Genomic DNA, 266,549 nt, shown 5'->3' with positions numbered 1-266,549 from the left:
TCCTAATCTAATTCACTCAGCATCACCCGACTTAATTTGAATACATTCCATTATCCTCGTTCTGCTTTTGTTGATGTTCATCTTATACCCTCCTTTCAAGACACTGGCCATTCTGTCCAACTGCTCTTCCAGGTCCTTTGCTTTCTCTGATAGAAGTACAATGTCATCAGCAAACCTAAGATTTTATTTATTCTCCATGGATTTTAATTCCTACTCCGAATTTTTCTTTTGTTTCCTTTACTGTTTGCTCAATATACAGACTGAATAACTTTGGGGATAGGCTACAACCCTATCTCACTCCCTTCTCAACCACTCCTTACCTTTCATGCTTCTCAACTCTTACAGCTGCCATTTGGTTCTGTATTTTACCCCTGCCACCTTCAGAATTTGAAAGAGAGTATTCCAGTCAACATTGTCAAAAGCTTTCTCTATGTCTACAAATGCTAGAAACATAGGTTTGCCTTTCCTTAATCTATCTTCTGAGCTACGTCGTAGGTTCAGTACTGCCTCATGTATTCCAACATTTCTACGGAATCCAAACTGATCTTCCCCAGGGTTGGCTCCTACCAGTTCTTCTGTTCGTCTGTGAAGAATTCACATTAGTATTTTGCAGCCATGATTTATTCAACTGGTAGCTCACTAATTTTCACATGTCAACACCTGCTTTCTTTGGGATTGGAATTATTATATTCTTCTTGAAGTTTGAGAGTATTTTGCCTGTCTAATACATCTTTCTCGCCAGATGGAAGAGTTTTGTCAGGGCTGGCTCTCCCAAGGCTGTCAGTAGTTCTAATGGAATGTTGTCTATTACCAGGGCCTTGTTTCGACTCAGGTCTTTCAGTGCTCTGTCAAAGTCTTCAAGTAGTATATCTTCCATTTCGTCTTTATTTACATCCTCTTCCATTTCCGTAATATTCTTCTCAAGTACATCATCCTTGTATAGACCCTCTATAAACTCCTTCCACCTTTCTGCTTTCCCTTCTTTGCTTAGAACTGGGTTTCCATCTGAGCTCTTGATATTCATACAAGTGGTTCTCTTTTCTTCAAATGTCTCTCTAATTTTCGAGCAGGCAGTATCTATCTTCACTCTCATTTTTAAGACATTTGTATTCCTTTTTGCCTGCTTCATTTACTGAATTTTTATATTTTCTCCTTTCATCAATTAAATTCAATATCTCTTCTGTTACCCAAGGATTTCTACAAGCCCTAGTCTTTTTACCTACTTGATCCTCTGCTGCCTTCACTTCATTCCTCAAGGCTACCCATATTTCCTCTACTGTATTTCTTTCCCCCATTCCTGTCGATTGTTCCCTTATGCTCTCCCTGAAACTCTGCACAACCTCTGGTTTAGTCAGTTTATACAGGTCCCATCTCCTTCAATTCCCACCTTTTTGCAGTTTCTTCAGTTTTAATCTACAGTTCATAACCAATAGATTGTGGTCAGAGTCCACATCTGCCCCTGGAAATGTCTTACAATTTAAAACCTGGTTCCTAAATCTCTGTCTTACCATAATATGATCTATCTGAAACCTGTTAGTATCTCCAGGTTTCTTCCATGTATACAACCTTCTTTTATGATTCTTGAAGCGAGTGTTAGCTATGATTCAGTTATGCTCTGTGCAAAATTCTACTAGGCCGCTTCCTCTTTAATTTCTTACCCCCATTCCATATTCACCTATTACGTTTTCTTCTCTCCCTTTTCTTACTAATTGCAGTCACCCATGACTATTAAATTTTCGTCTCCCTTCACTATCTGAAAAATTTCTTTTATTTCATCATACATTACTTCAATTTCTTTGTCATCTGCAGAGCTAGTTGACATATAAACTTGTACTACTGTAGTAGGTGTGGGCTTCGTATCTATCTCGGCCACAATAATGCATTCACTATGCTGTTTGTAGTAGCTTACCCGCACTCCTATTTTTTTTATTCATTATTAAACATACTCCTGCATTACCCCTATTTGATTTTGTATTTATAACCCTGTATTCCCCTGAGCAGAAGTCTTGTTCCTCCTACAACCAAACTTTACTAATTCCCACTATATCTAACTTTGACCTATCCATTTCCCTTTTTAAATTTTCTAACCTACCCACCCGGTTATGGGATCTGACATTCCACGCTCAGACCCGTAGAACGCCAGCTTTCGTCCTCCTGAGTAGTCTCCGCCCAGATATCTGAATGGGGGACTATTTTACCTCCGGAATATTTTACCCAAGAGGACACCATCATTTAACCATATAGTAAAGCTGCATGCCCTCGGGAAAAATTACGGCTGTATTTTCCCTTTGCTTTCAGTACCAGCACAGCAAGTCCGTTTTGTTCCACAGACAGTTGATACTAGGGCTCGGAAAGGAGAGCCCATGCCTTGAACTTCTCTATTCATGTCTTGTAAACTGTGTCTCTTGAGACTTGGAAATGAAAACATGCTTCCAATTTCATCACGTTCCAGAGTCTGATAACAACTGGCCCAGACTCTCTTGGAATTGGGCTGTCAACTGAGCCATAGCTTTCTACTCACAGCGTAAGTGCCAATTGGTAGGCCTGTAATAGCGAACACCATAAAAAATTTCATCATAAGAACTGCACTAAATCCAGCACTTGTATTGGAGCGAATTATGTGCACTGTTGTACTTGTTCCCAATATATTAGTTTTGAAAGCTTAAAGACAATAGGCATAATTCGCGATTTGAAGAACCGTGAAATATCTCCAAGCTGTCAGGCATCGAGTAGCTCACTTGTGCACTTATTAATAATAACTGCAATATGTTACTCATTTTCTGGAAGGTGTAATACATCGAGATATTTTGGCTCTTTTTTACATGACAAATTGCTTTATTAACAAGAACTTGCACCACAGATTATAGCTATTTTAAAAATTAAATATGAAACATTGCTACAGTTAAAATAACACTAAGTAGTAGTCCAACTGAAACACACAAATATTCAAGCACTTTTTATCTTAACAGTTCTTGCATATATGCAATTTGACATTGAAGACTGTGGTATCAAACTGACACTCACAGCAGCCTTATACGAGGGCTATCCACAAAGTACATTACGTTTTGGAATTAAAAATAAATAAAGTATTGGATTTTTTTTTAATTATATACAGATGAAAGCCACACTTAAATACTACTTTTCTACATAGTTGCCATTTAAATTAAGGCACTTATCGTAGCGATGGACGAGGTTGGAAATTCCTTCGTTGTAAAATTAGGCTGCCTGCACTTTCAACCACGTGGTTACCTCTTCTTGAAGCTGTGCTGCATCATCAAAACGCTGCATAGCCAACCACTTCTTCATTGCTGGGAATAAATGGAAGTCGCTCGGTGCCAGGTCGGGACTGTACGGCGGATGCCTCTTTCCAGGAAATCCACAAAAATCACACCTTTTCTGTCCCAATAGAGGTAACCACGTGGTTGAAGGTGCAGGCGGCCGAATTTTATGACGAAGGAATTTCCAAGCTTGTCCATCGCTACGGTAAGTGCCTTAATTTAACTATGTAGAAAAGTAGTATTTAAGTGAGGCTTTCATGCTTTATTTATTTTTAATTCCAAAATGTTATGTACTTTGTGGATAGCCCTCGTCATACTAAATTGTGATAAAATCACAAAAATAGGCAGAGAAATAAAGCATACAGTGTGTTATACTGAGTGCCATTGTAACCATATATATCTTCCTGCCCCCCCCCCCCCCCATGTAAGTACTCTTTTGATTTGTCAATTAATGCTGTGTTACATAATAACATTTTAATTGACATCTATACCCCACAAGGCCACATTAAAGCTTTCAGTACATTCATTTAAATATTTAAATGCACGGATCTGATTCCAGCCCAATTTATTATGCATCCCCAAATAAGCTTATGGATGTAATTACTTTTTTATGGAAACAATGTACTTTTTATCTATCAGACCTGACAACTCTTTGTGCACCTTTTCTTTCTTTCTTTTTTTTAGATTATTCATTTATAGTTTTAAAGAGAAATCAAATCGCAGACTAATGTCTATGATTCTGAGTAGATAAAACTTTATCTAATGAAAAATAATAAAATACAGTTGTTTCTCAACATGATCCAAACTGGGTTTGTTTCTATCTCAATTATTTTTGTAAATAAGCAGTACTGACACAACTAACATACACAAATGTTCCAGCAGATCAACCAAAAATGCATACACAAAGTCACAATTTCTGTGCGTGGTAGCTGCAGTCCGTGAGAGTAGTTCTTGCATTACTACTTAGTTCATTTGCTTACTCTTGCCATGACAATAGGACAGTTCAATATGTCTAGAGTCTATTGAGCAAGACAAATTCCCACCCACAGTTGATAGTGTTCACTGCAGAGTTACATAAATGCTTTGCAATTAGAATGTTTGTGCATATAGATAACACTACTTGCTTCATGTTCCTGAAGACTCCCCTTCATGGTGGGATATCTGGAGCATTTCTCCCAAAACAAGTAACATAGCTTCAACAGTACAAAAGAAAAATGCTTTATTAACAATTACACAAACTACACAAATTTCACAAAAGGAAACTCTTCACAGAAAGTTATTATTTCCGGAAGAGTTCTTCACACCTAACTTATTTCACATGTAGCCCCTACTTTTGATAAAGCTTCTTTCAATTTGTCTGCTTCATCCTTCGCAATGTCTGCTTTTACAACAACTGGAGCACTCTCAACAAACTTTTTAGCCTGTGGAACAAAAAGTAAAAGGACATGTTTGTATTTTTAATCATTAATTGCAGTATAGTATTCCTTAAAATATAAAATCTGGTAATGTAATGAGTCTGTATAAACTGTTCTGATTACTATTACATTCATCAATGTGTTTCTTTACCATGGAATTCATATAGTACCTTACAAGACAAATCCTTAATATACAAATATTATCTTTTCGGCAATCAATTTATGAAATCTCCAACTCAGTTTCATTATACAAACCTCAAGAACAAAGCAACTTCTTAAATTATGTTTAGGTTATTATTTTGTATTTTTATGCTCTTCACTCTTAGAATGTAGGCCTACCACGCAAATATATACTGTCATCAGAAACTAGTGAGGGGAGCTGTGGATGCTAGAAAATGGAGTGCCAAGTGGAGAAATCAGAAAATTACTGACATATCCTTCTGTTAGAGTTCAACTGAGGAGTGACAGCAGCAGAGGCAGCCAAAAACATTTTCACTGTGTGCGGGGATAATGCCGTTGGGCAGCGCATGACAAGAATGGTTCTCTCATATTAAGGAGGATCATTTTGATGGTAGTGACTCTCCATGTTCAGGAAGACTTTCGGGGTTTGATGAATATCATTTGTGTGCGACAGGGAAGATTCAAATGTAGGGTGTATAGGTACTTTATGATCTAAGCCAAAATCACAAAAAACCACAGGTGGCCATATGTCCATCTCTGCTTGCTCGTCATATCATTTGGCTCACGAACAACATTGGCCATTCCTACCCCGTATCATTACTGGTGATGAGAAATGGTATCTTTATGCAGACATAAGAAAAAGAAAGGAACGACTGAGCCCAAACAAAGCAGCTACTCCCCATACAAAGACCTGTGCACATTCACAAAAGATAATGTTATGCAGCTGGTGGAACAGTGAGGGTGCGGTGTACGACAAATAGCTTCCCTGCTGTGTAACCATCACTGCAGATATTGACAGTAAAAAACTAAGATGTCTTCCATAAGCAATTCATGAACAATAATGCCAGCCTGTGTTCTGCTAGACCGACAACATGCAGGAGTTGCATTGGGAAGTCATTATGTAGCCATCTTATTCATCTGACCTTGCACCCTTACATTTTCACCTTTTCCACCTTTATCGAGCAACTGTCAAGTACCTTCTTTCCTGGATGAAAATGCACTCCAAACATGGCTCAACAATTTCTTTGCCTCAAAACAATGTGATTTCTACAGTCACACAATCGAAAAGTTATCCCGGTGTTGCAGACTGTTTTAAATAGTGAAGCAGAATGTATTATTGATTAAGTCTATTATGTGCATCTGTTGTGTTTAATAAACCTTTGTACCAACCTAATACTTAGGGATGGAAAAATAATTTCCCCAGGCAAGAGATATTACATAAATGTTTTGTAACAGGCCATAATTTCACATATTCCTTCTATGCTGTCAATGAAAAAAAGAACTAACAGAATTTAAAAGATAATGAAAATTGCTTTCCAGTGATAGTCTGGAGGGGAAATGTTATGTAATCACAATTGTATGCCTAAAAGATTAATTGCCTAGGTTTTTAACAAATTTCATGCTGCAGACCATATGAGAGGGTACCCAAAGAGGGGGAAAAAAATCTGGAATTATTTTTTAAGAGCTATATATTTTCAAATTATTTACAAAACAACCTTATCCCCATCAAAATATTCTCCAATACAACTAATACATTTGTCCCACCGGTACTTCCACTGTTCGAAATATTCTTTAACTTCTTCAATTTTGTCAAACTGGTGTCCTTTCATGCCCCTTTTCATGCTAGGGAATAAGGAAAAGTCGCACAGAGCCAGGTCAGGTGAGTAAGGTGCACGAGGCAGCAGAACCACGGCATTTTAGCCAAAAACTGTGCAGGTGGATTGTCGTGGTGGAAGAACCAGTACCCCATCTGCCACAAATCGGGTCTTTTTGGACGAACACTGATGTGCAACCTTCTTAAAACAGTCTGTGGGCACAAGCCCTCGAATTTTTTCAATGCTTTCAATGATTTAGGCTGTTGATGGATGTCCGGAATGGGGTTTGTCATCAAATGATATGACACCATTTCCAAACTGAGCAAACCACTCATACACTTGAGTTTTTCAATTGTGTCATCTTGGTAAGCTGTTTGCAGCATTAAAACTGTTTCAGCAGCATTTTTACTGAGTAGAAAACAAAATTTCACAGCTGCATATTGTTCACTTAACGTTGCCATCATAGAAAACTAAACAAGAACAAAAGCTGCAACCAAAACAATCAATGCAGATGAGAGAGGGGAAGGGGGGGATGGAGAATTGTGACATACTATCAATATCAGGTCATTATGGATGGGGATTGTACTGAAAAAGAGAACGTGAGAAACTGCAAAATTCACACCAGAACAATCCATTTGTGAAGTATAGCCAGAGTTTATGACTGTAGAGGGATGTCTGAACAAACCAGCTTCTTTGCACAATGTGAGGAGGCAAGTGTCTTAACAAATGCCACACACACAGTGAACATTACCTCCAAAAATTCGTGTGTGTAGAAACAGACACACATAACTGTAATACACTAGAACTTCTTGAACAGGTGCAGAACGACACATTTTGGACACAATCAAGTTTCAACAAGATGCAACACTGATTTTTGCCAGTGTCATCTGGGAGTACTCAAGTGGTTTCTTCCCTTGCAGGTGGACTGGCAGATCATCCCAGAACCTCTGATCATCATGTTACCCAGGACACAGATTTTAGTATACTGAATACTATGTACAACTGTGAAGTTGTAAACTTGTAGTTAACAATCTTGTTCAATCCAAGCTTGTGCTCTAATGCTTTTCCATTTCCAGTATGAGAATATCCTCATCAGCACAATGGATCACAACAAAAGTACCTAAATCAAATCTTTATACTAGTCATGAAGAGCTTAAGACATAAAACAAAACTTTTGAATTATTACCTGAACTAAGTTCATTCCTTCAAGTAAGTTCTTAACTTCTTTGATGAGAGCAACTTTCTGTTTTTCATCAAACTGTAAAAGTTTGACAGTAAAACTTGTCTTTACTGTTTTTGCTGCCATAGATTCATCATCCTGTGAAGTTAAAATCAAGAGATTTTTTTGTCTCCAAAACAGCTTTATTACAGTAATGGGAATAAACTATAGGCATGCATGCACCCATACCTCTGCTTGTGAAGCTCCAGGAAATGCACCAACTGCCCCAACAGGCATAAGTGGTGCATCGGGTAAATTTAGTCGTTTTTTTAGAGCTTCACTCAATTCGGCAACTTCTAGTAAATTAAGTCTTGATATTGATGTAACAAGTTCCTCAATTTTTGGTGAAAGTGGTTTTGTAGCACCTTCTGAATGTGGAGGAACTATCTTCCCCTCAACATGTACTTCAGGTTGTGAAGCCTGATAGATAACATTCCTACAAACACAACACACACAATTATATCACCTAAAAAAATTTTGAAATGTCATACAAAGATTCATTTAATAACCATGGTGAATGTCTATTTCAACGATTCACGTTACTATAGGGAATACACATCAACATCAAATTTCAGTTTACCTGCAGTTATGGAGGCCAGCATAGTTTGTGACGTTATCTCCCCTCCCAAGGAAATAAGAATAAGCTGCCTCAAATTTGGAATCAAGTGTAACACAATATATCACAATGGTGATTTTCAGATCGATTGAGTAGCAACAGCACGGGTGAGGACACCCCTCTGTACTTAATAAAAATACCACTGCTCTGGGCTTCGACGAACTGTTGAATCATGAAATTCTTCACTGAAGGCCATATAGGTAATTTTCAGAACTGCTTATTTGCCAGCCCATGTTGCCCCTTTTCCAACTTGTCTACTTTTTCATTATGCATGATGCTTGCGAGTGAATTCATTTATAAGAAACTCACAACTTTTACTATTTCTTTTGCATCTACATCTATACTCCGCGAGCCACCTGACGGTGTGTGGCGGAGGGTACCTTGAGTACCTCTATTGGTTCTCCCTTCTATTCCAGTGTCATATTGTTCATGGCAAGAAAAATTGTCAGTATGCCTCTGTGTGGGCTCTAATCTCTCCGATTTTATCCTCATGGTCTCTTCGCGAGATATACGTAGAGGGGAGCAAAATACTGCTCGACTCCTTGGTGAAGGTATGTTCTTGAAACTTCAACAAAAGCCCATATAGAGCTACTGAGCATCTCTCTTGCAGAGTCTTCCACTGGTGTTGATCTATCATCTCCGTAACGCTTTCGTGACTACTAAATGATCCTGTAACGAAGCGCGCTGCTCTCTGTTGAATCTTTTCTCTCTCTTCTATCAACCCTATCTGGTACGGATCCCACACCAGTGAGCATTATTCAAGCAGTAGGCGAACAAGTGTTGTTTTCGGACTGCATTTCCTTAGGATTCATCCAATGAATGTCAGTCTGGCATCTGCTTTACCGAGGATTAATTTAAATGGTCATTCCATTTTAAATCACTCCTAATGCCTACTCCCAGATAATTTATGGAATTAACCGCTTCCATTTGCTGACCCGCTATACTGTAGCTAAATGATAAAGGATCTTTCTTCCTGTGTATTCGCACCACATTACGCTTGTATACATTGAGATTCAATTGTCATTCCCCGCACCATACATCAATTCGTTGCAGATCCTCCTGCATTCAGTACAATTTTCCATTGTTGCAACCTCTATACTACAGCATCATCCGCAAAAAGCCTCAGTGAACTTCCAATGTTATCCATGAGGTCATGAATAGCAACCGGCCCAACGACACTCCCCTGCAGCACACCTGAAGTCACTCTTTTCTTCAGAAGACTTCTCTCCATGAGAATGACATGCTACGTTCTGTTATCTAAGAACTCTTCAATCCAATCACACAACTGGTCTGGTAGTCCATATGCTCTTACTTTGTTCATTAAACGACTGTGGGGAACTGTATCAAATGCCTTGCGGAAGTCATGAAACACGGCATCTACCTGGGAACCCGTGTCTACGGCCCTCTGAGTCTCGTGGACAAATAGCGCAATCTGGGTTTCACACGATCGTCTTTTTCGAAACCCATGCTGATTCCTACAGAGTAGATTTCTAGTCTCCAGAAAAGTCATTATACTCGAACATAACACATGTTCCAAAATTCTACAACTGATCGACGTTAGAGATATAGGTCTGTAGTTCTGCACATCTATTCGACGTCCCTTCTTGAAAACGGGGATGACCTATGCCCTTTTCCAATCTTTTGGAACGCTACGCTCTTCTAGAGACCTACAGTACACCGCTGAAGAACGGAGTAAGTTCCTTTGTGTACTCTGTGTAAAATCGAACTGGTATCCCATCAGGTCCAGCGGCCTTTCCTCTTTTGACTGTTTAATTGTTTTTCTATCCCCGTCATCTATTTCGATATCTACCACTTTGTCATCTGTGCGACAATATAGAGAAGGAACTGCAGAGCAGTCTTCCTCTGTGAAGTAGCTTTGGAAAAAGACATTTAGTATTTCGTCCTTAGTCTGTCATCCTCTGTTTCAGTACCATTTCGGTCACATATAGTCTGGACATTTTGTTTTGATCCACCTACCACTTTGACATAAGACCAAAATTTCTTAGGATTTTCTGCCAAGTCAGTACATAGAACTTAACTTTTGAATTCACTGAAAGCCTCTCGCATAGCCCTCCTCACACTACATTTCTCTTTGCATAATTTTTGTTTGCCTGCAAGGCTTTGGCTATGTTTATGCTTGCTGGGAAGTTCCCTTTGCTTCCGTAGCAGTTTTCTAACTCGGTTGTTGTACCACAGTGGCTCTTTTCCATCTCTTACAATCTTGCTTGGTACATACTCATCTAATGCATATTGTATGATAGTTTTGAACTTTGTCCACTAATCCTCAACACTATCTGTACTTGAGATAAAACTTTTGTGCTGAGCCATCAAGTACTCTGAAACCTGCTTTTTGTCACTTTTGCTAAACAGAAAAATCTTCCTACCTTTTTTAATATTTCTATTTACAGCTGAAATCATCGATGCAGTAACCGCTTTACGATTGCTGATTCCCTTTTCTGCATTAACTGTTTCAAATAGTTCGGGTCTGTTTGTCACCAGAAAGTCTAATATGTTATCGCCACAAGTCAGTTCTCTGTTTAACTGTTCAAGGTAGTTTACAAATAATGCACTTAAAAAAATTTCACTGGATTTTTTGTCCCTGCCACTCGTTATAAACATTTGAGTCTCCCACTCTATGTCTGGTAAATTAAAATCTCCACCCAGAACTGTAACATGGTCGGGAAATCTACTCGAAATAATTTTCAAATTTTCCTTCAGGTGCTCTGCCACAACAGCTGCTGAGCCAGGGGGCCTATAGAGACATCCAATTGCCATGTTTGAGCCTGCTTTAACCATGACCTTCACCCAAATTATTTCATATTTTGGATCTCCGCGTATTTCCTTCGATACTATTGCACTTTTTATCGCTATAAACAAGCCTCCTCCTTCACTCTCCAGCCTGTCTCTGCAGTATACATTCCAATCTTAGTTTAGAATTTCATTACTGTTTATATCTGGTTTCAGCCAAGTTTCTGTCCCTAGTACTATGTGGACATTGTGACTGTTTATTAATGAGAGCAGTTCTGGGACCTTTCTATAGACGGTACTTCAGTTTACTATTACCACATTAATATTGTTATTCCCTGTTGCGTTTTGCCTACAGCTACCTCGTCGTGTCTCAGGTGGTGTCTTGTTGGGCCTAGGGAGAGAATTCTCTAACCTAAAAACCCACATGTGGACTCCACACGTACACCACTACCATTATAACTGCTTCCTGTGTGTAGCACACACCTGACCTATTCAGGGGGACTCTACATTTCTTTACCCGATAGCGGAGGTCGAGAAATTTGCACCCCAGATCTCCGCAGAATCGTCTGAGCCTATGGTTTAAGCCTTCCACTCGGCTCCAAACCAGAGGACCGCGATCGGTTCTGGGAATGATACTACAAATAGTTAGCTCAGATTCCACCCCATGAGCGAGGCTTTCCGCCTTCACCAACTCCGCCTGTATGAACTGAGGATGACCTCTGAACCCAGACGGCAGGAGTCATTGATGCCAACATGAGCAACAATTCGCAGTCAGGTGCACCCAGTTCTCTCTAACGTCGCCGGCATGGCCTCCTCCACATCTCGGATGAGACCCCCCAGCAAGCAGACAGAGTGAACGCTGGCCTTCTTCCCGGACCTTTCTGCTATTTCCCTAAGGGGCTCCATCACCCCCTGTGTGCCTGCTTGGACCTTGCCGGAGGAGAGGCCACATGTCCACTCACAGGCAGAGAAGGCAATGCCACACGGCCAGCCTCCACATTGACCCACTGCGTCATGCGACACGAACGCTGCTGAACCCGCCACTCCCCTTGGGGAGAGGGTGGCCCAACCACGCCCGGTACCCACAAAGAAGTCTCAGCCTCAGGGACCGTCGGTGAAGCATGTAACACCTGGGGTGTACCATGCGACGCACCAGACTCCCCACTGCCACTACACTCCGATGCAGCAGCCTGAAGACGGCTGACCGTGGCCATCAGTACATTCAGCTGTCCGCGAACAGTGGCCAGCTCCTCCTGTGTCTGTACACAGCAGTCACACATCCTATCCGTGACAAGAAATCAACAATTTACTGTAGAGAGTTAATCAACTTTTAACTAGACTGCTAATTCACTGAAGGTGGCTGACTAAACTGTGGTTACTAGACACTTCCTGTTGGAAACAATGAAAATAAGCACTACCCGTCTCTGGTCTGTATTCAAAACAAACACGAAATCTATGAAACACTATTACTAGTACTCAAAAATTAAAGCTTCTTAAAAGTAAAAACACACAAAAAAAAAGAAGGGACAGGTAAGAAACACACAGTTAATACTTAAATTTACGTAGCTTGCTGCAGAGGAGATGTGAAGCAGACGGCATCTACGACGACACTATTCCCACTGAACAATTAAGTAGTTCATATGTTATAGTTCATGTGAATTGCAGCTTTTGAAATTCTCTGACTGACTAATTATTAAGGCATTGAGGGCTTGAGCAGTCCTTATGCATTTAGTAACTTATATGATAACCAGTCTCAGACAAGTATAATAAAGTTCCAGGTCATTTAGATCTTGCGTGAGCTGATGTCAAGAGGTAACTAGAAGGGACAAACTTTAGCATTTTCCATGGTTCTTGTGCAACCAGCTGTACATACACAGCCAAAAGTCGGCCCTTGTGTTTTCCATGTACATAGCCCATGAGGAAAATGATATGTGTAACACATGTATGCCTATGCGTCTTCTTACATAGATCCCTATAATGGTGTAAATGAAAGTTGATTCATTTCAATAATTCAATACTGAGGAGTGCCTGGCAAGTCAAAAAGTTGATGACTACAGCGTCATTCTTTGCACAAGGTATTTTTCACAAAGATTTCGATTATACTGATACAGGCATTTTTCCAGCTTCTGTCAAAGTGTTAGCGGGATCTGAAGACATTACACCCAGTCATAGACAAACATTTTTGTACTAAAGTTTATCTACTAAAAACAATTACTGCTAAATGGCACTGGTGTGTACCAGGCATCCATAATCTATGGAAAACCAAAGTATCACTTGGTACAATCAGAGTTATAAGCTATAGTAAGTGCCTCATCAAACTCTGGAAACTAACCTAATAATATTTAAAGCTTGTTCATATGACTTAAAGACATTACACATGTGGTGACTCCAACTTAGATGGGAATCAATACGGCTCCCAAATACCAAAGAATATACAGTTCATTTAAGTTTTGTGAAAATTGCTGGCATATGAATGGGATAATGGCGAGATTTCTTTGGTGATATCTGTAAGACAGATAAGTTACTACAATTTAAATGGCCTTAAATAGTCTAATTTGTGCTAATTGTATGCAGATGATGTCTGCTTATTGCAGCAGTTTAATTTTTGGTGAAATATTTCTGCATACCACAGGTGAATACATTGCAACAAGCAGCAGACTCGAAATTTGCAACTTGATGTCCAAATACTTCATATGTGAACCATACAACAGAAATTTTTGGGATCCATGACAGTCTTATGACATTTACTTTACATGTTGTTGCCTCCAGTAAGTTTTTATTTCCAATATAATTGTTTGACACAACATATCCCTGCGGCACACTGCCATCTCCAGTTGTCTTGTCAGATTAGGTGACAACTACCACACTCAACAGAAACTTCATAACAGAAAGGAGTGCATACTACTCTAAGTAATGTTGGTAACAATGTGTCATGTAAAGCTACCATTAGAAACATGAAGGGGCTGAAGGCAAAAACATGTAAAATACATAACGTTAAATGGTTCTAAGTATCAACCATTTCCATTGTAGTACAGATGTGTGTCATTAAAAATTGAGTACATACTAGGAATGGAGAAGCTGTTTCACACAAATTAACAATGATTTCATGGTTTCAATTTTTTTTTGGAGACAAATACATCAATAAATTGCTATTTTGCCTTCTTTTACCAATTAGAGTAAAAAACCTCCAGACAAAGGGAGCTCTCTGCTATAGAAGTTTCTCTTTTTTATTGTAGTTTGTGTGCACCCAAAATCTGACTACTAGATTAAGCAGTTGTACATTTAAGTTATACGCAACTGTGTTTATCAAGACTAATTATTGCACAATCAGATATCAGTATCTAGCAACAAACTTAAAGGGAATACAAGAGACCATAATAATTAGAGATGATAATTTGGAGATGTGATACACAACCTAATTTCATGTCATTCACTATTCTGACTCTTCAAGAAATCCCAGGTTTCCACATTTAATATGCAGTGACATTCAGAAAGTCACGACACCACCATGTTTGCAGGGCACAGATATTCATTGCCAGCACTACTTTTTCTCTCATCCACTTCCAAGGAAAATTTTGGAATAATCTCCTGCAGTGAGATGTGTACAACTTCAAGGTATGTAAAGTGAATTATATTTTCATATACGACCCCTATTGCCTGTTGACACTGCATTACTATTGCAGACCCCCTGCTGCACTAAATACTTGTTATACAAGTCACGTAATGTCTGGTCAATTTTAGTATCTCTTACCATTGTGAATAATATACACAATGCTCATGAAACCAAACTTAAATTATGATACCTCAACAGTTTTCGCATTTGTCTCTGTTTGGTGCTCTCTTCCCAAAACATTTTATTTCTGCCACTCTGTAACTGGTGTGAAGATGAGTGGACACTGTATATCACTCTGCAAAGGGGGCATTTCACTTATGGGGAGAGACCAATAGGAAGCTGAACCCTAACTTAAATGTATACATTTCAGACTAGGAACCTTCTTACCCCACTCTGCCTGTTCTTTGCCACTACATCTCGTGGAGCTAGAACAAAATTTGTTCACAAGGAAATGGATTTGTAAGTTTGAATACCATGAAAAATGTATTCACAGATAATCAAAGGTCTTAAGACAGTCAGTCAGTCTGTAATATTGTGACAATAATTTTGTTTGATGCTTTACAGACTTACATTTATCTCCTGTCATACATTCTGATCCAACGAAAAAGTCACGAACAGCGAACTGTCACACACAAATATCCGAAACTGCTACATAATGGGCCCTGATGGAACTGAAAGGCGGTTGACGCCGAAAGTGCTGAGATGTGTAAATTGTTTACTTTGCACAGTGGTCACAGTTTAGTGATAATGCAGTACAGTAAAAACATCTGCACATATTATTAATTATTGTTTAGCATGATTACGTTGCCTGTTGAGAGTGCAGGAACAATTGTCATTCTATATTCAATTACTTGAACTGCGGTAGGATGTATTAAGTGAGACACATGCAAAATCTTGTTTCTCAGTACTTACCGTCTTGAAAAGCATCGCCAGTGCCTGATTGTGCCACGCAAAAATATTTTTCCACTCTGCATCCCTTCAAAATTAACAGTAAAATTAGTATAAAGTTATTCTTTTCTATGCACCGGCACTTTCGACGAAAACAAACTATCAACCAACAGCCATATGTATTATATAGTATCGACTGAAGATTATCGATACCCATTGAAAAGTTCCGTAACTCATTAAATGAAAGTCGATAAGACCACTCTTTCCTTATGAAAAATCGCAGGCGAGCGAGTATAAAGGCGTATGTACAAAAATTACTGGAAAGCTCAGGAGTTTATTGTGATGAAAAGGAAAAAGAAAACACAAGGCAACTGTGGTAAAAAAAGTGTCTAAAACAACAAAGGTACGAGAAATACAAAATGGCGATGACGTTTTGTTTGCAAATTCCGGAATATGGCAGGTGAGATTTATCTTTTTTGGTTACAAAACTGCAGTCATGTGACTGGGAACAACATTTCGCTAGCAGGCAACCGGCGACTTATTTACCAGTTTGAACTAATTATTTCGCATTTCAAAGCAAAGTATTTCGGTGTTTACTCCAGAAACAAATATTCGATTGGTGCATAACTTCGAGGTGTTTTTCCGTAAGTTTAATAAACACAACAGAGACTATAGTCACCAATAATATACTCTCCTTCACTGTTTACAAAAGTTTTCCAGCGCTAGAGTTACTTCTCTATTCTGTGACTACAATTTCATGGTTTCGAGGCGAAGAACTCGTCGAAGTTCGGAGCTGCAAGGAAGCAGCTTGAAGGTTGTTCGACAGACAGCGGAAAAAGAGAAAAGCTGAGGACACACGATGAGGTGAATAAGGTGGACACAGAATGTCTTCCGAACCAAGCTCCTGTATTGTGTGTTTTGTTAGTCTAGCAGAATGCGCAGGGCCTTTATTGTAGAGTAGCACCACTTCCCGCAGCCTTCCTGGTCGCTGTTCTTGGAATGAGTCTGCAAGACGTCTCAGTTGTTGACATTAGATTCAGTAGCGATGGTTATACCTCAGGGAATCAATTAGTAATACCCTTCATTCTCGCTTGTGCTCCAGACGCGTAAAGCTGGGTTCACACACGCATCTAATGTGGCGCCACAGTTTGGGCTTGCTGTAGTGTAGTGATGGGCTAAACTGCGATTTTCCGATATCAGTGATTTCTGTGAATGCTACTTTTCAGTATCTGCTATTCTTAACTAAGAGTTATCGCAGTTAAGGAACGTAGGTAGCGTATCCCTCCGCCACTGCTATTTCTGTGACTTCTGCGATTTCTGCTACTTCTGCGATTTCTGTGACTTCTGCGACTTACCACCGTATGAAAAAGTTACATCTGCTCACACAGAAAATTGCATCTCAACAAATCTGTCATTGGTAAGTAAGTTTTACGTTTGTTCTTCCGTTGGCTTTAATTATGTATTAAAGAAACAACTGTGAAAATATTAATAGTGTAATTAATATGTAGGTAGCCATACAGTAGCGTAATAGTTCGTGTTTAGAAAATGAATTCTAACATATTGTTATGTTCACAGGTACCCAAACTACATTTCAGTCACTCAGTAAATTGATAACACAAAATATCATTGTCAACAGATCTGGAGAAATTGCCACTGCATCTTTAGACCGTTTTCGTCAGATGAGAGGTTTGTTTCTAAGTGTTTCGATGGACTTAATTACTACAGTGAAATCGTTCTTGCAAATGTGAAATATACCCCATTGAGTGGCTTTCATTACAGCAAATATTAGCAATCTACTCTGTCAATTATATTGCTTGTAATTAGTGACAGCAAAAATTGTTTAAGAATCCTTGTGATTTTGCAGACACAGTTCTGACTCTTGATTACTGGTTGCTGTACGTATCTATCCACATCAAGGCTATTGAGACTCGTGAAGATTCAAGACAGCTCTTAGAGGATTTGCAGTTTAAAAGTGACATAATTGTGAAATAAGTGTGCAGAGAAGAGTGATTAAATTGTATTTTATTGAAGTTGTTATGCGATTTTAAAGGAATAATAAATGTTAAATACAGTGACTGAATAATGAAAATCTCATTTTCCACATGTTTAAGCCGTCCTATACCCGTAATTTTCCCCCACATATTTACTGGTAAACACTAGTTGAAGAGTGACATACCGCCAACCCCCCCCCCCCCCCCCCCCCCCCCCCCCCCTCCGCACACACAATCTTGATGTGACACTGACCTGTAGCATAGCCCGAGGTATAGAATATGCATTTTGAGGCTGTTGATATGAAAGTGGGAAGTACAGATCTTCCAGTTAAATCAGGAATAGCTTAAGTGCATTACTTGAAAGTAACACAGGAAAAGCTTACTTATGTAGGTGGTTGTAGTGTCGGCAAAAGTTTCGTGTGTGTGAAGTTGCCATGTAGAACAGCAGGGACAAAACTTTTATCCCGAGTCTTGAACTGTGCCAGAATAAAAGTGAGGCATTCATATGACTTAATAATGCTGTTTTCATTTCACTACACTTATACAGATGTCTGAGTTCTGCTGTGTTAACATTGCAAAGTCCTGTAGACATGTGGAGTATTAACCAAAATTGTCATATTGGAAGCAGAATCACATTTGTTACGTTACTTGATATTTTCAGGAGAAAAAGGCAATGTTGCTTCTTATTAATATAATACATTCAGTGTCACAGCTGTGTTTGACCAATCATAACTGATGCTGAATGTGCATGTCGTCATATAATGTGAAGGGCTTATAACAATAGTGGTACAAGTCCATTACCTCCACTTTTCTGTCTATAATGCTTCTGAAATTAATGATACAAACAAACATTAATAAAGGTTCATTTCTAGCAAGAAGCCATATGCTTGAATATTTCTCGTATCTCAACTGTAGATTTTTCAGCGGTCATTTAACTTTAGGACTCCGTATCTCAAAATGAACAAAAATGGACTTGTACCACTAATGAAATAAGTCCTTCATACGCGCATACGGCACACCGATCTCGTGAGGCACAAGGCTCTTATAACGAAGTACGTACGTCGTTCAACAGATGGCACTAGGAAAAGAATGTTAACTGCGCTTTTTAGTTGCTACTTGTGACTCTTGCGATTTGTCACGGAAATCGCAGTTTGACTAGGTAGCGAATAGCATAGTATGAGCTTCGCTCAACAGATGGCACTGCTAACTGCGCTTTTTTAGTTGCAACTTGCGACTCTTAGTTAAGACTTCTCACAGAATTCGCGGTTAGAGTCGATAGCGTGTCGCAGAGATGAGCGTAGTACGAACTTTGGCCAACAGATGGCACTGTTAACTGCGCTTTTTAGTTGCTACTTGCCACTCTTAGTTGCGATTTGTCACTGAAATCGCAGAAAGCAGTATGGAATTCGGCCAACAGATGGCTCGCGGCGTTTATTGTGAAATGCTACTTGTGGCTGCTAACTGTGACTGAAATCGCAGTTAGATTTTGTAAAGTTGTTACTGTGATATCTGTGACTTCTCAATCACTGCGATTTCTAACAGATACGCGATTTCCTGCCCACCACTACTGTAGTGGCATAGCAGGGCACCACAAATTCTGTTGCACAGCTTTCAATGTAGCGTCAATTGAAACATATGGGTGCAAGTTATAGTGCAAGTTATGGGCTTAGAGCTGCGACAAGAGTTAAATACACGGAAGACGAAACCCAAATGCTGGATCTCAAAATAGATTTCGCACTGGGATAAATCTAGGGAATAAATACATTTATAAAAGAACAGAGACGACAATGCTGTCTGCAATGGAAAACTAACCAACAGCTGGCATGTAAATAACATCTCCAAATACTCCACTCTTCCAAGATCTTAGAATCTTATTCTATTCGTTGATGCAGGCATTTCGAATAACTAATTTCTAGTAGTATTGTGCGCGCGACGCACACACACTGCTGCGTAGAATAAAACATAGATTGCTGTTCTTGTGGTTCTAGAAGCGGTTTTCACTTTTTTTAGAAATAAAATAAAAACACACCGAAATCTAATGGAGTACAGCAGCAATTACTACAGGCTAACAGCGACGGAATGCTCGTGCTTCGCTATACTGCCGCAAGGGAGCAGTGGTGACACGAAAGTGGTGCAACAAAGGACGACCAAGTTGAACTTTTTGTGCCTTTAAGTTGCGCCACTAAAAACTGGGAGTTCACACGCGCAGCTGCAATGTAGCTGCAGTAAACCACTAGCTGTTGGCAACACTTTTGTTGCGTGTGTGAACCTGGCTTAAGGGAAGTTACAACTAATTTTTTTTACATTTTCGGATTTTTATCTCATTATAAAATTTTGCACATTATATAAACTTACAAACTCACATGGGAAGAGTTATTTTAATATAATCTACACTGGTTAAAAATGTTAAAATTTTTACGTGCATTGCTTCAAGATCTAATAAAATCGGTAATTTTTTATACAGAACCCTGTGGATTGCTGTGTTATAAAGCTTAAATTACTTTTTTTTGTAGTGGTAGCAATGTCAAAAACAGTATCGCATCGTTTCATAGTATAAACACGCGTTGCATGTCGAAGTGCCAACGTTTTTCCGAGGAAAAGTGACGAATAGATTGGTAAATCTCCCAAAAGAAACGTGGGTTTCATGGTAATAGATTTTCGGATAAAGGGACCATTGTGTTCAACGTGTGGCGTGTGAAGTTACAAACAATGAAATACAGGAAAACTCGTCGGATAAATTCTAGTGTCCTATTCCACTCGTCGGCTTTAACCAATGAAGTCTTACTCGTATACAAACGAATGCAGCATGCGATAACATTACAGTCGCTATTAACGCGATTATTATTTACCCACGAATTACATCTAAACAATTAGAAGATAACCAATATAAATAAGAACAAGAATGAACAAAAAACTTGTCTGATTTGAATTATTACTATAATTTATGTGATTAGAGGGTCACAGAGAACCATTAAACTTCTGTAGCTACTACGTAGCTCCATTCAATTAATGATAGACTCGTTCGTATTCTCAATGTTCATCTTTTTTGTGAAGCAACGAGCCAGTCATTAACATGGAACATCTGAGACAAAAACAAACACAAAGCAAAGAGTAAATGATTATGTGCACACTAGAATCTTTGCAGCTGCCCCTGTACTGAGTACACGTAACTGTTTGTCTGCGTGTTCCCACTCTGCCCCCTACCTGAACGGAGCTCCAGGAACGTGCGGAAACTTGTACCGGACCTTCGCCTGGCTCTTGCGCGAATTTCCGGCTGTACTTCCTCCATCGTCGTATCTTCTTGCGGCTTCATCTGGCTCACTGTCCTACCATCCGTTGCACGCTGCAGGGGACCCTCATCTTGCTGTAGGCCCGCCTCTTTTTGTCTTATGTCTTATAGCAGTAAGTGAGCCGGCTTCACCCAGTCTATTGACACAGTAACACACTTATCGCGAACTAGGTTAGTCATGGCCTGGTCAATACGGTGTAGTACTTCATAAAGTCCCGTGTATGGCGGTTGTAATGGAGTTCTGACTGCATCGGTTCGCAACATTAATGCGAGCGTTTGCTCAATTCTCGAAGTACGCACTACGGCCTAACGCCATACCGTGTCACTGGTTATGGCCTAAGCGCGGACAGTTGAGCCCTTACTCTCGTTAACAAGTACAGTAGGTCCTCTCGCATGTGCTCTTCTGAAAAAACTCTCTGGGTAGGCGTAAGGTTTCCCTGTATACTGCCGGCCGCGGTGGTCTCGCGGTTCTAGGCGCGCAGTCCGGAACCGTGCGACTGCTACGGTCGCAGGTTCAAATCCTGCCTCGGGCATGGATGTGTGTGATGTCCTTAGGTTAGTTAGGTTTAAGTAGTTCTAAGTTCTAGGGGACTAATGACCACAGCAGTTGAGTCCCATAGTGCTCAGAGCCATTTGAACCCTGTGTACTAATTCTGCTATAGATGGTCCAAGGTCAGGTTTGTAAACAGTGCTTATGCCTAGTAACACTAGTGGCAATGCTGCTGACCAAACCTCGCCATGGCACATTAACGCGGCCTTAAGTGTTCGATGCCACCACTCTACCATGCTGTTGCTTTCTGGGTGATAACTTGTGGCAGAACCCGCACATGTTTGCCAGCTCTAGGAACAAGGAGGATTCGAACTGACGTCCTTGGTCCGTCGTGACATGCAACGGAAAACGGAACCATGTTATCCACGTCATCAAGAATGCCCAACTGACTGTCTCTGCTGATATGTCTGAAATGGGGTTGCTTCTGCCCATCTCGTAAATCTGTCAATTGCCGTCAATAGATAAAAAATGTTCAAATGTGTGTGAAATCTTATAGTACTTAACTGCTAAGGTCATCAGTCCCTAAGCTTACAAACTACTTAACCCAAATTATTATAAGGAGAAACACAGACACCCATGCTTGAGGGAGGACTCTATCCTCCGCCGGGACTAGCCGCACAGTCCATGACTGCAGTGCCTTAGACTGTTCGGCTCCTCAATAGATACCGATAGCCTTTGGACATTGGCAACGGTCCAACAATATCTACATCTACTTCTATACCTCGAAAGCCACCCAACGATGTATGACGGAGGACACTTTACGTGCTACTGTCATTACCTCCCTTTTCTGTTCCAGTCGCGTATGGTTCGCAGGAAGAACGACTGTCTGAAAGCCTCCGTGCGCGCTCGAATCTCTCTAATTTTACATTCGTGATCTCCTCGGGAGGTAAAAGTAGGGGAAGCAATATATTCGATACCTCATCCAGAAACGTACCCTCTCGAAACCTGGCAAGCAAGCCACACCCCGATGCAGAGTGCCTCTCTTGCAGAGTCTGCCATTTGAGTTTGCTAAACATCTCCGTAACGCTATCACGGTTACCAAATAACCCTGTGATGAAACGCGCCGCTCTTATTTGGATCTTCTCTTTCTCCTCCATCAACTCGATCTGGTACGGATCCCACACTGATGAGCAATACTCAAGTATAGGTCAAACGAGTGTTTTGTAAGCCACCTCCTTTGTTGATGGACTACATTTTGTAAGGACTCTCCCAATGAATCTCAACCTGGTACCCACTTTACCAACAATTAATTTCATATGATCATTCCACTTCAAATCGTTCCGCACGCAAACTCCCAGATATTTTACAGAAGAAACTGCCATCAGTGTTTGTTCCGCTGTCATATAATCATACAATAAAGGATCCTTCTTTCTAAGTATTTGCAATACATTACATTTGTCTTTGTTATGAGTCAGTTGCCACACCCTGCACCAAGTGCCTATCCGCTGCAGATCTTCCTGCATTTCGCTACAATTTTCTAATGCTGCAACTTCTCTGTATACTACAGCATCATCTGCAAAAAGCCGCGTGGAACTTCCGACACTATCTACTAGGTCATTTAAATATATTGTGAAAAGCAGTGGTCCCATAACACTCCCCTGTGGCATGCCAGAGGTTACTTTAACGTCTGTAGACGTCTCTCCATTGAGAACAACATGTTGTGTTCTGTTTGCTGAAAACTCTTCAATCCAGGCACACAGCTGGTCCGGTATTCCGTAGGCTCTTACTTTGTTTATCGAACGTCTTCCGGAAGTCGAGGAAAATAGCATGTACCTGGGAGCCTGTATCCAATATTTTCTGGGTCTCATGAACAAATAAAGCGAGTTGGGTCTCACACGATCGCTGTTTCTGGAATCCATGTTGATTCCTACATAGTAGATTCTGGGTTTCCAAAAACGACATGATACGCGAGCAAAAACATGTTCTAAAATTCTACGACAGATCAACGTCAGAGATATAGGTCTATAGTTTTGCGCATCTGCTCGACGACCCTTCTTGAAGACTGGGACTACCTGTGCTCTTTTCCAATAATTTGGAACCTTCCGTTCCTCTAGAGACTTGCGGTACATGACTGTTAGAAGGAGGGCATGTTCTTTCGCTTACTCTGTGTAGAATCGAATTGGTATCCCGTCAGGTCGAGTGGACTTTCCTCTGTCGAGTGATTCCAGTTGCTTTTCTATTCCTTGGACACTTATTTCGATGTCAGTCGTTTTTTCGTTTGTGCGAGAATTTAGAGAAGGAACTGCAGTGCGGTCTTCCTCTGTGAAACAGCTTTGGAAAAAGGTGTTTAGTATTTCAGCTTTACACGTGTCATACTCTGTTTCAATGGCATCATCATCCCGGAGTGTCTGGATATGCTGTTTCGAGCCACTTACTGATTTAACGTAAGACCAGAACTTCCTAGGATTTTCTGTCAAGTCGGTACATAGAATTTTACTTTCGAATTCACTGAACGCTTCACGCATGGCCCTCCTTACGCTAACTTTGACATTGTTTAGCTTCTGTTTGTCTGAGAGGTTTTGGCTGCGTTTAAACTTGGAGTGAAGCTCTCTTTGCTTTCGCAGTAGTTTCCTAACTTTGTTGTTGAACTACGGTGGGTTTTTCCCGTCCCTCACAGTTTTACTCGGCACGTACTTGTCTAAAACGCATTTTACGATTGCCTTGAACTTTTTCCATAAAAACTCAACATTGTCAGTGGCGGAACAGGAATTTTCGTTCTGATCTGTTAGGTACTCTGAAATCTGCCTTCTATTACTCCTGCTAAACAGATAAACCTTCCTCCCTTTTTTTAAATATTCCTATTACCTTCCATATTCCGGGATGCTGCAACAGCCTTATGATCACTGATTCCCTGTTCTGCACTTACAGAGTCGAAAAGTTTGGGTCTGTTTGTTATCAGTAGGTCCAAGATGTTATCTCCACGAGTCGGTTCTCTGTTTAATTGCTCGATGTAATTTTCGGATAGTGCACTCAGTATAATGTCACTCGATGCTCTGTCCCTACCACCCGTCCTAAACATCTAAGTGTCCCAGTCCATATCTGGTAAATTGAAATCTCCACCTAAGACTATAACATGCTGAGAAAATTTATGTGAAATGTATTTCAAATTTCCTCTAAGTTGTTCTGCCACTAATGCTTCTGAGTTGCGGGAGGTCGGTAAAAGGAGCCAACTATTAACCTAGCTCTGTTGTTGAGTGTAACCTTCACCCATAATAATACACAGGAACTATCCATTTCTACTTCACTACAGGATAAACTATTACTAGCAGCGACAAACACACCACCACCGGTTGCATGCAATCCATCCTTTCTAAACACCGTATGTGCCTTTGTAAAAATTTCGGCAGAATTTATCTCTGGCTTCACCCAGTTTTCTGTACCTATAACGATTTCAGCGTCGGTGCTTTATATCAGCGCTTGAAATTCCGGTACTTTACTAATGCAGCTTTGACGGTTTACAATTACAATACCGATTGCTGCTTGGTCCCTGCATGCCCTGACTTTGCCCCGCACCCTTTGAGGCTATTGCCCTTTCTGTACTTGCCCGAGGCCATCTAACCTAAAAAACCGCCCAGTCCATGTCACACAATCCCTGCTACCCATGTAGCCACTTGCTGCGTGTAATGCACTCCTGACCTATCCAGTGGAACCCAAAACCCCACCACCCTATGGCGCAAGTCGAGGAATCTGCAGCCCACACGGTTGCAGAACTGTCTCAGCCTCTGATTCAGACCCTCCACTCGGCTCTGTACCAAAGGTCCGCAGTCAGTCCTGTTGACGATGCTGCAGATGGTGAGCTCTGCTTTCATCCCACTAGCGAGAGTCTTCCCCCAGTCAGATAGCCGCCGGAAGCCAGAGAGGATTTCCTCCGATCCATAGCAACACACATCACTGGTGCCGACATGAGCGACCACCTGCAGATGGTTGCACCCTGTACCCTTCATGGCATCCGGAAGGACCCTTCCCACATCTGGAATGATTCCCCCCCGGCATGCACATGGAGTGCACATTGGTTTTCTTCCCCTCTCTTGCTGCCATATCCCTAAGGGGCCCCATTACACCCCTGACATTGGAGCTCCTTCCTATCAGTAAGCCCACCCTTTGTGACTGTCCGGATCTTGCAGACTGAGGGGCAACCTCTGGAACAGGACAAGCAGCCATGTCCGGACAAAGATCAGTATCAGCCTGAGACAGAGCCTGAAACCGGTTCATCAGACAAACTGGATAGGCCTTCCGTTCAGCCCTCCGGAATGTCTTTCGCCCCCTGCCACACCTCGAGACGACCTCCCACTCTACCACAGGTGAAGGATCAGCCTCAATGTGGGCAGTATCCTGGGCAGCCACAGTCGTAGCCCGATTTGGGGATGCATGGGACGAGCTGGTCGTTCCCGACAAACCCCCATACGGAACCTCACAGTGATGCCCATTGGCAACAGCCTCAAGCTGTGTGACCGAAGCCAATACTGCCTGAAGCTGGGTTGCGAAGGGATGCCAACTCAGCCTGCATTCAAACACAGCAGTTGTAGTCCCTATCCATGCTAAAAACGTCTGAACTAATCTACAGAGAGCACAAACAATTCGACACAAAATTTAAACGGTTATTAAAATACAAGATTGCCTAGTAAATGCAGTAATGCTGCTACTTGTACACTGCTGACACACTGCTCGGCGGAGGAAGGAGACTACGCGATTTTACACTATTCAGGTACTAAAACGCGATGCTACAACTCTCAAATACTGTAATACGCCCGAAATTAATGAATTAAACAATTCAAGTACCAAAAATACGCAAAGAAATTAAGAATTAAACTATGTAACAAATAAGTGAGCTAAGAGTATACGACTTGCTGTTGGCAGCTGCTTATCCAATGGTGGCAGGGAGCACACTGCATATGCAGGTGCATATGTTCAAAACGACCAGTTGGCCCATCAACTTTACCCACTGGCTTCTTCACATGGCATTCCACTTTACATCACTGACCATCCAGACACGTTTGCACCCACTTCCGACAGTCTCTCTTAATTCCTGACCACACGAAAAGCTCCGTCATTAATTTTACACGCGCTCAGGGTCCCGGATGAGCCAAGCCATGTAACTCTTCGAATACTTCCCGGTGCAAACTCTCCAGCACAAAAGGTCTAGGCTGTCCCTGTGACACCATAACTGTATTGTCTCACCCTCCGGACACCGTTTTCTTAACTTCAACCCAGTGGGCATGCTCTGCCGAAAAACTTGCAGTTGTGCATCATCCTTCTGCTCTCTCGCCATTGTAGCATAGTTCACTGAATACTTTATTGCAGCAACTCGTGAGAAGTAATCTGCCATCATATTCTATGCCTTGTTAATATGTCGTAAATCAATAATGAACTGGCTTATATACTCCAGTTGCCTGAATTGTTTAGGTGACAAAGTATCCGTATGCTTGCAGAATGCAAAAGTGAGCGGTTTGTGATCTGTAAACAATGTAAATGGTGTGGCTTCCATGTAAGGCCAGAAATACCTTATGGCTTCGTAAGCAGCCAGCAGCTCTCTGTCATACGCACTCCAATTCCGCTGTGGGTCTGTGAGTTTCTTGGAGAAGAATCCTAACAGCTGCCAGTGACCAGAAGTCCACTAATGCAACGCTGCCCCAATCGCCACCTGACTTGCGTCAACAACAATAGCTAGCTTCTTATCCTTCTCTGGGTGAGCTAGTAAAACCGCTTGCTTTAGGCTTTCCTCGATCCTCTCGAACGCGCGCTGCATGCTTGATGTCCATTGTAGCTTCTGATTTTTCCCAGTGTTCCTGCCCGCCAAAGCCTCCGTGAGTGGCGCTTGTAAAGCCACAGCTTCTGGCAGATGTCTGCGGTAAAAATTTAAAACACCTAGGAACCTCCACAACTGTTGCAAATCTATCTCCTCCATAGGACGGATGCCAGCTGCTGAGACTGCGTGACCCAGGTAAGTCACCCAATCTTTACGCAAACTGCATTTGGTGTCATTCACCACTACACCATAAGTACATAGCCTCTCTAAAACTGTCAGAAGGTGCTCTTCGTAGTGGGTTGCTGTCACTGAGGACACCAGTATATCATCTAAATAGGTGAAAGTGAAATCTAGCCCTCGCAACACCTCATCGATGAAACATTGCCATGTCCGTGCAGCGTTTTTTAAACCAAATAGCATGCTTAAAAACTCGAAAAGACCGAAAGGGGTAGTGACTGCTGTCTTCAGTATGTCACTGTCAGCCACCGGTATTTGGTGGTATGCTTTTTTACAGTCGATTACTCTGAAACATTCAGATCCGGCCAATTTATTTGTAAAGTAGCGAATGTTGGGAACTGGATACTGATCAGGTATCATACGGGCATTCAACAACCTATAATCACCACAAAGTCTCCAACTTCCTTCTTTCTTCCGCACTAAATGTAAAAGTGAGGCCCATTGACTATCAGATCTTTGTATCACTCCCATTTCCAACATCTCTTCGAACTCAGCTTTTGTGTCTGCAAATCTGTCTGGGGCCAACCTTCTCATTCTAAGGGAGACCGGGGGCCCAGGCACGGTGTTTATGTGGTGAACTGTATGGTGGGCCACCATGGCTATTGGCTGCACTGACGGTTCTCTAAGTCGGCATACTTCTGTTACTCCAACAGAACTGTGTACCTTCTCTGTGATTATTCCTACATGACCATGCATCACCTCTTTGTCCCTTCTAAGCTGCGATAGCCGAATGTCCACCGCAATACCGAATGCATATAGAAAATCTGCTCCTAATATGTACTCTGCCACATCTGCAATGACAAAAGTCCAATGACAAATAATACTAGGTCCTAAATTCACTTCTTTGACACAACTGCCATACGTCATTATGGGCTGTTTATTTGCAGCCCTGAGGCGAAACGATGTGCTGTCACTGAGGGAAATATATGTCCCCTTTGGTCAGGTGCTGACATGAGACCCCATGTCTATCAAATAATAACGCGAAGCCGTCACATCCTGAACATAAAGATGCTGAGATACCGTTAATATAGAAACATCTGTACGTACAGTCTCCATGTTATTTACACGGTGAGCGTGACTGCACGGTAGAATGCACTTTGAGGCTCGCTCCCCGAATCATCGATGATACCAACACAACTGCTCCTTCCCGGCATCTCCGCTGTCCTTACGTATCAGCAGACCCTCCAGACCGGTAGCTCTCAATGCATCCATCTTCCTCTGCAGCCCGTCTAGCTGCTCCTTGAGTTTTAGAAGTTGTGTACCAGTAACAGCGAGCCGCTGCTTATTAATCGCTGCCACTTCGTATTCTTCCGTCATCGCCTCCACCTTTGCTATACTGAGAGAATTTGTTGGTTCAACCGTCGGATGAACCCTGTCGACGAATTGGAGTAGTGCTTGTATATCGTATCCGTCATTCGCTGCCACAGCTGCTCTTACCCTGCCGGTGTACTGATCCGTGTTGTAGAGCTTCTGCCGTTTGGCGTATGTTGTAGAGTGCCTTCGTTGACCTTCTCCTCTGCATCTTGCATACGTGTTCTTTTGACTTTGGGGTCACCACTTTGTAGCCACTACGTAGCTCCATTCTAGTAATGATAGACTCGTTCGTATTCTTAATGTTCAACTTTATTTTGAAGCAACGAGCCAGACATTAACATGGAACATCTAAGACAAAAACAATCATAAAGCAAAGAGTAAATGATTATGCGCACACTAAAATCTTTTCCGCTGCCCATGTACTGTGCACACGCAACTATTTGTCTGCGTGCTCCGATAGTTCATTACTGTATAGCACATTGTGAAATCTTACTATTATAGAATTGCGTTAATTTCAATAGTAAATTCATTCAAACGGGAGAAGGGCAGGAAGGGTGAGATTTTGGCTGGGAGAAACTAAATTACAACAGAACAATGGAAAAATAAAGCGAATGGTAACAAATACGAATAACTAAAAAGAAATATGGGGAAACCAACACCACAAATCCTAAAAAATAGTAGTAAGGAAAATCCATGAAAGGTAACAAATATTGGAATCGATAACTGGAATTGACCTATATGCAAGGCCAATTCTGGTTACCGATTTAATTATTACTAACTTTTTCGCAGAGTTTCAGAGAGCAGTTACGAGTGCAGATGATGGTGATGTTTGGTTTGTGGGGCGCTCAATTGCTCGGTCATCAGCGCCCATACAAAGCCCCAATTTTTCAGTCCAATCTTTTTCACAGTCCAATCTAGCCACTGTGACAAATGATGAGGATGATTATGTTATGATGTGGACAACACAAACACCCAGTACCCGGGCAGAGAAAATACCCAACTCAGACGGGAATTGAATCCCAGACCCCGTGATCATGAGGTAGCAATGCTAGCCACTAGAGCTCGAACTGCAGACTACGAGTGTAGAAATGGCATTATACATAGCACACGTCCTGCAAAAACGATCTAATTAATGAACCATCGAATAGTTGGAATCGGTAACCAGAACTGACCTATATAGGAGGTCAGTTCCACTTATCGATTCACGCAAGTGACTCATCCATAATAAAAAGCAATTGTGTAAGAAATAAGAATCTTATAAATCAAGACTACTTTCATCAACAAAAGATACCAAAAACAAATTATGATATGAACACACTATACCAGATTTTTCGTACACACACTAATGAAGAAACCCAGAGAAATCATTTTACATTCATAACTACAATATCCAGTATAAACAAAATAGCATCACACATTATATCATTGGTCAAAGCCGACGGGTGGAATCGGATGCTAGAATAGACCCAATTCATCAGTATGTAGAGAAACACCCATTAGTGCTTCAAAGATTAAAATAAAACATTGTGATACACAGTTTTCTCAAAACAAAAGTGATATAAATGGTAGTTTAGGTTATATTCTGATATATTTTCACACCCTAACAAGGGTGTTAGATGAATGTGTGTGTTGTAAAATATATGGAAAGCCAGTTAGTTTACATGAAAACAATGAGGTATCAAATGGACTAGCCGGGAAACTTCTCATTACTTGTGCCAGTTGTAAATATACTCATCCATTTTGGAATTCTAATAAGTGTAAATATAATTATTTAGAAGTAAATGTTAGGTGGTTTTATGGATTGAGAGCTATAGGTAAAGGACACACTGCAGCAGAAACAATTTGTGCCATGATGAATATGCCACGCCCACCTTGTAAAATCGACAACTATGCAGGATTTATTGGAGCTGCTGTGGAATCTGTTGCATGTGAGTCAATGAAGGGTGACTGACATACCAGTAGCTTTTGATGGCACTTCACAGAAGCACAGCTACAGTTCTAAGAATTCTGCTACTATGATGACCAGTGTGAATACCGGAAAGGTAAGATTTCCATATTTTAACCAAACATTGTTATAAATGTAAAACAGGGATACCTGTGACAGAAATTATGAAGGAACAAGTGGTGATATGGAGGCCTCTGCAGCTATTGAAATTTTTAGTCGATCTTTGAACGAAAAGAGAGTGTGTTACACTAAGTTCTTAGGTGACGGAGACTGGAAAGCATATAACAGTGTAGTAGCCACTCAGCCATATGGTGAGAAGATTATCACAAAACTGGAATGTTTTGGTCAGGTCCAGAAGAGGATGGGCACCAGATTGAGAAAGTTGAAACAAAGTTTGAGAGACAAGAAACTTTCTGATGGTAAAACCCTAAGAGGCAGGCTCACAGACAAAATGATTGCTGAACTACAGCAGTATTATGCGATAGCCATTAGAAATAATACTGAGGATTTGTTTAAAATAAAGCAGGCAGTATGGCCTACCTTCTTCCACAGACTGTCAATTATGAAAAACCAGTATGCCATGTTTGCCCTAATGGACCTGATCCTTGGTGCAATTACTGCAATGCCCAGTTCTCCTACAGCCATAAACATGCCATAAACAGCAGCACTCATGGATATCACAAAACCTATTTACAGAGACCTGGCAAATCCTGAATTACTGAAGAAGTGTCTGCATGGTCAGACTCAAAATCCGAATGAGTCATTCAATAATCTTATATGGACTCGCTTACCAAAAATTTGTTTGTTGGAATTAAGACACTAAATTGGGGTGGGTGTCAGTGATGTTGTTATTGCTTTTAATGATGGCAGCATTGGTAGCGTGAAAGTGCTACAGCATGTGGGAATTAATCCTGGAGAAAACTGCATTAGAGAACTTGAACGGATGGACAAGGTTCACATCAATAAAGTAGAGTATGCAGCACAGTTGGTCACTGAGGAGTCCGAAAAGAAGAAAAAACTTGAAAAAGATCAAGAGGAATGGTATACAGTATGATGCAGGGTGCTTTTGAGTGACTAAAAATAAAAATTAGGCATATATTGAGTGAGTTACAGTCTTTGAAACTCTGGAAGCCGTTCCTGAAAATTTAGAGTTTCTGCTGCATTTCTCCCTAAATCTCAGAAACCACTTCGAGTAGAGCATTCCAATTTTCATGGAGTATTAACATACATATCCTGAATTTACTGAACTAAAAGAAGAGCATATGTTATGTATAATTAAAATTATTTAGGATAAAGTATAAAAAAGTACACAAAATTTTAACCATGTAATTAAAGAATTGTATTTTCGAAAGAAGTAGCTGAAATGCAATTATTGTAGTTCAGTAGACTCAGAACATAAAATTTAATGTCCTGTAATAGTTTAATGTCAATGGCTAAGTGGTTCCTGAAATACAGGGAAGCCAACTCACTACATTTAACATTGTTGGGATAGGGTGTTCCAACTCCCCTTAACTACCCGAGGTATAAAATGGCGACATACAACGCGCACTCCAAGTTGAGCTGTGGTTAGCCTACTCCTTGGTTAGCTAGCCCTGGATTTATCCCGAGATTGTACAACCAATCTATAGCCCTGCTAGTGGGAGGAGAATCTCACAGCTGTAGCGAAAACTCTTTACAGGAACGTGTTTGTGGTCACACAAGTGCGCAATATTTGTGATAAGGAAGAATAATAATGTTATTATTCATTGTTTCACTTGCAGCAATTTAAGTTGTCCTTTACGTTCCTGCCTGACCACACACTCGTATATCGCCACATCTTTGGAAATAAACAGAGAAGTCTTTATGACAAGGAAGAATACAGTTTTATTGCTGCTTGTTTCACTTGCAGCAGTGTACAAGGCTCCTGCCTCGGCACACACTCAGAAACCATTACGTACAAAAATATTTATTTCATCCTTCGTCGTCTAATCAGACAGAAAAGTTAAATCAGAACACAGTTGTATTACATTCATAACAACGTCCCAGAATGTGTTAATGCTAAAATGGAAAAAAAAAGCATGTTGTGTGTTGCGAGCCTATATTCATACACTTTTGTAAACCACGACGTTATTCAGTATGCCACAGCTCAATAATACAACTACTGTCTCATGTCTTATTTATCATAATATTTCTTCAAGCCTCCTAGGGCTGCTCCATTATTAACTGTCCTTTAATGTCCAAGGTGACGTGTTGGAGTTGTTACCATCTGACAAATGGATCGACATTAGCTCCCCTGTCTGTGAGAAAGCAGTCATAATATTAACGTTTGTTTTTAATTATTTTTCTTCTTAATTAATGAAATAGTTAATATATTTCTTGCGTTTGAAACATTAATAGATTATAGAGACAAGTGAATTATCACGAAATTAATGTAAAAATAGTCGAATCTCAATGATTCAGTGACATAAGCTAATACTCCTCCCCCCCCTCCCCCCTCCCAATGAACAAAGGACATTGGTGGGAAGGCTTGTGTACCTCAGCAAAACAGATAGTCATACCTTAGGTAAAACAACAATGGATAGGTATCTATTGAGAGACCAGACAAACATGTGGTTCCTGAAGAGGGACAGCAGCCTTTTCAGTAGCTGCAGGGGCAACAGTGTGGATGGTTGATTGATCTGGCCTTGTAAAACTAACCAAAACAGCCTTGCTGTGCTGGTACTGCGAATGGCTGAAAGCAAAGGGAAAATACAGCCATAATTTTTCCTGAGGGCATGCAGCTTTACTGTATGGTTAAATGATGATGGTGTCTTCTTGGGTAAAATATTCCGGAGGTAAAATAGTCCCCCATTCGGATTACTGGGTGGGGACTACTCTGGGGGACATCGTTATCAGGAGAAAGAAACCTGGCATTCTGCAGATCAAGGCGTGTAATGTAACTACTTTTCCTTCAAAAGCTAAAGTGTTGGAGGTTCTTCCTGTTTGTGGGTCAGATGTAGCAATAATGATGCAATGGTATCTTTTTTTTGGGCAAAAGATTTATGACATTTTTCTGTTTTATTACCGCGTCTGTGTGGTTTTCCCTTCAGCTACAGTTGTGCTAGCTTACTTGGTAGATTAAGTAGTGTAGCTATTGCATTCCATACAGGTTTCTTGCGTTCTACATTCACCAATTTGACTGTAAATGTAGTGCACAAAACTTCACGTTGTTGAGTAGATATATGAAGTCATTCTGTAGAAGGTGAGGTTTTCTGCTGTTTAATAGATATTTTTTTGTTCTTAAAACAAAACAATATTCTTCGATAAATATCTCTGTATCACAAGAGAATCGTAAATTAACTGTTCTGTAATGTATCATTACATACCTCCCACAGTCCTTAGGAAACTAAAGAAAGACAAATATGGTATCATCTTTTAGATGTTGTGGATTTTTATGGCACTACAAACACTCTCCATTCTAAAAACTATGTCTCAAATCAATATAAACGATACTATTTGCACTCATTCGACATCGTATTCGGAAATGTAGCTTGCTGGCCACTTCATGCACTGCTGTCGCAGATTATAACAAAAATGAGCACGAGTGCTGCAACTGTATAATTTAGACTGTGACGACTCCGGATGTACGAAATTTACAAACCAGGACAAAAACCAAGCAATTGAGACAGGATGTCAAACATTTAAAAAAATTGGTTTTTCAAACTTTTTCAGTTTATAGCGAACGTCGTTCTGAAGTGTGTGACATATAAAACATAGAAGTTCGAGGAAATGTAAGACATGTTATTCGGTCAAAGGTGTGTCAAAGTGTAGTGCACGCCTCTTCAAGCAGCATTCTTCTATCGCACGAGACTGTATTTCGCCCTTTGGAATTAGACTATGGAAATTAAGATGCCCGGTGGTGCCTCTCCTACTTCCAGTAGATTGGTTTGACATGCTACCTCTTCTTTTCTTTTTCTTTTCTCTTTTTAAAAAAAAAATTAAAAAAAAACATTTAAAAAAAAAAACCCTTACAATGAATACTGGTTGGGATTATTTGTGAGCATGAGAATAAGAAATCTACAGAAAATTTGTACTCTTTTTTTGTCTATTAGCTAATAACTTTCTCTTTTGTGGGACATAAAATTAAATATGGAAAACATGAAAAAAGTGAAGTTAAGAGACAAGCAAGACAGCACACAATTCTTCAATCCTTAGGTTCTAGCATTTTTTCTCTCCACTCTTGCTACAGCTTTACAAGGTGTGCTTCCCTTTCTGCGAAAGAATTACCTCATCAAAGTTCATCAAACGTTTTGCTACATGCAAAATCAAGATGCCATTGTCTAAATCTGAAAAAGCTGTTAATATGAATAGTACCCAAGTTTGGTGTTGTTTCTCAATATGATTACGTCTACTTTGTCATTGCCTACTAGATAAGAGGAAATAGGCCATTATAATATTGCAACAATTATATAAAATTCCAAATAAGCGATACTATTTCAGCACAAATGGTCATTTTTATGTACTTCATTTACTTAAATAGCACTACAGAATATAATTCAAGAAGTACAAATATCAAAAGCCTATTACGCATTCTACAAGCAAAAAGTTTTATGTTAGGAAATACACTCCTGGAAATGGAAAAAAGAACACATTGACACCGGTGTGTCAGACCCACCATACTTGCTCCGGACACTGCGAGAGGGCTGTACAAGCAATGATCACACGCACGGCACAGCGGACACACCAGGAACCGCGGTGTTGGCCGTCGAATGGCGCTAGCTGCGCAGCATTTGTGTACCGCCGCCGTCAGTGTCAGCCAGTTGGCCGTGGCATACGGAGCTCCATCGCAGTCTTGAACACTGGTAGCATGCCGCGACGGCGTGGACGTGAACCGTATGTGCAGTTGACGGACTTTGAGCGAGGGCGTATAGTGGGCATGCGGGAGGCCGGGTGAACGTACCGCCGAATTGCTCAACACGTGGGGCATGAGGTCTCCACAGTACATCGATGTTGTCGCCGGTGGTCGGCAGAAGGTGCACATTCCCGTCGACCTGGGACCGGACCACAGCGAAGCACAGATGCACGCCAAGACCGTAGGATCCTATGCAGTGCCGTAGGGGACCGCACCGCCACTTCCCAGCAAATTAGGGACACTGTTGCTCCTGGGGTATCAGCGAGGACCATTCGCAACCATCTCCATGAAGCTGGGCTACGGTCCCGCACACCGTTGGGCCGTCTTCCGCTCACGCACCAACATCGTGCAGCCCGCCTCCAGTGGTGTCGCGACAGGCGTGAATTGAGGGACGAATGGAGACGTGTCGTCTTCAGCGATGAGAGTCGCTTCTGCCTTGGTGCCAATGATGGTCGTATGCGTGTTTGGTGCCGTGCAGGTGAGCGCCACAATCAGGACTGCATACGACCGAGGCACACAGAGCCAACACCCGGCATCATGGTGTGGGGAGCGATCTCCTACACTGGCCGTACACCTCTGGTGATCGTCGAGGGGACACTGAATAGTGCACGGTACATCCAAACCGTCATCAAACCCATCGTTCTACCATTCCTAGACCGGCAAGGGAACTTGCTGTTCCAACAGGGCAATGCACGTCCGCATGTATCCCGTGCCACCCAATGTGCTCTAGAAAGTGTAAGTCAACTACCCTGGCCAGCAAGATCTCCGGATCTGTCCCTCATTGAGCATGTTTGGGACTGGATGAAGCGTCGTCTCACGCGGTCTGCACGTCCAGCACGAACGCTGGTCCAACTGAGGCGCCAGGTGGAAATGGCATGGCAAGCCGTTCCACAGGACTACATCCAGCATCTCTACGATCGTCTCCATGGGAGAATAGCAGCCTGCATTGCTGCGAAAGGTGGATATAGCCTGTACTAGTGCCGAAATTGTGCATGCTCTATTGCCTGTGTCTATGTGCCTGTGGTTCTGTCAGTGTGATCATGTGATGTATCTGACCCCAGGAATGTGTCAATAAAGTTTCCCCTTCCTGGGACAAAGAATTCACGGTGTTCTTATTTCAATTTCCAGGAGTGTAGCTTCACATTTTATTCACACACCCGAGTTTCTCAAGCATGAGGTTGAAAAGTGGAAACTAAAGAAAGACAAATATGGTATCATCTTTTAGATGTTGTGGATGTTTATGGCACTACAAACGCTCTCCATTCTAAAAACTATGTCTCAAATCAATATAAACGACACTATTCGCACTCATTCGACATCGTATTCAGAAATGTAGCTTGCTGGCCACTTTATGCACTGCTGTCGCAGATTATAACAAAAATGAGCATGAGTGCTGCGACTGTATAATTTAGACTGTGACAGCTCCGGATCTAGGAAATTTCCGAACCAGTTTCTTCTCCTTCCTTGTGCTAACAAAAAAATCTTATCACCACGCATTCTATAACTATTCCTGCCATTCTCAAAACTTATCCTCTGGTTAACCTCACTAACCCTGCCAGAGTCACAGGTACACTTATGCCGTGTTTATTCTCTGGTTAGGTGTTATTATGAGTTCGTACAACAAGTTTCCAGGCTATTTCGAGAATAGAACTTACAGCGGCTGCTACCGGGGACTGCACAACTGGTACTGATCGACTTCGCAAAATTTTGGTTTGTCAAAATTCATTTTCTTGGATACACAGAAAAGATAATATGTAATCTTCCTTACCTGTTATTCCTATTACTCGCTTATTTCCACTCTGGTAATCTGAATCTATGAATTTAAGATCACTTACTCTTGGACAAAAAGCTGTGCATTATTCAGGAACACACATTTTCAATAACTTGCCAGCAACCATAAAGAACTTATGAAATTCAGTTTAAGAGAAGCCTAAAGGATTTATTGATGGCCAACTCCGGGTGCATAGGACAGGTTTTACACCGGGGGCGGTTACAAGGGTAGGAGCTAGAGGGTAGGGAAGGTGGTTTGGGGATTTCATAGGGATGAACCAAGAATTTAAACAAAGATTCCAAGACTTACCAAGTGGGAAAGCGCCGGCAGACAGGCACATGAACGAAACACACAAACACACACACAGAATTACTAGCTTTCGCAACCGATGGTTGCTTCTTCAGGAAGGAGAGGGAAAGACGAAAGGATGTGGGTTTTAAGGGAGAGGGTAAGGAGTCATTCCAATCCCGGGAGCGGAAAGACTTCCCTTAGGGGAAAAAAAGGACAGGTGTAACTCGCACGCACACACACACACACACACACACACACACACACACACACACACACACACACACTATCCATCCGCACATACACATGTGCGTGTGTGTGTGTGCGAGTTACACCTGTCCTTTTTTTCCCCTAAGGGAAGTCTTTCTGCTCCCGGGATTGGAATGACTCCTTACCCTCTCCCTTAAAACCCACATCCTTTCGTCTTTCCCTCTCCTTCCTGAAGAAGCAACCATCGGTTCCGAAAGCTAGTAATTCTGTGTGTGTGTTTGTGTGTTTCGTTCATGTGCCTGTCTGCCGGCGCTTTCCCGCTTGGTAAGTCTTGGAATCTTTGTTTTATATTACTAGCTTTCGCAACCGATGGTTGCTTCTTCAGGAAGGAGAGGGAAAGATGAAAGGATGTGGGTTTTAAGGGAGAGGGTAAGGAGTCATTTCAATCCGCAACCGATGGTTGCTTCTTCAGGAAGGAGAGGGAAAGATGAAAGGATGTGGGTTTTAAGGGAGAGGGTAAGGAGTCATTTCAATCCCGGGAGCGGAAAGACTTCCCTTAGGGGGAAAAAAGGACAGGTGTACACTCGCACACAGACACATATCCATCCGCACACATGCACAATTTCAATGCAGAAATGTGTTCATTGTAAATAAGTATCATAGTAGTTCTATTATTCTATTACATGTTTATCATCTTATGTATAAAAAAAACTTTTTTATTTTAAATTCAGTGCATTAGTGTTTGTAAAGTGGTTCTTTCATATAGTGTTCATTAAAAAATATGATGATCATTCCACTTGGGACATGTGGAAGGTTCATTAGCTTATTTGTTTTTCTGACATGTTGTACATCCTTGAGGACCTCCTCACTATGGATCAATTGGAATGAAAGTAAATCTAAAGTAATCTGGATGTCGCTAATAATTATAACGACGCTGATCATTCGCACACCTAATCAACAACATAAGCAAACAGTGATTGGCATTCATCCATTCTGGTTATTCGGCTGATCTCGTCTAGCCCCACCACCTTTTTGTCTTAGTAAAGTTTTATTTTTTTTTTAGATGCAAGGGGGATTCCTCAGAGACATCACGTACACCACAGACGCATTCAAAAATCAACTTATGATTCATCAGAAATCAACTTAGAATGCATTCAAAACGCAAGTGGGATGCGTTTCGAAATCATATGAATAATCGATGGAGCAACATGCGCTGGTTGCTAAGCACCTTGTTAAACAAGGTTTTTTCCTTCAAGAATACGAATTCGGTGCCCTTGAAATTGCCGCCGGGGGCAGATACTAAGGGAGTAATCGAAATGCACACAGAGGTTGCTCAGACGTGCCCGCAAAAGTCGATAGCCTACTAGTGACGTCACATTTACAAAAAGTATTAGCACATTCTAACATAGACTGTCTCCCCCCCCCCCCTCCCCCCCCAATGAACCATGGACCTTGCCGTTGTTGGGGAGGCTTGCGTGCCTCAGCGATACAGATAGCCGTACTGTAGGTGCAACCACAATGGAAGGGTATCTGTTGAGAGGCCAGACAAATGTGTGGTTCCTGAAGAGGGACAGCAGCCTTTTCAGTAGTTGCAAGGGCAACAGTCTGGATGACTGACTGACGTGGCCTTGTAACAATAACCAAAACGGCATTGCTGTGCTGGTACTGTGAACGGCTGTAAGCAAGGGGAAACTACGGCCATAATTTTTCCCGAGGGCATGCAGCTTTACTGTATGATTAAATGATGATGGCGTCCTCTTGGGTAAAATATTCCGGAGGTAAAATAGTCCCCCATTCGGATCTCCAGGCGGGGACTACTCAAGAGGATGTTGTTATCAGGAGAAAGAAAACTGGCGTTCTACGGATCGGAGCATGGAATGTCTGATCATTTAATCGGGCAGGTAGGTTAGAAAATTTAAAAAGGGAAATGGATAGGTTAAAGTTAAATATAGTGGGAATTAGTTAAGTTCGGTGGCAGGAGGAACAAGACTTCTGATAAAGAGACTACACGGTTATAAACACAAAATCAAATAGGGGTAATGCAGGAGTAGGTTTAATAATGAGTAGGAAAATAGGAATGCGGGTAAGCTACAACAAACAGCATAGTGAACACATTATTGTGGCCAAGATAGATACGGAGCCCATGCCTACTACAGTAGTACAAGTTTATATGCCAACTAGCTCTGCAGATGACGAAGAAATTGAAGAAATGTATGATGAGATAAAAGAAATTATTCAGGTAGTGAAGGGAGACGAAAATTTAATAGTCATGGGTGACTGGAATTCAAGTGTAGGAAAAGGGAGAGAAGGAAACGTAGTAGGTGAATATGGATTGGGGCTAAGAAATGAAAGAGAAAGCCGCCTGGTAGAATTTTGCACAGAGCACAACTTAATCATAGCTAACACTTGGTTTAAGAATCATGAAAGAAGATTGTATACATGGGAGAACCCTGGAGATACTAAAAGGTATCAGATAGATTATATAATGGTAAGACAGAGATTTAGGAACCAGGTTTTAAATTGTAACACATTTCCAGAGGCAGATGTGGACACTGACCACAATCTATTGGTTATGATATGTAGATTAAAACTGAAGAAACTGCAAAAAGGTGGGAATTTAAGGAAATGGGACCTGGATAAATTGAAAGAACCAGAGGTTGTACAGAGTTTCAGAGAGAGCATAAGGGAATAATTGACAGGAATGGGGGAAAGAAATACAGTCGAAGAAGAATGGGTAGCTTTGAAGGATGAAGTAGTGAAGGCAGCAGAGGATCAAGTAGGTAAAAAGACGAGGGCTAGTAGAAATCCTTGGGTAACAGAAGAGATACTGAATTTAATTGATGAAAGGAGAAAATATAAAAATGCAGTAAATGAAGGAGGCAAAAAGGAATACAAACGTCTCAAAAATGAAATCGTCAGGAAGTGCAAAATGGCTAAGCAGGGGTGGATAGAGGACAAATGTAAGGTTGTAGAGGCTTATCTCACTAGGGGTAAGATAGATACTGTCTACAGGAAAATTAAAGAGACCTTTGGAGAGAAGAGAACCACTTGTATGAACATCAAGAGCTCAGATGGGCGATGTACTTCAGGACAATATTATGGAAATGGAAGAGGATGTAGATGAAGATGAAATGGGAGATACGATACTGTGTGAAGAGTTTGACAGAGCACTGAAAGACCTAAGTCGAAACAAGGCCCCGGGAGTATACAACATTCCATTGGAAGTACTGACGGCCTTGGGAGAGCCAGTCCTGACAAAACTCTACCATCTGGTGAGCAAGATGTATGAAACAGGCAAAATACCCTCAGGCTCAAGAAGAATATAATAATTCCAATTCCAAAGAAAGCAGGTGCTGACAGATGTGACAATTACCGAGCATACTAACACGAATTCTTTACAGACAAATGGAAAAACTAGTAGAAGCTGACCTCGCGGAAGATCAGTTTGGATTCCGTAGAAATACTGGAACACGTGAGGCAATACTGACCTTACAACTTATCTTAGAAGAAAGATTAAGGAAAGGCAAACCTATGTTTCTAGCATTTGTAGACTTAGAGAAAGCTTTTGACAATGTTGACTGGAATACTCTCTTTCAAATTCAAAAGGTGGCAGGGGTAAATTATAGGGAGCGAAAGGCTATTTACAATTTGTACAGAAACCAGATGGCAGACATAAGAGTCGAGGTACATGAAAGGGAAGCAGTTGTTGGGAAGGGAGTAAGACAGGGTTGCAGCCTCTACGCGATGTTATTCAATCTGTATATTGAGCAAGAAGTAAAAGAAAGAAAAGAAAAATTCGGAGTAGGTTTTAAAATCCATGGAGAAGAAATAAAAACTTTGAGCTTCGCCGATGACATTGTAATTCTGAGAGAGACAGCAAAGGACTTGGAAGAGCAGTTGAATGGAATGGACAGTGTCTTGAAAGGAGGATATAAGATGAACATCAGCAAAAGCAAAAAGAGGATAATGGAATGTAGTCGAATTAAATCAGGTGATGCTGAGGGAATTAGATTAGGAAATGAGACACTTAAAGTAGTAAATGAGTTTTGCTATTTGGGGAGCAAAATAACTGATGATGGTCGAAGTAGAGAGGATATATAAAATGTAGACTGGCAATGGCAAGGAAAGCGTTTCTGAAGAAGAGAAATTTGTTAACATCGAGTATAGAGTTAAGCGTCAGGAAGTCGTTTCTGAAAGTATTTGTATGGAGTGTAGCCATGTATGGAAGTGAAACATGGACGATAAATAGTTTGGACAAGAATATAATAGAAGCTTTCGAAATGTGGTGCTACAGAAGAATGCTGAATATTAGATGGGTAGATCACAGGACTAACGAGGAGGTATTGAACAGAATTGGGGAGAAGGGGAGTTTGTGGCACAACTTGACAAAAAGAAGGGACCAGTTAGTAGGACATGTTCTGAGGCATCAAGGATCACAAATTTAGCATTGGAGGGCAGTGTGGAGGGTAAAAACCGTAGAGGGAGACCAAGAGATGAATACACTAAGCAGATTCAGAAGGATGGAGGTTGCAGTAAGTACTGGGAGATGAAGAAGCTTGCACGTCCATGCCCAGAAAACAAATTCAGTGCCCCTGAGGGCTCCTCAAGTGAGGTAGCACACTGTGTACACTTTAACCAACACTTGTGTGAGAGCAGGTCGGTGACCCAGGTCACATGTAACTGCTCAGAACACTTGTACTGCTGGTTACTCTGCAATCATGTCATGACCACAGTGATCTGATGTGCAAAATACTGTGTAAGCAACTGATAGATCTCCCCAAAGTTAAGTTCCTTGGGCTCATTAGAGGGCACCAAATTTTCCACAATTTCGTACAACCCTGCACTGCCGGGCAATGACAAGGCGGCCTTATCAGTTGGATCAACAATACCCATTATCTGGCAGTGCCACAGGAACCAGCACAGGTAATTCTCCCAACTTTTCATAGACTTGTTGAAACCAGCGAATGGTGTCAGGGACGGCGGGGGAAAAGGCAGCATGTGAGAAGAGCAAAGCAGCTCCTACTGCAACTGCAATTATTGCTTCAGGAGGTGTAACTGTTCCTGCCAGCATTGCTTCAATGCCATGTCCATGGTCGCCACAAATTAAAACTATGTGAAAAATAAAAGCTTCACACCATATGTAAGAAAGTTCTTCATAATGAAGGACATTCTGAATTAATGACACACTTTCTGAATGAAGGACACTCTGTATATGCACATGCATGACAACACCGTTGCATCATCCTGGCAGCACCAAAGTCACTATTCTAGTCAATGGTGGGTACTTGATAGAGAACTGAACCACATAAGTGGGAGAACTTGATGTGCAAGTCAGTCTACAGAGAGCGGAGAGTCCAAACATCGCTTATATATAGGTCATGGAGAAAGCAAAAGTGTGACCAACACGAATTATCAAAATAACTAGCACATGGAAGCAAGAGCAAGGCATGATGCGGAAACCAGGTCTGTGCTGATTGATCTTACTATAAGAACAAACTAGCCCAGCCTATTGCCGCTGGCAAGTAAACACCTGGGTCAGTGGGTCTGTCCATTCTATGCTCTGAGTTGCCCATCTGTGATACCTATTCGCATTACGCTGCTGAAAGAATCACGCCAGCTTGTCTGTGTCCATACATATGTGCTCTGATGAGAATACTGAAGACAAAATATAAAGCATGCATCAGTCATTTCCCTAAATAAAACTACGGAGAGAAATGGAATGAAATTGTCCAAGTTCATTAAAAGAATGGGACAAGAAAGACTTTTAAGATGAACTGGAATTTTCAGAATGCGAAAGAAGATCAAGTGGAGGACCATGAACAAGATGGAGAGAATAGGTGAAGATGATGTGAACCGAACAGGACTATGATGAAAGAAAATGCTGAATGACAGACTTAGTGCGGAAACAGCAGATTCGACGAGGCTCTGTGAATGAACTGCATACTGCAGTAATGTTTCAGAAGTAGTAGTACAGTTTCCTTCCAGAACAGAACATTTGTTTTTGTTTTCAATGGCACTATCATATTCACAGTAGCACCCTACTGACACTAATTTGTGAAACACTAAGGTAAAAAGCATTATGGTAAAATAGCCATGTATCAGCCACGAAAAGACAATTATTTCATCAAATTTCAGTGCCAGTGATTGTAAAGAAGTTTGCTTTGTGGGTCGATGTCGACGACAGATCTACTCCAACAGACAAGATGAAGAGGCATTTCACTGAAAACTGCAAAATTAAAGAAAAAAGTAGCTTCTCACTAGAAAAGAAAGAGGCTAAATTTTCCTACTTTCTTCTGAAGATCACTAGAGAAATATTCTGGATAGTTGCATTCCTCTCGCCTTCTAAAAGAAATTTTAATTCTGCCAATTTAATTCTCAACACAAAATGGTCACCTGGAAATCTAGACAATATTGATGCTCTTTTTATTTATAGCAACTCTACTATCTGAGACGAATGAGTAAAAAAAGTATACTAAAACTATTTTTGCACATTAAGTTTTGTTTTCTTTAGTTTGTACTTGTGAGAAAGATTTTCTTTGCTGCATAAGCTTGTTGTATATGCTTGATTTACCTAAATTGTTTTTCAAATTACTTTTGATTTACTGAAGTGAAATTTATTTGAAAATTAGTATTGAGCAGCAGGGGCAACACTGGCAGTTTTATTTCAAACTCAGATCATGTGCTATAGAGTTTGCATTTAGGAAAATAACCGTAGAGTAGCTAAAGGTAGAATGCACGTCTTGACAGGATGTGGGATGCCTACTTGTTGTCGCCTTAGATGCACCCATCAAGTGGGTTTTAGTGCAATGGGATGGGGTAATCCATAGCCGTGGGTTGGCATGTGGCCACATTGAATGAGATGTACCAGGCCAGCTTCAAAGCCCATGGGCTCAGACTACTTTGTGGTGGGTCACCCTGCATTACTCTGAACTGTACAAAGAAGAAGCAAAGAAGACAAAAAAGAATCACAGAAGCAAAATGAATTTTTGATAACAAAAGAAAAGTGCTCTGTTCAAACATATATACTGAAGTGAGAACAAGCTGTATTTTCAATGTAACACTGTACGACTGTGAAACATGAACAACTGCAGAAATGAAACTAATTCCCTTGAACCATTTGAGGTATGCCACTGGAGACACATGTTAAAGTGGACAGATAAAACCACCAGTCAGGAAGTCCTACAGAGAATTGGTGAACAAAGGTCATTTAGAAGATCAACAAAACAAAGAAGACATGAGACATAACCAGTTCATTATAAATATCCTAGAAGATACATTACAAGGGAAGTCCAAGGAAGACTGTGACTGGCATTTTTAAAATAATGCAAAAGTCTAATTAAGCAGAAACAAAATTAGCTTGTAATAAATCCAGATGGAAGGCTGCCAACCAATCGAAAGATTGATGAAGAAGAAGAAGATAATTATATAAGGGAAGAGGATTCAGTAAATCTACTATATAATGAGGAGTGAAGTGGCTGACAGTTTTATATTTGTGTTGAATTTTTTGAAGGCACCAATGACGCTAACACTGAAGTATACAACTTGCACTATACGAGTTATGCTTGTTAATTTAATACATTCCTTTTTTTAATAGGCACATTTTTGTAAATAAATATATTTATATGGTTTCATTTAATTTTACTTTGCATTTTTGTAATGAAACATCTATGTACTTAAAGAATACTTTATCTTTCATCACTGACTTTGTAACTTATGCATATGGTTAGTTCTCCTGTGTTACGCGATATGATGTAACATCAATGATACCTGTAGTCACTTTTTTGTTCAGAAACATGCAAGCAATATTTGGTGTGATAATGCAGTGTTTATATATTTTTATGTCATAATTTAATAGTAACAATATCAATAATGGAACTTTGAAACTAAAATTGACACCAAATATAACAAATCCTGATAAACATATGTGTTTGAAGTGTGTAATGGACAGGTATTATTAGTTGGAACTAGACATTGCTGTTAGCACAGATACTTGCTTGACGCAAGTGAGGGCTCTATGAATTTTAAAACTGAATGAATGTGTGCAAGCAAGCTAGACAATAAGTTGTGATGAGTCTATCATCTGGACTCATTGCATTTGATGCCTATGTCGTACAATTAGCCAACAATTACTGATGGGCTTAGCTAATAATTTGAGGATGGAAGACACTGCTAACAACATCTGCATTACATCCACTCTCGCAACACACAAGCATTATTAGAACCGTTGCTACTGCTATGTTGGAGTGTATAAAACTGAACCACTAGTTAAAAGTTAAGTTGAAGTGTACGGTACAATCTTAGTTAAATTGTGTGTAAAGGCATTTTTGGTTGTTCAAAATCACATTTACGTTCCTCTGTGCTGGGTTGTTAAAAAAAATAAGCCACTGTGTTAGCAAACAACACAAAAACCAGCAAATATTAATAACAGCACTGTTCCTTACAGTTAATTAAACTTACTTGAATTGTTTCTATGCTGTATGCCTTAAAGTAGCTTGCCTTACCTGTTTTACTCTGTATGTATGTGTGTGTGTGTGTGTGTGTGTGTGAGAGAGAGAGAGAGAGAGAGAGAGAGAGAGAGAGAGAGAGAGAGAGAGAGAGAGAGATATCTACATCTGCAGTCCTCATGCCATCACATGCTGTGGTGCAGCTGATGTGCTACAGTCTCTACCAAATGCCATAATATAACAACGAAAACAATCAATTTTTGACAAGATGTAATGGGGTACATTAAAAAGCTACTCACCAAACAGCACCAGAACAAATGCTTCCGGCTTCCGGAGCCAGTGGCTTCTTCTCCAGCACAGTTCCAGCTACACATTTCTGTCCCCATTAAATCTACTAAAAAACAACAGCACTTACATTTTGACAGTTGCCCTTCTTTCCACGTCAAATGTTCCCTCCCATACTGCCTTGCATTCGAAGCAAACATATTTGTTTGGATGCACATTTTTTACAGCAATACACTACCATTCATACCACAGCCTTCACTGGATGTAATTACCCCAACAGCTTAGTTCAAAAGCAGATTTCCCAGGCCATCACATCCAATTCTGGTACTGCTGATCTCTCCAAAAAAACAACTTCAGAGTAGATCACTGGTCAATAAGTATGATCCTGGTTTGGAAAGTATTAGTCAGCTACTTCGACAATGCCATGACTTCCCAAAATCATGCCCTGAAATAAGATACATTCTGTCTGAGATTTTGCCAATCACAGATAGAATACCTTTTAATTGCCCTCCCAGTTTCCACAATATTCTTGTGAGTCCCTATGCACCTTCTGCACCTTCTGCACCCATCTTCCTACCTATGGTTACAACCAATGTGACTGTCCGTGCTGCAAGACTTGTCCTTTGCATCCTCCTACCACCACCTGTACCAGCCCTGCAACTGGAAAAACATATACTATCAAAGGGAGAGCCACCTGAGAAACGACATGTCGTATACCAGTTGTTACGTAAACACTGTTCGGCCTTTTACATCAGCATAACTACACTCCCGGAAATGGAAAAAAGAACACATTGACACCGGTGTGTCAGACCCACCATACTTGCTCCGGACACTGCGAGAGGACTGTACAAGCAATGATCACACGCACGGCACAGCGGACACACCAGGAAACGCGGTGTTGGCCGTCGAATGGCGCTAGCTGCGCAGCATTTGTGCACCGCCGCCGTCAGTGTCAGCCAGTTTGCTGTGGCATACGGAGCTCCATCGCAGTCTTGAACACTGGTAGCATGCCACGACAGCGTGGACATGAACCGTATGTGCAGTTGACGGACTTTGAGTGAGGGCGTATAGTGGGCATGCAGGAGGCCGGGTGGACGTACCGCCGAATTGCTCAACACGTGGGGCATGAGGTCTCCACAGTACATCGATGTTGTCGCCAGTGGTCGGCAGAAGGTGCACGTGCCTGTCGACGTGGGACCGGACCGCAGCGACGCACGGATGCACGCCAAGACCGTAGGATCCTACGCAGTGCCGTAGGGGACCGCACTGCCACTTCCCAGAAAATTAGGGACACTGTTGCTCCTGGGGTATCGGCGAGGACCATTCGCAACTGTCTCCATGAAGCTGGGCCACGGTCCCGCACACCGTAAGGCCATCTTCCGCTCACGCCCCAACATCGTGCAGCCCGCCTCCAGTGGTGTCGCGACAGGCGTGAATGGAGGGACGAATGGAGACGTGTCGTCTTCAGCGATGAGAGTCGCTTCTGCCTTGGTGCCAATGATGGTCGTATGCGTGTTTGGTGCCGTGCAGGTGAGCGGCACAATCAGGACTGCATACGACCGAGGCACACAGGTCCAACACCCGGCATCATGGTGTGGGGAGCGATCTCCTACACTGGCCGTACACCTCTGGTGATCGTCGAGGGGACACTGAATAGTGCATGGTACATCCAAACCGTCATCGAACCCATCGTTCTACCATTCCTAGACCGGCAAGGGAACTTGCTGTTCCAACAGGGCAATGCACGTCCGCATGTATCCCGTGCCACCCAATGTGCTCTAGAAAGTGTAAGTCAACTACCCTGGCCAGCAAGATCTCCGGATCTGTCCCCCATTGAGCATGTATGGGACTGGATGAAGCGTCGTCTCACGCGGTCTGCACGTCCAGCACGAACGCTGGTCCAACTGAGGCGCCAGGTGGAAATGGCATGGCAAGCCGTTCCACAGGACTACATCCAGCATCTCTACGATCGTCTCCATGGGAGAATAGCAGCCTGCATTGCTGCGAAAGGTTTTCAAATCTCGTTCGTTGCAGTCCCCAAAAATCAGTCTTTCTTTCTCAAGAACCTGCAGTTCTGGGTGACTTTTCCGAAATCTACCCCTTTTCCTACACATCTGCAGTACTTTTCCTTCATCCCTCTTCCTTCCCCTTCAACCCTTCTGCTTGAAGAAGGAGCCATTGGCTTGAAAAGCTTGCCCAATTATAACCTTTTATGTGAGTGCTCTGCTGCCTTGGTGAGTAGATTTTTATCTATCCAGTTACAATAGAATACCAACTTGTGTATTTTTTTTGGAAGAGTGGGGAATAATTGTGTATAAATGTTGTTTTTTATGGTTAAACTGCATTAAGATCCAAGAGCTGCAGCTGAAATTTTTCTCCGTATCGCATTTGTCATAGCAGCCACAGTATTACCATTTTAAAATGTTACATTTTGTACTATGTTTTATTTTCCTATTCTGTACTATTATACTTCTTGCACAGGTTAGCAAAGTTAGCTCTTATACACCAATTAACTGCAACAGATTAAAATGGGAGCTGCTGAAGGTGGAAAAACATGAAAAAGAGATGTAAAAATCTCCATCTGCACTACAAATTAGTCTTGAAATGTAAGACAAATAATATAGGTAACCCACCTGTTGCATCAAATCAGTTTTTTCACTGAAGACGGCAGCAACAACAACAATGTACTATTAATTAAATTCTTGATGTGACATGAACAACACCCTTTGAACATATGTATTTTTAGTATGAATAAGATTTTCTAATTTCGCAGGAACCTGTCAATCAGATGTTAAGAAAAAGTGCCAAATGGAGATTTGTAGCTTTGTACTTTGAGACATCAAAATAACAGAACTTCTTCTCATCACAAGTCAGGCCCACAGATGAAGTATAAATAATGTAATTAAATATATTTGTATATCTAGAGTTCATCTGAAACAGCCAGTCAAACAATAACAATCGCAACACTGCAGAAATTGACTAAATTGGACAGGAGTCATCCACAGGCAACGAAATGTTCACAAAATGATAAAATGCAACAGAATCCGGCACAACAACAGCAAAAAGTAATGGTACATCATCTTTTAAATCCTTTAGTAAGAATGATATTTCTCCAGCACTTGGAACTTCCTCTTCACATCTGCAATAACAGAAAATACACATTAGAATTCATAATGACCAATAGGTCATTGTGAAAGGAAAGGCTGTAGCCAGGAAGAGGAATTGTGAAGGCAAGGCAGTTTGGGGATGGTGGTCCACATGGGTCAAGCAGTAATGGAGGAACAATATATAGAACTACATTTTCGTCAATGAGAGGAAAATAATCATTAAAATAAAATAAATGGTGACTACCAGAAAGAGAACAATAAGTGACAAAGATACTAACAAATAAAACAAACATCGAGATGACAATGTCACAAATAACAGTCAAAAGTGACTGGAGAAAAAAAAAAGAACAAAGTGGTTCAATAAGAAGGCCATTAAGATTGGGGTTATTTATCAAGGGTAAGTGGAGCACACAGAGGTGGTAAGTTGGTATAGGGCTGAGTTGGAGGGGGTGGGGGTGGGAGGGAGGGGGAGAGAGGGGGGAGGGGGAGAGAGATAGAGAGTGAGTGCGTGTGTATTCTGAAGAAGGACATTGCCTAAAAGCTAAGCAATATTTCAGCATTTATATGTGCCTGCCCACTACCCAGTGCCTCCTCTATCTTGTGAGAACTAATTCTTCATAACAGTTTTATATAGTATAAGGAAAAAAGATTCCTCTTTTTACAAGGAAAGGCATTTTGGGCTGGCAAATATATTTAAAAACAAATAAGATTAAATTTGTAAAAAATGAAGAGCCATTTATTTGCAACAACCAGAATGTTACAGATGAAAAAATTTTATTAATGCCAGGATGCTTTTGACTCTTTTATACTATTAGTTCACCAAAAAAGAATCAACTTCTCATATATGGAGATGATTTGTCTTGAGTACAGTTATGACACTTGAGATGAATTGTGAAAGATTAGGACCTCTCCCTACACATATACAAATGTAACACTGATAACTGTATTGTTGAAATTCAACAACAGCCACATATCTTTAGAGTTATAGGCCATCAATTTTGGAGTTGTATTGGTATGGAATGAGAACATGGCTGTTACAGGAAAAGTTAACATCTGAATGCAGTTTTTTTTAGATTACTTTAAGCACAGAAAAATTTTCTATGAAAAAAGTAGCTTTCATGACACTTGTGTGACCTTTCCTTGAGTGTTATCTGTTTTCCTAAGAGCTGTTTTACATTTGGTTACACTGACTAATAAAAAGAAAAAAAGTTCAAAGATAAACTGTATAATTTGTGATATGTTTATTTTAATAGTAAAAGAATGTGACATTTTAACTTATCTCCTACTGGATATCAACATCTACACCTAAGCTCCAAAATCTCTACCTTACAGTGTGAGGCAGAGGGTGCTTTTGGTATCACTACCATTTTCTTTCTATTCATGAAACTAATGGGAAGTACAACTACCCGTAAGCCTCCATCTGAAATATAATTCATCTGATTTGTCCTGTCATGGTCACTTAGTAAGATTTTTGTGGGCACCAGATACAATATATTGCTTTACTGTTTGTACAACATTCTCTTATAGTGTCAACCATACGAGTCTGTTGAGCATCTCTCACTAACTGAACAACTTTGTGATGAAATGTGCCACTCTTCAGTGGATCTTCTTTGTCTCCTCTGCAAATCCTATCTGGAAAGAGTATAAGACTAATAAGTGTAAAAACATGAGAAGGAAAGTTGCTACTCACCATATAGCAGAGATGCTGAGTCACAGATAGGCACAACAAAAAGATACTCAAAATTAAAGCTTTCGGTTATTAAGAACTTTGTCAACAAACACACAAACACACACACACACACACACACACACACACAACTGCAGTCTCAGGCAACTGAAACCACATGAGACTGCAGTTGTGTGTGTGGTTGTGTGTGTGTGTGTGTGTGTGTGTGTGTGTGTGTGTGTGTGTGTGTGTGTGTTTTCTTGACAAAGGTCTTAATAACCAAAAGGTTTAATTGTGAGGGTCTTTTTTATTGTGCCTATCTGCGACTCAGCATCTCCGCTAAATGGTGAGTAGCAACTTTCCTTCTCATATTGTTACATTCCATCCTGGACTTTCCATCGTTTGATTTAAGATTGATAAGTTGTACTCAAGAAATGATTGAGCTTATGGTTTGTAAGTTAATTCTTTCATGGTTGAATTATATTTTATTTGGATTCTTCCAATGAATCTCAGTCTGACATTCACTAGATTTATGTGGTCATTCTACTTTAGGTAACTCCAGATGGGTGCTCTTACACACACAGGGTGGTTATAATTAAACTTTCATTACTTTTGTAGGGATCTCATAACAAATGAGTGATCATAGGACAGTGAAACTTGATGGAAACATTTGTAAGGACATTCAAAAATAGAAATAACGAATAAAGCACTGAAACAAACATTTAATTTCCACATGTGGGAGTAAAATTAGTTAATTGTGTACCATGTTTACATTCCAGGTTACGAACATTGTTCAACACGACGACCATCTGACCTCATGACACTCTGAAACCACATAAGAGATTGCTTCACTGCTGCCCAAAGCAACAGTGGACTATGGAATGTTCAACTGTTGTGACACTGCTTGTGCACTGATTGAAGACTGTGCACAGCGCAAACAGCATTCTCAGGCAAGGCAATAGTAACTTCTTCAATAATCTGTGGCACAACAGGCTGTCAGCATCTCCCAGTAGCAATTCTCAAATCACCACTCAATTCAAACTTACAAATCATGTTCTTCAAACCCGATGAGGAACAAGGACTTCTCCATATCCCTTTAATGCACTGACACTCGTGAAGTGCAGCAGAACTATTGCTGTTGTTTAGATTAAACAGTTTTACAAGCAAAGCCCTGTTCACTCTGTCCAGACCCATGCTGATTGTCTGCAACTGTAATGCACTCTGATGCTTGCATTTCAACCCTACACCATCATACCAATATTGGTGCCCAACAGTAAGTCACGACATTAACGAAAATCCTACAGTGTACAGTCTAAACATCATTCCAATACAGTAAATAGTTTTCCGCCTACACCTGATCAAGTAGTGAAAGTTTAATTATAGCTTCCCTGTGTTATGATTTCTATTACTTTATCACAAAGAGTATAACAGTAATTGGTCTTTCTACTTATTTATGCTAAATATTTTACATTGAATTACAGTTAGCCTCAACTGCCAATCCTTACACCAAACATGGTCAGAACTGCAAATCATCTTGTGTATGGTTCTCTGCTGTTACAACTTTCTTTTATACAACAGTATCACCATAAATATAGTTAGGCATTTTGAATATCATGAAGTCATTTAACATATTTCAGTGAATGTGCATACTGACACTTGATGAAAAGACTCAAAGTAGAAAATCAACTAGCACTCAGTACCCAGCTGCAGTGGCTGAGTAACAATGCCTCACAATGTCAAATGTATCTGCAAGATACTCACCACTAACTTACTTAACCCTAGCATGCTCTGCCACAGATATCAAGCAATCCGCTACTGCTCTTACTACCTGACATAACTATAACAGAAGATTTTTTCCTCTAGGCTCTTGCCTTGGCACTTTTTTTCCTCTGCCCTTTAAAGCGCTATCCTTCGTTCAACTTTTAACCCAATCGATCTTTAGATGAGCGCATATTGATCATGGCCAGGTGTATGCAAACATTGCATTACCCACATCTTACGGCGACTTCACTTAGTGAAAACTAATCACTTTGCTGTGATGGCAGTAGACCTATTGTGTTGGCCATCATGCTGGTGAGGGGGTGGAGGAGGAGCTCCATATATGGGTATAGGAGATGGGATACACGAAAGTGGGAGAAGGGTGTAAGAAGGAAAGGCGCGGAGGGGGGGGACATAGATGAAACAGATGGGTAACAGCAAACTTTGCATCTACTTCTGTTTTCTGTTGTCAATTATGTAAAACTGGTATTTTGAAACCCATAGGCAAGAATGTAAATACACACATTGAAAAAAGTTTTGCATCACTTAGGCTCTGAGAGTTCTGGACCCGTACAGAAAATTGGAAAAGAGATCAACATAATCATCATTTCTGCCCTTTTTATTGCTCATGAAAACCACAAATTGCATGTTATACCACCATACAGCGAGCCCTTCAGAGGTGGTGGTCTAGATTGCTGTACACACCGGTACCTTCTAATACCCAGTACCACATCCTCTTGCACTGATGCATGCGGGCATTCATCGTGGCATACTATTAACAAGTTCATCAAGGCACTGTTGGTCCAGATTGTCCCACTCCTTAATGGCAATTCAGCGTAGATACCTCAGAGTGGCTAGTGGGGCACGTCGTCCATAAACAGCCCTTTTCAATCTATTCCAGGCATATTCGATAGGGTTCATGTCTGGAGAACACGTTGGTTGGTCACTCTAGTCGAGTGATGTCGTTATCCTGAAGGAAGTAATTCATAAGATGTGCACGATGGGAGTGCGAATTGTCATCCATGAAGACAAATGCCTTGCCAATATACTGCTGATATGGTTGCACTATCAGTCCGAGGATGGCATTCACATATCGTACAGTCGTTACAGCACCTTCCATGACCACCAGCAGCATATGTCAGCCGCACATAATGCCACCCAGAAACAACAGGGACCCTCCATCTTGCTGTACTCGGTGGACAGTGTGGCTAAGGTGATCAGCCTGACCGGTTTGCCTCCAAACATGTCTCTGGCAATTGTCTGGTTGAAGGCATATGCGACACTCATCAGTGAAGAGAATGTGATGCCAATCCTGAGCAGTCCATTCGGCATGTTGCTGGGCCCATCTGTACCGCACTGCATTGTGTCGTGGTTGCAAAAGATGGACCTCACAATGGGCGTTGGGAGTGAAGTTAACCATCATGCAGCCTACTGCGCACAGTTTGAGTTGTAACACGACGTCCTCTAGCTGCACTAAAAGCATTATTCAACATGGTGGTGTTGCTGTCAGGGTTCCTCCGAACCATAATCCATAGGTAACGGTCATCCACTGCAGTAGTAGCCTTTGGGCAGCCTGAGCAAGGCGTCATTGGCAGTTCCTGTCTCTCTGTAACTCCTCCATGTCCCAAGAATATCACTTCAGTTCACTCCAAGATGCCTGGACACTTACCTTGTTGAGAGCCCTTCCTGACACAAAGTAACAATGCAGACGCTGTCAAACCGTCTATGCATGGTTGAACTACAGATATCACAAGCCCTGTACCTCCTTCCTGGTGGAATGACTGGAACTGATCAGCTCTCGGACCCCTCTGTTTCATAGGCACTGCTCATACATGGTTGTTTACATCTTTGGATGGGTTCAGTGACATCTCTGAACAGTCAAAGGGACTGTGCCTGTGATACAGTATCCACAGGTACTGTCTATCTTCAGGAGTTCTGGGAACCAGGGTGATGCAAAACTTTTTTTGATGTGTGTAATTAAAGTTAGATAACTTTAAAAATTTTAAGAGAAAAAAAAGTTTAGAAACTAATATAAAAAATTGAATGTTATGTGATGACTGTCATATTTGAAAAATCATAAAAAGTATACAACTCTTTTATACCTAATTTAACATTCAAAACAAATTTTCTAAAAATGTGTTGCACTAAAGCAAGTGCTCATATTAAAATACAGGGTGTTTCAAAAATTACCGGTATATTTGAAACGGCAATACAAACTAAACGAGCAGCGATAGAAATACACCGTTTGTTGCAATATGCTTGGGACAACAGTACATTTTCAGGCAGACAAACTTTACAGTAGTTACAATTGTCAACAACAGATGGCGCTGCGGTCTGGGAAACTCTATAGTACGATATTTTCCACATATCCACCATGCGTAGCAATAATATGGCGTAGTCTCTGAATGAAATTACCCGAAACCTTTGACAACGTGTCTGGCGGAATGGCTTCACATGCAGATGAGATGTACTGCTTCAGCTGTTCAATTGTTTCTGGATTCTGGCGGTACACCTGGTCTTTCAAGTGTCCCCACAGAAAGAAGTCACAGGGGTTCATGTCTGGCGAATAGGGAGGATAATCCACGCCGCCTCCTGTATGTTTCGGATAGCCCAAAGCAATCACACGATCATCGAAATATTCATTCAGGAAATTAAAGACGTCGGCCGTGCGATGTGGCCGGGCACCATCTTGCATAAACCATGAGGTGTTCGCAGTGTCGTCTAAGGCAGTTTGTACCGCCACAAATTCACGAAGAATGTCCAGATAGTGTGATGCAGTAATCGTTTCGGATCTGAAAAATGGGCCAATGATTCCTTTGGAAAAAATGGCGGCCCAGACCAGTACTTTTTGAGGATGAGGTTCCCCATATGCGCCAGTTCTGTTTATTGACAAAGCCGTCCAGGTAAAAATAAGCGTCGTCAGTAAACCAAATGCTGCCCACATGCATATCGCCGTCATCAATCCTGTGCACTATATCGTTAGCGAATGTCTCTCGTACAGCAATGGTAGCGGCGTTGAGGGGTTGCCGCGTTTGAATTTTGTATGGATAGAGGTGTAAACTCTGGCGCATGAGACGATACGTGGACGTTGGCATCATTTGGACCGCAGCTGCAACACGGCGAACGGAAACCCGAGGCTGCTGTTGGATCACCTGCTGCACTAGCTGCGCATTGCCCTCTGTGGTTGCCGTAGCGGTCGCCCTACCTTTCCAGCACGTTCATCCGTCACGTTCCCAGTCCGTTGAAATGTTTCAAACAGATCCTTTATTGTATCACTTTTCGGTCCTTTGGTTACATTAAACCTCCGTTGAAAACTTCGTCTTGTTGCAACAACACTGTGTTCTAGGCGGTTGAATTCCAACACCAGAAAAATCCTCTGTTCTAAGGAATAAACCATGTTGTGCACAGCACACTTGCACGTTGTGAACAGCACACGCTTACAGCAGAAAGACGACGTACAGAATGGCGCACCCACACACTGCGTTGTCTTCTATATCTTTCACATCACTTGCAGCGCCATCTGTTGTTGAAAATTGTAACTACTGTAATTTCGAAAGTTTGTCCACCTGAAAATGTACTGTTGTCCCAAGCATATTGCAACAAACGGTGTATTTCTATTGCTGCTCATTTAGTTTTTATTGCCGTTTCAAATATACCGGTCATTTTTGAAACACCCTGTACATACATGTGTATAAATAAATGACTGATAGAACCATGATGAAGTACATTTTATAAACACATGTCATTAATGAAGAAAATAAGCACAGAACAGTCATTACTAAAAGAATTGCAAATGTTATCTCTATTTGAGTGCAAACAACTGTCCTTACAAACTGTTAAAATGAAATTACAACAAAGTAAAATGATGTGCCCTCTACGGGGCCATTCGGTAGTGTTGCATTGCTGGTGCAAGAACCATCCCTTTATGTTTCCTTCCGTTTTCAGCAGTGTGTGGTCACACATAGTCGGTGGTCACCACATTCCACAACGCAATCTCAGTATGCATTCTTTCACTGTTTGAGTGACAATCAAAACTAGGAAACATATTACAAACTTCCACAGTGTAATAATTTTAAAAAGTATTTTGGCCTGCTCTCTGTCATCTTGTGTTTTGGTACCTGTATTTTATTTCAATGGTCATCTGTACCAATGTTTTTGATAAATTTACTAACTTTAAGTGAGACCAAAATGTTTTTGGATTTTTCAGCAAATTAGTTGGCAAAATTTTACTTGCACTACTCTCCTTAAATTCTTTTTAGCTTCATTCAGCTTTGATTTGCCTTTAACGTAATTAAAATCTCTTAGTTAAAGTAGCTTTTGTAGCAATTTTCTGATACATGCCAGCCGAGTAGTCATGTAATTAGATGTGGCAAACTACCTAACAACCACATTCATGCTGGCCAGTACACTGGGTGTTGTTAATCCACTGGGCGCATTTGATTCTCAAATCCTGGAAGTGATGTGCTAAGGGTTGTGGCTATCTGGGTGGGTTCTGGATAGGAAATTTATTTGTGGTATTCTCCAACTTTTCTCTGTTATTACAGTTTTTGAGATAGGTGGTATACAAAAGCATTCAACTGCCATGTTTGAATTAGCTTTGGTGTTTACCTTCAGACACACTTTCTCACTTTCAGCATCTTTAATAATATTATCTAATAATATAATAATATCTAATATTTATGACAACAAATATGCTGCCACCACCATCACCATCTGGTCTATCCTTGCAATAGATATTGCAGCTGAAAATCAGGATTTTGTTGTTATTCAGTTCTGGTTTAAAACAGCTTATGTTTATGACACAATGTGGACATTATTCTGTTTAACTTGTGAGACAGATTCTAGGACCTTAGTGTGAGCACTCTTGCAGGTATCTAATACATTTACATTTTTTCTTCGTGACCTGGAAGGACAAAAATTATATGTGACTGACTAATCTTTTCTCTGGCTGCAGGAGTAAAATCACTGTAAAAGCATAAAAGGTGTGGAGCAGTTCCTCACCTTTTTAAAAAAATAATAAAAAAAGAGACACTGCCATGGAAGGGAAAGGGGGAGGGAGGGATACCGTTATGTGGTATCCTTTGTAAGAAATCATACTGAGTATAAATATAGAAGGAAAATACAAAATAGGTCTTTCATTCATGTCACATTATGAGACACAGACGATGTAACTATTAACTGTTTAGTCGACAGCTGACTGTCATGTGAAAGTTGTGAATTAAAATAAAACAGTTCTCTGTAACAGTCACCTACTTATTACCCCTCTTTTTATTAGTTCACACTGTCACCATCAGGTGATAAAACTACTACTTTTTGTGCTAGGAGCAGCTAGACAAGAGACACAGACACTTACAATCTTGCAGTGATGAAAATTTTCCGTCATGAACAGCACTAACAAATATAAAACTTTACTTACAGAAGCAGAAGAACAAAGATAATGTTGAATCTGTGATGGAAAATGTCTTGTAATTCTGAAACGCAATAACACTGAGGGAGTATATTTTTTTGCTGGATCACCTCATTTACCTGTCAATGCATCAGTTTTCACAACAGTAAAAATGATATTAAGACTACATTTATGCTAAAACAATCAATTTGAACGGTTGCATTCTGTTGTTAGTGCTTATTCTTGCAATACATGTTCCTAACAGCAGGACATATTTCTCATGTCTGACTCTTTTAGCTGGTGATGATATGAATCTGATATTGCGTAAAAGGAAGACCCTGAGTGGACTAGTACCCCAGAAAGGTTGGCCGCTGATGATGATGTCAATGAGAATTGCTGATAGCTTCTTGATTGTCATCCATGGAGGATTTTATCTGAGGCAGTCTCACCTCCATACATGATTGCTTCACTTAGTTTTTATGATGTTGGTGACTAGGCAAATGGCTGGTATCTCTGTAAAGCAAAAGGGAATGGCTACAGCATGTTGGGGAGTGAATCATCCAGGGTATGGTGACACCCTTCATTCCCACAGGTCAATTGCAATTGTTTGTAGTTGAGTGGCTTGAACGTCTGGTGGTATAGCAGTTGTTGAGAAGATGCCTTCTTTCTCTGCAGTAGCAAACATATCCACAGTGTAAACATACTGGCCTCCTGTCCCCTGTCCTCCACGTGTCTGTCCTCCAATGGTGGTTTATACTTGGTGTAGAAGTGTGTTGAACTTGCTTGGTTGAGTACTGGATTGTCATTTGATGGATGTGGTGTAAGTTCAAGCCCAAACTTTCTGGAGCGTGGTAGAGATTGATGCCAAAAGACTAACACAGCTTTTCTTCAACATTCCCTATTATTTGCTGACATACTGGGTCAACAGTCACGGCTGCTATCTCTTGCTTACTTGATGTGGCAGCTTTGGTTGTCATAAAATGCTGTATCTTTTCTCTCGTTGCGTGATGTAGGAGTGAGGTGAGATCGTTGTGGCCTTCTGCAACTGCCAACGGGACAATATCTGGAAGTTGGTCATACTTCTTTTGTCTGATTATTTTCTGTTGCATTTCCTCCATGTGCTGGTGTAACTTGATGAATTCCTTTACATATCTTCTGCAAAGCCTGTCATCAACTCTGAGATTTTAGCAGCCTCTGTCATATTTGGATTCACTGAATGGCATAGGGTCAAAACATTCTGTTTATAGGACTGTGTCATTTTATCATGGCGTTGGGCCCTGTTCTTGGATTGTTCTTCCCCTAATCTGACTTGTTGCTGATTGTTGCAAAATGTTTTTTTCAGTTCAAGCTGGAATTTATCCCATTTATTGAGCTTCAATTTATTGTTATTGAACCACTGCTGGCCTATGATATTTAAGTAAAAGTACACATTTGTGAAACATGTCACGTTATTCCACCTGTTGTATTGGTAACTTGGTTGAACCCTTTCAGCCATTTTGTCGAGTCTTGATCAGAATCTTCGGAGAACACTGATGGGTGACCGACGTGCAGCTGACTCACTGCTGGATTTGAATCCATTGGTCTTCTGAATGTTTGTGTCCTGGTTCCTTACAGTGTAGGCAACACACTTTTATGTTGTGTAATTGGAGTCAAGGTGATACAGATATCTTGAAGTACCCAGCATTTTCACCAAACAATGCCACATTGTAACTACACTCAAGTGCAAAATCAGAAAGCAGAATGGCCAATGAAATACAACACTTAACACTGAAAGCATGTTTATTACGAACATCAACATACAGCCAGAACAGAACTGATCTGAATGGAGAGTGCAGCTGTTTGTAAAAACAGTGAATATTCCAATGACACAAATCACTATGCAACACTGCATACACTACATCTCATGGCAATATTACCGATGATGGTGCCAGTAAAGCAGAGACACTAAACATGGTTTTCCGAATTTCCTTCATCAGAGAAGTTGCAGAAAATATTCCAGAATTTGAATCAAGAACAGCCGTCAACATGAGTAACTTAGAAGCAGATACCCTTTGAGGAGGAAAGCAATTTAAGTCACTTAACAAAGGAAAATCTCCAGGTTCAGTTTGTATACAATGGTGTTCCTTTCAGAGGATGCTCATATAACAGCTCCATATTTAACAATCATACACGACTGCTCGCTCTATGAAATTATTACCAGTACTAAATGTATCATTGTTAGCAATTTTACAATTATGATAACATCCAACAAAAACACAGGGTAAATCAATCAGAGAATGGGAACCAAGCCCTTTAAACTTTTTCTTGGCAGCATCCAGAGATGTATCAGTCTTCAACTCAATATTATCAATATCCTCAATACACAGGAAATGATTACTGTCTTCTGTAATGTCTCCTATAATGGCGTGGCATAGTTGTGGCTCCGTTCAATGCAGTTGCTTGTGCTGCAGCTCGCACACACTGACATGGTGCGCACATTCCATGCTCTTTTATATATTCCAGGCCAAAGTGGTTACATAACAACATGGCCACTATACATAGCATAATGCTTGCTAGTGGTCAGTGTCCTGGTAAATTTAGTGATGGTGGGGCCATTGCACAAAATGCAGCTCTGTATTTCTTATGCAGTCAAGCTTGTGTGGAGCCACTGTGATCACCCAGTGGTGCCTCATGTAGAGGCCGTCCCACAGTAGCCCAGAGAGGCTGAAACACCTAGAAGAAATCTTTTTTTCAGCTTTTCACAGTTTGTGTAGTTTTGTTTTCTTTAATTTAATGATGCCAAGACACAGTACAATCACCAGTTAGAGCAACAATTTCCAGTCTCGTGTTCTTTAAACCATAACTGTACGGACTCCCCATAGCAAATCTTACATTTACTAAGTGCATAAAGGGTAAGTGGCGTATTGAAAATATTATACGAGGGACCAAAGTCTTTATTAGCAACTTTACCAACATGGTAAATACAATAAACAATAATATTATGGGGTTCAAAGATCTCCAAATCAGGAACAGTAGAAGTACCACTATTCCTTAGTCCTTTCAGCTTTTTCTTGGCAGCATCCAGAGATGTACCAGTCTTCAACTCGATATTGTTGGTATCCTTATAAACAGGAAATGACAAACATTTTCTGTAATGGTTCCAGCAACCCTAGATTTACCACAACGCTGGCCACTAGCAGGCATTGCAGGCATGTTGTTATGCAACCACTTTGGCCTCGAATGTATAAGTGTGAATGAAATGTGAGAACCAAATCACTCTGTGTGCACTTAGTGCAGGCAACTGCACTGAATGAGCTACAACCACACCATGCCATTATAGGAGACTTTAAGACGACATCTGTCATTTCCCATTGGTAATTGATAATATCGAGCTGAAGACTGGTACATCTCTAGATGCTACCATGAAAAAGCTGAAAGGACTTGCTCCCCATAGTCTAATTGATAGAACCTGTTTTTCTTTAAGTAACCTTCATTTTAGTATTGCTAACAATGATACATTGAGCACTGGTAATGGTTGGCTGATAGTAGCAGTTGTAAGGAATAATGGTACTACTTCTGTTCCTGGTTTGGAGAGATTTCAGCCCTGTAATGTTATTGCTTATCGAACCTATCATATTGGTGAAGATGCTAATAAAGATTTTGGTTCTTTGTCTTAGGTTTCCGATATGCCACCTATTCTTTATTGACATAATAAATGCAAGATTTATATTGAGCAGTTACTACAGTTATGGTTTGAAGGATATGGGACTGCTGAAAGTGTTATTGTAACTGGCGACTGTACTGTATATTGACCTCATTAAATTAAAGAAAAGAAGACTACACACTGATTGAGCCAAAAGCTGAGAAGCTATTTCTTCTTGGTGTTGTAGTCATTATGGGCTACTGTGGGACAGTCTTTATGTGAGGTACCTCTGGGTGATCACAGTGGCTCTGCCCAGGCTCAACTGCATAAGCAACACACAGCTGCATACTTCACAATAGCCCCAGCATCCAATACATAAGAAAGCAAATAGAATTAATCCACTGAATTATAAAAATTATTACTGATGTCAATTTGCAGTATGATTTTGGAACATGTACAGTGTTCTATCACTACCTCAAAGGAAATGATCTATTGACACTTAGTCACCATGGAGTCAGAAAATATTGTTATAGTGAAACATAAATTTCTCTTTATTCACACAAAGTAATGAGTGCTACTGACAGGAGATCTCAAACTGATTCCATATTTCTAGATCTCCAGCAGGCTTTTGACACCTTTCTTCCCAAGCAGCTCCTAATCAAATTGTATGGAATATTGTCACATTTGTGTAACAGGATTTGTGATTTACTACCAGAAAGGTGTCACAGTTTGTAGTAACTGATGGATTCTCCAAGGGGCTATTCCATGCCCTCTACTGTTCCCACCAAGAGAGGTGGACTTGACTCAAGGACAACAGTTCAAATCCCATCCAGGTAAACAGATACAGGTTCTCCGTGATTTCCCTAAATCGCTTGAGGCAACTGCCGGGATGGCTCCTTTAAAAGGGGCACAGTTGATTTCCTTTCTCAATTCGATCTTACGCTCTGTCTCTAATGACCTTCTTGTCGGGATGGTACGATTTTCTGAGAACAGAACTGTGATAGTAATATGATTATTTTCACCATATATTTTTGTTTTTCACATATACATGAAGATTTACAAAACATGAAGAAATATACCTATTCTAAGGACTTAAGTTATACTGATACAAACACAGTGAATCATTTTTCATTTCTCATAAATGTACACACATTGTTTGGTTGAGCATGGCGTATTGTGATAAATTAGTCCACATGGAGGACCACTTTACATGTGTTACACTCAAAACAGGTTTCCTTATAATACCCTTGATCACCTTCTAACAGGAGCAATTTTCATTTGAGCTGGCATTCTTTTCACAGAAAATGTCTCTCGCTTCTGGCTTGGAGCTTTGTGGCTTTTCTGTCTTGCTTGATCATCCCTTATAATTGTAGAGAGGGAGAGTTACATTCTCAAGAGCTGCTCTGCAACACTGAACCGGAACATTGTTGACATCACCCTCTCGGGTCTTGGTTTCAGTTATCTGGTAAATTATGCTTACATTTGGCATTACTATGTCCAGAAGCTAGAGAATATTCCTTGACATAAGTTCTCATAAGTCCACAGTGCACTTTGTTGCCACATCGGTACACGTTTCTTGCATTACCACATTTTAACAAGTAATTCAATTTACCCCATTAACCAAACCGCTAATGTTTCCATCTCTCGATGATGTGTCACAGTAACATAGTCTGTACCATTACTCGAATCACTAAAATCACTTTCCTCTGCTTCATAGAATAAGCCTCTCACTGAGTTCACAAAACACACACAAAATACATTTAAGCTCGAATTAATGCGTCAATTTCACAAAGGTATAACTGGTGCCATCTAATGTATGGCTGCAGACCTATTACAGAAAGCAGCGAGTTGTAGAAAAGTTGCATGTCGTGTCTGTAGTGCTGTGACTGATATACCCATCACTGTACCGCAATACAAGTAACTGCTAGACAGGTGTAATTGTTATTGAAGGCAAATGGGTTAAACTCTGATATTCCTTCTTTTTCTGCTGTTTCTAGTCTATATCAATGATTTAGGAGACAATTTCAGCAGCTCTCTTAGACTGTTTGCAGATGGTGCTGTCATTTACCATCTATTGCAAAATGATTTAGATAAGATATTTGTATGGTGTGAAAAGTGTCAACTGACTCTAAACAACAAAAAGTGTGAGATCCTACGTATGAGTACTAAAATAAATTTTTTAATTTTTGATTACACAATAAATCTACATCTACAATATGCAAATCACTGTGAAGCACAAGACAGACAATACATTCCATTGTGCTGGTTATTATGGTTTCTTCCTATTCCACTCAAATACAGAGCATGGAAGATGATTGTTTAAATATTTCTGTGTGTGCTATAATTAATCTAATCTTGTATTCATGATTGCTATATGACCGATATGAAGGGTGTTGTAGTATATTCCTACAGTCATCATTTAAAACTGTTTCTTGAAACTCAGTAAGTAGGCTTCCTCGGGAGAGTTTACATCTATCTTCAAAAGCCTTGTAGTTGTTTCTTCAACATCTCTGTGACACTCTCCCATGGCTCAAACAAACCTGTGACCATTCATTTAAAATCCCCAGTTAGTTCTGTTTGGTACGGGTCCTGTGCACTTGGGAAATATTCTAGAATGGTGATCCATAAGCAATCTCCTTTGTTGACTGACTGCATTTCCCCAGTATTCTACCAATAAATGAAAGTCTACCATCTGCTTTACCCACAACTGAAGTGATCATTCCATTTCATACCCCTATATTGTACAAACTGGTTGAGTCTGTGACTCATTGATATTACAGTCGCAGGATACTACATTTTTTCCATTTTGTGAAGTGCACAGTTTTACATTTCTGAAAATTTAAAGCAAGGTGCCAATCTTTGCACCACTTTGAAATCATCAGTATCTGACAAAATATTTATGTTCCTTCTTTCAGACAGTATTTCATTATAAGTAACTGCATCCTAGGCAAAAATTCTGAAGTCACTATTAATCACATATATTTACAGGTTGTTAATTCAACTCAATACCTAAAGATTACAATTAAAAACAACTTATATTGAACATTATCTGAAGAAACAGATTAATCTTGCAGCTGTACTAGATTTAAGAAATTTATTTGCAATTGTGGAATCTCTGGCATCAGCTGCATTAAGTATGAAGTTGTTGCTTATTGGTGACACATTAGAATCTGTGCTGTACCAGGACTCAAACCTAGATCTCCTGCTTGTCAGGAACATTTGCCTTAACCACTTCAGTTATCTAAGCATGTTTCCAGCACAGCTCAAGTTTCCATATGCTGCACTCTCTATGACAGTTTGTCTCTTTGATACCCTGTAGCAGGAATCAAAGTAAAGCTGTGAGCAATGGGGTCATAGACAGTATGACGTATGAAGGGGTCAGAGAGATATAGTCATAAGACACAATTTTTTCGTAATTCAGTTTTTCATGCTACGACATTCTTAGAAATGCCCTCTTCATATTCCCCACAGCAAAACTGCAGACAGTTTAGGAGTGTTTCCAGCTACTTAGCATATTCAACAAATACTTGCAGGAGACAGTATTGAAAATGAAGGTTCTGATCCGTCTGATACTGACAGTAATGAATCTTGGCATCCATTGAGTTACAGTTCCAGCTCAGATGATGTTTCAGAAAGTATATAAAAGTGGCTTGTGACTCTGTCTCTCTCACTCTTGCTCATTCACTTGATCGCCATTTTTTGTGATAATGGGAAAGATCTACAGGCATATTTCAATGACAGCTTAATGCTGTAATACTGCACCTCCACTGACAACAGACTTGTACAAATATTTTTCTTGTGCTCTGAAATTTTTTGTGAGGCTTATGACTACAATTCATGTGAGTACTGTGACTACTTTTCATATTACTGCTTGAAATAAACAGAGTAACTGAAGAATTGCCACAGAAGTAAAAACAAAAGAAAAAAAAGGCTAAATACTGACCGGTGGAAAAAAAAGAAGGTGAAATGTCAGCGTAATGCTGCTCAGAAGTACATGTCTTCCAAACCCAACGAGACTGTTCAGGCAGGAACCATATGTGGAATGGATAAAGTGATTTGCTAGGAAGCTTCCCTAAGGGTTCATGACTCATATAAACATGCGAGAATGGTGAGGAATTTACAACAGTAAATGAAGCTGCGTTTGCATGTTCCAAAAGATGATTGAGCAGGTTACTATGTAACATTATACTATAAGTCTCCCTTTCACTCCAAATACAATTTTGTTGCAATATTTGAGTTAGGAATGAAAATATAAACTGAAATGCCTTTTTTCTTTGAGGAAAACAAGGAAACTATCCACTTAAATTTTCTTTATGCCGCACAAAAGGAACAGCAGCAAACAAGACCCCCAACATGGTGTATTTGGAATGCGATGTTACTGTTGCATCCTTATTTCAAGATAAATACTCAGAATGCTGCAAAGGAAGGCATGATCCTACAGCATCTGAAACTAAATAGACTTCAGACTGCCAAAAATAGCAGCTGTTCAAAATTTGATGTGTTTCTAATGGTGATGAGTAACCCAGAGTTATGTGCAGTAGAAGTTACAGAAAAGAAACAACAATACAAACTCCATCTCAGAAAGACTGGCAGTGGGGAAAAATGACAATATCTTTAACTGCTCTGACTGAAGAGAATCTTAATGCAACAAACCCCACATCTAAAATAACAGTTGGTCCAGTATTTTACAATAGGAAATTATGGACCTGTAACTATGGTACTCAAGACGGTGGATCTAGTAAGGGATACATGTTTCATGGAGTGAGAAAGATGTAGGAGGAGTTTCAGACGAAGTTGGGACCTACTTGATAAATTACTTCAAGGTAACTAACCCTCAAACAAGACATTTTCACATTATTACAGATAACTGCAAGGGACAGGCAGAGAACTGTGCTTTTATTGCCTTAGAAGGATCTTTGCTGCCAGAAGATCGGAATGTGTCCAGCATTTCCTTGTGGTAGGTCACACTAGAGTCCCTTGCAATCATGATGTTTGTTGAACTGAGTCTGTGCAAAAAACATAAATTTAATAGCACGCACATCAGATGAATGACTAGGATAGTACATTCTGCTAGCCCGAAAAATTTGAAACCACCAGTATTCACACCCAGAGATCAAATTAGTTTCAGTGAAGCTACTCAATTTAAGTTTGGGTATGAATATCACTTCAAACGAAGTGTGAAGTACTGTTTTTAAGACACAGGAGCCCTCATGTCAGTGGATACTCACATCATGATGGAAGGAAGGCATGCTGAACCAGATCCATTTCAACTGCCAGTAAAACACAGAGCCACTTTCAATTAACTAGAAAAATACTGATAACGTGCTATCTCTCATGACGTGCCTAGCTGCAGCAGATCAACACTTCATCCGGTCATGTACTGGGAATAATGTGAACAATCCGGTCATGTACTGGGAATAATGTGAACAATGATGAGACAGAGAAACTTCCTCAATGTATCTATCTCAATGTGAACTAATTTATTGGGTTGAGTGATATGTTATGTATCCATAAATGTGTAAAAATTGTAAATACTAGTCACTGATTAGATGTGGTTCAAAACAAATCCTCACAAATTAATATTTCGCATTCTAATTTATTTTCTGGGAGATTCTGTGATAAGCCTATTGACAACGTCATAATTAGAGTGACTCCAAAATTAATATCAAATAGCATAAAAGGACCTGAGTATTTTACCATATGCTTTGCGAGGTGTTAAACTATCATTTCTGGTACAAAGAAGGTTTTCTATTTTGTGTTAAATACTTTTGGATTTCCATGAAACTTAAAAGGTGCTGTGTCTTAAAACGAGCTAAAACAGGCTTATGACTCTATCTCTCTGACCCCTTCACATGGAAGTTTGAGTCAATAATGGAAATGTGCTCATATAGCTGAAGTTGTTAAGGTGACTGCTTCTGACAAGCAGGAAACACAGGTTCGAGTCCTGGTCTGGTACAAGTTTTTGTGTAACACCAATGAGCAACATCTTCATACCTAATAACACAAAGATTCCACAGTTGTGAATAAATCTCATAAATTAAGAACTACTTAAAATGGAACCATCAAACAGAAACTGTAGTGGGTAGTGCAAACCAAAGATTATGTTTTATTGGCAGAAACCTCATAAGAAGCAACAAATGTACTAAAGAGACTGCATACACTATGCTTGTCCGTCCTCTTCTGGAGTATTGGTATACAATATAGGATCCTCACCTGATACGGTTGATGGAGGACACCAAAAAAATTCAAAGGGCAGCTTGTTCTGTATTATTGCAAAATAGGGGAGAGACTGTCACAAATATGATACACACTAGTTACGGTGGCAATCACTAAAACAAATGCATTATTTTTCATTGCAGAAAGATGTTGTCTATAACTTTCAATCACACAGTTTTTCCTCAGAATGGAAAAATATTTTGTTGACTCCCACATACTTATGAAGAAATGACAGTCATAATAAAATACGAGCAGTCACAGATTGCCCAGGAAAATTTAGGTATTCATTTTTCCCACAAGCTATTCGAGAGTGGAATGGTAGAGAAACAGATTGAAAAGTGGTTCAATGAACCCTCTGCCAAGCATTTAAGAGTGAATTGCAGAGTAGTCACGTAGCTGTAGTTGTTTTAAGACATGTAACAGACATGTACATTTGCAGGCCTTTTCACCAGAGTCATTATATAATGAAAAAGGGAGTCAGACAATTACATTTTATCAAATTCTGCACAATTCATTCTAACACATTTTCCCACGTACACAGAATGATAACATTCCTATCTCTAAATCAAGTATATTACATGTTGAGGCTCTTACATGTTGGGGTAGCATGCACTGGACCAGCAGATGCAGGTTGCACAAGCCTAACTGAATGATTATTAATTGTATGCACTGAAAATGGAGTTACACTACTCTGAAACTGCTATGCAAATAAATTTTATAGATGCATAATGAAAACAAATTGTGGCCTATACATAGTTTGTCAGTGCTGAAAAATAAAATACAGCCATGAATTCCTTAAATAGCTTCACAATTATATTGTGGTATATGTCCTTTAACTAACCAAAATTTGAGTATGGCACAACTAGAACAGAAATTGTGCAATTCAATTCAAAGAACCAAAACTTGAAAATCCCACATATTATCAGTGTCCAAGCAACACCGAAACACATCAATAATCAAAAATTGTACCATGTTAACAGAATCTTCCGTCAGTTCTTAGTAGAACAACATTATAATACATGAAAAGTGCCAGTTTGCTTTTGTTCTACAATACTACTTTTATTGTTAACCAGTTTTCAGCTTACAAGGCCATCTTAAGACATTATATATATGTCTGAAGATGGTCTTGTAAGCCAAAATCCGATTAACAATAAAAGTAATATTGTAGAACAAAAGCAAACTGGTGCTTTTCATTTATTAAAAATTGTACCTTTGATGCTGCAGTAAGAAATCAACAAGGCCTGCCTGCTGACAAAGGCTCCACCACTGTTGTTTTGAACTGTAGGTACTACCTCACAGAAGGACTCTGCCAGCTGTCAGATTCATCCACCTACAAACCCTGCCACAGTGACCCCATTCCAGAAATCCAACAGGATCTCCAGTCTCTCCTCAAATCCTGGGCCCATCCCAGAACCTCTCCCCGCACTCCTGCTTTCTACATGCTTCCTAAAGTTCACAAACCCAACCACCCAGGACGCCACCACCTTCCTTTGCACTAACATCCCTAATGCCCATGGCCTTACTGCTATTGAACACTACCTTTCTCAATGCCCAATGGATTCCACCAAACCAACCATCTCCTTCCTAGTCACTATGACCAACCATATCCTCACCTACAATTACTTCTCCTTTGAAGGCTTTACCTACAAACAAATCAAGGGTATGGCTATGGCGCCTGCATGTCACCACCCTATGCCAACCTGGGCCATCTAGAGAAATCCTTCCTAAACACCTGCAATCTCAAACGTGTCACCTGGTTCAGATTCACTGATGACATCTTCATGGTCTGGATTGAGGGTGAGGACACCCTATTGAGATATCTCCTGGCAAGACATTTGTAAAATCAGTGTAATATATGTGGAAAAAAAATCTGCGTTACTATATTTCATTTCTGTATGAACAGTTATTGATTATTTGGATACTGTAAAAAAGGAAATAATTATTTTTCATTTTTATGTTTGTGTAATATTATGTATGACCATTTTGCAAATAACATCTGTGGTTGGCGAGTGTGGAAACCGAAGCAGACAATGATAATTAAAAATATAACAAAGATATATATTAGCATATTAAATTGCTCACATATAGTGGAGGTTTAGACATTACTCTCTCTGCCATCTTGTAGCCGTGAATGTTGTAAGAGCCTGTGATGCTTTCTTGAATGCTTAGTTAGCTTTCTTTTGTTCTTTTATCGAGAAAGATGCCATTGGATCCTGACGTATAAAAAAGCGAATTTAGAATTTTCCATGACGCAGTGCTGTGCCACGATTGCGGAAGCCACTGCTGCAGTAAATCCAAACTATAATTGAATGAAAGCAGTTTTCTCACAACTAAGCAGGCAGGTAGTGGTACATTAAAATTATTTCTTTCAGCTTCCCGTAGATCCAAGAGGAGAATTGTAGATTTTATTATGTTATTTTCAGAAGGAGTGGGCAACTGCTTGTACAATATCAGTGACGTAAATAATGTACATAAATCAGAGCATTAAAACTTCACTTATGTGATATTAAAAACTGTTGTGTTGAAATCTGGTCTGGCTAATAACATTAAAATCAATTTTCATTTTTAGCTTAATGCTCTTGTGTTAGCCATGGTAATCAATAGTGTTCAAATATTAAAAAATCCACTGCAGCTTTTATGTTTGGAAAACACTGTATACTGTAACTTCTTTGTGTAAAATAAGAGTAATTTTCAGTGTATTTCAGAGACAAAAGTAGAGGAAGACATGTTTAATTTTGTAATCAGTTACAGTAATGATACAGTGTTCCATTTCTAACAAGCCAGATCAGAATTATGAGAACATATTCTTGCAAATTAAAGATCATACATTCATAGCAGGAAATCTTTTAGTGTTGTGCATACACCCACATAATAGATCAGTGGGCACAAAGTTAAAATTTTCAACTACAGAAACCAGTAGCGAGAACTGCATTTTATCTTTTGTGGTCACAACAATAATCAACATATAGTTTACTTAAAGTGCTATGCAACATAAACTGTATATAAAATCAAAGTGCATCGGGATATGCGACACTATCCACATTCCTCCAGAACCTCAACACCTTCTCCCCCATTCACTTCACCTGGTTCAACTAAAACCATCAAGCCACCTTCCTCGATGTTGACTTCCACCTCAAAGATCGCTATATGAGTACCTCGGTCCATATCAAACCTACCAACCATCCAACCACCCACCACCAATACCTCCGTTTTGACAGCTGGCACCCATTACATACCAAGTCCCCTCCATACAGCCTAGCCACCTGTGGCCGTTACATCTGTAGTGACGAGCGGTCACTCTTGAAATACACCGAGGGTCTCGCCAAGGACTTTACAGGTTGTAGTTACCCTCCCATCTTGTACACAAACAGATCTCCCATACCTTATCTTTCCAGTCACACAACAGCTCCCGAAACCCCATGATCTGGCCACAGAGGGGCATTCCACTCATGACTCAGTATCACCAAGGATGGAAGCAACTGAATTACATTGCCTGCCAGGGTTTCAACTACCTCTCTTTGTTCCCTATCCTTCCCACCTCTCCCACAGTGGTATTCTGCTGCCCACCGAACCTACACATTATACTCATTCATCTCTACACAATTCCTGCTCCCAACCCCTTCCCTCATGGCTCATATCCCTGTTACAGACCTATCCTTCCCACCTCTCCCACAGTGGTATTCTGCTGCCCACCGAACCTACACATTATACTCATTCATCCCTACACAATTCCTGCTCCCAACCCCTTGCCTCATGGCTCATATCCCTGTTACAGACCTAGATGACAGACCTGTCCCACACACCATCCTGCAACTTCCTACTCCAGTCCAATCACAAACATCACCTATCCCATCAAAGGCAGGGATACCTGTGAAACCAGTCATGTGATCTGCGAGCTAAGCTGCAACTACTGTGCTGCATTCCACGTGGGCATGACAACCAACAAGCTGTCTGTCTGCATGAATGACTACAGACAAACTGCAGCTAAATTACAACTGGACCACCCTGCTGCTAAGTATGTTGCCCAACATGACGTCAATCACTTCAATGATTGCTTCATAGCCTGTGCCACCTGCATCCTTCCCACCAATACCAGCTTTTCCGACTTACGTCAGAGGGAACTCTCCCTGCAATATATCCACATTCCCGAACCCTCCTGGCCTCAACCTTCATTAGTCATTGTCTTTACCCATCTAGCCCCTTCTCTGCTCCCATTCCAGCATTACACAGCCCTCTATTCCACCAACAAACTCAGTTTTTTTACTTCTCTCCTTTCCCCCCCACACCCCCTCCCACACTCCCCGTCTAACCTCCTGACTGCATCTAGCTGCCATACTCTCCATCTCGTCTCCATGCATACCCCCAGCAGCACTTTACCACCCCCCACCCCTACCCTGCTATCCCTCTTACTTACCTCCCACCCAGTTGCCTCTCCCATAATGCAATGCTACTCGTAGTCTGGCTCCAGCTGCCAGAGACTGTGGTCATGTGTGTGAGAGTTGCGTTTGTGTGTGTGTGTGTGTGTGTGTGTGTGTGTGTGTGTGTGTGTGTGTGTTGCATGCTAGTCTGCTGTTCACACTTTTTTTTTTAAATATATATGTACATAATCACTCACTTGGTTCATATGAAATGGGTATCTTCTTGTGGTGTGTTCAGTTACATCCATTACTATGGTTTCCTGGAACTACTCATTGTTCACAAATTTGCAAATAGCTATGGAGGTAAAAGAAACAAACCACAAAAAGACCGCCATTTCATATGAACCAAATAAGAGATTATTTAAATTTTTTATGTGAACTGCAAATCAACATATGAAGTACGTACTCCGTCTTGTTATGTTAGCCTTCACTTTCTCCACAGGATGACCACAACAGACACCAAGATTTTACAAAACACTATAATATCTATATGTACTTTTGTTAATTGTTTTTGTACTGTCAGTGTAGCCTGAATATAAGGTTTATACCTCAAACCATATTGCTTCAATAACTGATGTAAGTGTCAACACATTTTGTGGCTGGTAGTGGTCTCTGAAAAACCTTTTCATATTTCTGAAACAATCATAGTCAATTAATGCTCAATATGGCCACAATAACATTAGAATCAGCTTTTTGAAAGATTGCGGTTTACAGGAGGCCAAGTAGAACAGTACAATATGTTTTGAGGGCACTGTGAGAACTACACAAAAGAAAGTTACTTTATTCATCTGCACTTATTATAAATTATATTCCCCCACCATGTTTTTTCCTCAGGATTTTGATAAAGTTTTTACATGGAAGGTTTGTGTACATACTACATATTATAAATAAGGCATCCGGCTATATATACTTAGTGCTACCCATGAGAAGCCTCTGCAGATTGCTAGTACTCAGTACATCATCATTATTGAAGTACACATTTTCTTTCATTTTCAATACAGAAAATTAGGGTAATATCTTAACAAACAAATAGGTATCGTGTGAGCTTTGGTTTAAAAAATTGAGCTGTATGAAAGTATACTCAAATAATTATGACTAGCATAAAAAACTTAACTTACCCAATTATACACAGCCTATAATCTGGTAAGCATGGTGAAGATTTCTTAAATTTTGTTGTTGGAAGATAAATGTCATAGTTTATTTTCAGTTTAGTACCAGAATGTGCACTTGAAACCATGTCAAATGGAATTTCCTTAAATATATTTAGTTTTTGTAATATGGATCCTGTAAAGAGAAAAACGTAAATTATCAAAATTCATTCAAAATCAATATTTTCAAGGGCAATTTCTCAGTACTTTAACATTTTGCTCCTTAAATAATAAAGGAAGACTTTGGTCATTAAGCTCAAGTTCAGAGTTTTCTCACCAGCCCATTTAGCACATATTATTTATAAGATCTCTGCATCTAGGAGACTGGATGATAAATATCAAATCAAAAGCATCTTGAGTGTATAAACAAATTACAAAAACAGCAAGCTCTTTGAGAGCAAATATGAATGTGAATCCTGAATTAAAGTATTAGCTTCAATTTCATGCTCCAGATCCATGTATACACTGTCCATGAAAAGGCTACAAAAACTGGCAGTTAAATGACTGACAGCTAGTTGACTACAGAACAGGTACCATAGCAACAACCAGAGAATGACTATGGCCACATCATTTATTCTGTTCACAGCTGTCACACTCTGCTACCTCAGTTGCAAAACTATGCCCACAGCCATAACATAACAATTGCAATTAGATTGTGTTGTTTCTCTGTGTGTTACATTCATTTTATGCAACGGAATGTCCTAAACTTACGAAAGTGTGCAGGAAAGTGATAAGACTATTACCACCGTGCAGTACTGCACATTAATAGGAAGCATGTGAATATACCCAGAATCGAAAGGCCCAAACAAACATGAACCAAAAACATCACCTTCTCCCGTGCTCGTAAGTGTCTTTTCTTATTTTAATCAAGGTGTAAGTGGAGAAAGTGACCTTTATTTGAATGGCATAGTTTATTCATAGAAAGTTTGCGAACAGATTTGTTGTTATACATAAGAAGTTATTGACTGTAGGCTGTGTCATAAGTGTTCAGGAGCTAGTGGAAGTGATAGTATTACTAAGAGAACTCCACAGGGAGAATATACATATATGCTTACTAGTGCCTGTTTTGTAGATATTACCAAAGTTTTCTCTACAATAGGCATACTTCATAAAATAATAGCTTCAATACATATACCAGCATAGCCTAGGACCAATTGTTGTTAAAAGAAAAGGGGGTATCATTCTTGAATGTGTGATTAAAAAAAAAAGTTATCAGCATGCTGCCTTGTATGACTGTCTTCCATTAATCCTATCCAGAATTTGGCCGAAGTAATTTAGGAAAACCACAGGAGATCCAAACCTGCATAACCAGGCTTGTATTTGAGCTCAATTTCACTTGAATTTGAGTTTAGTGTCAGTTCTTCCCTTGCATGGGGTGCTTCCATTGGACAGTGACATTTAGAGAATAGATACACATGATTGCATTACAATTTCAAAGCAGGAGATTGAGAACAAAGGAGTTGTTGGATGAAGTCCATAAATCACCAGCTTAAAATATCATGAAACATTATATGAAGAGAAAACACACTATTATTTTACGTGTACATAACTGTACAACAGATCATCCTTCCTCACAGGCTACAACATCTTAACATTGGGTATGCAGTGCTTTAAGGTCAGTATCTTTTATACACGGGCGAGGGGAGCTTGTCTGTGTCTGAAAGTTTAGTTCCCTAATTACATAATGCAAGCCGTGTAAGAGATGTTTACTACAGAAGGAGTGCACATCCCTTTCCAGATGCCTCAGCACTAATAGGTTCTGCTCTACATATTCATTTTATAATTTAATTTTTGTTATAGCTTGGCCTCTTAGAGATTTTATGGGTGAAGGAAAATAAGAATGCAGATCAATTTTGACCATAGTTCAGAAAATGAACCTGATTCATAAATTTGTTTTATTAGGCAATATTAAACTTGGAACAATGAATGAGATTCTGAGTTGGTTGAAATTAGCATGAAACATATTTGGCAATACCACTAAATCGGCTACTGATAAGACTATTGCACACTCTGACCAAAAATATTAAACATATGTTGTAGATACATAATATTTATCATTAATGGATTCACATTGCATTTGTTTGAACTATGGGATAAACACCTAGTACTCTATGAAAGCCTATTTTTGGAGTTTTCAGAATTAGCATTAATTGAGGAATCTAAGGATATACAACAACTCTCACAAGGACAGCAGAGATAACAATAGACAATCACTGTATACACAGGGACATTTAAGCATCCACTCCCATGCACAAATAGAATGGGAAGAAATGCTAATAATGGGAGCTCTTCTGTGCCATGCTCTTCACAGTTGTTTGCAAAGTATGCATGTAGATGTAGAAAACAATTAACACATACTCCGAGGTGGGCATGAATCTCCATATGCTCATGTGTGGCCATGCTACAGATCACTTTAGAAGAACCAGTGTCAAGATTACATTTGTTGTAATGCCTCATTAACGCCAAGGCAACTTTAAAGTGTCTGAACATTGAAACTATGTATTGGGTCAAAAGTGCCATATTAAAAAAAAGACTCCTTCTTAGTAGTCTGAAACTGAGTCATTTATTATGTTCATCATATTGCAGGTTCTCATATTCTTTGATTCTTTCTCTAAGTCAATGATTGAGATGTTTGTGAGTTCCTGCACAAGGGGGATTATACACTGACATTACATGTTCCCACCTCACATCATACGAGGGTATGCAGTGTGACCTGGAACATTCTGAAAGATGGTCATTTTGGTAATCCAGGTGTGGATAGGCCTAATGATGCATGGGTTGATCTCCAAATCTTTGAATATGGTTCACCCATTAGTCGACAGTATTGCGATACTGTATTCCTTTCCGACGTGCATCTTTTCTGGGATGCCTTTGACCCTGACTTCATTTTTATGGATAACAATATGCAACTGCATCGAACAGCATAGTTGGAGGAGCTCTTGGAACAAGAGGATATTTGGTGAATGGACTGCCCTTCTCATCCCCCCAACTTAAGTCCCATCAAGCAAATGTGGGATGCATTGGGCAGACATGCTGCAGCACGTCCAAATGCCCCACTTAGCCATCTTTTGGCCAGCATGGAAGCATGTTAAGAAGCGTGCCATCCATAACGATCACACACACTATTAAGAACTATGCCCTGCCCTTTTTAATGTCCGTGTGACTGTAATGACTTCAGTGTAATTATTTTCTTTGAATGAAAGTGGAATTTCTGTTAGGCTTACCTTCTGTACTATAATGTAGCAGTTCTTTCTACGTACGACCCAAGTCTCATAGATCTATGCTGCATGGCAGTACACATCATGCCAAATTTACTTTCGTCCTCAAGTTTTGCACAGCAGTGTGGTAAGCAGACACAAACTTCAGAGTTCCTGTCACTTCTGACCCTTACTGTTCATACCTAGGATGGGGCAGGTGTTCTCAAATGTTCGCCCAGAGTTCCCCCCCCCCCCCCCCCCCCCCCCCAGAAGTAAAGGTAATGGCATCATTTTTTAGCTGAAAATACAGTCAGCAGCATTAGCCTTCCATATAGCCATATCAGCTGGGTGTTCAAGCCTAGCAGAGAATACAGTCAGCAGTATTAGCATTCCATATGGCCGTATCAGCTGGGTGTTCAAGCTTTCACTGATTGACTGACAGAAGTTTCATTGTTTAGATTATTAAGGATAATCTCATGCAGTTGACGGAAAAGAAAATGAAAATTTCTGAGAGGCAAAAGGGTTTAAATTGTTTCACTCACGAGACTACATTATTTTTAAAAGATTATTATTATTATTATTATTATTATTATTATTATTGGTATTTCACTGAAAAAATACGGCAACCAGCCACTTTTTAATGCGTTTTTTATTTACGCCAAAATTGTTATTATTATTATTATTATCATTATTATTACTATTATCACCATCATCATCATCACTAATTCATACAACTGTAATACTGGCATTAATGCATGACACAATGTGGTGGAGGTTACAGCTTGTGAAATGAATGTACCTATACCTTCCTTGCACCATCTACGCAGTACAACATACTTTGTAAATAAAATAGAAAGAAACTTCCACATGGGAAAAATATATTAAAAACAAAGATTCCAAGACTTACCAAGTGGGAAAGCACCGACAGACAGGCACATGAACAAAACACACAAACACACACACAGAGAAAATATATTTTTCTGTGTGTGTGTTTGTGTGTTTTGTTCATGTGCCTGTCTGCCGGCGCTTTCCCACTTGGTAAGTCTTGGAATCTTTGTTTTTAATGTACAACATACTTTGTACTATGCAACTATGATGATAAAATTTAGACATATACATCACATATGCTTTTCTCATGAAGATGTTTTTCCAAGTTGTAGGTAGTTCTGGTGAGAGACTTGAAGCTGCTTCATTATCCACTTTGCAACAATATAAAACCTAGCTGACAGCACAAAACAACAGCCACTATGTATTGGTCAGTAAACCACAGTAGGGCCTACACAGTTCGTCACATTCTTCCTTAGTTTCGGCCAACAGAGACTCGAGAATTCAGCTCTCTTTTTTTTCTGAGCTTTAGCTGCCGCCCAATGCTTAACCATTTCTTTCCGGTGTTGTTCTTTTCTCTGTTGGATCCACACCTTTCTTGTCTTCTGCTTCAGGTTTCCTTGGAAAACTTTGTGTGTTAAAAATTTTTCCTTAAACGGATCACATTCTGGGATATTTTTAGGAGAAATTTTTGCTCTTGTAGATCTTTTCCAACTTTCTCAACCATGCCTCTTTGGTTTTCTTATGTTGAAAGTGGGTTAATATCCTGGGGTCATTCAGGTCAAGTGGGCATCAAAAGGCAATCTTTCTTTTCCAAATTGTGTCCCTTATCTTCTCCATACATTTATATAGCTCAGTTGTGAAGCCTTCTGTGCTTGCTGGTTTCTTTGATGGACCCAAGATTTTCCTCAAACTCTTTCTTTCTTTGGCCTCAGGTTTCTTCTTTAGACCTTTCTTGTTCATTGTGAGTCTTTCCACATGTAGAACCTTTGGTATAATAACAGTGGAGTAGTGTCTAATTCTGACATATAAAGATATCAACCTCTTATTGTAGATGCCTGTAGTTAGTCTATAGGCCATTTCTATTTTGTAAATGGGTGATATGAAGTCTTCTTTCACTAACAGGTTAGACGTTAACCATTCATATAGATATTTAAATTTTACTACCAGCTTAATTTTTCCTTGTCTGAACTCTCATTCTCTTGGTGCTGGTTTTATGTTTGTCGATGGTGCATATGCAGACAAGGAAAAAAATTTCTGGATTTCCCAGTTAAAAAAACATTTTCTCCCAGGTGAAAATACACATTTTCCGTGTTAAATGCCAGTATACTTTCCCTTGGAACTGTAAAAGTTATCAGTCCTTTGAATGGCTATGGTTTTCTACAGCGGCGTAGAATTTCTTTGGACTTTAGAAAATGAAACTGGGGAGTTGACACGTTTTGAAAAGATCTTTGATGTGCAGCAACATGTACACTGCATATTTTCATATTACGAAAGTATAATTGGGAATTCCACCAAATACTGCATTTTAATTTCCAAAGCATTGGAATTGAGACTGCAGTGCTCTTTTACAAGCCAGTCACAGCTCATGTCACGTGATCTCGCCAGCTGAGGACAGCGAATATTCAGAGTATGGGATACATGATGTAGTCAGTCAATTAGCAACATCACGATTAAGTATTGCGAACACAAAAATAGGAAAAGTTAATGGTTTAAATTAAAATACATAGTGTTGCTACAAGAAAAGCAACGCTTTCATATATAATATTGGTCTCGAGGATTTGTGGGGACGTAGAACCACTGGTTCACCCCCCAATAATAACACTACCCTACCGCAGCGAAAACAACTGTATCTTTGCCAGACCTGTTTTCTGTAGTACGTCCTCCATGCTACAGTGTATACAATGTGAGAGTAAAAGTGTTCAATAGTAATTGACAGAAGTGCGAGTGATTATTTATCATTGTAATTACCACACCCGCTCTCCACTACTTATAGATTAATAAGCTGTAAGAGAAGCTAAGCTTTCACATATAATGTTGATTTTTTTGCCCATGTTACCCTTTAAGATACATCATACAAATGAGCCAGTAAAATGTTTAATAACGACATAAATGTCTGATCTTCTGGACTCGAAATTCTTCTAAATGGCTCGTCCTCAAAGAATTTATTTTTAAATGACAGTCAAACGCTCTTTGATTTAAGAAATTCATCATAAATTCTCGCACATAGCTCATCTTGTGTAAAAGGAAATTTACTTTGAAAGTATAACGCTTTTCAAACCACCATTTGCAATAATTTCCCACGACCTGTTAAAAATAGGTTCGTTTCAGCAGTTGGCAGAGAGCGCCAGATAACAAGTCTCACTGCACTTGCGCAGCTACGATGATGTCGGAAACCCGTACGTTCGTACATTAAAAGATCTTACATTATGTCCTAAAAGACATCAGAGGATACTCCAAGAGCATCGGAATTTCATGAAGTATACTAAAATGCATAATTCGGCTTGCAGTGCACATTCGTGTGTCCAGATTCCCAATGAAGTAGGCCTCGACATTTGGTTCTTTATTATGGCATAATGACATACGTGCTAGAAGGTGAAAACGAGCAATTGAAATTCAGTGAACAGTTGAAACTATCCAAAAGTTCAGAATTAAACACTTCGTTTTAAATAAAAGCCCAATTTCTTAAGTAAACCGACAAAAATAACTTCATTGTTCTGCAAGGCGATTAATGCTTGACTGTCAGAAAGGTGGAAATAAAATAAGATCTGAAACTAACAACATTTCAGTCCTTCATAGTTATGTAAATGTATTTTAATTCACTTGATAGCTTCCAGCCATAGAAATCTGTATTGTTTTCATTTGACACGAGCCGGGAAACAGCAAAATCTCTAAACATAAACAACGGTCATCTGAAGACTACCCACCTCCCCACTACAATCAGACTGCTCTGTGCATCTGGCCCAGATCTACGATATTTATGACCCCCCCCCCCCCCCCCCCCAAGCGTTTGAGATAGGACGCTAAAAATTTAAAAAACTGTCTTTTCAAAAAATGTTCATTTTGTAGTGCACACCTTTCTGAACAGTTTGATACATGAAGCTAATATGTTCAAGAAAATGTAAGACATGTTATTTGGTCTTATGTGTGCCAAAGTGCAGTGCACGCATCTTCACACAGCATTCTTCTATCACATATCACTGTATTATGCTCTTGAAATTCACAAGTGTACAATTATATTTACGACAGTGGAAATTGAAATGTCCTGTGGTGGCTCCCCTGCTCCCAGTTGGCTGGTTTGACATCCTGCCCCTCTTTAAAAAAACTCGCAATTAATACTAGATGAGATTTTTGTAACCGGGAGAACAAGAACTTTTGCACTCTTTACTGTATTTTGTCTAAATTTGGAATTGTCACATTCTTCCATAATTTGCGTAATGCCCCCATTTCTTCTCCTTCCTCGTTCTAACAAACAATCTCGTCATCACTAATTCTGTAACTATTTCTGCCAGTGTCAAGACTCAATCTCCGGTTAATTTCACCAACCCTGCCACAATTATCGGTTTAGTTATCACGCGTTTATTCTCCAGTCAGGCGTTAGTTATTACGTGTTCATACAACGCGTTTTCCACGTTACTCCCACAAAGAACATAAGCTGCTGCTAGTCGGTGACTGTACAACTGGCCATTACTAGAATAGCGATCTGGACAAAACTTTTCTGTCAAAATTTCATTTTCTTGGGGACACCGAGAAGATAATACGAGATCTCTCTAATCTGTTATTCCTGTTTGCATTTATTTCCACTCTGGTAGTCTGAATCTATGGATTTTGCTACTAATTATAACAAAGCTGATCATGTGCAAATCCAGTCAACCACACAAAAACAGCGATTGGCATTCATCTGTTCGGCCAAATTCCACTCAGCTCGTACAGTCCCGTTCCCTTTTGTCTGCAGTAAAGTTTATTTCTAGATGCAACCGGGATTCCTTTGGCAGAGATATCATGTACACCCCTATGCACCCATTCAAACATCAAATTATGATTCATTCACAAATCAACAAGGAATGTGTTCAAAAATGTTAAAAAAGTCAACAGGGATGCGTTTCAAAATTATATGAATAATTGCTAGACCAATGTACGCTGGATGATAGGCGCTTTGTGAAACAAGGTTTTCTTCTTCAAGAATACGAATTTGTAGCCCCCACTCCTTCGTGAAATTGCCATCCGTGGCTGACTGCCCGGGTTCCCCCCCCTTCCCCCTCCCCCTCCTACCTCTACATCAGGGCCTGTTGTGCATGCATGAATCTGACAGCTTGAATTTTTCCATGTAGCATCTGGCTGCTTGCTGCTACTGCTTATACAGCTAACAGCCAAACTTCTGCAGGGGAGAAGGTACTACTCATATGCAACTCAACTCTGCATGCGTATGAGCCTGGTCACAACTGCTTGAATGAATTTAATGTAAACAGTTGTGGCGTCGCACTCATCATCGGCAATTTGTTATGAACCATTGCATAGTGTTCCTAAAGCCTTTTGACACATTTTGCTGCTAGCAGACGCTTGTATGAGCACTGTGTTTTGTTGCCGTATGTAGCACATTTGCTTTTCAACTGAAGTTTTATTTTTATTTTATCCCCCCCCCCCCCTCAAGAAAACGAATTTGTAGCCCCGCCCCTTGTGAAGTTGCCGCTCGTGGCTGACAGCCTGGGTCCCCCACCCATGAACATCGTTCATGTTTTATTCTGCAGCAGAGGGACACAGTAATATCCTTTGATATCCTTTGTTGGAGTATCGATTCTTATCAGCCAAAATTAAAAAATTTAACTGAAAACTAAAACAATGAAAAATTCCCGGTTTTCTCCAGTATGAAAACATTCCCGGGTTTTTCCTGGATCTCCCGTTGTCACAAAGTGTCTTGTAAAAGAAGATCTGAAGCCCAGCCTTCATTGCCTATGCCTTCAGTTGGTTAAGATGTTTTGTTGCTGTATTCAGGGAGTCTGAAAAGACAACTAGATCATCTGCAAAGCCTAGACAGTGAACTGTAAGATTCATGTATTTGTAGCATAAAGTAAGGTAAGGTAAGGTTAAGCTTTGCATTCTGGCCCTAAACAGGAAAGTCTGGCCCAACCGACCATTGTAATATGTGTGGTCCTTCCAGACATCCTCCTTTGTAGGAGGAGTGAATCAGAGTGGATCTATGGACTGTTTTTGTAAACGAATGTGGTCTTTGAGACCTCACAGTCAAGGAGACATTCAAAGTAAATCACTAGAAACTGGCAACCATCTTCATCACTGATGGCTAGTTTTCCTTTGGAATCTTTGAGCTGTATTATGGCTCGGGGGTGGAGGCAGCGGGATATTTGTTCAGATTGTGCGTGCAGATTTTATAGAAGTTAGGAATGTTATTTTCTCATGTTTAGAAGTTGACCTAGATTGCTTCATTTTTATGGCAAACTCAATTTCTGCCAAACATCTTGTCTTAGCTGTTGGGACAGTCTCCTTAGCTGCTCTGACTATGGTCTCTTGTAGTTGTTCCCATTTCTCTGGATTTGAAGTTTCCAACTTGTCAGTGAATTCTTGGTTGCTCCTTACCTTGTCTCCGTCAAACTTAGAATTTTTTTCTGGGAGTAACCTTCTTGGCATTTCTTGGAATTTGTCGAACTTCAATATTTATAAGGGAGTGATATAAATTGGCATTTATCAGAACTTTTACATTCTGGATCTCCTGTTCCACCTTCTGTGCAAAGGCGACACGGCCAATTTGGAAAACACCGAGGTTTGAATCTGGAGATGTCCAGCTCTCCTGTTTTTTGAGAAAGTGCTTGAAAGCAGTTGGCTTTAGAACCAGATTGCATAACTCCACTAGTCCCTCTCCACTGCAGTTGGTTCTCCTTTGAGCTGTGTAGTATACAATAATAATTAATATTTTCTTTGCTTACCAGCTGGGCATTGAAATTCCCCAGCAATATACTGGTGTGTTTGCTGGGTACCTTTGAGAGGATATCGTCTAGCTCCTCCCAGAATGTGTCTGTTCCTTCTGTGTCCTCCCTGATTGATTGGTGCATGTATGTTCAGCAGTGTGTGAAGTCTATTTGGATACAACAAAAAGAAAGAATAGAGTCTTGGCTGTTAGGGAAGGTAAAGTCCGTGATCAAGCACAAAAACTTCCTGCAGGCAATTAATCCTGTGCCTACGAGTGGGATAGTTTTTGCTACACTGTATTACTATTATTATTACTGGCAAGTGGTTAGGTACAAAGCATTGGCAGCCTATAGGCTTCCAATTTCTGTCAGCTCAGAAGTAAGGAGACCGGCAAACAAGTGATTTACAAATATTAGGCCTAAGTGTAGTGCACACATTTTAATTTGTTCTGGTTTAATTGGGGTGCAACATGTGGGTGAAGCATGTGCCAGCAGGGAGGGGAGTGGCGCAGAGAAAACATTCTGTAACAAGTATCTACCTTCAACGTGAAGAGTTAACTTATTTCCTCAGGAGTAGTTATAGTTAGCACTCACACTGCACTGAAAAATGCTTCATTATTTTACAAAAAAAGGTTGTTGGAAATAAGCAGTACAATTGGCTCATCAGTTCATGGTTTAATAAAAGAACTACAAAAAATAAATATAAATTATCTTTCATCATTTTAAAAATGAAAGTGTTCAAGCGAAATTCTTTTCTCATTCTACAGTTTAGTTAAATGCTGATGGTAACTGTGGCAGTGGGGAGGGGATTACTAGCTGTATCTGACTGCACACAGAGGTAATGGTCTTGAAAAAGTTGGGAACCACTGTTCTAATGAGAACCAAGGGGAATAACAGTCCTCTCAACCAGATCCCTAAGGGTAAAGTTAACTCTAATACAAGTAAGATGTAACAAATAAGATGAGGCAGACACCTAATGTATTGCATACTAGAGGTGTGTGTGTGTGTGTGTGTGTGTGTGTGTGTGTGTGTGTGTGTGTGTATGTTTTACCAAATCCTTTTCATTTCTCTAGTATTTTGCTACACATGAGCTGATGATACATATAATTAAGCCAAAATAACTACTCTTTATATACAATATTATGAAAACATAAACTGCTACTCACCACACACACACACACACACACACACACACACACACACACACACACAAGTAAGAAAACCACACACATACATTACCGCTATCTCTAGCCAGAAGGCAATGTCCGGCCAGAATGCAACTCTGTTCTAACGGCAGGAGCAATCCGGAATGGGAAGGGGGAGAAGTGAGCAGTCCCTGGCAGAGCATGCAGGGACTAGATGATAACAAGACAAGACTCCCAGGTGCAGCATTGGGAGGCTATGCAGGAGGGATGGGGAGCAGAAAAGGAGAAAAAACTAGTGTTTGTGTTGGCAAACAGTGGTGCTCAATGAGGGTGAGGGGATGTGAAGTGGGAGGAGCTGGTAGGTCTAAGGTGGCGGATACTATTGGGTGGAGGGTGTGGGGACAGTAGGTTGACGCTGGAATGATTTTGGGTGCAGAGAACTATAACCTACTGTGCCCACACCCACCCTCCAAAAAGTTCTGCCCCCTCTGACCTATCACCTACCTTTTCTGCTCCTCTACACTCTGACATGCAGTGCTCATCCCCCCCCCCCCCCCTTCTCTCTCTCTCTCTCTCTCTCTCTCTCTCTCTCTCTCTCTCACGCATACACCTTCATTCTATGTGACAGTTGCATTCTGGTCCGAGGTGTCAGAGATAGTGGTCATGTATGTGCTTGCTTGTTGTGTGTGTGTGTATTCTTTTCTGTTGACGGCTTTGGCTGGAAGCTAAATGTTATGCCTGCCTGTGGCCCAATGTGTCACCTTTCCTAATATTGCAGAGATTCCAATGTTAGATGGATCAAACCCACCTACAACAATTACAGTAAATTTGTTGGGATTATTAAAGGTGGAGTTAGTGATGCATTCCTACAGGATACCACATAGCACAAAGAGTATATCTCTGGTTGGAGTGCTCGAGAACTGGAAAATTTAATGAACTGTGGTCATTCCACCATTGTGCAACATTTGTGTGCAATGGGGACGGTTCAAAAATTGGGTGTATGGGTACCACAAGCTCTAAGCCAAACTCACAAAAATCAGCGGGATCTCTGCTAGCTTCTCATCATATGTATCATTCCTGGTGACAAGGAGTATTGTCTCTATGATAACATAAGGAAAATAAAGGAATAGTTGAGCCCAACCAAAGCAGCAACTCCCCATACAAAGATCTGCACGTATCCACAGAAGATAATGTAATGCATCTTGTGTAACAGTGATGGTGTTGTGCTTCCCCGTGGTGTAACCATCATTGCTCACATTTACTGACAACAGCTGAGATGTCTTGCAGATGCAATCCCAGAACAATGGTCAGGAAGACTGCATGAAGTGATGCTACTCCACGAAACACCCACCACCATTTTGCCAGACTGACAAAAAACACTATACAGAGGTTGTGATAAGAAGTCATCTCACACCCTATCTCATTCACCTGACCTCAACGAGTTCTTCACCACAAAACCACACAGTTCCTACATTCAGAGAATCAAAAACTCACCCCAGTGTTGGCAGACTGTTGTAAATAGTGAAAGAGAATATACCACTGATGACACTAGCCTCTGTTATGTGTATGTGTTGTGTTCATTAAACTTTCGAAAAAAAATTCATTGATCTTATGCACCACCTTAAAACAATAGAAATTTTGAAGTCATCAACAAACATGTCCCTACAGAAGCAACATTCAAACTACAGAGAAGTTGTAATGATCAGGTACTCTCTCTCACTACTTATATCGAAAATAGGTATGAAAAGAAATCAGTAGCTTGGATCTATCAACAGCTTACGATACTGTTTGGCAGTAAGGATTTCTTTTGAAATTCAGGAGTGTTATCCCACATTGTAAACTTACAGATCTACTTAACAACATGCTAAGCAACATATACTTTGAGGTCTATTCTTACAATGACAGAAGAAGAGTATTTAAACTAAGTGATGATTTACCTCAAGCATCTTGTCTGTACATATGCAAATGACCTAAAACATCCCAACTTTTCTGATGCTGAAACCACTTCTACCAATGACAAGGGAGCCTTTGACGTATGTTTCAAGAAATGGTGCCTCCACCTAAATCTCGGAAAAAAGTTACATCTGAGTTTCACCCATGCAACAGATAGGTCAATTATAAACTAGTAGTCAGATTCAGAGGCTTGTCTTGCTGTACAGCAGTTCACCAAAACACTTAGGAATAACACCAGATAGAACTCTAACTTTCAAGCAGGATCTCTCAAGTACAATAGATGAAGTCAAATGACAAATAACAGTGTACATAAACTAGCTGGTACCTCATGGGGAGCCAATGCTCATGTTTTAAGCTACACAGCCTTAGCCCTATCATAATCTGTTGCTGAATACTGATGCTTGATTTGGATCATTAGCACTCACACTAAGAAGATAGATGTGCAACTCAATTGGCAATACGAATAATTACATGATGTATTTAGTGTACAAACACCTTATGGCTTTCTGTTCCCAGGAATATCTCACCTGCAACTTTAAGATCAGAGCTCTCCTGGAGGTCTGGAACAACATTTAGAAGAATTCTCAGCTATCAGTTCATCGAGATATTGCAGAAACAGAACACCGTCAAGAAAACCACCATGGCACACAGCAAATAACCTTGTTGGGTCCTCTTTCAGTGCCAACTATTCATGGAAAAGCCAGTGGGAGCAGCCATCAGGTGTCAACAAACATATAGTTCAGAAGTTTTCATATGGATACAAGGATTTGATCTTCCTAGACACCAATGGAGGATAACAACTGGATTTGAACCAAATAAGGCAGATGTAGTTATATACTGCACAAGTGGAGATGAGATAGTTCTGCAAGATGGGACTGTGGTGTCCCCTTACAGTCAATCCACCATACTGTTGCTGACTGTCCTCTTCAAGCATACAAAGGAACAATAATGGACGTTCACCACACATTGGATGAAGTAATCACATTGATCAGGGAGCTGTAACTGGAGATGTATATCTATATTTGTTTTCATAATATAATGAATAAAAATACTGTTTAATCTCTATATAGAAGTCAATCTAGAAATTATTATTGGACAAACTGAAAGGAATTAGCAGCCTACTGAGCACAGAAAACTGACTGAGAGTATACCAAAGAAAGATAAAAGTACTGAGCAGTGGCAAAAATGGGATTAGAGAGAAACTTACCACCAACATTGATGACCATGAAGTAGACGAATTCTGCTGCCTTGGAAGGAAAGTAACTTATGAAAGACAAAGCAAGGAGGACGTAAAACGCAGACTAGCACGAATACAGAAGGCATTTCTGACCAAAATGTGCCTATTAGTATCGAACATCTGCTTTAATTTGAGGAATAAACTTTTGAGGATGTGTGTGTGGAGCACAGCACTATATGAGAGTCAATCATGGACTATGGGAAAACTGGAAAAGAAGAGAATTGAAGTGCTTGAGATGTGGTGATGGAAAATTAAGTGAACTGATAAGAAATAAGGAGGTTCTCATCAGAATCGGCAAGGAAAGGAATATATGGAAAACACTGACAAAAGGAAGGGACAGGATGATAGGACATGTTAAGACATCATGGATTAACTTCCACAGTACTAGAGGGAGCTGAAGAGGCTAAAAAACTGTGCTGAAAACAAGAGTTTGGAATATACCCAAGAAATAACTGAGGTGGTTTGTTGCAAGAACTGCTATGAGATCAAGAGGTCGCCATATCTGAGGAATTCACGGTGGGCCACATCTAACCAGTCAGAAGGTTGGTTGGGGAGGGGAAAAAAAATTAAAGACTCATGATGCTCTAGGAAAGATGTTGTGCATCACAAGGAAGAGTATGTTTCAAGAAGAGCCAAGCAACATATTTTCTTCCACATATATCTCGTAAAATAGCAATGACATTATATCAGAATTCACATTGAGAATTATGGACAGTTGTTGTTCTCCACACCATTCTTGAATAGAAAGGTGGTGGTGGTTAGTGTTTAACGTCCCATCGACAACGAGGTCATTAGAGATGGAGCGCAAGCTCGGATTAGGGAAGGAAATCGGCCGTGCCCTTTTCAAAGGAACCACCCCGGCATTTGCCTGAAACGATTTAGGGAAATCACGGAAAACCTAAATCAGGATGGCCGGAGACAGGATTGAACCGTCGTCCTCCCAAATGCGAGTCCAGTGTGCTAACCACTGCGCCACCTCGCTCGGTTTGAATAGAAAGAGAAATAACAAAATGGTTGTGGCATTAGACATACTCTCTAGCAAACGTTCTGAAGACGCTTTTGGAGTATGGATGAAGTATACAAAATGAAACATTTATTCACTCACTCACATGTATTTGCCAGTTCATGCAGATTTTATGTTCATATGCCAATATTTACCAAAATAATTATTAAGCAATACCAATGCAATAGCCAAGGCTCGGTGCACTCACATAGTGTCAGGTGTATAAATATTCATTACGGAGTCATGACAGGAATGTAATTTATTTATTAACACATGAAAGCTAGCAGAGTGTGTGTTCAGCAATGTAGCCAAAAACTGTTTAGCAGGTAATACCAAACCATTTACCTCACATCAACTAAGAAAATATAAATGACACTTATATATTTACCGACTAGGTGGAATTTGATAGACTAATACTTATGCCAAGTGTCTGACATTTTTAATATTACTATCAACCTCAATATCATATATAATTTCCCTTCTTGTCTCTGGCATGGTATGAGCTTTAATTTTCTTTGTGTTGGGAAAAAACTGACTTTTTATTTTACCTATGTCTGTACAGTCTGAAGGCTGAAGTAATGGTTTCCATTCAACTTCTTCCTCTTCAGCTTCCTCATCCAAAGACTCCACTTGTTCCTCCTCCTGCTCCTCTTCTTCCACCTCATCATCACCATCTTCTGCTTTCACTGATGTTTCTAGTTTTGATTCCACTGAAGGCTCTTCACAATTTTTGCCACCAAGCAGCTTCTTAAAATCTGACCAACTTTCAGCATTTTCAGACACATTACGAAGATTTTGCCAATTATATTCTGTGGTTTCTTCCTGGAAGTTGGCTGTTCTGGATGTGTGTCTGTGTTGTGCAGGATGATGGAATGATCTGAACTTTGACCTACCACTTGGATTTCTCCTGTTAGTTGGGTTTCTGTGATATCTCCTGTTCCACCTGAAACAGACATGTCAATATATAATTATGTCAGGAATTGCCACAAAAACTAAAAATAAAAAAATAATACTGCTGTGAATAAAAAATAAAGGAAGAATGAGTTTCTAAGAAAATAAGAAGAAATGCTACTGAACATCATATAACTAACTCTAGTTGTACAACAAAGACTACCCATATCTAGGTTTTATGTAGTTTCCTTAAACCAATCAAGGTAAATACCAGTATTGTTTCCCTTTTCAAAGAGCACACTCAATACTCTTCCCCACTCTCATCCAATCAAAGATTTTGCTCTATCCCTAATGATTTCATTGTCAAAAGGATCACCTTACTTCTTTCTTTCCATTCTTAAGCAATTGTATGTTCTCTTGATAAGAGCAGCTGGTAGTGCTCAGTGTGCCATACATAAATAGTTGAATTAATCAAATAGGAAATGCAAATTAGGACTTGATGCTTGAATTTGTACACACTGCAAAGGATTAACAAGGTAACAGTTTCAAAGTTTTAGCTCCAAACCTAAAATATAAAAGAATATTCACAGATCCGTAGGTGGTATGTGCACGATTCAACTTTTTGTTTACCAAGTCTCAAAAATTGCACTCTGAAATGCTAGATGATCATATGTTGTGCAGTCCTGCAAACTCTCCCTGGATGAAGAATTAGTGAGTAACTTAAATTGAAAATGCTAATAGATATTCAGATCAATTCAGTTATGGTTCAGAATAGTGGTGAGCAATAACAAGTGAAGGAACATATTTGTAACTTAGGCCTGCTGAGCTTGTTTGTGTTTGAATGACAACTAATGAAGTCTTTACACTCTCTAAGGATCATTCCAGCATAACAGACAAAATGCTTGGTGCAGGCACATGCCATAGATGATGGCCAATTGTTCAAACAAGTAAAATCACCAACAATGGACATGCCACTGCTGAGATCTGTACATAACAATGGATGGTACAAGTTGAGAATTATCACAAGGGTGTGATGAATCCACAGTTAGGCCAATGTCTGTCAGGAAACAACGATTTAACCAAAACCTTACTTGATTCTTTGGAAATGCGCTGTGGAATTCGAAACTTCTATTTTCGAAATGTATCAGTAAAAAGAAGTCCTTGCTGTAGACTGTAACTAATAGATGCAAATACCACAAATTGTCATAGTATAGCTCTATAAGCCGAGGGGTCAAGAAAAGCACTGACAGTTCTTTGGCCAAGAGAATATTTTCCCACATCTATAAGTCCTACAAAAAGGAAACAATATTGCACAAGGCACTATACAATGAACAGATACGCGTGTGATGCTAATGGGAAGAAAATCCACAGACAGTCAATATTACAGTGCTGATTGCAATACTATCTCATTCCAAGTATATCATATTTAAAAAACCATCATGTTGTACACAGGCACAATTAAAAGACACTTACAAATTAGGTTTCAGCTACAGCCTTCATCATGAAAGGAAAAAGAAACACACAAGCAAGCACAACTCACACACACATGATCGCCATCTCTAGCAGTTTGGACCTGAAGACAACTGTCAAGTGGAATTGAAGCAACAATCTGGAGGGGGCAGGAAAGAGGAAGGAATAGCAGTGTATGGATAGGGGAGAGAAAAGTGCTATCCGGCAGAGTGTCCAGTCTGCCAAGAGGCGCTGCCTCGGGAGGCTGTGGGCGGAAGAGGGGGGGGGGGGGGGGGGTGAGAGGGCCAGAACAGAGAGAAAATGGAGAGGAGCAGGGGAAGAGGGGCTGGTGTATTGGCAAAAGGCAGCACATAATGGGGGTGGGAGACGAAAATTGGGAGGTGGTGATAGGACAAAGATGGTGGAAACTGTTGGGTGGAGGATGTGGGGACAGTATGTTACCATAGGTTGAGGCCAGGATAATTACAGAAGCAGAGAATGTGTTGTAACAATAACTCCCATCTGCACAGTTCAGAAAAGCTAGTGGTGGAGAGAAGGGTCCAGATGGCTCGAGTAATGAAGCAGCCACTGAAATCAAGTCTGTTATGTTCAGCTGCATGTTGTGCCACAGGATGATCTACTTTGCTCTTGCGCACAGTTTGACGTGGCCGTTCATCCTGGTGGACAGCTGGTTGGTAGTCGTACCAATATAAAAAACTGTGCAATGATTGCAGCAGAGCTGGTAAATGACATGGCTGCTTTCATAGGTGGCCTGGCCACTGATGTGGCAGGATAAGCCTGTGACACGACTGGAATAGGAAGTGCTAGGTGGGTGGATTGGGCAGGTCTTGCACTAAGGTCTTCAGCAGGCAGATTGTCCTTGTGGCAAGAGATTGGATGAGGGTGACATACAAATGGACTAGGATGATTTGGAGGTTCAGTGGGCGACAGAACACCACTTGGGAAGGATGTTGGATAGAATGTCTCTTATTTCAGAGCTTGATGATGGTAATCAACACCCTGGTGAAGGATGTGATTCTGTTGTTCCAGTCCGAGGTGATGCCGAGTGGCAAACAGGGCACTTCTTTGTGGCTGGTTCTTTGGGGTGGTGCAAGGAGAAATGGTACAAGAAATATATTTGCTGTCTAGGTCTAGGGGACAATGCTTGTCTGTGAAACCCTTGGAGACCCTCAGCATATTGGGCAAGGGAGTTCTTGTCACTGCAGATATGCCAACCCTTGGGCTGCCAGGAATTCTTTGCTGTGAAAGGGATAACAGCTGTCAAAATACATGTGCTGTTTGTGGTTGGTGGGTTTAATATGGACAGAGGGGTGGTGGAGAAGTGAGAGGGGAGGAGGTAAATGTCCAGGAAGGTGGCATGGCAGATTGAAGAGGACCAGGTGAAGAAGATGGGAGAGAAGGTGTTCTGGTTGTGAAGGAGTGAAGACAGAGTGTCATGGCCTTGAGTCCAGATCATGAGTATATCATCAATGAACATGATTATTGTGGTATCGATAGCAATGATGCCACGGCATATTAAAGTAATTAGGTTGGCACTACAACAGACACCGACGACAGCGCCCTCTAGTCGGTACTGTGCAGATCTAAGAGCTCCGCTCCAGATTCTCCCCATTATCAAGAGCAGATGGCGGGGACACTTCGCTTCAGCTTCGCACCTCAGGGAAAAAATATGTATTACTCTAGTTGCTAAAGTAAAGGTGATTTTAATTCACAATGCAGTACCGAGAGATTTTCACCTTATCCTGCTCACACCCACGCGCGGCCTTCCTGGTGGGATACAAAAATTGGCAATGAGGACTCCCCTTTACTCTCCTACCAGCTCCTTTTTGCTCGGTACTGCTTTCTTTTCGTGCTAGCCTCAGTACAAGACTTTCATTTGTCCAAACCATGGCTTTGCCACAGGAACAGGCTTCGCTGTCTGATCTTGCACGTTTTCAGGCTCAGCAAATGACGCAGCTGCTTGCTGCCATAAATGTACTGGTCATACTACAAACTGCAGCTACTTCGGCACCTCCAATGCCACCACCTGTACCGATGCCATCGCTGACGCAACTGCCATTTCGTGCCTTCAATCCTGATGTTGAACGCTGGCCAGAATACATCATCCAGCTCGAGGCACACTTCACAGCATACAACATACCAGGTACAAAGCACCTTGCCTTTTTCATTGCCAATGCGAGTGTTGTGTTATACCGTGTGCTCGTCAAGTTGTTTCCCACCACTCGCCCAGACACTAAAGCTTATGACGAAGTGATTGACGCTTTGAATTCCGACTTCCGTGAGAATGTAAATGTGGTAGCTACACGCTACAAATTCTTTCGTCTCTGGTGTGGCCCTACTTAGTTGAATAAATCTTGGTTAGCAGACCTTCTAGGACTAACTTCTGACTATGACTTTAGTTGCTTGTGTGGATGCTCATATGCGGATATAATGATTAGAGACACTATTGCGCAGAATGTGGCGGATCACCGCATCTGCGAACAAATCCTCAGATTTAAAAACCCGTCTTTGCACGATGTAGTGGACTTTGCTAGATAGACAAGATACATTGGACATGGCTCCTTCCGCATTCGACGTGACCCCAGTTGTATGTACTGTTAGTGTGGCACAACACATGCCCTTTCGCCCGGCCCCAAACAGCCAGCCAGCCAAGCCACGCTGCTCGCACGCTCGTGAACACGTTTCAAACCAGGCACCCAGTAAGGAACTAAAATCATATCCGAACTGCTTTCGTGCCCAGACACGGGACAGTTGCCCATCATATCAAGCACAGCGTTATTTTTGTAATAAGAAAGGATATATGCAAGCTGTGTGTAATAAGAGAAACTCTAATTCACAACTTGTCTCCCGTTTGCGTGGGTGTCACCGCAACGGAAACTGCCATGCTCATAATTCACATCAGCCTATGGATGTTAATGCCATTTATTCACAGCCTTCTGCTTCACGTGCTTCGACAGCTCATCGTGTGAATCAAGTTTGGCCAGACACTTCCTCTTGCATTCAGCATGATGTGCGACGGATACTTTTGGTTACTTTGAACATTTGTGGACATTCTGTTCGCCTGCAACCGGACACTGGTGCATCAGTTTCTTTACTGAACAAATCAACGTATGACTTGCTCGGTTCGCATTCCACACTGACTGCATTTACTGGACAGGAAATCTCAGTGTTCAGAGTGTGTAGTTTGCAAGCCACATATGGAGCAACAATCCGTACAGTCTCTTTCCATGTGCTACACTCTAGTGATGCTACGAACATTTTTGGCATGGACGCATTTGAACTTTTTGACCTCACAATTCAGGACAATGTACTTTGTATCAACGTTAGCGACCATGCAGACAATGTTGCCGCACTATACGATGATTTTGCTGAACTTTTTTCCGATGGCCTTGGTTGTGCCACGGACTTTGCAGTGCATGTTGTAGTTAAAGACAATGCCATGCCTGTTTTCCGGCGCGCACGCCCAGTTCCATACGCACTGTGTGACGCCGTAGCTGCTGAACTTACACATTTGCAAGACTGTGGTGTCACTGAACCTGTTTCTGCTTCACCCTGGGATCCGCCTATAGTGTGTGTGACGAAACCAAAGGGTCGTCTATGTATTTGTGGTGACTTTAAGTTTACAGTAAATCCTCAGACAGTAGTAGCTACATTTCCCTTACTGCGTCCTGATGACATTTTTGATAAGCTTGGTGCAGGAAAATTCTTTTCCACGACTAACTTGTGGGACGCATACTTTCAGATTCCAATCGACGAACAGTCACAGCGCTATTCCATGATCAACACCCACCTTGGCTTGTTCCAGTTCCTCCGCCTTCCGTTCAGTTGTGCTTCGGCTCCTGCTATTTTTCAGTCTTACTTGCAGCAGTTGTGTGCCACTGCCCCTGGTTGCTCAAATTATCTGGACGATATAGTTAATTCAGGTCGCACCCCTGACGAACATTTGCAGAATTTGCGTGCCTTATTTACAGTACTTTTGAAGGCAGGACTAAAGTGTAACAGAGACAAGTGCAAATTTTTTCGAACTGGGATTCAATATTTAGGACATATGATTAATGGACAGGGTGTCCACCTCTCACTGTCACATCTCAGTGTGATTACAGACTTGCCAGCACATAGGAACTTGAAAGAACTTCAGTCTGTGCTGGGCAAAATCACTTATTATATTTGGTTTATACCAAATGCAGCACAGATTGCTGTGCCTTTGCATCGTCTTCGGTGTAAGAATGTTCCTTTTGTTTGGTCTTCGAAATGTGAAGCTGCTTTCGACAAGCTCAAATCTGCTTTGTTGAATGATCGCTGTTTAATTCCTTTCAATCCCTTCAAACCGTTTTGGCTGTCAATGCATCTTCTCACGGCATCGGAGCAGTTCTCTCGCACTGCATTAATTGTGTCGATCGCCTGATCGCTTTTGCATCTAAGTTGCTCAATTCTGCCCAGCAAAACTATTCTCAAATCGAGAAAGAAGCTTTAGCTATTGTATAGGAAGTGACTAAGTTTCATGATTTTTTTGTACGGTAGTAAGTTCTATTTGGTCACCGACCATATGCCTTTGACATCGTTGTTCCACCCGTCAAAGCCAGTTCTGGCCCATACTACAAAAAAGTTTCAATGTTGGTCTTTGTTTTTGTCTAACTACAATTACGAAATTTTGTTTCGGACTATGGCCAGCAAGGCAATGCTGACGCTTTGTCTCGTATACCTATCGGTCCTGACGCAGTGTTTGATTCTTCCAAATTGTCATGCGTGTTTATTGATTCGCAAGATAAGGAATTAGCTGATGGTTTTCTGGTAGATTTTCGTCACACTGCTGCCGCGGCAGCCGCCAATGCTTCTTTGCAGACTCTTTTGCAGTATCTTCCTACTCAATGGCCTCCATCTGCTACGCAAATTCGTGATCCACTTGTTCAACGTTACTTAGTTACAAACTGACAATGATCAGTCACGTGTGGATGTACCTCGTTCGTTGCATTTGAAAATCCTCAGATTTCTGCATGCTGATCAATGGGGTATAGTGCGGATGAAGCAATTAGCGCATTGTCACTGCACTTGGGCTGGCATTGATAAATAAATTGAGAATTTGCTTGCTAACTGACGCTCTTCTGCGGAGCATCAATCTGCTCCCTGCCAGCACTTCTTTGCGTTGCCAACTCCTTCTACGCCTTGGCAGAGTGTTCATATTGATTTTGCAGGTCCTTTCTGGGACACCCGTTGGTTGATAGTTATTGATGGGTACAGCAACTTTCCTTTTGTTGTACCTATGTCTTCTGCTACATCTGCCAGTACTATTCGGGCTTTGACGTCTATTTTTTGCACTGAGGGCCTTCCTGAAGTTATTGTCTCCGACAATGGCCCCCAATTTGTGTCCTCAGAGTTTGAAGCGTTCTGTGCTGCTAATAGCATTCACCATCTGACCTCAGCCTCGTTCCACCCCCAGTCAAACAGCGAGGCTGAACACTTTGTGCGTACATTTAAGTCGCAGCTGAGCAAGTTGCACGCCGCGCGCTCTGGACTTTCCTTGCTTCCTATCGCTCTCAGCCACACAGCACCCGTTCCCCAGCGGAATTGCTTCATGGCCGTGCCCATCGGTCGCTCCTGCAGCTTTTGCACCTGCTGCTGTGTGCTCCTGCTGCTTCGCCACAATCTGGCTTGGCATCTGCTTCGCCACATTCTGGCTTGGCATGATTTGGTGTTCTATCACATTTTCTCTGGCAGGCAGCACTGGGAGCAGGGGTGCATTCTTCGTCAGCTTGGCCGCGCCTTATTTGTCATTTCTGGTCCCTCTGGTACAGTCAAGCGACACGGGAACCAGATCTGTTTGTGCTGTCCTCAGCTTTCTGCCACTGGTTGTTTTCCGGCAAAACTGGAGGCTTCACAGCTTCCGCCCTCTCAGCCCACAACTCCACCGATGGCACCTCCGCTGCTCATGCCTCCGCAGGCGTGCCAGCCATCGTCACCACTGCCGGTCCTGTCACCTGCATTGGATGGTCACCTGTCGCCACCAGCACAGCCCCAGCTCCAGCCACCGCCGTGTTACTTTGCAGTGCCGGAACTGATGGAGGCTGAGGCTGCCATCACGCCGCCGCCACCTTCGCCCATTAAGGTCGCTGCTCTACCTCATCCGAGCATACCCAGTAGCGGTGGACGGCCTGGGCAGGTTTTACATGGGGCGTTTTCCTCGCCCACTTGCGAGCAATTTGGGGTTATGGGTGGACAGCACACACCGGCAGTTCCGCTGTCCACCCCTGGGTCCTCCCACCCGCCGTCGGAAGCCCTACTCAACGATGGCGTCGTTTCAAGGGGGAGGGATGTGGTATCGATAGCAACGAAGCCACAGCGTATTAAAGTTATTAGGTTGGCACTATGACAGGCACCGATGACAGCGCCCTCTAGTCAGTGCTGTGGAGATCTAAGGAGATTTTCACCTTAGCCTGCTCCTACCCACGTGCCCCCTTCCAGGCGGGATACAAAAATTATATCAACCACTTCCTTCACTGAATCTCCACTATCTCCACCCCTTTACCTCCTGGACTCATCACTGTTGGTGCCACCTCCCTATATACTAACATCCCTCATTCCCATGGACTCACTACTATTGCACACTGCCTTTCCCAACATCTGTCACGCTCCAGACCCACAACCTCATTCCTCATATATCTTATTAAGCTTATCCTAATTCACAATGACTTCTCTTTTAAAGGCACAAACAAATCTGCAGCACAGCCATGGGTAACCGCATGGCACTCTGTTATGCCAAACTGTTTATAGCCATTTAGAGGAGACCTTCCTAGCCTTCTAAAACACCAAACCCCTAGTCTGGTTCAGGTTCATTGATGATATCTTCATCATCTGTACTCAGGGCCAAAACATCCTATCTTCTTTCCTTCACAACCTCAACACCTTCTCTCCTATCTGCTTCACCTGGTCCTCTTCAACCCAGTGCACCACTTTCCTGGACATTGACCTCCTCCTCTCCGATTGTTCTTACCATGCTTCTATCCATATTAAACCCACCAACATTAAACAGTACCCATACTTTAACAGCTGTCATCCCTTCCACACCAAAAAGTCCCTCCCATACAGACTGGCACCTGAGGATGCCGTATCTTAAGTGACAAGAGCTCTCCCCTGTGTAATTTCCCCTCACATCCTCAAACCTCCCACCACCTCCAAGAACCAGCCACAGAGATTGCCCCCCTTGTCACCCAATACCACACCGGAGTGGAATAACTGAACTACATCCTTCAATAGGGCTTTGATTACCTATGCCCTGAAATGAGGGATATTCTATCCGGGATCCTTACCTTCCACCCTAAAGTGGTGTTCCTCATCTTCCCACCCTCCATAACTTCATATGCCACTCCCAATTCCATTACCTTGCCACAAGGATCATATCTTTGTGGAAGCCTTAGGTGCAAGACCTGCCCAATACATCCATTCAGCACTTCCTACGTCAGGCCTATCACAGAATTGTCCTATCATATCAGTGACCAGGCCACCTGTGAAAGCAGCCATATCAGTACCAGCTCTGCTGCAGTTATTGCACAGCTTTCATATTGGTATGACAGCCAACCAGCTCTCCACCAGGATGAACGGCCATCGCCAAACTGTGGCCAAGAGCAAAGTAGATCAACCTGTGGCACAACATGCAGCTGAACATAACACACTTGATTGCAATGGCTGCTTCACTACCCAAGCCATCTGGATCCTCATCTCCACCAACAGCTTTTCTGAACTGTGCAGATAGAAATTATCCTTACATCACATTCTCTGCTCCCAAAATCATCCCAGCTTCGATCTGCAGTAATTCACAGCCTCCTGACACTGCACCTGTTGGCAAGGGCAGGCTAGTCCCTGCATACTCTGCAAGACAGTGCTCTTCCACCCCCCCTTCACCCCCCACCAGTACATTTCAATCCCTTCCCCTTCCTCATCCCCATCCCCTCCAGGTTGCTGTTCCCATTCCACATGACAGCTGCACTGTGCACTGTGATCCGAATTGTGAGAGATGGTGATTACATGTGATAGAGGTGTGTTTGTTCATGTGAATGAATGTATGAGTGTTTTTTTTTTCTTTTTGTGAAGAAAGTTGTGGCTGTAAGCTAATATGTAAGTGTGTTTTAATTGTGCCCGTCTACAACTTAACATGTTGTCTTTACGGTAAATAGCAATCTATCTTTTCCTTACATTGCTGATATTGAAACCTGGGGATTCCATTGTTTGATGTTACAAAAACCTTTAGAGAAATATTTTGTGTGTGTATAGTGTCATCAGTTGAACCAAGACTCCCATTTCAATCAACAAACATGACATCTAGTACAAGAATGAATCTTCCTCTCTGCAGTGAAGTACCTACCATTTTGAAACATCATGACAGAGTAAAAGTGCGCGTTTGACATGTGAAGCTAGAACTTTGCCTTCCACAGGCAAGGCACTTAAGTTTGCAAATTAGAGAGAGAGACAGACAGACAGACAGACAGACAGACAGAGAGAGAGAGAGAGAGAGAGAGAGAGAGAGAGAGAGAGAGAGAGAGTGAGATGGGTACAACTGAAACTGTGAGGACAGATCAAGAGTCATGCCCAGATGGCTCAGTTAGTGAGAGCTTGGCCTGTGAAAGGCAAGGTACCAAGTTCAATTCCTGCGCTCACACGCAGTTTTAATCTGTCAGAATGTTTCAAAATAGAGCATACTATGCTGCAGAGAGAAATATTCCTTCTGGAAACAAATCAATAACCCCATAGTCCAACTACATACACAAGAGAACTGTTGTAAAGTTTTGTAAAGCTAGAAAAGGCTACTGGCTGAACTGAAGGACCGAGAATGCCTAATTAGTTGTGTCTGGACAGCTCAGTTCGTATGATTGTCGCTCATAAAAGGCAAGGTTCCAAGTATGAGCCCCAGTTTGACACAATGTTTGATATTAAATCAAGCCAGTGTTTCATTCAATAGTTCAAAAATGTATATCCAAACTACCTTGGGATTATATCTGCATCATTTGTGTCAGCTAATTACTGTTGTGAAACAAAAACACTATCCTGTATTATGAACCATTCCACGTGTGGCCCTTAAAAGCTACACAAAACTGCAACAAAATATTAGAACATTTTGGGAAAGAAGCCTGGAGAGTGAACTATCTCAGGAAGGAATTGATAGACTGCGCCAGTCAGGCAGATGTCTGAAAATTTGATCTTAGAGGTGTATTCTGAGAAATCTGAATAAACTGCTCTTACTTAAACCAAACAATAACAGCATACATGGGTCATATCTAACAACAACATTTTTATAAGTACCATATTCAGCATGTACAACTGTTTGGGACAATTTCTCTCTTTCTTGTATCAACTTTTTGTACTTAGTTTCTGCAGATGTCCGCCACATTCCAATTCCTTGTTCCCATTTACAAATAAATCACATACTGATAATGTCAATCTGTTATGTAGATTTACGTGTATATTTACTTAATGAGTGTCATTTATAATCTTTCCATACCTGTGGTTTCAATGAATCTTTAATATCGGAATATGACCAACAATGAAAATTTCTGCATGGTCTCTCAGAGTAGGGACTTATGGAACTATTACTAACCAAACAACACATAAGATATGTTGACAATTTCTTCTTTGAACAGAGAGACACTAAAATGAAATTTCATAGCCAGAATGAACATTTGTTCATGTAAATAGGTTGAAAAATGCTAACAAGACCACCAGACCAAAAAGAAAAGGCCAATCTCACAGGGTAACATTATACTCTGGAACACACTGAGCTACACTACACCTACATACACTTACATTTACACCTACACCCTGTAAATCACCGTGAAGTGTGTGGAAGAAAATACATCTCATTTTACCAGTTATTAGGGTTTCTTCCCATTTCATTCATGTATTGAGTGCAGGAAGAATGATTGTTCAAATGCCTCTGTGTGTGCTGTAATTATTCTACCTTGTCCTCATGATCCCTATGTAAGTTATTTGCAGGGGGTTGAGCATATTCCTAGAGTCACCATTTAAAGCCAGTTTTTGAAACTTTGTTTGTAGACTTTCTCAGGATAGTTTACATCTATCTTCAAGAGTTTGCCAGTTCAGTTTCTTCATCTTTGTGACACTCTCCCATGGGTCAAACAAACCTGTGACCATTTGTGCTGCCCTTCTCCACTGTTATTCCTATTTGGTACATACTAGAACAACATTCCAGAATGGGCTGCAGGAATGATTTGCAAGCAATCTCCTTTGCAGACTAATCACACTTCCTCAGTATTCTACCAATAAACCAAAGCCCAACACCCGATTTATCCACAATTGAGCTTATGTGATCATTTCATATCATATCCCTACAAAGTGTTACACCCAGGCACTCTTATGAGTTGGCTGATTCCAACTGTCACTCATCGATATTATAGTCACAGGATACTACGTTTTTTCGTTTTGTGAAGTGGACAATTTTACATTTCTGAACATTTAAAGCAAGTTGCCAATCTTTGCACCATTTTAAAATCTTATGAAGATATGACTGAATATTTACGCAGCTTCTTTCAGGCAGTACTTCATTACAGAAAACTGCATCATCTGCAAAAAGTCTGAGAGTAAAATTAATATTGCCCAAAAAGGTCATTAATACACAACATGAATGGCAAGGGTTCCAACACACTTTCCTGGGGCACAACCACATTTGCTGATGACTCTCCACCCAAGATAACATGATGTGTCCTCCCTACCAGAAAATCCTCAATTCAGTCAAATATTTCACTTGATATCCCATATGACCATACTTTTGACAATAAGTGTAGATGCAGTATGGGTGCAGGGAACTAGGAAATATTTTCAGGAATTAGGAAATATTGCATCTACCTGGTTACCTTGATCCAAAGCTTTCAGTATTATGTGAGAAAAGTGAGAGCTGAATCACATGTTCGAAGATTTTAGAGTCCATACTGGTTGGCACAGAGGTGGTCATTCTGTTTGGAGTACTTCATTATGTTTGAGCTCAGAATATGTTCTAAAATTCCACAAAAACTCAATGTCAAGAACACTGGGCAATAGTTTTGTGAATCACTTCAACTACCCTTCTTGTAGATGGGAATGGCCAATGCTTTCTCCCAACAAATGGGCAGAGTTTCTTGTTTGTGGGATCTACAATGGATTATAGTTAGAAGAGGGCTAACTCTACGGCAAATTCAGTATAGAATATGATAGGGTTTCCATTGCAATCTGGGGCTTTGTTCAGTTTCAATGATTTAAGCTGTTTCTCAACACTACTGATACAAATACTTATCTCACTCATCTTTTCAGTGGTACAATCATGAACAAAACAGCAGAAATCTTGGGTGGACTACAACAGTGGAAGGAGTCAATAACAATAGTCTATGTAGTGGAGATGTCGAGCAGTTGACATGCTCAAAAGTAAAATTCGGAACTTATAACTTAACTTTGAGGCTATGAAGATAATACTTCTTTCATGTTTGCATCCCTCCTCCTCCCTCCACCCCCCCCCCCCCCCCTCTTCCCTACAGAGAGAGAGAGAGAGAGAGAGTGCGAGAGATACATAGTTTCCAGCATTGTAGCTGAGTGGATACTTCTGTATGTACACTATGTGATCAAAAGTATCCAGACACCTGGATATTAAAGACTTACAAGTTCATGGCGCTCTCCATCGGTAACCCTGGAATTCAATATGGTGTTGGCCCATCATTAGCCTTGAAGGCACCTTCCACTTCACAGACATACGTTCAATCTGGTGCTAGAAGGTTTCTTGGGGAAGGGAAGCCCATTCTTCACAGAGTGCTGCACTGAGAAGAGTTATCGATGTTGGTTGGTGAGACCTGGCACAAAGTCATCGTTCCTAAAGATCCCAAAGGTGTCTGTAGGATTTAGGTCAGGACTCTGTGCAGGCCAGTCCATTACAGTGATGTTATTGCTATGTAACCACTCTGCCACAGGCCGTGCAATATAAACAGGTGCTCCATCATGTTGAAAGACGCAATCACCATCCCCGAATTGCTCTTCAACAGTGGGAAGCAAGAAGGTGCTTAAAACATATAGAGCCACGCAAAACAACAAGGGGTGCAAGCCCTCTCCACGAAAAACACTACCACATCATAACACCACTGCCTCCAAATTTTACTGTTGCACTACACACGCTGGCAGATGACGTTCACTAGGCATTTGCTGTATCCACACCCTGCATCGGATTGTCACATTATATGCCGTGATTCGTCACTCCCAATAACGTTTTCCCACCATTCAATCATCCAATGTTTACGCTCCTTACACCAAGCAAGGCATCATTTGGAATTAACCAGTGTGATGTGTGGCTTATGAGTAGCCGCTCAACCACGAAATCCAAGTTTTCTCATCTCCCGCCTAACAGTCATAGTACTTGCACTGGATCCTGATGAAGTTGGGAACTCTCGTGTGATGGTCTGGATAGATGTCTCCCTATTACACATTACAACTCTTTTCAACTGTTGGTGGACAGTCAAAAGACAAGGTCGGCCTGTATGCTTTTGTGCTGTATGTGTCCCTTCATGTTTCCACTTCACAATCACATTGGAAACAGAGAACCTAGGGATGTGTAGGAGTTGGGAAATCTTGCGTACAGATGTACGACGCAAGTGACACCCAATCACCTGGTCACATTCGAAGTCCATGAGTTCTGCAGAGCGCCCCATTCTGCTCTCTCACGATGTCTAATTACTACTGAGGTCGCTAATATGGTCTACCTGGCAGTAGGTGGCAGGACAATGCACCTAATATGAAAAAAGTATGTTTTTGGGGGTGTCTGGATGCTTTTGATCACGTAGTGTATTGATATGTGTGTGTGTGTGTGTGTGTGTGTGTGTGTGTTACTTGATTCCAAGTACATAAGTATTTGTTTAATTGTATTAAAAGGAAATTTCTCTTGAGAAAACTATAAAACCATTCTGAGCAGAATTACAGGTCAGTATTTCCTTTTTGGGAGACAAAATTTCAGTACTGAATACAGATATATCTAAAAATTAAAAATTAGTTCTAGCACTTGAAACTATTAGTTTCTTCCTAAGGGAGCAAGAAGGGAGAGGTTGGGGAAGGTTTGAAAGGAAGGGCAGGTCACTCATACCCAAGATGAAAGAAACTCACTTGTTGTAAGGACCCTGAGAAAGTAATAGTTTTGAAAGTTAATTTTTTTCACTTTTAAACATATCAGCGTTCCTCATTTTGAACCAACACTTCAAAGCCTTAAAGATCGGAAATGGCTGCACACAAATTGTATCACCACATCAATCATAGATATGTGGTCCCAAGTGATTTAGTACAGGTAATGGCATTTTATCTATTTTTACCATCTCTAACATTAGTTGCGGGGGCAACAGTCTGGATGATTGACTGATCTGGCCTTGCAACATTAACCAAAACGGCCTTGCTGTGCTGGTACTGCGAACAGCTGAAAGCAAGGGGAAACTAGGGCTGTAATTTTTCCCAAGGACATGCAGCTTTACTGTATGATTAAATGATGATGGCGTCCTCTTGGGTAAAATATTCCGGAGGTAAAATAGTCCCCCATTCGGATCTCCGGGCGGGGACTACTCAGGAGGACGTCGTTATCAGGAGAAAGAAAACTGGCATTCTACGGATCGGAGCATGGAATGTCAGATCCCTTAATCGGGCAGGTAGGTTAGAAAATTTAAAAAGGGAAATGGATAGGTTAAAGTTAGATATAGTGGAAATTAGTGAAGTTCGGTGGCAGGAGGAACAAGACTTTTGGTCAGGTGAATACAGGGTTATAAATACAAAATCAAATAGGGGTAATGCAGGAGTAGGTTTAATAATGAATAAAAAAAAAAAAAAATAGGAGTGCGGGTAAGCTACTACAAACAGCATAGTGAACACATTATTGTGGCCAAGATAGACACAAAGCCCATGCCTACTACAGTAGTAGAAGTTTATATGCCAACTAGCTCTGCAGATGATCAAGAAATTGATGAAATGTATGATGAGATAAAAGAAATTATTCAGGTAGTGAAGGGAGACAAAAATTTAATAGTCATGGGTGACGGGAATTCGTCAGTAGGAAAAGGGAGAGAAGGAAACATAGTAGGTGATTATGGATTGGGGCTAAGAAATGAAAGAGGAAGCCGTCTGGTAGAATTTTGCACAGAGCATAACTTAATCATAGCTAACACTTGGTTCAAGAATCATAAAAGAAGCTTGTATACATGGGAGAATCCTGGAGCTACAAAAAGGTATCAGATAGATTATTTAATAGTAAGACAGAGATTTAGGAATCAGGTTTTAAATTGTAACACATTTCCAGGTGCAGATGTGGACTCTGACCACAAACTATGGGTTATGACCTGTAGGTTAAAACTGAAGAAACTGCAAAAAGGTGGGAATTTAAGGACATGGGATTTGGATAAGCTGAAAGAACCAGAGGTTGTACAGAGTTTCAAGGAGAGCATAAGGGAACAATTGACAGCAATGGGGGAAAGAAACACAGTAGAAGAAGAATGGGTAGCTCTGAGGGATGAAGTAGTGAAGACAGCAGAGGATAAAGAAGGTAAAAAGACGAGGGCTGCTAGAAATCCTTGGGTAACAGAAGAAATATTGAATTTAACTGATGAAAGGAGAAAATATAAAAATGCAGCAAATGAAGCAGGCAAAAAGGAATACAAACGTCTCAAAAATGAGATCGACAGGAAGTGCAAAATGGTTAAGCAGGGATGGCTAGAGGACAAATGTAAGGATGTAGAAGCTTATCTCACTAGGGGTAAGATAGATACTGCCTACAGGAAAATTATAGAGACCTTTGGAGAGAAGAGAACCACGTGTACGAATATCAAGAGCTCAGATGGAAACCCAGTTCTAAGCAAAGAAGGGAAGGCAGAAAGGTGGAAGGAGTATATAGAAGGTTTATATAAGGGCGATGTACTTGAGGACAATATTATGGAAATAGAAGAGGATGTAGATGAAGACGAAATGGGAGGTAAGATACTGCGTGAAGAGTTTGACAGAGCACTGAAAGACCTGAGTCGAAACAAGGTCCCCGGAGTAGACAACATTCCATTAGAACTACTGACGGCCTTGGGAGAGCCAGTCATGACAAAACTCTACCAGCTGGTGAGCAAGATGTATGAGACAGGCGAAATACCCTCAGACTTCAACAAGAATATAATAATTCCAATCCCAAAGAAAGCAGGTGCTGACAGATGTGAAAATTACCAAACTATCAGTTTAATAAGTCACAGCTGCAAAATACTAACGCGAATTCTTTACAGACGAATGGAAAAACTGGTAGATGCGGACCTCGGGGAGGATCAGTTTGGATTCCGTTGAAATGTTGGAACACGTGAGGCAATACTGACCTTACGACTTATCTTGGAAGAAAGATTAAGAAAAGGCAAACATACGTTTCTAGCATTTGTAGACTTAGAGAAAGCTTTTGACAATGTTGACTGGTATACTCTCTTTCAAATTCTGAAGGTGGCAGGGGTAAAATACAGGGAGCGAAAGGCTATTTACAATTTGTACAGAAACCAGATGGCAGTTATTAGAGTCGAGGGGCATGAAAGGGAAGCAGTGGTTGGGAAAGGAGTGAGACAGGGTTGTAGCCTCTCCCCGATGTTATTCAATCTGTATATTGAGAGCCTGCATCTCGTGGTCGTGCAGTAGCGTTCTCGCTTCCCGCGCCCGGGTTCCCGGGTTCGATTCCCGGCAGGGTCAGGGATTTTCTCTGCCTCGTGATGGCTGGGTGTTGTGTGATGTCCTTCAGTTAATTAGGTTTAAGTAGTTCTAAGTTCTAGGGGACTGATGACCTAAGATGTTAAGTCCCATAGTGCTTAGAGCCATTTGAACCATTTGTATATTGAGCAAGCAGTAAAGGAAACAAAAGAAAAATTTGGAGTAGGTATTAAAATCCATGGAGAAGAAGTAAAAACTTTGAGGTTCGCCAATGACATTGTAATTCTGTCAGAGACGGCAAAGGACTTGGAAGAGCAGTTGAACGTAATGGACAGTGTCTTGAAAGGAGGATATAAGATGAACATCAACAAAAGCAAAACGAGGATAATGGAATGTAGTCAAATTAAATCGGGTGATGCTGAGGGAATTAGATTAGGAAATGAGACACTTAAAGTAGTCAAGGAGTTTTGCTATTTAGGAAGTAAAATAACTGATGATGGTCGAAGTAGAGAGGATATAAAATGTAGACTGACAATGGCAAGGAAAGCATTTCTGAAGAAGAGAAATTTGTTGACATCGAATATAGATTTATGTATCAGGAAGTCGTTTCTGAAAGTATTTGTTTGGAGTGTAGCCATGTATGGAAGTGAAACATGGACGATAACTAGTTTGGACAAAAAGAGAATAGAAGCTTTTGAAATGTGGTGCTACAGAAGAATGCTGAAGATTAGATGGGTAGATCACGTAACTAGTGAGGAGGTATTGAAATGGATTTGGGAGAAAAGAAGTTTGTGGCACAACTTGACTAGAAGAAGGGATCGGTTGGTACGACATGTTTTGAGGCATCAGGGGATCACAAATTTAGCATTGGAGGGCAGTGTGGAGGGTAAAAATCGTAGAGGGAGACCAAGAAATGAATACACTAAGCAGATTCAGAAGGATGTAGGTTGCAGTAGGTACTGGGAGATGAAGAAGCTGCATCAAACCAGTCTCAGGACTGAAGACAACAACAACCACAACAACATTATTTCTCTACATTTGCAGTCTCCTGTTCATAACTATTTAATTGGAAGTTACTGCTCACTTTACCAAAATTTTACTCTTATCTATTCAAATTCATCAACTGCAGCTTCTATTCTTTAAGACATTATGGCTGCTTTTCAGTACAAGTTCTGGGATATTTCTACAGCTTCTTCTTCTTCTTCTTCTTCTTCTTCCTCTTCCTCTTCCTCTTTCCCCATCCTTTATCCATCTTTAGCTTCTCAACCCACAACATTACAATGAAAGTTCAGGAAGCACTTTTTCATTTCTTTTTCAGTTCAACCAACTATGGACAATATACAACAGCTACTTATGTTTTATTTTTCTTCCCAGAACTCTTTCATTCTTTCACCCAGCTGTGTCCTCTGATTCTCAGATGACATTCTACTGTGTTCTCTGTTCTCTCTCTCTCTCTCTCTCTTTAAACCCTTGAAGTTGTTAATTATGGTTCAGGAGTTTTCTCTGTTTTGGACAGCTTCACAATCATTCATTTCTTCTACGTGTTTTTGAGATTCAATGACACACCATGAAGCAATTATCTGAATGGGACAGGAATCAGTAGGTGTGATGTACATGTACAGACAAACAAATTACAATTTGAGAACAACTGGATGTTTCATTGAAGAGAAAGAGGTTCATAAACGGAGCAAGTCAATAATGTGTTGGTCCACCACTGGATCGCATGCAAGCAGTTATTTGGCTTGGCAATGATTGATACAGTTGTTGGCTGTCCTCCTGAGAGATATCATGCCCGATTCTGTCAAATTAGCATGTTAAGATTCTCAAAATCCTGGGCTGGTTGGAGGGAACTGCACATAATGCTTCAAACATTCTTAACTGTTGAGAGATCTGGCGACCTTGCCAGCAAGATAGGGTTTGGCAAACATGAAGAAAAGCAGTAGAAACTATCACCGCATGCGAGTGGGCATTATCTTGCTGAAATGTAAGCCCAAGATGGCTTACCAGGAAGAGCAACAAAATGGAGCGTAGAGTATCGTTGACATACTGTTGTGCTATAAGGGTGCCAGGGTAACAACTAAAGGGCTCCTGCTATGAAAAGGAATGGCACCTCAGACCACCACTCCTGGTTGTCATGTTGCAAATCGGGTGACAGTCAGAATGGTATCCTACCACTATCCAGGGCATCTCCAGCCATGTCTTTGGCCTGGAATCTTATCAATTGGAGTAGAATTGTCTCAGTGATGAGTCTCACTTCTAAATGAGCCCCAATGACCAGTAAAGAAGTGCCTGGAGATGCTGCAGACAGCTGTGGGATACAAACCTGACTGTTGCCCGCCTTACAGCCTGACAAGCAGGAGTGCTGGTCTGAGGGACCTTTTCATAGCAGGACCCCTTTGGTTGTCATTAGTGGCACCCTAACAATACAGTGGCATGTCAACAACGCTCAATGTCCTGTTTTCTTGCCCTTCACGGCAAAACCACCCTGGACGTACATTTTGGCAAGCTAGTGCCTGCCTGCACATGGTAAGAGTTTCTACTGCTTGTCTTCGTACTTGACAAATCCTACCTTGCCCACCACGGTCAATGGACCCCTCCCCAAATGAGAACATCTGGGGCATTACGTGCAGGGCCCTCCAACCAGCTTGGAATTTTGACAATCTAATGCAGCAAATGGTCAGAATTTGGAATGATATCCCTTAGGAGAACTCTGTCAATAAACAACAAGCTGAATAACTGCTTGCAAAAGGACCAGGGGGGACCAATGCTTAACTGACCTGCTCAATTTGTGAACTTCTTTCGTTGAATAAATCATCAATTTTTTTCTGAAATTGTAATACTTTGTTTGGCTGTACATGCACATCACATCTACTGATATATGTTCAAAGAAAGTGGTATATTTTTTCCTAACTGTCTGAGAAAGTTTTTGGCTCTTCATATAGCTCTATGTTGCTCCTTAGTATTTATTTCCAGTTTTCATCAGTTGTCACACCCAGAATTTTTTGACGGACTTTTCTTTGTTATTTAGTGATAACAGTTTCTATAATTTCCAGCAGTATATGCATTCCTTTGGAACTTACAGGGGGATTAAAATTGTTTATCAGATCAGTGTTAAAACATGGGACCTTTCACCGGCCAGTACTCTACCAAATGAGCTATACAAGCATGAGTCATGACCTGCACTCACAGCTTCGCTTACACCAGTACCTCTTCTCCAACCTTCCAAACTTCACTGAAGTTCTCCTACATATGATGCAGGTCTAGGACTCCTGGAAGAAAGGATATTGCATAGAAATGGCCCCGACGCAGCCCATAAGATTGTTACCAGAATTAATTTTCATTCTGCAGTGGAATATGTACTTATTTGAAACTCCCTGCCAGACTGAAACAGCTTCCACACATTCTGTTTTAGTACAATATCTAAATCATAATCATTCAGGTGAAATGACATAGTTGCAAATTAGCATCCAGTTCTGACAATGAATCATTTTACAGTCAAGAAATTATGCAAATAACATAACCTAGTAAGAGTATTATCAAAAAAATTGGAAAAAAAACCTGCTGAAACACACCAAACATACAAACCTTTGTTGATTGTGCCGGTGTCCTGAAAATCTGTTATCAGCATTCATAAGCTCATAGTGTTGAGGAGAAGCTGAAGGTGAATCACTATGCTGCATAAAGGCATCACTTTGTGGACCTGTGTTCCAAGTGTTTTCATACCATGGTTTGTTTGATTGCGCTTGAAAAAATCTTTGTTGGTGTTCAAGCCTTCTTACATGTGAGAAATCTCCAGAAGTATCAATTACAGCAAAAGGCATATTTTCTTGTGTTGGATGGTTGTATGGATTAGAGTAGTTCCGAGAAACCGACTGCCCATCATAGTCCATCCGAACATTACGAGAAAATTCTTCTGATATTACCTGTGGATCAATGTAATGCCTCTCATCAGCCATATGATGGTGAGGTGATCCACGATATTGCTGGCGTCGGAAATACCCCCTCCTGGGCCTAAATCGTTGGTGAGCATCTCTACCTCTATGTGGGCGTCTGCGCACAATCCAATCTGGCCGGTCAGAGAGTAGGTTTTGCAGGTCAATTTGATATTCCTCCTGTGACGGTGTCACATTCTCTGGTAAAAGATCAGATGGAGGAACTCTAACAGTGGCAATCTTCACACCAGCAAAATTAGGAAACATATCCAAAATTTCAGTTCTAGTTTTTGTCCTGGAATCTTCACCTGTTAGATCAATGAGAGTTATTTCTTCATAAAATCTGGTCAATTCTAATTCCAGGTCATCATCTTTCAACACAACTGCTTCATCATTCTCACACTGGGTGTCGATATCATCAACAACTATTATTTCACCCATTTCTTTTTGCTTTTCACGCTTAGCTACTTTTCTTGGAACCAATTTATCATCTGAATGCATAAGAGTATCAGTTTCAACATCAACTACATACGACTTTTCACTCTTTACAGACGATTTCCTTTGAGAAATACGACGTTTCCTTTTTGATTTGTGTTTGTGATCCACACATAAAATATCATCATTCCCTTCTTTATTACCAGTGATGTCCGGACAGGCGGCTATGCTTTCTTCTGCTGAACTAACATCAGTTATGTCTATTTCACATTTCAGAGATTTCTTAACGAAAGGATTCTGGCCCCCAGCAGTCTTCCGATTCAATGTCCTTAAGGCTATACTTTCTTTTTTTGAATTAATGTCAGTAATGTCTACCTCACACTTCAAAGAATTATTAGAAGTACACGGTTGTCCTACATTCTTTTTCGGTCTCGGTGACACTGGCAATTCATCCACGATAACTACTTCTTGAGGAGTTCTCGTTTTACTTTGAAAACTAGACAATTTGTTTTCATGATAATTCACTAAATTCACAAGAGGGGGTTGGCATGTTTTGCCACATTTTTTGTTCTGTTCTTGTTCCTCAAGGTCAACAATGATATCACTGAACCCCGATACACTACTGTCACTAATTAGACATACCTCATGTGATATTTTTACATCTTCCTGTTTTATTAATTCATGTGATTCCTGTGTGATTTGTGGCTCTCTAGTGTTTAAATGTTTGTCTACTTCATGTACTTCCTCTACTGATTCAATAATGCTGGGTGAGTCCATTCTGTCTACTGAAATATCACAGTTTTGCTCTGTATGAATAGTCTCTTTTTTTATTATGTCTTTTGATGACCTCTCTGTTGATGTAGATCCTGAAATAATTCTCTCTCTGTGCTCCACAACTTCCTCCTGCAAATCATTTTCTACCTTCATTTCGATGTCACATATAACAACATTATTTTCATGACGATTTTCTTCATTATTTACTGCTACATGTGAAAAATCAACAGTTCTTTGTTCATGTTTGATGTTATGAATATTGTCTTCAACCAATCCACCATTACCAGATTTTTTGCTAATAAACACTTCAGAACTATTTTTAATTCTCTGGTGTGACTCTGAGAAGTCACCTTTAGGATTTGGACTGCTTAGCTGTTGCTTCTCAGTTTTAAAATTAGTCTCAGATACACCAGGTGAAACTCCTGTACCGTCTGATACTGTGTTATTTGTGTAAAATCCAAATCCATGAGCTGTTTGAAGCTCACTATCCTCATTTTTAACAATAGTACATATTACATCATCACTTGTAGTTTTTTCTTCAGAAACCTGTGGGATTATGGTTTCAGTTTTTACATGGCTCTCTGATAAAATATCTGCATGTTGTTTTTTAATGTGGTTTGTATCTATCTTAACATCATTTCCTTCAGATGACATCATGATTTTTCTAACAGTGTTTTCATGGAACTCAGCATTTGAGGAATCTCCATTTTGATCATTATGCTGCTCTTGCGTGCTCACAGTGCTACGCTTACTGGGATAAAGATAACTCTGTAGACCTATACGTCGTTCATAGTCTGTGAGAACGAAAAGCGGTCCGTCATGACGTTTAAGCCGAAATCCTTGGCGTGCTAAGTGTGAGAAAACTCTATAACAATTCAGTGTACAACCTGTCCTTTGTCCTAAGAGTGTGTTATAGCCTTGCTGCACACTCAGACCAACATTGTTATGCAGTAGCAGTAGATTACTCTGAAATGAAAAAGAAAGGAATATATCTTAATATGCTGAGGAAAACCACAAAATGTCTGATATACAAGAATGATAAAAAACTGTAAATTGTGACTTACAGATATCAAGTTAACAGCTATAAGTTCAAGCCTTTGCAGCTATAAGTTCAATCATCATAAACAAATTCAGAAATATGTTCCGGATAAGTATTTAAGGCGTATACAATAAAAGACAACACTGTTTGACAAAAATGAGAACTATTTCAGTGATGTATTTCTGAGTGTTTAGCCGAGATGTTGTTTCCATTTTATGCAAAATACACTGATAACTGAATCACTCATCTTCTTCAGGTACTGTGAGTTGTGCTGCTATGTGTATTTTCTGCTTGGATTCCACCTAGACTGTGAGTTTGATTCGAATGCCCACTACTCTCATCTAAGAGCGTAGTTCGCATCAAAAGTTGAACTCACAATTGGCTATAAATTGTGGCATGAGACCAACAATAGTTCACAGTCTGGTTGGAGTTAATACAGTGACTTCTAGAAAGTCTTAAATCTACGCAGACAAAAATATTTGAATTCTTAGATTCTAGACCTTTCACAAGCCATCAATGTCCTAGCCATAAAATTCTGCTTGAAAAATTAGAAAGAAATGGAGTAACAGGTGTAGCAAATAGCTGGTTGAATTCATACCCAACAAATTGCAGGCAGTAGGTAACACTTCAGCACGAGTTCAACACTTTGAAATAAATTAGAAACAACACTTTCCCTTTCCAGTGAATAAACAATAAAATATGGTGTACCTCAGGGCTTAAGCATAGGACTGCCATTCCTCTTCATCTATGTGAACAATTTTGTTGACTACATAATTCTTCAAAGAACTATCCTATTTGCCAATAACACCATCATACTGCTCAATGGGTCCAGCCCAGAAACCTTGCGATCAATACCAGATAGTTCTATGGCACAACTTTCAGAGTGATTCACCAAAAACACATTCATTGTAAATACTGAAAAAGCTGTGTATGTCAACTTTATTTCCACTATCTAGTCAAATATCTATTCAAGCAAGATTACATAATGATCCAACATAAAATACAAGTCTGAGAATTTTTTTGGTCTGTGAGTTCAGTAAGACTTAAAATGGTACACACATATAAAGAACTTGTCTAAGAAAGTCTCATCCACTTGGTACAGGCTAAGAACAGGAAAGTCTACAACAGGCAAAACATTAGTACTGCAGGCATACTAGCATAGTTTCACTCACTGCTCTAATATTGGATCATTTTCTGGGAACAAACAGCTCATCATATAATTGTCTTTAGAATTCAAAATCGAGCTCTAAGAAAAATTTGTGGCCTTCAAAAAAAACATGGAGTCCTGTAAATTTTGCTTTATTGAGCTGGATGTTCTGAGTGTTTCATGCTTATTAATTTATGAAACTATCTTGTTCACCAGAGACTACCTCTTGAAAATGGGCAAACTATTCTGAAAATGTACGAAACTATTGTACCAGAGGGAAATCAAATATACACTAAAAATATTCCAGAACAACATCTTATCAGAAGAGCATAATTAGTGTCATACTACACAATAAATTACCAGAGGAAACAAAAATTGGAACATATCCAATATTTAAAATAAAACTAAAGGGATTTCTAATAAAGTGCTATTTCTATTCTGAAAAATAATTTTCAAATGTGTGAAATAAATGTTAATTTAAATTGATTCTAAGAATAGACACCCAATTTTAATTTCTACATATACATAAACACTGCACAAAACATCATACAGTGTGTGGCAGATGGTATCTTGTATCACTACTAGTCATTTCCTTTGCTGTTCCACTCGCACGTACAGTAACAGAGAAAGGACTGCCTACAGGCCTCCATACAAATCCTAATTCTCCATAATACTTGCTTGTTGATCAAACCTACCAGTAACTAATCTAGCAGTTTGTCTCTGAACTGCTTTGATGACTTAAATTAATCTGATCTGGTGGGCGTCGTTCCACTCACCAGGAATACTCGAGAATGGGTCATATAAGTGTTCTATATGCGGTCTCCTTTATAGATTAGCTACACTTTCCCAAAATTCTCCCAATAAACAAAAATCGACCATCTGCCTTCTCTACTACAATCTGTACAAGTTTGTTCCATTTTCTATCACTTTGCAAAGTTATGCCTAGATATTTACTCAAAATAATCAGTTTTTGACAATCAGTAATTGGATGGATAAAAAAAAACTACTCACCAAGCAGTGGCAGAGGAACACACATATAAAAACAGGTTTTTTGTATGCAAGCTTCCCGGAGAAGAGGTGAATGGAATGACAGAGGGGTGAAGGAAAAGAGAGATTAAGGGAAAAGGGATAGATTTCAGAAAAGTCACCCACAACTCCGGGACAGTGGAGATTTACCGGACAAGATGAGAAGAAAAGACTGATTGTTGGGGACTGCACCAGACAAGATTTGAAAACCTTAAAGGTGGAAGAAATGGCAATTCGCAAGACAGAGATTATTGCTAAAGCATCATCCATGAGTTAATAAGAATGAAAAGCTAAGTGCAAAACAGACATGTTAGAAAATGAAAGATGTAGAAAGCAAAAACGATGTAGTTACTGTGAAGGAATGCTGAGATTGAAGAAATTAAAGTTAATTGAGGCCAGGTGGGTGGCGAGAACCAAGGATATGTTGGAGCACTAGTTCCCACAAGCAGAGTTCTGTGAAACTGCTGTCTAGGGGAAGAATCTAGATGGAACGTGTGGTAACATACACACCGAGGTCATGACTGTCATGTTGTAGAGCATGCTCTGCAACAGGATATTGTGTGTTGCTGGCATACATCCTCTGCCTATGACCTATGACCATTCATCTTAACTTACATATATGCAAGTTAAGATGAATGGGCATTGTGTGTGTGTGTGTGTGTGTGTGTGTGTGTGTGTGTGTGTGTGTGTGTTTTCTCCTCCTGCCACCACTTGGTGAGCAGATATTTTTTATCTATCAAATTACATTAGATACTTAATTAACGTGGCTGTATCAGGAAGCATAGAACCAATGCTGTATTTGAACATTATGGGATTTTTTTTTTTTTAACTCATCTGCATTAACTTACATTTTTCTACATTTAGAGAAAGCTGCCATTCATCCGACTTATCCTGTATCCTACTACAGTCACTCAACAATGACACCTTCCCCTTACACCACAGCATCATCATCAAACAGCTGCAGACTGCTACTCATCCTGTCTGCCAGATTATATATGTATGTAAAGAAAAGGAGCAGTCCTGTCACACGTCCCTGAGGCACTCCCAATGACACTCTCTCTGATGAACACTTACCACCGAGGACAATTTACTACGTTCTATTACTTAAGAAGGCTTTCAGCAATTCACATATCTGGCAATCTATTCCATATGCTCACACGTTTGTTAACAGTCTACTTTGGGGCACCAAGTCAAATACTTTTTAGGAGTCTACACATTTGGAATTGGCTGCCACCCTTCGTCTATAGTTTGCAGGTTATCATGTGAGAAAAGGGCAAGATGAGTTTCTCATGAGTGATGCTTTATAAAACCATGCTGATTTGTGGACAGAAGCTTTTTTGTTTCGCGGTAATTTACTATATTCGAACTGACAAAGGAAACTCCCCATTGCACCCCCATCAGATTTAGCGGGCGCCGATAACCTCGTTGTTGTGCGCCCTAAAACACTAATTATCATCATCATCCCATCAGATTTAGTGGTAAGAGGGCCTAGTAAACAGCCTGTCAAAACCTGAACACAGATCAAGCATGAAGATAGGAAGAAGGAATACTGAACTGTGGAAAACAAAAAGAAATAGTGAATATCAAAGGACAAGAAGTGCAATAAAGAGTAGCCTAAAAGAGCAACGGTGCAGTGGTGAAGTGGTCACGGTGCTAGACTGCCCTGTGGGTGAACCATGCTCGAAACTCCTCACGCCAGTAAGCCTAATCTGTATGAATATGGTCCCGGCCAGGGCACACATTTTCAACTGTCCCAATTGAGATTTATCAATGCCTGTAAGCAGCTACTAAGGTCTGAATTTCACTGTAATTTCATTCTTCGAGAGCTGCAAGGTCACCAATGGTGTCTATTCTTTTGGACATCTTATTCATATATGTGGTATGTTGCCCGCTGTCACTATCCATCACGTTTACTTGCGATGGTAATGTATTCTAACCATTTGACTTATGTTCTATAACCAGTGAATAATATGACAACTGTCAGTACAAAAGAAAAAGAACAGACATTTCAATGACCAGACGGACAACTCACAATCTTGTGAACAAATAAAAATAAACATGACTCAACAGCATGGCAGTCCAACGCCGTGAGCACTTAACCACAACACTGTTGCTATTTCAGGCTGCTCTATATCCTTTGACCATTCAATGCTTTTATTTTGCTTTTTTTCACAGTTCAGTACACCTTCTTCCATGTATTTAAGCTCAATTTGTATTCAGTTTTTGACCGGGTATCCACTGAGCCATCTTACCACTAAATCTGATGGGGGAGCGATGGTGAGTTTTCCTTGTAGGAATATGTTCAAGAATTCTGCAGCTAACCAATGTTAAGGCTATTTGTCTGTAATTTTGCGGGTCTGTTCTTTTACCTTTCTTATATACAGGAGACACCCGCACTTTTTTCCAGTCACTTGAGTATTTGAGCTGGGTAACAGATTTGCGATATCTGCAAGTTAGGTAAGAGGTCAATCCTGCAGAGTATCTTTGTAAAACCAAACTCTGATTCCATCTGGACTTGGTGATGTATTTATTTTCAGATCTTTCAGTTGCTTGTCTACATCAGGGATGCCCATTACTTTGTCCTCCACACTGCAGCCTGCGCAATGGTCAAATGACAGTATATCTGTACAATAATCCTGTGTGAATGATTTCTTAGATGTGAAATTTAAAAGTTTAGCTTTCCTTTTGCTATCTACTACTGCCTCATCAGACTAGTCAATGAGTAAGTGGATGGAATCCTTTGACCCACTTAGCGATTTTACATAGGACCAGGTTTATGTTGAGTTCTTGGTAAGATCTTTCACTATAGTATAATAATGGTAGTTGTTGTATGCTTCTCACATTGATCTTTTAACAGACACACAAATTTCTACTAACATTTCCCTGTCATCACCTGCATGTTCTCTTTTGAACCAAGAGTGCTACAGTCTTTGGTTTCTCAGAATTTTCTGAATTTTGTTATTAAACCACTGTCAGTCTTCTCCATCCTTAATCCCCTTACTCAACACATACTTCTCCAGAGTACAATTTACAATCCATTTAAACTCCGTCAATAATTCCTCTACATCCATCGGACTAAATGATGTACATTCATTGTCTAAGTGGGATGCTAACAACTGCTTATCTGTTCTTGCTAGCAAAAGTAATGTCCTAGCCTTCTTGGTTGATTTATTAACTTCAGTAAACACCGTCACTATGATGACATCATGATCGCTGCTCCCTGTCTCTATACTGAGAATGTCTATAAGATCACATCTGTTTGTAGATACAAGGTCTAAAATATTTCTGTTTCATCTGGGCTGTCAAACTAGAAGATCAAGTCAGTTTTCAGAAAACATGTTTAAAAGACCTCCACAAGACTGCCTGTCCATACTCCCCTGCAATTAATCCATAGACATCCCAGTCTGTGATAGGCAATCTCCCCACCCCACCCCCCCACCCCCTTCTATGGAGTTTGTGTGTCTTTCCTATCTATGTTCCATGACTTCCTAAATATTTCAGGGTATTCTACTTCAGGATTCAGCTATCTCTCGGCCCTGAGAATAATTTCAGCGTTATAAACTTCCTACAGTGTAGTAAATTTAGGAACTGTGATGCAAATACTTCAACATCTTACTGATAAAATTTTGACATTCAAAATGTCTTTATTCTGAAAGCAGTCCGATTTTGCTATCTGTGTGTAGACTGGTGAGTGTTCGTAGGAATAACTCAAGCTACCACCTAACCTAAAAATCCACCATGCACACCCCAAAAGTACTCTGCTACCTGATTAACTGCTTTCTTTGTGTAGCATGCCCCTGACCTGTAAGGGGAGTCCCGTAATTCTCCACCCAATAATGCAGGTTCCAAAAATTGCAGTCAAGACCATCACAGAGTCAATGAAGCCATTAGTTGACACCCTTCACTCAGTTCACAATCAGAGTATCCAAATCACCTCTGGTAACAATGCTGCAGATTGTGAACTCTGCTTCAGGATTCAGCTATCTCTCGGCCCTGATACTATGTATTACTGTAACTGTAACTGATAAACTTACGATTATGAGAATAACTACCAACTTTCTCAATTTGTGTGGCAATATTGCCCATAGTGGATTCATAATAATTATTGATGGTATTTTAATTTTGTCTTTGCAACTACATGAAAATGGATGTTTTTGTCATCAAACATGTTTTGTTTTACTGAAATAAAACATTACAATTTGCAATGAGAGGCATTTATAAATTGGATTTCTTTCTAGGTGGAAAGACTTTGTTACAAATGATGACAATTTTACCTAAAGTATTTCATGCTTGGTTCTTGCTTGAAGCAACATGGGATTAGATCAGGATCAACAGTGCTAAAAAAGGTATAAAAAAAAAAAGCATGCAAGCAGACGGCGTTTCCTGATGTGAGCATGAAATACCGTATATAAAATCAACTGTTTTAGTACATAGAAAGAAAACCAATTATGTAAATATCATTCATTACAGACTACTGATGATGTTTTATTTCAATAAAACGAAAAGCATTTGGAGACAAAAACAGGCATTTTCTTGCATCTGCAAAGACAGGATAAAAATACCTTCAATAAATTTACCTACTTAATTTCACTTAGTTTGCTAATTATTAAATACAACACTATCCTCATTTTGAACTGTCTAATATCAGTTTACAATTTGTATTATGAAAAGGACTCACCATATAGCGGAGATGCTGAATTGCACATAGGCACAACAAAACGATTGTCAGAAATAAAGCTTTCGGCCAGTAAGGCATTTGTCAAAAACACACACACACACACACACACACACACACACACACACACACACAACACACACACACTCACGCACATGACTGCAGTCTCAGGCAACTGAAGCCACGGTGCGGCAACAGCACCAGTGCATGATGGGAGTGGCGAATGGGTGAGGGTAAAGAGCAGACTGGGCCAGGGAGGGGAAAGGATAATAGGGTAGGGGTGGCAGACACTGAAGTGCTGCTGAGGAGAGCGCAGGGACGAGGTGGAGAGAGAGTAGGGCAGCTATGTGCAGTTGGGATGTTGAGATGTTAGATGGAGGGCAGTGCATCACAGTCTGGTGATATCTTAGAAGGCACAGAGCAAGTGGTGCTGCCAATAACAACAATGCCCAGGAATAGTTGAAGAAAGCTTAACAAAAATAATAAGGAAAAGACAGATTGATACTCACTGTAAAGATGATAGGTTGAGTTGAAGACAGGCACAATGAAAAGACACTTACATTTTAGCTTTTGGTCAAAACCTTGTTCAGAAAAGAAAACACAGAAAACACACACAAACATTCATTCACAGGCAGCTCAGACCAGTGTCCAGTCTAAGCTGCTGGTGATGGTGGTCAGGTGTGCATGCCTGTCCGGAATTCAATGTGTCATCTTTACAATGAGTAGCAATCTATCTTTTCTTTATCTTGTTTGGAGTAATAGACAGACAGTCATTGAGTAAAAAAGAAGTAATATCTGGCATTGTCCAGCGAATTGTTATAGGACCTCTATTGTTCCTGCTCGATATTAATTACATAGGAGACAATCTGAGTAGCCCTACTAGATTGTTTGCAGATGATGCTGTCATTTACCGTCTTGTAAAGTCATCAGATGACCAAAACAAATTGCAAAATGATTTATATAGGGATTACAATTACAAATAACCTAAATTGGAATGATCACGTAGATAATGTTGTGGGTAGAGCAAACCAAAGACTGCAATTCATTAGCAGAGCACTCAAAAGGTGCAACAGGTCTACTAAAGAGACTGCTTACACCACACTTGTCTGCCCTATTCTGGAATACTGCTGTGCAGTATGGGATCCCCATCAGGTGGGACTGACAGATGACACTGAAAAAGTTCAAAGAAGGGTGACTTGTTTTGTATTATCATGAAATAGGGGAGATAGTGCCACAGACATGATACGTAAATTGCAGAGGTGTTCTTCATTGCAATGGGATCTTCTCATGAAATTTCAATCACCAGTTTTCTCCTATGATTGCGAAAACATTCTGCTGGCACCCGCCCACATAGGAAGAAATGATCATCACAATAAAATAAGAGAATTCAGGGCTCACATAGGAAAATTTAAGTGCTCGTTTTTCCTGTGCACTGTTCGAGAGTGGAACAGTAGCAAGACAGCTTGAAGTTGCTACATTGAACCCTATGCCAGGCACTTTATTGTGAATAGCACATGTATATGTTGTTGATATTCCAACATGGAGTTTCCTCTGTTAAACAAAAATGTTGTTCTAGTCCGAGATTTTGAACAGAAATGATTATATGTAAGGATTTATGAGAGTTACAAATTGAAGAGATCTGTCCAACCACAGTTGTAAATATTCTTATACTATGGATACGAAATACACAAGTTATTGAAATATATTTATACATTTAGTAACTTGCATAATTTGGAGTTCTCTTACAGCTCTTGACCCTCTGCAGAAGGTGAAAGAAGTCACACAGCACGATTTTGCGGCAACGCATAGCAGTTCCACTATATCAAGAAACTTTGAGAAAGGAGACAGTATAAAAAAAAAAAAAAAAAAAAAAAAAAAAAAAAAAAAAAAAAAAAAATAATAATAATAATAATAAAATAAAAATAAAAGAGAGAGAGAGAGAGAGAGAGAGAGAGAGAGAGAGGACATAATTAAAGTATCACAAATAGCATCAGGGTGACAGATCATTTGGAAGGCAGCACTTTATTTGGCTTACTCTAGCTACAGAACTTGTCTGTTACATTCCATTTTTTCACCTTAAGTGCAGGACATGAATAAGAAGGTGTGAAAAGAAGAGAGCTTTATTGGAAATAAGGATAATTTTCAAGAAATAAGGGAAGAAAATATGATGTTGCCCACAGAAACCTAAGTAAACAGTGAAGAAGATATAGGCAAGCACATGATGTAATGTCGCCCAAAATAATTAAAATGTTTAAGAAGTAATTTTCATTTAGTAAAAAGCTAAAAGTTTTAAATTGGTACCAGAAATTGGATAAAAGAAACCTGTTGAATGTAGCAACGAGGCCAGCAGCAAGATATTCATAAGTTTGAGTAAATAGTTCAGGCACGTGAGTCAAGAAGCATACTATAGAAGAATTCCAAGTGCTGATTTTCAGGCTACAAGTGCAGCAACAACATTCGACAGCATCTTGGCAGTGGGCAACCAATGCAACAACAATGCAGCTTCGATCTACAGTGCAGCAGTCAGTCAGCTGACTATGAACGAATTGCACAGCGTCTCATCGCGACATCGCTTTGCCCACATGCATGATGCATCAGTAGTATTGGGTAGTTAGCAGTATGATCTATTAGGTGAACTGTAAACAGCCCAGAACTTAATCTTTTTTAGAAGTACAGCGCGTAAAAAGTTACTGAAACATATTTCACAGGTTGATAACAGTGGTGTTCAGAAGTATTGAAGAAATTAGAAGAATTGCCAAACAATAGCATAGCTCAAGCAGAGAAATTATATAAACTAGACGAAATGTGTAATAGTTCTACAACACGAAAAACCCAAGGGGAAAAATTTAAAAAATAGTGTTTCAGATGTAAACAGGCAAGGAGATAAGGTATCTACAAAAGTAGATAAAATTCGTAAAATAGAAGGAACCTTAGCAAATTTGCCTAAGGAGCTAGAAACAGAGAAATGATTAAGTAATGTGACTTAGTCTGGAAAGAAGTTGAACAGGTTTAGAGACTTAAATACTAAGATGAAACAAACAGAAGAATCTTCTACTATAAATATTTTAACTATTAATACTTCAAGGTACAAATACTGTCAAGCACCCTAATAAGTTTCTCAGGTTATGGCAAGCCTTAGAAAGCAATCAGCAAAGACTACAAAATAAAATGACTATCATTAGTTACGGGGGTATCAAATGATTTAACAGAGAAATTTCAAATGAGTAATTGGATAAATTAAATAAATAAAATAAAAGCAGTTTACTAAATTTAAACCTGATGGTGTGGTAAACATAACTCATTTTTTAAGAGTGTTCTCTCGATCTTTACCAAAGAAGTGGGAAGATTCTAAGAAAATAGATTTTACATTTAGTTATCTGGTAGCTGACAGTTCAGAATGGGATCCCAAGACAGGAGAACATACAAGAAGTAGAAGAGTAGAAGTTTAAATAAATATGAACTCAACTACACAGCAACTGAGAAAGAATTGTTACTTATTGTATGGAACACACAAACAATTTCAAAAGTTAATTTTGAGATCTAAAATAATCACATATAAGGATCATCCTTATGGAAAATAGGTTGCTGCACTGCCAATTAATGCTACAGGTATTGTTGCTTCAGGGAATCAGAGATAACTACATAAAAGATTCACAAAATAAAGTGCCAGGTGTGTTCTCACAACTGGGATTAGGCATGAAAAAAAGACTAGAACTGGAGGACAGGGGATATTTTCTCAATAAATTTTCTAGCTTTAAGTTACACTAATGAGGAAGTAAGAAGGTTAACCTTAAGAAAAATCTCTGTGAACAACAAGAGGTTAAAAGAAAAGAAAATTCAGTGGAAGTTATGTCTTCCACAAGCTCAGAAAATGATTTAATATGGCTTATTCATAAAGGATATGGACATTTTTGAATACATAAGTGTATCCAACATATGAATAATTTTTATTATTTAAAAAAAACTATGTAGAAAAGTGAGAAAAGAATTGAGAACATGTGAAGTGTATCAAATGTGTAAAGATGATAAAATGAATGTACCATATAAACTGTACCAACAGCTTTACATGAACAAACAGCAGCAGATTTTGTTTGGCCAACTGCCTAGAGATAGGGCAGAGGTCACTAATATTTTTGTCATTGTTGAATGTTGGTCAAAATATGTAAAACTATACCCAATTAATCAAGCAAATACAACTACTGCAATATACTCTTTGAAAAAAATACTCTGCAGATATAGAGAAACCAAAAGATACTCGATCATAGAATACAAGTTTTTTTATTTTTTTTATTTGAGGAATTTCTAGCATGGGAAAGTGTCAAACAGGCGACTATTTCAGAATTTCCCCTACATATGAGCACGCTATGAAAGAGATAGGACAATTGTGTGTAACATACCACTTCTTGGGCTTAGATTTTTCCAGTCTTTCAAGTAATCACCAGCAAACTACTGCATACATCTACATGACTATCCCCTGTCAAAGTTGTCAATAAAAATTTTATTGGTGAACCACTACTAAAATTAGTTAAATGGCAACCTATAGAAAAAGGTAGAAGCAGAGCAATTACATAAAATGGTAGATAACAGTCTACATAACCAAGTAGAAATCAATGGGAAGAAATACAATGAACCGTATTTAATAAAGATGAATTAATACTTATTAATGTACCATCCAAGTTCAAATATAAAGAAAGAGACTGTGTACCATTTAAAACAGTGAGTAATCCACACCCAAAAGCTGTGTTTTGGGTAGACCTCAAAATGTGGCAAGAAAAAGAATTACACAATACTGATACGGTAATGAAATTTAAAGATCCAGAAGTTTGCACTCTTTGCAAATTCGATGGAGTGACGTTAATCAGAAGTCCCACTAAACTGCTTTGTTACTTCAAATTTTGTCTTCCATGAAACAGTTTCTTCCTCCTCAACTATCCTATTATCTTTCATCTACATCCACCTCTTAACTGTCCTATTCTAACACCCAAACTTCCAAAAGTCAGACACTCACATTGGTAACAAACGTTTTATTCGATAGAGTATCACTCAAAACTCCGATTTAGTTCATACCATGTGCTGCTGTCCAGCAGAATGGGCATAAACGTTAATTAAAAGTAACAGCAGAATTACCAGAGGATAAGAAAAGTAAATCTGTGAACAAGTAAAATCTACGGTTTTCATGGGTGAGTTTGTTGAGGGTTAAACTGTCATACTCGTACCAAAAATCCTGGGTTCAAATCCCAATGATGACAATTTTTTTAAACTCTTTATGTGTGAAACTGGTATATGGCAGAACATTTTCACGACAGTGAAAAAATCTTTTCAGAATTTGTAAAAATATTCTTTTGGCAGTCTGCTTTTCTTTTGCTTCTTTGAAAGCAATAAATCCATAGAGTACATTTACATAGATAGATGTGATGTTCTGTCAAACATGTGTGACTCATGATGAAGCAGCTAGTGCATTTGTACTTTCACAAAATTGATCTTCATTTCTTCAGTTTATACAAGCATAGGATTCACAAAATGACCAATGCTGCTCAAGATTATTCAATTCTGTGACAACAGAATTATCATCTTAAGCTGCAGTCTCTCACATACAATCAGCTGTGTTCTCCATATTTCTACAATTCTCACCATCAGTGGTGGATAATGGCTAAACTCACTGATGAACCCAGACCCTTTGAAACTTTGACAAAGTTCTGTTTCAGACACAAGCTTCCATTCTGCAATCTACAGGGTGGATATGCAAATGTGGGATTCATCAAATGTGCTTGTTGTAAGACAGTAATTTGCTTCACACACTTCTTTGTATGCAACCATTATTGTGAAGCCTTTGTTCCTGAATGAATCACACTGCGTGTGTGGGGGGGGGCGGGGGGAGGGGGGGTAATGTTTGCATTGATTTTTGAACTTTATAAACTTACTATTAATCATATTATTTTGTTTATTATTATTACCGGTACCATTAGTTTTATTGTGTGTATTATTGTTATTGTTATTATTATTACTATTATTACTATTATTACTTCTACATGTGTGATGCAGTTGTTTCTTTATTTTTCTGTTTTGTTTGAATGTTCTGTGGAACTAAAACTGTACTCCATAGATTTACTACTTTCAAAGAAACAAAGCGAAAGCAGACTGCCAAACAAACATTTTTACAAACTCTGAAAAGTCTTTCTACATATCAGGAAAATGTTCTCCCATATAATAGTTTCAAATGTAAACAATTAACGGTAATTGTCATGATCAGCTTTCGCGCTGGGGTCCATCGGGATGACGATCTAACGCTCTACGAATTCACCCACGGCAGCCATTAACATTAAGTAGTCACAGACACGCTTTTCTTGTCCTCCGGTAGCTTTGGTGTTACTTTTAATTAACGTTTACACCTGTTCTACTGGACAACAGCTCATAGTTTGAACTAAATCAGAGTTTTGGTTGATACTCTATCGACATTCAACGTTTGGTATAGATCTGAGTGTCTGACATCTGGAGGTTTGGGCATAAAAACAGCATAAAGTAGTAAGAAAGGTATGTTATATGAGCTTAAAGGACATATGTTACTGAAGAATGATTATAAACCACATGGGTGAGTGGGTACACAAAAGTGAGAAACATAAGACCTCCTTTTTTATTATTTTATACGCACTTTATTTGAGTATACAAAAAGTATATTTGTATTTACACTTTTCTAGCTTTCCTTCCCTGTTATACATAATGGTTGCGCTTTATGTACTTTGATAGGGGAGATCAGGTACAAAAGGATGTGAAAAATTCACTGCTTGGCATTAAGTACAAAGGTACTTACGACCAAGATTCTTGTATTTAACGTTGTTTGGAGCGCCAAGTTTGGCATGAAATCTAGTGGGCTCTTAGTTTACTTCGTTCTGGTTAGCATGATTTGTTCGCTTTAGTTCTCGTATTCAACCACTGGACTTAACTGTTTTCTATGTGAAATCTTATGCACTGTATGTCAGTGCTTACACAACTTTTTAAGTATGTACATTGATATGTATCCTGCTAGTCTGTCAGTCACTTATTTTGCCTTACTGTGTGTATTGCGAAGTGTTTTGTGCTCATGGTGTATATATTTTTTATGACTGTCTGATGATAGGCAATGTCCAAAATGCGTAATGAAGAGTTTGGATTTGATACAACATTTCTACGGAACACCCAAGATATGTTATTAGTGACCATCAGTATGTATATATTTATTGGCTTAATCATAATGGTCACATATCTCATGCGCAACTTCAAGCTGGAATCGCAAAAATTCGAATATTTTATGTAACCATGTACAGACTTACATTAGCAGTATTGAAATACTGTGAGTGACCACTGGCTTACAGCCTGATAACAAAAAGTTAATTACTACTAACATATTGTCACCCAATCTCTACTGGCTATTCATAAGGATCAATTTCCAGGGCCTGTATGGCTGAAGCCAAGAAAACTCCATTCTGTAGGGTGTGACTAACGCACATCGTCACATCATCCTTTGGCATCTCAGTGAAGAATCCATCAGGGACGATATCTTGGGATGGCGTGAGAGAGGGGAGGGGGGGGGGGGGGGATTCAGAGGTGAGAATGGGATGGAAATCAGTCTTTGGGGATCTACATTCTTCATTTCTTCATTCCCATCACATTTTTACTTACATTTTCTTTCTCTCTCCTCATGAGGAGTACTGGTTCTACTTTCCCCTTTTCCAGATTCCTAGTTTGTATTACTGAAACTCTTCTTTTATCCGTGGCACATTGCGATAACTACAATTTGTATAGCTGAGATGCTGAGCCGAGATGGGCACAATAAAAAGATTCACACAATCATAGCTTTCAGCCATTAAGGTCTTTGTAACACACACACACACACACACACACACACACACACGCGCGCGCGCAAGCACTGACTGCAGGTGAGTAGCTACTTTCCTTCTCTCGTATTGTTCCATTCCATCCTGAATTTTTCAAGAGATATTTCAGACTTTTTCTTTAATGCATGGCACACTAGAGGATTATTTGTACTGTGCTCTGAAGAACGTGTTAGTGATGTCAAATGAATGGGGGGAGGGGGTAATGGAAGGGAGCTAATACTAGTCCTTAAAGGAGATTGTGACATACTAACATGTCAGTGAAATAGCGCAGCGCACAAATTGATGGGCTGCAGCAGGTGGAATTAGTGTTATAGCTCAAAATTAATCTTAAAAAACTCATATTATGTCCAATAAGAGCGCACTCGTGCAAAGGATTTGAGTAAGCGTAAGAAAAATGAAATAGTTGTTAAATGTATTATGTCTTTTAACATAAAATGGAAGGATTAAAGAGCTATCAAGTAAAGGTTTCATTCCTGTAATTATTAAAAAGGATGAAACAGAGGTTAACAACAAACATAGAAGTATGATCAACAAAACATGCGGAGCTACATTATAATATAAACAATGAATATTGGTCTAAAGAAATGAAGAAAATTATGATAGAACTGCATTTTTTTCGTGGTTTTTTAGTTGGACAGAATATGACTACTTTGATAGTAAATGAATATAGACATTATAATCTAGTAGCAGTAAATGGATCATTATTGAATAACCTCTGACAACATGTCTATGAATGTTACTCATAACACAAAGGAAAACAAATGTAGAAAGGATAACATTAAAGAAGGCTCTTTATTACATATATACGTAGAGCATTAGACCGTCGTACCGATGGACCCCAGTGCAAAAGCTGATCATAACAATTTCCTTTAAATGTTTACATCTGAAACTATTATATGGGAGAACATATTCCTGATATGTAAAAAGACTTTACAGAGTTTTTAGAAATGTTCTTTTGGCAGTCTGCTTTCACTTTGTTTCTTTGAAAGTAGTAAATCTATGGAGTACATTTTTATTTTCACAGAACATGCAAACAGAACTATAGGATAAGGAGTACACAAGAAGGAATCAGGGAACATACATTTAAAATAACCAAGAAAAAATTGATAAAGATAAGGATCAGAGGCTGGGTACACGGTTGAAATTTTTAAGACTGGGTAAAACCAACTTCATATGGATATGGGAGAGAGGATGCATAGGTGAACACGAGAGAGGGCTGGACTAATCCTTGGTCACATACACAACACTGCCATGTCTGTATTATTCTGAGTAAGATGCCACGTTCCTTCTGGCATGAGCATCTGCAAAGAAACAGGCACTGGAGTGACTACAGCCATTGTGAAATACATTAAATAGATTCACAAACTGCGAATATGCACAACCATCAGCTGTAGAATCGAATGACAACAATGAAAACTTGTGCTGGACTGGGATTCAAACTGGGATTTCCTGCTTATTGCAAGCGATTGCTTTACCATTTGGCTATCTGTGCATGACTCTCAGTCCGACCCAAATTTCCATATGTCGTCTACTAGAGACATTTTACTTATGCAGGCATGTCCAATGGAACTTAGCATCATATTCAGAACAACACTAGGTACTGTAATATCGTATTTACTCACTGACACCTGGAATGTAACTTGCAAGTAAAATGCCTCACCTGCACACGAGTATACATAACGGATGTACGATGTTATGTGACATGTTGTTCATTCAGAATAATGTGTTTCACTTCTTCCTTTCAGTTGACAAAAGATGTATGTGTAAAATTGTGTGTGGCTTTGTTTGGCGTATGTGCAGATGTAGTGAGAGAAGCATGAGCACAAAACATTGTAAAGTGAGACAGCGATCAAATGCCTCTACCTGTGGCAGCGGGCTCACTTATACTTTGGTGTCGTGGAAGGTGGTGTCTTGGAAGGTACAGAGCACGAGGCACTGCTGGTAATGGCAACTACTGGGAAAAGTTGGAGAAGGGTTAACAAAAATGTCATTCTGTTCTGAGATTCTGTATGGAAATGATTATATGCAATGATTTGTGTGAGTTATGAACTGAAAAGAGATCTTCCCTTCCATGGTTGTAAGTATTCTTATACATGATATAAAATACAGACATGTTATTGAAAGATGTGTACATCATTTAGTAGCCTGAAGAGTTTGTAGCTCTCTTGCAGCCTTCAACACTCTGCAGAAAGTGAAGAAGTCACACGGCAAGATTTTGTGGCACAGCATAGCAAGTCCACTACATCAAGAAACTCTTAGAAAAGTGACCATAAAAAGAAAGATATAATTAAGGTAAAGGTTATGATGGAAAGCATATAAGGGAAGGTAACACTTCATTTTGACTTAGTCTAGCTACAGAATTTGGCTGTTACAGTCCACAAAGAGGACCTACAACTGCAAATAGTTTATGTCTTAATCTCACAAATACTTATACTATGCAATTCCAAACAAGCAGAAATGTCCTGTTAGTACCAGAAACTGCATTAAAGGTCGTGTACTAAATGAAACACTGCAAGTAAAATTTCTTGATGCCCAGTTTGATAAAGGTTAAAAGGGAGTGAACACATACATAAATTAATCAAGAAACACAGTATAGCATATATCATGTTTTGGCCCTAGAAGGATTTTGACTTTAAGCTGGAATCCATTCTACTCCATCATAAGACAAGAGGCAAAAATAATTTTCATGTAGACTTTGCAACAAATGTGATATCTTTCTCATTTTCTTGGTTAAATTTGGCCTTATTTTCTTGGTTAACTTTGGCCATTAAGCAGTATTGTTTTGGATTACAGGAGACCAATCACCAAAATGTAGAAGCATTGAATCATCAATAAGCACAGCTTATTGCTAGCTTTTGGAGTAATCCTCAAGCTAAAGTGAAAAACACACACACACAACAGTTCCCTTTTCCTCCATTCCTCCATTCTGCCACCTCCTACCAATTCATGCCATCTTCAGTGCGTGCCGCTCTCCAATGGCTCTGACAATCATGCACCACTTGCCTAGCCCAAGTACCTGCCAACCCTCACTCCTGTATTCCCAGCCAGCAAACTGGCTGCCTCCCTCCAAAGTGCTAGCCATCCATCCTCAACCCCTATGCCTCCCACCTCTCCCCCTCTACCCACTCCACCCAACACTACCCCCACCACAACCTGCCTGCCAAAAGACACTGATGCAACTGTCTGTCGAGCCAGCATCATGTAGGGGCACACAGGCATGTGCATATGTGGCATGTGTAATGTGTATACATGCACTTGTGTGTGTGTGTGTGTGTGTGTGTGTGTGCGTGTGTGTGTGCGCGCGCGCGCGCGCGTGCTTTAGCTCAAAAAAGGATAACTCCAAAAGCTAGCAAGTTTCCTTTTCTTATGTATGTCCATCGATGACTCCACACTTTTGCTTCTCGGTGAATATTTATGTTCTACCAGACCTTTTCCCAATACTAAATGATACAGTGATAATTTATTGTTGATAAATAGTGTACAGACTAAATTTCTATGACAAGTTTGTCGTTCGTTAATGTATATCATAGCACTTTTCACATCCCTGAATGTTTGCCTTTTTGATGGAATCTATAGAACACAATGAATGAGTGAGTATGTTAGATTGCCTTTTTTTTTTTTTAATGTAGTGTGCATGTCCTTCCAGGAGACGCCGCCTTACAGTAGGCACCTTTGGTGCCGGGCAGAGGGATTTGCGTACTTTGTTTAAGTCGAGAGTTATAACGGCAGTAGCATAGCTACTGGGAGGGTCATCCAAGCCGGATCGGTCTCTACTGAGGAGCCAGATGAACTGTGTCCTACAACATAGGGCAGGGAGGACTCTAGAGAAGTAGTGAAGCAAGCTTCGCTAGAGGAGTAAACCTAATACAGATCCTGGTCCTCCAGGTTGGGGAGTTGGGCATGGGGCTAATAGCCCCATACTGTAAAAAAGAATATTACAAAAATTCAACAGATGGAAAATAAATATATCAACCCAGGAAAAGGCAATAGATAAAGGTTCTGACAGTAGCATCATGAAATGTGAGGAGAACGCTTCAGCCTGGAAAAATGAAAGAAATAGCCAATGAAACTTTAAAATGTAAATAATATGTCGAAGGGCTACAGGAAATAAGGTGGCAAGGGAATGAGCAGATAGATAAACTTGGTATATAGTGAACCAGAAGAAAGAACGGGCATACTTGGAACAGGGTTTATGATAATTAGGGAAGTTAGGAAAAGCCTACTAGAATTTTGACCCATAAATGAAAGGATGTGCAAACTCAGACTAAGAGGGGAATTTAGAAATATACCAATAGTGAATGCACATGCACCAACAGAGGAAAAAGAGGATATAATTAAAGAACTGCTCTACAAAGACTTAGAAAAAGAATGCCGCGCAGTACCTAAATATGACATGATTTTAATTAGGAGATTTTAATACAAAAATAGGGAGGAATGAACATCCATATCCAATTCACAGGAAGGAATAATATCATTATTAAAAATACCTGCTATCCACACAAAAGGATCTATCTGGGTACTTGGAAGTCTGCAGTCAATGGAGTAGTCAATCAGATTGACCATATTTTAGTGATTGCATGACACTCCATGTCAGTTATGGATGTATGGAGCTGCAGACGACTAAACTGCGGCTCACACCACTTTGTAACAAAATCAGTCTTGAGAGAGAAACTGTCACAAACAAACGGCAACAGAAAAGGAAATATGATGGAATGGAATACAGAAAAACTGAAAATCCCTGATTAGCAAAAAAACATTAAAGATGGTGCAGAGGAAAAAAAATAGATATAAGATGGGACAAAAGAACCCAGGTATGGTTTGATGCAGATTGCAGGTCAGTAACAGAGGAAAATAATATGGCAAGAACAAAAGTGCTACAGAGAAACACCAGAAATAATGTACAACAACACAGAGAGAAGAGCTAACAGGCTGCGCAAGAGAAACAACAGAGAATGGACTAAGAAGAAATTTCCAGAACTAGAAAAGTTAAAGGAAAAGAGTGAAATAAGGACATTCTATCATGCTGTAGGCAAAATGAAGAATAGATTGCAGCCAAAAAACAATGGTATGTTCCAGTAAAGATGGGAAAATGATAAGAGAGGAAGAAGAGACAGTGAGTAGAGTATTTCAAAGATACACTAAACACCAGCCTAGAAGATGAGGAGACAGCTGCACAGGAAGAAAGAGTGGAGCTGGAAGGGAGGCAAAAGATCCAACACTACAAAGAGGTATCCCACGCTGTGCACAATGCAAAAAACAATTGAGCTCCTGCGGAAGATAGCATAATCTCTGAATTGATAAAAACTGCAAGTGAGGCTGTAATAAACGGATTGCAAACATTACTATCAGATATATGGGAAACAGAAACTATGCCAGATAATTGGAAAACTGGAGTAATAATTCCCATTTACAAGAAATGGGACAGAACAGCATGTGAAAACTATAGAGGTATAACACTCCTATGCATACCTTATAAGATCTTCACAAGTATATTAAAGGAAAGGATACAGAAGTGTGCAGAAGGCATAGAAGGGAAACATCAATGTGATTGGCGACTCCATGAAGTGTTCTGTACAGCACGACCAAATAGTCGATAGAATTGGAAGGAAAATCAGCATTGGCCGTATTTTGTTGTTTTATTGACAGCAAAATCGATTTTCGGCCACTTAGTGACCATCCTCAGTGCTAGAAGTTAAAAATTTTCACATAACGATCAGAGAGTATAAAACAGAAAATCACAACTACACTTGCGTACGAACATAATAGTTGGTAGGAACATACCTGTAATATACAATTAAAATTGGTAGGCACTGGTATCAACAAGCTTAGCGCAATCACATAAACTGAGGCCGCTGTTTACATGTACCTGTTCAGCAGACCTCGATGTGACGGGGCTTGGAACACCCTCTATGTGGTATGTGCCACGTGAAGACTTAATATTACTGATTTTGCAAGATATTTACACAAAATACCTCTTGTGCATTTGTGAATCATGAAGTAATTCAAATTTAAAATGTACGTAAAAAACATAGCAGATGATGGGGGAAGGAAACATCTAAAATACACTGGCGTATTGTTTTTAAAAAACCAACTTACAAAACATAAAACAGATCGATAATAAGTTGTCAGAGTGCAGAACAAGTTAAAAAAGAAAGATAAAGAATAATATATGACTAACATGAAATGAGATATCACACAGTTTTTAAGAAACATTGTACCCACCATCTGGCATGGCAAGTTAGAAGTACAACGTTCGTGATTTACGTAAAATGTTACATTAAGACTAAGGAGTCAAATATATAAAAAATAGTAATAGTATGAAAATGCCATTACGTAATAATCTAAAATCAAATTTTTTTATTAGTATTCAAAACCGGTAGCTTGGCAATTTTATTACTGTTTTATCAACTTGTGAATGTATGTATGGGTTCTGACCCAGCGCTTATGTGAGAATCGATTTTTCTGTCAATAAAACAACAAAATACGGCCAATCCTGATTTTCCTTCCAATTCTTTCCAACATCAATGTGACTTTCGACCAGACAGAAGAACAACTGATCAAATGTTTGTGATAAGAAAAATGATAGAAAAGTTCTATGAATATGCTATAGACCTGCATTTCCTATTCATTGACTTCAAACAAACCTTTGACAGCATAAACTGGCAAGAACTATACAGAGTACCGGAAGAAGTTGGTGTATGTGCTAAACTAATAAAACTAATCAGAATGACAATGACAGAGCCAAGAGTGAAAGTAAAGATCCTTAGCAGAACAAGTGAAAGCTCTGACTTTAATAAAGGCATGAAGCAAGGTGACAGTCTCTCCACTGTCCTATTCAATATAGGCCTGCATAGTGTAGTAAATAAAATCAACAAAAGAGGTACCATATTTATGAAAACTAGCCAGACATGTGCATATGCTGATCACATTGCTATAATAGGAAGAAATATCAATACACTCCAAGAAACATACAGGGCAATAGAAACAGAATCCTTATAAACTGGCCTCAGAGTGAATGAAAACAAAACAAAGTATATGGTAATGTCACAATCTGAGGCCAGAAGAACCCCTAAAAACCTAAACATCAAGTGTCCTCTTTTAACTGGTTGGGAGCCTAATAACAAACGATAACAGTATTGGAAAGGCTATAAGGGAAAGAATACAAGCAGGAAAAAGAGCTTACTTTGCAAATATGCAACTTTTCATAAATAATCTTGTTACAAGACAAACAAACTGCTAAATATATTCCCCTAGTCCACCCAGCTATCACATACATGTCAGAAGTATGGATGTTGACAGAACATGATAAAAATGCAATAAGAACCTTTGAGTGGAAAATACTATGCAAAATCTATGGGCCAATAAGGGAGGAAGAAGGCTGGAGTATATGCTACAATGCCGAAGTACAAGAGTTAATACAAGGTAGGGACAAAGTAAAATTTGTCAAATCACAGTGAATACAATGGCTAGGACACTTGGAGAGAATGGCAGAGGATAGAATCCCAAACAGAATGATGAAAGGTGTGATCCATTCAGCTAGGCGAAAAGGGAGACTTAGAAGAAGATGGATTGATGACATAATAGTGGATCTCACCAGTATGGGAGTCCGGGGGTGAAAAAGAGCAGCAAAGAAGCGAGAAGTGTGGAGGAATATCGTTGAAGAAGCCAAGGCTCACTAAGGATTGTAGTGCTACTGAAGAAGAAGAAGAAGAAGAAGAAGAAGAAGAAGGTGTGCATGCTACAGTGAGACAATTTTACACAAAAAGAATGGCTTTCACGACTGGATGACATATCTTCTGGTAAACCTTCCAGGATGTAAGGTCGTGATCCATGAAACTCTTCAGCTCCTAACGTTTCGTCCAGAGCTGTGCTCGACATCTTCAGAGGGGTGTTTCTCCTCCGGTGAGTCTTGCCGACTGACAGGTCGGACGTCTGAGAGCGACTTATATATCGTAGAAAGTGGGCATGGCCAGAATTACATGTGATATGCAGAGGTAATCTTTGTCAGAGATAAGACTTAACTATCGATCGTAATCTCGTCACAGATAAAACTGTCTAGCAATTCTGTAGTGCTACTGTCCAAATATCACTAAGTTTCATAGTCTCTTCTTTCCGATTAAAATTATCCCTATGTTTATATATTTCAATTGCTTCTCTACAAAGCCCTGGGTAATAGTTCGTTGTCGTAGATAAAATTTTTGTTTCGGAAAACTTCACTTGATGATTTCCTGACTGAAAAGCGTGTTCTGCTACAGCCGATATGTCTGTTTTCCCTGTAAAAATTAGCTACTGCAGGACCGAAAGAGTCTACATGGAGAAATTCAAACAGTCAGCTTTGGAAAAAGCAGATAAGAAACCATCTCGCTGGTATCGGTATGTAGACGATACATTTGTGGTCTGGCCACATGGTAGAGAAGCCTTAGACGAATTTTTTGATTGCCTTAATAATATAAATCCAAGAATCCAGTTAACCATAGAGAGAGAAAATGACAACAAAATACCGTTTTTGGATGTTTTAGTTAGGAGATAGACAGATGGAAGATTGAAATAACAGATTTTTAGAAAAATAATGCACACAGACAGATACTTACATGAAAACTCTAACCACCATCCACAACAAAAGAGAGGTGTTGACAGAGCCTGACGGATTTGCACGCTGGAGTATCTAGACACCGAATTAAAACATCTGAAGCACGCTTTTGAGAAAAATGGCTACTCAAAGAAAGAAGTAAGCACAATTCTGCACCCAAACAACAGAAAGCCTAAGGACAAGCCTGAAAAACGATGGAAGAATACAATCTCTCTCCCTTTTATAAAGAAAGTAACGGATCAGATTGGAAAGATTTTAAGTAAACATGATATTAGACCTGTTTTTATACCAACGAAGAAAATTTGTCATGTTCTCCAGTCTATAAAAGATAAACGCGCTCCTCTATTAGCCAGTGGCGTATATAAAATTCCCTGTACATTTGGTAAAGTTTATATTGGAACAACGAAGAGGAGCGTAAATACACGGTTAAAAGAACACAGAAGTCTTTGCTAATTAGGGAAAACAGACAATCGGCTGTAGCCGAACACGCTTTTCAGTCAGGAAATCATCAAGTGAAGTTTTCCGAAACAAAAATTTTATCTTTGTAGAGAAGCAATTGAAATATATAAACATAGGGATAATTTTAATCGGAAAGAAGAGACCACGAAACTTAGTGATATTTGGACAGTAGCACTACAGAATTGCTAGACAGTTTTATCTGTGACGAGATTACGATCAATAGTTAAGTTTTATCTCTGACAAAGATTACCTCTGCATATCACGTGTAATTCTGGCCACCCCCACTTTCTACGATATATAAGTCGCTCTCAGACGTCCGATCCGTCAGTCGGCAAGACTCACCGGAGGAGAAACACCCCTCTGAAGATGTCCAGTGCAGCTCTGGACGAAACGTTAGGAGCTGAAGAGTTTCATGGACCACAACCTTACATCCCGGAAGGTTTACCAGAAGTTTGCAAAGAGTTTTTTATAGCAGTAAAATTTGCATTTCTTCTTTCATTAGGTATAATGCTGCATAGCTGGTTTCTTCTTCTTCTTCTTCTTCTTCTTCTTCTTCTTCCAACTGTGCTGGCTGTTACCATTTTTTTCGTCTTGATTGTCCCAATTATTTTCATCCTCTTGATCAGTACATACACAGGGTGTATCTAAATTCCCTTTACAGACTTTGAGGACAGGTTCCTTATGCCATAACATGAAAACAATGTCTAGTAAACATGAACTCCAAAATGCATGCCTAAAAACTATGAGCACTTGTTCATCTTCAATACTGTGAAAAAATCTCTTCTACTGCAAGCTTCTTTGCTTCCCATACTTCGAGATGAGGTAGTATAGACCAAAACAAGAAAAAATAGTCCTGTAAATATGGACTCCAAAATGCATACTGTAAGAGCTAAGCACACTTGTTCGTCATTGATACTGTGAAACACTTTTCTACCGAACAAGTGCTCATAGCTCTTAAAGTACACAGTTTAGGGCCCATGTTAATTGCACAATTTTTTCTCATTTTGGTCTAAGACAACAAAATGTTCATAGCTCTCAAGGCACTCATTTTAGAGCCCATGTTTACTGGATATTTTTTTCTTGTTTTGGTGTAATGAACCTGTCATCAAAGTCTGTAAATGAAATTTAGTTAAACCCTGCACATCTTTCCCACATAAAAATGTATTCCAGTGCATCCAACTGATTTGTCCATTTTGTCCCATAGATACATGTACAAATTTGTTATACTTTTTATCCTATGTTTATTTCTACACATATACACCGAAGTGCCAAAGAAACCGGTATAGACATGCATATTCAAATACAGAGATTTGTAAACAGGCATCCGCTGCAGTCGGCAATGCCTATATAAGACAACAAGTGTCTGGCGCAGTTTTTATATCGGTTACTGCTGCTACAATGGCAGCTTATCGAGATTTAAGTGAGTTTGAACATGGGGGGATTTTCCTCTAAGACCATTTCACGAGTGTACCGTGAATATCAGGAATCTGGTATAACATCAAATCTCCGACATCGCTGCAGCCAGAAGAAGATCCTGCAAGAACAGGACCAATGACTGAAGAGAATCATTCAATGTGACAGAAGTGTAACTCTTATGCAAATTGCTGCAGACTTCAATGCTGGGCCATCAACAAGTGTCAGTGTGCAAACCATTCAACAAAACATCATCGATATGAACTGAAGGCCCACTCTTGTACCCTTGATAACTGCATGACACATAACTATACGCCTTGCCTGGGCCCGTGAATACCGACATCACATTGTTGATGACTGGAAACATGTTGCCTGGTCGAGTGAGTCTCATTTCAAATTGCATTGAGCGGATGGACGTGTATGGGTATGGAGAAAACCTCATAAATCCATGGACCCTGCATGCCAGCACGGAACTGTTCAAGTTGGTGGAGGCTCTCTGTGATGATATGGTGCGTGTGCAGTTGGAGTGATATGGGGACCCTGATATGTCTAGATATGACTCTGACAGGTGTCACATACTTAAGCATCCTGTCTGATCACCTACATCAACTCATGTACATTGTGCATTCTGACGGACTTGGGCAATTCCAGCAGGACAATGAGATGCCCCACACATCCAGAATTGCTACAGAGTGTCTCCAGGAACACTCTTCCGATTATAAACACTTCCACTAGCCACGAAACTCCCCAGACATGAACATTACTGAGCACATCTGGGATGCCTTGCAATGTGCTGTTCAGAAGAGATCTCCATGCCTTCGTACTCTTATGGATTTATGGAGAGCCCTGCAGGATTCACGGTGTCAATTATCTCCAGCACTACTTCAGACATTAGTTGAGTCCATGCCACATCGCCTTGCAGCACTTCTGTGTGCTCGCAGGGGTGCTACATGATATTAGGCAGGTGTACCAGTTTCTCTGGCTCTTCAGTGTAATTCTGTTTGATCCTGTGTATTTTGGTAAAACTGCACCATGTTTTTCCTTCTAACTTTCTTTTTTAAAATTTCTGTCAAGTGTATCATCATCATCATAACTGTATCTTTAGATTTTGTTACCAATGTCCAATACTTCTTGGAATGATTAAAGATAATTCAAGGCACTGAACAACTTTACACTTTTGATCTGCTTATTATCGATTATTCTTTTGCACGTTAAGTAGGTTCTAGTACTCTTACTACTTCGATTTTAGTTCTACGATTTAGACAATAACATTATGTGCCATTGCTATCAAATGGTGTTGATGAGCAGCACTTTGTAATAATAGTTCCTCACTGACAGTTTGTAAAATTAAGATGCACCTTTAAAATTTTGCCTTTGGTTGAAGAGATCTGTGACAGAAACTTGGAAAATATCAGAACAAGCATCCAAAGGAGAATTTTATTCTCAACAACTTCATTTTTGTGATTCAAAAAGTTTATCAAACATCACATTCCTAGTATAAAACACTTGGCGTAGTTCACAAACATGACGAAACATTTCCCATTGTAGCACATTTATCATTTTCATGGTCGCATACTCGTTTAAATTGGCCATTGAGGAAGGATATTAAAAATGCTATGTCAGAACAATGTAAGGATGTAGAGGCTTATCACACTACGGGTAAGATAGATACTGCCTACAGGAAAATTAAAGAGACCTTTAGAGATAATAGAACCACTTGTATAAATATCAAGAGCTCAGATGGAAACCCAGTTCTAAGCAAAGAAGGGAAAGCAGAAAGGTGGAAGGAGTATATAGAGGGTCTATACAAGGGCGATGTACTTCAGGACAATATTATGGAAATGGAAGAGGATGTAGATGAACATGAAATGGGAGATACGATACTGCGTGAAGAGTTTGACAGAGCATTGAAAGACCTAAGTCGAAACAAGGCCCCGGGAGTATACAACATTCCATTGGAAGTACTGACGGCCTTGGGAGAGCCAGTCCTGACAAAACTCTACCATCTGGTGAGCAAGATGTATGAAACAGGCGAAATACCCTCAGACTTCAAGAAGAATATAATAATTCCAATCCCAAAGAAAGCAGGTGTTGACAGATGTGAAAATTACCGAACAATTGGTTTAATAAGCCACAGCTGCAAAATACTAACTCGAATTCTTTAGAGACGAATGGAAAAACTAGTAAAAGCCGACCTCGGGGAAGATCAGTTTGGATTCCGTAGAAATACTGGAACACTTGAGGCAAATACTGAGCTTACAACTTATCTTAGAAGAAAGATTAAGGAAAGGCAAACCTACGTTTCTAGCATTTGTAGACTTAGAGAAAGCTTTTGACGATGTTGACTGGAATACTCTCTTTCAAATTATAAAGGTGGCAGGGGTAAAATACAGGGAGCGAAAGGCTATTTACAATTTGTACAGAAACCAGATGGCAGTTATAAGAGTCAAGGGACATGAAAGGGAAGCAGTGGTTGGAAAGGAACTAAGGGTTGCAGCCTCTCCCCAATGTTATTCAATCTGTATATTGAGCAAGCAGTAAAGGAAACAAAAGAAAAAAAATTGGAGTAGGTATTAAAATCCATGGAGAAGAAATAAAAACTTTGAGGTTCGCCGATGACATTGTAATTCTGTCAGAGACAGCAAAGGACTTGGAAGAGCAGTTGAACGTAATGGACAGTGTCTTGAAAGGAGGATATAAGATGAACATCAACAAAAGCAAAACGAGAATAATGGAATGTAGTCGAATTAAGACAGGTGATGCTGAGGGAATTAGATTAGGAAATGAGACACTTAAAGTAGTAAAGGAGTTTTGCTATTTGGGGAGCAAAATAACTGATGATGGTCGAAGTAGAGAGGATATAAAATGTAGGCTGGCAATGGCAAGGAAAGCGTTTCTGCAGAAGAGAAATTTGTATGGAGTGTAGCCATGTATGGAAGTGAAACACGGACGATAAATAGTTTGGACAAGAAGAGAATAGAAGCTTTCGAAATGTGGTGCTACAGAAGAATGCTGAAGATTAGATGGGTAGATCACATAACTAATGAGGAAGTATTGAATAGGATTGGGGAGAAGAGAAGTTTGTGGCACAACTTGACCAGAAGAAGGGATCGGTTGGTAGCAGATTCAGAAGGATGTAGGTTGCAGTAGGTACTGGGAGATGAAGATGCTTGCACAGGATAGAGTAGCATGGAGAGCTGCATCAAACCAGTCTCAGGACTGAAGATAACAACAACAACAACAACATGTCAGAACAGAGCCAGGTGAGAAAGAATGCCAGAAGCTTTGGAGCCAGGCAAGATCTACTTCAATCCTGGTAATGAAAGTTGGCTCCATCTTATGACCATGAAAGCAAACTTCCATGTATAGTTTAGAAGTTACCTAAAGTAGCAGCCATAGAAGAAAATCAGCAGTAACTTTCCCACTGATGCAATAGCTGCGTCAGTAGGGAAGTTACTGCTGATTTTCTTCTATGACTGCCGGGTAGCAGAGCATGATTGCAATTTATCATGATTACGATGATGTTAAGAATGATGGGCACTTCACTGTGGGGACCAAAGTGCCCTTCATAAAATACTATGAGGTAAATATTGTGAAATCATATATATGAAAACATAAGCACACATGCACTTATACTATTCTAAATCATGGTATGATTGATAGATAACAATCTGGAGAGAACTATGGTGATGGGAACCTGCCCATCACCGCAATTTAATACACAGAGAACAATTACTGTCAGTACATTTCAGCACAGGTATTAAAGAATTGACACAACTGTTAGGAGCCTCTGCTGTATTTGCTGTATGGCAGAGATATTAATGCCAAACTGAAGCCAACCTTTTTTTCTGCTGTTCACTCTGTAGCTTAACATTTGCAGAATATGTGTATCAAATTTCTTCCTCTGTGAATGACATCTACATTACAGCTGATAAAGCACAAATAAGAACATTAAAATTATATCTATTTTCATATACGAAATGCTGTATGAGCATAATACATGTGGCATTCACTACTAAATTCAAAATTTGGAAATAGTCCTAACACTTTAAGACACAAAGGAATTGCAGGCGTTGGCTGTGAGTGGACCCTGTTGCAGCCAACATATATAGTTCCTTTGTGTCTTCATTAATAGTGCCTGCTGGATCAAAATGGTGTCTGCTCTTTCAGACATGAATTAAATTCAGTGTGTACTAGAAAATTGCATTGTGTGTGAAACTGCATTGTCACGTCTATTTAGTATGATGTGGAAAGGACATATGCCTGTTAGCAAGTGGATTTAATCAGCCAGTCTTCTGTCTGACTCACCTCTACCAATCGAACAATGGGAAGCCAAGGATAGAATACGAAAAGAATAGAATGCTACTCAGTAGCACCACACCGAGGAGGCACTGAGTTGCAGATAGGCACAATGAAAAAGATCACTAGAAATACTTAAAGCTTTTAGAGAAAGCTCTTCTTCAGAACCGAAACTCTCACCAATACACAGAACAAAACCTCACACACTTAGCCACTGTCACTGGGCATAGTAACTGTGCCTGACATGCATATCGACATAGCTGGAGTGGGTAGTTGGGATAAGGAGACGACATGGGGCAGGGAGGGGTATGGGCAGCAGGATGGAGGGTGGGGGAAGATGTTAGCGCTGCCCATGGAAACGGGCACCAACTTGGTGTGGACGGGATAGTGTAGTGATGGGAGGGTATGCTGGGGGCAGTGGTGGGAGGCAGAGGGAATGGGGAGAGGGAAAGAGAGGAAAGGAGAGGAGTAGTATGTAAGGAAGGACTAGTAGGTGCATTGGTGGGTCAGAAGGCATGTGCATGCTGGACCAGGGACAGGGAAGGGGATAGGCTGGAGGAGGGCATGGACTAGCAAGGTTGAGGCCAGGGGGTTTACGAGAATGAAGGATATGTTACACGGTGAGTTTCTCCCACCTGTCCAGTTCAGGAAAGTTGGTATTTGTGAGAAGAATCCAAATGGCACAGGCTGTGAAGCAGTCATTGCAGTGAAGCACATTGTGTTGGATGGCATGTTTAGCAACTAGGTGATCCAGATTTTTCATGTGGATAGACAACTTCTTAGTTGTCATGACCCCCTACAGCGTGGTGCAGAGGTTACAGCTAAGTTTGCAGATGACATGGCTGCTTTCACATGTGGCCCTGAATTTGATGGGGTAGGAGATACCGTCACAGGACTGGAGTAGTTGTAGGGGGAGGGAGGATGTATGGGACAGGCCTTGATTCTGGGTCTCTTGCAAGGATATGTGCCATGAGGAGCAGACTGGGTGTAGGACGGACAAGGATACTGTGTTGGTTGGGTGGGCAGAGAAATACTAGTATAGGAGGGGCAGAGATGATTAGTGAGAAGGATATTTCTCATTTCAAAGCAGGGTAGAGACAGCCGAAAATCTGGCGGAGAATGTGATTCATACCTAAGGGTATGGTTAGGCAGAGTCCTAGGAGCACAGCTTAAAGTGCAGCAGCTGAATATTTTCAACAAGCATGATTATAAATTTCACTGCTGTGCACTGAAAATTTTATGGGCTACCTGGTCGAGTACGTGTTCCTTCGAGCGCTAAGTCTTTTCATTAGAAAAGCCAATTATACGTGAAATTAATGAATAACTTACTTCACACTTTTTTTTAAAGATGATTATACTTTTTGTGATTGTTGTTGCATAACTTGTAATCTAAGAAAGAACTAAAATAAAAATGAAAAACTAACCTTGAAACTTGGTCTTTTTTAGCATGATGCTTTAAGATACATCAAATACAAATGTACCTGTAAAATTTTAAATAATGGCATAATTGGCTGGTCTTCTGGGCCCAAAGTTTTTCTAAGTGGCTGGTTCTCAGTGTTAAGTTTTGAATTGGAGTCTAATGATCTGTGATTTAAGAAATTCGTTGCATATTCTCACACATAATATAACTCATCTTGTGTAAAAGGAACTTTACTCTGAAAGTAACACTTCTCAATCCACAATTCACAATATTTTCCCGTGACTGTTAGAAATGTAAATAGCTGCATTCATCTAAATGAGGCCCATGAAAAAAATGTTGCTATTAAGTAATGCATGGTCTTTGACACATTTTGCTGTCGGAAGACGTTTGTGTGTGCACTGTATTTTGTTGCAATAAATTGTGCATTTTCTTTGCAACTAAAGCTTTATTTTGGTGTTTTTCTCTTGTTTATGTTCTATTGCTGCAGTATTATTCTGCAGTAGTGGGCTATATAAAAATTTAATTGAAAACTAAAACAAATATATATTTCTGGAATTCTAAAAAATTCCCAGGTTTTCCCCAGATTTCTCCTGGATGAACAAATACCAACTTTTTTCCCGGATTTCCCAGTTGTCTCGGGGCATATACACCCTGAGAGATTCTCTCTGTGAGGGCACAGTAACCAGCCACAATGGGTTGTCCTGGGTCATTGTGTTTATGAACTTTAGGAAGCATGCAGAAGATAGAAGAGTGGGGGAAAGGGGAGGGGAGTATTGGGGATGATGAGAAGGGCGGTCTCAGGGTAGAGATTCTGGGATGGACCAAAGAATTTGAGGAAGGAATGGAGATACTACTGGATTTCTGCATGCAGTCACTAGGGCAGGGCTTGTTGGTGGATGTATCTGACAGCTGATAGAGTCCTTTTGCCAGGTAAACACTGCAGTTCATAATCACTGTGGTGGATTCTTTGTCGATAGGTAGGATTATAGGTTGAGGTCAGTCTTTAAGTGGTGTAATGTGTTATTTTCTGTGGACGTGATATTGCTTTCCTTGAAGAGAGATTTATATAATGATAATGAAGAAAGGTTAAGGGTTAGGAAATTCGGGAAAGTTAACAACTGGTGATTTGTGGGCAGTGGATGGCAGTTGGACAGAGGAATAAACTGAGGCAGGGTTCAGTATTGGTTTTGAACTGAGTGCAATTCATAGCATTAATGGTGAAAACCTGTTTACAATGGAGGGACCAGGAGAAGGAGAGAGGTCTTGCTTGAACCATGAGTAGTGCAGAGTTAAGGCTTTTGAAAAGGACTGACACTTCTGTGGAACTGCGGCTTTTGGAAGACAGGTTTGTGACTGTGTTGCAGATCTGTTTGGGCTCTTGGTTCTGTAGTGTGACGGGTGCTAAATGTAGTAGGTCTGCAAGGCAGTATTTGACAGCTATGCGGGAATGTGGGGGAGGCTTGATGAAAGCTCTAGTAGTGGTGGTGGAAACTGGTCCAAATCTGGAGTATGAGATGAACAGATCGGACAATTTTTTGGGAAGACATTGTGCATGTTGCTCTAGTTCCTCTGAAATAAGGAATATCCGACCCACTATCCTCTCCACCCCTGCCACAGCGGCATTCTTTTGCTCACCAAACCTACACAATAGCCATGTCCATCCTACACAACACCTGCTCCCAGCCCCTTGCCTCATGGCTCATATCCCTACTATAGGCCCAGATTCAACACATATTCCATACACCCTCCCACTGCCACCTACTCCAGTCCTTTCACTGGCATCTCCTACACCATCAAAGGCAGGGCCATCTGTGAAACCAACCACGCCATCTATGGACTTAGCTCCAACCACTGTGTCACACTCTAGGTGGGCATGACGACTAACAAGATGCCTGACTGTGCTACAGACAACCTGAGGCCAAGGGATAGCTGGACCACCCAGCCGCTAAACATGCTGCCAAATGCAATTTGCCTAACTTTAATGACTGCTTCACAGCCTGTGCCATCTGCATTCTTCACACCAAAACCAGCTTTTCTGGACCACACAGGTGTGAACTCTCCCTACAACATATCCTGAAACCCCTGCCCTCAACCTTCACTGTCCTCCTACTGCCTACCCCCTTTCCCTACTCTTAGTCCATTACACACACACACACACACACACACACACACACACACACACACACACACACACACACCTTTTATCCCACCAATGTCTTACATTCAACCCCCCCCCCCCCCAATCCCCCTCCCCCCACACTGTGCACACAGCAGCCCCTCTTAATGCTGTACCTAGTAACTCTATCCTGTCCCATAAACATGCCTACATGATCCCACAGGCAGCACGAGCATCTTCCCTCCCCCTTCTGCCCCATGCCACCTCCTCACCCCCATTATCTAAACCAGCTACAATAAGCTGTGCACGTAAGACACAATTGCAGTTGGGTATGAGGGCCTGGTGACAGTGGCCATATGTGTGAGTTGTTGTTCTGTGAATGTGTGAGTGTTTTACTTCAGAAGACTTTGTCTGAAAGCTGTAAATAATTTTAGTGTTCTTTTTCATTGTCCCTGTCTGCTACTCAAAATCACCTCTACCAATCTCATTTACTTTCAATCATTCTGCTGAACATGTTGCTTCTTGTTGAATCTTACAGATCAAAACTGCAAGCCTGGACACTAAATTCAAGACCTTCCCTCTGATGAGCAATACTTTTGCCAACTGAGCTAACCAGGCACTACACATGGCTCACTGCACAGCTTCAACTCTGCCAATGTCTCTGTCATACTTTTCACATTTCAGAAAAGCTCTCCTGCATTGCTTGCCATTCTAGCAGTTCAAAAAGGGTATAATTTCTTTTAGGATTGCTAGTCTCGCATGGTATACAGGACAGCTTCAATGAAGTTTGGGTAGTTGGAGAGCAGTATGGACAGAATTGAAACTATGAGGACAGGTCTTGAGCTAATGTCCATGCAAACACATTGCAGAATATATCAGTATACTTCATACCAGAGGGTATTGTTATTTTCTTTGCTAAATACCAAGTAATATACTCATATCCACAGAAACTTTCATAATATTTTGGAGACAAACATTCAATGCACTAAGCTCATCAGTTCCAACTTTGACAAGCGGACTACATGGTGTCTTATAGGAATGTCTGACAAAATAGTACAATCTCCAGCTGACCAACTACTGCTATCTCCCAGGTAGGTACTGAACCAATATAGACAGATATTATTTTCAGAAGCACTTATCAAGCTATGGAAGAAAGGTAAGCATTAAGCATACTGCTTACTGATTTTTCTTTGGAAAATCACATCATTAACATTCTACTTTGCTTTTTATCTCTCTCTAGTATGAAAGTTCATCAGTACTAGAAAGATTTCTTGATAAGTAAAATATTCTCTTCCTCAGTGCTAAAAGTATTTAGGTTCTACAGGAAGCTAAAGAAAAATTTTAAATCCACAGTGAAGTTGTGACAGAGCAAATTTAATACAAAACTTGTACACCGAAATAACTTGCATTTTTACAAATTACCAGCTTAAATTCCACAGTCTGAAAAGGGGGACGAGAGAGAGAGGGAGGGAGTAGAGGGAGAGGGAGGGGGTGTTAAGGTGCTTTGGACCTCTGAAGGCAAAATTTGCAATATCAAACAGTTACAGCCTCTGAAACAACAACAGCTGATACTAAAAGTAGTTCACAGAGCATATTAATATCTAAAAGTGCTACATAATATTTGATTAAAAACACTATTACAAGCAAATATCAAGGATCAACTTCTGTGATATCAAAGGAAACATAATTACCCATTTCAGTTTGAGGACAGAATTACTTGTCCAATACCTGAATGTCAAATAATGGAAAATCCAGGATGGAATGTAACAATATTATGAGAAGGAAAGTTGCTACTCACAATAAAGCAGAGATAGATAGGCACGACAAAAAGACTATCACAATTAAAGCTTTCAGCAATTAATGCCTTCGTCAACAATACATACACACATGAACACACACACACACACTCACGCAAATGCAACTCACACATGACTGCAGTCAGAGGCAACTGAAACCACACTGAGAGCAGCAGCACCAGTGCATGATAGGAATGGTGACTGGGTGGAGGTAAGGAGGAGGCTGGGGTGGGGAGGGGAGGAATAGTATGGTGGGGGTGGCGAACAGCGAAGTGCTCCTGTTTAGATGGACAGCAGGGGAGAGGTCAGAAGGGGGGAGGGGGGAGGGAAGTGCAAAAAGGGAGATAAATAAATTAGACTGGGTGTGGTGATGGAACGACGGCTGTGTAGTGCTGGAAAGGGAACAGGGTTGTGGCCAGGAGAGTTATGGGAACGTAGGATGTATTGCAGGGAAAGTTACCACCTATGCAGTTCAGAAAATCTGGTGTTGGTGGGAAGGATCCATATGGAACAGAATGTGAAGCAATCATTGAAATGAAGGATATCATGTTTGGCAGCTTGTTCAGCAACAGGGTGGTACACTTGTTTCTCGGTCACAGTTTGTCGGTGGCTATTCATGTGGACAGACAGCTTGTTGGCTGTCATGCCTACATAGAACGCAGCACAGAGGTTGCAGCTTAGTTTGTAGACCACACGACTGGTTTCACAGGCAGCCATGCCTTTGATGGGATAGGTGATGTTAGTGACCGGGCAGGAGAAGGTGGTGGTGGGAGGATGTATGGGACAGAGCGTGCACCTAAGTCTATTACAGGGGTATGAGCCATGAAGTACGGGACTGGGAGCAGGGGTTGTGTAAGGATGGATGAGTATACAGTTTAAGTTCAGTGGACGGCGGAATACCACTGTGGGAGGGGTGGGAAGGATAGTGGGCAGGATATTTCTCATTTCAGGGCACGATGACAGGTAGTCAAAACCCTGGCGGAGAATATAAGTCAGTTGCTCCAGTCCTAGATGGTACTGAGTTACGAGGGGAATGCTCCTCTGTGGCCAGACAGTGGGACTTTGGGAGGTGGTGGGAAACTGAAAAGATAAGGCACAGGTTATTTGTTTTTGTAAGAGGATGAGAGGATAATTACGGTCAGTGAAGACTTCAGTGAGGTCCTTGTTATATTTTGAAAGGGACTGCTTGTCACTGCAGAAGCGATGATCATGGATGGCTAGGGGACTTCTTGGTATGGAACGGGTCACATCTGTAGAAATAGAGGTATTGCTGGTGGTTAGTAGGTTTGATGTCGATGGAGGTACTGATGGAGCCATGTTTATGGTGGAGGTCAACATGTAGGAAGGGGGCTTGTTGGTCTGAGGAGGACCAGGTGAAGCAAATGGGGGAGAAGTTGTTGAGGTTCAGGAGGAATGTGGATAGGGTGTCGTCACCTTTGATCCACATAGCAAAGATGTCATCAATGAATCTGGAGCAGGCGAGGGGTTTAGGATTCTGGATTTTTTGGAAGGATTCCTCTAGATGGCCCACGAATAGATTGGCACAGGATGGTACCATGCAAGTGCCCATAGCTGTACCCTGGATTTGTTTGCAGGTAATGCCTTCAAAGGAGAAGTTATTGTGGTTAAGGCTATAGTTGGTAATGGCGGCTAGGAAGGAGGTCGTGTTCAATAGCAGTAAGGCCATGGGCATTAGGGACCTTAGTGTGCAAGGAGGTGGCATCAATAGTGATGAGCAGGGCATCATGTGGTAAAGGGACAGGGACTGTGGAGAGTCAGTGGAGGAAATGGTTGGTATCTTTTATAAAGGAGGTTAGGTTCGTAGTAATAGGTTGAAGGTGTTGGTCTACAAGAACAGAATTTCTCTCATTGGGGTCATAGTAACTGGTCACAATGGGTCATCCTGGGTGGTTACATTTATGGACTTTAAGAAGCATGTAGAAGGTAGGAGTGCAGGGAGTGGCAGGGGTGAGTAGAGAAATGGACTCCGGGGAGAGGTTCTGGGATGAGCCTAAGGATTTGAGCAGCGGCTGGAGATCCTGCTGTATTAGTGGAATGGGGTCACTGTGGCAAGGTTTGTAGGTGGAAGTATCTGACAGCTGGTGGAGTCCTTCCGCTAGGTGATCCTTGTGGTTCAAAACAATAATGGTGGAGCCTTTGTCCACAGGTAGGTTTATAAGGTCGGGATCAGTTTTTAGATGACGCAAGATTTGAGCTAAAGAAATTCAGGAAAGGTAACAGAGGATGGTTTGGGGGCAGTGGGGGTAGATCACAGTGGGATGGGTGAGTGAACTGAGTTAGGTAAAATTCAATATTGGTCTTTGCTTGAGTCTGACTGGTAGGGTTGGTGGTGAAAACGTGTTTTCACTGTAGGGACCAGGAGGAGAGAAGGTCTTTAACAAGTCCTGCATGACTGAATTTTGGAGGGAGGCAAAAGGTGAGGCCTTTGGAAAAGACTGATATTTCTGTGGAGCTGTGGCTTCTGCAGGAAAGGTTCATGACTGTGTTGTGGGTCTATTTAGGTTCTGGATTCTGTGTGGTGGTGGGAGGGAGTTTTGGAGGGTGGGATAAGTGTAGTAGGTCTGCAAGACAGAGTTTCTCACCTATGAGGGGACGTGGGGGAGGTTTGGAGGTTGTTGTTGAACTGGTGGATAGTGGAACTCCAAGGCGGGAGGAGGAAGTGAACAGGATGGAGAGCTTTTTGAAGTGGCGTTGTGCATGTTGCTAAAGTTTCAGCAGAGCAAGAGTTTCAATGTGTGTTACGGGTTCCAGGAATTTGGGATTGCACACCGGGAGAATTTTGTGAATGGAGAGAAGGTACTGCAAGGAGGTTTGGACTTGGTTGATAAGGTTTTGCATGACTACATTGGTGATGGCTAAGGATTGGCGGGAATAGATATACGACCCAACCTCTAAATAGAAATAACAATTATAGCACATAAACTGTAAGAAGAAGTCACATACAGGCAGAGTCTAAACTGATTTTTGATCACATTATGTAAATACAACTCACTGTTTCTAATAGGAAAAGTGCTTCCTCCGGATTGAGGCATTTTATGTGGCCTTGCTGGTGACCAAAGTTTTCCCAGTGTTTCCCAACTGAGTACGTCACAACAGCTACATTCATTTTTTCGTCCCATTCTGCTACTGAGAGGATGCCACTGAAAATAAATTTTTAGGTGACATAGCAAGTATTTGCCAACAACAACAAAAAATGCAACAGCCATCTCATATCCAGTAGATACTCAAACAACTGTCTATATGACACTCTGATGTGTTATAAAAAATAGTAATATCAGTTAAGGCAAATGGCTGGTTCAGATACTTATACAAATAATGTGAGGTAAGCTACATTAAAGAAAAACCATGAAATAAACATAAAACATTTTATATTTTGTTTTCCATACAATGAGTGCACTTAGTAAATTTACCACCAAAGAAACAAAATTTATTTGCTCCTTGTGGAGATTAAGTAGAAAGTGTATTTCAGTAACACATATGTTGTTGTTGTTGTTGTTGTTGTTATTGTTGTTGTTGTGGTCTTCAGTCCTGAGACTGGTTTGATGCAGCTCTCCATGCTACTCTATCCTGTTCAAGCTTCTTCATCTCCCAGTACCTACTGCAACCTACATACGTTTGGATATGCTTAGTGTATTCATCTCTTGGGGTCCCTCTACGATTTTTAACCTCCACGCTGCCCTCCAATACTAAACTGGTGATCCCTTCATGCCTCAGAATGCGTCCTACCAATCGATCCCTTCTTCTAGTCATGTTGTGCCACAAACTCCTCTTCTCCCCAATACGATTCAATACCTCCTCATTACTTATCTGATCTACCCATCTTATCTTCAGCATTCTTCTGTAGCACCACGTTTCGAAAGCTTCAATTCTCTTCTTGTCCAAACTATTTATCGTCCATGTTTCACTTCGATACATGGCTACACTACAAACAAATACATTTAGAAACGACTTCCTGACACTTAAATCTATACTAGATGTTTACAAATTTCTCTTCTTCAGAAATGAGTTCCTTGCCATTGCCAGCCTACATTTTATATCCTCTCTACTTCGGCCATCATCAGTTATTTTACTCCCCAAATAGCAAAACTACTTTACTAATTTAAATGTCTCATTTCCTAATCTAATTCCCTCAGCATCACCCAACTTAATTTGACTACATTCCATTATCCTCGTTTGGCTTTTGTTGATGTTCATCTTATATCCTCCTTTCAAGACACTATCCATTCCGTTCAACTGCTCTTCCAAGTCCTTTGCTGTCTCTGACAGAATAACAATGTCATCGGTGAACCTCAAAGTTTTTATTTCTTCTCCATGGATTTTAATACCTACTCCGAATTTTTCATTTGTTTCCTTCACTGCTTGCTCAATATACGGATTGAATAACATCGGGGAGAGGCTACAACCCTGTCTCACTCCCTTCCCAACCACTGCTTCCCTTTCATGTCCCTCGACTTTTATAACTGCCATCTGGTTTCTGTACAAATTGTAAATAGACTTTCACTCCCTGTATTTCATCCCTGCCACCTTCAGAATTTGAAAGAGAGTATTCCAGTCAACATTGTCAAAAGCTTTCTTTAATTTTCCAATACTAGAAACGTAGGTTTGCCTTTCCTTAATCTAGCTTCTAAGATAAGTCGTACTCTTAGTATTGCCTCACGTGTTGCAATATTTCTACGGAATCCAAATTGATCTTCCCCGAGGTGAGATAAGCCTCTACATCCTTACATTTGTCCTCTAGCCACCCTGCTTAGCCTTTTTGCACTTCCTGTTGATATCATTTTTGAGACATTTGTATTCCTTTTTGCCTGCTTCATTTACTGCATTATTATATTTTCTCCTTTCATCAATTAAAGTCAACATTTCTTCTGTTACCCAAGGATTTCTACTAGCCCTCGTATTTTTACCTACTTGATCGTCTGCTGCCTTCACTACTTCATCCCTCACAGCTACCCATTTTTCTTCTACTGTATTTCTTTGCCCCATTCCTGTCAATTGTTCCCTTATTCTCTCCTCGAAACTCTGTACAACCTGTGGTTTAGTCAGTCTATCCAGGTCCCATCTCCTTAAATTCCCACCTTTTTGCAATTTCTTCAGTTTTAATCTACAGTTCATAACCAATAGAGTGGTCCACATCTGCCCCTGGAAACGTCTTACATTTTAAAACCTGGTTCCTAAATCTCTGTCTTACCACTATGTAATCTATCTGAAACCTGTCAGTATCTCCAGGCTTCTTCCACGTATACAACCTTCTTCTTTGATTCTTGAACCAAGAGTTAGCTATGATTAAGTTATGCTCTGTACAAAATTCTACCAGACGGCTTCCTCTTTCATTTCTTACCCCCAGTCCATATTCACCTACTACGTTTCCTTCTCTTCGTTTTTCTACTCTCGAGTTCCAGTCACCCATGACTATTAAATTTTCGTCTACCTTCACTATCTGAATAATTCCTTTTATCTCATCATACATTTCTTCAATTTCTTCGTCATCTGCAGAGCTAGTTGGCATATAAACTTGCACTACTGTAGTAGGCATGGGCTTTGTGTCTATATTGGCCACAATAAGGGGTTCACTATGCTGTTTGTAGTAGCTTACTCGCACTCCTATTTTTTATTCATTATTAAACCTACTCCTGCATTACCCCTATTTGATTTTGCATTTATAACCCTGTATTCACTTGACCAAAAGTCTTGTTCCTCCTGCCACCGAACTTCGCTAATTCCCACTATATCAAAGTTTAACCAATCCATTTCCCTTTTTAAATTTTCTAACCTACCTGCGCGATTAACGGATCTGACATTCCACGCTCCAATCTGTAGAACGCCAGTTTTCTTTCTCCTGATAACGACATCCTCCTGAGTACTTCCCGCCTGGAGATCCGAATGGGGGACTATTTTACCTCCGGAATATTTTACCCAGGAGGACGCCATCATCATTTAACCATACAGTAAAGCTGCAGGCCCTCGGGAAAAAATTATGGCTGTAGTTTCCCCTTGCTTTCAGTCATTCACAGTACCAGCACAGCAAGGCCGTTTTGGTTAGTGTTACAAGGCCAGCTCAGTCAATCATCCAGACTGTTGCCCCTGCAACTACTGAAAAGGTTGCTGCCCCTCTTCAGGAACCACACGTTTGTCTGGCCTCTCAACAGATACCCCTCTGTTGCAGTTGCACCTACAGAACGGCTATCTGTATTGCTGAAGTATGCAAGCCTCCCCACTAACGTCAAGGTCCATGGTTTATGTCAGTCTGGAGATCAAAATCACTGTACCTTAAACATTTTGGCTCTAGAAAGAAATGGAAATACTAGGGAGAATGAAACTCAGTGATAAAAATGGCCTATTATGGTACAAGGAAGAAAAATGATCCAAGAAAACTCACAGAAAATATGAGATACCAAACAAGATGCCTCGCCAATATGCTGCCGATATTGTTGCACCAGTCAGTGATATGCTACAAACATTGTATACACCCTTTTGAGTGCATGTGTTATGTTTCGAGCATGTGTTGTGGTTGGATTGGGTGTACAAATATCTGACCATATGTGTGGGATTCCAATATTTTTGGTGCCCTTGTGTGTTCTTCATTGTTCTGTGTACTTCCACCTCCAGGAATGGAATTGTGCCATTCTTCTCTACCTCGAGCATGAGCTGTATCTTCCTGTGCAATTTATTCAAATATTCTTGAAACCTGCGTAGCTCCATTTCACCATGAGGTCATATAGCAAACGTATTGTCCACATACTTGAACCAGTATCGTGGGTGTAAAGGAATGGAACAAAGTGCTGTTACTTCAAAGTTCATGAATATATCTGCTGCTAATGGTGATAATAGAGATCCCATTGCTACACCATCTGTCTGTTTGTTGTATTTTTGTTGCCATTTGAAATACACTGAAAACAAACATAGCCCAACGAGACTGCATATGACCAGCAGGACATAATCTTGTAGGATTGACGTTTTGTCTACTGGCATGTTTGTGAATAATGACATTATGCCGAGGATGACCATGATGTCCATGGGTAAAATTGTTTCTCCCTTTATGCAAAGAGTTTGGGCAGAGATCTCTGCCCAAACTGTTTGCCTTTACATGTGTCTGCTTGTGTCTGTATATGTGCAGATGGATGTGTGTGTGTGTGTGTGTGTGTGTGTGTGTGTGTGTGGTGTGTGTGTGTGTGTGTGTGAGGGTGTGAGGCGAATGTATACCTGTCCCTTTTTCCCCCTAAGGTAAATCTTCCCGCTCCTGGGATTGGAACGACTCCTTACTCTCTCCCTTAAAACCCACATCCTTTCGTCTTTCCCTCTCCTTCCCTCTTTCCTGATGAAGCAACCGTGCATTGTGAAAGCTTGAATTTTGCGTGTGTGTTTGTGTTTGTTAGTGTCTCTATCAACATACCAACGCTTTCGTTTGGCAAGTTACATCATCTTTGTTTTTAGACATATTTTTCCCATGTGGAATGTTTCCCTCTATTATATTCTTGAGTATACTAACATAGACTGAACTACTGACTCCTTTCACAAGTGCTGTTGATACAGATTTTGTTAAAAGGAAGTCAACAGGTTTCTCAAAACCTATTAATTCCAAGTGGTAATTCACAATCATTGCACCATCCTAAAATTTCATTAACTATTTGCAAATGATCCACTGTACTTTATCCATTTATAATGCTAGCTTGTTTCTTTGCCTGATTATAATCAAGGAATTATGCTATGCAGTTGGTGATGTTAGTTGTATATCAGCCACAGACAGACTATGATACGCTTCCGGCAGAACATCTTCACACTGCGAGTTGCCTACTCCTGGTTCACTGGCGTCTCTCGTCCCGAGACTATTCTAAGTACTACAAGGGCATCCTTGTTATGGACACAATACTGTATACAAAAGGTCAGCTGATGCTCCGATTGTTACAGGTGCCACCAGGGAGAACCAGGGGAGACCTGTGGCACTGCTATCGAGGAAACAAGTACTGGCCGACATCACGTGGTCATGAACATATATCCTTCTGCTGGATGCTATCTCCAGCAACAGCATTCGATTGCTCACTTAGTTCCAGGTCATAAGCTGGCTACATTCGTAGCTCATTAGTCGTAACTCGCAAAGACCAGCGTGAACACTCCGGTCTATAATGCACTGCCTCCGCACTGCTTGACAGTACTCAACACAGTGCAGCCATCATGGCGTGCCACACTACACAGACCCCATGGACACTGCTCCGCAACCACTCAGTCAGAGACTTCACTTGGAAATGGTATTGTGCCAATGACCTTTGCTTCTGTAATTCTCAAGTGATCACAAATAATTTTTCTTTCATATTACAACTAAACTTTATTGTAAACTTAGATGTGAATAAAGTGTTCTTCAGTCTGACCAGGGACACACCAGTTATTACTGCTGTGCATCACCCAACACAGTTCTTAACAATGACAATAAGGATTTTTTTTTTGACTGTGTGGATTTGAATACCATGTGTTTGTTTATTATTCTCATTATTTTTCTGAGGGTCACTGTCAGTGATGCAACAATACCACAGGGGACTGTTCATCACTGGTGCATCTGTCCATGTTGAAACTAAGACAAAGGGATAGTTTGTCAGGTATAGCAGCTATGGTAGGCCCTCCTCCTGAGGTTGGCGTTGCGTGGACACCTGTTGATGATGAGATTCAAGTCCACACACTGCAGCTCCTGGGGTCATCAGCTGTCGTTGTCCTGCCCAGCCAACATGTCCCTCCCTTCAGCTGCACCCGAAGCTACCCTGCAACTTCACATCATTGTCACTATAGGATGCATCATCCAGCTCCTCTGATGCCCCTGCCTTCTTGCTGCAAGTGTCCTCAGCCCCACACTCGCCAACCACTCACTATCCCCTCTGATCACAAGCTCGATGTTCCACCTTCACCACAGGAGTAGCCAAGGCAGACTCCCTCATGAGAGTGGTGCACCACGTCTTCCAGCCGAAGTCATTGGTTACCTTCCTAGTCGCCATGCCCGATGTTGAATCTACAATGCTGAAGCAGTGGCTGGCTCTCTGCACCCAGCACCACGACTCAACTGTCGCCCAGCCACTGCCCTTTCCCGGAAATGCCTGATGCTGCTTGTTTCCTGTGTTTCTGCCTTGGTGCAGGCGTGTCCAGCCTCCTTTTTCAGGCACTTCACTTTCACTGCTGCTGAGCTTACGGTCTGCAGTTCTAGTGCCGTCCCCTGGCTCCACTACTGCTAAGTCCATACTGCCGTTCCGTAGTTGAGCCCAACACTACCGACCACTACACACTGCTGCTCAGAGCCAACACAGCCATGGTCAAACTCTTTCTTCCAAGGGCAGCACACCATTACGTGCCTCTGATTCTGTGCAACACACATCTTTCTCTGTGGTGTAGATTTTTTTCCCACGTTCCTGCGCATACTGCGGAGATGCCCTTCCCACTACCCACTGATATCTCTCACACCAATATACACCGTTGCTTTGAACCAACCCAGCCATGGTCGAACTCTTTCTTTCAAGGACAGTACACCATTATGTGCCTCTGATTCTGTGTAACACATATCCTTCTCTGTGGTGTCGATTTTTTCCACGTTCCTGCACATACTGCGGAGATGCCATTCCCATCACCCACTTATATCTCTCCATCTAGATGTTCCTGTACTCTTGGCATTGGCCTTCCTGCCATCTCTGGCCTCCCTTCAGTTCGCGTTTCTCAGGTGCCCTTTGGTTTCTTTTTGTGGCAGTTCTCCAATCTCCAGCCTATATTCGTGCACTCCTTATGTGTCCCTTCCTGCTTCTGCACTGCTCTTTCCCTATGCACTCTCAATGGCAGCTGTTGTTCACAGATTTGTTAGCACTCACCAACAATGTGTCTGTCATCAGCATCACTGCGCTCCTGACATCGCATTGGTTGAGCCCAGACTCCCAGAGCCTTCACCAGCTCCACCCCCGTTCTGTGGACAATAATTCCATTGTCTAATTATTTTCTTCTGGAAAGATGTGTTCAAGACAAACATAATGCTTTCTTTGTAAATTCTTACCCCTATCAATTCTGATAACAAACCCAAAGTTCCTCACGGAAGAATCAATCTTTATGTTTCGTCCCATATTTGCATTCAAAATTTCCATTATTTTTGTTCAATAAGATCTGCTGGCATTTATCAGTTTTCATACATTTTCATGGAGATCTCACATTCTCATCAAAATGTGTGCATAAACTTGATTTATTTCCTTGTAATATCTTTTGTTTATTTTAGAAAAAAGTGTAGCTACTCTGAAATTCATTCAACAGCTGTGTTACAAAAACAAGTTTCTCATTTACAATAAACTCTACACCTGGGTTTCCACCTTACTATGTTCCACTACAATAAAACTATATCCAATTTTTAATTATACTTGCTCTTTATTGTCATCATCTTCTGATAATCCTGAACGATGTTGTTCAGTCCTTTTCCAACTTCACTAGCCTACCTTCAGCTTCTAGGGTCAGCAATTTATTGTTCCCAAATAAAAGCAGTCTATTTTATTTAAAAAAAAGTCATCTTTCTTGCCTAGGATGCTGGTCGAAGTAACAGTGCACAGAGTGCTAACACGCATTCCTTCAATTTGTTTTTGGTCTCTGTGGACCCATGATGGAGGATAACACCAGAAAAAAGTACTAAAAACTAGCCTAATTTTGTCTGATTTACATTTCTCCTGTTCACTAATATTTCAATGGTACAGTTCTTTCAACTGTCTTCACTCTATTATTCTTTACATCAGTTATAGTATTGAGGTAGCGATCACTGATAGACTTACACTGGCGAACAAAAAAAGTGAAGTACCCAGATATATGGTGGATGTTGATGTAACTTTGTACACATACATACCTTCAGTAGACATGTAAATGATGAAAGTTGCAATTCTCTGTAATAGGCAGAATGCCCACCAGAGTGCGTTAATGTTGTTTGTGTTTAGTATTGTTACCATGCCTGGTAGAGTACATAGGGGGCATCAGATGTTGAGTGATCACTCTGACAGACACAGAAATCTTGCATATTCATGTAAGACAATGTTGTCAGTTTATATCAGCAGTGAGCTGCATCTGTCCGGTGAGAGTCTGATGTCTCTGCCATGTAGAGTTATCTACCTGTTGCCTGAAAATGTCTCTCCTCCAGCGACTGTTTATCCATACAAGGTGGGCCTCATATGTCACGACACTGCGTTGTATACAAACATTACATTCATACACCAATCAAACAGTACATTCATACACCAATCGTTCCATGCTCCACCAGGGAGCAGCAGCTATGCCTCCAAGCAGCACATGCACCAAGAAACTGGTGACACTGCTATCAAAGAACAAGCACCATCCACACATCATGTTGAAGCACACATACTTCTGCCTGCTGGGCAGGCACAGCCTCCAGTTACCCATATTATCAAATTTTTCTGACAGTATCTGTGTGTCACAATTTTATCTTCAGTTCAAGTGTTGTTGGCAAAGGAATTCTCTTAGCTGACATTTTTGATCTGTATGTTTTCAGTTGTTAATTCATCTTAGTATTTCTGTGACAGTTCAAGTTCCAGCACTGGCAGTGTATTTTTGCCTGCAGTTTAAATGTCCTCTCACATTATCATGTCTGTCCCATTAGTGAAGCTGTCTTCATCTCACATCAGTCACAGGAGCAGCAAATTCAGAAACTGCTGCAAGGTATAATGCAGCTCACTCAGATTTTATCTGCAACAGCGATGTCTCAACATGCTTCTCCAATTTCTGCATCAATGTCGGGTGTTTGAAGGCCATGAGGAGGACTGGGTCATTGTACCGTCAACAGTCGGAGATACACCTTACAGCCTACAGCATATCCAATTCACAGCACAGTGGTCACTTTCTTCCAAGTGCAGGTGCAGAAGTATCTTGTTTCTATTGTCAGTTTTTCCCCTCTTAATGGGGGAGCAGTTAAACGTGCATTTTGGCTGTAGTAACAGTCGCCTCCAGGTGCGGCATATGTGCACTTTGTTTTGTGCTCTTTGCTACCACTCTTCCCACAGTGATCCAGTGTGCATTTTCACAAACAGGATAGGCCAAACAGAATTTTCTTGTGTGGTTCGCTGGGCCATCTTCTGTCAGGTTGTTTGCAATGTTACTGTACTGTATGGCATGTGGTTCAGCGCGCACAGAGTTTCATTGCAGCAGTCCTGCAACTCACTGCCCTTGCCAGTGGACACCGATTCTCTCTTAGACGGCACAGACCCTGTTTCGGCCGACCCACTTCTCAGCATTAAGCCTGTTGGTGCTGGTCCTATTCCAGCCAGCCTGCCTGCCTGCTGTCCCTGCCCCGGTGGTGCCAATACCAGCTGACTTATCAGCATGTTCATAAATGGACCTGCCACATGCACTTCTGTTGCTGCTGCCAGCCCTGCCACCGGTCTCACCATCCAAGCTGGTGTCACCAATCCCTCCGTGTGTTTCCCTGGGCTGTGTGCTGCATTTTCTTGGAAGTTTTACTGCAAGCCTCACCAATGCCCGTGATGTTCAGTCACTTTTCCCCTATATGGACATGGCACGCTTGTTCTGTTGGGCTCATTTTCTTGTGTTACTTAGTGGTATTTTCATACAAATGGTGCTGAGCTTTTTGTTGTTTTGCAATGTTTGTGTACTTTTTCTATTCATGTGTATCGGATGTCACAGGTCCTACACCCCGTGCTCAGCAGTCTTGTTCATTGTGTCTTGTACTTTATCTCAATCCAACGATTTTTGTTATGTATATTGCCTTTTCTTCTGTTCAGTTCTATGTACTTGAATATCAACTGTTTATTCGTTATTCTGTAGTGTTTCTGGAGGTCACTACCAGTGGTGAAACAATGTCAAGGCGGACGGTTCATCACTGGTGCCTGACTGCTTGGGAAAACAATGACAAGGAGACAGTTTGCCACTGATACCTGCTATCACTCACTTGATTGACTGGGATGGTGCAGCACCACCTCATCAGGCTCCAGCACCTCATTCGGCCCCTGTGCCTTCACTGTTCATGTACACACACTGCATCTCAAAGGGCCTTCAACAGTGTCATCCCGCTCAGCCATTCAAGCCCTCTTTCACTGTGCTCGAAACTGCTTTGCCCCTTTGCCACAAGGCCGCAACCTTGGCTGGCCTCCTTGCAGATGGCTACACCATCTCCTTCATAAAGGGGAAGCGGTGTTGTATAAAGGCCGTAAGCCACATACGTCTGCTTCCAGTCCAAAGTTGCCTATCCATTGCCGCAAGTCTCTCTCCTCTGGTGACTGGTTATTCATACAAGACAGCATCACATGTCATGACAATGCGCTGTACACAAACAGTATGTTTATATGCCATTTGTTCCAGGCTCAACCAGCTATGCTTCTGAGCAGGGTGTGCAACAGGACATGTGTAGCACTGCTGTCGGAGAACAAACACGGTGGCACTGCTGTCGAAGAACAAACAACATCTGCCCATCATGTGGATGCAAACATAGTTCCACCTGCTGGGTACATAAGGCCAGGCACAGCCTCCTGCAGGCCAACTGCTATTCTAGTTCCAGTTTCAGTTTCCATTCCAGTACAATGGATTTCAGTTGCTCTAACAGTACTGGGCAAGGAGCCAGCTACACTCATTGTCCACTTAACAAAACTTGCCGAAACACACCAGGATGCTCTGCTATGCTTCATACCATTGTCATGCCTACACCTCTCCATGTGGCACAGTTCCTCTTAGATGTAACCCTACAGCCGTGTGGAATGACACTTCCTGCAGATCTGATATCATGCCAGTAAACTCTATATTCGCTACTTCAAGCGATCCCTAAAGATCTTTCCATTGTTGTTTTTTGGGACAAATTGTCATTGTGAACTTGTGCAGCTAAAAAGTGTTTTGCATTGCAACTGCAACTTGAGAATCAACTTTTAACATAGCAAACAACCAACTTATGAAGTGCACGATGGCAAATTATCAGCATCTGATAGTTTGAAAGGGATCTCACCGTGGGTCTCCACTTGACCAGCTGGTTAAATCATATAATATACATATTTATGGGGCAATCGGATGTGAAAGTGGTCCAATATTAGACTGCATGAGAACATGTAGGCAGGCATACTAATCATCAAGTTTCCATTCAACTACATCTGATGACCACAAGGGAGTTCAGTACTGTGTAGCAAGCACATCACAACCCCTTCCCATCTGTGGCTGCCATCCAAGAACAAGTTAAGGACTACCTCAACATTCTATATCATCCTGTTCCATTGGTCAAAGACTAGCTGCAGCCAAACTAGAGAATTTCCTTCCACTTTGTAGGCTACTTACGCCACGAAACACCTAACCTAACCTAACCTAACCTAACCTAACCTAACCTAACCTACACTTTGTAGGCTACTTACGCCACGAAACAGACAGCTTTTCCTACCCCCAACTCTCTGAGCATCTACTCTTACCCCGTCCCCCCTCTCCATCCACCTCTTCCTCTCCATCTCCTCCTTGCCTTTCCTTACTGCCCCCCCCCCCCCCCTCCCTCCGTTCATCCCCTCCTCTATCTGTCTCAACCTTCGGCCAGATGTGCCCATCCACAGTTGTAGCCCCTGCAAAACAGGTTGATGAAGCATGCCAATACTACTACCAGAACATGCCTGTCATGCAGGTCAACCTACACATCAGGGGATTGAAAACCGTTTCTTGCTTGACGTGTAGGCTACCCTGCAAAGCAAACCCAATATTACTCCCACACAACATGCCTGTTGTGGAGGACAGCCTCCAGGGAGTCAACTGCTGAAAAACAGGTTTTTTTCCCATATCTCTGCTCCTATGAGAGCTGTGAGGTTATAACTTCCAGAGTGATGATACCTGTTTTCTAAGCTAACTAATTTGGTTGAAATCAATCAAGGGGTTTAGAAGGAGATGCCCCCTCCCCCCCACCCACACACACACCTTAGCATTTCCCCATGCTTTCACCTGCCACATAGAGCGCACATCTCTTGTGCCATCTCCTCCTCTGCCCTCTCTCAGCTCATTACCTTCTCACCACCTTGTCTGTCCATCTCCTCCTCCTACATCTCAGCCTATCTACTCTTCCCCACTATCTTTCTGTCCATCTGCTCCTCCCCCTTCCTCTCTGTGCATCTCCTCCTGTCTCCTCTCCCACTGTCCATCTGTCCATTCCCTCCTGTCCCCCTCTCTCCCAATCCCTCCGCCCCGCCCCTCCTCTCTCCATGTCCTCATCTATCCACTATCCATCTCAGCTTTCACCCATGCATGTCCATCCACACGCGTAGCCCCTGCAAAAGAGGTCGATAAAGAAAGCTGACACTACTTCCACAACATGCCTCTCATGCAGCACCGCCTGTATGCCAAGGGCTTGGAAACCCTTTTTTTCCCGTGATATTTAGGCTCCCATGCCAAGCAGGCTGCTAAAGCAGGCCAATGCAACATGCATTTTGCGCTGGGCAGCCTACCCATTGAGGGCTGGCGAACTGTCTCTTGCCCCTGACAAGTAGGCAGTCCTGCAACGCATTTGAATAAGGTGGGTCGATACTATTACCTGACCTGCTCTGCAGACAATCAGAGGCAAGAAACAGTTTTCCATCTTCAGATGATTAGGCTTCCATACATAACAACTGTGCTGTTGCAATAGCGTCAGCTTGCTTTTTTGACCTGATTTGCACAGGCTACATGTGAGGAAGCACATAGCTGGTGGAAAATTAAGATGCATAGAGGAGTGGGTGGACAGAGAAGGATGCAGGAGTGTGTGTGTGGTGTGTGTGTGTGTGTGTGTGTGTGTGTGTGTGCGTGATTAAAGTTAAACTTTCAAACCACTATAGAAATAACACCACTGGTCAGAATGATGTCAAACTGCAATGGAATATTATCAGCAAAGGGGGAAATAGTATGGGAGAAAAAAAAAAAAAAAACAATAGATGGCACTGTAAGCATATTCATTTAATAGTGGTCGACTACAAATGAAAAATGAACCAAACAACAGTGCCTAAAGTGTATGAAGATGTTAAAAGCAAACTGTACTACTCAGTGTGCATGGGTGTACAGGTGTGACACTGTCAGTTATGTAAGCCCATCCACCAAGGTAACGTCATATCACATCGGATGGGAAAAATTGGTTTTTAATTGTCCTGAGGCCAAAAATCACATAAAAAAGCATCTCTCACATCAGTTTTTTTAATTGTCCTGAGACCAAAAAGCACATGAAAAGCATCAATCACATTGGTTTTTGATTGTCCTCAGGCCAAAAACTGCATAAAAAGCATCCATCAACATCAAATCGGATTATTAATTTCTGTGTGACTGTCACAAAACATGTTCAATATGCTGTCCACTGTTTTCTGCAACAAGTTGAAATTGAGAAATAGTATGTTCCACAACTGGGCAAAGTGTTGCCGCAGTCGCGTTCAGAATGTGTTGCACAATGCGTGCCTTCAATGCAGCCAAGTCTGCAATCAGAACACTGAACACAACATCTTCCAGATAGCCCCATAGCCAGAAGTCACATGGATTAAGATCTAGTGATCAGGATAGCCAGGCTGCAGGGAAATGGTGGTTGATAATTCTAGCATTTCAGAATTGATGCTTCAGTAGCTGCTTAAATCGATTTGCAATGTGCGGAGGTGCGCCATCTTGCATAAAAATGATCCCATCCACGCATCCACGCTGTTGGAGAGCTGGAGTGATTTAGTTGCACATAAGACACTCATAGCGCTGACCAGGACCAGAAGCCCCTGTCTCTTCGAAAAAATATGGCCCCTTGATAAATGATGCCTTAAACCTGCACCACACAGTGCCCTTTTCAGGATGAAGTGGTATTGGTTGATCTGTGTATGGATATTCCGTTGCCCATATTTGACAAATCTGTGTACTGACATATTCTGTCAGATGGAAGTGGGATTCGTCTGTCCACAAAATCTTCCACGGTCAATCATTGTTCACTTTCATGCGGGCAAGGAATTCTAAAGCAAAGGTCTCTTTTGCTTGCTCGTGCGCATGGGTAATTTTGAATGGATAGCAAAAAAGGATGTTTTGTAGGATTTTACTCACCGTGCTGACAGGTATGTCCAATGTTTGGGCAATTCTCCGTGCACTACACATTTGCACACCACCACTTGTCTCCTCCTGCATTGCTGTGACCACTGCTTCCACTGACATCAAATCAATTCGTTTCCTCCCTCTACCAGGTTGCACACCAAAAGAACCCGTGTTTTCGAATTTCTGAATCATTTTCTCCAAATGCACAGCAGTCATCGGACCAACACCTTTTTTCAAACCCTTCAGTGTATGGAACTTCTTAAGAGTGATGTGTGTACATTCATCATTACACACACACACACACATGGTCGCAAGCTCACTACTTACATGCAATGGATGTTAAGCATTAAAGTAGTTGCTAGAGTGTTACTATTTATTCCAACATCAAAATTGGTCAAGTGCTACATGATGCAATCAAATACTGCAGAGGTTATACATTTAAAAGTATTTTTTTATGGTTTCTGTTATTTATATCAAGTCTGGTGAGAATGGTATACAAGGCACAATCCATAGTAATGTTACAGTGTTTTCAAAGTTTTACCAAGTGAGTTGGCATGGTGGTTAGCATGCTGAACTCACATTCGGGAGGATGATGTTTCAAACCCACATCCAGCCATCCTGATTTAGGTTTTAATGATTTCCCAAAATTGCTTCACGCAAATTCTGGTATGGTTCCTTTCAAAGGGCACGGGCGACTTCCTTGCCCCTTCCTTACCTAATCCGATGGGACCAATGACATTACTGTTTGGTCCTCTCCCCCAAACAAATCAACCAATGAAAGTTTTATGTACTATGTCAAAAACTGTTTGGGTATGAAAGTATACGAAATTATATCTCACAAAATAGATCCTTAGGAAATGTCCAGAAACATTCATCTTACTTTATTTAATCACTCCTTATACTGCATGGAATAGTGTCATTAATGAGCAAGACTGTGCACCAACATTTTTGTGTCAGTGTATTGAGTGTATGTCAAATTCACTGTAATGAAACAACAAAGCTTAATCTTAATTATAGAGAGACTACAAAAGTCACAACCAGTATAAATCAATTATAGGATAAAAAATCTTTTATCTGTTGTTACTTACACACGTTCCACTCTCTCTTCTTTCAATAATGCATGTCTTTCATCCCGTGCACCCTCCAACAGCTTCCGTTCCACCCATGAACCACTGGGTGCAAACTCCTTTTTCCCCTTTACTGGAAGAGTTCTCTCCAGACGTACACGGTATCGTTCCAATTCAGTTGCCCTGAAAATGTCAAAATTTAAGATAATTTTTTGCATTGTTCTTCATTTCACTAGTGCACAGAATGGTAGAGGAGATGACAAGCAATGTTTCAAAGGAAAGTGGAAAGACATCCAGGGTCATGAATGTTAGCTGCAAAAGACAAGCAACAGGCTTACACCATGTGAAACACAGAAGGGATTTTTCTCCAAAAAGAAGAGGACCAAAAGCTAATTTATCTTCGAAGAGACTGGCAGTACCCTTTCAGATGGTATTCTACACACATTACATTGTGTGTGTGTGTGTGTGTGTGTGTGTGTGTGTGTGTGTGTGTATGTGTGTGCGCGCGCGCATGCTTGAGAGAGGAGGGGGGGGGGGGGGGGAGGGGGGGCGAGGAGGTGAAGATGATGATTAAACAACTGACATTGAGCAAGCTCGTACACTGACATTGCCCTCGAGCAATTGATTGCTTTTGAAATATTTCTATACTTAATTTCTTCCTCATAATGTTTCTTTTAATGAAGAATATCCACAATCGCTCCATCTAAGGATGTTACTGCCTCTTTTTTTTGGGGGGGTGGGGGGGGGGGGGGGTTGAAGTGAGAACTCTCTCTAACCAGCCATCAGCAACATTGAAAAGATCAAAGAGTGTAGGTCCATAAGTACACTATAAAAATAATTAAACAAATATTATGGGACACAAATCAGCAGATGTGATGCACATGTACAGACAAACAAATCATTATATTTCCAAAAAAAATTGTATGATTTATTCATGAGAAGTAGCTTCACAAACTGAACAAGACAATAATGCACTTGTCCATGGGACTCATCACAGAAGACAATTTTATTCCCGTCAATGAGACTCCTGTACAAAGATGAGTCTGGAGATATACTTGAACGGCAGTGGGATACCAGTCTGATTGCCACCTCCCATATGGCACTTCTTGTAGACAAACAAATACATATAGCAGCAATCCCTGAAAATATAGATCAGTTCTACATAGAATCGTAAGTATATCTTTGGACAGTACTGATAACGAACTTTGTCTTGCAATTACCAGTAAACATTTGGCCGTGAAATCTCTCTGCTGCTCTTTTCTCTGGCAGATTCAGTATTTCCTTCAGAAATTTTTCATAGAGGAATAAATTTTCTGATAAATATGGGAAAATGGACACCACTGTGAAGTGCATTTGTTGGTTGGTTTAAATAGGGGGGGGGGGGGGGGGGGGGGGTGGAGGGAAAGGACCAAACTGCGAGGTCATAAGTCCCTTGTTCACGGTAAAATAATTACACAAGGGAAAGAAGAAAAGAAAGAAGACATACAGCATGCAGCACAATAACAGGAGAAAGGAAGAGCCAGAAGAATGACAGAAGGACAACCAACATTACCTTGGACAGAAACAGGAAAAGAAAACCACAGAGAGAAGAAAGAAACAGGTAGAAGGGATAAAAATAAGAGAGAAGATGACCATGGCTGGCCGACCATGAGAATAAAAAGGGAAAGCCAGACACTCTCGACACATTAAAACATCCAGCCTAAAAGCATTAGAGTGGAGAGCACAAAGGGACAATGGCATGTGCTAAAACTTATACAGAATGATAATACCCACCGTCATATATGTCACCCAAGCATGGCCAATGCAAAGCTAGAAGAGAAACACAGAGTCCCTGCAAGAGGCCTGCACAGAAGACTGCCACACATTCATAGTCTCCTTAATGGCATGCACTTTGTTGTGTATGCTGAGATTATGCCATTTCCTCTCCCAAAGCTGAAAAACCTTGTTGCATAGTACTGAATGCATGTCAGTTGCAGTGGTTTCCGCGTAGCCTGTTTGGCCAGCCTGTCAGCAAGTTCGTTGCCTGGGATTCCAACGTGACCTGGGGTCCTGACAAACACCACTGAACAACTGGACCATTCCAGGGCATATATAGACTCCTGGATGGTCACTACCAAAGGATGATGAGGGTAGCACTGGTCGATACCTTTTCGGCTGATCAAGGAGTCAGTACACAGAAGAAATGACTCCCCAGGGCATGAATGGATGTGCTCAAGAGCACTAGATAAAGTCACCAGCTTGGGGCAGTGAAAACACTGCAGCCATCGGGCAAGGAAAGCTGTTCAATATGTCCTCCATGGACATATGCGAAGCCGACAGGAGCATCATCCATCGAGCTGTCAGTGTAAACCACTTCATGGCCATGGGAAATGTCAAGAATCAAGAGGAAGTGGCAACGGAGAGCCGCAGAGTTAACTGAGTCCTTAGGGTCATGTGAAAGGTCCAGGTGAAGCCACAGCCTAGGTTTACACCATGGAAGTGTACATGAATGGACCTCAAGTATAGGTGGTAAACGCAAGGACTCCAGTTTCGAAAGAAGGGATTGGTCAAAAATTGCAATTGGAAGCTCTGACCTGGGCTACCGATGCGAAAGATAAACCGCTGTGGGTGAGAAAAGGAGACGGCGAGTCAGATGCGCAGTAGAACTACGAACGTGTGCAGCATAACTGGCCAGCAGATATGCATGCGTAATCTGCAATGGAGGGACTCCGGGCTCCACAAGGACACTGGTCACCGGACTCGTCCTAAAAGCTCCTGTCACTAGGCGAATGACGCAGTGGTGCACTGGGTTAAGTAAACGCAATGCTGAGGGTGCTACCAAACCATAAACCGGGCTCCCATACTCAAGGCGGGATTGAACAAGGGCTCTGTAGAGATGCAGCAGCGTAAAGCGATCTGCACCCCTGTTGGTGTTGCTCACGCAGCAGAGGTGCTGCCAACACTTCTGCTTAAGCTGATGAAGGAAAGGAAGCCAAGTCAATCGGGCATTGAAAACCAGTCCTAAGAATTGATATGTCTCCACTACAGTGAGTGGATCATCATCAAGGCAAAGCTCTGGTTCTGGATTAACGGTACGACACCAACAGAAGTGCATAACACATGACTTTGATGCCGAAAAATTGGAAACTGTGGGCTAGAGCCCATGACTGCGCCTTGTGGATGGCTCCCTGTAGGCGCCACTCAGCAACACCAGTACTGGTGGTGCAGTACAAAATGCAGAAGTCGTCTGCATACAAAGAAGGTGAGACGGACAGCCCTACAGCTGCTGCTAGACTATTAATGGCTGCTAAAAATAGAGAGGCACTCAATACAGAGCCTTGGGGGACCCCATTCTCATGGATATGGGAGGAACTATTGGAGGTGCCAACTTGGACACAGAAAGCATGAAGCGACAGGAAATTTTGAATAAAAATTGGCTGCGGACCTCAGAGACCCCACTCGTATAACGTGGCGAGGATATGATGTCACCAGGTAGTGTCATACGCTTTTCATAAACCAAAAAAAGACGGCAACCAGGTGTTGCTGTATGGAAAAGGCTGTTCGGGTGGCAGACACTATGGACATGAGATTATTGGTAGTAGAGCAAACCTGGCAGAAGCCACCACCATGACATTGAGCCAGTAGACCATGTGACTCCAGGACCCGACCCAACCCAACCCAACCACCGACACACCATACGTTCCAGCAGCTTACAAAGAACGTTGGTGAGGCTGATGGACCAATAGCTATCCACATCAAGTGGGTTTTTACCGGGTTTGTGCACCGGAATGATGGTGCCCTCCCACCATTGCAATAGAAAGACGCCATTGCACCAGATCCGGTTGAAGATGACGAGGATATGTAATTGTAGTCAGATGAGAGATGCTTAATCATCTGACTGTGGATCCGATCTGGCCCAGGAGCTGCGTTGGGACAATGTGCAAGACAATGAGGAGCTCCCACTCTGTAAATGGGACATTATAGGATTCACTGTGGCATGTAGTGAATGAGAGGACTTTCCCTTCCAGCCACTGTCTGAGAGTGCGAAAGGGTGGGGGGTAATTCTCTGATGCAGAGGCTTGAGCATTGTGCTCAGCAAAGTGTTTGGCAATTGTGTTTGCGCCGGTAGATAACACGCCATTTACGTTAACACCGGGAACACCTGTTGGGGGTCTGGTACCCAAAAACACATTTGATCTTTGCCCAAACTTGGGAAGGTGACATATAACACCCAATGGTCAAGACATATCTCTCCCAACACTCCTGCTTCTGTCGTTTGACAAGCTGGTGAACACAGGCACAGAGCTGTTTAAAGGCTATGAGGTGCTCCAGGGAAGGGTGCTACTTATGCCGCTGTAGAGCTCGCCGATGCTCCTTAATTGCTTCAACGACATCCGGCAACCACCAAGGGACTGCCTTTCGCTGAGGGCACCCTGGAGAGTGAGGGATGGTGTTTTCTGCCATAGAAACGATTGTTTTAGTCACCTGCTCAATCATCACATCGATGTTACTGTGTGGGAGAGATTCATCGGTGACAGCAGAGGTGAAAGTTTTCCAGTCTGCCTTGTTTAAAGCCCATCTGGGTAGGCGTCCATGGGCCTGACACACAGGCAGTGACAGTAAGATGGGGAAGCGGTCACTACTACACAGGTCGTCATGTGCTCTCCAATGTTTAGGTGGGAGAAGTCCTGAGCCGCAAATTGATAAATCAATGACCGAGTAACTACCATGAGCCACACTTAAATGTGTCGCGGCCCAGGTATTTAAGAGGCAGAGGTCGAACTGAGACAGTAAAGTTTCAACATCTCTGCCTCGGCCAGTAAGCACAGCGCCACCCCACAAGGGGTTATGGGCATTAAAATCTCCCAAAAGTGGGAAGGTTTAGGGAGTTGATCAATCAGAGCAGTTAACATTCAGGGATACTGCACCATCTGCAGGAAGATATACTTTGCAGACAGTTATTTCCTGCGTAATCCTTATTCTGACAGCCACCGCTTCAAGAGAGGTTTGAAGGGGCACAGTTTCACTACAGACTGAGTTTAGGACATAAACACAAACCCCACCAGACACTCGATTATAGTCGCTTATAGCCACGGAGGGGAGGGTCTGCATTGCCGGGAACCAAGTTTCCTGGAGCGCACTGAAGAAAGCATGTGTAAAGCTTAACAGTTGTAGCTCAACCAGGCGGTGGAAGAAACCGCCCCAATTCCACTGGAGAATGTCATCATCATGAGACTGGGAAGGCAGGCAACACTCAGTGGGGCAGTTTACGCCTCAGAGTCACCTGCTGCCACCGTCTTTTTGCCTGAGTAGTCCATATCCATTGTGTCTGAGGGTCTGGCGAAATCTATGTTCTCAGCGGACGCCAGAATCTCCACCACCTCCGCAGGTGCAGAGCTGGTAGGTAGTGGTGGTGTAGGTGCCAGCACAATTCCCTTGGTCTTGGGGATCTTCTGCTTTACATTTCTCTCACTGCTCCTTGGGTTTCCCTGGCTGGCAGATCTTCACTGATTCAGTCTCCAGGACTGAGGATGAACGTGAAGCCCTATGACCAGCTGCTTTTGGGCTCTTCAGTCACTGGCAAGTGTCATCTTTCCCACTAGCAGAAACCTGGGAAGGGAGTGACCCAAGGGACCCCTTCCTAGTGAGAGGAGCTGAAGAAGACTTACACTTCTCCAGCTCAGAAGTGGGGACTGTTATCCCTAATGGCTGGGGGCGGGGGGGGGGGGGGGGGAGGTGGATGTTCTCCTGAAGAAGATGGTGCCGGAGCAACAGGGAGGGAAGTGCCCCCACCATCAAGGGCACAGGTGTAGTGTTCTGGTTCTGAGAGGCGACAGGAATGCAAGGAACTGATGGGGCGACAACTGTTCTTGTAGCCGTGGCATAAGAGGTGGTCATAGCCACGAGTTGGATAATTCCTTGGCTATTTGTTTAACTGTCACAGCAACATCATAGTTAAATAATCTCTGGGGATTGTTATAAGGAAGTTTACAAGCAAGTTCACTCCTGATATACGCTGATAATGCATAATGTAAAGAATGTATAAAGATGATCCTGAATGGATCATCAAATGCCACATCTTCTTCACTGTTATCTTCTCTGGTAGATAGATGAGCTTGGTCAGACACGTTTTGATGCAGACAAAAAAGAAATATTTTGGTCATTTGCTAAAAATCACAATAATTCATTAGCCTACATTCATTTAACAAATAACAGTAATCAACTTATCCACTAGCAGTGCTACATCATTTTTACTTATCTCCACTGTGGGCACTTGCTCCGAATTCCAGAACTGTGTGGATACAAGGCAGTGATAACAGCCCTCGCTGCCTTTGGGAAACAGAGCACAAAGATTGATCAAGTGAACATGTCTAAAGCCTACAGAGAATCTGTTCCCCTAGAAACTGTTCTATATCCTTCTTGTATCTATGTGTTTTGACTGACAGAGAGGAAGGGAATGGGGGGGGGGGAGGAGGAATTTTTTTTAATCCAAGGCCACAAGTGTGCCATTCTAACAATGTATCTGTTCAGCTATGTCACTACTACGAAACAAATACCACTTTACTTACAGCATATTCATCTCATGTACTTTCTGAGGACAACATCTCCTGAATAAAGGATTACATCACTAATCAGTCCATTCTACAACTCTCAGCATTAACCCTGTGCCGTGCCCTTGTTAGATGCTTTCGGGAGTCGAAATTACTTATTTTATCACCTGCTGCTCTATCACTGTCTTTGAGGGAATAACACAATACAAAAGAAGATTCACAACACCCAATAAATGCCAGGTTAGAGCTAATGTGTTTCTGTGAATACATAGTACTTTTATATGGCCACATGGAATTTAAAAAAAAATATTCCTAGTACCTTTACGACTACTTAACTCTATTCAGTTTGTTATAAAGTTCATGACGGGCACAAAAAAGTTATATTTCCCCCTCTGTATTAATTCAAAGGAGAATGGTTGAATGGATGGATGTGTGTTCGCACTGTTAACAGAAATGCTGTCCTAAAGGAATGGGTATGTAGAGTGAGAAATCATGAGCTTGTTGAGGTCAAAAATCAGTGACACCTAGGGAAGGACAAACAATCTCTTGACGGGGAAATAAATAAATAAAAACAGTAGATTCCCCTACAATCAAGGCAGTCAAGGCCAATGAAAGTCCTTTACAACAAAGATGTAATAATCTAGGCCTTAGGTTTCTAAAAAACTGAGTGCTATTCTGATGTGGTATTTCATAAGTAGGATGACCACATAACCCTATACTTTAATTAAAATAAATTTGTGATTGATGTCTGAGTGCATCGAGTGGTAAGTGCCAGCTGCCAGCCAATCGCAATTCTTCCTCTGACACCACACATTCACCATACTGTAGGCAATGACACAGCCTTGTATAGTGTGACTGGCTGCACACTGACAACACTTTCCCCTGCCTCTGCAACACACCAATCATTAAGTTATTTTATTTCAAGTGTAATCATAGGAACAACAGATACCAGTTCACCCACAAAAGAGATAGCTTACAAAGTCCTACTTCAACTGATACGTGAGTATTGCTGCTCAGCCTGCAACCGTTAATAGGTACAACTGATGTGGAAATGGAGAAGATACAATGAAGAGCAGAGCACTTCATCACAATCTTGTTTGGTAAATGGAAAGTTGTATTTAGATGCCCATCCAATTCCTGTGGCAGACACTAAAGTATGCATATTCCTGAAGGAGTCAAGTAACATACTACTCTCTCCTCCAGCTATATCACATGAAAAGATCCATGAAAGATTCAAACTCATATGGCAGCTTAACAATAATTATACTTCAAGCATACAATTTGCAACTGGAACAAGAAAGGCAGGAAGTTACAGTGGATTACAAAGTATTCTCTTTCACATATTGTAAAGTGGGTTGCAGAGTACTTATTTACATGGGATAGATTACTGGAACAACCAAGGACAAGCAACATCAACAACACACACACAAATAAAAGCAATGCAAATCAATTAATCACCTGTTGTTGAACAGTGGCTATAAATAATCATGAAATGAGAAATGGCAAGACCATTGTCAAGATACGAGGTGTGACAATAAAGTAATGAGACTGATTTTCTTTGCAAGATGTGGCAACCCTGCAGGCTTGCAAAGGCACAATATCTTTGACCTTGGTCTATAAGCTGCTTCTAGTCCAAGTGGCACATCAACACAACTACTAAGTCGTGAGTTGTGCTGTAATAAGTTAAGATGTGTTTGTCTCTCTCGTCCTGGAAATGGAACCGCAATATATTGCGCAATGGTGTGCCATTTCTTTTCGCGTTAAATTGGGTGAAAATGTGACAACAACTTACAGTAAGCTTCAGAAGGCTTTTGGAGAGGAGGTTATGTAAAGAGCTCAAGTTTTTCGTTGGCATAAAATGTTTAGTGAGGGCAGAACAAATGTTGCAAATGAAGACCGCAGTGGATGACCATGCATGCTTGTGTGCGTCTTTGATTCCAAGGGAATTGTTCATAAAGAGTGGGTGCCTCCTGGACAAACAGTTAACCAATATTACTACAAATAAATTTTAGAAAGACTTCGTAAAAGAGTTCTTTGTGTCCATGCCAACATTCCTGATAATTGGATTCTGCATCACGATAATGCACCATCCCATACTGCTCTGTCAGTACAGTAATTTTTAACCTCAAAACAAATTTCAGTACTACCACAAGCATCTTATTCACCAGATATCACTCCGTGCGTCTTTTTTCTATTTCCAAGAGTCAAAATGGCGGTCAAGGGACACCATTTTCAAACAACACAAGATGTCCAAAAAGCTTTGACAAGGATCTTGGAGGATATTACAGAAGATGAGTTCCAGACATGTTACCATCAATGGCAGAAGCACTGGAAGGTGTGTGCAATCAGAGGGGAACTACTTTGAAGGAGACAACACTGAACTTGACTAAAATGGTAAGCAACAATTTTTTTTGCATTATTGTCGGACCTTGTATGTAGATTCCAAGTTTCTGGGAGAAAGGAGGGGGGGGGGGGGGAGCATAACCGTGGACATATCAGTTACTGGGATCTGGGAACACAAAAAGCAATGGGTCAGAATACAAAAAAGAAATGATACCCCAGTGAACACAATATTGTGTGCAAAACTGAATAACAAAAATCATCAAAAAAGCGTGATTCATTAACTATTCCAAGAAACACTAAGAAATGACAACATACAGGTTATTCCATAAGCTGTACCAACAAACAACATTGTGACTCTGGACTGTAAATGATCACGATTTTGTATATCGAATTGCCGGGCCCTCAACAAAAATTGTTGCAGAAGAAAATAACACTTTAAAAATGCAAAGAGTTCATAAAGTTAGCAAATTAATAAAGTTTATAAAGCAATGCAATTCCAGACCAAATAGTTGGGACAGTATTGTGAAAGTGCCAAGATTCTGAGGATAACACGTAGAACAAAACTCTGTCAGTAGTAACGGAGAAACTGGCTGGATTATTGAGAATATCACAAGGTTTTCATACAAAGATAGCCCAGTTTAGAACTGAAATGACAATAATGTTTTTATGAAAGCAACAAAGACCTGAACATGACAAATCAAAAGGTGTACTATGTTATCTAACCATAACTAAATTTAAGAACATAATGAGTGCACAGTTTTATGAATACCACGAATAAAGTATCAATGAGCTAATGAAAATTTCATGTGGCAGCACGGAATTGGTACTAAGGAAGTATTACCACAGTGGAACAATTCATGAATGCAAATCATACACTATATACCAAACTATAAAAATATGTAAGATGAATGAGACAGAAGACAAAAAATTAAAATGTGAATAATGATGAATTAATAATGTTAGCTCAGTATTTGCATTCTTCTTCTCCTTTTCTTCTTGAGGAATCGTGACAACAATGTGGTGTGCCTGCTATTTTTTACACATGCACACAACTTTTGCTCCACAGGTTGCAAACATGAAAGTACATCACTTGCATGTGGTTTTTAGTTGTGAGCATGTTTTGGCGCATGTTTATAAATATCAACAGTCTCCCATAAGTGATTCAAGCAGTGTACCTGCTTTTTTATGTGTGCATGAAATGTGACATTAGGTGATATTCATGATTGAATATGTGAATATTTATGGATCTGTGGCACTGGTGAGGCAACTGTTCACAGGCCTGTAGTAGTATTCAGTTCAGATGCAAGACTGTTCACAATGAAGTCAAAATAAACACCATATAGACTATGTATCACTATATGGGGTCAGAAGCCTATAGTGCCAGTAGACATTGCACAGGAAACTGCAAATCCCAAGATATTCATAAATATTACAAGCCTCTCATAATATTTGGACACAGAGATGTACATTTCAGTTAACTCTAACATTAATTTTAAACAGGTTTTCAGCTCCATATATAGTCAAGTGACTCATTTTGCATCAACTGATTGATTTACTGGGGGGTGGGGGTGGGAAGGGGTATGGAACTAAACAGAGAGGTCATCAGTCCCGCAATTCAACAATTATGTGCAGAAGATAGACACATCCACGAAAAGAGGGCGGATGCAGTCAAAGGGATCAAATTATAAAGGCGGAAGCTAAAAACATACACAGTAGAAGGCATAAAAGAGTAGGTCACATCTAAAAACTGGAGGAACACAAGGATAAAAGAGCAGTCTTTGCCACAGGGGTGTGGTCATGGGCCCTGAACCCAGAAAACATGGAAGAGAGGCCCCAACCACAAACACCCTGCTCCTGCTCCAGGAGGAAGGCAAAACCTTATAACTGAAAGTAAAAACTACTTTACTACTTTCAAAAAGGAAACTGAAGACCAGTTCAGCCATCCATAAATCATCCATTAATATTGAAGATAAGGAATTTGGAAGGCCATACTTAGTACGAAGGGCCAAAAGAAGGTGACATTTTACCAATACATTGGATACCATTATTCTGGCTCCACAACTACATAGTGGGGGGGGGGGGGGGGGAGGGGTAGCTCATTACACAAGAGAAAACAATGGGTACACCTAGTATGACCAATACATAGGTGGCATGACAGTGGACTCCTTCCAAGAGGAATGGACGGAAGAGAGCCACACTGCAGTAGACTCCTTGATCGTGCGGAGTTTATTCCTGACAGCAGTGCTGCGCCAGATATCATCCCAATTTTGGGCAAAGGGAGATTTGATGTGTATCCACATCTGCACCTGGGGGGTAAGTATATGCCTCTCTAGCCAAACAGTCTGCCAGTTCATTCCCTGGGATACCCACATGATGTGGGACCCAGAGGAAGACAATAGGGATTTTGCGGCACAGTGAAGGGCAGAGAGAAGGTCATGGATAGCAGAGACCAAAGGATGATGAGAATAGCATTGTTCTATGGCCTCCAAGCTACTCATTGAGTCAGCAAATATTAAAACACTGTGGAGGGAGTCCTGACAAACAAAATGGAGGACCCTGTTAACGGCTAGCACCTCTGCTGTGAACACACTACATGATACTGGCAGTAAATGATGTTCCGTGCCAGTAGGAGGGGTTAAAATGTATCCTGCCTTATCTATTGTTTTAGAACCATGAGTGTAGAAGATCACAGCATCTGGAAACTCTTCAAGGAAAGAACGTACAAGATGCCAGAATATCATAGGAGTGACAGAGACCTTAAGACCCTGGAATAGGTCAGTCTTAATCCATAGCCGATGTATATATGATGAGATACAAGAAATTATTCAGAGAGTTAAAGGAGATAAAAATTTTATACAGTGATGGGGGACTGGAAACTAATACTAGGAAGAGGAAGAGAAAGAAAAGTAATGGGTGAATACGGACTGGTGGAAAGGAATGAAAAAGGATGCCACCTGGTAGAATTCTGCACAGAGGTGCATAATTTAAATATAGCTAACACTTAGTTCAAGTATCATGAAGAAAGGCAGCCTTCAAGGTCCGGGCAATCGCAGAGAGTGGGCTTATTGGTAGTTGGGAGCTCCAATGTTAGGTGCGTAATGGGGCCCCTTAGGGATATGGCGGCTAAGGAGGGGAAGAAATCCAGTGTGCACTCTGTGTGCATTCCGGGAGGAGTCATTCCTGATGTGGAAAGGGTCCTTCTGGATGGCATGAAGAGCACAGGGTGAAGCCAGCTGCAGGTGGTGGCACATGTCGGCACTAATGACGTGTGTCGCTTTGGATCTGAGGAAATTCTCTCTGGATTCCAGGCAGAGCTCACCATCTGCAGCATCGTCGACATAACCAACTGCGGACCTTTGGTGCAGAGCCGGGTGGAGGGTCTGAATCAGAGGCTCAGACGGTTTTGCGACCGTGTTGGCTGCAGATTCCTTGACTTGCGCCATAGGGTGGTGGGGTTTCGGGTTCCGCTGAATAGATCAGGAGTTCACTACACTCATCTGGCGGCTACACGGGTAGCGGAGGCTGTGTGGCGTGGACTGGGCGGTTTTTTAGGTTAGGAGGCCTCGGGAAAGTACGGGGTGGGCTGCAATCTCAAAGGGTGCATGGTAAATACAGGATGTGCTTGGATCAAGGAACAGTCGGAACTGTAGTTGTAAATTGTTGTAGTTGTGCTGGGAAAGTCCCTGAGCTTCAAGTGCTAACAGAAAGCACAGAAGCTGAAATCATCATAGGTACAGAAAGCTGGCTAAAGCCTGAAATAAGTTCTGCAGAAATTTTTACGAAGTCTCAGATGGTGTTCAGGAAAGATAGATTAAGCAGAATTGGTGGTGGAGTGTTTGTGTCTGTCAGTAGTGGTTTATCTTGTAGTGAAGTAGAAGTAGATACTCCGTGCGGATTGGTGTGGGTGGAGGTTATACTTAACACCCAAACTAAGTAAATAATTGGCTCCTTCTACCGACCCCCAGACTCCGATGATATAGTTGCGGAACAGTTCAGAGAAAATTTGAGTCTCGTAACAAATAAATACCCCACTCATACGGTTATAGTTGGTGGGGACTTCAACCTTCACTCGATATGTTGGCAAAAATACTTGTTCATAACCGGTGGTAGGCAGAAAACATCTTCCGAGATTGTCCTAAATGCTTTCTCCGGAAATTATTTCGAGCAGTTAGTCCACGAAGCCACGCGAATTGTAAATGGTTGCGAAAACATACTTGACCTCTTAGCCACAAACAATCCAGAGCTGCTAGAGAGCATCATGACTGATACAGGGATTAGTGATCACTAGGTCGTTGTAGCTAGGCTCAATACCATTTCTTCCAAATCCACCAGAAACAAACGCAAAATAATTTTATTTAAAAAAGCAGATAAAGTGTCACTAGAAGCCTTCCTAAGAGACAATCTCCATTCTTTCCGAACTGACTATGCAAATGTACTGACCACATCTGATGATACCAAATCACCAATAGCTACATATAAAACTACAAAAATTGGAATCGGTCAATTCCCTTGACTTTTATAGGTCAACCGCAACTATTGGTACGAAATAACACAACACCTACATCTACAAAAAACAAAACCACAACATCTCAAAAACTCATAAGCCAAAGATCCCTATGTAAATTAAAACCCATTCAATACACAATAAATACACAGAACATTACAACTCGAGAAAAGTAGACCCAATAAAAAAAATTACTCACCACCAACACAACAAGACAACATCTACAAACACCAGCAACTCATAACTCTGTGCCATAATGACGTCACACGCAACACCCTTACGTCATGGTCAAAGCAGACAGGTGGAATCGGACACTTCCATTGACCCATTGAATGGAATAGACAGTGTCTTGAAAGAAGGATATATATGTACAGCAACAAAAGCAAAATGAGGATAATGGGATGTAGTCAGGTTTATCCAAATTGCTGAGGGAATCAGATTAACAAATGAGACACTTAAAGTAGTAGACAAGTTATGCTATTTGGGCAGCAAAATAACTGATGATGGTCGAAGTAGAGAGGATACAAAATGTAGACTGGCAATGGCAACAAAAGCGTTTCTGAAGAAGAGAAATTTGTTAACATCAAATATAGATTTAAGTGTCAGGAAGTCTTTTTATGAAAGTGTATGAAGTGTAACCATGTATGGAAGAGAAACATGGATGATAAACAATTTAGACAAGAAGAGAATAGAAGCTTTTGAAATGTGATGCTACAGAAGAGTGCTGAAGATTAGATGGGTAGATCACGCAACTAATGAGGAGGTACTGAATAGAATTGGAGAGAAGAGGAATTTGTGTGCACAACCTGACTAGAAGAAGGGATTGGTTGTTAGGACATCTCCTGAGACCTCAAGGGATCACCAGTGTAGAACTGGAGGGAAGTGTAGGGGGTAAAAATCATAGAGGGAGATTAAGAGATGGATACATTAAGCAGATTCAGAAGGATGTTGGTTGCAGCAGTTACTCAGAGATGAAGAGGCTTGTGCAGGATAGAGTAGCATGGAGAGCTGCATCAAACCAGTATCTGGAATGAAGACCACAACATCAACAAACATTTTACAGCTCCTAGCAAGTTACTGAAAATGTGTGTTCCTGAAAAATGGACATCTTTTTGGACTACATCCAATAGGGCCTATTGATTTTACAAACTGAGTACTGGTTTGAAAAAGCGATATATATCTTAATGATAAATTTAAGCTGTGCGGAGTGACCACGCAGTTAGAGGCACCATGTCACTAATTGTGTGGCCCCTCCCGCCAGAGGTTCAAGTCCTCCCTCGAGCATGGGTGTGTGTGTTGTTTTTAGCATAAGTTAGACTAAGCTAGTTTAGGTAGTGTGTAAGTCTATGAACCAATGACCTCAGCAGTTTGGTTCCTTAGGAATTCGCACACATTTGAACATTTGGTAAATTTAATTAAGGAATAAATATACTGGGATGCATTAGTTAATATCCCTAATTCCCTACATAGGCCTCTGCATCATGTTCTTGTGTTCACACCACAGATAATTATTATTATACATTTTTGCACCTGAAAAATTTCTGCTTGGCTTGATGAATTGCCCCAAAAGTAACCCCATATGACATTAGAGAATGAAAGTAAGCATAGTACAACAATCTTCTTTATTTTTATATCCTCTATATCTGACAACATTCATACTGCAAACAGAGATTCCTTTAGGGACTCCAGTAGTTCTGTGGTGTGCTTCCAATTGAATTATCAAATGGTGAACTGTTTATGAGGAATATGGATTCCTTATTGTGCTATCTGTCAGACAGCAGCAAACAGTTAATAGTCTGTGGTGACCTCAGCTGTAGATTTTCTACGTGTTTCTGATAGGAAAAATGATCTGGAAGGCTTATTTGGATCCTACAGTTTGATTTCAGTAATTAACTTTCCAATATGGGTAGATAAAGGCTGTAGAATTCTAACTGATAATGTTTTCTTGAGCTAAAATCAAAGCGAGAAAGTAGATTAATAGTGTGCCACTACAACAGGGGCAAACAATATTAAAACTGTGGAGAAAAAAAGTTTGGAACAGAAAAATATGCTCATGTTTCATAAATAAACTTGTATGCAACCTCCAACATGTGACCAGATGAGAGGAAACACTTATGCCAACCAAAACCGCGAAGAACTGTAAGTAATCACTTACTTACATTTAAAAAAAAAGATGTGAACTGTTTCTTAATCTACAAATAACACATATTAAAATGAAACTGCATTATTCCACATCCCACTGAAGACACCTTAAAGTAAAAGAAATGCGAAACACACCTGGGAGAAATAAAATATGGTGCAGCAAGAAAAGAGAGTTTTTATTTACAAAACAAATATTCCTGCACTTGCTGCAGAGGATGGCCATTCAAACAAACTTGTCAAGGAAATAACTGTTTACCCAGTAACAAATGCTCTCTCTGATCATGATGCACAATTAGTTAAGAAAAGCGTGGATATTCCTCAGTGGAAATCAGTAAGAGAAATTAATGACTGCAAGACAAATGTCTTTAAGAACGGTTTACAGTAGATGACCTGGGATGAAATTTATAATGAACCAAACACTAACGTAATCTATTCCATGATAAATTCATACCATTATTTGAAAATAGCCTTCTCAATAAGCTAATCACAAAGGACACTAAACAGCCATATAAAAAAACTATGGATAACCAGAGCGATTAAAGTACCTAGTGAAAGGAAATGGGAAATGTATCTTTTGTTGGCAAGAACAAGTAGAGATCCTGTGGTACTTGCACACAACAAAAACTACTCAAAATTACTATGAAAGGTTATCAAAAACTTAAGGAAAATGCACACAAGGTCGGAAATCAGTAGTTTTGACAACAGACGTCAAGCTATATGGAATGTAATGAAATGACCAACAGGACAATCAGCTACAGAACAACATAACCTAACTACTGAACTGAATGGAAGAGCTACAAATGATGAGTCACAGGTAGAAAATAAGAGAAAAATCACAACAGTATGTCGAAAATGTAATTCTCATTAAATTCAATCATATGAATGTGTCACGCATTTATAAGGTCACTCTCTAGATTTTACAAGCATCAAATAATAAAACAGAGTCAGTTTGTACTTTCTGTCATCTATCTTAACTGTGTAAACCAGAGTATCACCAATTTCTCTTTCTGAAATTAAAAATATTATACATTCTCTCAAAAATACAACCTCAGCTGTTCTTGATGGTGTTTTCAATAAAATACCAAAGATTTGTTCCCATATAATACACCCAGTCTTATCCAAAATACGGTGGTTCATGATGTGGGTTCCTGTAGTCATGTCCTAGTTCATGAACCACGGGCAACGTATGAGTGGCCAAGTAAGTGGTCCTAACAATCGGGATAGCACTTACTTTGGAAGAAGGCTGGGCATCTCGGACATATTCTGAGTCGTGGTCACCTTTGTGCTCATACGGCAAAGACTACCAAATCCACCGGTTAGTCCCTCAACCGTTAGGGGTAAAACCCAATGGGACTCGGGGCAAGTAAGGCTAGCAACCTGGTTCCCTGGTACTTTAAATATGATGCTGGCAACAATCAGAGCAAAATGCCTCGGAACCTTGGAGGTGACGGAGTCCCACCTCTAACTGACAAACCAGGGACTCCTAAGATACGACTTGGCAAACAAATGGTAATGAGATGGGGAGCTATTAATATCAATGGGGGCTGCTCAGGGAAGAAGGTAGAGCAGGCAGAGGCTGCAAGTAAGATGGGGCTGGACGTTTTAGCTGTTAGTGACATTCAGTTAAGGGGTGAGAAAGAAGAGGAAGTGGGAGAATAGAAGGTCTACCTGTCAGGAGTCAAAGCAGGAATAGCACAATGGGGTGTAGGGCTTTACATCAGGAAAGAATTGGAACCCAGTGTAGTTGCAATAAGGTATGTAAACGAACAACTGATGTGGATAGGTTTGACAGTGTCTAGCAAGAAAATTAGGATTGTGTCAGTATATTCGCATTGTGAAGGGACAGATCAAGATAAGATGGATAGTTTTTATGAGGCACTCAGTGATGTAGTTGTTAGAGTAAAGGACAAGGACAGTGTTCTGCTCATGGGGGATTTTAATGCCAGGATTGTAAATCGAACATAAGGGTATGAAAAGGTTATGGGTAAATTTGGAGAGGATATGGAGGCCAACAGGAACGGGAAACAACTCCTGGATTTCTGTGCCAGTATGGGCTTAATAATCACAAACTCCTTTTTTAAGCATAAGATCATTCATCGGTATACTTGGAAAGGCAGGGGCACCAGATCTGTCATTGACTATATAATAAAAGATCAGGAATTCAGGAAGGCTGTGAGGGACACACATGTATTCAGGGGATTCTTTGATGACACTGATCATTATTTAATCTGGAGTGAAATTGGAATTGTGAGACCGAAAGTGCAGGAGGTCAGGTCCATATGTACGAGAATAAGAGTGGAGAAACTTCAGGATAAGGAAATTAGGCACAAGTATGTGACAGCGATCTCAGAAAGGTACCAGTTAGTTGACTGTAGTCAATTACAGTCATTGGAAAAGGAATGGACAACGAACAGGGACACAGTACTAGAAGTGGCTAAATAATGTCTTGGAACAGTAGTGTGTAAAAGTAGGATGAAGCAAACAGCTTGATGGAATGACACAGTCAAGGAAGCTTGTAAAAGGAAAAAGAAGGCATATCAAAAATGGCTACATACTAGAGCTCAGGTAGACAGAGAAAGTTGTGTTGAAGAAAGAAACAAAGCCAAACAGATAATTGCAGCATCCAAGAAGAAATCTTGGGAAGACTTTGGAAACAGGTTGGAGACTATGGGTCAAGCTGCTGGGAAACCATTCTGGAGTGTAATTAGCAGTCTTCGAAAGGGAGGTAAGAAGGAAATGACAAGTATTTTGGACAGGTCAGGAAAACTGCTGGTGAATCCTGTAGATGCCTTGGGCAGATGGAGGGAATATTTTGAAGAGTTGCTCAATGCAGGTGAAAATACAATCAGTACTGTTTCAGATTTCGAGGTAGAATGGGATAGGAAGGATGATGGAAATAGGATCACATTTGAGGAAGTGGAGAAAATGGCCAATAGATTTCAGTGCAATAAAGCAGCTGGGGTGGATGAAATTAAGTCAGAATTCATCAAATACAGTGGAATGGCAGGTCTTAAATGGCTACACAGGATAATTGAAATGGCCTGGGAGTCGGGACAGGTTCCATCAGACTGGACAAAAGCAGTAATCACACCAATCTTTAAACATGGAAACAGAAAAGATTGTAACAACTACAGAGGTATCTCTTTAATCAGCGTGGTGGATAAAATCTTCTCAGGTATTGTTGAAAGGAAAGTGCGAGTATTAGTTGAGGACCAATTGGATGAAAATCAGTGTGGGTTTAGGCCTCTTAGAGGTTGTCAGGACCAGATCTTTAGTTTACGGCAAATAACGGAGAAGTGTTATGAGTGGGACAGGGAACTGTATCTATGCTTTATAGATCTAGAAAAGGCATATGACCAGTTCCTAGGAGGAAGTTATTGTCGGTTCTACGAGATTATGGAATAGGAGGCAAACTTTTGCAAGCAATTAAAGGTCTTTACATGGATAGTCAGGCAGCAGTTAGAGTTGACAGTAAATTGAGTTCATGGTTCAGAGTAGTTTCAGGGGTAAGACAAGGCTGCAACCTGTCTCCACTATTGTTCATATTATTTATGTATCATTTGTTGAAAACAATAGACTAGCTGGGTGAGATTAAGATATGTGAACACAAAATAAGCAGTCTTGCATATGCGGATGACTTAGTTGTGATGGCAGATTTGATTTAAAGTTTGCAAAGTAATATTTCAGAGCTAGATCAGAAATGTAAGGACTATGGTATGAAGATTAGCATCTTCAAAACGAAAGTAATGTCAATGGGAAAGAAATATAAACGGATTGAGTCCCAAATAGGAGGAACAAAGATAGAACAGGTGGACGGTTTCAAGTACTTAGGATGCATATTCTCACAGGATGGCAACATAGTGAAAGAACTGGAAGCAAGGTGTAGCAAAGCCAATGCAGTGAGCGCTCAGCTACGATATACTCTCTTCTGCAAGAAGGAAGTCAGTACCAAGACTAAGTTATCTGTGCACCGTTCAATCTTTCAACCTACTTTGTTGTATGGGAGCGAAAGCTGGGTGGATTCAGGTAATCTTATCAACAAGGTTGAGGTTACGGATATGAAAGTAGCTAGGATGAATGCAGGTACTAGCAGATGGGAACAATGGCAGGAGGGTGTCCACAATGAGGAAATCAAAGAAAAACTGGGAAGGAACTCTATAGATGCAGCAGTCAGGGCAAACAGGCTCAGATGGTGGGATCATGTTACACGCATGGGAGAAGCAAGGTTACCGAAGAGACTCATGGGTTCAGCAGTAGAGGGTAGGAGGAGTCGGGGCAGACCAAGAAGAAGGTACCTGGATTCGGTTAAGAATGATTTTGAAGTAATAGGTTTAACATCAGAAGAGGCACCAATGTTAGCACTGAATAGGGGAACATGGGGGAATTTTATAAGGGGGCTATGCTCCAGACTGAACACTGAAAGGCATAATCACTCTTAAATGATGATGATGATGATCCAAAATACGTAATGCATTACTAACTCAAGGCATTTTTCCAGAGAGACAGAAATATGCTGTTATTAAACTCCTCTTTCAGGAAGGTGATAAGAGAGATGTCAATAACTTCCAACCTGTTTTAGTGCTGATACAAATTTCCAAAATTTTTGAGAAGGTGGTGTATTCTAGAATAGTATCTTACCCTACGAACAAATATTATCTACAACAAACAACAAATCAGGTTTCAGAAGGGTTGCTCTACTGAGAATACCATTTACATGTTCACTCACTAGATTTTACAAGCATCAAATAATAAAACCGTGTCAGTTGGTACTTTCTATCACCTATCTAAGGAATTTGACTTTGTGAATCATAGTAATCTCCTAAAAAAATTGAAGTTTTATGGGATTGTTGATATAGACAACCATTAGATAAAGTCATATCTAGCCAAAAGAATGCAGAAATTTGTATCTAATAATTCAACCAATATAGGCCTAGTTCATGGACATAATTCGACTGGGGACAGATCACGTATGAGGTTCCCCAAGGCTTAATCTCAGGTCCTCTATTGTTCCTAATACACATAAACAATCTTCTGTCAAGTATACAATAAGCAGAATTAGTTCCTTTTGAAGATGACACTGGTATTGACCAAGCATAGGCCTACATACAGAAACAGATGAAATGGCAAACAAAATTCATAAAAGGTACAAGACAAATTGATTATGATTAAATTTTGACAAGATTAAGTTCATGCAGTTCAGTATTTTTCATGGAACTCCAGAAGCTATCAAAATAAATTTCTCAGACAAGGAAATACAAGAAGTAGAACGTGTTGAGTTTGTCAGGTTATAGGCAGATCACAATCTCAACTGGAAAACTCCCTGAGTAGAATTAATGAAGCACTTTGGCTTGGCTATCTGTGCAGAATTCATTATTAAACAATAAGAGCTTTTTTAAAAACAGTTTATTCTGCATATTTCCATTCACAGATGAGTTGTGTAATCCTTTTTTGGGAAAAATTCAAGTTACGGGGATATCTCAATGAAAATAATTATATTTTGATTAAATAATATAGTTGACAGAGCACTGAAAGACCTGAGTCGAAACAAGGCCCCAGGAGTAGACAATATTCCATCAGAACTGCTGACAGTCTTGGGAGAGCCAGTCCTGACAAATCTCTGTCATCTGGTGAGCAAGATGTATGAGACAGGCGAAATGCCCCCAGACTTCAAGAAGAATATAATAATTCCAATCCCAAAAAAAGTAGGTGTTGACAGATGTGAAAATTAATGAACTATCAGTTTAATAAGTCACGGCTTCAAAATACTAACGCGAATTCTTTACAGAAGAATGAAAAAACTGGTAGAAGCATATCTCAGGGAAGATCAGTTTGAAATATTGGAACACGTGAGGCAATACTGACCCTACGACTTATCTTAGAAGACAGATTAAGGAAAGGCAATCCTATGTTTCTAGCATTTGCAGACTTAGAGAAAGCTTTTGACAATGTTGACTGGAATACTCTCTTTCTAATTCTGAAGGTGGCAGGGATAAAACACAGGGAGTGAAAGGCTATTTACAATTTGTACAGGAACCAGATGGCAGTTATAAGAGTCGAGGAACATGGAAGGGAAACAGTGGTTGGAAAGGGAGTGAGACAGGGTTGTAGCCTATCCTCAATGTTATTCAATCTGTATACTGAGCAAGCAGTAAAGGAAATGAAAGAAAAATTCGGAGTAGGAATTAAAATCCATGGAGAAGAAATAAAAACTTTGAGGTTTAGAAGGGAGAACCAATAGAGGTACTCAGGGTACCCTCCGCAACACACCGTCAGGTGGCTTGCGGAGTATGGATATGGATGTAGATGTAGAGGTTCACCAATGACATTGTAATTCTGCCAGAGACAGCAAAGGGCTTGGAAGAGCAATCGAATGGAATGGACAGTGTCTTGAAAGGAGGATATAAGATAAACATCAACAAAAGCCAAATGAGGATAATGGAATGTAGTTGAATTAAGTCAGGTGATGCTGACTAGAAGAAGGGATCGGTTGGTAGGACATGTTCTAAGGCATCAAGGGATCACCAATTTAGTATTGGAGGATAGCATGGAGGGGTAAAAATCGTAGAGGGAGACCAAGAGATGAATACTAGATTCAGAAGGATGTAGTTTGCAGTGGGTACTAGGAGGTGAAGAAACTTGCACAGGATAGAGTAGCATGGAGAGCTGCATCAAACCAGTCTCAGGACTGAAGACCAAAACAACAATATAGCTGCATGGAAAGTACAGGTTGATAATTATGAATTATTTTGGAACAAAGAAAAAGAGGGAAGGAGAGGGAAAGACGAAAGGATGTTGGTTTTAAGGGAGAGGGTAAGGAGTCATTCCAATCCCGGGAGCAGAAAGACTTACCTTAGGGGGAAAAAAGTACCGGTATACACTCACGGGCGCGCGCGCGCGCGCACACACACACACACACACACAAGCAAACATTTGTAAAGGCAAAGAGTTTGGGCACCGATGTCAGTCGAGGCGGAAGTACAGAGGCAAAGATGTTGTTGAAAGACAGGTGAGGTATGAGGGGCGGCAACTTGAAATTAACGGAGGTTGAGGCCTGGCGGATAATGAGAAAAGAGGATATACTGAAGGGCAAGTTCCCATCTACGGAGTTCAGACAGGTTGGTGTTAGTGGGAAGTACGAGATAACCCGGATGGTGTAACACTGTGCAAAGATGTGCTGGCCGTGCACCAAGGCATGTTCAGCCACAGGGTGATCCTCATTACCAACAATTACTGTCTGCCTGTGCCCACTCATGCGAATGGACAGTTTGTTGCTGGACATTCCCACATAGAAAGCTTCACAGTGTAGGCAGGTCAGTTGGTAAATCATGTGGGTACTTTCACACGTAGCTCTGCCTTTGATCGTGTACACCTTCTGGGTTACAGGGCTGGAGTAGGTGGTGGTGAGAGGGTGCATGGGACAGGTTTTACACCGGGGGTGGTTACAAGGGTAGGAGCCAGAGGGTAGGGAAGGTGGTTTGGGGATTTCATAGGGATGAACTAAGAGGTTACGAAGGTTAGGTGGACGGCGGAAAGACACTCTTGGTGGAGTGGGGAGGATTTCATGAAGGATAGATCTCATTTCAAGGCAGGATTTGAGGAAGTCATATCCCTGCTGGAGAGCCACATTCAGAGTCTTATCCAGTCCCGGAAAGTATCCTGTCACAAGTGGGGCACTTTTGTGGTTCTTCTGGGTTTGAAGGGACGAGGAAGTGGCTCTGGTTATTTGCTTCTGTACCAGGTCGGGAAGGTAGTTGTGGGATGCGAAACCTGTTTTCAGGTTGTTGGTGTAATGGTTCAGGGATTCCGGACAGGAGCAGATTCGTTTGCCATGAAAACCTAGGCTGTAGGGAAGGGACCGTTTGATGTGGAATGAGTGGCAGCTGTTATAATGGAGGTACTGTTGCTTGTTGGTGGGTTTGATGTGGACGGACGTGTGAAGCTGGCCATTGGAAAGATGGAGGTCAACGTCAATGAAAGTGGCATGGGATTTGGAGTAGGACCAGGTGAATCTAATGGAACCAAAGGAGTTGAGGTTGGAGAGGAAATTCTGGAGTTCTTTTTCACTGTGAGTCCAGATCATGAAGATGTCATCAATAAATCTGTACCAAACTTTGAGTTAGCAGGCCTGGGTAACCAAGAAGGCTTCCTCTAAGCAACCCATGAATAGGTTGTATATGGGAAACATTCCACGTGGGAAAAATATATCTAAAAACAAAGATGATGTGACTTACCAAACAAAAGCGCTGGCAGGTCGATAGACACACAAACAAATGCAAACACACACACAAAATTCAAGCTTTCGCAACCAACGGTTGCTTCTTCAGGAAAGAGGGAAGGAGAGGGAAAGACGAAAGGATGTGGATTTTAAGGGAGAGGGTAAGGAGTCATTCCAATCCCAGGAGCGGAAAGACTTACCTTAGGGGGCACATACAATAGAAAGAAACATTTCACATGGGAAAAATATATTAAAAACAAAGATTCCAAGACTTACCAAGCGGGAAAGCGCCGGTAGATAGGCACAATAAAAAAACACACAAACGAAATTTCGGGCTTTCGCAACCGGCGGTTGCTTCATCAGGAAAGAGGGAAGGAGAAGGAAAGATGAAAGGACGTGGGTTTAAAGGGAGAGGGTAAGGAGTCATTCCCATCCCGGGAGCGGAAAGACTTACCTTAGGGGGAAAAAAGGATAGGTATATACTCGCGCACGCGCACACACACACACACACACACATCCATACATACATATACAGACACAAGCAGACATATTGTGCCTAGCTACCGGCACTTTCCCGCTTGGTAAGTCTTGGAATCTTTGTTTTTAATATGGGTCAAGGAAATATGTAAGTTTTTGGAGTCTTCTGGCAGAAGGGCGAAGGGAAAGTAAGAGGGATGACGGAAAAGGACTGACGAGGGTTAGGAAATGGGAAAAGTTTGGAAGTCACCCGGAACCCCAAGGGCAGGGGAGACATTGGATGGGATGAGAAGGAAAGGCTGATTGTTGGGGTCTGCAGGTGGATGAGATTTGAAAACCTGAGAGCATAAAGATAGGGTAATAAGCAAGACAGAGATTACTCATAAAACCTCATGCAAGAGACAATAAAGTGGAAAGCTAAGTGCATTATATGCTGTAGACAGGTGACATGAGGGACAGAGAAAAACAGACAGTTCATAAAATAAAAGATACAGAAAACTAAAAGGGAGTGAAGAAAGGAGTAGTTACTGAGGAGAAACAGTGAGACTGAAGAAATTAATGTAAATTAAGGCCAGGTGGGTGGCAAGAACCAAGGACGTGGTGTAATGCCTGTATCCACTTGCAAAGTTCTGAGAACATGGAGTCTGAAGGAAGAATAAAAATGATATTTGGGTTAAAACAGGCACCAAGGTCACAACTCTCAACAGAATATTGTGTGATGCCAGTATACACTCTCTAGCCGATAACTTGGTGGTAGTCATACCAATGTAAAAGACCAACTGACGTGTACATAACAGCTGGCACATGACGTGTCATTTCACAGGTGGCAATCTCTTTGACAGTATGTATACATTTTGCGAGTTGCAAGTCTGGTATATGTAGTGGTAGGAGGGGCATAGGGCAAGTCTTACAATGGTGATGATCACAGGAGTTGGAGCTATAGGATACAGAAACAGGTGCAGAAGGAGCGTAGTGCCTGACCAGAATTTGTAGAGGTAGATGGGGTAGGGCAACACTGCAAAGCTGTTCCAAGTGCGGTGGTGGGCAAAATGTCAGATGGAATGGGCCTCATTTCTGGGCATGATTTTAAGAAGGAACAGTCTTGTTGAAGTACTGTTTAATACATTCAAGACTAAGATAATACTGACTGATAAGAGGGTACTCCTAAGATGTTTCTTTGGAGGCATCAGCAGTATTAGGATCGGATGTGATAGCCAGGAAATCTGCTTCTGAACTAGGCTGATAGGATGGGCCTAATTACACCCAGTGAAGGCTGAGGTGAGAATTGTGCGTGTGTTGCTGTAAAGGGTCTGTAGCAGAACATATATGTTTGCCTCAAATGCCAGGACTGTATGGAAGGGAATATTTGACATGGAAAGAATGACAACTGTTAGAATTTAAGTACTGTTGTTTGTTAGCAGGTTCAATGTGAACAGAAGTTGATACAGGAAGGAGTCATCTTAATTTTCATAGCCATGCCCCTTATCTCTTTGTATGTCTGCCTCTCAGAGATAAAGTACCGGTAGTTGTTGGTAAGTATAGAGCTGATTAAGGTAAGCAGGAAGGACATCATAGGTCGAGGTAATGTTCAGCAGCAGATAGACCATGTACATGCGAGATGATGCTATAGGAGGAGATGACATCAATGGTGACAAGAAAGCTGTCCGATGGGGGTGGGATGGTCAAAGATTTCAGACTCTAGGAAATGGTTGGTGTCTTTAATATAGAAGGAAGTCTTTGGATTATAGGTTGCAGGTGTTGATCAAGTAAGGCAGAGATAGGCTTGGTGGGTGTTTCGAAGCCAGAAACTATGGGACAGCCAAGGTGACTTCTTAGGCAGAAGGTAAAAGTGTGAGGGTGCGTGGTTTCTGTTGTGTATGAAGTTCTGTGGACTGAGGCGTTAGAACTTGTCATGTCACTGTTTTGTACTCAAATTAAATGTTCATCTGTGACACCTTTCCACATGCCAAAAAACACTCTTCATGGAATGCAACTAATGTAATATAATATAAGCTATACTCCATAAAATTCTTTCAAAATAGGCTTCCTTGTTACACATAAATTTATTAAGATATTAACATTTTTTTTCACAAATGCTTTTCTGGCTACTGCCAGTCTGCATTTTACATAATCTCTACTTTAGCAAGTGTCAGTTATTTTTCCATCCATACAACAAAACTCGTCTACAACTTATATGTTACGCACATATTGGTCAATAGATAATAAAGAGTTTCAGAAGTCATTTTGATAATGACAGTCATTTCACTAAGAAAGTTCATTTGGAATAAGAATTTTTTTATCTATCGACAACAGGAAACGTATGCAAAATGACCATTACAAACAGAAGCCTTCATGTATTTCACATGGTCTTTACTTCATATAAATAAATACTGCCCTAAGCACAAAAGCATTACTATTCCTACAATCTTACTTCACCTTAGCTGAACTTCGAATTATATTGTTTTTACTTCGGTGTATGACACGACTATCCTACGTAAAAATAGTTATTAGCTTATAAAATAATGAAAAGCCCGATGTTTTCAGTAACCAACAGTTTTTTCGCAAAAGGTTAGAATAAATTTGATTTTTTTTTTTTTTTGTAGAATACATTGGCAAATAGTAAGGTAATTACAAATGATTTATTAGCTGAGACGCGCAATGATGAGAAAACATCGAGAAATGTGGCCTTCCCGACAATCAAGGAAATCACGGCCAGTGCTTTAAAGTTTCGACACAGTTTCTCTAGGACGACACCAGTCTCTTAGGCATTTTCATATCTTGTTTAGTAACTTTCTTCTATGTAATATGGCAAGGCCAATAATACCCGGACAAGTATCTGACATCTGTTGTCTTCTAAGGTATTTAATTAAAGGACAGTAATATACTGACATTAAATTATTCATGCTAGAAACCTTCCAAAAAGGAAGCTGATCAAATGTTAGTGACGCAATTTCTCGCTAACACTAGTCTTGTGTCGCAGAGATGTTTTGAAGAATCTCGGCTTCTCTTTATACAATCTTCAAAAACAAGTGTTCAATATGACAACAAATATACTCACGAGAGAATCTTGTTACACCCAAGCGACATCACGGAGGCGTCTCCTCCTAATTTCTGCTCTCACAGGTTGTTGTCACACGACAAAACACTAAACACACACAACATAATTCATACAAATAAACAACATAATTTTGTTGACAGTGCTGGTACATCTACTTTCTAATTGCAACTGTATCGATTTACTTAACATCTTTGACACAAATGGCCACACATCGATATCTACGTTGTATTGAACACATGTTGCACCATCGATTGTGCCAATGTGCTCATTACCTAATCTACATTTTTTAATGACGAGAACACAGTGTGAGAAGACGGCTTAGTAAACTGATGCAGTTCTAGCAAACTGTACCAGTAAAATGTAACATGTTGGTAAAGAGGAGTGTGTTATATACAGGAAACGTGTAATACTATTAACTGCGTGATGTTTTTCAAAAGCAAAACAAGTGTTTTGTTTCCCAATGTTCAACCCGTTACCGTTCCAGCGGTCATAAAACCTTCATCACGGCGTTCCTGTTCCCAAAACATACTGACAAGTACTGTGGATGGCTGAAAGCAGTTCCAAGGAAATATTCGTTGCCTTCGGAGATGTATGTAGTCCGTATCTACACCATACGTACTCTGCGAACCACAGTGAAGTGCGTAGCACAGAGTATGGGTCCCACACACTTGAGCAGTAGCCTAAAATGGGCCACACGAGTGATTTGTAAGCAATCTCCTTTCTAGACTGATTGCATTTCACCAGCATTCTACCAGGGGTCTGCAGCTGAACATGTTTTACCCAGGACTGATCCTACGTGATCATTCCATTTCGTATCTGTACAAAGTGTTACATCCAGGTACTTGTATAAGTTTGCTGATCCCAGCTATTACTTACTGACATTGCAGTCAAAGGATCTACGTCTTTTCGTTTTGTAAAGTGTACAATTTTACATTAGCGAACATTTTATGCAAGTTGCCAAATGACCATTTCGAAATCTTAAGATCTCACCGAATATTTATGCAGCTTCTTTCAGGCAGTACTTCGTCACAGACAACTGTACCATCTGCAACAAGTCTGAGATTACTATTAATATTGCCCGTATAGGTCCCAATATACTTCCCTGGCCCACAACAGAACTTACTTCTGCATCTCATGATGACTGTCCACCCGAGATAAACATGCTGCGTCCCCCCTGCCAAACAATCCTGAAACCAGTCAAAAATTTCGCTTCATACCCCACATGGTCGTATTTTAACAATAAGCATGGGTGTCATACGCTTTTTGGAAATCAAAAATGCTTCGCCTACCTTACAGCCTTGATCCAAAGTTTTCAATACGTCAAGTGAGAAAAGTGGGATTTGGGTTTCGCATGATCGATGTTTTCGGAATCCACGCTGTTCGAGATACTGCATTACGTTTGAGCTCAAAAATCAAAATATGTTCTAAGACTATGTAACATATCGATATCAAGAATATTGGACGGCAGGTTTGTAGGTCGCTTCTACTACCCTTCTTGTAAAGACATGTGACCTGCACTTTTTTCCAAATACTGGGCACTTTTTTCTTTTTTTTAAGAGTCTACGATAGATTATAGTCAGAAGAGGGACTATTCTGGCTGCAAATTCATTGTACAATTTGACATGGATTCCATCGGTTTCTGGATCTTTGTTCGGTCTTACCAATGTCACTTGCTTCTCAACACCACTGATATTAACAATTATTGCGCTCATCTTTTCAGTGGTGCAAACATTAAACAGGGGCTATTCTCATTTGTTTACCTTTGTAAAGGAACACTTGAAAACAGAGTTTAGCGTTTCAGCTTTTGCTTTGCCACCCTCGTTTTCAGTTCTTGTCTCATTGGCGAGTGACTGGACACACAACAACTATGTTCCACTATAGTTGTCATCGAAGACTTCATGCATCGCTTTCATGACAGCCAAAAGCGTTTCATTCATCGTCTTTCTATCAATAGTCCTATGTTTTGTTTTCTACTTATTATGCAGAAGCCTGTGTTTCTTTAGAACTTTATTTACGCCGACTGTATACCATGGAGGGTCCTTTCCATTATGAACTGTTCTACTGAATACATATCTATTCAGTGTATGATGCACTATTCTTTAACTCTTGAGCCATAGGTCCTCTACAAGCTCTTGCCCTGTGCTAAAAGTTTCAAGTTTGTCACTGAGATATGACACTACTGGTTTTTTTTATCTAGTTTACTGAACATATACATCTTCCTACATATTTCAATTGTCCTCTGTACTTCGTTAATCATTGTTGCTACTGTTGAATCATGCTCACTGATATCAATTCCGGTGTGACATCTTCAAAGAGATCAGGTCGTTTTGTTGCCATTGTATGTACCTCTTCTGGGTAGCTTTCAGGGAAGGCATTATTAATGTTTCACAATATGTCTTGACACACCCTCCCCTAAAAAAGTGTAATTTTTTCATTTAATTTTTGGATGATTAAAGTCATCACTGATGATTACAATATGACTGCGGAACTTACATTCAAGCGGACTGAGGTTTTTTCTAAAGTTTTCAGTTCTATCTGGAGGTGAGGCTAGTAGTCAACAGAAGGAGCCAGTTAGCATTTTATGCCCACCCCTGAGACTGAGTCTTGCTCATACAATCTCACATAGAGCTTCAGTTTCTTTCTAGGTGGATTTGCCCATACAATCTCACATACAGCTTCAATTTCTATCTAAGTGAATTTGAGTTTCTTGCCTTCTGTGACAAATATACCACCTCCATTTCCTATTAGCTTATGCTTTCCACATATACTTAAATTTTTCCGAAAAATCTCACTGCTCTCGCTTTTAGGTTTCAGCTAGCTTTCTGTTCCTAATATTACTGTAAAACAGGGTAATACCGATCATTATTGGTTGTTTTTTAATGATATTTCTATACCATTAAAATCATATTTATGTAATTATATATTTCAGATGTGTGACCCTTTCTAGTCTGATTCGTAATAATAGAAAATCGAAACATGAGAAATATATATATAGCTGATTGGTGTTACACATGGTGTGTGGTAACTATGATCAAGAGTTTATTTTGCTTGATTATCGCCTTTACACTATTTGCATGGATTACAACGATCAAAATTTACATTTAAAAAAAGTACAAACACTACTGTTGTGGGTGAACTTAGCATTTAATTTTATAGCAAGAACGCAACACTTTTAGTAATAGTGATCTCCTTCCTTTAATACATAAAGATGACTCATAGCAACAACAAAACTTCCTAGAGTAAAACCACAGAAAATTAAAAAGAACTCTCAGGAGCAAAGAAATTCACAACACTGAACCTAGGAAACACAGCTCTGATTTATTTACTTTAACACTTCCCTCCCCCCCCCCCCCACCCTCAAATCAAACTGTGGTGCACTGAACAATTCTTAAATAAAAAATTCGAAGTTAAAACCCATTAGTTACGAAGTCCTATCTTGGCACACATTGCTTTAAATTTGTTTGATTTTAAAGGCTTTATAGACATGTTACCAAGTTGATTTTCGGAGAATAGATATCTACATCGTTATCCCTGTTTTGATAGAGTTCCTGCACAAAATAATACTGTTCTTCGATGTGCTTAGAGCGTTGGTGGAACTCTGCGCTTTTCAACAATTGAATGGCACTTGCATTGTCAATTAACAATACGGGCATGTTTCTTTTTCCACTGATCTCCAACAGCATGAGCCATACTAACTCCTTGGCTCCTTCACTTGCAGCAACGAACTCCGCTTCAGTGGTGGATGGTGCAATTGATTTCTGCAGTAGAGATGTCCACTATACAGCCGTATCACTAATAATTGAAACAAAACCATTTGTTGATCGTCTTGTTTTAGTATTGCCAGCAAAGTCAGCATCAGCATTGGCGCAAAGTTTACCGCCAGATGAAGTACAGAAGAGACCTAAGTCTGAAGTACCATGAAGATATCTGAAAATAAGTTTTACGGCGTTCCAATCAGTAGAAGTGGGTTTAACCATAGATGGAGCAACTTTTGAAACAGCATAAGAAAAATCTGGACGAGTAGAGTATGCCAGGTACATTAATGATGGCACAGCCGAACAATCATGCCAGGTACATTAATAATCCCACAGCCGAACAACAAGGAATGTTGTTGTAAAGGGTATTGCTATATTCAATGTCTAATTGTTCATTATCACTTGGAGTTTTTAATGGTTTTGAATTAACTGTGTTAAAACGATGTAGCACCTTCTCTGCATATGCTCGCTGTGAAATAAACAAGCCCAACTCGCGTTGCTCTATTGGTAAACCTGAAAATGAGTCTAATGATCCCACTGTTATTTTGAATTCATACTTGAACATATTGAAAATGAATTCACTGCACTTTCAGTTGTTCCTGCGATAAGGCCATTATCGACATAAATAGCAATCAGCAGTTTTTCTGTTTTGCTTCGTCGAATGTAAATGCGAGGATCTGCTGTCAAAGTAAAAAGCTATTTTTTGTCATGAATGAATGAAACTTATTATTCCAGCAATGAGGTGATTGCATAAGTCCATACAATGATCTCTTGAGGCGCACTAACACGACCTTACTCATCATCGAAAACTTATAGTTGAACCATGTATATTCCTGTATACAATTCACCGTATAAAAATGCAGTTCTAACGTCGAATTGACCAAGTTTCAAATTTTCTTGTGCTGCAATCGCTATAATAGCACGAATAGCGTCATAACGAGCAAGTGGACTAAACGTTTCATCATAATCATGTCTGGCACATTGAAACATATCGCACACAACCAAGACAGCACGGTATCGATCAATCGATCCATCAGGTTTATATATAATAGGAAGTACTCATCGATTGTTGTACAGAGTTTCAGGGAGAGCACAAGGGAACAATTAACATCAATGGGGGGGGGGGAGAAATACAGTAGAAGGAGAATGGATAGCTTTGAGGAATGAAATAGTGAAGGCAGCAGAGGATCAAGTAGGTAAAAAGACGAGGGCTAGTAGAAATCCTTGGGTAACAGAACGAATACTGAATTTAATTGATAAAAGAAGAAAATACAAAAATGCAATAAGGGAAGCAGGAAAAAAGGAATAAAAACGTCTCAAAAATGAGATCGACAGGAAGTGCCAAATGGCTAAGCAGGGATGGCTAGAGGTCAAATGTAAGGATGTAGAGGCTTATCTTACATGGGGTAAGATAGATACTGCCTACAGGAAAATTAAAGAGATCTTTGGAGAAAAGACAACCACTTGTATGAATATCAACAGCTCAGATGGAAACCCAGGTCTAAGCAAAGAAGAGAAAGCAGAAAGGTGGAAGGAGTATACAGAGGGTCTATACAAGGGCGATGTACTTCAGGACAATATTATGGAAATGGAAGAGGATGTAGATGAAATGGGATATATGATACTGTGTGAAGAGTTTGACAGAATATTGGAAGACCTAAGTCGCAACAAGGCCCTGGGAGTAGACAACATTAGAACTACTGACAGCCTTGGGAGAGCCGGTCCTGACAAAACTCTACCATCTCGTGATCAAGATGTAGGAGACAGGCGAAATGCCCTCAGGCTTCTAGAAGAATATAATAATTCCAATCCCAAAGAAAGTAGGTGTTGACAGATGTGATAATTACCGAACTATCAGTTTAATAAGTCACAGCTGTAAAATACTAACGTGAATTCTTTGCAGACGAATGAAAGGTAGAAGCTGACCTTGGGGAAGATGAATTTGGATTCCGTAGAAATGTTGGAACACGTGAGGCAATACTGAGCCTATGACTTATCTTAGAAGAAAGATTAAGGAAAGGCAAACCTACGTTTATAGCAGTTGTAGATTTAGAGAAAGCTTTTGACAATGTTGACTGGATTACTCTCTTTCAAATTCTGAAGGTGGCAGGGGTAAAATACAGGGAGCGAAAGGCTATTTACAATTTATACAACAACCAGAGGGCACTCATAAAAGTCGAGGGACATGAAAGGGAAGCAGTGGTTGGGAAGGGAGTGAGACAGGGTTGTATCCTCTCCCCGATGCTACTCAATCTGTATATAGAGCAAGCAGTAAAGGAAACAAAAGAAAAATTCAGAGTTGGAATTAATATCCATGGAGAAGCAACAACAATTTTGAGGTTCTGTCAGAAACAGCAAAGGACTTGGAAGAGCAGTTGAAAGAAATGGACAGTGTCATGAAAGGAAGGTATAAAATGAACATCAACAAAAGCAAAACAAGGATAATGGAACGTAGTCGAGTTAAGTTGGGTGATACTGAGGGAATTAGGTTAGGAAATGAGACACTTAAAGTAGTAAAGGAGTTTTGCTATTTGGGGAGCAAAATAAGTGATGATAGTCGAAGTAGAGAGGATATAAAAAAATATTTGTTAACATCGAGTATAGATTTAAGAGTAAGGAAGTCGTTTCTGAAAGTATTTGTATGGAGTGCAGCCATGTATGGAAGTGAAACATGGACGATAAATAGTTTAGACAAGAAGAGAATATAAGCTTTCGAAATGTGGTGCTACAGAAGAATGCTAAAGATTATATGGGTAGATCAAATAACTAATGAGGAGGTATTGAACAGAATTGGGGAGAAGAGGAGATTGTGACACAACATGGCTAGAAGAAGGGATCAGTGGGTAGGAGATGTTCTGAGGCACCAGGGGATCACCAATTTACTACTGGAGGGCAGTGTGGTGAGTAAAAATTGTAGAGGGAGACCAAGAGATGAATACACTAAGCAGATTCAGATGGATGTAAGCTGCAGTAGGTACTGGGAGATGAAGAAGCTTGCACAGGATAGAGTAACATGGAGAGCTGCATCAAACCAGTCTCAGGACTGAAGACCACAACAACAACACCCATCGATTATGGATAAAAAATTTACTTTAGGCAGTTCGACCAAGTCCCAGGTATCATTTCCTTTAAATGCCTTCATTTCTTCTTTCATCGCATTAAATCATTCATCGGAATTACTACTTCCCATAGCTTCATTCAAATTCGTTGGTGCAAGCTCTTCATGGATTGCTTTTGTTAGGAAAACTATTGCATTTGCTTCTTGGGAGTGGTGAGGCTGGCATCCTAATTCGTAGTCACTAAATTTTACTAGGAGACATATTTCACAAACTGGATGTCGATTTGGTAACTCATTCAAATATTCTTGGTCACTAATTTTAATCTGATCTACAGTAGATTTACTTTTCTCCCCTGTTTCTTGAGGTACGGAATTAAATTCCAATTCAATCGAATTTCCAGTTGTACATAGTCTTTCCGATCGAAAATCAACATTGTCAGATTCCATGTTTTCATGGAATCCACACTTTGTAGCCATGTTTGTGATTCATGTAGCCAATGGAACGATCAGGTATAGCCTTGACATATAACCTAACGAAATTTCTTTGGCGAATCAACATAGCATTTTGATCCAAAATTCGTAGATAGTTAAACACTTTGCCAGTCCACAATTCGAAAGGCGTTATACCTTCAACACTTGACTTCCCAGTACGATTGAGTAGAAAAACTGCTGTGTCACATGAATGAGCCCAAGATGATTTAGGTAACTTGGTAGGCGTTGACACTGAGCTAGCTAGTTTAGCTATATGTTGATCAGCTTGTTCAGCAACACCATTTTGCTCAGGAGTGTCTGGACACGTAAGGCGAAACTCAATACCATGGTCTCGTAGTACAGCAGCTACGATGTTACAATTAAACTCTCGTCCATCGTCAGACCGAAATACTTTTACCTTATGACCAATAGCATCACATTCCTTCAAAAATGTTTTCAAATTGTTAGCCACTTCAGATTTATTTCGCATGAGGTCTATCTGTACGAAATGAGAATAATCATCGTTGCAAATCACATAGTAACGAAAACCATTTGTAGAGTCAACAGACATGGGTCCATTAATGTCTGCATTGAGCAACTCACCGACAATTTGTGGACGATCTCTGTAATGGCTAAATGGTTGACATTGGAATTTGCCAAGAACACATCCATGACAAAACGATGTAGTATCAGGGCACTTAACTGATATCCCGAAACGAGAGAGCACATCTCGTACATGACGTTTATCTTGATGACCGCGTCGCTCATGCGAATATTGTAGTTGTTCTTCTGAAGTTGCTAAGTTAATCATTACTTGTAAATCCGGCGGACAAACTCGCATGCTCATAATCATACTGAACCATCTAGTCCTCCTGTTGCGACTGTTTCACTATGTCGCCGAATGATGACATCTTTGTCATCATATGGAAGTTCTGGTTTTACGTTAAATCAGTAAGTGGATCGAAACAGCATATCCAGACACTGATGGGGTGATAATAGAATTGAAACAGAGGATGACACACGTAAAGCTGAAATACTTAACACCTTTTTCCAAAGCTGTTTCACAGAGGAAGACAGCACTGCAGTTCCTTCTCGAAACCCTCGCACAAACGATAACAACGGCTGACATCGAAATAAGTGTCCAAGGAATAGAAAAGCAACTGAAATCACTCAACAGAGGAAAGTCAACTGGACCTGACGGGATACCAATTCGATTCTACACAGAGTACGCAAAAGAACTCGCCCCCTGCTAACACCCATTTAATGCAACTCTCTAGAGGAAGAGAAGGTTCCAAACGATTGGAAAAGAGCACAGGTAGATCCAGTTTCCAGGAAGGGTCGTCGAGTAGATGCGCGAAACTATAGGCCTATACCTCTGACATCGATCTGTTCTAGAATTTTAGAACACGTTTTTTGCTCGCGTATCATGTCATTTCAGGAAACCCAGAACCTACTCTTTAGGAATCAACATGTATTCTGGAAACAGTGATCGTGTGAGACCAAACTTGCGTTATTTGTTCACGAGACCCAGAAAATATTAGATACAGGCTCCCAGGTAGATGCCACTTTCCTTGACTTCTGGAAGGCGTTCGGTACAGTTCCGTACTGTCGCCTGATAAACAAAGTAAGAGTCTACGGAATATCAGACCTGCTGTGTGGCTGGATTGAAGAGTTTTTAGCAAACAGAACACAGAATGATGTTCTCAATGGAGAGACATCTACAGACATTAAAGTAACCTCTGGGGTGCCACAGGGGAGTGTTATGGGACCATTGCATTTCACAATATATATAAATAACCTAGTAGATGGTGTCGGAAGTCCCATGTGGCGTTTCGCAGATGATGAGGTAGTATATAGAGAAGTTGCAGCATTAGAAAATTGCATCGAAAAGCAGGAAGATCTGCAGTGGATAGGCACTTGGTGCATTTAGCGGTAACTGACCCTTATCATAGACAAATGTAATGTATTGCGAATACATAGAAAGAAGGATCCTTTATTGTATGATTATATTATAGCAGAACAAACACTGGTAGCAGTTACTTCTGTAAAATATCTGGGAGTACGCGTACGGAACGATTTGAAGTGGAATGATCATATAAAATTAATTGTTGGTAAAGCGGGTGCCAGGTTGAGATTCATTGGGACAGTCCTTAAAAAACGTAGTCCATCAACAAAGGAGGTGGCTTACAAAACACTTGTTCAACCAATATTTGAGTATTGCTCATCAGTGTGGGATCTGTACCAGGTCGGGTTCACAGAGGAGATAGAGAAGATCCAAAGAAGAGCGGCGCGTTTCGTCACAGGGCTATTTGGTATGCTTGATGCCGTTACAGAGATGTTTAGCGAACTCAAGTGGCAGACTCTGCAAGAGAGACGCTTTGCACCGCGGTGTAGTTTGCTGTCCAGGTTTCGAGAGGGTGCGTTTCTGGACGAGGTATCGAATATATTGCTTCCCCCTACTTATACCTCCCGAGGAGATCACGAATGTAAAATTAGAGAGATTCGAGCGCGCACGGAGGCTTTCCGGCAGTCGTTCTTCCCGCGAACCTTACACGACTGGAACAGGAAAGGGAGGTAATGACAGTGGCACGTAAAGTGCCCTCTGGAATACACCGTTTAGTGGCTTGCGGAGTATAAATATAGATGTAGGTGTAGATATTCACATGGTGTAGCTTGATGGACAGAGAAAAGCTGGTATCTGCTATCAGGTACATACCAGACATTTTCAAGCAAAGCAGGTGTCCACCTTTTGTTAATGAATATTTCAATATGAATACTGCCAGTCCCATGTGCAAAAATAACTTCTTTGCCAGCTGTCTGTACACATTGCGGAATCGAAAACTTTTCAAATGTAGTGAAATGCCGTTTACTTGGTGAAATACCTTTTTTTATGCTAGAGTCCTAAATCCAAAAATCTGCACTATCAAAATTACCATGAAACAACAAGCTAGTGGCTAGAATGTATTTGGTTTGTTGCTCACATTTAAACTGGAAATCGAATTATTATTGTTGTTAGCTGTCGCTTTTGCTTCTTCTGCGGACATGCTCTTGCGGCAGTTTGCGATAATATGTCCAGCTTTTTTGCAATACAGACACCTACGACTTTCTTTCTTCTTTGACTTACTCACCTCTGTTGCAATGTTCTTCTGTTTTTGATGTTGGTCATTCGATTTTGATTTCAATTCGATTCGATTTTGATTGCCTGTGTAGCTAGCGCATTGTCAATAGAATGCAAATTCTCAATAAGAAGCTGTGTCACCTGCTCAGGTTCAGGAATACGATACTACGTCGACCACTCCAACTGATATTCGGGTCCTAATGTTTTGAAAATACGATGGTGGAGCAGTGAAAGTGGCAAAGTTGCATTTGGATTAACACTGCACAAGTCATGTAAAATGTTCGCAAGTAGCGTCGTGTGTTTTTTTATAGACGTGATGTCATCTTTTGACGTTTCCAAGACAGAACCTAAAAACGTATATAGTCGCTGCAGCGAAGATTGTTCATATTCTGACGTCAGGGTATACCAAATTACTTTTGCGTCAGACTTCTTTCTTACATGAATAGCGGGTTCCTCATCAAGAGCCGTTCCAATGATAAGAGCTGCCCGAGCATCGTCCCATTGCGAGCGCTGATATGTGTCGTATGGTTCTTCTCCTTCCGATAATGATGGACACTGACATGTACCATCTATAACCGAATAAAGTGAATGTTCCTTTAAACAAAGTTGAATCTGTTATTTCCATTTTTCTCACTGATTTTCACCTGACAGTTTGCGAATGTTTGTACGACTAATATCATCACTCAACTGAAGCGCTGTGTCCTCCATTCCAAAAATTTTGCAGTCTCACGAATATCCTAGTAAATGAAAAACATTCTTGTGAACGAATACCATAATTCTCAGAACCTGAAGCGTTCAAACATGAGCTCATAACCTGTTGTTATATGCTATAATTTTATAGCAAGAACATAAGAATAGTGATCTTCTTCGTTTAACATCTAAAAGATGACTGATAGCAACAACAAAAACATACTAGAGTAAAATCATGGAAATTAAAGGAAACTCTTGGGAGCAAAGAAATTTTCAACACAGAGCCACGCACCATCATAGGAGAAGAGAGGAAACACAGTTGTGATTTGTTTTACTTTAATAACTACTGTAGTTACAAATTTAAAAAAAAAACAGGCTTACTCATTTAAGTAAATCAACAAGAAAAAAATCAAAAATTATAACACACAACTCGATAGTCAGATTTAAACACTTGTTTTATTACAATCAGCACACTTTGTAGTGCTAACATCAATGTCAGAGAAAATAAAATTCCCTCGTTTGCAAGATATCGGCTCCATCTCTGTAACGATTTGCTCTTCTCCTATGTCAAATGTGTCTGCAAACATCAGGGAATATAAAATTGCTGTGACTCCAGTGTTCCTTTTTCCCATAAATTAACTTCATGGAGTTCTGAACTTGTCTTCCTTATTATCTGTCCAATGAAATGTTGAAATCTTTTCTTTTCAGGTAATGCGACAAGAACAATAGCTCCATTCAATAACTGCTGTTACTTTCTTGTTTTGACTGAAACTGATGTGGTATCTTTGAGGGAGAAGTGACATGATTGTAGCAGTTCGGAGCCTAAGTTATTGTTTCAAGTATATTTTCATCTTTTCGTGACTGTGCACTTTGCACACTATCCTCGTGACACCGGTGACCATCTCTTTAGCCACAGTGCCTTTCCTGGAAGATACAGTCAGGCATTTTGCACAGTGACATGTGTGTTTGTATTTAGGCCACCAACTCAGGCTTGCTGGAGATGTTCTCCAAAGTATGCAGTCCAGGAGCATTTGTCACTGCTAACATCATTTTAATTTTGTGCATCACTTCTTTAGGACAGAAAAGTGCAATACCAGTCTTTTTAAGTACTGGTATTATTTTGGCGCAGAATTAATACCTGTTTTCATCAACGTTACTTTCAACAGTTTAGGAAATACTGACTTCTGCCTCACTCCTCTGCTGGAATTCTTCCACTCGTCTAACATGCATTGCCAAGATGGCCTTAAGGGGAGAAAGACTGCCACTCCAAGAGACTGACAAAAATGGGTCACATTTGGAGGCAGGAAGATAAATCTAATTTCATATTCCTCACATAGCTTGAGGACACTTACCAAGAGCTGAGTGGATAAGTTATACTCGATTATAATCTTGGGTCCTTGCAGTTTCTTGGCTAAGGGTAACCAAACTTTCGTGAATCATGATTCAAACATGTGAAGATCGAACCACCCACTCACATTCCTGTAGTGATATGTATTGTAACATTGGTGTGCTTCTGACAGTGTTCTAGAATCTAAATGAGCCTTACTGCGCACTGCTTCCTGTTGTAAATCAAAGCACTATTTGTAATAAGTTTTTCTATGATATCGAAAGACTCTGGAAACACGTCCACTAACGTTTCGAATGCATGTATTGACTTCTCATAGCGATTTCAATATCCTTACAGTTTCTTCATCAGTGTAGTGCTGTGAATGTCAGAGTTCGGCATGGAGGCTGTGGTTGTTTTGGAAGGTTTATGAGTAGTGTTATAGCTGCATATGCCCAGAAAGTGGCGTTAGGTCTGAGTAGAGATGACAGGGACAGTGGATGGTAGTTTTTTATGATGGAAACAAAACAAAATTTTGGAGTAGGAATTAAAATCCATGGAGAAAAAACAAAGACATTGAGGTTTGCTGATGACTTCGTAATATTGTCAGAGACAGCAAAGGGCCTAGAAGAGCATCTGACCGGAATGGACAGTGTCTTGAAAGGAGGATATAAAATGAACATCAACAAAAGCAAAACAAAGACAATGGAGCGCAAATTAGGTGATGCTGAGGGTATTAGATCAGGAAATGAGACACTTAAAGTAGTAAATGAGATTTGCTTTTTGGGGAGCAAAATCACTGATGATCGTTGAAGTAGTGAAGATTTAAAATGTAGACTGGCTATGGCAAGGAAAACGTTTCTAAAGAAGAGAAATTTGTTAACATCAAGTATAGATTTAAATGTCACGAACCCATTTCTGATAGTGTTTGTATGGAATGTTTGCATGGGAGTGAAACATGGATAATAGACAGTTTAGGCAAGAAGATAATAGAAGCTTTCGGAATGTGGTGCTGCAGAAGAATGCTGAAGATTAGACGGGTAGACCATGTAACTAATAAGGAAGTAATGAACAGAACTGGAGAGAAGAGGAATTTTTGGCACAATTTGACTAGAAGAAGGGATCGGTTGGTAGGACAGATTCTGAGCCATCAAGGGATCACCAATTTAGTACTGGAAGGAAGTGTGGAGGGTAAAAATCGTAGAGGGAGAGCAAGAGATGAATACACTAAGCAGATTCTGAAGGATGTAGGTTGCAATAGTTATTCGCAGATGAAGCGGCTTGCATAGGACAGAGAGCATCGAGAGATGTATTAAACCAGTCTTTGGATTGAAGACCACAACAACAATAGAATTTCTCTCCAAGGGATGAGTTGCTGGATTGGCAATGTTGGTAGAGGGTTTTGGATGTGACTGCCTGGTGACCAGGAATTTAGTTATCAGGGTTCGCAACTGCTTAATAAGAAGGAAAAGGATGGCATGGAATTTTGAGGGTCACATGAGATTTCAGACTGCATATCATCAGAGTCTGAAATGATAAGCTTACTGTGATTACTTTCATCCTTATGCTAATTTATACTGGACCTTAGATTAGTTTTTGTAATAGGTTTAGGTTGAATGTGGAGGAGAGGTCGTGGGATTACTGGGGGAAGGTAAAGTTTACCTGCATGTAACGTTGTGGGTGCTGTAGCTGGTGTTGTTGCTTGCTGCTGTTAGAAATGATGTGATTGCTGCTAGTAATGGCTCTGGCTGATTGATGATGCTGTTGGCACAGCAGTTGCTGGTATCATGGTTAGAACAGAAGAATTTTTGCAAGGAAGGTCCAGGGAACATCCAGTGGCTAGTCGTTAACCATTTTTTAGACCAGCTAGGCGGTAGTGTCATGTAGAGAGCACCTTTTGTTATCACAGCAGTGGTTCTGAGCAATTTCCTCTTTCTCATTGTTTGCTGGTTGTAGGGTGGTCCATCTATGGAAGTAGTGTCTGTCAATGGGAGGAGAAATGGACCTGCCAACGTTTATATGGCGATTATAGCAATTGGTTGTTGTTGTGGTGATGAAGCATCTTCAACATCATGAAAGAGCAATTTCAACAAAGAGATATTCGAATCGAAAAGTAAAGTTTCTAGCACACTGAAAACAGAGAGATAAGGGATTCCAACTCTTTGTTTACAGCTGTGCTCTCACAATGGATATTTTATATTCAATTTAGAAATCCAGTTTGTAATGGAAGCAGTTCTTCTGTGGCAACTAATCTAGCTGAATAACAAGAAACAATCAGACCAAAATGCAAAGAACAGTCTAACTGTTCAAAGATCCTTAAGTGACAACAGTTTCCCCACATTAATTTATATTATGAATTACAGGGCGAAATTATCTGTAAATGGACATTTAATAATACAACCGATACCTCTACAATGACAGTAAGCCCATCTCATGAGAGGTTGAGTATGACATTACAATTACTAGCAACAAGTTGTACAGATCTGAAATTTTACCGAGAAAAATTATATACCAAAAACAATGGTCTGATTTAAACAGGAAGTAAAGTACCTCAGATTGAATAAATTTCGTTACTTTGCAATGAACAGCCCCACAAGAAACAGTTTTAACGTTAATGTGTCACTATTTGTTTTGAACATAATTTCTCCCTGCTTCTCTGGTAAAGAAATACAGCCAGATTCCTTCTTCTTCCGATCACTGTTTTCCTTCCTCCTTATATTCCACAAATATGTGTGGCTCCAATATATTTCTATAAATTCATCAATAAACATGCCAGAACATTGATTCTTATCATCCACATCTATACTCTGCAGATATATGTGAAGTTGTGGCAGAGGCAGAAGCCAGTGTCACACTCAGCTTACTATGAACGCACTGTATTACAAACATGTCATTCCTGTAATATTTGTAATAATGCAGTTTCAGTTAACGACACATCAGCAGTAAAAGCCTTCAGGACATTCTTGTTCAAAGATGTTTGGGTCTCCTCAGTGTAGTGGTCAGAGTTACAGAATTGGAAGAGTCCTGCTAATACTTTCTTATACATCTATATGTTCTGAAATATTTGATTTCAGTTACATATAAGATCTCTCTCTCTGTCTCTCTGGAGTGAGTTCATTCGAGTTTCTGACTTCAGCCTGATTAAAAAAAGAAAGATTAAATTGTTGGAAGTGAAACAAGCATCAATGAGAATTGTATTCTTGTTCATCACAGCTATTTGGCTTTTTATTTATGAATATGTCCCTATTTCTGAGGGTATGCAGAAACACAAGAGCACAGCTTAAATTGCTGCGAGTGAAACTGAAAGTAGCGACTTAATAAAGGATGCATGTTGAAAGTGGCATGATGTAATTTTTTCAGGAGAAAGAAAAAAACTTTAGATTGCAAAAACTGGAAGACAAAAAATGTATTAAAGTATTTTCATGTTTAATCTGAACATCATTGTTAGATTAAAAGATCCAAACGACTGTTTTCTAATATAAACCCAAAATTAAAAGCAATAGTAATTTCCATTTTTACTGAAATGTTGTAAGTTTCTTTTATTATTCAAGTCCGAACATTGTTAAGTCCAAATCAAATTGCAAATGAGACTGAGGACAGTAAATGTAACACAACACATTAAATCGTGATAAACTTGATTACTGAAAAGAATACTGTATTTTAGAGGTAATTACACTGATTTGTTCATGACATTACTGTAAAGGTATAAACATATTATGCAAGCAAAGCACCAATTCAGAGTGATTGTAGGTTAATGGTTAGAGAACAGTTCTTAAAAAAGATGTAGCAGTCCCTTCTAAGTATAGAAGCATGGCTCTGGTGACCTTCTTCTTCTCCTGTGATAATGGAACTGGTGTTTTCTTAAATTCAACACTAAGATTTTTAAAGTTGTTCATGGTTTTGTCTGTCTGCGACATGTTGATCGATGACCAAGGACTTTACTTCAGAGTACCCTCTTTTCACATCTACTGTACCAAATATCTGTTTGAATATATTTATCATTATAACATCACATACATGAACATGTTTGGTGATGAGGAAGACCTTAGAAATACTTTTCCAACCAAAGAACTCGTTTTATAGATGATACCAAATGGTTTTTTGATTTGTGCTCTGCATATAATTTCCATTAGGTATCTTGGTGGCAGAGGATTAGATAGTATTTCAATTTTCTCAGTCAAACAAAAATCTCTTTTGTATGACATACAGGTTTGACCATAAATCAGAAATTTTATTTAATCTTCCTTTTGCAACTACAGTTAGAAGCATTGCCAAAACAAATCTGGATGTTATTTTGATCACTACAGTTGTCACACCGCAATACAAGGTTATTTTTGTTAGTGTTAAGGTTCATTAGAACCACGACTTTTTTCAGTTTCATTCCATAGGTAAATATAACCCCTGTTTTTATCTTATAAATGAATTCCCAAGTTCATACATGCTATTTTTTTGCTTTAATGCATTTATGACTGTGTTGGAGTAGGTATAAACATCTGTTGCTACAAATCAAATGAAAGTATTCTGCTGTCTGAAGTAGGATATTTTGCGTTAGTATTATCATTCGAAATGCAGTGTTGAGCAGCTTCTGCCTGGCGCTGACGAAATACTAAAGATTTTTCTATGACATTTCTAAGCACTGGGTCGTTGCTGGATTGTAAATAAATGTGTTTCGAGTCACAAAAAAAGAGCTTACCTGACCATGGTTGGGTAAAAGAAAGATAGAATTCCCTGTTGACAACCTCATGAAAGGGGGGGGGGTTGTCTCATTGCATTTAGTTTTATACTTCCCTTTGAATGTATGACACAATTATGTGACATTTAGGTGAGGTGAAAGGTACATTTTATTGGATTGTTGTGTCCCAAATAATGGACTTCTTGAGAGGTTCAAATGGCTCTGAGCACTATGGGACTCAACTGCTGTGGTCATCAGTCCCCTAACTAACCTAAGGACATCACACACATCCATGCCCGAGGCAGGATCCGAACCTGCAACCGTAGCAGTCGCATGGCTCCGGACTGCGCGCCTAGAACCGCGAGACCACCGCGGCCGGCCTTCTTGAGAGGGAATGGAAGAGATATACTCCTTAATTTCTTCCTTTAATTGTGCAGTTCTTTTTGGCCAGCTGCCACCTTGTCTGTCATACACATCCGTAGTCCCTGACATGATTTTTGCTATAGGGTTCATACTCTTATCTTGATGACACTGTAGGGTTGACAAAAAGTGTTAAGACGTACTTGTACTTCATAAGTAACAGACGTTGGTAACATATTGCGAAATATTCTCTGTCTTCAGCTGTCTGATATATATTCCTATGTCATCTCCTTCTTATTAAAGTAGCATTAATGAGACCTCTTATGTATGCCTGCTAATCATTGTAGGTCTGAAAGTCATACAACTTTCTAAACGATGTAATTCTGTGTTCCAGTCAAAGAGTTTTGAGTGAAAACTGACACTTGTAAAGTCATCTAAAACATGCAAACACAAGTTCTGTATTATCATTGCACCACACAAACAATAATATTATCAAGCACAGAATAAATAAATTATATGTTTTAAATGCTGAAAATACTAAAACACTAGCTGTAGCAATAGATAATCATTGCATACAAAAGAACGGAAGAAACACTGCACAGTAATGCCAACAAGATAAAATGGTAGTCATAGTAGATTAAGAACATAATGTACCGTATTTAAATATGACAATCCAGTGTTTGTCTTCCTTTTCTGGACACTTTTCTTCCATGCAGATTCATTTCTAAGTCTATTCTACTAGTGTTTGCTACATGCTGCTGCTCATGATCTGCCATTGTTACCATTGTATTATCATAATGAGAACCAGAGGTCTGTGCAGCTAAGCTTGCCACATCCAACGTTATGGCATGTTTAATTTTTTACCCCTGAAGCGCTAGGATTTGACAAACAGAGAGTTCTGAACATGATAGGAGGTGGAGGCGGCACATACAACGCACTTTCACTGTTTACTCAATTTCAAGTAGTGATGGCACTTTCAACATTATTTTTCAGCATCCTCCATTCATATTCTTGCTTGTCACAAATATTTAACTATTTGTTTCTGAAGATTTCGAAATTTCCGAGGTCCACTCACACACGGGAGAAAGTAACGTCACTCCCTCCTTACTGGATTGACTGCTGTCGAGTTCTGTGGTCGCATCAAGTGACATGTCATTTTGATGACACTTCACAGCAAAACCGAGTATGACACAAGCTTTTCCCCATGGCGGAGAGTACTATAATCGCCAATATTTGGATTCTAACAGTACACCTGTTGTGTACACTGCTCTCACAATACATTTACATAGATATTCTCCAGACCACTGTGCACTGTATATCAGAGGTTAGTAATACTTTTGTTTACTATTCCACCTGTGAGAATTACAGATGGACAATGTATGGTTATTGTTCACATGACACTTCAGAACACTGATATGTGCACATGAGCCTAGTACGCAATAGCACCAGCGAGTTCTGAGAACAAGTAAAACTGTATCTCAGGCCACACAATGGATGAGCTTTGGCATGTGCTTCGTGTTGCAGGCAGTAGTAGCACACCGCAGGGCTGAAACTCATACAGGGTCTTCCAGTACCATGACCTTACGTCACTGCCTAGCCACATGGAGCGCTAGAGGTTTATCAGGACCTTAACTTGTTTCCTTAATAAGTGATTTGAAGTCTTGCATATTTGTTTTCGTTTTGTAGCAAGGAGAAGCTGGTTACATCGCATTGTATTCGTGATTCCGACTTCTTGCGTGTGTTGCACTCTTTGAATTGCATTGTACATATGATGCTCATTTTCTGCTTGATTTATGCTCGCACCTGAAATTTTGGGCGGAGTAAGAGTGTCCATATTTGAGTTTCTTTCATATAAAGCACAAATTGGCTTTCTGGAATGGTGTACTGTGGACTCTCATGTCTCTGATACTTCTCACGAATTCGTGTGTGATTGCTTAATTTAAATGTGTTGTATGTATATCGTTAGTTAATTAGTTATTTTTGTTCATTTCTGTTTTGCTTACATTCTCGCATTTAATGGAGAACTCCATGTTAGCAAATTTTTGACAGAATTGATATTCTACATTATTAAATTTTGCCACAGAATGAGGTAAAAATTCTTTGAATCTTGTGGTAAGGAGCAACACCATTCAAAGCAGAACTACATACTCATTCCACGACAAGATGTAATAAAATGTGACAAGATGAAATAAAGTTAAATAACAATTCTGCCAAAAGCTGATTACATGGAGTATTTCGTAGCTGGTCACTAGACTCAGGAACGTAACCCTATTTTCGCTTATTTCAGAAGTGTCCATATCTTCTGATATTAGATAAACACTTAGAGGCAAAAAGAAAAAATATTAAATCACGTAGTAAAGGGATGAGAAGCAAACTTCAACCTTACGACACATGTTACTGCCAGCTTTCTCACTGCTTAGAGCGCTACATCTGCTCCAGCTGACAAATTGTAACAATTTTCGACATGAGCTTAAGGCCTGTGCAGCTCTGGAGACCCAGAAGTGGCGTCAAAATGACGTTTACGTGCCCTGCACTGCATTTAAAGTAAGCTGAGCATGACACTGACGCTACCTTGGCCCATAGGTGAGTTGTCTCTCAGAAATTGTAGACACAATAGTTTAATATTTCACTCATAGCAATTTGGTCCAATTGGGGATGTATGTAAGATGATAAATTTCATTACAGATACTTGCACCAGGCAGAAATGGAGTAAATAAGCACAAGGTTTTATTAAAAAGGAAAAACATAGTAAATTCCTGTGAAAGTAAACAACCGCAAATTTGTATCTATTACACTGATTAACATTAAAAATCTACAAAAGACATGATCATTCTTGTTTTTTATGTTCATGCTATCTGTAATTTCAAGACTGATGATCACTGTTATGTTAGAGATTTTTGGTGATAATTAGAAATGGTTTATCCAGGATCATGCTATCTGGCCTTTAACAAAGTATACAGCAGATTTCTTCAAGTAATGGTTTATCCAGGATCATGCTATCTGGCCTTTGACAAAGTATACAGCAGATTTCTTCAAGTAACCTATCTGACAGTCGTATGTCTATCTCACATTTCATCAATTATGTTTTACTGACATTATCTTATTGTCAAATAATTTACTTTAATAAAATCTTTGAACTGCTTCGATTATGCCACTGCAGACCTCAGGAACTACTTCATATAAAGTAGCTACTGAAATGCAGGACAATCACTATTGTAAATTCTCTGGCTGCTAATAACCAGAGTGTTAATGCTATTCTTTCTTCAGGTTATGTTGATCTCCATTAACTAGTGTTTTGCTTTTAAATTTCTTCCTCAGTTGTAACGAGAACCCAGCAAGAAGTGTCAGTGCTAAGCTCTAACTACAATTCAGTGTTCAGTGTACTATATCCACACATTTAACATTTACACAGATTTCCCAATACTTTATCAGAACAAAAATGACGCATTTTGGAGAGATCTTTACAGTGATTTATCAGTAAAGCTGTATATTTTCTTAATAAGACAGTGTAAATATGGAAATCACCAAATACAGCATTTTAGCTTCGCACAAGGATGAATACAAAATGATTGTTGGTCCAAGAATTTGTTACGAAATGCGAAGATGAAAAATATGTTAGCATACAGCTGAACATGAACCTAGTTCTTTGGCACTGTAACATGACGTCTTTGTCCACAAGTCTACAGGCAGAACTTGGCTAATCAGCATTATTACTGATGGTAGTACGTCCTGAAAACTTTTATTGTCAATGCGTCTTTCACTGACATTTGATAATATAAATTAGTACTAAGGGTGATGTATTTGTGATTAATCTTCAATGCACCATTACTTTGCAAATGCATATTGCAAGTTATGATATAAAATAAAATAAACCAATATGGCGAATGTTTTACCGAGTGTCACATCGGTTTGACTTCATTTCCCACAGCAGCTGCTAGAACAGTAGAGGAGTGTGGGACCAGTGCAGGATTCAACGTTTACTCAACTCTTGTAATAGAGAGAGTTGCAGCGGTGTATATTAGGTGTGGTACAGTAAGTTGGTGGGAACTGGAACACCTTGAACATTCCATCAAATCATTTTTACTGAGGAATGAAAATTTTTTGTTATTGATCACAAACATACATTACTAGATTGGCAATGGCACACCTGTTACTGAGCACTGACACTGCATGAAACATAAAGAATTTTGTATATGCTACTCCTGCGTTCTTCTGAAACGAAACGATGCTGTAAACATAATGATGTTCTGAACGACTTCTGCACTTGAGCTAATATTTGAGTACTGGTTCAGATAAACACATACATTGTCACCCACATTTACAGCAGACTGCAGATTTCATAACATGCCAATGAATACACTTATCAATGACGAATATGATGTACTACTCACAGGAGCACTTTTATAATAAATGAGCATTCTGTCTGTAGAAAAGTCGAAGTTGATCGAGATTGGTTACAGATTAATAAATACATTAACACCACTAAAGCAATGTGCTTATGATAAAGGTGTTGCTGTTCCTCTTTTACCAAAATCAACAAAATCATGACACTTAATTAAATGCATAAAATAAAATATTTGTCTACAGAAAAATCATTAATTTTTACCGAATAACATCAGTAAGTTCATATTATGGTGAAAAATCCCAAGAAATGTGTATGTGGAAATTCGTACTCCACAATTTGGAGCATATGATGCTTTTTCTATGTACAACAAATGTAACATTATAGTGCAGTGAGCTTCAGAAATTGGAAGTGATTCCCAAATGTACATGATGATTTTAATTACATTGATAGACAATGGGAAGAAATGGGATGCTGAAAGGAAAGATAAGCAGTGTGAGAGGCAAGTGAAACAAAGAATAAAAGATGTGAAAAAAAGGCTAGAAGGGGAAATTTCTAGTAACAGTGGGAACCCTGCGTTAGATACGTGTGCAATATTCGGTTGTATGATCATATCAGTCCTTCATACTCCCAGCTAGGTTGGATACGCCCACATAAGGCACGCGATCTCCACACGATGTGATTACTTCATCGATTTCTTAGCCACTGGTGCCCCCAATACTTATCTTCTCACATTAAACACCTATCATCATTCCACAATCGCAATACCAGATCGGATACGTCTGTCATCTTGGCTGTACCTTCACATAACACAAAATCTTTCTCCGTGTCATTCTCCATCTCAGCCATCCGACTATGGAACGCACTCCCCTGTGATCTGTGTCTTATCCAGAACTACTCAACATTCAAGAGGGAACTCAAAACTTACATATTAGGGACGGTATAGCCACCATTGTTGTGCCCCTACCATCTCATTCTTTCTCCTCTCCATCACAGCTTCGAATTTTACCAATCCTTTTCTCTTCCTCTAACCTATCTACCTCTTATATATCTCTTTCACCCCATTGTATCGTCTTATGTCTCTGCTCGATGAGAATAACTCACAAGCTGCAAGAATATAACGAGAAAATTCCCAACTAACAATGGGACTGACATTCACAAAAGAAAAGTATGTTTACTTTCATATACATAGTTACTATTATTATTATTATTATTATTATTATTATTATTATTATTATCATTATCATTCTTGATTGTTATAATTATTTTTATTGTTATAATTATCATTGCACTACTGTTATAATCTCAATTTTTTTGTTTAACATCAATACTGCATAATACGTTAAATGTCCTTAATGTTATTTAGAAACTGTAACTCGTTCAATCTGAGTATGCCTGGTTAGGTGTAAGAGAGGGCCTGAAGACCCTAATCTTGCCAGGTAAAATAAATGCATAAATAAATAAATAAATAAATAAACCCTTCTTATGGTGTTGGACTCCACTAAAATATTAATAAAACTTTGAACCTCGTTTCCCACAAGTTCACTTTTTTAGTATATTACGAACATTTTCTCCTAAACTATTAGAGACAAGACTTTAAATTGACAGGAAATGTAAACAGTGCCAATATACTCCTTCTGTCATAGATTTTTGGCATTCATAATTGATGGTTGATGTTATTTCAAAGATGCTATGCCAACAGATGTGTCAACTATTTTCAGAAACAAAATAATCATGTTTTCCCACAAAATATCAACAAACTAAAATCTCTTTGTTACATGATGTTTAGTATATGTAATATTCTACTGTAAAAGTTTCATCGTTCTGGTATTAGTAGATCATAAGAAAACGTTCCTTACACTTAACACTGGACATACATGACTTTCTGGGTCCCCTAAATAATTCAGGAAAATTAAAAAACAATTTCAAAATTAACAAACGATGTAAATACTTATTAATATATTTTTTTTCAAAACTTGGTTTTTGAAAAGTATTTTATGCAGAAGACTCCAAGAAATCTGTAAACAGATAGTGGAAATTAATTCTATAATAAAGATTTTCAAGAACTTATGAGAAATGTCAAATTAGTCTTTACTCAACTTTTATAGAATTAAAGACTTCAGTCATTGAAAGATAGTAGAGAAAACCAAAAGAAGAAATGTCAAAAAATTTGCTCTGCAAGAAAATTGTAAATGGGTCGCATTAGTTGTAAGACTGGTTGAAAATTAGAATAATACAAGACATTTAACAATGAAAATTAAACCAAGTTAATGAAGGAAACTATGAAGCAGTTTTCACTGCATACAATAATAAATCAAAATATATAATAGGAGATAAAGTTCGAATCAGTAAAGTGAATGGAGTTTTTGACAAATACGGCCAGTTGGGGAACAGAAATTTTTGAAATTGGTTATATTATACTTCCAGATCCAGTAAAAATATAAATATAAAAAGAAAATTCTTATAAGCAAGAACTACAAAAACAAAATTTCCAAGATAACAGAAAACAAGAAAAGAAAGTTAATAAAGTTTATGTAAATGGTTAATATTTGACACTTCTTAGAAAAGAAAAAATGTTTTGTCCTAAAGAATTCCATTTATTGTGTCATCAATGAACTTGTCTTGTGTATAATTAGTCAGCATATTAAAATAATTGTGATGGTGTACAATTCTCAAATTTTCTTTAATTCTTTGATATAAATTTACTGAACTGCGATAAAAATCAACTCTTAGCATTCCTTCGCAATTAAGGCATCTATTTCTAGTTTTAATCAATATTTTGTATTCTTGTTCTTTGTGTTCTAATAATACACTGATTTATCTAATTTTATTATCAAATAATTCTAAAATGACTTATGTAAGTTTTTACATCTTCATTATGTGTGACAATATTTTATTAATTTCCTCATTTTTCGTTAATTATCACTAAGGCAATGTTAACACTTTCTCTCTGACTTACTCTTTGTTTCTTTTCCAGTTTGATGATTTCTTCATTATTTTTATTTATATCATCTTTTATTTCCTATTTGTCGCTCCATTGAATAATTTTAGTATTTTATTTGGTTTCTGTATGAATGTGTCATTGCTTTTATAATCTTTTATTTTCCATATTCACGAATTGATTGTAAAAAAGAGTTTTGGATTTTCTTCAGTTTATTTCAGTTTTGTTTTTAAAATTAATGAATATAAACACACTTCTTTGACATAAACTCTGATAATTTCTATATTCGCTTGCAATAAGTAATCATTATTCTTCGAGTCCTTATACTTTTTCCTATATTGCATTCTAACATGATCTAATATTGGTTTTCTTTTATTTGCAAATTCTGAATTTTCTGCAACATCTTTTGTTTTGAACCAAGGATTAATTTTTCCTTCAATAAACATTAAAACTGGTTTAACATTGTATATACGTTTGTTGTTGACAAGTTATACTATTTGTAAGAAAAAAGTATTAGAAATATTTCCTTTGATATTATACATTTTTATATCCTTCTTAATTAATTTTATGATTCTTTTCTTAATTTTCAGACTCTTCTTCCTTAATATTTGTATTCTCCATTTTCATCTTTACTTTTATTGTTTTTTCATAGAAAATGGGGGCACCATATATAAATATTGTGACACTGTGAAATCAATTGTAATTCTTGTTCACCAAAATATACAAAATTTGGTTATAGAAAAACATGCAAACTTTATTTAAATCAATATAATAAAAAACTATATATTAAAAATCTTTGTGTTTGTAGGAAAATATGTTTATAAATATTATTGCAAAGAGCATTTCAAACGAACTCCGAATGAAGAACAGTGTAAAATATTGTTACCGATGAAAAATGATGAAAAACAGTAAAACAAAATTTCAAAAGTATTACAAATTTGTAATTAATTAAGATGCTGTTAAGAAGAAATATTCAAATAACTGTAACAATTGTATTCTAGAGAACATCAGAAAGTAGAAATATTAATTCTATGATAATTCCTAATTCTAATTTTTAGTTTTAATAATTCTCAGTTCTTATTTTAATGATTTTTATTTCTTATTTTTAGCGAAATTCAAATGAAAATTTTATCAATTAATTTATAATGCATATTTCTTAGTGTATCTATTTTCCTTTCCTAAGCATATCTTCAACTATCATGAGTACCTTATATTGTCTTATGAATTACAGCAGAACAAATTTCATGTTTAAAGCTTCCTATAAAATTATAATTCTGTATTGTTCGTCACTGTTAAATAAACAGTCATTAAAAACTTACAAATATGTCTTATTTTTTACAATATGTTTCTGATCTCCTATACATGTTTTCTGTTCTTTGTCACCTAGACCACAAAACTTTCCTCTGTTTTTCCATTACATTCATGTTTCGTTTACCCTATAACTTCTTATTTACTTGAGGAAGATAGTAACTCCATAGTATGAAATGTCTGAATGATGTACTCATAAAAATCTATAGTTTTTGTATTATGGATATAACTATCAGTATCTTGGTAAAAAATTCGATTTTTCTCCATATTTTGGTTTCATAAAATTATAGGGAAAAATTATAAACAGTTCTTATGACTAACCAAATATACTCATTCCAGTATAAATCCATTTATTAAACAAAATTGTAGTATTATTTATATGAATTGCAGCAACATTTTCATTAAATATTGTTCTTCCTTTAAAAATAGGATTTTCCACCAGTTTTTACTAATTTTAGATAATGAAATTGTTTTAATATACACGCTGTTTCTTATATTATTTTGTAATATACTACTTCAAAATCATTTTCTGCTTTATTTCTCATTGCTGCATGTAATAAATCTTTATGCTTTTTGAACCAATCAGACTGTTTAACATTTAAGGCTTTATGTATTTTTGTTATCTTCAGTCCTACAGATAAATACAGTTAAAAGGTTCTGTAATGAACAATATAATTACGTTTATTATCCAAAGTAGTTAATAACGTTATCTGCCAGTTCCTGGTACAAGTTTGTTTTAGGGAGTAAGCAGTAAATCTTTGTGAAAATGATACAGATGTTCTGGATCTTCTAAATCATTTTAGAAAATATAACCAATTTTAGTAGTATCTGATATTTCATTTATAATTTTAGAAGTGAATAAATTTGGATTATCTCATTCAAATCCTCCATATGTCAAAAATTAACTCATAGTGTAATAATGCAAATTATTTGTATCTAGATACGTTAAAAACTTCAATTATTTTTTACATCAAATTTTTTCATACGTTTATTATTTGCTTTAACATACCTCTTATGGAACTGTGATATTCTGTCTCTTATTCCTTTTTCCATCATAATGATCATACCATAATCACGTAATAAATCTAGATTTTGTTCTGTTACTTTTCACATATCATCAAAAGATATTACATGAGGAGTAAAATACCAAGAGGGAATCATATCATAACCATTTACAACAGTTTTTTCTAAAATTAACAAAAATATCAGCGCATAATACATCACTTTTGAGATACATTTTATAAATTTTTCCCATTCGAATTTTGCATGTTTACAATCTTCTACACGAATATTGCACCTGTTTACCTTATTATAAAGTTCTTCCTTTGGTGGTCTTCGTCAAACTTCTCCCAAGAATCCATATAATAACGATTAACTCCTGTTTTAATTACTAAACATACTACATCTTCTGGAAACAATTTATAATATTTACTATTTGTTTCTTTCTTAAAGTGAAGTAACGTTTGTCAAGACTTGAAGCCATAAATATAAATGTGCCAATAAACCCCAATTTTAAATTTTCACTTTTTTTAAGCAAAACTAATATATCTGCCTTCACTATTAGTTGTAAAATCTATTTCTTTTTCATCTCAACCAAGTTCTTTTACAAATAAGTGAGGATCATATCCTGATTAATTACGTAAATAAATTGGAATTATTTTTTGATATTTTACTTCCATACAAAGACCAAGATTTACTATGTCTGATTGTTCTTCATGTGTTACTGGTCTCATTTCTTCAATTTTGGAATAAAGTCTTCCAATTTCATTGACTTCTTTCCCATACATTCCATAGATTTTTATAACCATTTCGTTCTCTATAAACAACAAGATATTTATAATAACCATTTTTCATTTAATGTAATAATAAAAACAACTTGGGTGATGTTTTTAATATTTTTGGTATACAATTGAGTAGCCCAGCTGCTAAAGCCACTAAATGAATTTTTTGTCGATTTTGAGTTTGTAACACCGCCATATAGATTTTTTTCACTGTCTATCTGATGGGATAGGTTTCAGGCTGCAAAACCCTCCATAAACAATTGAAAGCAGCAGTATAAAATCGTATGCTGTTGCACAAGCCACTAACAACACGTTGTCTTTGGGTGCAAAGTCCGCTAAACGTCCAACGTCTGCAAAACAGGCATCGCAGTCACTATTCTGTGTGCAGATGCAAAGCATGTAAAATGACATAAGACACCATTGTAGATGTTCAAAGAAGCCTTTCACTTTGCTACAATTTGAAGCGATATTTTTCTTATTCAGAGCTAGGCTGGCTTCACTGTAGCGAAAGCCTATGCAATAATGAAGTTCTCGCTGCCAGTAGATTGTCGAAATATTCACCATAAGCATAGTTCAGCTGATCAGCAGGGTATATTTGACTGAGTGTTTTCAAGAAAATGAGTAATTTTGTAGACAGTTTAAAAGCAAAAGATAGTAAGACGAAGTGGGAGTAATTGAAATAGAAGAAATTCTGCAAGAAGTCGGAAAAGGAACAGGCAACCTTCTTAGTTGAACAGAAATGTTTACAAAATAGGAGAGTCAGAACATGAAAAGTATTTACGCAGTGAAAACTATGTTGACACTGAATGTTGTGACATAATCTCAGGAAATTCGTGGTGCGATCTGCGCTCCCCTTTACATACTAGCATAGTCCGACTAGTTTAATAGACAATCCATGTAAAACTGAAACTGGAGCTATTTGGTTAAAAAGTAAGAGTGTAGCATATAGCAAAACTAGAGAAAATTTGTGTTAAATGCAGTAGATCTTGCAGGGAGCAGTAATGAGTGCACCCAACTGCACGAAATTGTGCTATGCACTACACTTACACTGTTGCCAAATTGCTCCCAGTTTAAGTTTCGCAGGAATTGTCCACTGAGTTGACAGAAAATAAAAAAATTTCTACCAGTCACGTCGTTTAATCATGCCTTTTTATATACACTACTTGATTTTTTTTTAAAATAGCTCGTTGTGCTTACTATGCCTTCTATTTGATGTGTGTGTACAGACTTCTATCTACTTTTCAAGACCCATGATGTGGTCCCACTCCTCGTCATCGTTTACTGCTTCTACGTACTTAAGCATTTGGATAGAAGCCCAAGGCCTTCCCAAGCATGTCTGGCTGTAAACATCCTTTTGGAAAGATGTAAGAAAAAAATCATCAAAAGTTTTTACCAGAACCAAACCTGGAAGTAGCAGAACAACTGCGCACTCAACACGTATCTACCACGTCCCCTGAAAGAATATCCAGCAAGGACGAAAAAAGGAAATGAATCATAACCACCCATTTTTCTTTACCGAAAAGGTGGGACGAACAGATCGAAAATGTTGCTATTTTGAAAGTGGATCTGTTTTGTCAATTTTACAATTTAAGAAAGGCTGGGTTGCCAGATTGTGCCACAAAATTTTAAACCAAGATGCAGTTCCCACTGAGATGAGGCGACAGCAGAACTGAGTTGTATTAAGCGAGAAAAGAGTGTGTGAAAAATCACATCAAGCATTTCATCCCCTTAGTACATCACTACTCACGAGGAACAAACATCGAAATATTCCATTTAAGTAGCGAATTGAATATAACGAAAATGTGGACCATGTATTGTGAAGAGAACCATGAAAACGTTGTCAAATGCGATTCTTACAGGGGCATTTTTGTCAAGATTTCAATATTTCCTTTGGTGCCAATAATTATGTTGATACCTTTCCGACATGATCATCACTGGAAAATCATATCAGAGCAGAAAAACAAAGTGCCGGAAAGGAGAGCCTGCAAATCCACCTAAAAGTTCACAAAAAGAGAGATAATGTCTTCTATATAGAGCTGAAAGGAAATAACGAGGGTGAAATAACTCTCAGTTGCTATTGTCAAAACAGTCTAGTACTACCGACGATTCCAGACCACGCAGCCTATTATTTCCATCATATTTACCTTTGCAACTTTAGAGTCTACCAGGCCTCATCAGAGTCCCCCCAAAACACCGACAAAGTGTTTTATACATTTGGTTGGAACATGAATATGACAAATTATCAAATCAAATAGCGCTGATGGTGCACTGGAGACTAACTCACCTAACTTCGAAGCAGCGAAAAAACTTCCGTTGTTTTCCGACAGATGTCCTGGTTAGAATAAAAAGAGGACCGCCACGAGCATGATACGTCACTAGTTTCTTCCCGAAGCTCCCATCAGTCTAGGAGAAATAGAACTGTGTTTCCCAATAGTTGGCCACTCATTCATTGCACTAGATTGGATTTTTGGTAACATCGAAAGAGAACCTCACCGTTTGAATGTCACTGAAAATCCATCTGTATACATTCAGCACTTTGAGAAATTTTCAACTGTATTATTTCTAGGACAAAATGAATGTCCTGTTCAACACCGGAAAGAATATGCTTAAGACTCAGTGAAAGTTACTGGTAACTGGCGTTTGCAGATTATAAAAGCCAAAAAAATAGTGCCCACGAAATGTACAAATGAGAAGGTTTGTCTTATTTGCGGAGAGGCATACTGCAATTTTTTCAAGCTGGAGAGGGGAAGAGCATCCAAAAGATGGGGAAAAATTTCAGCAAATCAAATGGCTCAACATCAATTACAGGAGGTGTAGAACTTTCAGAAGCCTAGCTCAGAGATGTCAAAAGTTTTTGGAGCTCAGCTATGGTCAAGACTGGACGACCAATGACAAATGCAGATTCTCCACCGACTTGTTCGATTAGCAGGAGGTCTTCCTAGAGTCGTTCCTACCACTGTCAGCCCTCAGAACAGGGAAGAAGCCTGAAGTGATTTTGAGTTGATGGACAGTGTTGAGATAGATGTCATTTAAGAGCAATTTTCAGCCAGATTCATTTTCTAGAATTTTTTGTAACTGTTATGACTGCCAATTTTTTTATTTTCTAAAATTTCATCTATGTTTCAGTAAGATGCAGTTTGGAGCTCATTTTATTTTCTGCAATGTTTTGTGATATCAAAAGCACGATGGTGTATCTTTTTCAAAAAATCAAACGTTTACCATTCGTTTTTGTTCTCATTTTGCCATTAAATAAGTCCTAGTAAAGGAATGTCACTTTCACATTTTTATATCCAATTCTGTAGAATTTTCAGACTTCTATTTGTAATAAGGCATATTCTTTTATATCTGCGGTACTTAAATCCCATTCTTTTGTCATTTCTAACATACCATTGAAGAATGGGTTTGCAACCAGATGTTTGTGTTGTAGTTGGATCAATATGTTCACAAAACCACTAACCGCATAAATCAGGTGCGAAAACCAGTATGTCAATATTTCACTTAAGATTTTAAATTGTGAAACATAATTGCAGGTTTTAGCCATTGATACTGAGTAATTAATCACTTTGTACTCATTTAAAAAAAGAAATGAAGTCTTTAATAGTATGCATGGGAAGAGTTTTTCGTGATTATCTCACTTTCGCTTATCAAGCAATTACTGGATTTGGCAACTCGACTACTCAGTAAGTCATCTAATTTTAATTCGATTCAATTTATTTGCTAAGTGTTAAGTTTATATCTATCTTTTAATACACACATCAAAAAAAGTTTTGCAGCACCTCGGTTCCAAGAGTTCCAGAACCTGTGCAGAAAATTGAAATAGAGATCGACATTTACATCGCTTCCGGCCGTTTTGTTCATGAAAACCACACATTGTATGTAGCACCACCATACAATGAGACCCTCAGAGGTGATGGTACCTATAATACCCAGTAGCACATCTTCTTGCATTGCGTGCCTGTATTCATTGTGGCATTCTACCCACAAGTTCATCAACACACTATTGGTCCAGATCGTCCCAGTCCTCAATGGCGATTTGGCGTAGATCCCTCAGAGTGGTTGGTGGACCACGTCGTCCATAAACAGACATTTTCAATCCATTCCAGGCATTTTCGATACGGTTCGTGTCTGGAGAACATGCTGACCACTCTAGTAGAGCGAAGTCGTTATCCTGAAGGAACGTATTTACAAGATGTGCAAGATGGGGGCGCGAATTGACATCCATGAAGACGATGAAGACGAATGTCTCACCAACATGCTGCTGATATGGCTGCACTATCAGTCGGAGGATGTCATTTACGTATCATACAGCCATTACAGCACCTTCCATGACCACCAGCAGCATACGTTGGCCCACATAATACCACCCAAAAACAGCTGGGAACCTCCACCTTGCTGCACTCCCTGGACAGTGTGCCTAAGGCCTTCAACCTAACCGGGTTGCCTCTAACGAATATCTCATTGAAAGCATAAGCGACATTCAGCGGTCATCCACTGCAGTATTAACCCTTGGCCAGCCTGAGCGAGGCATGTCACCGATAGTTTCTGTCTCTCTGTGTCTCCTTCATGTCCGAACAACACCGCTTTGGTTCACTCCGGGATGCCTAGACACATTCCTTGTTGAGAGCCCTTCCTGGCACAAAGTAACAATGAGGACATGATCGAACCACGGTATTGAGTGTTTAGCTGTGGTTGAACTTGAGACAACATGAGCCATGTACCTCCTTCCTGTGTGAAATTACTGGAACTGATTGGCTGTTGGACCACCTCTGTCTAATAGGCGCTGTTCATGCAGGGTTGTTTACATCTTTGTACAGGTTCAGTGAGATCTCTGAGGTGTCAAAGAGACTGTGTCTGCAATACAACATCCACAATCAACATCTATCTTCAGGAGTTCTGCTAACTTGGCTAATGTAAAACTTTTTTTGATGTGTGTAATTCTCAACAGGAACCAATACAAATGTCATGTACCACTAATTCTGAAAATGTTTTAAAATAATTTTAGTAACAAACATTCAAAATCTATGTAAGTAACAATGAAACTTTTTGAATATTGCGATGATTTTTGAAAAATATATTTTGATCCTACATTGCTAATACATCTGTTAATGTTTGATTAACTAAATAATCTGGTATGTATTTCTCTACTTTTTCTTTATTATTAAAATATAAGACACAGCAATCACCAATAAATTTTGATTTATTGTGTTTTGAGAGCTGAGTTGAAACAAGTTGAGGTAAATCTTTTATCACACAATATTCGGAGTTCTCAACCTTTTTTAAAATATTGGATGAGTACGTTTCTCTTCCTTACATATTGTCATTCTTTGCATCAGATAAGTAAACATTAATACCTATATTTTTTCAATCTCAATTATTTTGAAATATCATCAGTTGCAATAGGAAATGAGATATTAGACGCTTTTTATCACAGTTCTACAACAAAATTCTCGTAATTACTTGTGTTTGGATTTTTACATTTTTACTATCTACCAAATTAATGCTGAAGCTATCTAAACATAGAAAATATTTTTGATCATTAGTTTTTACATTACTACAAGCTTGTGTATGTTTTATTTTTCTGGAAGTTCAGTATAAGATTCCCATTTTTATGGATTATATGAATTAATTCCTAACTGTATTTCAATAATTCTATTTAATTCCAACCAATTCCTCAGGCTTGAAAATAGTTGTATTTGTATAATTTGTCTTTTTCTTTTTTTAAAACATAAAAAAAATTTCTTTCACTCATAGTTGTAAAAGCTTTTTTTAACACAAATTTCTCAATAATTTTCCTACTCCCATTTTGCACTCACAATAAAGTATAAAATTTACTTTCAATTAATTGTATAATTTTAAATTTTCTTTTTAGCTGCACTGAATAGCATTTAATCAGTTTAATCAGTCTTTAACCAGTTACAGTATTTAATTAGTATTAAGCAGTAGTATTTAATCAGTGCTTTATGAAATAAATATTAATTAACTGTTTTTCTGTCTCTTTCTTTCCCAAATACATTGGCAGAAAATGGAAAACTTCTTTTAATTGTTTAGTTACATCATTTTCAAAAACTTCATTATTATTTTCTATTTTAGGATAAGTTCATTGTTTCCAAAGATTACTTAGGATTCTTCTGTGACTGATGTTGTGTTTCATTATAAAATAAATTAAATCACCTTTTCTTAATTTATATTACCCTCTTAAATTTCATCTTTTACAGTTATCATAAAATTCCACCACAGTGAAGTTATTCATTTACTCTTTGATTTATAAAATAAATTTATTTGGTTTTTGTAAATATGAAGAACGAATTTATAAGTTTTATATCTTATTAAAGAAATTCTTTATAAATTGAGCCATGCCTTAAGAAGCTCAACACTATCAAAACTGTAATTCTTACCCATTTAATGAGATAATGAGGAAGTTTCATATCAGTGCACACTCCACTGTAGAGTGAAAATTTCATTCCAGATATTTAATGAGACAAAATTAAATTTTTTATATAATATTGCAGATCGTGTTCACTTGAAAACTATGTTTGAAGAGAAAATTTCTATGGAGCTTAGTAAGAGATTAAAACTATTTTGTGAAACATACAATAAATTAATTAATGGGTATGGTTTTAGCGACTTTGAGGAAGGAAATATTAAACTAAAATATGAAAGAATGGTAAAAAGAAGATAATTAGCCCCAATTTCATGATCTGGAATTGGCTCAATGAATTCCTTCAAAACATGACTATCAATTATTGAGAATAAATACTTTTTAAAAATTATTTATGTTCAATAGGTGGTAACAATGCTCAAGATAATGACTTTTTTGTTTGTATCTTTTTTCCTTTATTTTTACTATTTTTCTGTACTTTATCAACCATTTTGATAGTTAGTTAAAATTTAATTTTTCTGATTACATGCATTTTTTATTTCATATCTATTTTCATTTATTTTTATTATTTTTTGCGATTATTCACTAGAATATAAAGTGATGTGTATGAAATTTTTTATTCTATAAAAAACTGTATTCAGTCAAATTTATGAATTTACCATTTTTTCAGTCATTTTCTTTTATGATGTATGGTTAAAATAATAATTTTTCCGAAAACAGATATTATACTTTAAATATTTAGTTAAATTCATGATTTTGTTGATTATGCTAAAAGTGGTGGTGTCACCTCTTTATCACCATAAGCATGCAACTTAAGTAGTGTTATTGTATGTATTAATACTTTCCCAATTTCGATCAACTTCGACTTTTCTTCAAAGAGTATGCTCATTATAAAAGTCCTCTTGAAAGTAATGTATGCTGTTTGTCATTGATAAGTGTATTCATTTGAGTGCTGTTATGAAAACTACAGTCTGCTTTAAACGTGGGTGACAATGTTATTCTTGTTACAAAATTCTACAAATTATATGTTAAGCTCAAATGTTAGCTCAACTGAAGGCCTTGTTCAGAACCTCATTATGCTTACAGCATCATTTCGCTTCAGAAAATCGTAGGAGTACCAACTTCTTGATGTTTGCTGAGGTAAGATGGTAGTGTTGAACTTCAGCAAAAGGTGTGCAAAACTAGTAATGTATATCTACGGTTAGTAACAACAAATTTTCATTCCATAGCAAAAGTGATTTCACAGATTGGTCAAGGTGTTTCAGTTCATCCGAGTAGTTCCAGAACACTCAAAGATAATGACAATTTGTTTTGTTTATGTCTATTTCACTGTATTTTTGTTATTTTTATTGATTTTTTCAATATGATCTGAAGCGATATCCATGAAAGTTTTTATTGTACAAACAATTATGTATATCCAGTTAAAATTTATGATTTTGGTGGTTTTTTCAGTGATTTTCTTTCATGAAATTCGGTTAGAATTTGTGATTTTTCTAAAAACAAGCATTTTATTTTAGATATTTAGTTAATTTTCATATTTTGGCGAAAGTGGGTCGACAACACCGTTATTGCGCTATTAATGTGACTCATTACTGTATGTATTAGAACACAATGAATAATAAAATGTAACCCAAGTTTCTTATACTTGCATTTTTAAGCTTTCATAGCCATTAATATAAAGATGAACTACTACTACAATCCAAACGTAAATGACATTTTAATTGTTGATCTTGTGAGCTATATCAGATGGTCAGAATAATTTCTGTGGTTTAGTTAAAATTGTATTTAATACACATGTAAAATTACATTATGAGAACACCAATTAATGTGTAACCACATTTACATCACACTTAAATTTCCATTAAAGTACCCATGTAAACAGAATTATTAACATCAAATGTCACATCCCACTTCCACAAATTCTGCTATAGTTAGTGTACCAAAGCTCATGAAAACTAATAACAGATTAATAACTAAAGTCATAAATGTACAGAAACTCATTACTGTATATTAATTCGTAGTGAATAACCAGTCTATCACTATCAGTGCTGTTTTGGTTCAAATGGCTCTGAGCACTATGGGACTTAACATCTTAGGTCATCAGTCCCCTAGAACTTAGAACTACTTAAACCTAACTAACCTAAGGACATCACACAACACCCAGCCATCACAAGGCAGAGAAAATCCCTGACCCTGCGGGGAATCAAACCCGGGAACCAGGGCGTGGGAAGCGAGAACGCTACCGCACGACCACGAGATGCAGGCTGCTGTTTTTGTTCTATTGTAGCACTTTTATTTTTTCCTTGTACTCATTAACTCTGTTTTTTCCTCTCAAGTCTTCCACCACTTTTCTTTTGTGTAGTGATGGATCCACTATATCAGACTCAACACAACTTGACGATGAACCGTTCTAACACACTTTCACAAACATGAGGCTTCCTTGAAGTGACCGGTTTTAGAAAATAGGATGGATACAATGGGAACATGGGAACACAGAAGGAACAGATACTTCCAATAGCCTCCTCGACTGACTGGTTAGTTCCATGTCTTCTTCATGAAAGTCCTGCGAAAAAACATCTTCCCTTTCTGAAAATCTGAAATATTGTAATAATTACAAGGCAATACACAATAATAACAGAACAGAAAAGGCCTCTATGAGGAGGAGGTCTTGCAGATGATGTGCAGAAGAAGAAACGAGAGATGAGAGGGAAGAGATAGAATATCCAGTATTAAAATCAGAATTTAAAAGAGCTTTGGATGACTCTTGATCAAATAAAGCAGATGGAACAGATAACATTCCATCTGAATTTCTAAAATCATTGTAGGAATTGGCAACAAAACGACTGTCCATTTTAGTGTGTAGAATGTATGAGACTGGTGATATAGCATTAGACTTCTGGAGAAACATCATCTATGCAATTTTAAAGATTGAAAGAGCCATCAAGTTTGAGAATTATCGCACAATTAGCTTAACATCTCATGGTGCCAAGTTGCTGACAAGAAAAATATACAGAAGAATGGAAAAGAAAATTATCATGAGGGACAGAGCTAGGAGGACTTAAAAAGCAAACTAGCACTGGCAGAATGGGCATTTCTGGCGAAGACAAGTCTACTAATATAAAAAATACGCCTTAATATGAAAAAGAAATTTTTGAGAATGAATGTTTGAAACACAGCACACTGTATCGTAGTGAAACGTGAAATGTGGGAAAACTAAAGCACAACAGAACGGAAACTACAGAACATTCTTGAAAATTTTGTGGACTGATAAGATAAGGAATGGGAAGGGTCTCCAGAGAATTGGCAAGGAAAGAAATGTATGGAAAACACTGACAAGAAGAAGGGGCAGGATGGTAGGACATATATTAAGACATCACGAAATAATTTCCATGGTACTATAGTTGGAACCATGGACGATGCGGATGAGTTTAGGCTCGTTCTGCGCATCTGACATGACATCATCCTCCGACGGCCAAAGAATGTTCAGTAGTTTTCTCAGCGCTCAGCTGCGAACGTGTTGGCCGGTGCTAGTGTTAAAATGTGGTTGTGGCAGTTATTCGATGAATATTTATTCAGCTTGTTACATTTTGTAATGGCTGATGGTGATAGTAAGCGACAAATTCTCCATAAACAAGCGAGACACATAATTTACAGCATACAAGCTTTCTTCAAGCATGAAGTAGAAAATGGTGGACCTACACTGTGTGATCAAAGGTATCCGGACACCTGGCTTAAAATGACTTACAAGTTCATGGCAACCTCCATCGGTAATGCTATTCAGTATGGTGTTGGCGCACCCTTAGCCTTGATGACATGTTCCATTCTCGCAGGCATACGTTCAATCAGGTGCTGGAAGGTTTCTGGACAATGACAGCCCATTCTTCACGGAGTGGTGCACTGAGTAGAGGTATCGGTGTTGGTCGGTGAGGTCTGGCATGTAGTTGGCATTCCAAAATATCCCAAGGGTGTTCTATGGGATTTCGGTCAAGACTCTGTGCAGGCCAGTCCATTACAGGGATGTTATTGTCATGTAACAACTCCGCCACAGGCTGTGCATTATGAACAGGTGCTCAATCGTGTTGAAACATGCAATCATCATCCCCGAATCGCTCTTCAACAATGGGAAGCAAGAAGGTGCTTGAAACACCAATGTAGGCCTGTGCTGTGATAGTGCCACGCAAAACAACAAAGGGTGCAAGCCCGCTCCATAAAAAACACGACCAAACCATAACACAATCATCATCATCATCCCCGAATCGCTCTTCAACAATGGGAAGCAAGAAGGTGCTTGAAACACCAATGTAGGCCTGTGCTGTGATAGTGCCACGCAAAACAACAAAGGGTGCAAGCCCGCTCCATAAAAAACACGACCAAACCATAACACAATCATCATCATCATCCTCGAATCGCTCTTCAACAATGGGAAGCAAGAAGGTGCTTGAAACACCAATGTAGGCCTGTGCTGTGATAGTGCCACGCAAAACAACAAAGGGTGCAAGCCCGCTCCATTAAAAAACACGACCACACCATAACACCACCGACTCCGAAGTATACTGTTGGCAGTATACATCCAGGCAGATGACGTTCACCCAGCATTCGCCATACCCACACCCTGCCATCGGATCGCCACATTGTGTACCGCAATTCGTCACTCCGCACAACGTTTTCCCGTTGTTCAATTTTCCAAAGTTTACGCTCCTTACACCAAGCGAGGCTTCATTTGGCATTTACTGGCGTGAAGTGTGTTTTATGAGCAGCCGTTCGACCATAAAATCCAAGTTTTCTCACCTCCCGCCTAACTGTCATACTACTTGTAGTGGATCCTGATGTAATTTGGAATTCCTGTGTGATGGTCTGCATAGCTGTCTGCCTATTGTACATTATGACCCTCTTCAACTGTCAGCTATCTCTGTAAAGTCAACAGACGAGGTCAGCCTGTACGCCTTTAAGCTGTACGTGTCCTCTCACGTTTCCGATTCACTATCACATCGGGAACAGTGGCCCTAGGGATGTTTATGAGTGTGTAAAACTCGTGTACAGGCGTATGACAGAAGTGACACCCAGTCACCTGACCACATTCGAAGTCCATGAGTTCCTCGGGTCGCCCCGTTCTGCTCTCTCACGATGTCTAATAACTACTGAGGTCGCTGATATGGAGTACCTGGAAGTCGGTGGTAGCACAATGCAGCTAATAAGAAAAATGTATGTTTTTGGGGTGTCCGGATACTTTGATCACATGGTGTATCAGGAAGGCACAGCAGAAGCGAGTGACGTCAGCTTGAGAACTGTTCAGCGTATTGCCAGGGGAAGTAATTTACCTGTCCAGACTAGGGAAGCCGAGTTATCAGATCGCCAGGGAAACATCATAGCCTTGAGAAACATGCCACGAATTTAGGCGATTTTAACAAAGATGTTCGAAGGTGAATTGTTCTAAATATGTAAAAGAGGCGAATTTCCTACTGTTAAAAAAATTACGTTGAAAATGCGTGAAAATACAAATTTTAAACGCAGTGTTACTTCAATGCGAAGAATACTTAAAGATGTTGGGTACAAATATGTAAATACAGACGAAAATTTTTAATGGAATGTTGTGATATCGTTGCTTCAAGGGCACAGCTTTTAAGAAGTGTGCTTGAAATAAGAAAATCTGGCAATCAGAACACACTCCTATTTCTTAAAGCGTTTTACACAAATGGTTGTTTATACGTCCCTTTTAATAACGCAATATATCGGCTAAAACAAAGTGCTGGCTTCAGTGACCCAAATGATACTGCATAGAGTATTGCCAGTCAAGTCACAGAATACCAAATTATAAGTGCAAGACCTTCGTTACATTATGGAAATATAATGACAGTAGCGTTCGTAGTAGCCTGGCAGTAAACTTCCAATACGGGGAAAAAAGAAAATTTGTACTCTTACCCTATGCTAATGTTCATAATTTATACTTCATGGGAGGCCTCTTAGTCTGGTTGTAAAGAGTGCACTTGGGAACGTTTTTGTGACCTTACAAATCTATAATTCCAGAAATCCCAATCAAGAACAGGTCAACTTCTACTAGCTGAGGATCACAATCATGTAAAGTTTTGTAATTAATGTCGTGGTCGTCTTTTAACTGCAAATTATTTATTTGTAAAACAAAATGCTGCAATTTCGTCTGTGTGGCTATTATTAAATGGAAATACACTGAGGTGACACCAGCCATGAAATACCTCCTAATATCGTGTTGGACCTCCTTTAGCTCAGAGCAGTGCAGCAGCTCGATGTGGCATGGACTCAACAAGTCGTTGGAAGTCCACTCCAGAAATATTAAGCCGTGCTGCCTCTATAACTGTCTATAATTGTGAAAATGTTGCTGGTGTATGATTTTGTGCATAAACTGACCTTTCTATTATATCCCATAAATGTTCAATCGAATTGATGTCAGACGATCTGGGTAGCCAAATAATGCGCTCAACTTGCCCAGAATGTTCTGACATGGCGCGTTGTCATCCATAAAAATTCCATCGTTGTTTCAGAACATGACGTCCATGAAAGGCTGCAAATAGTCTCCCAGCAGGTGAAAATCAGTTTTTCCAGTCGATGGTAGGTTCAGCTGGTCCAGTGGACCCAACCCATTCCATGTAAAAATAGCCTACACCTCTATGTAGCCACCACCAGCCTAACAGTGCCTTGTTGACAACTTGGGTTCTGACACCACATTCGAAACATAGAATCAGATGTTACCAATTAAAATCGAGACTCATCTGTCCAGACCACAGTTTTCCAGTCGTCTTGGGTCCAACTGATATAGTTTCGAGCCCAGGAGAGGTGCTTCACACGATGTCGAGCTGTTAGGAGAGCATTCGCTTTGGTCATCTGCTTCCATAGCCTATAACCCCAAATTTTACAACACTGTCTTAATAGATAATTTCATTCTACAACCCACATTGATTTTTGCGGTTATTTCACACGGTATTGCTTGCTTCTGAGGTGGCACTGACAACTCTATGCAAACTCCATTGCTCTCCAACATTAAGTGAAGTCCATCGGCCACTGCTTTGTCCATGGTGGGAGGTAGTGCCTGAAATTTGCTATTCTCAGCACACTCCTGACACTGTGAATCTTGGAATATTGAATTACTGTACGATTTCCGAAGTGGAATGTCCCATTCATCTAGCTCCAACTACCATCCTTTGATCAAAGTCTGTTAATTCCTGTTGTGCGGCCATAATCTCGTTGAAAAACCTTTTCACATGAATCAGAACAAATCACATGAATGAGTATAAATGATAGCCTCACCGATGTGATGCCCTTTTGTACATTGTGTATCGATACTAGCGGCATCTGTACACTGATAGGTCCAAAAATTATAACCACTGCCCACCGCAATGTTGGATGCCACATGGTGTCAATGTAGGCACGTGATGTGGTCACAAAAATGTGTTAGCAGAGCAGACACGGAAGGGGATCATCCTAGCGAAGACACGTGCTGCAAATGGGGATTCCATTGGGATAAGTGACTTTGATAAAGGCAGGTTATAATTATTATGTAGAGCCTGGTATCTCGAAAGCATCGAATGTGAATGTTCACATGCTACTGTTGTGAGCATTTATGGGAAGAGGTAGAAGGACAGTGAAACTACCACTAGATGCTAAATGACTCGACATTCACATCTCTCCACAGAACAGAGGATTCGAAGGATTGTCTGCTCTGTAAAGTAGGACAGATATCTCTGCTGAAAGAGCACAATGCTGGTATATGCACAAGTGTTTCAGAGCACACTGTTCATTGTACATTGTTAAACATGGAGCTCCACAGCGGACCATCCTTATATGTTCACATGTTGATCCAACGACATCGTAAACTACGATTTCAGTTGGCATGGGACTATTGGGATCTGACCGTCAGTCAATGGAAACATGTCGGATTTTTGGGTAAATCACGTTTTTGTTACACTATATTGATCGTCGTCTCCACAAATGCCATCGTCGAGGTGAATGGCGGGTCGCAACGTTCAGTGCGCTATCGACGCTGATGGGAGCAGTATTATGCTATGGGAGACATTCTCCTGTGCTTCTATGGGATCTGTGGTAATAACTGAAGACACGATGGCAGCTGCGAAATATCTATGTCCTTTCATACTTAATGTCTTCCCAAATGATTATCTCATCTTTCAGCAATATAATTGATCATGTCTTTGAGCCAGGACCATGATACAGTAGTTTGGGGAGCATTAGGTCTCTTACACACTGGCGATTTGGTCGCGTGACCTACCCGATAGGAGGAGTCGCGTCCGTCATTTAACACGCAGTTCCCATAAGGCATTTCACACTGGCGATTTGGCCGTGCACCCTCTGTGCACCCGCCGGTCCTCGCGACTGGTCGCGGCTGTTCAGCCGCGTTTGGCCCTTTCACACTCGGCAGTCTGGCAGCGCCGCTACGCAGCTGAGGAGGGGGTAAACAGCTGACGCCTCGCCTCGCCAGTGTGATTGTTGACTAGCGTGCTATTGTGCTATTTTTCTACAAAAGTAGAAACTCGCTCTGTAATTTGAGAGTCAAGAAACAAGGATTACAGTAATAAGATCGAAAAACGTAACGCTTGGGAGGAGATGTGAAAGAAATTTGTTCCTGACTTCGAAAATAAAACAGTATCGGAGAAGAACGAAAGTGGTAAGAAATATTCTGTTTATTCCTCATTAGAATACATCTTATATTTTTGGGATCATTTTGGGTAAACAGTGCTCTTTTCGTCTTACAATTTTTCTAAGAAACAGTCTAGAGTGCAAACTTTGTTTCACTTTTCATAAGCAGTAACAGCACCTGGAGACATCCGTAGCACCGGCTCTGCTCCACGCCAACTGTGGTATTGTATGAATATGATCCATCTATGGATTGAAACTAGTTCCTAATAAATTCAAAAGTTTGCGCTCTAGACTGTCTTTTTTTATAAAAATTAGAATACATTTTATATCTTGGTCATTTGCCAAGTAAGAGCACCTTCACTGCTGACAAAATAATCAGCCAATTTGTCTCGTACACTCGCGGCATAGCAGCTTCTTACAGGCGTGGTGCTCTGTACATCGTCCAACCCAATTATTTCTAAAGTTTCATCCAGTTTGAACCCATCTCTTTTGCGAACGAACTTGTGCAGAACGCAACATGCCTTAATTATTACTGCACAGAAGTCCTCATTCACATTTAAATGGCGATGAAAAATTCGCTATTTATTGGATAGGATTCCAAAAGTGCACTCATGTAACGTCGAGCCCTCGATAACCTGTAATTATAAACCTTTCTTTTCTCTGTCAATTTTTTTCCACTGTACGGACGTTGTATTTTTCTTCAAGTGCAAATGCCTTATCTCCAATAATGCACAATGGAAGAGGCTCACCCAAGTCAGTGAAAGGTCGAGGCTATGGCAAATTTACATTATTGTCTTTCATTCTTTTGTAAAGCTCACTGTTTTGTAAATTTGTGAGTCTCCACTTTTGCCATATGAAACTACGTCTATGAATGTAAAGTAATAATCAGCGTCACAAACTGCTAGTAACACTATTGAGAGAAAGTGTTTCTAGTTATGGTATAAAAGCCACTGTGTTCAGGTTTAACAATTCTTACATGCCTTGCATCAATTGCACCAAGACAGTTCGGAAAATCAGCATACACTTTCAATTTTTCTGCTACATTAATCCAACCTTCTTCTGATGCAGGTTGAATGCATATGCCTTGTAGATTATCCCATATCTCCTGACAAGTGTCTCGCACGATTTTTGATATAGTTGAAATGGCACATTTTAAGGAATAATGTAGCTCTGTAAATGTACAGCCTGTAGCAAGATACGTGAAATCAGAGAGTTTTGTTTCTTTGCAGCAACACAGTTACAGAAGAAGTGGAAGAACATTCGTCACTGTTACACAAGAGAAATCAACACGAGAAAAGTCTCAAGAAGTGGTTCTCCTGCAGAAACCCACAAAAAATATGTATATTTCGATATGCTTAATTTCCTATCACCTCTAACTGCCACTAAACCAACGAGTTGGAAGAAGCTGAGGCACATACCGATGAGGCAAATAATTCTGATGTACAGGATTCCTCCTGTAAGAGACAAAAGATGACAGACAAGGAGAAATTATTTCACGTACTTGCAGCAAACATCAAGAAAAAAAATGCCGAAGCAGATGACCCTGCAAACATTTTCTACTATCATTATTAGATGATTTGAAATCTGTACAACAACACTTGAAAATGGACAATAATTTGAAATAATGTCAGTTTTGAGGAAGTACAGTAGGTCTTACAGTTCACTAGACAACTACTATTTTCAGTTCACAAATACTAATGCTTGTATACTCAGATTCACCCATAACTGTACCTGCATCTAATCCAAGCCCATGTACATCAAATCGTGATGCCACACTTCCACCTGCATCATCTGATTTATCAGTGGTCACTGATTTATTCTCTGGGTAGCGAAATATCACAGTTTTGGCTCACTATATTTTAATATTACACGTTGGAGCAAATTACTGTTAAACCTACTTTAAAAATAAAGTTATGTGTAAAACAAACATCTTATTTACCTTAAAGTAATCATTACTCTTTCCCCTGGTGAAATACTGTTCCTCATTTGCATATTTTGCTTCGTGAGATTTGGCCTCAGTGTAGCACATAATTCATCAAAAGATGTCACAGACATTCTGAAACAGTTCATGAATTTTGCAGGGTTTTCTCTTAATTCGTAATAAATTGTGAAAAAAAGTCCGTGTTTCTCTCGAGTATTCAATAGAGGATGAATCCAGTATTTTCTTTGATTTCGGGGGCGTCAGTATTTCCTTTTCAACAACAGAGCAAAAGCAACACTTCCTCGTCAGAATCCATTTCGGAACTGGCTGGCACAAGCACACAGACTGCTCCCGCCACAGAGCTGCTCCCGCACGGTTGGCGATTCAGTCGCACGGTTCATCGTGCGATAGTCGCGCACTGGAGCGACTGAATCACACGACTGATTCGCGGCTATGAAATCGCCAGTGTGAAAGCAGCTTTATAGTGAACTCCGCATTTATGTCTTGGAGACCAAATTCGCCTGATGTAAATCCTTTGGAACGCCTCTGGATTCTATTGAGCACCATCACCGCTATGGAAATCAGCGGCCCGTTATTTACGCGCATTACATGACATGTGCATTGACATCTAATATCACACACCTCCACAAACCAACCAACAAACCGTCGGATCCCTGATACACGAAATTCTGATGTATTTAGTTCCAAGGATGGACAATTAAGCTACTAAGCAGGTGGTCATTATGTTTTGCTTGTAAGTGTATAAGTGCATGTCGCTATTCGATTACTTTTGTCACCCCTTGTTAACTGTGCTGTAACACTTGGCGAAGCCTAAAAACCATCTGACATGAAATGACACAGAAGCTGTTTCATCATATACTGCTCCTGATTAAGAATTTCTTGTACATATTGATTTGAACTGTTCATATGTTTTTCATATTCTGCTTAACTTGGGTTTGCATCTGTAATACAGTAATGGGAGGGGTACATTAGTCCATATTAGTTTTAGTTTTATATAAAACAAAAGCTGGTTTGTCAAATAGTATTTGTTATCGCTATCGAATCCATGTATGGATTGGGGGTAAGAAATGAAAGAGGAAGCCGCCTGGTAGAATTTTGCAAAGAGCATAACTTAATCATAGCTAACACTTGGTTCAAGAATTGTGAAAGAAGGTTGTATACATGCAAGAGGCCTGGAGATACTAGAAGGTATCAGATCGATTACATAATGGTAAGACAGAGATTTAGGAACCAGGTTTTAAATTGTAAAACATTTCCAGGGGCAGATGTGGACTCTGACCACAATCTGTTGGTTATGAACTGTAAGTTAAAACTGAAGAAACTGCAAAAAGGTGGGAATTTGAGTAGAAGGGACCTGGATAAACTGAAAGAACCAGAGGTTGTAGAGAGCTCCAGGGAGAGCATAAGGAAACTATTGATAGGAATGGGGAAAGAGATACAGTAGCAAAAGAATGGGTAACTTTGAGGGATGAAGTTGTGAAGGCAGCAGAGGATCAAGTAGGTAAAAAGACGAGGGCTAGTAGAAATCCTTGGGTAACAGAAGAAATATTGACTTTAATTGATGAAAGGAAAAGATATAATGATGCAGTAAATGAAGCAGGCAAAAAGAAATACAAACGTCTCAAAAATGAGCTCGAAAGGAAGTGCAAAATGGCTAAGCAGGGATGGCTAGAGGGCAAATGTACATGCAGAGGCTTATCTCACTAGGGGTAAGATAGATACTGCCTACAGGAAAATTAAAGAGACCTTTGGAGAAAAGAGAACTACATGTGTGAATAACCAGAGCTCAGAAGGAAACACGTGTGTAAGCAAAGGAGGGAAAGCAGAAAGGTGGAAGGAGTATATAGAGGGTGTATACAAGGGTGATGTAATTGAGCACAATATTATGGAAATGGAAGAGGATGGAGATGAAATGGGTGATATGATACTGCTTGAAGAAATTGACAGAGCACTGAAAGACCTGTCGAAACAAGGCCCCCGGAGTAGAAAACATTCCATTAGAACTACTGACAGCCTTTGGAGAGCCATTCCTGACAAAACTCTACCACCTGGCGAGCAAGATGTATGAGACAGGCGAAATACCCTCAGACTTCAAGAAGAGTATAATAATTCCAATCCCAAAAAAGCAGGTGATGACAGATGAGAAAATTACCAGTTTAATAAGTCACACCTGCAAAATACAAACGCGAATTCTTTACAGACAAATGCAAAAACTGGTAAAAGTCGATCTGGCGAGATCAGTTTGGATTCCGTAGAAACATTGGAACATGTAAGACAATACTCACCCTACGACTGCCGGCCGGTGTGGCTGTGCGGTTCTAGGCACTTCAGTCTGGAACTGCGTGACCACTACGGTCACAGGTTCGAATTCTACCTCGGGCATGGTTGTGTGTGACGTCCTTAGGTTAGTTAGGTTTAAGTCCCCATGGTCTAGGGGTAGCGTCTTTGATTCATAATCAAAAACGTCATCGGTCCCAGGTCCGATCCCCGCCACTCCCTAAATTTTGATAAATAATCAGCATTGGCGGCCGAAGACTTCCGGCATAAGAAGTCAGCCTCATTCTGCCAACGGCCTGGTCAAAGAGGGCAGAAAAGCGGGTAGACGTTCAGGGCACTCTCTTGTCCTACGGGTGGGAAGGCAGAAGAATCAGCAATGATTAACGACATGAGGATGCAGAAGGCAATGGAAACCACTGCATTAAAGACACGTAACGTGTATCCACAGGACATGTGGCCTGTAGTTGAAGAAGTGTCATGATGATCTCTCCATTGGCAAAAGATTCCGGAATATTCCCCCATTCGGATCTCCGGGAGGGGACTGTCAAGGGGGAGGTTACCATGAGAAAAAGACTGAATAATCAACGAAAGGATAATGTTCTACGAGTCGGGGCGTGGAATGTCAGAAGCTTGAACGTGGTAGGGAAACTAGAAAATCTGCAAAGGGAAATGCAAAGGCTCAATCTAGATATAGTAGGGGTCAGTGAAGTGAAGTGGAAGGAAGACAAGGATTTCTGGTCAGATGAGTATCGGGTAATATAAACAGCAGCAGAAAATGGTATAACAGGTGTAGGATTCGTTATGAATAGGAAGGTAGGGCGGAGGGTCTGTTACTGTGAACAGTTCAGTGACTGGGTTGTTCTAATCAGAATCGACAGCAGACCAACACCGACAACGATAGTTCAGGTATACATGCCGACGTCGCAAGCTGAAGATGAACAGATAGAGAAAGTGTATGAGGATATTGAAAGCGTAATGCAGTGTGTAAAGGGGGACGAAAATATAATAGTCATGGGCGACTGGAATGCAGTTGTAGGGGAAGGAGTAGAAGAAAACGTTACAGGAGAAAATGGGCTTGGGACAAGGAATGAAAGAGGAGAAAGACTAATTGAGTTCTGTAACAAGTTTCAGCTAGTAATAGCGAATACCCTGTTCAAGAATCTCAAGAGGAGGAGGTATACTTGGAAAATGCTGGGAGATATGGGAAGATTTCAATTAGATTACATCATGGTCAGACAGAGATTCCAAAATCAGATACTGGATTGTAAGGCGTACCCAGGAGCAGATATAGTCTCATATCACAATATAGTAGTGACGAAGAGTAGGCTGAAGTTCAAGACATTAGTCAGGAAGAATCAATACGCAAAGAAGTGGGATATGGAAGTTCTAAGGAATGACGAGATACGTTTGAAGTTCTCTAACTCCATAGATACAGCAATAAGGAATAGCACAGTAGGCAACACAGTTGAAGAGGAATGGACATCTCTAAAAAGGGCCATCACAGAAGTTGGGAAGGAAAACATAGGCACAAAGAAGGTAGCTGCGAAGAAACCATGGGTAACACAAGAAATACTTCAGTTGGTTGATGAAAGGAGGAAGTGCAAACATGTTCTGGGAAAATCAGGAATCCAGAAATACAAGTCGCTGAGGAATGAAATAAATAGGAAGTGCAGGGAAGCTAAGACGAAATGACTGCAGGAAAAATGTGAAGACATCGAAAAAGATATGATTGTCAGAAGGACAGACTCAGCATACAGGAAAGTCAAAACAAACTTTGGCGACATTACAAGAAACGGTGGTAACATTAAGAGTGCTACGGGAATTCCACTGTTAAATGCAGAGGAGAGAGCAGATAGGTGGAAAGAATACATTGAAAGCCTCTATGAGGGTGAAAATTTGTCTGATGTGATAGGAGAAGAAACAGGAGTCGATTTAGAAGAGATAGGGGATCCAGTATTAGAATCGGAATTTAAAAGAGCTTTGGAGGACTTACGGTCAAATAAGGCAGAAGGGATAGATAACATTCCATCAGAATTTCTAAAATCATTAGGGGAAGTGGCAACAAAACGACTATTCACGTTGGTGTGTAGAATATATGAGTCTGGCGACATACCATCTGACTTTCAGAAAAGCATCATCCACACAATTCCGAAGACGGCAAGAGCAGACAAGTGCGAGAATTATCGCACAATCAGCTTAACAGCTCATGCATCGAAGCTGCTTACAAGAATAATATACAGAAGAATGGAAAAGGAAATTGAGAATGCGCTAGGTGATGATCAGTTTGGCTTTAGGAAAAGTAAAGGCACGAGAGAGGCAATTCTGACGTTACGGCTAATAATGGAGGCAAGGCTAAAGAAAAATCAAGACACGTTCATAGGATTTGTCGACCTGGAAAAAGCGTTCGAGAATATAAAATGGTGCAAGCTGTTCGAGATACTGAAAAAAGTAGGGGTAAGCTATAGGGAGAGATGGGTCATGTACAATATGTACAACAACCAAGAGGGAATAATAAGAGTGGATGATCAAGAACGAAGTGCTCGTATTAAGAAGGGTGTAAGACAAGGCTGTAGCCTTTCGCCCCTACTCTTCAATCTGTACATCGAGGAAGCAATGATGGAAATAAAAGAAAGGTTCAGGAGTGGGATTAAAATACAAGGTGAAAGGATATCAATGATACGATTCGCTGATGACATTGCTATCTTGAGTGAAAGTGAAGAAGAATTAAATGATCTGCTGAACGGAATGAACAGTCTAATGAGTACACAGTATGGTTTGAGAGTAAATCGGAGAAAGACGAAGGTAATGAGAAGTAGTAGAAATGAGAACAGCGACAAACATCAGGATTGATGGTCACGAAGTCAATGAAGTTAAGGAATTCTGCTACCTAGGCAGTAAAATAACCAATGACGGACGGAGCAAGGAAGACATCAAAAGCAGACTCGCTATGGCAAAAAAGGCATTTCTGGCCAAGAGAAGTCTACTGATATCAAATACCGGCCTTAATTTAAGGAAGAAATTTCTGAGGATGTATGTCTGGAGTACAGCATTGTATGGTAGTGAAACATGGACTGTGGGAATACTGGAACAGAAGAGAATTGAAGCATTTGAGATATGGTGCTATAGACGAATGATGAAAATTAGGTGAACTGATAAGGTAAGGAATGAGGAGGTTCTACACAGAATCAGAGAGAAAAGGAATATGTGGAAAACACTGATAAGGAGAAGGGACAGGATGATAGGACATCTGCTAAGACATGAGGGAATGACTTCCATGGTACTAGAGGGAGCTGTAGAGGACAAAAACTATAGAGCAAGACACAGATTGGAATATGTGAAGCAAATAATTGAGGAAGTACGTTGCAAGTGCTACTCTGAGATGAAGAGGTTGGCACAGGAAAGGAATTCGTGGCAGGCCGCATCAAACCAGTCAGTAGACTGATGACATAAAAGGTTCTAGGGGACTGATGACCACAGATGTTCAGTCCAATAGTGCTCAGAGTCATTTGAACCATTTGACCCTATGACTCATCTTAGAAAATATATTAAGGAAAGGCAAACCTACGGTTCTATCATTTGTAGACTTAGAGATAGCTTTTGACAACGTTGTCTGGCATACCCTCTTTTAAATTCTGAAGGTGGCAGGGGTAAAAATGCAGGGAGCGAAAGGCTATTTACAATTTGTAAAGAAACCAGATGGCAGACATAAGAGTCGAGGGACATGAAAGGGAAGCAGTGGTTGGGAAGGGAGTAAGACAGGGTTGTAGCATCTCCCCGATGTTATTCAATCTCTATATTGAGCAAGCAGTAAAGGAAACAAAAGAAAAATTCGAAGTAGGCATTAAAATACATGGAGAAGAAAAAATAAAAACTTTGAGGTTCGCCAATGACATTGTAATTCTGCCAGAGACAGCAAAGGACCTGGAAGAGCAGCTGAACGGTATGGGCAGTATCTTGAAAGGAGGATATAAGATGAACATCAACAGAAGCAAAACAAGGATAATGGAATGTAGTCGAATTAAGTCGGGTGATGCTGAGGGAATTATATTAGGAAATGAGACACTTAACGTAGTAGAGGAGTTTTGCTATTTGGGTAGCAAAATAACTGATGATGGTTGAAGTAGAGAGGATATAAAATGTAGACTGACAATGGCAAGGAAAGCGTTTCTGAAGAAGAGAAATTTGTTAACATCGAGTATAGATTTAAGTGTCAGGAAGTCATTTCTGAAAGTATTTGTATGGAGTGTAGCCATGTATGGAAGTGAAACATGGACGATAAATAGTTTGGACAAGAAGAGAATAGAAGCTTTCAAAATGTGGTGCTACAGAAGAATGCTGAAGATTAGATGGGTAGATCACATAACTAACGAGGAGGTATTGAATAGAATTGGTGAAAAGAGGAGTTTGTGGCACAACTTGACTAGAAGAAGGGATCGGTTTGTAGTACATGTTCTGAGGCATCAAGGGATCACCAGTTTCGTACTGAAGGGCAGTGTGGAGGGTAAAAATCGTAGAGGGACACCATAGATGAATATAGTAAGCAGATTCAGAAGGATGTAGGATGCAGTAGGTACTGGGAGATGAAGAAGCTTGCACAGGACAGAGTAGCATGGAGAGCTGCATCAAACCAGTCTCAGGACTGAAAACCACAACAACAACAATAACGAATCCATGTGTGTAGTGCTCTGTTTAAATGCATTGTAAGTACTGCCTAATGTTCATATTCTGCGCTACTTTTTTTTTGCATCCAGTTTTCATACTTTCTGGCATATAACGGAGACCAAACTTTTTATTAGAGAGAGAGGACGATTCTACTACCCTCATTTCCAGTGGAACATATTGTTTGTTATACCTATTAACAACACGTTAACACATTTGTGTAACCATAGTCTGGCACTATTACTAGTATCGTACTGTTACATTCGTAACATCTGCAAGGAAGAATGCTCTAGTCACCAAGACTACAAAGTATACTCATCTACATTCACATCCATACTCTGCAAATCAAGTGAGTTGCATTGCACTCACTGGAAAAAAAGTAACACCATTCAAAGCAGAACTGCATACCCACTTTGTGACAACACGTAATAAAGCTAAATAGGAGTTCCATAAAAAGCTGCTAACATTGAGTTCTCCTTTAAATAAGAGGAAGTGTGGAAAAAGAATGTAAAAGAGTAGAATAAAAGCTTTATATTTACAGTGCATTTAAATTGAGCAGTTCACACGTGGATTCACAAGCTGTAACAAATACACCTAGATTCACACAACAACATGAGACAAAACCAGCTTCTGTATCACATGAAAGAATAGCTATATGGAATGATTTAGTCTGCCCAATACTATGGATGTAAGCAGAAATCAAGCAGAATACTAGTAACATATTTACAGTGCTATATGGAGTGCGATACGAATCTGGTTTGGTAAGTCTGATGAAAAAGCACGAAAAAAAGTGTTTGTTTCGTAACCAAACTCCCCTTTCTTCTCGACATAGTCTCCTTTGAGGGGTGTACGTTTGGTCCAGCAGTCCTCCAGGCCTTTCATTCCACCAGAAAAATAAGTTGTGTCGAACTCTGTAAAACACTCATTGACTGCAGCTATTACTTCCTCATTTGATGAAAACTTCTTCGTGGCGAGCACAATTTCAAACTAGGGAACAGGAAGAAGTCACTTAGAGCTAAGTATGGTGAACAACGTGGATGAGGGACCAATTCAAGTACCTGTTCACCCACTTTCGCCACTGCTATCGGCGATGTGTGGGATGGTTCACTATCCTCGTGAAAGAGCACTTTTCTGTGTGCCAACCTTGTCTTTTTTCAGCCTCTACATAACAGGGTCTGGTTATGTTTCTGTCTTTTCTTCAAGTAGTCTATAAAGATTGTTCCTTGGGAATCCCAAAAAACAATGGCCTTCACCTTACCAACTTGCAAAATGGTCTTTGCCTTCTTCGGAGCACTTTCCCCAGCCTTTATCATTTGTCTTGATTGTCGTTCTTACTCTGGTGTGTAATTACGGATCCAGGTTTCGTCAACAGTCACAAGTCTTACGGATTGCGATTAAACATCGCCTGACATTGTCCTGAAATGTCCATGTCAGATGCACTGTTGGTCTACTGTAAGCAGTCGCAGCATCCACCACATACACAGCTTCTTCATAGCCAATTCTCTGTGCAGGTTATTATGCATTCGTTCAGTTGAGATTCCCACAGTCTCAGCAATCTCACGAATTTTTATTTAGCAGTATTGTATTACCATATCATTGATATTGTCAATGGTTTCCTTGTGATGACCTCAATTGGACGGCCAGAGAGCACTTCATTAATCCAAAAGTGAATGGTCTTCACTGACAGTACAGAGTCCGTGTGAACTTCATTCGGTTCTGTTTTGATTTCTACATCAGTCAAATGCTTCGAATGAAAATGTTTAATAACAGCACAAAATTCGGTTTTCTCCATTTTCAGTCACAGTTGATACACTTAGCAGTTCAGGCAGCTATCAAATATGAACTGTACACTGTTAAAATTCTTTATATGGTCCTTGGAATAATCAAGCTTAACAACGATGACTTCACAACAAAAATTTTCCATTCTTTCGTGGAAGTTTACCAGATTTATAAAACCACCCTTGTAGATACAAGAAATAGTAATTAGAAACACAATGCGAAGAAACCAGTTTCTGTATATTAAAAAACAAAACCAATCAAAACCAATATGGAAGACTTTAAAGCACCTGATAAGAAAACTAGGTAATGGATTAACAAAATTGCAGTGCTCCATGTGCCTGGCAGAGACCCAAGGTCGTGTTACTGGAACTCCCGTGTATGAGTTTCATACCCCTTCAGTCTAGTAATGTATGCATTGAGCTATAATAACTCAATGAATGTATGTCTATTTACTAATGGAAACCTTTTGTCATGGTCAACAGAGACATTACATGTTACAGTGGCATAAATATTGTTTGTCAAAGGTTTGTGATATTTTAAAAATATATTTTTTAAGTGTAAAATTGCCTCTTCCCTTAAACTCTGAAAAAATTATTATAGTTCAGAGTCACTGGAATGTTAAGGACAACTATCAGTCATGATGTACAAAAAGTGTGGTTGTGCTATTCTTTAATTACAGGCATAAATGTTCAAAATATTTTTTCAAGGTGAACTGGAACATGCCATGAGCTTACAAAAGCAGATTGGGCCAGATGGCTGTTAAAAATATGAGACAAGCCTTCAGAGAGCTGTTAATGAAGTCAAGGTATGATGTGAAGTTTCTCTTAGGAATGCATGGAAACAAGGCAGAATACTTGCTAGTATATTCTCAAGGAAATTAAATACGAAAAATCCTTTGAAAATAGGTGGGAAGACCATCTTTACGATAAAAGTGAAGACTTTAATCAGTGGTTTATTTAAAAATGCATAATGAAGTCAGCCAATTACAGCAAATTAGGTTAGGAATAATGTGAAAAGCAATTTGAACCAAAGTGGAAGAGTAAAAAAGGGGTTTCAAGACAATAGGCCTGGATATGAATGGGTTAAAATTCTGCTTGCACCTAACAAGGCTCACACAGTATGTTTCAGTGATAACTGTACAGCACTCATGGCTGCTGCATCGCGGCCTCGAAGTGGGGCTGATGCAGTACCAGATAAGTTTTACAGTTTGACAGGGTGAGGCATTTTAAATAACTTATTGCCAAAGCAAATAACTACTAATAAAGTACAGTTTATTGGTAACTTGAAGGATTTGTTGGTCACTAACTCCTACTCCACTGACATTTCTTAGCAGAAACAAATGATGTATATATTAACTGTTGTTATCGTGGTTTTCAGTGTGAAGACTGGTTTGATGCAGCTCTCCATGCTACTGTATCCTGTCCAAACCTCTTCATCTCTGAGTAACTACTAAGACCTACAGCCCTAAGAATCTGCTTGCTGTAGTCATCTCTTGGTCTCCCACTACGATTTTTACCCTCCATCTGCCCTCCAATACTAAATTGGTGGTCCCTTGATGCCTCAAAATATGCCCTACCAACCGATTCCTTCTTATAGTCCAGTTGTGCCACACATTACTCTTGTCTCCAATTCTATTCAATACCTCCTCATTAGTTATGTGATGTACCCGTCTAATCTTCAGCATTCTTCTGTAGCATCACACTTCAAATTCTTCTATTCTCTTCTTGTCCAAACTATTTATCTTCCATGTTTCACTTCCATACATGGCTACACTCCATACAAATACTTTCAGAAACGACTTCCTGACATTTAACCCAATGCTCGACATTAACAAATTTCTCTTCTTCAGAAATGCTTTCCTTGCCATTGCCAGTCTGCATTTTATATCTTCCGTACTTCGAACATCATCAGTTATTTTGGTTCCAAAATAGCAAAACTCATTTACTACTTTAATTGTCTCATTTCCTAATCTAATTCCCGCAAGCATCACACGATTTACTTCGACTACATTCCATTACCCTTATTTTGCTTTTGTTGAAGTTCATCTTATATCCTCCTTTCAAGATACAGTCCATTCCGTTCAACTGCTCTTCCAAGTCCTTTGCTGTCTCTGCAATGTCATCAGCAAACCTCAAAGTTCCGCTATCTGGACTTTAATTTCTACTCAAAATATTTCTTTTGTTTCCTTTACTGCTTGCTCAGTATACAGATTGAATAACATTGGGGATAGGCTGCAACTCTGTCTCACTCCCTTGTCATCCACTGCTTCCCTTTTGTGCTCCTCGTTTCTATACAAATTATAAACAGCCTTGTATTTTATTACTGCCACCTTTAGAATTGAAAAGAGAATATTCCAGTCAACTTTATCAAAAGCTTTCTCTAAGTCTACAAATACTGTAACTGAACATTTGCCTTTCCTTCTCCTAGCTTCTAAGGTAAGTCATAGGGTCAGTGTTGCCTCGCATGTTCCTACATTTCTCCAGAATCCAAACTGATTTTCCCTGAGGTCGGCTTCTACGAGTTTTTCCATTCTTCTGTAAATGATTCATGTTAGTATTTTGCAGCCATGACTTACTACAGTTCAGTAATTTTCACACCTGTCAGCACCTGCTTTCTTTGGAACTGATATATTCTTCTTGAATACAGAGGCTATTTTGCCTGTCTCATGCATCTTGCTCACCAGATGGAAGAGTTTTGGCATGGCTGTCTCTCCAAACCCTATCAGTATCTCTAACAGAATTTTGTCTAATCCAGGGGCCTTGTTCTGTCTTACGTCTTTGAGCTTTGTCAAATTATTCACACAATAGCATATCTCCCTTCTCATCTTCTTCTACATCCTCTTCCATTTCCATAATATTGTCCTCACGTGCATCTCTCTTGTATGTCTATATACTCCTTCCACCTTTCTGCTTTCCTTCTTTGCTTAGGACTGGTTTTCCATCTGAGCTTTTGATATTCATATATACCCCCGCCGGTGAAACATTGCACTTGACAGTTCGCTTTTTGTCTAGTTAGGTTGGCTATACTGTAATAGCGATGTTGCAACAGCAGCCTCTATACACACAGCAGACGATACAGTTTTCCGTCCCGTCTCGTAAATGCAAGCGATTGAGCAATTACAATGTATATAAAAACTCGTTTTTAGTTGTACTACAATGACAGGAAGTAAACAACCGTATAATAATGCATGTAAAAGCATAACAATGAGCACCCTTTCGATAACGGAGCAAAGAAATACAAAAAACAACCATCTGACGACTGGTACTTTAAAATCAATAATGTACGTAGTTTACAAAATAAATAATAACCGAGATTGCAATAAATAACCAATATTAGAATTTTTTCACTCACCAATTTACAGCGATAATGGCGCAATTCCATCCAGCTCGCCATCGTCACTGTTATCCGATTCATCGCTAAAACCGTCTTCATCGTCGTCATCGGCAAGACAAATCATTAATTGTTCATGGCCACTGATAATGCCTTCTATTGTCTGTGCTGCTCGTATAAGCTTCTCGACGTGCTCTACTTTTTTTCTCCATGAGGCTGCATCCACAGTCACAAGAGCTTCACGCAACAGCTTTTCCACCTCTGTTATTGTAAAGGACTTGTTGTTGTTCCTTACATACATTTTTACGTCACTCCATACTAACTCAATAGGGTTGAAATGGCAGTGATATGGTGGCAGCCTTATTACAGTATGACCCTGCTCCTTGGCAATTTCGTCTACTACGTATATAGGTGTCGTAGGCTTATTTTCTTTAACAAGAAAATATAACAGAACCTTTGTCATACCCATATCCGCTGCAATATTTCGATCCTGTAACCACTGCACCATAACTTCTTTCCGATCATTTGTAGTTGGCGCTTTGTTCTGTATCACCGAATGATATGGAGCATTGTCCATTACAATTGTTGTAGGGACAGGAAATTGTTTTAAAAGGTTCCTGAACCACTCAACAAATCGTGCGTGATCCATATCTTCATGGTAATCACCAGTCTTTTTTGATCTAAAAACTAAAAGTGCGTCAGGGACAAAACCACTGGAGGAGCCTGCATGGACCACAATTAATCTAGCTCCTCTTCCCGTCGGCTGATGGCCGCTACTGCTGGGTGTGTTATCCATCCAACATTTACTGACAGCTTCCCCGGCATTAACCCACGTTTCGTCTAGCCAAATTATGGAATGAATGTCTGTGCCCACAATTTTGTGTAAGAAAATGCTATGAGCGGTAACAATATGTGCCCTCTCTAACAGTACTTTGCGTCCGTCTAGCGTTTTGTAACGGAAACCCATATTTTTTAGTACAATTTTTAGTGATGTTTTACCACCCCTCAAGAGTTCACTTTCTTTTAAAGAGATTAATAACTTAGCTACAGTCGGATACTCTTTTCTGCTGTAGTAAGCATAAACATGTCTACGAACTGCATCAGTCTGGAAAGAATCTAAATCTGTGACAGGACTTCGCCGCTTTTTCTTCTTTCCCGGGGTTGATAAAAATGTATTATTTGATCCAGACAGCTCGGAATCATTACGGCTCACTTCAGTATCTTCCAAGTTTTGTAGTAATACTCCCTTACTTACTACCGTTCTTGCACTAATACCAAGAGTTTTCGACGTACGTTCCACCACTTTGTCGGCAGGAATTGATGGCTGTCCATGAATGCTTACGTAGTTTTTCTCCTGCTCGTAAAACTCACGAGTTCTGCGTAGCAACTCCAGAACTCCAGTGCCTGGCTGTTTAGTGGCACCCCTCGACGCAAAGGATTGTCACTAGGTGAACGAAGTCTTTTCGGTGGCATTTTACAAGTACGTAAACTCACAACACAACAAAAGTCACAACGATATAGCACACAGTACAACGAAAACACGCGGTAAACAACACACAACTCACGTTGTATACACATGCACTAAACAAAGCCGGCAACGCGGGAACTTTGACGTCACAGCACGTGAGTAACAGCAGTGCTCACTGCACTGTGATTGGCTGGCGCCCCACGCTGAACGCCTAGCGCCTATCGTTCTTCACTTGTTACTCTGTTACGCTGCCAACTTCATACGCAAACGTCAAGTGCAATGTTTCAGCGGCCCGGGTATAGGTGGTTTTGTTTCCTCCAAAGATCTCTCTAATTTTCCTGTAGGTAATATCTACCTTACCCCTTGTATTATATGCTTCTACATCCTTACGTTTGTCCTCTAGCCATTCCTGCTTAGCCATTTTGCATATCCTGTTGATATTTTTTTTTTTTTTGACATTTGTGTTCCCTTTCACCTGTTTCATTTAGTGCATTTTTACATTTTCTCCTTTCATCGATTAAGTAACTACATTTGATAAATAAAAATAAATGTAAGCTCTGTGCAACAAATTTCTAGACCATTTCAACGTCATAAACTATTTCTTTTTGATAACATTTTACTTTCATAGCCTAGGAATCACCTAATGCACATTAGCATGTATACTTTAAGTGTGTGGTAAGTTTTGTATCAATCTGTATATGAAAAACTGTTTAACATTTTTTCCCATTGTTCCATATCCTTCAGAACCAACTCACTACAGAGCATTTCTCCTAAAACAGTGTCTGTGATAGTAGTTTTTTAGTATTCTCAAATATTATACTACACTTAATTTTTTAGAAAATTTTTCAGAGTAAGTCTCATAAGGCGTGAGAACCCTAACCGGCACAAGTCTATGCGATGGACAACATGATGAAATGTTCAGATGTTTATATATCATTGCTACTGTTAAGTCCTGTTTCCTTGTGGTTTTCCAGTTGGAAGAACTTATCAGTGATATTCAAATTCCTCAGCTCCAATGAAAATGCCTCGTTTAAAGTATTTTCTGTGTCTTGCTTCAAAATATTTGTGAATAATGATTTTCTATTCAAGGTTACAAAAAGAAATGGGGTGGTGACTATATCATACACACCACAATCAATGGAGCAGGAGCACTAAGGTCAACGAGGACCCAGAAGAAGATTCACCATGGTTTATTTGCAGCTTTCTCACTATTTGTAAGTAATGATTCAAGAGTACAATGGCAAAACTTAATGTGACTCATCAAAAAGGCAGATGAACATAGCACCTCAGAAACATGAGCCATTTCTTAGCCACTTTATTACCTTGCTAAACCCAATGTTTGTAATTATCATCACATCCAAGATGAACTGTTGCTTGAATAATATTGACCCAATACATGTTCTTATAATAAAATATACTGAATAAGATAGCAATCACTAAATGTCACTTAATCAATCCACTAATGGGGTTTATGAATCCAAGTGTCACCCAACTACACTGCTATGTTTCCTGTTTCTACAATAACACATAGCTGGGGAGGGAGAATTGCACCACTAAGGAGGAGATGTGCGACAAACAATGTCAAATTTCACACCAGTCGCACAAGTGTGGCGCTAATAGTGCCAATATGGGGATGCAAATCAGGTTTGCACTGCAGGAGTTGTGAGCATTTGTTACCTTTGAGAATGAAAGTGGTGATTTGATGTTAATCAAGAATGCCTTTAAAGTGATAAAGACGCCATTATCAGAACCCTACTCAGTTTGACCAGGGTCATGTAATAGGGCTACAAGAAGCTGGATGTTCCTTCCGTAATTCTGCTGGAAGATTTGGCAGGAACGTAGCCACTGTACGTGATTGCCAGCCGCGGTGGTCACGAGAATGTATGGTCGCAAGTAGACGAGGCTTTGGATGGTCACAACGCCCATATAGTACTAGGAACAGAAAGTTGGCTGAAACCAGACGTAAACAGTAATGAAATCCTAAACTCGGATTGGAATGTATACCGCAGAGATAGGCTGGACAGTGAAGGGGGAGGCGTGTTTATAGCGATAAGAAGTGCAATAGTATCGAAGGAAATTGACGGAGATTCGAATTGTGAAATGATTTGGGTGAAGGTCACGGTTAAAGCAGGCTCAGACATGGTAATTGGATGTCTCTATAGGCCCCCTGGCTCAGCACCTGTTGTGGCTGAGCACCTGAAGGATAATTTGGAAAATACTTCGAGTAGATTTCCCCACCATGTTATAGTTCTGGGTGGAGATTTTAATTTGCCGAATATAGACTGGAAGACTCAAACGTTCATAACGGGTGGCAGGGACAAAGAATCCAGTGAAATATTTTTAAGTGCTTTATCTGAAAACTACCTTGAGCAGTTAAACAGAAAACCGACTCGTGGCGATAATATATTAGACCTTCTGGTGACAAACAGACCCGAACTATTTGAATCAGTTAATGCAGAACAGGGAATCAGCGATCATAAAGCGGTTACTGCATCGATGATTTCAGCCGTAAATAGAAATATTAAAAAAGGTAGGAAGATTTTTCTGTTTAGCAAAAGTGACAAAAAGCAGATTTCAGAGTACTTGGTGGCTCAACACAAAAGTTTTGTCTCAAGTACAGACAGTGTTGAGGATCAGTGGACAAAGTTCAAAACCATGGTACAATATGCGTTAGATGAGTATGTGCCAAGCAAGATCGTAAGAGATGGGAAAGAGCCACCGTGGTACAACAACCGAGTTAGAAAACTGCTGCGGAAGCAAAGGGAACTTCACAGCAAACATAAACATAGCCAAAGCCTTGAAGACAAACAAAAATTACGCGAAGCGAAATGCAGTGTGAGGAAGGCTATGCGAGAGGCTTTCAATGAATTCGAAATTAAAGTTCTATGTACTGACTTGGCAGAAAATCCTAAGAAATTTTGGTCCTATGTCAAAGCGGTAGGTGGATCAAAACAAAATGTCCAGACACTCTGTGACCAAAATGGTACTGAAACAGAGGATGACAGACTAAAGGCCGAATTACTAAATGTCTTCTTCCAAAGCTGTTTCACAGAGGAAGACTGCACTGTGCTTCCTTCTCTAGATTGTCGCACAGTTGACAAAATGGTAGATATCGAAGTAGACGACAGAGGGATAGAGAAACAATTAAAATCGCTCAAAAGAGGAAAGGCCGCTGGTCCTGATGAAATACCAGTTCGATTTTACACAGAGTACGCGAAGGAACTTGCCCCCCTTCTTGCAGCGGTGTACCGTAGGTCTCTAGAAGAGCGAAGCGTTCCAAAGGATTGGAAAAGGGCACAGGTCATCCCCGTTTTCAAGAAGGGACGTCGAACAGATGTGCAGAACTATAGACCTATATCTCTAACGTCGATCAGTTGTAGAATTTTGGGACACGTATTATGTTCGAGTATAATGTCTTTTCTGGAGACTAGAAATCTACTCTGTAGGAATCAGCATAGGTTTCGAAAAAGACGGTCGTGTGAAACCCAGCTCGCGCTATTCGTCCACGAGACTCAGAGGGCCTTAGACACGGGTTTACAGGTAGATGCCGTGTTTCTTGACTTCCGCAAGGCGTTTGACACAGTTCCCCACAGTCGCTTAATGAACAAAGTAAGAGCATACGGACTATCAGATCAATTGTGTGATTGGATTGAGGAGTTCCTAGATAACAGAACGCAGCATGTCATTTTCAATCGAGAGAAGTCTTCCGAAGTAAGAGTGATTTCAGGTGTGCCGCAGGGGAGTCACATAGGACCGTTGCTATTCACAATATACATAAATGACCTGGTGGATGACATCGGAAGTTCACTGAGGCTTTTTGCAGATGATGCTGTGGTGTATCGAGAGGTTGCAACAATGGAAAATTGTACTGAAATGCAGGAGGATCTGCAGCGAATTGACGCATGGTGCACGGAATGGCAATTGAATCTCAATGTAGACAAGTGTAATGTGATGCGAATACATAGAAAGATAGGTCCCTTATCATTTAGCTACAAAATAGCAGGTCAGCAACTGGAAGCAGTTAATTCCATAAATTATCTGGGAGTACTCATTAGGAGTGATTTAAAATGGAATGATCATATAAAGTTGATCGTCGGTAAAGCAGATGCCAGACTGAGATTCATTGGAAGAATCCTAAGGAAATGCAATCCGACAACAAAGGTAGTAGGTTACAGTACGCTTGTTCGCCCAATGCTTGAATACTGCTCAGCAGTGTGGGATCCGCACCAGGTAGGGTTGATAGAAGAGATAGAGAAGATCCAATGGAGAGCAGCACGCTTCGTTACAGGATCATTTAGTAATTGCGAAAGCATTACGGAGATGATAGATAAACTCCAGTGGAAGACTCTGCAGGAGAGACGCTCAGTAGCTCGGTACGGGCTTTTGTTAAAGTTTCGAGAACATACCTTCACCGAAGAGTCAAGCAGTATATTGCTCCCTCCTACGTATATCTCGCGAAGAGACCATGAGGATAAAATCAGAGAGATTAGAGTCTACACAGAAGCATACCGACAAACCTTCTTTCCACGTACAATACGAGACTGGAATAGAAGGGAGAACCGATAGAGGTACTCAGGGTACCCTCCGCCACACACCGTCAGGTGGCTTGCGGAGTATGGATGTAGATGTAGATGTAGATGGTCATGTGGCACTAATGTTCAGCATTATAGCAGTGGCGCATTGTACTGCATCAGGGTGTAGTTTGGTTGGTTTGGGGGGAGGGACCAAACAACGAGGTCATTAGACTCAATGGCTTAGGAAGGAAGTTGGCAATGTCTTTTCTAAGGAACTATCCCGGAATTTGCCTGAAGCGATTTAGGGAAATCATGGAGAACCTAAAACAGGATGGCCAGATGTGGGTTTAAACTGTTCTCCTCCCGAATGCGAGTCTAGTGTGCTAACCACTGTGCCACCTCGCTCGGTCAACAGTGTGTATACACGGCCAAGAAAAAAAAAAAATTTCCGGATTTTTCACTTACAAACACAGTTTCTCCCAGGTGAAAATACACTTTTTGCATAATGAGATTTTCACTCTGCAGCGGAGTGTGCGCTGATATGAAACTTCCTGGCAGATTAAAACTGTGTGCCCGACCGAGACTCGAACTCGGGACCTTTGCCTTTCGCGGGCAAGTGCTCTACCAACTGAGCTACCGAAGCACGACTCACGTCCGGTACTCGGGCACACAGTTTTAATCTGCCAGGAAGTTTCATATCAGCGCACACTCCGCTGCAGAGTGAAAATCTCATTCTGGAAACATCCCCCAGGCTGTGGCTAAGCCATGTCTCCGCAGTATCCTTTCTTTCAGGAGTGCTAGTTCTGCAAGTTTCGCAGAAGAGCTTCTGTAAAGTTTGGAAGGTAGGAGACGGATACTGGCAGAAGTAAAGCTGTGAGTACCGGACGTGAGTCGTGCTTCGGTAGCTCAGTTGGTAGAGCACTTGCCTGCGAAAGGCAAAGGTCCCGAGTTCGAGTCTCGGTTGGGCACACAGTTTTAATCTGCCAGGAAGTTTCACACTTTTTCCATGTTTAGTGACAGTATACATTTCCTTCGAACTATAAAACTTTTCAATCCATTTAATGATTTTGGTTTTATACACCGGCTTAGAAGTTCCCAGCACTTCAGAGAACGAAACTCAGGGAAAAAAAAACACGTTTGGAGATCTTTGATGTGCAGCAACATGTGCACTGCATATTTTCGTATTACGAAAGTATAAATTCGTATTCCCCCAAACACCGAATGTTAGTTTCTGAAGCATTGAAATCGAGATTGTGAAGCACTTTTGTAAGCCAGTCATAGCTCATGTCACGTGATCTCACCAGCTGATGACAGCAGATATTCAGATCATAGGACATATGATGTAGTCAGCCAATAGTAGCATCACTGTTAAGTAGCGTGAACACACAAATAGGAAAAGTTAATGGTTTAAATTAATATACATAGAGTTTCTACAAGAAAAAAAAGCGTTCACAAATAATATTGGTCTCTAAGATTAATAAGCTGTAAGAGAATCATAGCTTTCACATATAATATTGAACTTTTTTGCGCGTGTTACACTTTAAAATACATCACACAAATGTGTCAGTTAAATTTTTAACAACGACATAAATGTTTGATCTTCTGGGCTCGAAATTCTTCTGAAAGATCGTCCTCAAAGATGTGATTTTTAAATGACAGGTTGTGATTTAAGAAATTCATCGTACATTCTCGCACATAGTTCATCTTCCGTAAAAGGAAATTTACTTTGAAAGTAAAGCTTTTCAGTCATCTGCAATACTTTCCCGCGAGCTGTAAGAAATACGTTCGTTTCAGCAGTTGCCGAAGAGCGCCAGATAACAGGCATCACCGCGCTTGATACGATGACGCAGAAAGTCTGTATGTTCGTATGCGTAAAACATTAAAGTATCTTGTATTATGTCATAAAAGATACAAGACATTAAAAATACTCCAAAAGAATCGGAATTTCGCGCATCATACTAAAATGCATAATTCAGCTTAAAGTGCACTTCTGTACGTCCAGATTCGGATGTATATTTTCCAGTACTGTATTATCTCACGCTTGGCTCTTTATTATGGCATAGTGCCACATACGATAGAAGATGAAAACGTGCACCTGAAATACAGCGAACCTGAAACTAGCCAATCGTGTGGAATTAAACATTTCGTTTCAAACTAATTTACTGATTCAGCGGAAAAGATTAATAGAAAGCAAATTTCTTTACCAAACCGACAAAAATAACTTCATTGTTCTGCAAGGCGACTAATGATTGACTCTCAGAAAGGTGAAAATAAAATAAAATCCGAAACTAATAACATATTTTAGCCTTCCGTAATTATGTGAATGTATTTTAATTCACTTGATAGCTCCCCGCCACATAAATCCGTTTTGTTTCCATTTGACGGGAGAGCAACAAACGAAGAGGAAACAGCAAACTCACTAAATGTAAACACGGATCACATCGAGACTACCCACCTCCCCACTACAACTCAGACTGCTCTGTGCATCAGCCCCGGATTTGCGGTATTTCTGAACCGGGGAAATACTAGAAAGTGCGCCCCTCCCTCCCTCCCTCCCCCCCCCCCCCCCCCCTCGAACGTTTGAGGTATGACACCAAAAATAAAAACTACTTTTCAAAAGTAGTGATACATAAAACATTTGTGTTCGAGGAAATGTAAGACATGTTATTTTGTCATAAGTGTGCCAAAGCTCAGTGCCATGCCTCTTCACACAGCATTCTTCTATCGCACGTCACTGTATTTTAATCTGTGGAACTGAAACGCGTATATTTTGTAATGAATGCCATCCAACTATATTCAGGACAGTGGAAATTTAAATATCCTGTGGTGCCTCTCCTGCTCTCAATCGGCCCATTTGACATCCTGCCCCCTCTTTTTTATATGAAAAAACCCTCGCTATTAATACTGGATGGGATTATTTGTAACCGGGAGAACAAGAACTCTTCAGAAAAGTTGCACTCTTTATTGACTATTAGCTAGTAAGTTCCTGTTTTGTTTAACATAAAATTAATTATAGGATACATAAAACTAGTAAAGACAAGAGACAAGCAAGACAGTGCACATTTCTTCAATCCTTAAGTCTTAGCATTTTTTTTCTCTCTAATCTTCCTACAGCTTTGCATGACGTGCTTTCCTTTCTGGCGGAAAATCGATTATCTCACCAAAGTTCAACATGCTAGATGAAAAAACGAAATGTCGTTGTCCAACACTGAAAAAGCTGTGAATACAAATAGTACCCAAGACTGGTGTGGTTTCTCAATCTGGTTAAGTGTATTTTGTCACTGTCCGCTAGAAAAAACAAAATAGGACTGCCTAATATACAGCAATGGTAACACACACCAAATAAACGAGGGTGATTTTGCACAAACAGTTATTTTCATAATGCAAAAGAATATAATTCACGAAGTACCAATATCAAATGCCTGTTAGGTTTACTACAAGCAAAAAGCTTTATGTTAGGAAATAAGTTTCACATTTCATTCATACGCTCCGGGTTCTCAAGCATGAGATCGAAAAGTAGTAGTACGAAATTTTTATGTAAATTTGGAATCGTCATATTCCTCCATAATTTGTGTGATGTCCCCGTTTTTTCCTCCTTCCTCGTTCTAACAAACAATCTTGTCATCAATTCTGTGACTATTCCTACCAGTGCCAAAACTTATTCTCTGGTTAACTTCATTAACCCTGCCACAATCACCGGTTTAGTTACCCAGCGTTTATTCTCCGGTTACGCGTTATTACGTGTTCGTTCAACGCGTTTTCTGTGCTACTCCCAGAATAGAAGCGGCTGCTAGCCAGGGACAGAACAATTGGCCCTTACTAGTGTAGTAATCCAGATAAAAATTTCATTTTCTTGAATAGACCGTTACTTATTTCCAGTCTGATGGTCTGAATCTATGGATTTCGCTAATAATTATAACAACGTGAACATTCGAAACCCGGTCAACCACATAAACAGCGACTGGCATTCACCCGTTCGGCGTTATTCCGCTCAGCTCGTATAGCCCCGCCCCTTCTGTCTGCAGGAAAGTTTTATTTCTAGATGCGATGGGGATTACCCTGGTAGTGACATCACGTACACTATGCATGCATTCAAAAAATCAACTTATGATTCATCCAGAAATCAATTTAGAATAGGTTCAAAAACCAACGGTGATGAGTTTCAGAATCATATGAATAATCGATAAGACAAACGTACGCTGGATGTTATGCGCTTTTTCCTCAAGAATATGAATATGCTCCCCCCCCCCGCAAAAAAAAAAAAAAAAAAAAAAAAAAAAATTTGCCAAAAAAATTGGCACATATCCCGGTTTGAGCCAGCCCCTTAGATCCGGGTTTGTTGAACATGCGTGAATCTGGCAGCTTGCTGCTAGTGCTTAAGCAGCTGACAGCCACACTTCTGCAGCCAGAAGCGGAAGCGAACGAATCTAAACAGTTGTGACGTCACGCTCATCGCCGCGGCAATTTGTTGTTATAAAGCATTGCATAGTCTTCCTAAAGTTTTTGACACATTTTGCTGTTGGCAGACGCTTATATGAGCACTGTGTTTTGGTGTTGTAAAGGCGCAACCCCTTTGCAAGTTTTATTTTCGTTTTCTTCTCTCGCTCATATTTTATTGCAGCAGTAGCGAGATACAGTAAAATCCTTTGTTAGAGTAGTCTCCTACCAATGAAAATAACATAACTAACTGAAAACTAAAACAATGAAGAAATCCCGGAATTCCAAAAATTTCCTGGATCGTATACACCCTATGCATCTGCAGCAGTAATTTGAGCAGAAGTTGGCATCACAGTGACACAATGAACCGTTACACACTGGCTACTTAAAGGAGAGCTCTGACCCATACACCCTGTAGTGTGCATTCCACTGATCCCGAACCATCACCACTTGCTACTTCAGTGATGTCAAGCGGAAGCTCATAGGTCAGTGTAGAGATATGTTGTGTTTTCTTATGAAAGCTGGTTCTGCCTTAGTACTAGTGATGGCTGTCCGTTGGGTCGGAGGCGGTCAGTTGAGGGCCTGCAACCAGCCTGTCTGCGTGCTAGACACACTGGACCTACACCTGGAGTTACAGTCTGGGGTGCAATTTTGTATGGCAGCAGCAGCACTCTTTCGGTTATCCCACACAGCAATATGTGTAAGTCTTATAATTCAACCCACTGTGCTGCCATTCCTGAAGAGAACTCCACAGAGTGTTTTTCAACAGGATAATACTCGCCCACAAACAGTTGTTGTAACTCAACATGCTCTACAGTGTGTTGACATGTTACTTTCATCTGCTTGATCACCAGATTTGTCTCCAATCGAGCACATATGGGATATCGAGTGACAAATCCAGTGTCATCCACAAATGGCATTAACCGCACCTGTATTGACTGACTATGTGCAACAGGCATGAAACTCCATCCCACAGACAGACATCTGGCACCTGTTCAATACAATGTTCCACATTTGCATTTTCACATTTGCAATAGCATGAATCTCACATGCATTAAACTTTGTTCTTGCACTATTAATCACTTAAATATGTTACCTAGACAAATGTTTTCCCAAAATTTTATTACTCTAATTAATTTTTGATGTGTTTCTTTCGCCAGTAATGCACTTCTACAGAATTTTCCATCATCAATACACTTTCTTGGGAACATCAATTAAGAATTCGTGTGGTTTCCCTAAAAACTGTGTTGTGTGTACTTTCCACTGTCTTATAGAAGCAGCGAGACAGTTACCAGTGACTTATTGTGTCTGGAAGGTATCATCTAAGATTTCCTACTGTTGATCTAAAAATTGCACTATCATCCTCTGTATTGAAACATGTTCATTGTGTCTTCTCTCTTCTTATCTGCAAAGTTGTTTAGGCAGAGTGTATATACAGAAGGAATTGGTATACTGCACCAGCAGTTTTATTCACTATGGTTAAGGGCTACAGTATTGAAGTCTATATGGTGTCTTCAGTGTCAAGCATTTTTGATAAATAATAAATAGCCACTACTGACATCAAAGCATGTGTTACTCCTACAGGTACTTCAGCCACTGCTGATAATATTTTAAAACCATGTGTACCTGTCAACCAATTCTCTCAATGTTATCACAATTTCTATTTAAATAATACCAGCACACACTGATCAAAACTCAGGAGGTGCCATGTGAGTAACATCTAGAAACATAATCAGTCTGTTCTGTTTGCTTACCACTCATGAAAGCTTTGTTATAAAAATCTGTTGTATATGATACAGCAACATTTGGAAGTTGAACTTTAAAGTATCTGTCACTTTCAAATGAGAAGTCTCCGATTACAAACTGCAAGACTTTTCACAGATGGCTCAGTGGCAGAGCTGAAACTTAACATTTTTTATTGTTTATGGCACCTAGATCTACCACTTTCAAGACTTCCGAATTGCTGTGACAGTGACAGGTCACAGTTGATTATCAATGCACAATAGAGCAATGGAAGGAGGGGGTCAAGTGTATTTGTAGCATATTTTGACTGTTTCGTGTGAACTGTGATACTGCTTTTTGAAACCAAACCACTCTTAATATGACAGATTTGTGTTCTTGCTGCTATGAGTTTCTCCTACAGCACTTTGTTCAGTATTATTTGATTTGCATGTATATGTAATGATGGGCATGCAAGTCATGCAGGATTTGTTGTGGACTGCCAGTCTTGTAACCATGCACCTCAAGTTGTGCACCATGCTGTTTTTGCTTTGTTTTTGTGTTGTCGAATATCTGAGCTAAGCTACATGCATTATGAATTTTTATGTCTATTAGAATATGAGCATGCTAAAAAATAATGCCTCCGGATTTTTTTTTTCTGAAAACTCAAACCTTTTCATAAAAAAGTTCTGTCCAAAAAATTCCAGAACTGTCCACAAAATTTTTCTATGCTTAGTTTTAACTTATTGTGCATGGTCTTCTTTGAAATACTTTCCTCCACAATTGACATCACTCCCAATGCTGTTTCCACTTCTGCAAGACGTCTTGGTATGCCTCTTGCTGGACCACATGAAGTGCCATCTGTGAATTTTCTTTTATTTCGTCTGTTGTTGCAAATCTTCATCCTTCCAATGAGGTTTTCAAATCTGGAAGTAAAAAAAAGTCCACAGCGAGCAGGTCTGATGAGTACGGAAGCTGAGGCAGCAAAGTGATTATTTTTTTTGGGGGGGGGGGGGGGGGGGCAATAGTCGTGCACCAAGAGGAATGAATGAGCACCTGTGTTATCATGATGCAAGAGCAATTATTTGTCTCACCACATTTCAGGCCCTTTCTTTCTCTAATTTTCTCGCACACATCACAACACGTCCCCATAGTATCATCGATTAATAGTTTATCCCTGTGGCATGAATTCGTGATGAACTAATCCTTTAAAGTCAAAGAAAACTATCAGCATGGCTTTGACATTTTAGCTGACCTGGCAAGTTCTTTTTGTCATGGAGAACCTTTCCAGACCCATTGTGAAGACTGAACCTTGATCTCAACATCATTACCACAGACCCATATCTCATCACAGTTATGATGCTCTTAACGATCATCTTGTTCTCATTTGCACAATCCAATTGCAAGGCGAAGGTCTTCCTGGTCTTGAATCTTGAGCCGTGGGACGAACTTGGCAGCAACACGATGCATTCCAAGATGCTGTATCAGCATTTCCTGACAAACTTTTGTTGACATTCCTGACATGGGAATCATCTTTTTAAACCATGTGAACCATTTGTAATCTCGAGTTCGGCTTAAGCACTCATCACCATAGACTTTCTGCATCATTTGGTGTGTGCCTAATAATGGTTTCTTGAGTTTCACACAAAATTTAATGCAAACTCATTGCGCCTCTAACTCCACCATCTTGAAATTCGCAAACTAAGTGAGACAATGTTCTACTCAATACAACACTGAACAATAACTAACAGACGTACAACAATGAATCTTCGGGCTTTTACACATTAAACAAGGGCATGTGGAGGGACATCAACCACACTTCGCTCTATCACACCACTGGCCAGAAATTACGAATGTCGAGGGTTTTACTGAACAGACCTCGTACTACAAATCTTATTATTAACATGCTCCACCATTACACTTCATGCCTACATGTTTGCAGCCCTCTGCCACAACAGGGTTTCAAATTGTAGTGTGTAACATGTCTGTATGTAACTTAACTATGTAGTTGCATGAAGAACAGCATGCTGTGATCAAATTTCGATTTCTAAGAGTTTGTCCACACATGGAGCATCTTCTTCAGCATGACAACACCAGACAACACACGAGCACTGCGACACCTGCAACAATCGGACACCTTGGGTTCGCTGCCAATGATCATGGACCATACAGTCCCAACTTGACCCCATTCAATTTTCATCTGTTTCCAAAATTTAAAGAGCACCTTCGAGGACTTCAAATTGTTAGCTATAAAGTGGTGCAAGCAGAGGTGAGGTTGTGGCTCTGTCAACAAAGTGAAACATTCTACAGTTATTGTATCAACAAACTGGTGTCTCATTGGGAGAAATGTGTTTGTCGCCAGAGTGACTACATTGAGAAATAAATATGTAGACATGAAAAATAAGGGTGCAGAATGATAAAAACCATTTATTTTATTTGAAAAGATTAAAGAGTTTTCACGTAAAAATTTGGAGGTGTTACTTTTCATCATGCCCTCATAACTGGTTTATACAAATGCAGTATCACGTTAATAATAATATGAGAAATCATATTCAGTATGTGTAAGATGTTAACTTTGACTAGATACAATTTATCCACAAGGTATGTAACCCAACTTGTGCATCACCACAGTTACCCTAAACATCGTTATTTTATAAAAGTCTGTTCATCCATTATAATGTTAGGTATTTACATCACAACTCCATCTGACGATGCTGTTAAAGCTAAGAATTTAACGACCAAGTTAAGAGTACATTGTACCAAACGTGATTGCAGACTCAATGAAATACTATGCCCAAAGTAATGAAATTTAATAACATTCTCAGTAAAGCACTTCCAGACAACGATTCTAAATCTATAAACTTTAACAATGTCACTTCTTTTGTATACCACAAATTAATTACAAAACTACACTGCTTTTCATCCAATGTTCACAACATCAATCTCCCCTGCATCTCATAGCCGGACGCGGTGGTCTCGCGGTTCTAGGCGAGCAGTCGGGAACCGTGCGACTGCTACGGGCGCAGGTTCGAATCCTGCCTCGGGCATGGATGTGTGTGATGTCCTTAGGTTAGTTAGGTTTAAGTAGTTCTAAGTTCTAGGGGACTGATGACCACAGCAGTTGAGTCCCATAGTGCTCAGAGCCATTTGAACCATTTTTTGCATCTCATAATAGCACTAGGAAACATGTCAGTCAAAGCTCCTGTTTACTTGCTCACTGATAGGATCCACTAAATAGGTATACTCCGAGTAAACGATCAGCTATGTTTAAACTATGGAATACCATAAGAAATACTGTCATTTGCATGGTATGTATTCTCTAAAGATACCCCTGCAGGACACTTTAACCGAATATATACTGCTCTGTTTCTAGTATCAATATTCCAGTTTGGTCAACAATATGCATAATGTGCTTCTAGTGCATAAAACACTTCCAGACAATATAAATAATAGAAGTTTAACACACTTTCCTTTGCTGCTGTTGAAGATCTACAAAGACGTGTTAAAAATTATCTTGCTTTTCTTAACAATGTTGTAAAGTGACAGCCATGCTGTAATGGGACATCCACCTCTAGCACTACTTCTCCTCAACAGTAGTAGTTGATACCAGTATTATTTTTCGAAGTTTGGACATGTTAATATTATCTCAGTTGCTTTTCTGATGACTTTCATGTAATTTCATACACAGTGTACTATATTTTGAGCTAAAATTATTGAAAGGAATACCTTTATTAATCAATAAGTACTAGTTCTCAACGTACAGTTAAAAATATATTTTTTTAAGAAACATGAAATTACAAATTATTTGCATACTAAAAATTTCTGTTATTGATTTCACAAACCTGTACTGTTTACTAAGTTTACTTCTGGAGTAATTTCAGAAATAATAATCAGAATTAATAATGTAATGAAAACTAGTAGGAATTCATTTGTTCAGAAAAATCATAAACTATTTTGAATATTGTTATTTCTGCAGAGAGTGAGAGTCATAAGCTTGCCTCTGATGTGATTGGACATATTTTTGTATAATAAATGCAAACCATGTAATTTCTGCTTTGTTAATGTGAAAAATCAAAATACTGTATGATATACTAAAATGTGAGAAAATTCTGTGGAAATTTAGATAAAAATTTTGCAACAA

At 40.0% G+C, this 266,549-nt stretch overlaps 2 protein-coding genes across 3 annotated transcripts; both read right to left on the bottom strand.

The window, feature by feature from the left end:
* Positions 1–4,472: 4,472 nt before the first annotated feature.
* On the bottom strand, positions 4,473–15,657 carry LOC126334733 (39S ribosomal protein L12, mitochondrial-like). The gene is made up of 4 exons (XM_049997273.1): positions 15,577–15,657; positions 7,877–8,123; positions 7,655–7,786; positions 4,473–4,699 (listed from the first exon to the last, which is right to left on the bottom strand). Exons 1-4 carry the CDS (start codon positions 15,636–15,638, stop codon positions 4,583–4,585), a joined length of 558 nt encoding a protein of 185 aa, XP_049853230.1. The 5' UTR covers positions 15,639–15,657; the 3' UTR covers positions 4,473–4,582.
* Positions 15,658–49,301: 33,644 nt separating this feature from the next.
* On the bottom strand, positions 49,302–193,659 carry LOC126334731 (uncharacterized). Of its 2 annotated transcripts, none has more exons than XM_049997271.1 (7): positions 193,463–193,659; positions 166,215–166,376; positions 151,118–151,265; positions 110,698–113,219; positions 89,643–90,037; positions 73,784–73,949; positions 49,302–49,631 (listed from the first exon to the last, which is right to left on the bottom strand). In XM_049997271.1, the coding sequence occupies exons 1-7, from the start codon at positions 193,489–193,491 to the stop codon at positions 49,472–49,474; spliced, it is 3,582 nt and encodes a 1,193-aa protein (XP_049853228.1). In that variant the 5' UTR covers positions 193,492–193,659; the 3' UTR covers positions 49,302–49,471. The 2 variants fall into 2 exon arrangements, with proteins under 2 accessions (XP_049853228.1, XP_049853229.1); XM_049997272.1 differs by lacking the exon at positions 193,463–193,659 and adding an exon at positions 157,962–158,053 and having other exon boundaries at positions 166,215–166,274.
* Positions 193,660–266,549: the final 72,890 nt, after the last annotated feature.

The sequence above is a fragment of the Schistocerca gregaria genome, chromosome 2 (assembly GCF_023897955.1).
Source record: "Schistocerca gregaria isolate iqSchGreg1 chromosome 2, iqSchGreg1.2, whole genome shotgun sequence".
In the NCBI taxonomy this organism is placed as follows: Eukaryota; Metazoa; Arthropoda; class Insecta; order Orthoptera; family Acrididae; genus Schistocerca; species Schistocerca gregaria.
Note: the sequence above shows the minus strand (reverse complement) of the source record. Positions and strands in the feature narration are given on the sequence as shown.

What these genes read in the sequence shown, in the direction of transcription:
- LOC126334733 (XM_049997273.1), bottom strand. Translation starts at nt 15,638, where the DNA reads ATGCAGAGTGGAAAAATATTTTTGCGTGGCACAATCAGGCACTGGCGA. An exon ending in CTGGAGCTTCACAAGCAGAG is followed by an intron (nt 7,787 to 7,876) that starts GTATGGGTGCAT and finishes TTAACTTCACAG; the next exon opens with GATGATGAATCTATGGCAGC. An exon ending in AAGGAATGAACTTAGTTCAG is followed by an intron (nt 4,700 to 7,654) that starts GTAATAATTCAA and finishes TTTGTTCCACAG; the next exon opens with GCTAAAAAGTTTGTTGAGAG.
- LOC126334731 (XM_049997271.1), bottom strand. Translation starts at nt 193,491, where the DNA reads ATGTCGCTTGGGTGTAACAAGATTCTCTC. An exon ending in CACTTTTCCTATTAGAAACA is followed by an intron (nt 113,220 to 151,117) that starts GTGAGTTGTATT and finishes TTTTCATTTCAG; the next exon opens with AGTAATCTACTGCTACTGCA. An exon ending in TTCAGACTGTACAGACATAG is followed by an intron (nt 73,950 to 89,642) that starts GTAAAATAAAAA and finishes TTCTCTTTACAG; the next exon opens with GATCCATATTACAAAAACTA.